General features: G+C 41.2%; 2 protein-coding genes, 1 long non-coding RNA gene and 2 pseudogenes across 12 annotated transcripts; 1 reads left to right on the top strand and 4 right to left on the bottom strand.

Moving 5' to 3' along the window:
* Positions 1-20,784: 20,784 nt before the first annotated feature.
* On the bottom strand, positions 20,785-35,965 carry CHGB (chromogranin B). Its single transcript, XM_043884739.1, has 5 exons — positions 35,731-35,965; positions 30,767-30,813; positions 30,223-30,316; positions 22,149-23,815; positions 20,785-21,268 (listed from the first exon to the last, which is right to left on the bottom strand). Exons 1-5 carry the CDS (start codon positions 35,777-35,779, stop codon positions 21,185-21,187), a joined length of 1,941 nt encoding a protein of 646 aa, XP_043740674.1. The 5' UTR covers positions 35,780-35,965; the 3' UTR covers positions 20,785-21,184.
* Positions 35,966-68,365: 32,400 nt separating this feature from the next.
* LOC122682068 lies at positions 68,366-69,606 on the bottom strand. Its single transcript, XR_006337200.1, has 2 exons — positions 69,458-69,606; positions 68,366-69,426 (listed from the first exon to the last, which is right to left on the bottom strand). It is a non-coding gene; the product is annotated as an uncharacterized LOC122682068 (long non-coding RNA).
* A 3,976-nt stretch (positions 69,607-73,582) lies between these two features.
* On the bottom strand, positions 73,583-195,183 carry SHLD1 (shieldin complex subunit 1). 10 transcript variants are annotated; one of them, XM_043883784.1, is made up of 4 exons: positions 175,611-175,739; positions 164,575-164,756; positions 81,826-81,882; positions 74,359-74,497 (listed from the first exon to the last, which is right to left on the bottom strand). In XM_043883784.1, the coding sequence occupies exons 2-3, from the start codon at positions 164,750-164,752 to the stop codon at positions 81,857-81,859; spliced, it is 204 nt and encodes a 67-aa protein (XP_043739719.1). In that variant the 5' UTR covers positions 164,753-164,756; positions 175,611-175,739; the 3' UTR covers positions 74,359-74,497; positions 81,826-81,856. The 10 variants fall into 10 exon arrangements, 9 of the variants coding, with proteins under 9 accessions (XP_043739715.1, XP_043739713.1, XP_043739714.1 ...); XR_006337029.1 differs by lacking the exons at positions 74,359-74,497; positions 81,826-81,882 and adding exons at positions 157,516-157,602; positions 163,542-164,483 and having other exon boundaries at positions 175,611-175,740; XM_043883780.1 differs by lacking the exons at positions 81,826-81,882; positions 175,611-175,739 and adding an exon at positions 195,163-195,183 and having other exon boundaries at positions 73,583-74,497.
* Positions 195,184-236,221: 41,038 nt separating this feature from the next.
* Positions 236,222-237,714, bottom strand: LOC122682000 (annotated as a pseudogene).
* Positions 237,715-259,387: 21,673 nt separating this feature from the next.
* Positions 259,388-260,080, top strand: LOC122682001 (annotated as a pseudogene).
* The last annotated feature ends 3,595 nt before the right edge of the window (positions 260,081-263,675 follow it).

Genomic DNA, 263,675 nt, shown 5'->3' with positions numbered 1-263,675 from the left:
CCAGTTTTCAAGTCCCAGCTCATTCAGTTCAGTCTAGGGGTCTGCACTGCCAAGGCCCTGTGTGCCCATATAGCTACCCTGGAGTTGACTTGTGAACTTAACACACAAGGTTAAAAGTTAACTTTTACCTATTACTTCTTCTCATTCATGTAACTTACTTAATCTTTGGGTACTGATGATTTAATTCAGTGGTTCAAAGATTTAGTGTGCACCAGAATCCCCTTGTGGGCTTATTAAAACACAGATTGCTGGGCTCCACTGAGTTTCTAAGTAAGTCTGGGATGGGGCAGAAAATTCACATTTCTAACTTTCCAGATGACACTGGTGCTGCTGGACCATAACCAACTGTTTGAGAAACATTTACGTGTGGACACCTAAATCACACATGTCTTGTTTGTAAAATGGACATCACCTTTGGAGCAGATAAGTGGGTAATTCTATGGCTACTGGACATCTAGTCACCAGGAGAGTTATGTGAAATAGCACTTCAATGAGTGGCCATCAAAAAGTAAAGACAATCATTAATAATGTCCATCATACTCTTCATTTGATTAGGTTACTTGGAAATACAATGTGTTAATTAGATTTTTTAGCTTAAAGGTATATCAAAATTGTATGAAGCAATTTTTTTCAGCTTTATTGAGTTGTAATTGACATAATATTTTGTAAGCCTAAGGTGTTAGTATGTTGATTTAATACACTTATATATTGCAGAGTTATTATCACCACAGCATTAACTAACACCTCCACCTGTGACGTAATTACCATTTTGGTGGGGGTGGGGGAAGAACATTAAAAATTTTCTCTCAGAGCCTGTACAGGGCTGGCCAAAGCACGTCGGGAGCGGGCTCTGAGGCTGCTGGGCCCCAGCTGCCCCCTTGGACATCAAATTTTTAGAGGTTATCAAACTTCTGTGCAGTTATGCCAGAAATTCAGAAACCTGAAAGGAAAATCCAGTTTAGAGAGAAGGTTCTATGGCTTGCTATAACTCTCTTCATATTCTTAGTATGTTGTCAGATACCACTCTATGGAATCATGTCATCAGATTCTGTAGATCCTTTCTACTGGATAAGAGTTGTTATTGCATCCAAAGAGGAACCCTAATGGAATTGGGTATCTCCCCAATTGTTATATCTGTTTGATTATGCAGTTGTTCAGTTCAGTCACTCAGTTGTGTCTGACTCTTTGCGACCCCTCGCAGCACACCAGGCCTCCCTGTCCATCACAAACTCCTGGAGTTTACTCAAACTCACGTCCATCGAGTTGGTGATGCCATCCAGCCATCTCATCCACTGTCGTCCCCTTCTCCTCCTGCCCCCAATCCCTCCCAGCATCAGGGTCTTTTTCAATGAATCAACTCTTCGCATGAGGTGGCCAAAGTACTGGAGTTTCAGCTTCAGCATCAGTCCTTCCAATGAACACCCAGGACTGATACTCCTTTAGGATGGACTGGTTGGCTCTCCTTGCACTCCAAGGAACTCTCAAGAGTCTTCTTCAACACCACAGTTCAAAAGCATCAATTTTCGGCTCTCAGCTTTCTTCACAGTCCAACTCTCACATCCATACATGACCACTGGAAAAACCATAGCCTTGACCATATGGTCCTTTGTTGGCAAAGTAATGTCTCTGCTTTTTAATATGCTGTCTAGGTTGTTAGCTGGAGCCAAAATCATTGAAATTAGAGTACACAAGACAGAGCCTTGTTCAGTGGAGCTCAGAAATTTGTATGATCATTACCATCAGGCAAGCCATGGTGCATGTATGTCATGATGGGCATGTATGGGGATCCTGCTAAAATGGGTGCTGAAATCTGTCTCATCATTCAGGATGTTTTCTCAGACTTGGTCTCTTACCTGTGCTGTCAGCCAGGCGGCTGTCGTGATGGTAGTCACTGCCTGCATGTGTATGTCAGTTTGGTCATGGTTATTTATATTGTTCCTTATGTCACTGGGTTACGTCCATTGTTGGTACAACATGCTATTGAGTTTAATTGCTATTTAAAATGTCTTCCAACAGTCTGCTGTGATTTGTCATTGAAATAAAGTTACTGTGTGTAAACAGAGGCACAGAGCAAGCCAGATGATAAAGATCTATGTCTAAGGCTAAGCTTTTTTACAAGCAGACAATAAAAATTCTTTGTAATAGGTTAAAAAAAGTTTACTCTGAACAACTTTTAGGTATATGATTATGATTAACTATAATCACCATTTTGTTGTCCAGTCACTGAGTCGTGTCCAACTTTTTTCAACCCCATGGACTGTGGCATGCCAGGCTTCCCTGTCCCCCACTATCTCCCAGAGTTTGCATCCATGTCTGTTGAGTCAGTGGATGCTGTCTAACCATCTCATCCTCTGCTGCCCTCTTTTCCTTTTGCTCTCGTTCTTTTCCAGCATCAGGGTCTTTTCCAGCAAGTTAGCTGTTCGCATGAGGTGGCCAAAGTATTGGAGCTTCAGCATCAGTCTTTCCAATGAATATTCAGGGTTGATTTCCTTTAGGATTGACTGGTTTGATCTTGCAGTCCAAGGGACTGTCAAGAATCTTCTCCAGCACCACAATTCTAAAGCATCAATTATTTATTCTTCTTTGTGGTCCACCTCTCACATCTGTACATGACTACTGGAAAAACCATAGCTTTGACTACACAGATCTTTGTCAGCAAAGTGATGTCTTTGCTTTCTAATATGCTGTCTAGATTTATCAAAGCCTTCCTTCCAAGGAACAAGTGTCTTAATTTTATGACTGCAGCCACTGTGTGAAGTGATTTTGGACCCCAAGAAAATAAAATCTGTCACTGCTGCCACTTTTTCTCCTATTTGCTATGAAGTGATGGGACCAGATGCCATGATCTTAGTTTTTTGAATCTTGAGTTTTAAGCCAGCTTTTTCACTCTCTTCTTTCACCTTCATCAAGAGGCTGTTTAATTCCTCTTCACTTTCTGCCATTAGAGTGGTATGGTCTGCATATCTGAGGTTGTTGCTATTTCTTCCAGTGATCTTGACAGTCACCATGCTCTACATTAATTCCCCAGAATTTATTCATCTTAGAACTGAAAGTTTGTGCCTTTTGTCCAGTATCTCCCCATCTCCTGCACCTGCCAGCTCCTGCAACCACCTTTTTTAAAGGGAAGTTTATTGAATTTGTTACATTATTGCTTCTGTTGTTTTTATGTTCTGGTTTTTGGGGTTTTTTTGGTTCTTTTTTTTTTTGGCCACTAGGCATAGGATCTTAGCTCCTTCACCAGAGTTTGAACCCACACCCTCTGCGTTGGAAGGTGAAGTCTTAACCACTGCATCACCAGGGTCCCCAGCAAACACCATTTTACTTTGTTTCTATGAGTTTGATATTTTTAGATCCCACCTAAAAGTGACAGTATTCACTTTAACTTATTTCAGTTAGCATAACACCCTCGAGGTCTATCCCTGTTGTCACAAATGGCAGGATTTCTCTCCTCATGGCTGAATGATACACCATTGTATGTACATACCACGTCTACCCATTCATCTGTTGGCAGACATGTAGGTTGTTTCTGTATCTTGTCTATTGCAAATAATGCTGCAATGAACATGGGAGTGCAAATACCTCTTCAAGATACTAATTTCATTTTCTTCAGATACATATTCAGGTACAAAAAGTCTGCATTTTCACACTCCCCCTACATTTTGTGTTTTTGATATTTTGTCTTTTTCATGTGCTATTTCTAGTTTCACTTTCAAGTACTGAAGCATGTCCTAAAAATCTGATTACTAAGACTTACCTTGTTCTAACTGCTCCTGATTTTGGACTCTATAGAAGGAATCTGATTGCATCTGCTATTTTTTACTTCTGGGCTAGTGATTTGGACCTTTCATTTTCCAACTGCCAGAAAGTTAACAAGGCACTAAAGAAACTTTGTTTCAAAATGTGGGTGGGCTCAATGTGTTGTTTGTTTGGTCTGCTTTGTGTTATCACTCTAAAGCAGCACACTTGGAAAAGTAGAAAAATCAATCCAGAGGGTGGAAGTGAGAGTGGAAAGTCCTTTGCCTTCTGGGAGTACTTTCCCCAAACAAATAAGGGTAAGTAATGTGTCCTCTCTTAGTTCTTTTTCATCACCTGCAAGTGACAGACCAAGGCAAAGAGGAGGCAAAAATAAGAAAGTATATGATTGCTTTAAACTAACAAATTGTACCCAGTCTGGTGCATGCCTTTTTTTTTTTTTTTTTTTTTTTTGCTAAAATAGTTTTTTAAAGTTGGGGGGGGAGCAAAAGAACAATAATTTTGTGATATGTGAAAATTACATGAAGTTCAAATTGTGGCACCCATAAATGAAGTTTTATTAGAACACAAGTAGACTAATTTGCTCAAGTATTATCTGTCCATGGCTGCTTCTGTGCTATGGCCACGTTGAATAGTTGTGACAGAGACCATATGGCCCTTGAAGCCTAAAATATGTGCCATCTGGCCCTTTCAGGAAGACTGTACTGACCACAAATTTAAATGAAGTGATGAATACAACAGGAGCACAGCATTTCGGAGCGTGGTGGGAACTGGTTTGGAGCAAGTAAAGCAGTGGTGCTCGGGCCCCAGACACGATCTGAGGGGGCAGTCCAGAGGGGATAGCTTTGCCCCAACAACTGGGGACCTACGAGCACTAGGATGTTATCTGGAGAGAACTGCAAACATTCCAAGAACATAGAGATACAGGATTAATCTGGTTTGGAGAAGAGGGTATGACTCAACCAATGTAGATGTAAAAATAAGATTCCATTGGATGCTTCAGTGCTTTTTTTAAATTAATTTATCTTAATTAGAGGCTAATTACTTTACAATGATGTTTTTGCCATACATCGACATCAATCAGTCACAGGTGTACTTGTGTCCTCCATCCTGAACCCTTCTTCCACCTCCCTCCCTACCCCATCCCTCTGAGTTGTTCCAGACCACCACAGCTTTGAGTGCCCTGCTTCATACATCAAACTTGCACTGGTCATCTATTTTACATATGGTAATATACATGTTTCAATGCTGTTCTCTCTTATTGTCCCACCCTTACCTTCTCCCACATAGTCCAAAAGTCTGCTATTTATATCTGTGTCTCTTTTGCTCTCTTGCATATAGGGTTGTCGATACCGTCTTTCTAAATTCCATATATATATGTTAATATACTGCATTGGTGTTTCTCTTTCTGACTTACTTCACTCTGTATAATAGGCTCCAGTTTCATCCACCTCATTAGAACTGACTCATGTATACACATGGCTGATTCATGTCAATGTATGGCAAAACCCACCACAATATTGTAAAGTAATTAGGCTCCAATTAAAATTAATTTTAAAAAATAAAAAGAACCAACTCAAATGCATTCTTTTTATAGCTGAGTAATATTCCATTGTGTATATATGTACCACAATTTCCTTATCCATTTGTCTGCCGATGAACATCTAGGTTGCTTCCATGTCCTAGCTATTGTAAACAGTGCTGCAGTGAACACTGGGGTACATGTGTCTCTTTCAGTTCTGGTTTCCTCAGTGTGTATGCCCAGCAGTGGGATTGCTGGGTTGTATGGCAGTTGTATTTCCAGTTTTTTAATGAATCTCCACACTGTTCTCCATAGTGGCTGTACTAGTTTGCATTCACACCAACAGTATAAGAGGGTTCTTTTTACTCCACACCCTCTCCAGAATTTATTGTTTGCAGACTTTTTGATGGTAGCCATTCTGACCAGCATGAGATGGTACATTTTGGTTTTGATTTGCATTTCTCTGATAATGAGTGGTGTTGAGCATCTTTTCATGTGTTTGTTAGCCATCTGCATGTCTTCTTTGGAGAAACATCTTGTGTAGTTCTTTGGCCCATTTTTTTTCTTGGGTCATTTATTTTTCTGGCATTGAACTGCATGAGCTGTTTGTATATTTTGGAGATTATCAGTTATTTCATTTGCTATTATTTTCTCCCATTCTGAAGGCTGCCTTTTCACCTTGCTTATAGTTTCCTTTGTTGTGCAAAGGCTTTGAAGTTTAATTAGGTATCATTTGGGCTTTTTTGTTTTTGTTTCCATTACTCTGGGAGGTGGGTCATAGAGGATCTTGCTGTGATTTATGTCAGAGAGTGTTCTCCCTATGTTTTCTAAAGAGTTTTATAGTTTTTGATCTTACATTTAGATCTTTAATCCATTTTTAGTTTATTTTTGTGTATGGTGTTATAAAGTGTTCTAGTTTCATTATTTTACAAGTGGTTGACCAGTTTTCCCACCACCACTTATAAAAGAGATTATCTTTTCTTCATTGTATATTTTTGCCCCTTCTGTCAAAGATAAGGTGCCCATAGGTGCCTGATTTATTTCTGGGCTTTCTATTTTGTTCCATTGATTTGTATTTCTGTCTTTGTGCCAGAACCTTATTGTCTTGATGACTACAGCTTTGTATTATAGTCTGAAGTCAGGAAGGTTGATTCCTCCAGTTCCATTTTTCTTTCTCAAGATAGCTTTGTCTATTTGATATTTTTTTTGTATTTCCATACAAATTGTGAAATTATTTGTTCCAGTTCTGTGAAAAATACCATTGGTAGCTTGATAGGAATTGCATTGAATCTATAGATTACTTTGGGTAATATACTCATTTTCACTATATTGATTTTTCCAATCCATGAACATGGTATATTTCTCCATCTATTTGTGTCCTCTTTGATTTCTTTCATCAGTGTTTTATAGTTTTCTGTATGTAGGTCTTTTGTTTCTTTAGGTAAATTTACCCCTAAGTATTTTATTCTTTTCATTGCAATGATGAATGGAATTGATTCCTTAATTTCTCTTTCTGTTTTCTCATTGTTTGTGTATAGGAATGCAAGGAATTTCTGTGTATTAATTTTATATTCTGAAACTTTACTATATTCATTGATTAGCTCTAGTAATTTTCTGGAGGTGTCTTTAAGGTTTTCTATGTAGAGGATCATGTCATCTGTAAACAGTGACAGTTTTACTTCTTTTCCAATCTGGATTCCTTTTATTTCTTTTTCTTCTATGATAACTCTGGTTAGGACTTCCAAAACTATGTTGAATAGTAATGGTGAGAGTGGGCACCTTTGTCTTGTTCCTGATTTTAGAGGAAATATTTTCAGTTTTTTGCCATTGAGGATAATGTTTGCTGGGGGATTGTCATATATGACTTTTATTATGTTGAGGTATGTTTTTGTATGCTTGCTTTCTGGAGAGTTTTTATTGTAAATGGGTGTTGAATTTTGTCAAAGGCTTTCTCTGCATCTATTGAGATAATCATATGATTTTTATCTTTCAATTTGTTAATATGGTATATCACATTGATTGATTTGCGAATATTGAAGAATCCTTGTATCCCTGGGATGAAGCCCTCTTGGTCATGATGCATTATCTTTTTAATATGTTGTTGCATTCTGTTTGCTATAATTTTGTTGAGGATTTTTGCATCTATGTTCATCAGTGATAATGGCCTGTAGTTTTCTTTTTTTGTGGCATCTTTGTTTGATTTTGGTATTAGGGTGATGTGGCCTCATAGAATGAGTTTAGGAGTTTACCTTCCTCTGCAATTTTCTGGAAGAGCTTGAGTAGGATAGGTGTTAGCTCTTCTCTGAATTTTTGGTAGAATTCTCCTATAAAGCCATCTGGTTCTGCGCTTTCGTTTTTTGAAAGATTTTTGATTACAGCTTCAATTTCTGTGCTCGTGATGGGTCTGTTAAGATTTTCTGTTTCTTCTTGGTTCAGTTTTGGAAGGTTATAGTTTTCTAAGAATTTGTCCATTTCTTCCAGGTTGTCCATTTTATTGGCATATAATTGCTCACAGTAGTCTCTTATGATCTTTTGTACTTCTGTGTTGTCTGTTGTGATTTCTCCATTTTCATTTCTAATTTTATTGATTTGATTCTTCTCTCTTTTTTTCTTGATGAGTCTGGCTAATGGTTTGTCTATTTTATTTATTTTCTCAAAGAACCAGCTTTTAGTTTTGTTGATTTTTGCTATAGTCTCCTTTGTTTCTTTTTCATTTTTATCTGCTCTGATATTTATGATTTCTTTCCTTCTGCTGGCTTAGGGATTCTTCTTTTCTTTTTCTAGTTGCTTTAGGTGTAAAGTTAGGTTGTTTATTTCATGTTTCTTTTGATTCTTGAGGTCAGTTTGTATTGCTGTGAATCTCCCTCTTAGCACTGCTTTTACTGAATCCCATAGGTTTGGGGTTGTCATGTTTTCATTTTCATTTGTTTCTTTGCATGTTTTGATTTCCTTTTTGATTTCTTCCATGATCTGTTGATTATTCAGAAGTGTGTTATTTAGCCTCCATATATTTGTATTTTTAGTAGTTTTTTCCCTGTGGTTGACATCTAATCTTAACCTCATTGTGATCAGAAAAGATGCTTGAAATGATTTCAATTTTTTTAAATTTACCAAGGCTAGATTTATGGCCCAGAATGTGATCTATCCTGAAGAATATACCATGTGTGCTTAGAAAAAGGTAAATTTCATTGTTTTGGGGTGATGTGCCCTGTAGATATCAATTAGGTCTAACTGGTCCATTGTATCATTTAAAGCTTGTGTTTTCTTGCTAATTTTCTGTTTGGTTGATCTATTCATAGGTGTGAATGGGGTATTAAAGTCCCCCACTATTATTGTGTTACTGTTAATTTCCCATTTCATACTTGTTAGCATTTGCCTTATGTATTGAGGTGCTCCTATGTTGAGTGCATATATATTTATAATTGTTATATCTTTGTCTTGGATTGATCCTTTGATCATTATGTAGTGTCTTTTGTCTCTGATCATGATCTTTATTTCAAAGTCTGTTTTATCTAATATGAGTAATGCTACTACTGCTTTCTTTTGGTCCCCATTTGCATGTGGGATCTTAGTTCCCTGACCAGGGATTGAACCTGCACCCCCTGCCTTGGAAGCCCAGAGGCTTAACCACTGGACAGCCAGGGAAATCCCAAAGGCAAAAGACTTTTTGAAACTTTTTACAAAGCTGTCTCAGTTTCATATTAGTATTGCCAGAGGGATATTGATGCCATAAACCTTAATCCTGACAGTGCAATTGAGAAGATGAAGCATGATCTTTCCAGAATGTTGAAAAGTGACTTTTTTCCTAATAACCTCATATAATTTAATCAAGGAATTGTTGCTAAGTGAATTCAGTGAAGGAATTGAACTTTCAAAGAACCACTGACAGCTAAATTCAGCTTTGGAGGCAGATCTGGAAACTGTTGCAGCACTGGTTTTCTAAAATATGTGAGACTTTTTATTGGACAAATTCAGTTAACTCACATCAAAGTAAGCCTGACACAAAATCCAAGTGCAAATAAATGCTTAGTAAGCACACAAGATGCACATGTTGAATATAGAATGGGTTGGTAAAAAAAATCATGAGCATGTAAGTGGTTGGGTTTTTAGAGATAAACCAAGAATAATTTAAATTTTTCTTTTGTATTTAAAAGGTAAATATTTTTCTTTCTGAGTGAAAAGTAATTCCTGTAACTACTGAAATAGTTTAAAACTTTAAAGCAGTAAATGAATGTACAGGGGGGAAAAAGATATAAAGTGAAATCTAAAGCCCTTTCTCAGTCCTCTGAACCTGTTGGCAGCATTTGACCCCCATCTGTGACAGTTTTCCTCTCCTGGTTCCCTGCTTCCTTTTTAGCCTTTCTTCCTCCATGTCTGTTTCTGGTCCTTCTTCATCTCTGTCATGAATGTTTAGGAGAACATTAGTATGCCCCAAGGCAAAGCACTGCACCTTTTCCCTTTTTTGTCTACACTCACTCCTTGGTTGTAGAAAGTTCAAGGGATTTGATATAAGAAAAAGATAGACCTTTGCTCCATCAGAGCTTTGGTCCCCGTGTCTGTCTTTCTTTCTTTCTCTTTCTTTCCTTCTTTCTTTCTTTCTCGTTTCTCTTCTTTCTTTCTTTCTTTCTTTCTCTTTACTTTTCTTTCTTTCTTTTCTATTCTTCCTGTCTTTCTCTCTCTCTCTATTTCTGGCTAATTCCTTGGAACACAGAGGCCTGCTAAGCTCACTTTCTTGCCCAGGCTTCTAAGACCCTCTCGAGAAGGCGCACTGTGCCTTCACCCACTCAAGAGGGCGCCTGGTGCCTACGTGCAGCAGCGCGAGCCCTAAGAACAGGATTCTATTGGCTTTCCGCGTAAACCAAGGGATGTCAGCCTCTTTCTCTCTCTTACTCTCGGAACCACCAGGTTCCAGTCCATTAAAGGACCAACAAGTGGCGCCCGAACAGGGACTCTGGTACACGTGGCAAGATTCGGAGGGAGTGACCCCCAGGGCCTATTGAGGCCGGTGGATCCAACAAACTTTTTCCTCTGAAAATTTGACCCAAGGGGGCCCCCGACATTCAAAATGGAAACAACAAGAACCCCGGGAGGAAGAAATTCCAATACAGGCCATGGCTGCTCTAAAGATCTCCAGAAAGCACCGCCCTCAGCGACATCAACCCTATGATCTCCCCACTTGGGGACAAATAAAAACCCTCACTAATCAAGTTAAAAATCTGATTTCTCAACAGGGAATGCCTCAGAGTCCTGAAACCTTATCGCTATGCTCCGTTGGCCTGCCATCCCCCACTCAAGCCGGATTACTAATTTACTTACCCAGCCCCCCTTTATTTCAGGTCATAAAATGGACGAGAAAAGACCCAGCATATCAACCAATGACTCCATGCACATGCCCCCCTCCCTGGAACCCTCACACCCTGGGGAGGAGAGAAAACTAATTAACATTTCTTTAGGTTATGAAGTCCTTCCTTTGTGTATGGGCCCAGCAAAATTATGCATAAACGTCGGCCAACAAACTTGGGCTTTCATCCTGCCTCCAAAAAAAAGACTTGCGGACATTGCTGACCTTTTTCTGTCTGTGAACCATGTTTACTACTGAAACTTTAGGGAAAGAGTTATGGAAAGAGCAAAAAACATTATGTAAAAGGTTACTAACACAACGTTGAAACATTACCATGACAAAGAACTTCTTGGCTGACACCCTCCTCCTCCTCCTCAAATCATCCTCGATAAGCAAATTGGGCCTGAACTATAGACATATAAAACATATGGAAACTTGCTGCCAGCACCAAAGAACTTGGGACTCGGACCGGACATTTCACAGAGACCAGTCGTGGTCCTAGTAACTATTTCTTTCACTATAATCAGTCATATTTTATACAGGCCTGTGTCCCACTTACAATTTAATCTATAACTTATATTAATTGCCAATTTTGTGTTACTCCTGTTCATTTCAATCATAGTACCTACAACTGGAAACAAATCAAATTTCATTTACATGATAATGACTCTCTGAATGTATAATTACTGCCAAAGAAAATCTTTGAAACTTTTTCTAAACGTCTGCCCTCTTCCACTAATTTGGAAACTTTATCTGAACAAATTATCTGGGCTAGACCCACAAGGATGGTTTCAAAGTACTACCCACAGCATCTGGAACTGTAACTTTGATGATTGTCTTGATAATTGTATTTGTTGTTTATCGTTGCCTTTCTATAAGGTTGGTTAATACTAACAAAACTCATTTGGTCAAGACCTTATTTTTTTACAAATATGATAAAATAGGGGGAATTGTCAGGAAGCATTTAACAAGAGGCTTCCTGTGTGCTGTTTTGGATCTGTTAGGAACCCTCTGGCCCTTATTGATTCCTGAATATTCAGGAATTAAGAGGAGAGGCACGCCTTTCCAGGGGCTGAGGAATCCAGGCATTTCTCATTACAGTGATAAGTACCCTCTTCCTTTTTATGAGCCAAATGGTAAAAGGTGATTGTTTGCAACTCTCTCTCTTTGATAGGGATCCTCTTATGTTTTGTAAGTCTGGAATTTTAATCTTTGTCTTTGCTGAGAATAACCACCTTGTAAGACAGTATATACGCCCACACCATGTTGATTAAAACACCTTTGCTCCATCAGAACAAAAAAAAAAAAAAAGATAGAACCATGAGGTGGCAGGAGCACACACTTACTGGATGATAATGATACTCTGTTGGGTTTGCAAGGGCAGGGAGGGAGGGGTGTCCCTCACAGCAGGAATCTGTCCAGAAGCTACACCAAGGGGGTTGCTACTGGAGGGGAGGAGGGCAAGGGAAATCCCAGGGAGAGGGGAATCAGAGTGCCTCTGGTGTCTAGGCACTGGTGTCTACATTCAGCAGTGTAGCAGGAAGTCCCTGGGTCAGACAGCTCCAAGGGGCAGGAGTCTCATAGCTTGTAAGGATTGAGATCTGTCTTGTAGTCACATGGCTCTATCTTATCAATGGCCAGCAGATGCCAGGTATAGTTTGGTGTAGGTATGTGAAGCAGATGGGCCTTGAATGTGCAAAAATGTACTTCTTTGGGCTATGTTTAAAATGAACTTTGATGTTCAGTCACTTAGTCATGTCCAACTCTTTGCGACCCCATGGACTGCAGCATGCCAGGCTTCCCTGTCCATCACCAACTCCCGGAGCTTGCTCAAGCTCATATCCACTGAGTTGGTGATGTCATCCAACCATCTCATGCCCTGTCATCCTGTGCTCCTCCTGCATTCAATCTTTCCCAGCATCAAGGTCTTTTCCAATGAGTTGGCTCTTGACATCATGTGACCATAAGTACTGGAGCTTCAGCTTCAGCGTCAGTCCTTCCAATGAATATTTAAGGTTGATTTCCTTTAGGATTGACTGATTTGATCTCCTTGTAGTCCAAGGCACTCTCAAGAGTCTTCTCCAGCTCCAGTTTGAATGCATCAGTTCTTTGGTGCTCAGCCTTTTTTATTGTACAGCTCTCAAATTCGTACACAACTCCTGGAAAAAGCATAGCTTTGACTATGCAGATTTTGTAGGCAAAGTGATGTCTCTGCTTTTTAATATGCTGTCTAGTTTTGTCACTGCTTTTCTTCCAAGGAGCAGTTTCATGGCTGTAGTCATCGTCTGCAGTGATTTTGGAGCCCAAGCAAATAAAGTCTGTCACTGTTTCCATTGTTTCCCCATCGTTTGCCATGAAAAGATGGGACCAATGCCAATGATCTTTATTTTTTGAATGTTGAGTTTTAACCAAACTTTTTCACTCTTCTCTTTCATTTTCATCAAGAAACTCTAATTCCTCTTCGATTTCTGCCATAAGGGTGGTGTCATTGGCATATCTGAGGTTATTGATATTCCTCCCCTCAATTTTGATTACAGCTTGGGCTTCATCCAACCTGGCATTTCCCATGATACACTCTGCATATAAGTTAAATAAGCAGGGTGACAACATACAGCCTTGATGTACTCCTTTTCCAATTTGGAACCAGTCTGTTTTTCCATGTCTGGTTTTAATTGTTGCTTCTTGACCTACGTACAGGTTTCGCAGGAGACAGATGAAGTGGTCTGGTGTTCCCATTTCTTTAAGAATTTACAGTTTGTTGTAATCTACACGGTCAGAGACTTTAGTCAATGAAACAGAAGTACATGTTTTTCTGAAATTCTCAAGCTTTTTATATGATTCAATGGATGGAGGCAATTTGATCTCTGGTTCCTCTGTCTTTTCTAAATCCAGCTTGTAAATCTGGAAGTTCTCAGTTCACATGCTGTTGAAGCCTAGCTTGAAAGATTTTGAGCATTACTTTGCTAGCATGTGAAGTGAGTGCAATTGTATGGTAGTTTGAACATTCTTTGGCACTGTCTTTCTTTGGGATTGGAATGAAAACTGACCTCTTCCAGTCCTGGGGCCACTGCTGAGTTTCCCAAATTTGATGTCCTATTGAGTGCAGAACTTTAACAGTGTCATCTTTTAGGATTTGAAATAGCTCAGCTAGAATTCCATCACCTCCACTAGCTTTGTTCTTAGTGATGCTTCCTAAGGCCCGATTGGCTTCACATTCCAGGATGTCTGGCCCCAGAGTGTCTCACAGAATCATGATGATCCAAGTCATTAAGACCTTTTCTGTACAGTTCTTCTGTGTATTCTTGCTGGTTCTTCTTAATATCTTCTGCTTCTGTTAGGTCCATACGGTTTCTGTCCTTTATTGTACCTATCTTTGCATGAAATATACCCTAGGTATCTCTAGTTTTCTTTAAGAGATCTCTAGTCTTTCCCATTGTTTTCCTCTATTTCTTTGCATTGTTCACTTGGGCTTTCTTATCTCTACTTGCTATTCTTTGGAACTCTGCATTCACATGGGTATATCTTTCTTTTTCTTCTTTGCCTTTTGCATCTCTTATTTTCTCAGCTATTTGTAAGGTCTCCTCAGACAACTGTTTTGCCTTTTTGCATTTCTTCTTCTTGGGATAGTTTTGATCACTGCCTCCTATACAGTGTTACGAACCTCCATCCATAGTTCTTCAGGCAATCTATCAATTCTAATCCCTTGAATCTACTTGTCACTTCCACTGTATAATCATAAGGGATTTGATTTAGGTCATACCTAAATGGCCTGGTGATTTTCCCTCCTTTCTTCAATTTAAGTCTGAATTTTGCAATAAGGAGTTCATGATCTGAGCCACAGTCAGCTCCCATTCTTGTTTTTGCAGAGTGTATAACGTTTCCCCATCTTTGGCTACAAGGAATATAATCTATCTGATTTCTGTATTGACCATCTGGTAATGCCCACAAGTAGAGCCGTCTCTTGTGTTGTTGCAAGAGAGCATTTGCTATGACCAGTGTATTCTCTTGGCAAAACTCTGTTAACCTTTGCCTGGCTTCATTTTGTACTCCAAGACCAAACTTGCCTGTTACTCCAGGTATCTCTTGACTTCCTACCTTTGCATTGTAGTCCCCTGTGGTTAAAAAGACTTTTTTTTTTTTTTTTTTTTGGTGTTAGTTCTAGAAGGTCTTGTAGGTCTTCCTAGAACCATTCAAATGCAGCTTCTTCAACATTAGTGGTTGGGGCATAGACTTGGATTACTGTGATATTGAATGGTTTGTCTTGGAAACGAACAGAGATCATACTGTCATTTTTGAGATTGCACCCAAGTATTGCATTTCAGACTCTTTTGTTGACTGTGAGGGCTACTCCATTTCTTCTAAGGGATTCTTGCCCCCAGTAGTAGATATAATGGTATCTGAACTAAATTCGCCCATTCCTGTCCATTTTAGTTCACTGATTCCTAAAATGTCAATGTTCACTCTTGCTATCTCCTGTTTGACTATGTCCAATTTACCTTGATTCATGGATGCAATATTGTTCTTTACAGCACTGGACTTTACTTTCACCACCAGACACATCCACAACTGGGTGTTGTTTCCACTTTGGCTCCCCCTCTTCATTCTATCTGGAACTGTTTCTCTGCTCTTCTCCAGTAGCATATTGGACACCTACTGACCTCGGGGTTTCATCTTTCAGCTTCATATCATTTTGCCTTTTCATACTATTCATGGGTTTCTCAAGGCAAGAATGAAGTGATTTGCCATTCCCTTCTCTAGTGGACCATGTTTTGTCAGAACTTTCTACCATGACCTGTCTGTCTTGGGTGATACTACATGCCATGGCTCATAGTTTCATTGAGTTATACAAAGCTGTGATCCATGTGATCAGTTTGGTTAGTTTTCTGTGTTTGTGGTTTTCATTCTATCTGCCCCCTGATGGATGGAGAAGGCAATGGCACCCCACTCCAGTATTCTTGCCTGGAAAATCCCATGGATGGAGGAGCCTGATAGGCTGCGGTCCATGGGGTCGATAAGAGTCGGACATGACTGAGCGATTTCACTTTCACTTTCACACATTGGAGAAGGAAATGGCAACCCACTCCAGTGTTCTTGCCTGGAGAATCCCAGGGACAGGGGAGCCTGGTGGGCTGCCGTCTATGGGGTCACACAGAGTCGGACACAACTGAAGTGACTTAGCAGCAGCAGCAGCCCTCTGATGGATGAGGATAAGAGGCTAGTGGAGGCTTCCTGATGGGAGGGACTGGCTGTGGGGAAAACTGGGTCTTTTTCTGGTTGGCAAGGCCATGCTCAGTAAGTCTTTCATCCAGTATTCTGCTGATGGATGGGATTATGCTCCCTCCCTGAGTTTGGCCTGAGGCAAAACTATGGTAGGGGTAATGGTAGTAATAGCGACCTCCTTCAAAAGGACTTATGCCAGCATGCTGGGCCTCCCCGCACTGTTATAGTCAGTGCCCCTGACCCTGTGGCAGGCCTCTGTTGACCGACGCCTCCACCAAGACTCTCAAGCACACACAGGCAAGTCTGGCTCAGTCTCTTGTTGGGTCACTGCTCCTTTCTCCTGGGTCCTGCCTAGTGTGCACAAGGTTTTGTTTGTGCCCTCCAAGAGTCTCTGTTTCCCCAGTCCTGTGGAAGTTCTGTAATTAAATCCTGCTGACCTTCAAAGTCAGATTCCGTGGTGATAAAATGGATGGATATGTAAAATTTGAGTCTGCCACTGACAGGTCTTTGAGCTAACAGTTATCAACCTATACTGAAGAAATAAACAACTTTGGGGATGATATACAAAGGGCATCTTTGACTCATTTTTATAACACTTGGTGATCTCACCCACTTTGGAGGCTTTATACACCATCTCTGGGAGAAGGCAATGGCACCCCACTCCAGTACCCTTTTGCCTGAAGAATCCCATGGACAGAGGGGCCTGGTAGGTTTCAGTCCCTGGGGTCGCTAAGAGTCAGACACGACTGAGCGACTTCACTTTCACTTTTCACTTTTGTGCATTGGAGAAGGAAATGGCAACCCACTCCAGTATTCTTGCCTGCAGGATCCCAGGGATGGGGGAGGCTGGTGGGCTGCCATCGATGGGGTCGCACAGAGTCAGACATGACTGATGTGACTTAGCAGCAGAAGCAGCAGCAGCAGCAGCATACCATCTCTGTGATGGTGACTCCCACACTGTGACTATAACAGACCTTTTCCTTGAGGCCCAGTCCCATAAACCCAACTCAACCCTTCCTACTTGGTGTCCCGTCCAACCTCAAACCTAACAAATCCCAACCTGAGCTCCACACACCTCCCTTCCAAACCAGTCCCTCCTGCAGCCTTCCCCACATCCATTCTAAGCCCAGTTGCTCAAGCCTGAAACCTTGGAATCATCCTTGACTCCTCTTTTTCCATCCTGCCACACCAAAGCCATTGGCCCTCCATTATCTGCCTCCAAAATAGATCCTGAGTTAGACTACTTTTCCTCATCCCTAGTGCCACCACCCTGCTGCAAACCATCATGATGTATACCAAACCATGTCAGTCTTCTAGAGAATTCTCCAATAGCTAAAGTAAATGTCCTTACCAGGAGCATGCATGGTAAACCAAAACCCTGCATGATTTGGACCCTGCCACCTCTCTATGCTCATCCTCCATGGCTGTCCCCAAGCTGCCTCATTGTTCTCTAAGTGTTCTAACCATATTCCTGTCTCAGGGCCTTTGCACCTGCTATTCCCTCTGCCTTATATGTTTTTTCTCAGATGTCCACGTGGCTCATTCTGTTTCCTTTTGGTCTTCACTTTCTCACTGAGGCCTTTTATGTGTCCAAGTGACTAATTCCTGAGCGAAAATAGTAATTATTGTATTTAGTTAGTTATTTAGCACCTGAGATCTCCCAATTATATGTTATAATAATATACTATGTTGTGTATTTTCATTTTGTAATAAGAGGATCCTTTCTCCCCTCCTGACCCATCACTTGATAAAATATTAGAAACTGTGATAATTAGAATACTCAACTAAGAAAAAGAAAAAAAACTGTAAAGTAACTACAGGTGGCTGCATCTGCAAAAAGATTTGGGAGGAGGAGGCAAAGGCCATCTGTTTCTCATTGTATCAGGTGCCTACGGTACCCTAACAAAGTACCACACCTGGATTTCTTAAAACAGAAATGCAGTCTCTCACAATTCTAGAGGCCAGAAATCCCAAATGAAGGTGTCAGCAGGGCCACGCTCCTCCTGAGACTTCCAGGCAATAATCTTTCCTTGCCTCTTCTGGTAACCCCAGGCGTTTCTTGGCTGATGTCAGCATAACTACAGTCTCTGCCACTGTCTTCACATGGCCATCTTCCCTCTATGTCTGTTTTCATAGGGCATTCATTCTCCTCTGTGTCTGTATTTAAATTTCCCTCTTCATATTGAATATGGGGCCCCTAATGACCCCAGTATAACTAGATTGCATCTGTAGAAACTCTTATTTCCAAATAAGGTCACATTCACAGGTGCCAGGAGTTAGGCCTTCAACATAGCATTTTGGGCTTCTCTGGTAGCTCAGATGGTAAAAAATCTGCCTGCAGTGTGGGAGACATGGGTTTGATCCCTGGGTAGGGAAGATTCCCACAGAAGGGAATAGCTACCCACTCCAGTATTCTTGCCTGGAGAATTCTATGGACAGAGGAGCCTGGCAGGCTACATACATACAGCCTATGGGGTTGCAAAGAGTAAGACACAACTGAGTGATTAAACACACATAACATTTTGAGGCACATGATTCAACTCGTAACACTCACTGTAAGCCTTTTAGGACTACTTGATGATTTACCATCAACATATATTATTTTGATTAAAGGAGGTGAAAACATGACCTGGGTGGTCCTGGACTTCTTGAAGAAAGAGTGGCCCCACAGAGGTCCTAATTGCACTCTGCTGGGCACCACAGCTCAGGTGGGACTCTCTGGATGTCTCCTGCATCCTTGATAGGGCATTCATGCCTGCACATTCCCCTGCCCTGAAGTGTCTGCAAACTCAGATGAAGGGCTGTGCGCAGGACCTCACCAGGCAGTGGGCCAGAAGGAAGCTGTGTGAACCGTCTCCAAGCCTGAGGCATCATGCATTGCTGTGCTCCATTTACCAGCAGCTTCCCCTCATGAGCAGTGCCCACTGCATGTCTGTGAGAGACTTGCCAGGCTGGAATTTGATGCACTACAGTGTTTCTCTCATCCAATAAGTAAACGTCTATTCATTTTGGGCCCATGAGTTCTCTTTATTTAGGAAGTTATTTTATTTTTTATTGGACTGCACTGGAGAAAGGGAGAGACATATTGCATTTTATATATTGCAATACGTTAAGCATTTCCTAGTATCTTCTACCAAGATGCATTAAGACAGGTGGTTATAACTGCAATGTATTATAACTACGGTTACATTATTTGCCATAAAATAAGCTTGCCTTTGAATTTTCTTATGTTAGGGTTTTCCAGGAGCAATCCCTGAACTAAATAGTTGAGGACAATCAGTTTATCTAGGAGGTGATCCCAGGAAACACCAGTAGGAGAAGGACAGAGAGGTAAACACAGCCCATAATGGATGCATTAGTGGGGTCACCTGTGGCACCTGGAGCTCAATCCCCTGGGAAGTTCTGGGAGGCATAGAATATGTGGCTCAGAGTTAACCCACCTGAGGGGTGTGGGAGCTGGCCTGCTTGTTAAATTGTTTAAATGGTTAGATTTTGCCCCAAGAAAAAGACATGTTGAAGTTCCAAGCCCTAGTTCCTCCAAATGTGACTTTATTTGGAAATAGAATTGATGCAGATGTAATCAGTTAAGATGAGTTCATACTGGAGTAGGGTGGGCCCTTAATCCAGTATGACTCACATCCTTATAAAAAGAACATTGTGTGAACAGGAGAGACTCATAGAAAGAAGATGGTTATGTTAAGATGGGGGCAGAGACTGGAGTGATGCTGCCACATGTCACAAAATGCCTGAAACCACCAGAAGCTGGAAGAGGCAAGGAAAGATGTTCTTCTACTGACTGGGAGAAGTGTGGCCCTGCCAGCCCCTTAATTTTGAACTTCTGGCTACAAGAGAAGAAATTTCTGTTGTTTTAAACTACCCAGTTTGTCATACTTTGTTATGGCAGCCCCAGGAAACCAGTACAACATTTATATATCAACTCCTTGCCTCATGAGGACTGCCTTCAGCAGCCACCAAGCACTCTCATTTGCCTCTGCAAGAAGCCTATCACGATCCCATGGCAAGAAAAAAGGACCCTAAAGAGATAATAAGCAGCCTTTGAAAAGTGTATGCCCAGATTTAGAACAATTTGCTGTCAGTTTCATCACACTGATTGGCTTGCTCTCTGTATGTGTAAAAGTGTTACCGAGAGTTAACCTCAGAATAATCTGGCTGAGTCACAGGCCATTCTTGACTTAGTCAAGAGGAGGATAACCAGGCTTTCCAGATGAATAAAAGTCATGGTTGATGCCCAAAAAACAACTCTTTCCCTCAACTACCAAAACAGTAGTAATAAACCAAGAAGAAGCCAACATATGTGAGGAATGAGATGACAAGTAAAAGGAAGAATAGATCTTGTCTGTCAGTCTTGCTGGGAGAAGCTGCAGCCATAGAAATGCTAGCTGCCAGTGTTTCCTACACCATTGCCTTACACCAGGCACTATGCTGAGTGTTTTGCATAAACTCAGTTGTCCTCATAACAATCCAATGAACAGATATCTTTGTTTTACTGATGTACCTGAGCTCCAGAGAGGGAAAGTAACTTGCCCAAAGTCACACAGCTACAGAGTCAGAGCCTTGTCTTCTTAAAGAGCAGAAAGCAAGCAGGCCCTGAAGTTCCAAGGATCTGTCTGGCCTAGCCCAGATATGATTCCCAGTCGGGAGTTCTTCCCACAATCCAAACTTTCTCCTCAGCCCTGAAAAATGACTCTGGGCCAGCTATTCCCTGAGCTCTCCAGGTAATATGATTTTAAAAGTAATGTCTTATAATCATTTTTGAAACAGGTTCTTTACGCCTATTTAACCTTTCTCCAGCCCAGGGGAATAGATGCCTTTTCCTGATCTCTTTCTCTTTATATCCTCCACAGGATCATTTTATTTCAGATGTTTGCTCGTTTCCTTTTTTTTTTTTTTTTTTCTTTTCTACTCTGCATCCAAAGACCAACAAACCAACAAATCTTAGTGCTTTATTTTAGAATTTACTTAAGAATGAATCTGAAAGTCAGACTCCTTCCTATTAGCCCAAGGGAAGCTGAGAACACAACGCTTTTGGCCTCAGGTGAATCTTTTATTACTTCAAACTAAGACATTTTTTCAAGGACAGTAGCACAGTCATTGTCACAAGCATGTTAATATATCTACTTTTTGATCAAGAGTATACTACAAGTCATGCTATTCATATTTTCAATAGCATTCTGGCAAAAATTAAAGACATTTCCAATTGTGTCAAACACTGGATGAGTAAATTCTACTTTCTGCCTTTAGGTAAATAAATGGGGTCTTTCAGTGAAGTGGTGGGTAACAGATCATGTGAAGGCTCTCTTAAAATCTGCCCTTTACTCTAATGACCATTAGCCCCTTCGGTTACCACTGAACTTCTCAGCTATTTTCTGTAGTTCCAAATCCATCGCAGCCAAGTTTTCAAGTTCTTTTTCCTAGAAAATACAGAAAAGTGGAGGCATGAGGTCCCAGATCAAAAAACAACCTACCTTTTTGTAGTTTGAGGGAGTATGAACAGAAAAGGGAGTTTTTGATATGTTAGAGGCTATAGAAGATAGCCTACATCAGTGGTTTTCAAAATGCAGTTCCTTGACCAGCAGCATCAGCATCACTAGGGAACTTATCAGAAATACAGGTTCTAGGGCCCTATCTGGGGCCTATGTATCAAACCAGACACTCTAAGGCTAGAAATCCCATATGATTCTGATACACATTCAACTTTGGGAAGCACCAACCTACATAATCAATACTGGGAGAAAAAAAACAAAAACACTGTTAAGGAAGGTAATGCTCCGGGAATGTTACTTCTCCCAGACGTAGACGTCTGCATGTTGTAGGCTAGGAGATAATAAAGAGAGAAAAAAGCAGCTAATTTCTGTACCATCTGTTCTTTCCTACCCCGGGAAATAGTGATGAAAAGTCAAATGACCGAGGAGAATACACTAGGTCAGTGGTTTTCAACCTTGGCTGAATACTGAAACCACCTGGGAGCTTTAAAACATCCTGATGCCGAGGCAGCACCCAGTACCAGACAGAATCTCTGAGGGTGGGTCCCAGAATGTCAGTAATTTTTCAAGCTCTCCAGGTGATGACAGTGTGTGGCTGAGGTTGAGAATCACTGCAGTGGGAGGAAGTTGACAGGGATGTGGACAATGGCTAGATGCCAGGTAGAAATCAAACCTAGATTTCTACCATTCCCTCACTAGGCCTACAGTCTCATGGTAATTAATTCCCATCATTTTCCCCATAACATTAGATAATCTTGTACATAACATACTAACATTAACTATCTGAAGTTAGAACCCCACACTATACCTCTTCCTCCGTCAGAACTCCTTGGCCAGCCCTCTCCTCTTCATTTTCTGCTGTGTGTCGTGGGCTCATCTGCTCCTCGGAGTCATAGAAGTCTGGGAACTCAGCTGACTTCTTCCTGTAGTGAAGGAGCTGGTCCAGTTCGGCCACTCGGTCATACTGCCTTTTTAGATCCAGTTTGGGGACCGGGTTTCTCGTCTCATACCCCCAGTTTACATCCTCTTCAAAGGGCTTTTTCTCCCACCAGTCATAGTTGTATTCTGGGAAGAAATGCTTCTCATTCAAGGTCAGCCCATTTTCCTCTTCACCCTCAAGAAAACTGTCATCCATGTGGTCTTTTCTCTCAAAACGGCTGCTCTTCCACTGGGGAGGGTCGTAGAATGGATTGAGTAGCTCCCCTAATCTCTTTTCAGTGATGTGATGGGGAACATACTGTTTGCCTCGAAGCCTAGCCTCTTCCCTGTTCTCCTCAGCGTCTCGCGGGTCTCCCTGCGGCTGCCACTTCCCTCGGGCTCCTTCCTCACTCTTTTCCTCACCATAGTCGAGGTAATTTCTCAGCTCGCCTGGTAGGCGGCGCCTCGCCTTGTCCCTCTGGCTTTCCTGAAAACGGTGGTGCGTTTCACCCAAGAACCGTTTCTGTTCTGTTTGGCCTAGCGTGGAGTAGGCCTCTGCCTCCCCTCCCCGGGCTCTGTAGCTGGGTCCCCGCGCCGGACCCCTCTCTTCCTCGCTCTCCTCGCTGTACCCCTGCGCCATGTTTAGATCCGGGCTGAAGCCGTGTCTCTTGTTTTCCTGCTCTAGGCTCTCCTCGCTGGGAAGCCTTAGAGCCTGGTGCTCTCCACGTCCTCTGGCCCCGAATCGTGCCCCCTGCAAGTCCCCGGGAGCCTGGGCAGCTGAGTGTCTCCTCACTTCCTCCCCATATTCGGCTCCCTCCTCCAAAGCCTTATAGTGGGCTGGATGGCGGTCTTTCTCTTCCCCTGAGTTGGCCGTGCCCACGTGTGACTCCTCCTCGAGGGGAGGATTCCCCTCCTGAGAGGACCTGTCGGGCCTGCTCCTCCCGTGGTGGTGTCTTGGCCTTGAGCGCCGTTTGTCCACCTCGGGGCTGGCATCCTCTTGGCTTTCTCCGGGTGCTTCCTGGTCCTCCGGGCGGCGTTGCAGCTCTTGGGGCCAGTTCTCCTGGCTCTTGGTCTCCTCTCCGCTCTCCTGGCTGCTCCTCTCCCGGCTGTGCGACTTCTCAAGGCCCCCGGCAGACTGTGTATCATATCTGGACACTAACTCCTCTTTCTTAGCCGGAGTCTGGTTTCTTTGGTTGAGAAAAGCCGTTTGTGCCTCTCCCAGCCCTTCAGACAGTCTCTCCTCACTGCCAACTTCCCCACGTTCCCTTTTCTGATATTTTACCATTTCTTCCTCCCTGTTCTGTCCCTCGCTCTTAGAATAGCGTGTCTTTGCTTCTTTGGCCACTTCACTTCCCCGGGGCTCGCCTGCCCGCTCTCGGCTATGCCCACCACTCTCCCTGTCTGCTACTGTTGGGATTTGGGCATCCTCCTCCCCTGAGTCCTCCCTACTGGAGAGCCCCGGGGCTTCTGAGGTGTCAGCTGGGTCTCTCAACAATCTCACTTCAAACCTTGTGTTTTCATTTTCACTTTTCTCTTCATCTTTGAGCTCTTTTCCATCTATAATGAAAATAAAAAAGAGTATCACTTCAGAATTGCTTGTGGTTCAGTAAGTACCAGCCTCAGTGATCACTACAAACCCTAAAGATCCTGAAAATCCTTGGGTAATTTTTTAAGTTAATTTTTAAAGATTACTTTGGAAAGAAATGGTATGAAAACTCCTTAGCTGTATTTAAATCTGATAAATACTCTACATATTTATTTTTTCATAACACCCAATAAGCATCTTTTTTTTGGCTGCATTTTTTGGGGGGGGGTCTTTGCTACCTGTAGGCTTTCTCTAGTTGCAATGAGTTGGGGGTCTATTCTTCCTTGTGGTGTGCAGGTGTTTCATTGTGGTGGCTTCTTTTGTTGCAGAGCACAAGCTCAGTAGTTGTGGTGTATTGGACTAAGTTGCTCCAAGACAGGTGGGAGCTTCCAGGACCAGGGATCAAACCTGTGTCTTCTGCGTTGTTAGGTGGATTCTTAACCACTGGATCACCTGAGCCTCTTTCAGTGACCAAATTGAAACTCAAATATAGGTTTATAAAATACTATAAAAATTCTATAAAATGTTAGAATTTAGAACCAGAAGAAACCTTAGAATTTGTGTGGTTCAACCTCCTTGTGACTACAGAGACATTGAGGCTCAGAGAGGTGTAACTAAGGACCATTCTTTCCAAATGTACTCTAAGTAAACCTTTAAAAATTAGCATTGTTTAAATATCTCCCACTAGAACCCAGCTGCTGCTGCTGCTAAGTCGCTTCAGTCGTGTCCGACTCTGTGTGATCCCATAGACAGCAGCCCACCAGGTTCCACCGTCCCTGGGATTCTCCAGGCAAGAACACTGGAGTGGGTTGCCATTTCTTTCTCCAATGCATGAAAGTGAAAAGTGAAAGTGAAGTCATGTCCGACTCTTCCCGACCCCATGGACTGCAGCCTACCAGGCTCCTCCGTCCATGGGATTTTCCAGGCAAGAGTACTGGAATGGGGTGCCATTGCCTCCTCCAGAACCCAGCTAAGTAAAGTTAAATAGCCAAAATGGGAAATATCAGATTCAACAGAGGATTAAATTTCTTTTATTATTAGTTTGTTGTTGTTCAGTCACTCAGACTTGTCTGACTCTTAGTTTATCAGACTTTAATTATCCAATCAACTGTATAAATGCAACTTAGCAGTAAGTGACAATATAACTTAATAATTGGTGACAAGCAGAATGTATATTTCTTCCCTGAGAAAACTGCACAGCAGTGGAAGGGACCATATCCTTCCCTCATTCAGGTCCCATCTGCCCCTCCTATTCTCAAACGTTGAGAATGAACTTCAGTAAACTGAGTTATCTTTGTATGGCACAAGTCAACAGTAACAGTAGATGGTGTAACAAATATTTCAACTGAATATTGTTTTCTCTCATCTTTTCCAAATGTTGACAGCTTCTTGTTTTATTTAATTTTAATTGGAGGATAATTGATTTACCATGTTGTGTTGGTTTCTACCACATATCAACATGAATCAGCCACAGGTATACACATGTCCCCTCCCTCTTGAACCTCCCTTCCACCTCTTACCCCATCCCAGCCCTCTAGATTATCAGAGAACACCAGGCTGAGCTCCCTGCTGTAAATGGCAACTTCCCATTAACTATCTATTTTACACTTGGTAATGTATATCTTTCAATGCTCTTCTCTCAATTTGTCCCACCCTCTTCTTCCCCCGCTGTGTCCATAAGTGCATTCTCTATGTCTGAATCTCTATTCCTGCCCTACAAATAGATTCATCAGTACCATTTTTCTAGATTCCATATATATGTTAATATACAATATTTGTTTTTCACTTTCTGACCTACTTCATTCTATATAACATAGCCCTAGGTTCATCCACCTCACTACACTGACTCAAATTCATTATTTGTTGACAGCTTCTTTACTAAGATAAGGTCAGGTAAGGTGAAGTCGCTCAGTCGTGTCCAACTCTCTGCTACCCCACGGACTGTAGCTTACCAGGCTCCTCCGTCTATGGGATTTTCCAGGCAAGAGTACTGGAGTGGGTTGCCATTTCCTTTTCCAGAGGATGTTCTCAACCCAGGGATCAGACCCAGGTCTCCTGCATTGTAGGCAGACACTTTACCGTCTGAGCCACCAGGGAAGTCCCTTAACTCAAGGGCATCCCACGAAAGGAGATAATGCAGTTAACACTGAGTTATTAGCTTAGAGGGCTTGGATTTCAGCTGATGTCACTGAGTTCAGATAGAACAACTGAAGTCAAGGCCGCTCACGGCTCTGGGCTGACCTTTGTGCCATCCATGGTGAGAGCCACCAACCCTTTGTGGCTATTGAGGACTTGAAATGTGGCTGTGACATGCCATAAATGTAAGATGCGACAAAATGTCAGATACTTCAGATTAAAGAAAAGAATGTAAGATGTCTCAAATTTTCATATTGATTATATGTTGAAATGATCATATTTTGGATGTACAGTATAATATATTATAAATATATTGGACATATAAAAATTATATTGACAAAATAAATGGGACAAAATTAAATGTATTATTATTTACTTATTAAATTTATTATTATTTATTCTTTTTACTTTTTTAATGTGGCTACTGGAAAATTTGAAATTATATTTGTGGTTCACATGGTATTTCTACTGAACAACTCTTGATGAGTCATTTTGAATTGACATTTGCAAAACAGAAAAAATTGGTCTGTTTTGTAAAAATGTCCACAAAAGCAGTCTATTTCTCTCTGCTTAAAAGCCTAGTCTGGCATAAACATTCTCATGTTTTATGAGGCAACTGAAATGTCCCTGACCATTCACACCCAGACACCTGAGGGCTAGCTCCTCACCAATGCCTCTGCCTTTTAAGAGCCAGTGATGGTGTGTGCAACACTGAGGCAGGGTTGACCAGGTAGGCACAGATAAGCAGGGAGGATCTGAGCAGATACTGACATCATTCAAACAGGATCTCAGCTTCCCTGGGCACAGGCTGTGTGGCCCATTTCCTACTACCTGCTGGTAAGGAAGAGAATTATTTTTATTTTTTCCTGGTTAAATATATGCTGCCTATAGCAGCTTGCCTGAGACTTAGCACTTCTTCCTAAATTTAGCTTTTAGCCCCTTCAGCTGAGATATGAGGAGGACTGTGATTAGCAGCATACAGTTTTGTCAGTCTGAAAATGAAGGTGTGAAGCTCACTCTTGCCTCAAGTAAAAAGGGGAAAAATGCACTTTCCTTTCCTGACTGTCATGTGGCAAAGAGGACCAGATAAACCAGGTCAAATAGATTTTTATACCTGTTAAATTGGACCATGAATTCCCTAAGTTCTCTTCAAACCATAAAACAATGATTCTCCTCTAGTCCCCAAATGTTCATTTGCTCAGCACATCCAGAGATGTGCTGGAGAGAGTAGGAGTGGAGATGGAGATGGTCTGAGGATGGGAGGGAGGCTACATGAAGGAATTTGTCCATCTAGTTGGCAGAAAACTGCATTAGTTTTCTGATAAGCATAAGACATATCAGTGAGAGAGAAAACCAGAATAGGACAGAAGTGTGGACAAAGAATGTCACCTGCCAAGTCAGTAAACAAAGGATGTTATGGTCATCAAGTCATCAGCCACACCTAATTGTGTACCCAGAGGGGATTTAGGAAGGAAAAAATAAGATAAAAGTACATATCCAAGGGATGACTTCAATAATCCCTGACTCTTGCATCTTCCTATACGTATAAAAGTGCTAAATTCATTAACTTAGGATGTCTAGTTATCTTCAATTAACAGTAATCTTTTGAAGTTCTGATTACCGGGTTTTTGTTGCAAAAACTTCTATATATCCTGTCTCCTCCCTTACCTCTTCAAAATGGTCCCTCAGAGCTATCCCAGAGGCTGTTTCCTGGGCTTAAGTCCTCAATATGTCCATGGAATAAAACATAACTGTCAACTTTTAGGTTGTGCTTTGTTTTTTTTTTCAGTCAACAGAAGTTATGAACTGGTAGCCCAGAGGTGAGTTGTATTTGGCCCAAATAACATTTTCAGTAAATTTGAATTCAGAGGCAATACTTAAATGCCAGGAGATATTGCTCAGAAAAATCCAACTTTTAAATTATTGTGAAAAATCCCAAGATGTCTCAACAGAATCCATATTTCTCTCACAATAGTATTGAAGCTGCAAAAAAGCTACTCCCCTTTAGAAGGGGCATGTATCCTCCAGTTTGTGAGTCACTTCCTGTCCTGTTTTACTCCTTTCTGTTATCTGTCTGTCTGGCCCTGACTGGTGTTTGAGTCTCTGCCACCCTGCTGCTGCTGCTAAGTCGCTTCAGTCGTGTCCGACTCTGTGCGACCCCATAGATGGCAGCCCAGCAGGCACCCCCGTTGCTGGGATTCTCCAGGCAAGAACATTGGAGTGGGTTGCCATTTCCTTCTCCAGTGCATGAAAGTAAAAAGTGAAAGTGAAGTCGCTCAGTCGTATCTGACTCAGCAACCCCATGGACTGCAGCCTACCAGGCTCCTCTGTCCATGGGATTTTCCAGGCGAGAGTACTGGAGTGGGGTACCATTGCCTTCTCCTCTCCGCCACCCTGGAGGAGCTCAAATTTTCCTGATCTCAGTATTGAATGGCTCTCTGGCTGTGATGTCTCTAAGGTCCTGATAGACATGGGTCATTTGATTTTTACCAGTTTTCCTGGGGATCTCTCAAGAGACCTCAAAAAAACCCAGGGCACAGTCAATGATGAGCAAAAGCTAGAATCCTACCTGAGGGTTAAGAATCTGATCTTGGCAGTTAACAGCAGTTTGCCCTACAATCAATAACTCTTCTAAGTGACTGAACAACAAAAAGCAATGATGGTTCTTTGATGACCTAGTCTGGCAGACCCAGAACTTCTACATCCATCTGGTAAACAAAGAAAGGGGAAGGGAGAGAGCAAGATGGGTTGGCCCAAAGGAGCAGATTTTAGTCCCTGCCAGGAGACCCACCCTGCTTTCACTCATTCCCTGCAATGGTTAATAAGCTCATTCAAACAAGCTCATTCCTGTAACTGCTGGAAGAGAAAGTTGGGGAGAAATCCATAAAAGTATTAGGCTGGGAGTGGTAGGGAAGCTTCCTTCCGCTGTGCATGGGGCTCCTACGGCCTCAAGCTCCCACACCTCCTATGGTTATCCTGAAGCCCCCAGTGGTGAATAGAGACCCCCAGGTTACTCTTTTGGTTAGTCACTAATATTTTTTTTAATATATTTTATACATGGGGCCTCAAGTGCAGCAATGGAAAGAGAGTATTATCTTGCAATGGGAGATTTTGAAGGTGAAAAGAAAAATAAAATCTCATGTTCATAGCCTGACTCAAAATTTAAAAGCAGAGAAAGGTGTTAAAGAGAGCAAAGCTTTTTGGATTTTTTTTGAATCAGTTTGACTTTATGCATAGTTTTGTAAAATTTGTCTCTTCAAGTCAACTCCCAATGGATACTGGTTGTATCACTGTTCAAATTTTGTTTTCAGCATCAGCTGTTTTGCAGAGAAACATCCCAGTCTATACTCAGAAGGCCATCGCTCTGACTTTTTGGATGCTCTAAATCTGTCCCCACACCTTCCAATTCTCAGGCCTGAAACTCCTGACACCATTTGGTAGTACCACTCATTCTAACAATGGGCTTCCCAGGTGGTGCAGTGGTAAAGAATCCACCTGCCAATGCAGGAGACTGAGGTTCTATCCCTGGTTCAGGAATATCCCCTGAAGAAGGAAATGGCAAACCACTTCAGTATTTTTGCCTGGAAAATTCCATGGACAGAAGAGCCTGACAGGAGTTGCCAAGAGTTGCACGTGAGCACGCATGCATGCATGCACACACACGCACACACACACACAAATTCTAATAAACTATGCATTAAAATGGCTTAACCAATCTGTTACATAAACCAGCCAAAATTTTCCCAGTCACCTTTCCAAGCTTCTAACTCCTCATTGTCAGGAGAGTAGAACGCAAAGAGAAGCATAACTTTTGTTTTCTTCTATCCTTTCATCTTTCAACACTTCTCCCCTCTGTCTAATCACAAACAAGCATTCCCCATATGTCCCTCCACTAAATAAAAGCCTGTTTTAAAATTCCAAACTCTCAAAGCAAGGAATTTAAGAACTGATAAACATCTCAGAGACTATCATTGAGTTCAACTCCCTCATTTAATTTGAGGATATAGGCCCAGAGAGGAAAGGGGTCTTCCCCGTGGTAACACTAGCTATTAAGTGGCATAGTAAGGACTAAAAGCCATAGCTTATCTCCCCAGATACTGATTGAGCCTGTACCCGTCCCATTGCATCACAACCCTGGGTCATAGGGAAGTAAAGTGGAAGTTGAAATGGAGGGAGCAGGATAAAGGACAAATCTTTGTCCTTATTCAAAGGACAAAGATTTCCTGCAGTGGAGGATACTTACTCTTCTTCAGGACTTGTCGGCACTCGGGAGTGATGGGTGGAGCGCTGGACTTCAATAGGGCATTTGAGAGGACCTCGATGATGCAGTGAGTCACCTAGGGGGGAACCCAAAAGCAGGTTGGCAAAGCTGGTGTCACTGGAATGGACTACTTAACCCAGAGCTGCTGTTGAGAGAAGCTTGACTGTGTGACTTGTACTTATGCAGAATCCTTGGATCAGGAATGTACATTCACAAGGTCTGTACTGAAACCTCCCAGGCCTCTCCACAGAGCAATGCAAAAAGGCACTGGGTCAAGACTATCCAGAGAAAGAAATAAATACCCATTTCTGAACAGATTAGAAGGAAAATGGTGTGATGACAGCTATCCTCATGGGCACTAAAACATCCAGGAAGAAGGTAAAAAAATGAAGGCAAGAGAGACATCACTTACTCCCGTTTCCACATTGTTGTTTCTTTTTTGTTTTGTTTAGTTTGATGAGCTAATGAGTGGGAGAATCCAGAGTCTAGATAAAAGTCTAGATTTCAGAATTCCATTTCAACTTACCATTTCTTCATTGTGGTTCCTGATGTCCACTGGCATAGAGCTGACGGCTTTGAAGGAGAAAAGGAATGGGAAATGATGTGAGTTGATTTTTGGAAGTTGTGCGTCTGCAAGTTCACAAAATCACCCCACCTCTAGCATGTTACTTGGAAGGCGGAGCAGAGTCAGAGCTGAGCAGGGTGGAGACAGTTGGGGATGTCTGCCTCAGGGACCAGAATCATCCCAGTTGCAAGTATACACACACGCATACACAGACACAGCTGTTTTCCCTTAACATGTTGTAGACAAGATTTGGAAATAAATGCCATCTTATATCCTATATAAATCACATCCACAGAAGGAGACCTTCTGGGATGCTGACAATGTTCTATTTTCCATCTGGGTACTGATTACACAGGTGTGTTCAATGAGTGAAAAATTCAGTAAGAAGTATACTTATTTATTTTTTTGGCCATGTGGCATGTGGGATCTTTCTTTTTTAAAAAAAGTCTTTTTGAAAATAATTTTATTTATTTTTGGTTGTGCTGGGTCTTTGTTGCTGGGTAGGTTTTTCTCCAGTTGCAGTGAGCAGGGACTACTATTTGTGGTACTCAGGCTTCTCATTGTGGTGGCTTCTCTTGTGGAGCATGGGCTCTAGGATGCAAGGACACATTAGTTGTGGCGCACAGGCTTAATATAGTTGCAGAACATGGTCTTCATTGCTCTGAGACATGTGGGATCTTCCTGGATCAGGGATCAAAACCATATCTCCTGCATTAGTAGGTGGAGTCTCTAGCACAGAACCACCAGGGAAGCCCAAACTGTAAACTTATGATTCATGCAGTTTTCTATGTATATATCAATAAAAAAAAGAATTAAAAGCAAACCTAGTTTAAAGGAAACCAGGGTGCCCTCTGCAACTTTTCTGCCTACTCAAAATGGGTAAAGATATGTGATTCCTTCTGCCTCTTCAGTCCCCAAGAAAATATTTTCCCTGAAACTCACTTCCTTTACAAAAACATGGTTGTGATTATTTTATATAATTAATTACCTTGTTTTACCCCAAGTCTTTTCTTAGACAAGCATGCTTATGCGGCTGTATCGGTGTTGCTTCCCTTCCCCCATGTTGTCTGCATCCAGGTAAAGAACATGGAAAGTATCTAATTTTACCAGACAGCACCAAGTCCATGATAGCACATGCAAATAAGTGTTTAACAGAAGTCCATGAGATATTGCAAAAAGATAAATTTTCATTTGTTTAAATTAAATTTTATGAGATTCTGTTTATTTTAAACCCATGATTGAGGTGCTTTTGTCTTCTAGGAAACGCTTCAGGTGTTTTTAATTTTACAATGCCTTCTTCAGTTGCTTTGATTTTTTTATCTTTCACTTTGATTTTGTTCTGTCTAAGCCCTTTCCACTGGAGGAGTTCAAAGCATTTACATATAGGCCCACCTCCATAGTTCTCCTGACACTTCCAGTTATTATGGCTGGAGAAGCTCAGTGCAAAAGATTCTTCCAGGAATTTGAAACAAGTGAAGAGCTATTTGGAGCAAGAGCAAAACTCTCAGACATCAGAGATGTAAGCTATTCAAATGCAGCTGCTTATTACCAGCAACCTGACCTTTCCTTCCCAAATATTTGCTTTCAAAGTCTCTTTGACTGCTTCCCCCTAGTCAAACCATAGCACTCAATTTAGAAATAAAACTGCTATTTCATTACTTACCTTAGTGAATTTTCCTTATCAAAGCACAGCCTGGGATCTACTTCAGTTGTTTCAAGGGACTTAAGTAATGCAATGTGTTAATTAAAATCATGGGTAAAATATTTGAGAGGTGGCTAACAAGGTATGACCCCATGATGTTCCTGAAATGCAGTTCAGACAAGCTCTGGATGGCCACCTTTGACATTCAGAGTCCAATATGCTGGGCCATTATTTTATCCCCCAAATGACTGTTATTTGAGAACATTCCTACTTCAGCACTTACTCTTTCCACCTGATATCTGGAAAATCCCCTGAAAAGAAATAACTGAGAGAATTACTCCTGCAATAAACTAGAAGTTGCCTTTTTAAATTCTAGCTTTACTAAACTTTCTTTGGTAATTCATTTTCTTGCTAATAGCTTTTCTCTTTTTTTTCCCCCTACAAATGTATAATAGTTGCTATTATTAACTATTTGGGGCAGAGTAATATTTTTCTTTAGTGACTCTAAACAATTTGTAACTTATGTTTGTTTTTATAGAACAGTCATGTTTCCCTGATTGAGGCTCTTCAGATGTGTTTTTTATGGAACTCAGATCTCCTTATGAAAACATATTATGCATCTAGTGAGATATCTAAGTTCCATTGTATTTCTTTCAGTAGAATCTGTGACAACAAATAACCAAAGATATGTTGATACCCCTGACATAGCTTATTTTATTTCTGTATAAGTTAAGATTTAGGGGGCACAAAAGAAAACCCAATGATTATGATAAAAGTGAAGTAATCAAATAGCAGAAAAACTTTCAAATAATATCACATGGTAAATCTGAGAATAACTCCCAAAATATTAGTATTCCATAAGACTAACTGCTGCATTTTCCAAGTTTGCTGGCATATTGAGTGCAGCACTTTCACAACATCATCTTTCAGGATTTGAAATAGCTCAGCTGGAATTCCATCACCTCCACTAGCTTTGGTCATAGTGATGCTTCCTAAAGCCCCCTTGACTTTGCATTCCAGTATGTCTGGCTCTAAGTGAGTGATCACACCATTGTGGTTATCAGGGTCATTAAGATCTTTTTGGTAGGAGAAGGGGATGACAGAAGACAAAATGGTTGGATAGCATCACTGACTCAATGGACATGAGTTTGAGTTAGCTCCGGGAGATGATGAAGGACAGGGAAGCCTGGGGTGCTGCAGTCCATGGGGTTGCAAAAAGTTGGATATGACTGAGTGACTGAACAAGAACAACAAATAAGACTAACAAACTAAGGTTTGATCCCAGAGTGAAAATAAAACAGCTATAAAATAATACAGTAAGCAAGCTCTTTTGAATGCAGAAAACATCTTACCTAGTGTAATATGAATAGCATGTATTCATATTAATGCATATTAATTTTTAGGATGCATAGTAACTACTGTAGAAAGGTATAGATCTCCTTCCAGAAGCTCATAATGGTAGGAAATAAACCAGATGGTTTCTGCAGGATTCCTGTGATTTTGGTAAATAACAAACTCTGCTTGAAGGCTACCATGTCTCATTTCCAAGCATTTGAAGGAGGAAGGAATGGGGAATAGAGTTTTTTTCCCTGGGGTGAGAGAAAATGTTCTGAAATGTTATAATGGTTACACAATCTGTGAGTGTTCTAAAAATCACTGATTTATGCACTTTAAAAAGTATAGATTTTATGGTGTGTGAATTATAGCTCAGCAAAAAACTTTTTTAAAGAATATCTTGATTTTAGTTGATATTAAAATATAAACCCTTCTTAAAATATTATCTTGAAAAAGAGCCATAAATATTTTACCACTATAGGGGCTTCCCTGGTAGCTCAGTGGTAAAGAAACTGCCTACAATGCAAGAGACTGGGTTTGATCCCTGGGTTGGGAAGATCCTCTGGAATAGGGAATGGCAACCCACTCCAGTATTCCTGCCTGGAGAATTCCATGGACAGAGGAACCTGGTGGGCTACAGTCCATGGGGTCACAAAGAGTCAGACACGACTGAGTGACTAATACACACGAAGGTAAATAAGTCTCAGAAATGACATTGTTTTTGTGGTCTATAGCACAGATTTAGCCTATTAAGCAATTCCTTTCTGCAAATATTTTTCACCAGGAAGGACTCTAAATATTTATTTGGCTTTCTTCAATTAAATCATGAACATTTGTAGGCAATTTGTAAGAGTGACAAGAATTTTTTGAAAATTCTGAATTTGCAATAAAAAAATTACCACTGGCTTTTGTCTTCTCTTTACATCTGGGATCCAGTAATTACTGTCAATGAAACCCTCATATTCATGGATGGCAATGCTTCAATTCTAGTTAGAAATCTCAATCTTAGATAAGAACAATATTCTATGAGGTCATTAAGACAGTTTAAAAAAAAAAACCCTCCAGTTTAATCTGGTGGCAGCATATTGACTTTTCAGTGGAACTCATAGTGACTTCAGCACACAAATACACACACACACACTTCCCCCTGCCCAAATCTCCAAAGATCATTGAGATTCAGAGCAGTTTGAAAGATTAATCCCACAATTTTCAACACATAAAGAAACTGTCAAATATCTACTGCTTAAAATTGCATCCTCCCAAATTGAATAAAGCAATTTATTTTCACTACTCTAAGAATATTTTTGTGGTTATTTCACACACACTATTTTTCTGGAGCACAAAAGTAAAAATATCTATTGCACTTTTCATTTATAACTTAAAGATATATTGAGTGTGAAATTACCTCTGCCTAGAGACAGAAATATAAAATACAGAAAAATATTACATTAAGCCTGTGGATAAATGAACATATGTATGTGTCATTTCTTAACATATATGTTAAGAAAAAAGATATATACATATATACATAAGAGACTTACCTTTATCTCATTATGTTTAAATAATAACAGTCATAGAAATTATACAGTTGCCAACTAATATAATAGGTGTACTCCTGTCTCTCCGTGGTCATCTGGCTTTAAAAAGCCAAACACTTAATTGCAGATACAGAAAAAGACTATAACAGCATTTCTCTAAATAGATGGAGAGGATGTGACATTTTAGACATGAGCTAGGAAGTCCTCTGGCTTTTTCCAAGTCAGATGTTGGGGCGGGCAGTTGAAGGGAAATACTCAGGGAAGAAATTAAGACCCTCAATCAAGAGGGAGAGACCTTCCACTCAACCCTCCCTCTCTCCCAGTATCCACCAGCCAAGATGCCCAGAACTGCCAAGGAGACAGAGGCTGGCGCTGTCCGCGGTGCTGAACGGCCAGCCGCGCCCACTCACCTGCAACCACCGTGGCTCCCAGAAGGCCGAGAAGGGCGGCCGGCTGCATGGCCTGTCTTGTCCAAATCTGCGGGGAAAAGAGGATAGCAGTTGAAGCGGTGAATGAGAAGGGGACGGAAGCGAGATGAAGATGCTCCGGGCAAACAACCGTGTATCCTGGTTCCCGCGGTGTGGGGCGGTTGGCGCAGGCCCTGCTCTTTTAAAGGGCAAGCCAGGGCCGCAGGGCTGGGAGGGGCTGGCACCCAGGAGGCGGCGCCCCCTCGCTCAGCTCTGACGTCATGAAACGGCCTTCAGGGGCTGTGGCGCAAGTAGGAAGAAATTTACGCCAGTGCAGTCGCCTCGGTGCTCTGAGTCTTCAGGCGGGTGGGGAGTTAGGTAGAAAGGGTGGAAGGGTGAGGGGAGGTAGCTCAAATAGGAGTCCAGAGGGGAGAGGAGCGAGTGCTGCTTAGATTGTCAAAATATATTTCTCATCTTCCCCGCATCCCGCCTTCCCCAAACCCCTCCAAACCCCCCAACGTCCCCCCACCCCAGCCGCCAACCTCCGTATCTAGAAACGTGTTTGAGGCTGTGTATGAAAGTGTTAGTCGCTTCAGTCGTGGCCGACTCTTTGCGACCCCATGGACTGTAGCCCCGCCAGGCTCCTCTGTCTATGGAATTCACCAGGCAAGAATACTGAAGTGGGTTGCCGTTTCCTTCTCCAGGGGATCTTCCCGAGCCAGGGATTGAACCCAGGTCTCCTGCATTGCAGGCAGATTCTTTACCATCTGAGCCACCAGGGAAGCTATGTATCTCTTCATTATTGTAGCTGGCCGATAGCCAGTTCCTATATTCAGACTGAGTTTTCTTTTTTTCTCACTATTTTATAACCTATTAAAATTTTTTATATTTTTATTATTTTTGCTTTTGACATTTAGATTAACATGCACAGGGCAGAGGTGGGGGGCGCGGAAGATTTCTCATGAATTCTCTCAAAGCAGGATGACGGAGGAAATCAGTATTTTCTTCATGAACAAGGGCTTTAGAAACATCCTATGAAATAGGGGAATGGTCACTTTTGGGGCGGGAGGCTGAGCAGGAAGCGCAGAGTCTTAACCTCTAGACCTCCAGGAATTTCCACTTTAAAAAAAAAAAGCATAAGTCTATTTTCTATGTCTGTTTCTCCATTGTTGCCCTGTAAGTAAATTCTTCAGTACCATTTTTCTAGATTCTGTATATATGTGTTAGAATGTGGTATTTATCTTTCTCTTTCTGACTCACTTCACTCTGTATAATAGGTTCTAGGTAGGAGTGGGTGAGATGTATGGAAAGAGTAACACAGAAACTTACATTACCGTATGTAAAATAGATAGCCAACGGGAATTTGCTGTATGTCTCAGGAAACTCAAACAGGGGTTTCGTATCAACCTAGAGGAGTGGGATGGGGAAGGAGATGGGAGGGGGTTTCAAAAGGGAAGGGATATATGTATACCTATGGCTGATTCATGTTGGGGTTTGACAGAAAACAGCAAAATTCTGTAAAGCAATTATTCTTCAATAAAAAACACATTAATTAAAAAAATATCCACACCAAATTTTTCTGGGAATTTGTTTTTTTCTTTTTGCTGAAATGACCATATTTCCCACCTGCTGTGTAGGTGGGGAAAAAAAACTTTGGAAAAAACCCAGAATTTATATGTGCATGTTAATGGGTATGTTTCTGGACTCTTCTAGAATATCAATCTGTCCCATTTCAGGGGTCTATTTGTTTGTTCTTGAAGCGATACCACACTTTCTTTATCATCATATCTTTTTTTTTCATTTATTTTTATTAGTTGGAGGCTAATTACTTTACAATATTGTAGTGGTTTTTGCCATACATTGACATGAATCAGCCATGGATTTACATGTGTTCCCCATCCTGAACCCCCCTCCCACCTCCCTCCCCATCTCATCATATCTTTTTAATATGTCTTGATATCTGGTGGAAAAGTTCTTCCCCCCTTATGTTTCTTTACAAAGTTATTAGTTATTCTTGGCCCTTTGCACTTTCATATAAATTTTAGAAGCAGTTTTCAACTTTCATGAAAAAATCTGTTAAGAATTTGATAGGAATTATAGAAAATTTATAGATCAATTTGATTACAACTGACATCTTTAATCTGTGAATTTATTTGGGAACAAATGACAATAGCAGACTGACAGTTTTTTGATTGCTGTTATTGTTCTGGATATAATTTTATCTGAACTTGTAAAAAATACTATCACCATAGGAAAAGAAAAGAAGCTACAGGGAAAAACATTTCTCAGGAATGCTCTCAAAGAAAAATTAAGGAGGAAAACAAACCCTTAGAAACCAGGTTTTAGAAAAAAGCATAGTTTGGTACATGACTCCTGAAATAGGTTACCCATCAGGATCCAGCTAGTAAAATGAAACTACTAGAAGGAATTTAATTTAGGAAAAATAGGGATTAGAAAAGCTGAAAAGCAAATAGGAGAAAATGAGGAAACCCAAAGACTGTTAGCTGCAGGTAGCTGGTATGCCCCTAGGGAATGGTAGAATAAAGAAAGGATGTGTCTTTGCTAGACCCCAAAAACATGGACCACCCAGTAAGAGTGGAAACCTTTACAGGCTATGAAGGCTACAGAATCACGGAGGAAGGGCAGTCTGGTGGGAGCTAGAATCACAGAAGAGAAGCAGCCACTGCTAGAAATGCATCCTCTCCTCCCAAGAAGAGAAATGGGGAGAAAACCCCTGACTTCTCCTCTCTTTAAGTGCAAGTACCTCTTAGTGGCTGAACATAACTGGGAATGACTGACAACAGAGACTAAAAAATATAATTTGCAAGGAAGGAGTCAGAAAGCAAAGGACAAACAAAAGGCATATACATCAAAATCACAGGTTAGAAGTTCAGGTTCTGAATGTTGATTTTTCTCTCAAAATGTATTAATTCATTTCATTTGCTTATATCAAGCACTGTGGTAGATGCATATTCCATTGGCTACAGCAGATTACAGGGTCAGTCCCAACATTAATGGTGAAAGGAAATACACTCCTCTGCCAGCTCTAGCAGAGTTCACTAGTCAGAGAGTAAAGATGATAGAGGTGGAGGGGAGACTCCAGGTCTACAGAAGACGGGGAGAGAGCATGGCATGCTGTGAAAATAACATTACCATGGAACCTGCTGCCCTGCAGGTATACATCTACAGAATTCCCTGTGTTTGTGGTCAATAAGATAAACATTTATCTCTGTGACTTTAAGGTTTTTTTTTTCCTAATAGAGGGTACCATGTCAATAAGTAGTTTTCCTTAGATAATTTGGTCCTACAACACATTTAGTACCCGGTTTCTTATGTCAGGTCAGATTCCTAACACACTTTGACATAATTAAGAAATCACAAACCAAATTCTCATCTTAAGAGAAGAAAGAAACTTTTTTAACCCACTACATTATGGGTAATATAAATCCATATAGCTTGTAAGAAGATACATATTAATAAAAAATTAACACTTCTCTTATTAAATGTTAGTTCATTTTATAGCTATAGAAATTAATGGGTGTGTAGTTGTTTTCTGCTGTGTTTCAGAATGGAGTTAACCATGATTAGTTTTGTAGAAATAAAGGACCAAATTTTTGGAGGACTGTTTAAAAAATTAACATTTCCCAAAAAAGGTCAAGAGACCGAGCTCCAACCATTCAGGTGTGACAGAACAGGGAATGTTCCTCTTGAATTTGGAGTTTGCAGAAAATTGGATGTACTAGATGAACAAGTGTACTTATTTGTCTATATACTGAAGAGTATGCAAGAAACAGATATTGAGGACTAGGTGGGAAAACTACAATTTGGGTCTGGTGAGTTGATAAGACCATTAAGCTCTTGACAAATCTATTACAGTTAGTAACATATCACATGGTAGGGATTTAGAATGGAGGGTGCTTGCTGGTCTTCACATGTTCCTCCTCCAAACACACACACATAGCAGCAGCAGACACTACTACTTTTCTGCCCATTTCCTTGATTTCCCTCATTCTTACCATTTTGGAGCACACTTCTTTGATTTCCAGTGGCCAAAATCTGCATTTCTTTGCCTGATGGCTTTCTCTGGTTACCAGAGCCAACAGTTCCATGCAAATGGCAACCTGAAAATGCAGAGGAACTGAGGCCCCCAGGAGCAGCCCTCACCCAAAGGTGAGATATATAAAATCCCCAGACTCACAGCTCCCCGCATAGGCTCTGAGAGCTTCCCAGCAAGACTGAGCTTAGTTACACACAGTGGAAGTTTTTGATAGCAAGCTATATATGGGTGACTTTCTTTTCCTGTTTTGCTTTTCCACTCCCCATTGTTGTTTCATGGAATTATCTACAGAATAAGTTATTTGAAGTCAAGTCTTTATTTCAAGGTCTGCTTTTGGGAAAAGTTGAACAATGACACATATATTCACAAACCTAAATAACATTTTCCTTGTTATGTCTGATTGATTATTGGCTGAAGCCTCAGAGGTAGGTAACGTGGGTTTTAAGTACCCACATGTTTCAAAGAGAGGAGCCAGTCACATTTCTACAAGACTGAACTAGCAGAGTGGGTGTCACTATGTAATGGAAGACTACACGTACAAACTTAGAAATGCAAAACTATAAAGGGACTGGTTAGAGAAAGGGCTTTTTTTGAAGAGAGTTTGCAGGGAGCCTTGTACTGTTTTGTGATGCTTCTTCCTATTTCTGCCAAGTCAGGGGCTGCAAAAAAACAGCTCACATAAAGTGGGGTTTTATGCAGGAAGGGAGACTGACATTGCATTTCCTTGCTAGATGCTTGCTGAACTGCAGAAACCCATAGACTTCCTCCAATGCCACTAGAGGAGAATGGGAAGGAGATCATAGGGCAATTTAATTTGTGGCCCCAAGATTTTGAGAGAGAATGAGCAGGAGGCCAGGTGGCATAGCCTCGATGGTGAGCTGGGGAGAGAGGACAGTGGCTAGAGCATCTGCACATGCAGAGATTTTCCCTGGACCAAGTGAACTCCGTGAAATGTTACTGGTCTCAAGTTATCCCCCAAAGCTTCTGCTTGAAGGAGCAAGGGGATCCCTGGGATGTGCTGATGATGGTAGCTGAGAGGTGTTGTGAGAGGTCAGAGAGCATCATACCTGTCAGGGACTGGGGGAGTAAGGAGGTTGCCATGGAGGACTCTGAAGAATCAACAAAGGTCCCTTGGGAAAGGATCAGCCGGCATCTGGAGGTGTGCCATGACAGAGGGCACCGAAAACCAAGAGAGGACCACAGATGATGCTGGCCATCTCTGACACCTCCACTATTACAGTCATTTTCCACTTCATTCCAAACCAACAGGAGCTGAAGGGATGGGTATGGTAAGAAAGAAAGAAGCAAGGGCCAGTACTTACCTCTTCCTTATGACTGGTTCTGGGTCAGGCAGCAGCTGGGAGATAGAGAGGCTTTGAATTGGGTGAAAAATAGATGTTTGGACTATTGTAAAGATTCAGAGTTAATGAAAAGCTATTGTTTCTGCCTGAGATATTGTCCAAGGATCAGGAAGGCAGCCTTGACAGAAATGCTTAAAAAAAAGAACGAAGATGTTTTCTCAGTGTACCTTCCAAGTTCATCATGTTCAAATGGTTTATGTGTAACATGGGGTAGAAAAATGCTTGCACATTGTTTACACATATGAGTACTGCAGTATAAAGGGGAATGCTCTGATGGGACCAGAAATCATGAAGAATCGTTGAGATATAAAAACAGATGGGTACAGACTGAAAGAGAAAAATCACAGTTTTTAAGACATGCTTAGTCACTCAGCCGTGTCCAACTCTTTGCGACCCCACGACCAGGCTACCCTGTCCATGGAATTTTTCAGGCAAGAATACTTGAGTGGGTTGCCATTTCCTCCTACAGGGCACCTAAGATTGGACTAATAATTGAAGGAGGTTTGAAGTTCTGTCAAGCCCAAAAGCAGGCAGAAAATGTTGGGGTGAATGTTGAGGAGTTTGAGTGGAGTCCCTAGAGGAAGCATATAGATTGCATGACCTTCCCCCTCCTCCAGTACTTGCACTAAGATGTCAGGACATGCATCCTGTTCTGTTGGGTTCTATCCACCTCTTAAGAGCAACCTCTTTCCATCTCTGATGTCTTAATGTCCAGGAGACTCTTCTCTTTTCCTGAAAATTCCTGCTGTATATGACATTCTTCATAGGGACTTTTTTTAAGTTTGGTTTCATTTGAAAATACGTATTTCAATTTGTGGAATTTCTAGCAACAAACCAGAAATAGTGGTCCTCACAGTAACTTCAGGTCAGCATGTCTGATACTGGAAATCAGATGCAGTCCTGGGCTGACTGTTTTGAAGTCTCCCTCTGGTACTCTCTCTGGCCTTTCTCTCTGTGCTCACCCTTAGGAGTCATGAAATGTAAGTTGGTTTCCCCTTGTGGTTCTAAGAAACCTATTGGACTTAACAAGTTCTCTTTTCTCTGAGAAGAGGCATTCTTTTGCTAATGCTGAATTTTTAATTATTTATGGCAAATATTAGAGCATACCAACTCCCAAGCAGGCCTCTCCTCTACAAAAATGTATTCTCCAGAAAAACTCCATGTAGGCTAATTTCAGTTTTATATCTATGAATATTTTATTTCTCAGTAATTCATAATGGTCCTCAAGGAGCCATTACTATTAAGTAAATACGCATAATCAGAAACTTCCTAAGATGTAATTGACCATGTTTTTGTTCTGGGTAGCATGTATATATACATATAGTAGGCCATTTCTTATTCGTTTTATTAAAGGGTTGTTCTCCATGTTTTTTTCCCACTTTCCTAGCTGCCTTTCTTTTCTTTTGCATTCACTCACAAAGCTAAGAAAACAGCCCTGAACAATGTTATCCTGCCATATAAGCACAATACTGCCTAAAATTGTAAATTACCAATGGATGGGCCAGTCTTAAAATTTTTGTCTTTCAGAAGGCATATTATCCTATCAGGTATGAAAACAAATATTGGAAGACTTACTGTATTTGGTCCTTTCTCTCCAGCAATACAATGAAGAGCTAATTTCAGAGCTAACTTAGGAAAGTACAAAGAAACCTTGTAGACATTTGACCCAAGGGGAAAAGTGATACCTGGGTCCTACAGACTAAAGCAGAAGTCTCAGGGTTCATCAGACTGGAGTCTTGGGCCAGTTCTAGCCTACAGGTCGAAGAGGAGGTAAAAGGAGCATCTAAAAGACCCCGCTGAATTTATAGCCCAAGGAGAGGTTGAAGAAAGGTCAGAGCAGGAGGGCCAGCAGTTGCTTCAAGGGAAATAGTTGAGTCACTGAAAAGTGGACTTGAATGCTTCCCACTCCTGAAATCACCCAAAACAGCATGAAATGGACAGACAATATTTCTTCAAAAGCTAAATCAATGGTTTGTTTGCATAATAAGTCAGTGTTTTATTGTGATACTCTGGACACCATTTTAACAGTGGAAATATGGAGGGAGAAAGAAAACAAGAGTATTTAAGAGGCCAAGTGCCATACACACAAGTTCTTACCCTCTGGTCTAGGTAAATTCACACATGGGTGTCCTTGGATGCTGCTACATCTTGATTTGAGGGAAAAAGTCACAAAGGAGTAATGAGAGCCTCAGAGAAGGCATCGAAAAACGAAATCAGTCAATAGCCCCTGAGTCTCTTGTTTCCATAGCCTATTTTCCATTTCTCCCTGCCCCTCTACATGAAAGGGAGGTGCAAAGAGAATTTTGGGAGGCTAGGAGGCAGTAACTTGGGGACCATGTTCTGTCTCCTTTTCATTCTGCTTCAGTTTATGCATCCAGACTATCAGCTTCATCATCATCCTGTCCCAGGACCTGATAATATCCCACGACTCTATCTCTAAAAGTGAAATGATAATTTGCATAAAATGTGCTATTACAAAGCACTAATGAATGTTAGGAGGCTCTAGACTAAACTAATATTACTGCTGGAGCCATTTCAGAGCAGCCTGTCCTAGAGACATCCAAGGGGAGACAATCCATGAATAGAATGTCAGACACGATGAGAGGTTCCCCAGGGACCCACTTCAGGGAAGAGCCTTCTCAGTGTCCCTCACCTCATACCTATGGGTTGTGGCCCACTTGGTGTGCCAACTATGCTCTTGCTCTACAAGGAAACAATAACTCCCGTAAATATATATTCTTGGAGTGGGGGTGGGGCTGCTGAAGTGGACATTTCTGTGAACACTGCAAAGTGGGTGGTGGGAGGGTCTTCCAGAACTCCTGGGAGGGGCACGGGTCTTTTTTATCTCTGTCTCTTGATAGCATTTGATCCAACTTCAGTGATTAAGGAGGTGTTGATCTTGGGGTGTGACTTGACTGCCTCTGCTGATCTCAACTATCCGCAACTAATATAGTTTACCTGCTCCCATGAGCTCAGCCTTGCCTTAATCTCAGGACCTCTCTCAACCTCTGTTGGGAGAGATTCACAGAGTTCAGCATCAGGCCATGTTTCTTTCTATGTGGTTGGGCTCAACCTGGAGTCTGACTTTTTGCGACTTTTTTATTTCTGACTACTCTGCCACAAGTCTTGGGGTCATCCTCAACTCCTCTATTCTCTTACTCCACTAGTTGACCTTTAGAAAATCCTGAAGACTCTTGATTGAAAATAAGTAGAGACTCTAACTGTGGGTTTCCAGCTCTAACTACTAACGCTGCTGCTACAGGTTACCAGCATCCCTCAGGTAGATAAATGCATGTCCACCTCACTGCTCTTCCTGCCCCTACTCGGGTCTCTTTATAGTCCATCCTCCAAAGAGCAGCCAGAAAGAGACTGAAGTGTGTAGTTGTGTCATATCACAACTCTACTTTGAAAATGTTCAACTAGCTCCCATCTCATTCAGCCAGTCTTTCATGATCTGGCTTCCTTTACCCCTCTGGCTTCTCCACCCATGTGGCCCAGCTGTACAGGCCTCTGTGCTCTTCCTAAAACATGCCACGAACCCTTCTGCCTCACCCTTGGTGCTTTCTGTGGATTCAATACCACCTTTTCAGTGAGGTCTTCCCAGAACTACCCCCTCCCACTTTGCCAGCTTTCCTTATCCTTTCTCCTTATTTTTTCTCCAAAGCTCTTACCACCACCAGTAAAACAGCACACTTGTTTTACTTATTTGTTTACTGCCTACCTCTCCCACCTGAGTACAGGCTCCATGAGATCAGGCGGTTTTGCCCATTGTATTCTATACTTTTCCAGGCACCTAGGAAAAATCCTGGTACCTACTGTCTGCTCAGGGCATGTTGAGTGAATGACTGATGCAATACTAGATGGGGGAATCATTATTAGGGAGGACATTCAACCAATAGGGGGCTGGTCTATTATGATCTATTTTTGAGAACATTAAAACTATGACATTGTGTAGTATTTGCTGGGTTAAATTCAAATGTTAGATTATTTTTTAAAAACTACTCAATTATGTTCAACTTCCCTAGTGGCTCAGATGGTAAAGCATCTGCCTACAATGTGGGAGACCTGGGTTCGATCCCTGGTTTGGAAAGATCCTCTGGAGAAGGAAATGGCAACCCACTCGAGTACTTTTGCCTGGAAAACCCCATGGACGGAGGAGCATGGTAGCTTAAAGTCCATGGTCACAAAGAGTCAGACACGACTGAGGGACTTCACTTTCTTTCCTTCTTTCAATTATGTTTACTGACTTCTCTGGTAGCTCAGCTGGTAAGGAATCCACCTGAAATGCAGGAGACCTGGGTTTGATTCCTGGGTTTGGAAGATCCCCTAGAGAAGGGAACAGCTACCAACTCCAGTATTCTGGCCTGTAGAATTCCATGGGGTCACCAAGAGTCCAGTATTCTGGCCTGGAGAATTCCATGGGGTCGCAAAGAATTGCATGGAGTCTATGGGATCACAGAGTCGGACAGGACTGAGCGACTTTCACTTTCATGTTCACTGGCATTTACAATGTTTGGATATTTGCTAGGCCACAGTTTTTTGTACATACTACTAAGCTGTGTTTCTCATTTATTAGAATATTTAAAGAAATTCATAATAATGAATAAAAAATTTCTAATATTTCACTTTCAAGCCCTAAAGATTAATATTTTTGAAAAATTTAGAAACACTATAATGAGTGAGGATACAAAGAGGTTAGTGAGATCTGTTTCGAAACTTTACCCAGGGTCAGTCTTGTTCCTGGAGGACAAATAATGGTCTCCATGAGGCATGGGTTTCCACAGGAAGTATAGATATTTAGTAAATGTCACAGGCTAAAGAAGCCACAGAAAGTTGCTTTTGTTTTTCTTGTCTCTCATGATTTCAACTTCATTTAAAATATAATTTTACTTTGTCTTGGCTGACAATTCAGCTCATATGCTCACGGAGGCTTAAAATAATGTGGCACCCTGAGCTACTGTTTGGTTGTAGAATTAGCAGTTTCTTAACTACTCTGAGGCTGAAAGTGCCCAGGGCAAAATAGCAAGATCTGCAGCTTCTCTTGCCAATTGCATGTTTTCCAGCCCAGACCAGTTTAGGTGGAACAAGATGTGATCAAACCATATCAAGTTCTCAAAGAACAGTGACTGCTCTCTTAAGAATAAATTATTCTTTATCACTATGTTGGAGACAATTGTGTCTGCAGCAGATGCCCTCTGGTCCTGGGGACTGGCAAGCAAAGAGAAGGCATGAATGAAAATCATCAAGCACATGCTTAACTTCTTGCTTCAATCCAAATCAAAATGGAATCTTCTTTGGCTTCTCCTAGCAGGAACCGAAGTTGTCCTTTGAAGCCAGGGCAAAGCCTGCAAAGAGTTCACAACTCTTATACTTTAGCCAGTGTGATCAACACTGGTCATGCTCTATTCCACTCACATTTTAGTATGTGGCTAGAGGAGAGGAGAATTAAAATTAAATTTTAATTTTAGATTAAATGGACCACTCATTTTGATGTAACAAACATTTTTGTATGTGGCCTGTGATATTATGATTTGTAATAAGAAATGTATATTTTTGTCTCTGTCCCTGTTTCTGGCACAGAGCTCCTAAAACCCTTGAAATTTCCTAAGAGTGATAAAGTTGCTTTGATATTCATAACAAATCTCTTTTGATTTGAATTTGTGTTAAGAAGATGACTTCTGAAAGCACCTAAGGATGGGAGCTGGTTTCTAGGGGAACCAACCATCCACATGATTGGAGAGTCAGAACTTTCAGTCTCATCCCATTTCTGAGGAAGGGACAGAGCCTGGAAGTTAAATTCATCATGACTATGTAATGACTATGTTTGACTCTGTAATTAACTATGACTGTGTAATGAAGCCTCCGTAAAAATCCCAAAGCATGGAGTTTGGATAGCTTCTAGTTGGGTGAACCAAAATGCTTCCATGTGCCACCACGCCAAGCCCCAAACTCCATGAGGACAGACGCCCCTTTGTCTGAGACCTCACCTTGGAAACCCTTCATTCGTAGTCGGTCAGAAGAACAGATACTGTAGCAGAGCAGGATACGCACAGCTCTTAGCAGGCAGCCATTGCTGTGCCTCCTCTGCTCCCTGTTACTAGGCAACAGGTCTTGCTCAGCCATTGCTCAGTGCCTCAGTGCCTCAGTGGGCCCTGCCCACAAGCAACCAACTGTCAGCGAGCGACTGTTAATTGTCCTGCTCAACAATTGTTCAGCACCACAGTGGGCCCTGCCCACTGTTAACTGTCAGTGGGAGGCCACTGGGGGGAAGTGACTGAGTCAAGGGTCAGTGTTGTGGTGGTCATCAGGTGGAGAGTGAGGTTAGAGGCAGATGCAGGCCTTCTCCTGGAGGCCCTCTATCTAACCCAGCCTTGGGTCAGTTAGTGAGCTGGAAGGCCCAGAGAACAGACTGGGGACTATGTCCTGCAGGTCTCCAGAGCCCTCACTAAGGCTCTCCACTAGCCTTGGTCCAGCCCTTGAGGCAGTGGTGAACCTCTCCCCTATCCCTGTCTCTGAGACCTAATAAAAGTGGCCTTCTGCCTGGGTCACCATCTGTGAGAACTAGCCTTCCCGTTTGGGTGGCCTGAGGAGACTGAGGGCCAGTTGGGCTGGGGGCCAGGCTCCCTCAGGGATAACAGTTGGGGGCCGGGCTCCCTCAGGGATAACAGTTGGGCACGTTGTGAGAATCTGGCCCCAAAGGAGCTGCCAACTGAGATCTCCCTCCTCTTAGCCAAGACTGGGACCTTGGAGGGTGAAAGTTGTGCCTTGGGACTTTGCCCTTTCTTGTCAGGACAGAGAATAACATTTATCTGGCAGAGATTTACAGGAACATGGTTAGCTGACCATGACCTTACCTCAAGAACAGAGGATCTGACACTGAGAAGTCTACAACAATTAACTACGCCCACCCCTCCCCTTTTGCTTTGACAGGGACTTACAGAAAGCGCTCAGTAACTTTGGAGTTCTTAGGGCTTGAGCCACCCATCCCTTTGTATGAATCTGTGATAAGCCTTTCTCTGTTCCAAACTCTAGTATTGATGGGCCTCACTGTGCGTCAGGCACATGGACTTGCGAATTTGCTAACAATACCTACCTAGGCACCTGAAGTGGAGGGCAGCCTTGTGGAACTGAGCCCTCAACAATGGCATCTGATGCTATCTCTGGGGTTGATAATGTCAGAATTGAGTTGACTTGTAAGACTCCTAGTTGTTGTCTTACCATTGCTTAATGGTGCAACCCCCTTCCCCCGCCAACAAACTCATGAATTGGTTCATCAGAATCTTTATGGTCAGAGAAGAGGAGAATTAAGATTAAATTTTAATTTTAGAGTAAATAAACCACTAATTCCAATGTAACAAACATGCTCTGAGCTGCTAATTAGATGTAAAGGTATATGTAGATGTAAAAGATGTAGGTTATATAGATGCAGGTACTGATATAGATTATGTGGTTTATGTAGATACTGTAGTTGCTGTCAATGACACAGATGTAAATGCACATGTAGATTCTGTAGATATAAATACAGATGTAGATAGATATCAGTTAGAGATGTAGATGTGCATGACATAGCTGTAAACATGGATGTAGATTAAAAATTTCAACTGTACCACTATTGATATTTTGGGCTGGATAATTCTTTGCTATGAGGGGCTGTCCTAGATGCCAGGGGCCCCTCTCTCCCCTACTCTCAAGTTGTGACAATCAATGATGTTTCTGGATGCTGTCAAATGCCTTTTGGGTGCAAGTTGCTGGGGTTGCAAACCAGTGATGTAGACAATGTAGATAATTGATATATGCAAATATGGATGTATCAATAGATGATGATATAAAAGTAGATATAAATTATATAACTCTAAACATAGATGTCTATGCTTTTGTACTTTTTAAATTTTTATTTATTTATTTGGCTGTGTCAGGTGTTAATTGTGGCATGTGGGATCTTTGACGCATCATGTGGAGTCTTGTGGCACATTGATTGTCTGGCACACGGGCTCAGTAGTTCTGGGGCATGGGCTTAGCTGTTCTGCAGTCATGTGGAATCTTCCCAAACCAGTGATAGAACCCATATCCCCTGAACTGGCAGGCAGATTTTTACCTGCGGAACCACAGGGAAGTCCCTACGTGACATATTTGATATGGACAATGTAGATGGCATAAATATAAATTTTATGATCAAGACAGGAAAATGTAGATGCTAATGATACAGATGACATAGATTAGGTATAGGTGATGAGACAGATATCTAGATAGATTAAAATAGAAATGTTTCTCAATTTGAATTTAAGTTCTTTGAAGGTGATATTCATATCTCTAAAAGCAATTTGAAGCTGTTCATTAATGATCTGTTGATTGGTTAATTAGCTCTACCACTTCAGAGCCACTAAAGTTCTCTTTAGTATTTCATGTATGCTTTCTATTAAGAAAATGTTATCTTCAGGAACATTTATGGGAATTTAAAACCCTGAGTTATAAATAAATGTATGTGAGCAGAGAGTAAATACATTTTAAAAATATCCTTCATGTATTTTTCCCAACATTTTATTATGACAATTTTCAAACATGCAAAAAACTTGATGCAAATTTACAAGGGCTGTATACCCACCACATTTTACCATTAACATTTTGTATTTTACCATTAACACTTACTGTGCTTACTTATTTCATGTCTATCCATCTATCCACCATTTACCCATCCATCACCCCATCTTACTTGTTGATGCATTTCAAGCACATCCTGCACATGTTTTTAATTGATTTCCTAGAAGACTAAATTCCTGAAAACTGCTTTGACTTCATATAATTACATAGTATCATTTTACTTGTGATGGTAATAGGCCACTTGAGAGTTCTGCAGAATAAATATTTGTAATATTGGGAAGGTTGTCATAACGTTTGTTAAAAATTTGAAGCTAAAGGGGATATATGTATGTATGTATGTATGTATGTACATGTATGTATATATGTACATGTGTGGCTGAATCCCTTCCACTATTTACCTGAAACTATCACAACATTGTTAATTGCTATCCCCCAATACAAAATTAAAAGTTCAAAAAAAATTGAAGCTGAAATTTAAGCAAGCATAAGCCCAGAGCCTACTAAGGAGAAACCCTGAGATCAGGGAGGCTGTGGCATTTCTCACACCTCTTTTGGGAGACTTTTCAGACCAAGGGTAAGTAGATTCCTTTCAGGAATGGTTTAGTGTAGTGTTGCCTGAAGTGAAGTGAAAGTTGCTCAGTCGTGTCTGATTCTTTGTGGCCCCATGGACTATACAGTCCATAGAATTCTCCAAGCCAGAATACTGGAGTGGGTAGCCTTTTCCTTCTCCAGGGGATCTTCCCAACCCAGGTATCAAACCTGGATCTCCCACATTGCAGGCAGATTCTTTACCAGCTGAGCCACCGGGGAAGTCTAAGAATATTGGAGTAGGTAGCCTATCCCTTCTCCAGGGGACCTTCCTGACCCAGGAATTGAACTGGGGTCTCCTGCATTGCAGGTGGATTCTTTACCAGCTGAGCCACTGGGGAAGTCTAAGAATATTGGAGTAGGTAGCCTATCCCTTCTCCAGGTGACCTTCCTGACTCAGGAATTGTACTGGGGTCTCCTGCATTGCAGATGGATTCTTTACCAGCTGAGCTACCAAGGAAGCCCAGTATTACCTGAAGGCAGAGAAATTTCCCAGATGATCTATTAAGGTCTTTTTCAATAGAGCTAACTGATTCTGAGATCACTCAGTTTTTAATAAAGGTTAATAATCAGGGTAAAAGAGGGAGAAAAAGGATGAAAATTAGAAAGACATCAGACTCAAGCTATCCCTTTATTAATATAAAATCATATGGCAAGACTCAAATGGCCTTTCAACTCATTTGATAAATCTTGGCAGGATATTCATATACCAGACTACAACTAAGTATATGTTTCTGCTTTTACCAATGTCCCAGCCTTTCTTTCTAGATATTGCCAAGTTGCCAACTCATCACTAGCTGACTCATAGTTTACGCTGATACTATCCATAGTCCTAAAGGAATGTGACCTTTTCCCTTGGAGATGAGAAATACTATATCCCCTCAAGATCACATACCGAAATCATCATGTTTAGCAAATGGTAACTCTCTCCAGAAGATGAAAGCTGACAGTTTAGTTCAGATCAGTAGCTCAGTTGTGTCCGACTCTTTGCGACCTCATGGACGGCAGCACACCAGGCTTCCCCGTCCATCACCAAATTCCGGAGCTTGCTCAAACTCATGCCCATCAAGTCGGTGATGCCATCCAACCATCTCATCCTCTGTTGTCCCCTTCTCCTCCAGTCTTCAATCTTTGCCAGCATCAGGATCTTTTCCAATGAGTCAGTTCCTCACATCAGGTGGCCAAAGTATTGGAATTTCAGCTTCAGCATCAGTCCTTCCAGTGAATATTCAGAACTGATTTCCTTTAGTATGGACTGGTTGGATCTCCTTGCAGTCCAAGGGACTCTCAAGAGTCTTCTCCAACACCATACTTCAAAAGCATCAATTCTTCAGTGCTCAGCTTTCTTTATGGTCCCAACTCTCACATCCATATATGACTACTGGAAAAGCCATAGTTATGACTATACGAACCTTTGTCAGCAAAGTAATGTCTCTGCTTTTTAATATACAGTCTAGGGTTGTCATAACTTTTCTTCCAAGAAGCAAGTGGCTTTTAATTTCATGGCTCTAGTCACCATCTGCAGTGATTTTGGAGCCCAAGAAAATAGTCTCTCACTGTTTCCATTGTTTCCCCATCTATTTGCCATGAAGTGATGGGACCAGATGCCATGATCCATGATCTTATTTTTTGAATGTTGAGTTTTAAGCCAACTTTTTCACTTTCCTCTTTCACTTTCATCAAGAGGCTCTTTAGTTCTTCTTCATTTTCTGCCATAAGGGTGGTGTCATCTGCATATCTGAGGTTATTGATATTTCTCCCTGCAATCATGACTCCAGCTTGTGCTTCATCCAGCCCAGCATTTTGCATGATGTACTCAGGATAGAAGTTAAATAAGCAAGGTGACAATATACAGCCTTGACGTACTCCTTTCCCAATTTTGAACCAGTCCATTGTTCCATATCTGGTTCTAATTGTTGCTTCTTGACCTGCATACAGATTTCTCAGGAGGCAGGTGAGGTGGTCTGGCATTCCCATCTCTTTAAATTTTCCGCAGTTTGTTATGATTCACACAGTCAAAGGCTTTAGGGTAGTCAATGAAGCAGATGTCTTTCTTTAATTCTCTTGCTTTTTCTATGATCCAGTCAGTGTTGGCAATTTGATCTCTGGTTCCTCTGCCTTTTCTAAATCCAGCTTGAACATTTGCAAGTTCTTGGTTTATGTACTGTTGAAACCTAGCTTGGAGAATTTTGAGTATTACTTTGCTAGCGTGTGAGATGAGTGCGACTGTGTGGTAGTTTGAACATTCTTTGGCATTGCCTTTTTTGGGGATTGGAATGAAAACTGACCTTTTCTAGTCCTGTGGCCACTGCTGAGTTTTCCAAATTTGCTGGCATACCAAGTGAAGCACTTTCACAGCATTGTCTTTTAGGATTTTAAATAGCTCAGCGGGAACTCCATCACCTCTACTAGCTTTGTTTGTAGTGATGTTTCCTAAGGCCCACTTGACTTCACACTCCAGGATGTCTGGCTCTAGGTGAATGGTCACACCAAAGCTAACAGGGACCTGTCTAAAATACATTGGCTGTGGACTATGGAGTTTCCAAACACCTAGGTAGTTGCTGAATTGGAAGTGGGAGTGAGTCAGTCAGTGAGACTTACTCAGTATTTCCCGGGCTGTGGTCAGGGTCTGAGCTGCTAACATGTTACCAGGCAGGGCTGAAAGAGGACTAAACCACAGAGTGACCCTGTAACATGGGTGGAGATGCACTGAACAATAAATAGTGAAATAAGTAATTTGTACCAATTAGAAATCTGGTTTGGAGTAGAGAGAAGATGTGCACCTACTGGTTGACTCTGGGAAGACTTACTCTGGGCTGAATGGATGGGGAACAGAAAGTTTATCCATGAGTCTGGAGGATGAGAGAACACAGTGCAGCAGATGCTGAGGATGTCCTGCCTGTATCACCCTGGGCCTTGACATTTTGTGCACAGCAGCCTGATTTCCAACTGCCAGCATCTGCCTGTTTACCAAAGGTCTTCATCTGGTGGTTTGAGTTTGCTCTGTTCAGACATGCAACAGGCCAGAAGTGCTGGAGAATTAGTGCCTTCCCAGCTGTAGCCTTCCACCAAACACTGTGGAGTTGCTGCTCTTATATCCCAACTCCCTAACTCCTTGTGCAGGATAACTGAGGCTTACATTCTGCACTGACCCCTAAAGTTCCCCAGTAGGGTTGAATTCCAACTGTGGTGGCAATTTCCTTAAACATGAGCTTCCTACAGGCTTCTGTCCCTCCTATCTCAGGTACCTACTTCCCTACTCAGGCAAAGTACTTGCACTTGAATTTGTATCTCAGTCTAGTTCTGAGGGAACCCAAACTAAGACACACAAGCAGTGGACAAATGCTCTGAAGGTCCCTCTGGCTTTTTTCTTCTCTCTTGTAATCTGTTGGATAAGGATAAGAGGTTTATGGAAGTGTCCTGATGGGAGAGACTGACTGAGGGGGAAACTGGGTCTTGTTCTGAGGGCATCAGAACAAGAGGGCAGAGAGAATGAAAAACTCTGAGGGCATTAGAGGGCAGACAGAACCAAAATCACAATCACAGACTACTATTCACACTGATCACATGGACCACAGTCTTGTCTAACTCAATGAAACCATGAGCCATGCTGTGTAGGGCCACCCAAGATGGACAAGTCATGGTGGAGAGTTTTGACAAAATGTGGCCCACTGGAGAAGGGAATGGCAAACCAATTCAGTATTCTTGCCTTGAGAACCCCATGAACAGTATGAAAAGGCAAAAAGATATGACACTGAAAGATGAACTCCCCAGGTCAGTAGGTGCTCCATATACTACTGGAGAAGAATGGAGACATAACTCCAGAAAGAATGAACAGATGGAGTCAAAGCAAAAGCAACACCCATTTGTGGATGTGACTGGTGATGGAAGTAAAGTCCGATGCTATAAAGAACAATGGTGCAAGGAACCTGGAATGTTAGGTCCATGAATCAAGGTAAATTGGATGTGGTCAAACAGGAGATGGCAAGAGTGAACATCAACATTTTAGGAATCAGCAAACTAAAATGGACTGGAATGGGTGAATTTAACTCAGATGAGCATTATATCTACTACTCTGGGCAAGAATCCCTTAGAAGAAATGGACTAGTCCTCATAGTAAAAAGAAGAGTCCAAAATGCAGTACTTGGATGCAATCTCAAAAATGACAGAATGGTCTCTATTCGTTTCCAAGGTAAACCATTCAGTATCACAGTAATCCAAGTTTATGCCCCAACCAGTAATGCCAAAGAAACTGAAGTTGAACAGTTCTATGAAGACCTACAAGACCTTCTAGAACTAATACCAAAAAAAAGATGTCCTTTTCATTATAAGGGGCTGGAACGCAAAAGTAGGAAGTCAAGAGATACATGGAGTAACCGGCAAATTTGGCCTTGGAGTACAGAATGAAGCAGGGCAAAGGATAACAGAGTTTTGCCAAGAGAATGCACTGGTCATAGCAAACACCCTCTTCCAACAACACAAGAGGAGACTCTACACATTGGCATCAGCAGATGGTCAATACTGAAATCAGATTGATTACATTCTTTGCAGCTGAAGATGGAGAAGCTCTATACAGTCAGCAAAAACAAGACTGGGACCTGACTGTGGCTCAGATCATGAACTCTTTATTGCCAAATTCAGACTTAAATTGAAGAAAGTAGGGAAAACCACTAGACCATTCAGGTATGACCTGAATCAAATCCCTTACAATCATACAGTGGAAGTGACAAATAGATCCAAGGGATTAGATCTGATAGACAGAGTGCCTGAAGAACTATGGACAGAGGTTTGTGACATTGTACAGGAGGTGGTGATCAAGACCACTGCCAAGAAAAAAAAAAATGCAAAAAGGCAAAATGGTTGTCTGAGGAGGCCTTACAAATAGCTGAGAAAAGAAGAGAGGTGAAAGGCAAAGGAGAAAAGGAAAGATATACTCATTTGAATGCGGAGTTCCAAAGAATAGCAAGGAGAGATAAGAAAGCCTTCCTCAGTGATCACTGCAAAGAAATAGAGGAAAACAATAGAATGGAAAAGACTAGAGATCTCTTCAAGAAAATTAGAGATACCAAGGGAACATTTCATGCAAAGATGGACACAATATAGGACAGAAATGGTATGGACCTAACAGAAGCAAAAGATATTAAGAAGAGGTGGCAACAATACACAGAAGAACTATACAAAAAAGATCTTCATGACAGAGATCACCAAGAGGGTGTGATCACTCACCTAGAGCCAGACATCCTGGAATGTGAAGGTAAGTGGGCCTTAGGAAGCATCACTACAAACAAAGTTAGTAGAGGTGATGGAATTCCAGTTGAGCTATCTCAAATTCTAAAAGATGACACTGTTAAAGTGCTGCATTCAATACACCAGCAAATTTGGAAAACTCAGCAGTGGCCACAGGACTGGAAAAGGTCAGTTTTCATTCAAATTCCAAAGAAAGGCAATGCAAAGAATGTTCAAACTACTGCATAATCGCACTCATCTCACACTCTAGCAAAGTAATGCTTAAAATTCTCCAAGCCAGGCTTCAACAGTACATACCATGAACTTCCAAATGTTCAAGCTGGATTTAGAAAGGCAGAGGAATCAGAGATCAAAATGCCAACATCTGTTGGGTCATAGAAAAAGCAAGAGAGTTCCATAAAGACATCTAGTTCTGCTTTATTGACTACACCAAAGCCTTTGACTGTGTGGATCACAACAAACTGTGGAAAATTATTAAAGAGTTGAGAATACAAGACCACCTTACCTGCTTCCTGAGAAACCTGTATGCAGGTCAGGAAGCAACAGTTAGAACTGGACATAGAACAACAGACTGGTTCAAAATTGGGAAAGGAGTACGTCAAGGCTGTATATTGTCACCCTGCTGATTTGACTTATATGCAGAATACATCATGCAAAATGCTGGGCTGGAAGGAGAACAAACTGGAATCAAGACTGCTGGGAGAAATATCAATAACCTCAGATACGCAGATGACACCACCCTTATGGCAGAAAGTGAAGAAGAACTAAAGAGCCTCTTGATGAAAGTGAAAGAGAGAGTGAAAAATTTGGCTTAAAACGCAACATTCAGAAAACAAAGATCAAGGCATCTGGTCCCATCACTTCATGGCAAATAGATGGGGAAACAATGGAAACAATGACAGACTTTATTATCTTGGGCTCCAAAATCACGGAGATGGTGACTACAGCTATGAAATTAAAAGCCACTTGCTTCTTGGAAGAAAGGCTATGACCAACCTAGACAGCATAATTAAAAAGCAGAGACATTACTTTGCCAACAAATGTCCATCTAGTCAAAGCTATGGTTTTTCCAGTAATCATGTATGGATGTGAGAATTGGACCATAAAACTGAGTGCCGAAGAACTGATGCTTTTGAACTGTGGTGTTGGAGAAGAGTCTTGAGAGTCCCTTGGACTATAAGGAGATCCAACCAGTCAATCCTAAAGGAAATCAGTCCTGAATATTCATTGGAAGGACTGATGCTGAAGCTGAAATTCCAATACTTTGGCCACCTGATGTGAAGAACTAATTCACTGGCAAAGACTCTGATGCTGGGAAAGATTGAAGGCAGGAGAAATAGGTGACAACAGAGGATGAGATGGTTGGATGGCATCACCGACTCGATGGACATGAGGTTTGAGTAGGCTCCGGGAGATGGTGATGGACAGGGAAGCCTGGTGTGCTGCCGTACATGGGGTCGCAAAAAGTCGGGATACGACTGAGAACCTGAACTGAACGGTAATCTGTTAAGGCTATCAGAAAGCAGAGAAGACAGGACTGCCCAGCACTCTCTCCAGCCCAGAAAACTCAAAGACATCTTTTCTTGGTAACAAAAAAATTCTTTGCCTTTGTGAACAGCTGTCACAGTGTCAGCTCTGGCTTCATATTACTTAACCACACAGTAGCACCTCCCATTGCAAATTTAAGAGACATCAAAAATACACTGAGAGATAGGTAACAGAATCCTAGCTGTTGCTTTAACAAATCTCCTACGTTCCAGCTCATCTCTGCCCCAATCTGATATGTAAAAACATATGAAGCATATTAATCACTAATGGAATCCTTGTAGAAGAAGTTTTAATGCCCTTGTCAGCCACTGTGTTCACATTGAGCATCTGAGTGAATCAGGTGGATAGATTGATCTTTGGTCTCCCCTGCCCCCCAAATTAGGCCAGGAGACAATCACTGAACCACTAGGACACATACAAAACTGTTTTTCTTTTAGTGAGGTTAAAGTCTTTGCAAAATCAGCTCTTAGAATAATGCTATTTGTCTGGGGATGTAGTCCATTTTTGGAGGTAGGAAATAGCTCCATATTTTGGAGAAATAAAATAACTATTGTTGTCTATGTCCTTATATTAGAAGAAGTTCAATTGCAGAGAGAGTGTTTGCATGGGTGCTCAGTCACTAAGTTGTGTCTGACTCTTTGCAACCCCGTGAACTGAGGCCTGCCAAGCTTCTCTGTCCATGGGATTTTCCAGGCAAGAATACCAGAGTGGGTTGCCATTTCCTCCTCCAGGGAATCTTCCTGACCCAAGAATTGAACCTGAGTCTCCTGCATTAGCAGGCAGATTCTTTACCACGGAGCCACCTGGGAAGGCCCACCACAAAGATAGAGTGGTCATCTGCTATCATGGGAGGATAGTTAGCATCCTAACACTCTTTCCTCTATGATGTGGGTCATATGGTAGAAGCTAGCCAAGCCAGATGGTCTTTTCTCTGATCTCTGTCTACCAGAGGACAGTCATAGGATCCAGCCTCAGCAAGTCAGACATTCTTGCCCTGGACTTTTAACTTAGACTCAGAGACAGCTTAGAATTCCATGGCAGCAGAGGCACTTGGGCTGCTGGCCTCAGCTGTGGTGGTGTCCATCAGCCAGAAAGGCAGCAGGACCAGAGTTGGGGCATTCAAATCAAACTGTCCTTGCAACATGATCTCAGCTGTTTCTCATGCCCAGCCTCTCTCAGATCCTGTCTTTAAAATCTGGTTAACCAGCCTTCCAGTCAATTCTGTTAGCCCCCATTATCCTTCTACTAAAGTTAGCAGGTGTCCACTCCTGTTATGTGCCATCCAGAACCCTGAGGGGCACAGAGAGCAATATGCTCATGTGTATAGTCTTCCCTGTAGGTCAGAGACCTGGCTTTTGTCCAGGGAGCATGTAGATGTCTAGGTAACTAGCAAAGGGGCCTTATCTCCTTCCCTGCAGAGAGCTTGATTGCATAACTGTTGTTTCCTTTCCTGTTCTAAAAGTGTTCCTCTTCATGAAGTGTTGTACAGTGAAAGACTCAAAACTACTTGAATTTCTGCAGCCTTAGTGATAAGGAGAGGGTTTCTGGGGCAGGGGGAAGCCATTATGTGAAGCCCATAGATGGATCTTGTCCAAATCAAATAATCAGAGTATCTCAAATCCATATCGTGCATATGTCCCCAAAGAGGTGATTGTATCTGATAAACAATGTTTGCGGCATATCAAGGCCAAGAAAAGGCACAGTTCAGTTAAAAATGTTCACAGGTGTCTGTTATATGAATGGCCCCATTGGCGACAAAGAATCAGAGATGATAAGACAGGGAGAGTGACTGGCACTTATACATACTCAGTAATCTGAATGATTTTTGTAACCTGTAGAGTGGGCAATGTGGTAATAACATGCATACATCATGGGGTTTGGTGGGGAGAGTAGAGATTGTTTGTTTTTAAGCTGTTCCCATGGTCACATTATAATAGTTTTGGGGAAAACCCATTTGAAACATTATGGATCAGGGAAACTTTCTTAGTTAATGATGAAAGTGAAAGTGAGAGTCAGTCAGTCCTGTCTGACTCTTTGCAACCCCATGGAAAAAGTCCTTGGAATTCTCCATGGAATACTTGAGTGGGTAGCCTTTCTCTTCTCCAGAGGATCTTCCCAACTCAGGGATCAAACTCAGGTCTTCCGCACTGCAGGAAGATTCTTTTTTTTTTTTTTTTTTTTGCAGGAAGATTCTTTACCAGCTGAACCATGAGAGAAGCCCAAGAATACTGGAGTGGCTGGTCTGTCCCTTCTCCAGCAGATCTTCCCGACCCAGGAATCAAACTGGGGTCTCCTGCACTGCAGGCAGACTCTTTACCAACTGAGCTACCGGAGAAGCTGTAGTTAATGATAAACCAATCTATTTGGAATGGTTCAAAACAGTTCTTAAAGGAAAGGGAGACTATTATAGATTCAAAGAGGCTTAAGAGATATGCCAACCAAAAGCAATGGTAGATCCTTACTTAAATCCTGATTCAACTAAAACTGTAAGAACATGAACTGAGTACTAGATGATATTAAAGAGTTATTGATGATGATATCGTGGGGGTACTAGGGGTATTGTGCTGTGTTTTTTTCCCAAGTCCTTACCATTAGAGATACATACTGAATTTATGTGTGAAATAAAAGAATGCCTTAGATTTGCTTTGAAATACTCTAGCACAGTATTACTGAAAGTGTGGTCTGCAGATCAGTGCCAGTTTTCAACTGTGTGCTATCAGTTTGTGATAAGTGCAGACATTGACAATGAGTATTTAGAAACTGCGATATACCGGAGTGGGTTGCCATTTCCTGCTCCAGGGGATCATCCCAACCCAGGTATCAAACTATGTCTCCTGTGTCTCCTGCATTAGCTGGAAGATTCTTTACCACTAATGCCATCTGGGAAGACCAAGAACCTGTGATAACACTTTGCATTGTCATGGCATCCAAGCAGCAATGAGTGGACTTGTCTCATTGACCAGCGCAGAGCCCAGTTGGGTATCATTGAACTTGCATGGTGAACGGCCTGTGGTCCGTGATAACTGGAAATTAAACAGAAGGGTTCTTGACCACTGATAGCTTAAGAAGAAATGCTTTAGCACACACAGAGAGGGGTGAGGGTGTAGAGTTAGATGAAAAAGTATTGCAAACATCAGGTGACTATTGAAGCTAGGTGAAAGGCATATAGCACAATTCTATTTTTGGGAAAGTTTGAAAATCTACATAATTTGGTTTATTAAAATTAACCCAACATGCTAATTTTAAACACACACATTGTCAGTAAATATATTTATGTCTAAACATACAGTATGTAAGTATAATACATGTGTATTTCACACACATAAAAATGACACATAATATAGAAAGATACACAGAATTCATAGCTCACATATGTAGTTTCATTTTACAGAAATCTTAGGTAAACAAACAAATTAATTTGCTAGATGATAAGCTTGGTGAGCTTTTATTATATAACTATAATAAACTGATTATATAATAGACGCCTTGAGGCCAAGGATCTTGTGAGATACCATTTCTGTGTCTCCACAGCACTCAACCCAGGGTACTGCAGAGTTAATGGTATCCAATAAACCCTGGCTAACCGGCTAAACTCAGGAAATGAATCGTGATGCAGAGTGGTTTAATTCTCCCTGCAATAAGAACATACCACTCAATTCAAGAATCAGTTTCCTGAATCTGCCCTCATGGAGATGTGTCACAGAACATTTGAGACTGAGGGGAACTTGGAGCTTTATAAAATGTCCTCATTTTGTAAACAGAAATGAGGGCCGGAGAAGTTCCATGAGCCTCGCTGGACATCTCGCTTGTTAATGGCGAAGCTATTGCCTCCAGCGCCTACAATTGGACTGTTCCTTCTGCCATATTGTTTCTCAGAAGATACAAATCCACCTCTCACCCCATGCCCTTTGCTCCTGGCTTAAAATTATCTGGTTTCAGATGTAGGAAAGAGAAAGTTGTCAAGCTGACTGTACCAGGAGGCTGAACAGGAGTTGTGACTACAGAACAAGTCATATCATGATTAGTATTTACCCAGCACTGCTCTGTGCCTCTGGCCTTCAGGAACTTTCTGTCTACTGGGGAAGGCAGGTGTACACGTGTCAAGAGAGAGTGGTTTTTCTGCGTAGGATTAAAGCATAAAGGATTAGCTAGGTAGAGCCCTGGGGGCTGGAGAAGGGGCAGAATATCTTAGAGGCCATAGCGCTTGGGCATGAGGTCAGAGAACCAAGGAGAGGGCAGAACTCTGGGTTAGAATCACACGGACCTGGGTTCATGCTTCACCCTGTTGATACTAAAGAGCTTGAGAGGTTTCTGTGGGGAACCAGGTAAGATCCAATACTGGCTGGATTTAAACAGACCAAGTGTGTGGAAATGTCTGGCAGCAGGGAGAACCATGAAAAGGGCCTAAGGAGATGAAAGTGTGGAGCAGGTGATGGCAGAGGGAATAGTGAGAAAATGCAGGTGTGAGAATTTTGACTTTTAAGCAAAAAAACAAAAAGACAAACAAAAAGCCCCGCCAACCCTCCCACCCCCTGCCCAAGACTATGTGACATGCCAGGTGCTGTTCTAACACCATACAAATCCGAACATCCTGAATTAGGTATTATTGTTATTCTTGCTTTACAGATGAAGAAGCTGAGACAAGGAAGGTTAAGTCACATGCCCGAGGATAAACAGTAAAATCAAGATCACACCCAGCAGGCAGTCTGTCTACTCTCAGCTCTTCACTACCACTGCATACTGTAGTGAAGTAAAGGTATTAGAGGTAAAAGTCAGGATGAATCCATCCTGACCAAGCGGCTTAGAAAATGTTAATGCCATTGACAAGTTAGATATATTAAATGAGAATATTCGCTTGGGGGAAAGCATATACATGTAGCTGGTTTTCTATACATTTTGTTTAAGTTGACAAGGCCACATCTGAGTAAAGTGTCCCATGGGAATTTAGAACTATAGGACAGGAACTTGGGAGAGACGTGGTTGCCAGTTCCCTCCTGGCCGTACTTGAAAAATGTGCCTCTTCATTCTGGCCTCCATGATATCAGATAAGAAATCTGCTATTATTTGAATCGGTTTTGCTTGTAACTAACGCATCATTTATTTCTGGTTGCTGTTAACATTTCTTAGTTTTCAGAAGTTTAGTTATGATGTGTTTGATGAGAACTTTTTTAGATTTATTGGGCTTCCCTGGTGGCTCAGAGGGTAAAGCGTCTGCCTGCAATGCAGGAGACCTGCGTTCGATCTCTGGGTCGGGAAGATCCCCTGGAGAAGGCAGTGGCAACCCACTCCAGTACTCTTGCCTGGAAAATCCCATGGACAGAGGAGCCTGGTAGGCTACAGTCCTTGGGGTCGCAAAGATTCGGACTCGACTGAGCGAGTTCACTTTCACTTTCACTTCATCTTATTTCAGGTTCACTTAGCTCTTGTAGGTTTCTGTTTTTCACCATTTATTTCAGCCATTATTTCTTTGAATATCATTTAGTCCAACAGTCTTTCTTGTCTCCTGCTAGGATCCTGATGATATAGGAGTGAGCTTTTGTTAAGAGTGTCTGGCAGCAAGGAGAACCATGAGAGCCTAAGGAGATGAAAGTGTGGAGCAGGTGATGGCAGAGGGAGGAGAGAGAAAAGGCAGATGTGAGAATTTTGACTTTTAAGTAAAAAAAAAAAAAGAAAAAACCCCACTATGCCCCCGCTCACCTGCCCTTTTTGTTAGAGCTTTTGTTACTGTCCACAGATGTCAGAAAACCAAGAGTTTTGTTACTGCCCCACAGGTCCCTTCCCCCACCCCCAGTCTCTTTTAGCTATTCCTCAGATTGAGTGAATTTAATTGAACTGTTCTCAAGTCCAGTGATTCCATCTTTTATCATCTTCACTCTACCACTAAACCTATCCTATGAGTTTTTATTTTAATGGTTGTACTTTTCAGTTCTATAATTTTCATTTGGTTCTTTTTTTGTAATTTCTATTTCTTTGCTGAGGTTTTATATTTTCTCGTGTTTCTAGGGATTTCATAATTGCTTGCTGAAACCATTTGACTGCTTTAACATCTTTGCCAGATAATTCCAGCATCTGATTCATCTCACTATTGATGTCAGCTGATTATCTTTTTTCATTCAAGTTTTTATTTTTCTCCTTCTTGGTATGACACGTGATTTTTTAAATAGCATTCTGGACATTTTGCATATAATGTTAGAAGACCCTTGATCTTATATAAATCTATTTTAGTAGGCACTCTATTTAGTTTTTTTTAAGGCTTACTTTTGTAGGCTATCATTTCAATGACAGTTTAGTTTTCTGAGTCCTTGCAATGTTGTTCTGGTCCACTTTGTGCTTCTGGCTCTGCTTAAGCTCCCACTGGTTTACTACATGTGATACTTGTGTGGGTAAAGGTGTTTCCCTGGGCTGCTGGATGTCATTAGGCAGATGTAGGGAGATGCCCTGGGTTACCTTCTGCTACTGCATGGAGGTCTGGAGACAGCCTGCTGGCACTACTAGTGCAAGTGTAGGGCCCTGCCTGCCAACCTGGTGTTGGGCAGTGTATGAGCTCGGTTCCTGTTTCTCTATTTCCACTGATGTGGGCAGATTGAGTCCACTGCTGCTGGGGGGTTAGGTGGTCTGCAATGGGTTGGCCTGCCTGCATTTTGCTTTTGCCACTGCTATGAGTAGCTCAGTTTGCTGCTGTCTGTGACTGTGGGGTGAGGATGGGTTGGAAATTAACTTTTGCTTCTTGATATTGCTATGAGTGGGTTTGGCCTGCTGTTACCATTGAATATGTATCTCCTTATTGAGGCCCTGCTATGGTATTCTTTTCCTGGTCCTTTATCCAGAGAGAACAGGTTTTTCTTTCTTCCTCCTTTCCTTCCCTTTTCCTTTCTTTTCCTTCCTTCTTTCCATCTTCTTTCTTGCTTGATTGCTTTCTCTTGCTCTTTCTTCCTCTCTTATTGCTTTTGTCTTTTTTTACCTATTATCTGTTGTTGGTTTGAAGTGCAGGCTGGCTGGTACCCAGGATCTATGGAAGATAAAAGAACACCCACGGAATTCTCTGTGGTGTTGTTCCTCAAGTCATGAGGTCCCCAGCCAGTCCACTTTCTTCTTTCCATCTTTAAAAGTCTTTAAGAGTATGATTATCTTTTGAATTCTTTCTGTGACCTTTATTTGCTTTCAGAGGGGAGAAGCCAGGAAAAAGAAATCTGTATCATCTCCTGGAACTGGAAGTTGCTTCAGGATTTTGGGCAAGTGTTTTTAGTTTAAGCCACTGTACTGGCTGCTGACTGCTGCTGTAATAAATTACCTCAAACTTAGTGGCTTAAAACAAGACAAATATGTTATCCGTTGTTCTGGAGATCAGAAATCCAGTAATGAATCCATAGAGAAAATCAAGGTGTTAGCAGGGTTGCCTTCTTTCCAGAGGCTCTGGGGGATAATTTATTCTTTGCCTTTTCAAAGAATGCTATCTGTGGTTTCCTTCCAGCAATGGCATCACTCTGACTTGGGCTTCCATCACCTTTCCTTCTCTGACAGTCCTCTGTTACAAACCTAATGGATGTACTTTTGGATACAGATGCCCCAGCCTCCCAGCTCTTCTTCACAGAAGCAGCGAGTGTTATGTTTCTTCTGAATGTCTCCAAAGATATTTCAGGGATCCACAAACATTTATCTTTTGCCTTTGTTTCCCCCATAGAAATGGTAATTGACTACATATAGTCTTTTCCCCAATTAATAATAGAGTTTGGAGGTATTTCCACATTTGAGTGAAAAGAACTTACTCATTCTTTTTACAGCTGCATATTGGTCCATAATGTGTACAGGCCATAATCCATCTAATGGCCCCTTACAATGGGACATTAGAGGCCCTGCTGGGATTTGAGGGGGTGACTGACAGTGGCCTTATTTTCAAGGGAGGTTGGTGCTATTTACAGTCATGGCTGAGAGGAGCTTCAGTTGTGCAGCAGCAGGATAGAGGTCAGATCAGAAAGGGATAATGAACCAGTGAGCCCAGAGCAAAAGGGGCCGTCTCACAATTTCACTGTGCTCTCTAATTTACAAAGGGTTTCAGGGACATTTTATATTAATATTGAATATTGAATATTCACTAACTTATGAGAGCCTCATAAAGACTCCGAGACATAACAATCACCTATTACCTATAATTGGCATAGGAGTAAATTCAGGCCCAGTGAGGCTGAGTGACATGCTTGGAGGTGAACAGCAGTAGAGCCATCTCAGTGTCTTCTCTGTTTCCAAATTCCAGCATCTTGTATCTTGGCTATTTCCTGGGTCCCAAAAGGAAGAGAGGAGCTGAACAGAGATACAATGATTAAATAAAGGGGTTTTTTTTGTCATTGTTGTTTGTGCATGGATATGTGTGTGTGTGATTTTTTTTTAAGGTAAAGGAAACTTACAAATATGTGATGGAAGATGGAGAGGACATAGAAGAGGGCTGAGGATACAAGACAGTGGAGAGAGAATGTGAAAAATCAGGGGAGGGTTAGCACTGCAACCTAGCTCCCAGGCGTTCCTGAACCAGAACATCTGAGATCTCCACACCTTATATCCAAATGGACCACATACCTTCTGGAGAGTCAGCATGGCAAGCATTAATCAGGATCCCAGGGGCATCCCATTGCAAAGTAACCAGAACGCTTTCATAGCTTGAATACACATGAATTACATTCTCATGAAATAATAAAGAATGCTTAAGGCATCTGACATTAAGCTGCAGATGCTGAAGGAGGCCAGGGGAAAATAACAGCCAGGGCAGGATCCTAATTCTTGTGTCTTCTGTGAATGCACCATGCAGTGAGACAGCAGTTGGGAAGGATTCTCTTGGGTGGATTTGGAGACTCCTTGCTTCCGCTGCTGGTAAAACCACTTTCTCCAATGCACAGCTTTCAGGTATTTAAGAAAAAAGCAATGAGAGAATAAGGCTGGTGGGTTGCAAGCAAGTAAACAGGCCTGACTCTGGTTCACAAGTCTGCTTGCTGAGAGAATCATTTATGCCAAAGGGGCTGTCATTTGAGTCTCCTTAATACACTGGATCTAAGCAAGAAACTGGGATAGGTTGCCATGGAAACTACTGTGCAGCGATAGCCCAAGCCCACAGGGACAGTTTGGGTTTTCTGGACTTTGTGTTTTTCTGGAAAGGCCCAAGGACTGATTAGCTCCTGCAGGTCTAAAACCATGGCCTGTGGATCAATAACATTCAGAGATGTGGCCATAGAGTTCTGTCAGCATGAGTGGAAACTTGAGCCTCTTCAGAAGAAATGGTACTGCGATGTGATGATGGAGAAATGTAGTAACTTGGTCTCAGTGGACCCACTGCATTTCTAAGCCAGACATAATTGTGATATTGGAGCTAGGGAAAGAATCCTGGATTATTTTGAGGAAAGAAACAAGAAGCTGGTGAACAGATTTGGATTCAAGCTATAAAATAATCAGAGATAGAAAAGCATTTATATATAGAAAACATTCATCTCTTTTTCTGCATCAGAGAATTCATAGTGTGAGAAACTCTTTGAAGATGAAGAATGTGGGAAGGTCTTTACTCCTCAAACCTTGCTTAATACGGAAGAGTTCATATTGGAGCAAACAGCCAGGACTCCAAGATGGCATGTCATCCCCTGAAGGAGAAGGAGCTCCTGGATGTCAAATCAGGGTAGCTGCCACACTGGATACTAATCCAGGATTTCATCCCTAAACACATTACTGGACCATTTTGAAGAGGTTATTTCTGGTATTGCTAGTATTTAAATATGAAGAAAGGGATTGTTGCTGGGCTTTCTATAGTGCTGTCAGCTTAAGGGCTTTTCCTAAGCCCTTAAGAACTGCTGTTCTTACAAGGAACTTAAACATGTGAATTCCCTGATGGTCCAGTGGTTAGGACTCCACGGTTTCACTGCCAGTGGCCCAAGTTTGATCCCTGAGTGGGGACCCAAGATCCCACAAGCTGGTTATTAAAAAAAAAAAAAAAAGGAAAAAAATTAAAAATAAAAAAAGAGAGGGAAATCTTCCATAAACATGAGCAGCTAAGCTAGTACCACTAAAGAGGGTGCACTCTGCTTTCCTGACCATGACGTTTCCCTGGCACCTTTCATATTCTAATGGAGAATTAACAGTAAAAGATTGCAAAAAAAAAAATCTCTCAGAAACTTTTGATTATGTAATACAGTATTATTAACTATACTCACTATGCTGTACATTACATCCCCATGACTTATTTTAGGATTGGACATGTATAGCTTTTGACCACCTTCACGCATTTCACCCACTGCCTCTGGCAACCATCAGTCTGTTTTTTCTACGGCTTCAGGTTCATTTTTTTTGGAGGGGGATTTCACATACAAGTGAGATTATACAGTACTGGTATTTGCTTTCTCTGATTTCACTTAGTGTGATGCCCTCAAGATACATCTATGTTGTCACAAATGACAGGATTTCCTTCTTTTTATGACTGAGTAATATTTGATTGTATATACGCCACATTTTAAAAAATCCATTCATTTCTTTATGAACTCTTGTTGATTCCATGTCTTGGCTTTTGTGGGTGGTGCTGCATTGAGCACTGGGGTGCAGATACATTTCAAGATAGTGTTATTGTTTCCTTTGGATGGATACAGAAGTGGAACTGCTGGGTTACATGGTAGTTCTAGTTGTAATTTTTTGAGGAAGCACCTAACTGTTTCCATGGTGGCTACACTAATTTGTATTTCTGCTAGTAGTACATAAGGGTTCCCTTTTATCCACGTCCTTTCCACACAGAATTGGTAATCACAATTCTTATAGGTGTGAGGTGATATTTGTTGTAGATTTGACTTGCATTTTACAAATTGTAATGAGGAGTGACAGCTGTGATGTCACTGATGACTAGTGATGTTAAGCATCTTTTCCTGTACTTATTGGCCATCTGCATGTCTTCTTTGGAAAAATGTCTACTCATATCCTCTCCCCATTTTTTAATTGGGTTGTACATTTTCTATTAAGCTGTATAAGGTTTTAAAAATATATATACTGTGGATTGTAAATCAACTATACTCCAAGAAAAAACAAAAATTAAAGGAAAAAAAAAAAAGGCTTTCTCTGAATGTAAACGTGCTCATGGAGATTGTGTTCTCTGATAGGTATGGAAAGTGGTTTTCTTCTGTGAGAGAAAGTGCAGTCTGAGAGAGTCAACCACTGCAAAGTGACCTGGGGGAAAGGGAACAGAGAGAGAAAATGGAAAAAAAAAATGTTTTAAGTCAAATGCAGACAAAAGCAAACTGGCTTGTCATTTATTTGGAAGTATATAAAGCAGCATACAAATGAAATTGATCATACCTGCTTCATCTTGCTTCCATTTAAGTATTTAAAAGTAAATTACAACCATTACAACATTTTACTGCTGAATTCTTTAGTACACATCTCTAAGCACTAGAGATGTTCTTCTACATTTTATTTTATAAATATAAATGAGCATCACCGTTTGCCAGCCTGGACACACTAGGCATGGGTGAACAAGATAGAGCTCTCATTCCTTTGGTGGGGGTGGGAGATGGAGAGGTGGGAGGAGACTTAAGCCTTGTACTACATTGCACATGATTACGTTCATTTGGAGAAATCAAGCTGTGAAGGTGATGCTCAGTGCTGTAGGACTACATGGAAGGTAGCCCCTCTCAGCTGTGGTGGGAGGTGGAGGGAGTACGAAGGCTTCTCTGAGAAAGGCACACTGTGGATGGCCCTGGGGTGGGGGGAAGGTTAGCGTTTTGGAGCAGGGAGCTGAAAAGGATAGCTCGGGGTTAGGCATGGGCTCTGGTACTTCTTCCACTATCTGTTAGCTTTCTGTGCCTGTTTCCCCATCTGTAAAATGGGGCCAGTAACAGGGGTGTTTGAAATGATGGTTAGCCGTATTGAGGAATCCACGGTCTTACCCAAAAACTGTTGGTTAATGAGGTGGCCAAGTTTAGGAACTGAGAAGTCACTGTGGCTGTAGCAGAGGTAAAGCGATGGGATGGGCAGGACCAGCTGCTAGTCCAAGGGCAACAAGAAGCATGGAAGGGGCATGTGGCAAGGCTGGAAATTTTTAATTTTTCTAATTTTTAAAAATTAAAAATTTCTAATTTTTCATTACTTACTCAATTGCAAATTGTGATATGTGTTTTCACTCCAGACTGCCATGTCCCCACATCTTTGTTATCAGGATTGATCTTTTCAGTTTCTTACCAATCATATAGCCTCTAAAACGGCAACATTTTTTAAAAACTGCATTTCTGTGATGACTTACATCAAGCAGCTATTCATACTGACCCCTGGGAAAAAAACACGCAACTCAGTTGTGAGTTGTGTTTTATTCAGGGACCTTACTGAGGACTACAGCCTGGGAAGGCAGCCTCTCAGATAGCTCTGGGGAACTGTTCCAAGAGGTAAGGGAGGAGCCTGGATATACAGGAGTTTCTGCTGAAAAACAAACAAACAAAAAAACATGTAGTTTTGGACTAAAGGGAGATCAAACCAGTTGATCGTAAAGGAAACCAACCCTGAATATTCATTGGAAGGGCTGATGCTGAAGCTGAAGCTCCACTACTTTGGCCACCTGATGTGAAGAGTTGACTCATTGGAAAAGACTCTGGGGCTGGGAAAGATTGAAGGCAAAAGAAGAGGGTGACAGAGGGTGAGATGGTTAGATAGCATCACCAACTCAATGGACGTGAATTTGAGCAAACTCCAGGAGATAGTGGAGGACAGAGGAGCCTGGCGTGCTATAGTCCATGGGGTTGCAAAGAGTCAGACAAGACTTAGTGACTGAACAACAACATGTAATATCTGTGAAAGTATAGATCTGACATAGTAGTTTTATTTTTCCAACATAAATTGAATAGATAACAATGAAAATAAACATTGTCCATCTAGCAGCACCTAGAGTTCTTTTGTATACTACCAGTAGTTTGAGAAACACTGATCTAAGCAAACCATTCTAATTAGTTCTTTGAAAATCTCTACTCAAGGCTAGCTGGTAATATCTGTTGCTTGAGTGGGATGCTGGTTGACCACTGGGTTCAGTTTGTAAAAATCTTCAAGATGTTCACTTATAAACACTCTTCTGTATGACTAAAACCAATAAAAAATTTAAAAACTGAACTTTGAAAACTTTAAAAAGTATCACTGTATTGTTTCTTGTTAATTACCGGTAATATGATCTATTACATACATACGTCATGCAAAGAAACAGACTTAGTAAAGTGAAAAAGAGTTACACAAATATATTAAAATATGTTTCTCCTCCTTATAGTTCGGAGGTTTCTACAAGCAAATCCATCTTCCCATAGACTTCTGAAATGGACCAAAGATGATATCCTAGATAGAATGTTCAATGGCTAAGATGTCAATGAAGTGATCTGTAGGGCAGAATCAGACAATGATGCCACAGACCAGAGTCTTAATATCCTTATCTCTTAGTCTATATTAAAGGAAAACAGAGATAAATGGAAAATGCCATCCTAACAGCATGAAGATCAAATTAAGGAGTGAGACTGCAGGGAAACAAATATTTTGTACCGACCTGTCACAAGCACTTACTCAGACACAAGAAAGCACACCCCACACTGTTGTTTGTTTTTTTTTTAACCCTGAAGTGGTTCTGGCTTTTAGACTTCTAAATTCTCTGCTTTCAGAGTTAACCTTTTTTTCTGAACACCCACAGCACTGATATTAATCAAGGTTACAAAAGTCACTGATACTAAAATCTCACCACCAAATAGAAGTGGCTACTTCTTAGTATGGAAATTCAAATACCTTATATCTTTTGTCCTTTAAGAACAGTACAAAATAATCTAGTTTCCTTCTGTTGATAGCCATGGAAAGTAATCTCCAATACTTCAGTGACTGAATATGCTTAAAACTACAGCATATTAAAAAGTAGAGACATCACTTTGCTGACAAAGGGCCATATAGTCAAAGCTATGGTTTTTCTAGTAGTCATGTACGTATGTGAGAGCTGAACCATGAAGAAGGCTAAAAAGTGAAAGTTGCTCAGTCGTGTCTGACTCTTTGCAACCCCATGGACTATGCAGTCCATGGAATTCTCCAGGCCAGAATACTGGAGTGGGTAGCCTTTCCCTTTTCCAGGGGATCTTCCCAACCCAGGAATTGAACTGAGGTCTCCTGCACTGCAGGTGGATTCTTTACCAACTGAGCTAGGGGAAGCTCTGAAGAAGGCTGAGCGATGAAGAACTGATGCTTTTGAATTGTGGTGTTGGAGAAGACTCTTGGACTCCAAGGAGATCAAACCAGTCAATCCTACAGGAAGCCAAATGCGAATATTCATAGGAAGGACTGATGCTGAAGCTGAAGCTCCAATACTTTGGCCACCTGATGGGAAGAGCCAACTCACTGGAAAAGACCCTGATGTTGGGGAAGATTGAAGGCAAAAGGAGAAGAGGGTGACAGAAGGTGAGATGGTTAGATAGCATCACCAACTCAAAGGATGTGAATTTGAGCAAACTCTGGGAGACACTGAAGGACAGAGGAGCCTGGTGTGCTGCAATCCATGGGGTCGCAAAGAGTCAGATACAACTTAGTGACTGAACAAAAACAACAATAGCAGTCAAGGGCATCTATGGATTAACTTCACATTAAAAAACAATAAAACTAGCAACTTCAAAATTCAACCTGTAGTTTTTCAAATATAAGTCATCATGGTTTGAAAATTATTGGGGGGGCCAGTTGAATAGGAAAAGCCCATGGAGAAAATGTAGATAACTGGTTGTCAGAGGGATCTGGAGTCTTGTTTTCTCAAAGGACTGTTCATTTCCTATTTCCTTCCTGTTAGGTCTCGTTCCAGTGGTGCTGTATTTTGAGGTGGACACTGTTCCCATATTTGTTTCTCCCAGAACTGGAAGCCATAGTGTGTAATTCCAAACTTTTAAAAGGCTTCTCTCTCCAGTCAAGAATCTGCAAGACATCTGGTTTGAGAGGGCACCCTCATTCACTGTTAACATACACATGTAAGCTGATCTATGTGCATATTCTGCTTTCTGGAGACCTATGGAGTCCTATGCTAATTAAATTTCCCCTAGAGTTTCTCAAAATCTAATTGCTCAGTGTTGCTGGCTTTTCTCATAGTCCCCCTGTCAAGTGATAGAACACTTCAGTGCAATTTGTTCCAAGGACCTTTGAGGGAGGGATTAGCACGAGGCTTCCGATTACAATTTCAGGGAGCTTGGTGCTGGGAGATGTCCTTCTACCAAATGAATCTCAAATAAACCTTAAGGATGCAGCTGAAGAACAGAGAACCTATCAGCACAGGCTTGGTTGGGCTATTTAAAAGCCATTTCCCTTAAAAAGGAACAAAATAATGCCATTTGCAGCAACATGGACCTAGAGATTGTAATACTGAGTGAAATAAGTCAGGCAGAGAAAGACAAATATCATATCATATTGCTTATATGTGGAATCTAAAAAAAGGGTACAAATGAACTCATCTATAGAACAGAAATAGAGCACAGACATAGAGAAGGGTGCAGGAGGAGGGACAAATTACAATGATTGAGACTGACATGTATACACTACTATATATAAAATAAATAACTAATATTTGTTATTAGCACAGAGAACTCTACTCAATATTCTGTAATGGCTTACATGGGAAAAGAATTTAAAAAGGAGTGGGTATACGTATATGTGTAACTGCTTCACTTTGGTGTACACTTGAAACTAACACAACACTGTAAATCAACTATACATCAATAAAATTTTTTAATTAAAATTTTAAAAAATGAAGCTGCTCCTGACCAAACAAGGGCAGGACAGGGGTGAGGCACCAGCTGTTCAGAGGGTGACAGAGGGTGTGGGCAACAGGCAAGGGGAAGCAAAAATGAGAGGAAGGAGTCCTCTTGGGCAAAGGATTCCTTTTCCGCTTCCACCACAAGTTGACAAGCCTGCACCCATCAGTCTGGCATATCATAAATGAGTTTACACATACTTTGGTGAGTGGTGCACATTTGTTCTTTTCTCGCCTCTCACATTTACAATCTGGTGGAGACGAACAGACTTTTTTTCTTTTAATTTGCGAATCTTAGATCTTATTTTAGATGGTTCAAATGTTCCTTCCATACCCAGTGAGTATAAAACAGGAAACTCTGGCATTGGAGAAGCAAAGGTATGATTAAGATGTGATGGACCTTTTGGAACCATAGTTAAATTACTTGGGGACACACGTTCACAGTCACATGGTCACAGTTTTACAACTTGATTGAATTCTTGTATTTGATTCAGCATAAGGCTTTGTACCCTTCAAAAAACCTAACTCATCAAGGGACTTGTTTGGCAGTCCAGTGGTTAGGAATCCACACTTTCACTGCCGGGAGCCCAGGTTCTATCCCTAGTCAGTGGGGCCAAAAAAAAAAAAACAACCCAAAAAAAGTCATCAAATGGAAGACTGTTCTCTTAGGTCAGATTCTTCCAGAAGTAGACTCTGAGTCAAGGGTTCAGGTATAGGAGATTTATTATGGAAATACTCCCAGGAGACACCAGTAATTGAATGAGAGAAGGAGGGCGGGGAAACGAAGGAGCCAGGAAAGGATGAGATAGTGAAACCCCAGCTTTGACCTGACCAGGAGGGGAGCTCTTGAACTTGAATCGTGCCTCAGAGCATGTCCTTCCTGGAAAGAAAGAAGGTGGACTTCTGGACTCCCAAACCACTTGGTCACTGGCCTTAGGTCAAAGGGATGGCCTAAAGGCAATAAAACCACCAGACACTGCCGGCTCTCCATCTGGGCTGGACTGGCTCCAGGACCAGATCACAGATGCCAGCCTTGGCCTGCAAAGCACTTAGCTGGGGGCTGGGCACACCAAGCCGGCAAGAGACCTGATGGGTTCTGGGAGATGCACCAATGGTATTGGCCACAGGGATACCCCCCTCCTGCCCCCATACACCTGCCCTCACCACCAGGTACCAGTTACTGGTCTTTCATCAAGTTCTGCTGCAAGAGGAAATGAATAATATCTTTTGAAAGTCCTGGCATCAGCTTTTCATCCTGTAGAGATGTACTTCCTTCTCTGAGTGGGTAGAAGTGGGCATCCCTGGAATGTTTCTGTAAGATGGAGCAGCCATTCTGGTTGAAGATGACCCGAGCCATTTGAAAACTGCGGAGGGTGTACTTTTGGTTCTCCTGGTCCTTCAGTTCATTGATTTTCTGAGACAGGCACTGGCAGACAGATGTAGAGAGTGAATTTCCAGATGCTGGCTGTGGATTGCCAAATACTTCATAGAATTTATCCAGAGATTTCCGAAGTCCATCATCCTCTTCCTTGGTTTCTGGTTGGCCCTTCACAGAAAGGTAAAGCCAGGGGTTCTCAGAGGTCCAGGAATCATTTTGCTCAGTATTTAGGTTACTATTGTCTGCAAGACAAAACACATTCCAATCCTCAAACACATATTTTAAAATAGCAGAAAGCAAGGCAAGAGCAAATGATATTTTTTTTTTTCAGTTAACACACTCACTGTTCCTTGGTGCTGGATGAAGCACAAGCTGGAATCAAGATTGCTGGGAGAAATATCAATAACCTCAGATACGCAAATGACACCACCCTTACGGCAGAAAGCAAAGAGGAACTAAAGAGCTTCTTGATGAAAGTGAAAAAGGAGAGTGAAAAAGCAGGCTTAAAACTCAACATTAAAAAAATGAAGATCACGGCATCCAGTCCCATCACTCTGTGGCAAATAGATGGGGAAACAATGGAAACAGTGGCAGACTTTATTTTCTTGGGCTCCAAAATCACTGCACATGGTGACTGCAGCCACAAAATTAAAAGACGTTTGCTCCTTGGAAGAAAAGTTATGACCAACCTAGATAGCATATTAAAAAGCAGAGACATTACTTTGCCGACAAAGGTCTGTAGAGTCAAAGCTATGGTTTTTCCAGTAGTCATGTATGGATGTGAAAGTTGGACCATAAGGAAAGCTGGGTGCCAAAGAATTGATGCTTTTGAACTGTGGTGTTGGAAAAGACTCTTGAGAGTCCCTTGGACTGCAAGGAGATAGAACCAGCCAGTCCTAAAGGAAATGAGTCCTGAATATTCATTGGAAGGACTGATGCTGAAGCTCTAATACTTTGGCCACCTGATGTGAAGAACTGACTCATTGGAAAAGACCCTGATGCTGGGAAAGGTTGAAGGCAGGGGGAGATGGGGACGACAGTGGATGAGATGGTTGGATGGCATCACCGACTCAGTGCACATGAGTTTGAGCAAGCTCTGGGAGATGGTGATGGACAGGGAAGCCTGGAGTGCTGCAATCCATGGGGTTGCAAAGAGACGGACATGACTCAGCAACTGAACCGAACTGTTCTTAGTAACTGGCAATGGGTAGAATCACCTGATTTCAGAATCGGTTCCCACTATCTAGGGATTATGCCACTCGTTTCCTCACAATAAGAATATCTTACTTGCATGTATCAGGCAGGGGTTCTTAACCTGGGAGTCCTTATATAGAAATTCAGGGTGTAAATGAACTAGAATGGGGGAAAAACCTTATTTTCATTAACCTCTACCTGAAATTAAGAATTTCCTTCCATAAAGAATGTAGGCAACAAACTTATTAGCAGTAGCGTCTGTGGCTCCGTTACCAACAGATCACAGCTATTTTTATTTCATATTGACCTTTGTTGAAGATGATTTATAATATCACTTATGCTTATCACTATGTATGGACCAAACTGTCCCTCCAAATTCATATATTGAAGGCTTAATCTCTAATGTGACTGTAATTGGAGATGGGACTTTAAGGTTATTAAGGTTAAATTAAGTCATAAGGGTGAGGCCCTAATCAGACAGGACTTGAAGGCCTTATAAGAAGAGGAAGAGATCCTTCTCTCCCTTCCCACCTCCTCCCGCCCCCATGTGCAAGAACCAAGGAAAGGACATGTGAGCATGTAAGCACGCAGTGAAATGGTGATCTTCTGTAAGCAAGAAGGAAAGTCCATGCTGACACCCTGATCTCAGGCTTCCAGCCTCCAGAACTGTGAGAAGATACATGCATTTCTTTTGTGTGAGGCCCCCAGCTGATGGTACTTTGTTATGGCAGCCTGAGTAGTCAAAGACACACCGCTCTGAAATCACCATGGTTATTACTTCTGATACTAGATCTTATTATGTAAGTGTTAATAAAAAGCATCATATATTGAGTACAATATCATATCTTTGTTCTTTAAATGTTTTAATAACTATATTTCAGTATTTTTTCCTTAGTAATCCTATATACTTTAATTCATGCATTTAAAAACATTATTCTGAGAAGAAGTTGAGAGACTTACCAGATGCCAAAGGAATTCATGGCACAAACACAGCAATGACCCCTAACATACAGTTCTGGGCCTTTTATACAGTTCAGACATTTTCTTTTCTACTCCCTGTAAGAATCCTTTAGACTCTTTGCCTGTAAATTAAAGCTATCATTTTTGTGCTTTTTAAAGGAGGGGTAACAAATAAACTAAGTGATTTAATAATAAAGAAGAAACCAGATCTAAAGACAAATCTTAGTTCCTGATCTAACCTGCTCCTCTCTGGACACCCTAATTCTTAACATAGGCATCTTTCAGGTCATTTGAATCAATGTTCCTATTGATGTGTTCTAGAAAAGACTTTATACAAAAAATTAATTTGCAAGTTGCAAAATTCCTTATACAGCTAGCAGTTTTATTCTTTAAAATTTCATACTTTAAATCAAGATACATTTTCCTTTTTTCACTATGACATAAGCTTTATTAAATTACTAGCTTTAATTCCACACACACCCTACCCTTGCTAACTCAATTAATAGTTATAATAAAAATATTTGTACTTGCTAATGATGAAAAAAGTTGAATGATGCATTGGGTGAAATTTTAGAAAAGGAGGCAGGATTTGATGCTTTGACTCTAGTTTTCCTACCAGGTAGACATGACATCTTTCTGAGCTTTGGCTTTCTCATCTATAAAACAAGAGTTTTATTAAATGATCTCTCTCCCAGAACTTCTATGGTAATACAGGGAATAGAGAAGTATAATCCAAAGCATTAGAGTATACAAAAAGAAAGTAGACATAAGTTTTGTGAGACACATGCAGGGTCACATGTGGACAAGCATTCACTGATTCAACACACATTTAACAGCAATCTAATGATATCAGTGTAACTCATTACAAGTTGCTATGAAATACACAGAGGATGCTGAAGACCATGGCCTTCACCTGAAACTCACACTTCAACTAGACCTCAATTAGAAAGAGAAGACATACTTCTAGATATCAAACAACTGGAAAATACTCACAGGATATGTGTGTGTGTGTGTGTGTTGTAACTACACAAAGATGGGATGATATTGACTGGGGACAGTGTGGATACAAAGGATAAATGCAATGTTAGGGAAGGATGAGCATGTAGCAGAAATAGTGAGGGATGCCTCTTTGGAGAAGGTTAATTGCAGTCTTATTATGAAGGGAGCAGCAATCAGAGACCATGGAAACAGAAGGAGGGTTAGTGAACAAGGGCCATGTGGCAAGAAGCAGCAGAAACTAAACAACTCCATGGCTGGTGTCAATATCCTCTTCTACTAGTTGGCTATATTTTCAGCAGCCTGAGAGCCAGCATGGAGGCAGAAGGAGAGAGAATTCATAGATTGGCCAGAGAGATTCCTGGGACAGACAACAGAGACCATGACTTTTTAAAGAATTTAGTGGCAGAGATGGTATATCTATTACACTGGATTTCAGCAAGCCTAAAACTATGGCCCAGGCCCCTCAATCATAAAAAATAAAATACAATTTTTTAAAAAGAAAAAGAAATTTCCTTTGTTGTTGACATGTCCAGAACTTCTGCCTAAATTCCCCACAGTAAGCCCCTTACTTATCTGCAGCCTCCTGGATGGGTGGAGTGTGAGGGAGGCAGAGACTGTCTTCTTTCTGGTCCTGGTGTCAGAGAAACAGCAGGAGATGACTTCCTAGCCACCTGACTTGGAATGCTAAACACACTTTCCAATAGCAACTTTCTTATCCATATAGGTCAATAGGTTCTATAATGTGGAAGGTGACATGAATAGACAGAGTGGAAAGTTTGGGATCATCTAAAGCAGAGTGATTCATAACACAGTTTCCAAAGTCAAGTAGACCCAAATTAAAATCCCTGCTCTGCCAAGTTCAAATTTTGCAAACACTAAGTAAATTAATTAACATCTCTGAGACTCAGTCTGTTCATGTGAAAAATGGAAATACTACCAGTTATCAGCTCATGATTCTCATGTTGTGAGAATTGACTAAGATAATACATGCAAAGCGCTTAACCCAACTTGAAAAATGGTTGATTCCAGGCTGTGATAGGGAAGTATAAGCCCGGAACATGAATCCATAAAATAATTGAAAGTTTGATGAGACAGGCTATTGACAGCTCATAATACCTCCCCATAAGATACTTATTAGTTATGAAAGGAAAAAGAATAACTTTATATATAGTGGAGAAGCATGGCAGGTATCACCATACACAAGGGATCTAACAGCAACATCAGTAACAGGACAAATCAAAATCATGTGTGACCTGATCCGGTGAACAGGAAGGCCCAGCATCACTTCTCGGAGAGTCCTGCCAAAGGTACAGCACCTGAACCAATTACGACGAAGTGGCGGACAAAACCAAATCAAGAGAAATTCTACAAAATGAATGGCCCGTACTCTTCCGAAGTGCCAAGTTCATGAAAACCAAAAAATGGCTGAGCAACTGTTCCAGACTAAAGGAGGCTACAGAGACAGGACAACTAAATGTAGCATGGGACTTCCTCTGGCTCCTTTTGCAGAACATTCTTGGGCCCCTTGAATGGGGTCTGGGGATTAGACGGCAGTAATGTGTTACTGTTACTTTTCTGATTTTCATGGTTTCATTGGACTTTGTAAAAGAATGTCCTTATTTGTAGGAAAATCAGAGGTGGTAGGCAACAAGTTGGCAACTTACTCTCAAATCATGGAAAAAAAAAAAACCTTTATATCATACTTGCAAATTTCTATGATTTGTTTCAAGAAAAAAAATTAAACCTGTGAAGGAATAATTGTTAAAATTTCTTTGGGTAGCCTACTATAAAATTTAAACAATCATAAAAGCCTTAGTGCAGGGATTGGCAAATACAGTTGCCTAACAAACATACTACCATTAGAGAGGTGAGGGGAAAGGGAAAAGGGAAGGATCCCACCATGGCAGGGCGAGGTGCCCCTTTCCACCTTCTTTCCCACAGATGATCTGGTTCTGGGTGTAAAGGCAGGAAGCCAGGGGCTGGGGAGGGTCAATGGGAAGAAGTGGGGAGAGAAGGAGAGCTACGCAGTGACACTCCAAGTAGTAGGGAGTGTACTTATTAAATAGCTGGTCAATAACTTGGATATGCAGATTTAAAACTTCTCATCTGTGTTTCATTTAACTTTTGAAATTCAGTGTCCATGGAAGAACCTAAAAACCTAGCCTGTCACCTCTATTTTCAGGCAAATGTCAAGCAGCTGGCAACTCATCTTCAAAGAGACCCTCCTTCCCCTTTCCAGAAGAGTAATGGCAATATGGATTGCGTTATTTACTACGTCAGTTCTTTTGAACACTGCTTTTAGTTCATTTCAGACTTTAATTTCCTTTTAAAATTTGCTTTTCCACCGACTACAAAGTCACCTCTTTAATCATGTGGCTGTGGTGAACTTTTGGATATATTACTGTTTCTTCACCAGTATACAAAGCCAGCCACTTCTTTTCCTGATGTACCTACACACAGACAGAAGATGGATATCTGATTACTTGGTCAGTTCCTGCTCCGTGGAGCATCCTCACAGATATACTCAAACCCCACCTTATTCTACCTGTTGCTAGAGCTCTGACTTGTAGGGCTCTCAACTGGGGATAGAAATGTCTACTCTAGGGACAGATTGGGGATGCTTTTGTGAGGGGGACCCAGGATGTAAACATCCTACAACGCATGGAAGAATCCCATATATCAGAGAATCATCCTTTCCCCAAATCCCAGTAGTGCCCCACATCCCCAGGGAGTGACTCTGGCTCAAAGGATTCTGGAAGGAGTGGAACGGAATGCTGAATCCCACAGAGTTGTAACAGATTGATTTGCTGAGCGCAGAAGAATTGATGCTTTTGAACTGTGGTGTTGGAGAAGACTCTTGAGAGTCCCTTGGACTGCAAGGAGATCCAACCAGTCTGTCCTAAAGGAGATCAGTCCTGGGTGTTCATTGGTAGGACTGATGTTGAAGCTGAAACTCCAATACTTTGACCACCTGATGTGAAGAGCTGAGTCATTTGAAAAGACCCTGATGCTGGGAAAGATAGAGGGCAGGAGGAGAAGGGGACAACAGAGGATGAGATGGTTGGATAACATCATCGACTCAATGGACATGGGTTTGGGTGGACTCCGGGAGTTGGTGATGGACAGGGAGGCCTGGCGTGCTGTGGTTCATGGGGTCGCAAAGAGTCGGACACGACTGAGCGACTGAATTGAACTGAACTGAACTAAAGGCATTTTTGCTATTGATACCTGCATAGTGAATGCCCTTCTGGGGGTCACCTGTTTGCACCATGCATTCCTTTTCTCCCAGGCTTTGAGAAGGCTTTTTATTTTCTCAGTGAGGGCCCCAATCCTAATAATTCTGGCATTATGTAAATTGGGTGGAATTTCCCTTTTTATTTCAATATACTTTCCATGGTGAGTAGATTTCCTTAGGATTTGAAAGAAGAAAGCAGGAAGGATGGGGCTTGACATCACAGTGCTTTTGCATGCATTGCTTCCAGGGCAACTATCTACCAGAGGTAAACTGTTAAATTTTCTTTGACCAAAGAGAGTAGTGATAATATATAGATATTTAAGATTCTTATAGACCTAAGAACTACTTTTATATCTTTAGTTGTTATAGATGCTATTTGAGTTTAGTAATCCAAGACAATCAATTAGTATGGAGCATTTGAGATTAATTGTTGTATTCTGAGATTAATGCCATTAGCCTTCAGAAAGCCAGATATTTAATGAGAGTTTCTCCCAGTGAATCTTCCAAGGCTACTACTTCCGTGGTTGATAAATGCACAGTGGTATTTTTATCTCTATGAAACATTTTAGCTTTCAACTTTTAAGTTTCTTTTAGATGGATTTGATATTTAGAACTTTGCCTCCTCCATGCAGAAGCATCAATAGCCACCTACTCTGCCTTATTTGTCCAGAGTTTCTTTTACCAGCAACTGCTAATTGGGAGGATCTGTGGCTTCAAGGCTGTATAGAGCTGACAGAAATCTAACCTAACACTTAATAAAAATATGGAAAATGATTAGGATTTAAAGAAAGAAGGAATATGTGGTATGTATAATCTCCTATGTTGCTTGGGCGGTGGGGAGGGGAGCTGCCCCTTTCTCAAGGTGCTGCATGGCACTCCCAAGGGTAGTTCTGTTGCCTCGGTTTGTCTGTTGGAGGCTCACTGGGTTCTGTGTGGCTCTAAGAAAAAGTCACAGGCATGAGAACAAGGAGAATGGGAGGAAGGGGTCACGTCCTAGTTAGGGGTGGTCACTCACTAGCACACTTTGGATGCACTGACTCATCTCCTTCATGACAGCAGTCAGAGGCCTCCCAACGTCCCTACATGGGTGACCTACCAATTTTAGTATAGCAGGGGCTGTGGCCCAAAGATCTGGGGCACCCCTCTGTTAGGCTGCATCTTCCTGTTCCAAACCTCACTTACTTTTCCTTCCTTTATATCCTCTTCTTTCCTCTCATTCTTGCTGCCTCACTCCATACTCAGTGGAGGAAAAGAAGAGTGAGCAGGATCACTGGATGAACAAGAACAAATCCTACCTCCAGCCCTACAGACCTCAAAGAAATCAAACTGGTGCTGACACCTCTGCATCCTGACTTCTTTCCTGATCCCTGAGCATATCAAGAATGCTCTCCCCTCAAAACCAGGACTTCCCTGGTGGTCCAGTGGCTAAGACTCCATGCTCCCAATGCAGGGGACCCAGATTCAATCCCTGACCAGGGAACTAGATCCCATGTGCTGTAACTAAGAGTTCACATGCTGCAACTAAAGATTCCACAGGCAGCAACAAAGATCCTGCATGCTGCAACTAAGATTGGTGCAGCCAGATAAATAGATAAATATTTTTTAAAAAAGAAAAGAAGGTTCCCTCTTCAAAGTCTTTGCACTTGCTGTTCCTCCCCATGGAACATGCTTATTGCACATATCTGCACAATCGGTTTCCACACCACCATCAAGTCTCTGCTCAGATGTTTGTTACCTTCTCAGTGAGGCCTTCTGTATTAGGATGGCCTAGGTTATGCTACATAACAAGCAAATCCCAAATCTCATAAAACAACAAATGATTATTCCTTACTACTTGCACTCTGTCATACTACTAGTGGATCTATATTATCCTTGCCCTTACCCTAGAATCCAGGCCACTACCTCAACATTGCTTAGTGACTATAGCAGATGGAACAGAGCATGGTAGGGCAGACAGTCACTGGAAGAGCACTGTCATTTCTGTTCACATATCAATGCCAATGTTAAGCTGTATGGCCAAACCTGATTTCAAAAGAATGAGGAAGAAAAATTCTCCTATAGGGAGAAGAAGAGATTACTGGTGAACAGTAATTCAGTCTGCCACACTTTTCTGGAGCACACTATTTAAAACTGTATTTCTTTCACTTCCTAGATCCTGGCTGTCCCTATTTCCCTTGTCTGTCTTATAGTTTCCATATAAACCTAACAGCATCTAATAATACATGATTTGTTTGTTTACTGTCGATCTTCTCCTACTCAAGGTTTTTTTGTCATTCTCATTATCTGTTGTATCACCATGGCCAAGCACATGGTAGATACATTAAAAAAGTTTTGATGTTTTGTTTTATTTGATAAGTTTTACTTTCAAATGTACATGTAAATGTGTGTATTACTATGGTGACCAGTATTCACTAGGGTGACTGGGACATCTGCCCAGGAAAACCTCAGTTTGTGCCTGTTGTCTCAATTATTTATTAATAGTATCCTTTTTCACTCTCAAAAGGGCCCTGGATTATATCCACTATATGAACATATGAATCATGATATATTACACTTATAAGCTGATGCTGGAGGAAGGGGCAGATATATTTTGGTCAACAGTGAGACATTCCACCACACACACCTGGGGGCAAGATAGGGGAGGATTGAGTTTTGATGCCAGAAATAATCCCAGTCTGTGGTATAAATAATGTACCTATAGATTTTTGTTTGTTGGTTTTTACTAAACCTTCTGTGGATTTGTTCTATTGTATTCCAAGAAAATCCTCTTTTTCTACCCCTGCTTTTTCATACCTGGTATTTTTCCTACCCACTTGCTATCTAAGAAATTTTGATTACTGCCCTGCAAGTGAAGGGCTTCAGTTCACTCTACTCTATCAGCAACTTGCTTAGATTCCTCTTTCTGGTTTCATCTGGCTGTCCCCCACCCCTCAAGGAATAGCATCAGCATTGTTATTCCTCATCTCATTAGTAACATAAAATTAACGACCAGAAAAACATAAGCTTAAGCCTCCTTTTGCCCAATGGCTTATACATTTTAGAATCTGCAAACCATTTCTTTAAGGGACATAAACCACATACTCATAAGGAAAGGCAAGGAGATGCTGGTATTAGGATATTTAATCCAAATTAACACTTCAAAGGATGGACGGTGTGGTCAGGTGCTTTTGAAACCACAGTCTAGGTCTGTACTTACATCTTTTTGAAAGTAAAATCATGGATGAATCACCCAACAGATGCCAAGGGCAGAGAACAGAGTCCTGTAAATGGCAACTGCTGAGAAATAAAATAAATGCTGAAAAAATTAAAAAAATATGTCTCATAGGTGAACAGCCCTAAGAGTAGGTGCCCAGAGCAATTAACAAAGGTCAATCTCTACTGTCTGATTTATAAACCATCTTACTTTTACCTTGGCATTTTATATTTTTTCTGAAGAGATTAAAATTCAAAAATTTCTGAAGAGATTAAATTCTGAAAATTACAGAGAACAAAAAAATCCAAGTTCACACCACTCCAGATTGACAATTACCTAATGACATATTTGCTTCAAATCTTTTTTTCCTATTAAAGAAGAATTAAACAATTCAATTAAAGTTGACATATAAGTAGAAATTCCCACATAGAAACTGATTTCTTCTAGCCCATTTTTATACTTTACATATATAAGTGTCCATAAGCAAGACAGAGTGTTGCTTTGTGTGTGGTGGTCTTTTCAATTTTATTTTCAAGATACAAAGTTTTGCTTTATAGTATTCTAATGTAGGAATATACTGCATTATTTTTCATCCATTCTCTTGCTGAAGGCCATGTAGATTGTGTCTAATTTTTCACTATCACAAACATGGCCTTAGTGAGCCCTTGTGTACTTATGAGACTTTCTCTGGAAATACATCCTGGAGTGGAATTGCTGAGTTAAAGGAAACATGCGTTTTCAATTTCATTATATCCTGCCAAATCACTTTCCCAAGTGGTTGCAGCATTTATAGTCCCACCAGCGCTGTCTAGCTTTTCCTGTTTCTCCATAGCTTTGCCAAACCCTGATACTATCAGACGCTTCAAGCTCTATCTCCTTAATGGGTTCACATTTCCCTGATTACTCCTATGCTGAGCTGCTTTTCACATGGGTTTCCTTACTGTAAACTGTCTGTTAATGTTCTTTACCATTTTCCTTTCGAGTTTCTGTCTCTTTTCTTTTTTTTTTTAATGGCTTATAAAATTATAAAGAAAACAATATCTTTTCTGACTTTTCTCCAATTAATTTCAAGACCAGATTTTTCCAGACTGAAGGAGATTTAAAAAAAAAAATGTGAGGATGAAAAAAAGACTACATGAAAAGCCTCAAGTCCTGTTTTTGTTTTAACCGCAAACCTGCTTCCCAAGCAAAACAACCGTCTAGGTGTTAGTTTATCACTACCAAAAAGTGATACTGTGTTTCTACTCCATTTAATAAAAAGTCATGACCCAGGGGACAGGAACACATCCAGCTTATTGAATCTCATTTTCCAGACAAGAAAATTGAGACAGGACCAAGTCTCCAGAGTCACTTGATGAAGGGACTGGCAAATAGAACACACAAAAAAGGCTAATAGGCTCATTATTTTTCTTAATGAGAATCACTTTCATATAACTACCATTTGCCACAATGAGGACCACTGATGGTGATGATGGGCCAGGTAGGGTGTTCAAGAGTCTCCCTAGATGATTATGAATCATTTAGAAACCACAAGCTTAGATACTAGAAATGCTTAACAATTCTCTTCTTTACTATGAGACTGAGGCTTAGCCCGAGGCTTGATTTTAAAAACAACTTGAATTTGGCTCTTCTTCTTTTCTTGTTCAGTCGCTCAGTTGTGTCTGACCCTTTGGAGACCCCAGTGGACCCCAGGTGAAGGCTTCCCTGTCCTTCACCATCTCTCGGAGCTTGCTCAAACTCACATCCATTGAGTGGGTGATGCCACCAACCATCTTGCTCTCTATCGTCTCCTTCTCCTGCCTTCAATCTTTCCCAGCATCAGGGTCTTTTCCAGTGAGTCAGTTCTTCACATCAGGTGGCCAAAGTATTGGAATTTCAGCTTCAGCATCTGTACTTCCAACGAATATTCAGGAATGATTTCCTTTAGGATTGACTGGTTTGATCTCCTCACAGTCCAAGAGACTCTCAAGAATCTTCTCCAACACCACAGTTCAAAAGCATCAATTCTTCAGCACTCAGTCTTCTTTATGGTCCAACTCTTACATCCATACACTACTACTGGAAAAACCATAGCTTTGACTCTACAGACCACTGCCAGCAAAATAATGTCAATGCTTTTTAATATGCTGTCTAGGATGGTCATAGCTTTTCTTCCAAGGAGGAAGCCTCTTTTAATTTCATTGCTGTAGTCACCATCTGCAGTGATTTTGGAGTCCAGTAAAATAAAGTCTGTCACTGTTTCCATTGTTTCCCCATCTATTTGCCATGAAGTGACAGGACTAGATGCTATGATCTTTAGTTTTTGAATGTTAAGTTTTAAGCCAGCTTTTTCACTCTCCTCTTTCACCTTTATCAGGAGGCTCTTTAGTTTCTCTTTACTTTCTGCCATAAGGATGGTGTCATCTGCATATCTGAGGTTATTGATATTTCTCCCGGCAATCTTGGTTCTAGCTTGTGCTTCATCCAGTCCGGCATTTCACATGATGTACTCTGCATGTAAGTTAAATAAGCAAGGTGACAATATACAGCCTTGATGTACTCCTTTTCCAATTTGGAACCAGTCTGTTGTTCCATGTCTGGTTCTAACTGTTGCTTCTTGACCTGCATACAGGTTTCTCAGGAGCCAGGTGAGATGGTCTGGTATTCCCATCTCTTTAAGGATTTCCACAGTTTGTTGTGATCCACACGGTCAAAGGCTTTAACATAGTCAATGGCGCAGGAGTAGATGTTTTTCTGGAATTCTCTTGCTTTTTCTCTGATTCAATGGATAATATTTTGTTAAGTAGCAATTAAGTTACTGGAACAGAGAACCTGACCCTTTCACTATTAGAAAAGCCATGGGGAGTCACCTGGTTCAACTCTCCTCACTTTCTGGATCAGAACATTTTAGCTAGAGCTGGAACAAGAACTGTGGTCCCCACAAACATAGAGAACAGATTTGTGGTTGCCAAAGGGAAGGGCTGGTGGGTGAGGGATGGACTGGAAGCCTGCAGTTAGCAGATGCAAATTATTACATATTGAATGGATAACAACAAGGCTTGCTATATAGCTCAGGGAACTATATTCAATACTTTTTTTTTTTTTTTTTGCTGCACTGGGTCTTCATTGCAGCACACAGGCTTCTCTCGTTGTGGTGCATAGCCTTAGCTGCCCCGAGACATGTGGGATCTTAGTTCCCCAACCAGTGACTGAACCCTCGTCCCCTTTATTGGAAGGCACATTCTTATCCACTGGACCAGCAGAGAAGTCCCTGTACTCAATATCATGAGATAAATCATTATGGAAAAGAATATTTTAAAACATATATATATGTGTGTGTGTGTGTGTGTGTGTAACTGAAACATTTTGCTGTACAATAGAAATTAACACAATATTGTAAACCAACTATACTTCAATTTTCAGTTCAGTTCAGTCACTCAGTCGTGTCCAACTCTTTGTGACCCCATGAACCGCAGCAAGCCAGGCCTCCCTATCCATCACCAACTCCCGGAGTCCGCCCAAACCCATGTCCATTGAGTCGGTGATGCCAGCCAACCATCTCATCCTCTGTCATCCCCTTCTCTTCCTGCCCTCAATCTTTCCCAGCATGAGGGTCTTTTCCAATCAGTCAGCTCTCCGCATCAGGTGGCCAAAGTATTGGGTGTTTCAGCTTCAAAATCAGTCCTATCAATGAACACCCAGGACTGATCTCCTTTAGGATGGACTGGTTGGATCTCCTTGCAGTCCAAGGGACTCTCAAGAGTCTTCTCCAACACCACAGTTCAAAAGCATTAACTTTTCGGCACTCAGCTTTCTTCACAGTCCAACTCTCACATCCATACATGATCACTGGAAAAACCATAGCCTTGACCAGATGGACCTTTGTTGGCAAAGTAATGTCTCTGCTTTTTAATATGCTATCTAAGTTGGTCATAACTTTCCTTCCAAGGAGTATTGTCAAAAAGAAAAAAGAACTGTGACCCCTCGGCCTCGTCCACGTTCTGAGCACCAGGAACCCTGAGATGAGATGACCAGGTGAGGCCATCACACAAAGGACCTAAGCTTCTTCAGGAACCTTTGGGAATTATGAGCTTCAAGGTATCATTTAAGACAATCATTTTAAAGTATTTTTTCCCCCTCCCAAACTATTTTAAAAACCTCATTTACATGGGAATTTTCAGCAAATTTGTTTCATATCCAGGCCTAGCTAGTAAGGAACAATTGTGAACAGAAAGGAAAAGCAAATGATTTGGATTTAGGTTGCTATAGCAACATTACTATTTTGAATATAGCTGTTTATTTCAGCAGAGTTAATTTAAATGTGGGTGGCTAATTAAGAGGATGCTTGAAACTTTAACTTCAACCTTCACTGTAAGAAAGAGTAAGCACTTTAAACATGATGCTTGAAGTGTTGCTGGAGACACACTTAGTAAGAAGATCATGCTCCTCTGCTGGAGAAGCAGAAACCTGATCTGTTTTCTTTGAAGAAGGCAGGCCTACTCACAATCTGTCCAAATCCACGAGTCAGTATTTCCTAATTGTGAGATTTAAAGGGGAACAGAATTCCTACCAAAACCGAGCCAGTTCCACTGTTGACATCACTAGCAAGACTTTCTGAGACTGACAAGGAAAGTCAGTTTCTCTACACACAGCAGTATTTTTGTTAGATGCATGTTTATGTAAAGGGCTTCCCTGGTGGCTCAGCAGTCAAGAATCCATCTGCAATACAGGAGACAAGAGTTCGATTCCTGGGTTGGGAAGATCCTGTGTGAAGGAAATGGCAACCCACTCCAGTATTTTTGCCTGGAGAATTCCATGGACAGAGGAGCCTGATAAGCTACAGCTGATGGGGTCGCAAAGATTCGGACACGACTAAACAACAACAAATACTTGTGTAAACATATTTCACTCTATATCAAATCAAAGTCAAGTATATCTATGACGTGACAGACTGAATTGGAAGCAAACAGACCAGACCATATTTATGTATGTAAATATATCACTGAATGTTCCCTCTTCAAAGTGATCACCTTTGGGGGCAAGGGTAAGCTCTTAATTTAAAAATGTTGATGCTGCTGAGACCATTTTGGAGTTTCTTTAGAAAATGTCTTAAAAAAAAAAAAATATATATATATATATATATATAAAAGAAAATGTCTTTACTTGCTCTGGAAACTTCTTCTGTATGTCCTTATTAGTGGCAAATCTCCATTCTTGGAGGACAGAACTAGCTTTTTGGAAAATGTCAAGAGGCATTAGGAACAAAAACTGATAAATTATGTAGGTGATCATGCAAGGTAACAGGGCTTAGGTTAAAAAACAAGGTTTATCTCCAAAAGGAAATTACTTTTCTTATGTCTCACATGCTGGTTCTAAAAGCAGTTCCCACAAGGGAACTTCAAAGTTAGTTCTATGCAACGGCAGGCAGCATGGTTTCAGTGTACATATATTTTCACATCTGCTAAAGGACAGACTAATGTGGTTTTAATTTCTGGCTATTGTAAAAAAACTCTCATAATCATAGACCAGAAATCTGAATGCTTTTGTCCTGACAGACAAGACACTGGCAGACTTTGTATTTAGAAGACTTGAATTTGAATCCTATCATGGCCACTTACTGGGTATGTGACCATGGGAAAGTTACTTAACATCTCTGAATCTCCATGTCCTCATCTGTAAAATGGAAATAACAGCTCCTGCCTCATAGGACCATTGTAAGAACTAAATAATCTTTCAGTATAAAACCTAGTGTGGGACCTCCCTGGTGGTCCAACGGTTAAGAATTTGCTTGCCAAAGAAGGGGATATGGATTCAACCCTTGGTCTGGGAAGATTTCACATGCTGTGGGGCTACTAATTTTGTGTGCCACAATTACTGAGCCCAAGCGCCCTAGAGCCTGTGCTCTGCAACAAGAGAAGCCATCACAACGAGAAACCTGCACACTGCGAAAAAGAGTAGACCCCATTTGCTGGAAATAGAGAAAGTCTATGCATAGCAACAAAGACCCAGCACAGCCATAAATAAACAAATGTTTAAAAAACCTAGTGTGCAGTAAGTGTCCAACAAATATACATTACTTTATAATTATCACAGTGACAAGAGTAATAGCAGCAGCAGAGTTGTCACATGTAAGTATTAAGCTATGTGTCATTTAGCATCTAGGGTTGTGTTTTATTTTTTCGGCCACTCTGTATGTAGAATCTTATTTTCCTGACCACAGATTGAACCCATGCTCCCTGCATTGAACACACAAAGTCTTAATCACTAGCCCACCAGGGAAGTCCCAGCATCTAGGATTTTAAAAAGTGAATTGTAAATGCTGCTGTAGATCTTCTCTGCAGTGATAAATGAATATCATAAGCAAAGTCCAGATGAACAAGCATTCATTTTGGACTAGAAGGAATATCACTTTTAACTATTGCCTTATCCTGGCATCAGAATTAGTAGGATGCATCAGAGTGAACATTGCCCATCTCACAGCAGCGGGACTATGACTACAGAGAGGTCCCAAGTGCATGCTATGCAAAGCAAACACAATCCCATCGTGGGTGGGAACAGCAGGTGCCTCAGCGTGTGGGCATGTCACACACAGAAGCTCAGGCTGCTGGAACCCTCATCTGTCCCCCAAGGTGCACCAGCCCCAGAGTGTGGGTGGGACTGAAATGACTCAACCTCCAGGGAGTCTCATGGAGGAGGGGGGGTGGTTTTGGAAATAGATGGAGATCAAGTGAAGAACTTCAGGGAAAAGTTTATATTAATAAATACACTGAAGAAAGAGAAACAGGCTGCTGGGGAAAAAAAAAAAAAAGATTGAGAAACTAGGGAAGAAATGATCTGGGTTCAAAGAATGACCCCCAGCTGACTCAGAAATGTAGTGTGACTTAAATTTTAAAAGGGAAGATGAAACTGGGAAATGCAATGAGAACAATTATAAGAGATATTTCTTAATTTCCTTCTCTCTCCTTCCTTCCCCCACTAACAGCTAAATCTAAGAAGGGCAAAGCTTTGAGCCTTCTCTTCTGTAACAAATAATTTCAGAGAACACAGAAAACTCAGCAGAAGTAGGAAAAAAGCCATAAACAAAATTTTTATATAGTATAATATACAGCCTATGCAGAAGATGCTTATAAACAGAAGAGAAAGCTGCAGAAAGCTGAGGCTGACTGAATGACAGAAAATATGGGATGTGGGGGTTTAGGATGTATTTGTGTAGAAAATGTTTCTAACATGGAAACATGAGCTAGACAAGAACTAGGAGGTACAAATATGGAACTGAATTTCCACCTTTACAAGGACATGGCAAATAGTCGCTGTGACCAAACATCTAAAAATGCTGGGTAAAACTTTAAAAAAAAATTTTCTTATAATGCATGACTGAGTTGGGATAAAATAAAGAAAGTCCTGAGAGACCAAGAGGAAAATAAAAGTGGGTAGTCCAAGAGCAAAGTGAGTCCTGAGCTGGTGCCTAGAACCTAGTATATCAGTTTTAATGTCCACACAGCATTCAGGACAGAAAGCCTAGATCATAGGAAGATGGGGGCCTGAAAGGAAGCTCATCGCACAAGGCTGAGAGTCCTGAAGCTCCACCCTCAGAGAAACGATGAACTAGAAAAAAAATATGCCATGAAAAGGGTTGTAGAAATTTCCCTGGTGGTCCAGTGGTTAAGACTCTGAGCTTCCACTGCAGGGGACATGGGTTCAATCCCTGGTCAGGGAACTAGGATCCCACATGACATGCAGTGAGGCCAAAATAATTTTTTAAATAAAAAATAAAGAAAAGGGTTACACTTTAAAAAAAAAAAACAAAAACAAACTTGTCTGTCTTGGCTTTGCTTTAAGTGGAGAGAAAAAAAGAACCATCTCACCAGAGATATAACCATGAGCCAGACCTCACATATACATGTGGCCTGAGTTGAGATTATTTTGTAGTCAAAATCCTCTAAGCCAGGTATATATTTTAATACGGTTCCAGACTGAAGTGCACTCTTATGTTTGGAGAAAGCAAATGCAAATCCTTTTAGAAGACTGTACTCTCAGCTCCAAATCTCAAAAGAAACTTACATAAAGTTCCATGGAATATGAGTTTCCAACAAAAACAACACTCAAAAAATACATATTGAAACAAGGCACCTTTATTGAGAGGGGAAAAACAAAAGAAACAGCACTGGAATGAAACTCATGGAAACAGATCACTGAAATTAGCACAGAATATAAAATAAATATGCTTGTGTTAAATAAAATAGGGAATAGGAAATTTGACTAAAGAACAAGAGACTGAAAAATAAACAGGTAAATCAGAAACAGAAGTTTAAAAGCTTAGGAAAATGTAAAATTATAATAATATTTATTTATACTTCAGTAGCTGGGTAAAAATAGAAGATTAGACACTGCAAAACAGAGAATTACAAAATGGAAATCAGATTTGAAGATATTACTCAGAATTTAGCACAGAGACACAAAGAGAGAAAACAAAACAAAAGAAAATTAAGAGATGTGTAAGTCAAAGTGAGATGTTCTAATTGGAATTTCAGAAAAAGACAATACAGAGAACATAGGAAAGGCAATGCACAATAAGTTAATGGGTGAGAATGTCTTAGAACTGATAAGAGCATGAATTCTCAAATTTAACAATCACAATATTTGCAAGCAGGCTAAATAAAAAAGATACTATTCCACTGCTTTCTTGCTTGCATTGCTGCTATTGAGACATCAACAATCAGCTTAATTATCATTCATTTATAAGCAATCTGTCTTTTCTTTATGGCTAGTTTTAGGATTTTTATTTTTGCCTTTGATAATCTATTATCTTATATCTATTGGGCTCTACATTTTGTTTCCCAAAAATTTCATTCCGTAATGAGTTAATTATGCAAAGTCATTCCACTTCAAAGTTGTTCTAGTTGGTTTTATTAAAAAATGTAGATGCTTTTATTAACAATGTTTTGCAGATGTTATTTTCTCTCTCTCTAATCAACTGTTTTCATATGTTTTTCAAAAATTACTAATTTGATCTTCGTAGGTCAGCTCATGCTGCTACTCTAGTGCCCTCAGCATTACAATACTAATTGTACAGCCACTGACCTACAGACCAAGCACCCTTTTAGAAAAAAAGGAAAATAATTAGTTTTACTGTTTCATGATATTCACTCTCTTTGAAGAGATCATATAAAAGAAGCAATATAGCTTAATTTTAAGAAAGTAAATTTTTGGTGCTTCCCTGGTGGTCTAGTGGTTAACAATTTGCTTGCCAATGCAGAGGACGTGAGTCTGATCCCTGATCAGGGAATTAACATCCAGCACACAGAGGGGCAACTAAGCCCATGCGCCACAACTACTGAGGCTGCCAGCAGCAACTACTGAGGCCTGTGCACCCCACAGCCTGTGCTCTGCAACAAGAGAAGCCACTGCAGTGAGAAGCCCAAGCACACATCGCAACTAGAGAGTAGCCCCTGTTCAACCTAACTAGAGAAGACCTGAGCACAGTGATCATGATCATGATTAAAAATAAAAAATAAAAATTTTTTTAAAGAAAGTAAACTTCCTTTTAGCTAGCCAATGAATTATGCCAACCATAAGAAGATAAACAGAGACAAAGGTTATGACTCACAAGTTATTAGTGGTAACATTTACAGCTTTATTGATCTTTTTGTTACCCAAGGTCCTTCTTAAATTTATTCCATTTCACATATAAATGAAATAATTTTCTTCATAAACCTAGGAAGGGGTATCAATTTGTAGGCGACAATGAAGAAGGAAAAAGAGGAAAATGACCTAGTTATACTGGTCATTCCAGACAATTACTTTTTTGACCTCTGAGTGGCAAAATCTCAACTGTATTTAAAACTTCAGCTCCTTTTAAAAGGAGCCCCACAAATCCCATGCACACAATAAATTTTTCATGCACATTTCTGTTTTCCTATACCTTGACCTAGGTAGTAGCTAATTGGGTATATATATATATATATATATTTTTTTTTTTTCTTTTTACGTATGTAAAATCCACCAAGCTGAAACACAAAAGACTCATGTACTTCACTGTATAGAAACTGTATCTCAATTAAAAAAATATTTACACACACACACACACACACACTCCCTGTCTTCAATAAGTCTTGAATGTGGCACAGACATTAAGTTTTTTTAAAAAAGATTCACAGATGATTCTAATGTTTAACATTTCATGTTTGGTTAGTTTCAGCTGCCCCAAGACACCTAGAACATGTGTTAATTAAAATAGCCACCCAGCAAATAATTGTTTCAATAAACATATGAATGAATGAATGAACCAACAAACTAATAAATATCTACGTTATTCATGGTTGTAGGTATACCATTGATTGAGGTCAGAAAAAGCTCTAAGAATGTCAAAAAGGGGAGGGGGGGCATGCCACATGTTTTGGGCTTCCCTGGCGGCTCAGTGGTAAAGAATTCACCTGCAGTGCAGGAGATGCAGGTTCGATCCCTTGGTAGGGAAGATTTCCTGGAGGTGGAATGGCAACCTGCTCCAGTATTCTTGCCAGGGAAATTCCATGGACAAAGGAGCCTGGGGGGGCTACAATCCATGGGGTCACAAAGAGTCAGATATAACTGAGCAACTTAAGCACGCTACATGCTTTAGGCCCGTTAAATGCCTTATTGCCCTGCATTACAACTCTATAAGGGAAGGTGACTGTTCCTGATCTTTAGTTGCAGCCAACATAAGTCACTTTGGCTACCTTAAACAGAAAGAGAGGTATAATACAGCTCATGACATTGTTGGGAGAATCGCAGAGACAGACTCTAAGATGAACTTTTAGGAATTACTCTTCAAATCACTCAGCAGAACTGGACAGACAAAGGTGCTGCTGAAACCTAAAAAACCAGGAAGCTGCTGCTACAAATGCTGCTCCAATCTCAGTTTCTGCTACAATTTGGAAGTTCTCAATCAGGAAGCTGCCTGTCCAGTCAGGAAGCTATTACTACAGCAGCTGGTTTCGGAACCACACTGCCTCTGCCATTATCCACACCAGCTAGAAACGAAATGAAGGTCCAGGCCCCATCTCCCACATAACCTTCCCACATAACCTAGGCCTGAATTCAGAGGTTTATAGGAATGTATTTGATTAGCAGATCTAACTCCAGAATACTAGCTGTAAGATCTAGAAATGGAAACTTCCAACCCTGTGTAAAGCAAGAGAGAATGCTAGGAGGAGGCTGGAATGGGCATTAAGTGGGCTAATTAATAGATAAGGAAACTGAATGAAGCACAGAGATTAAGAAACTTGGTCAAAGACACACAGCTAGTAAGTGGCAGGGCCAGGATTCAAACCCAGGAAGTGGAACCAAAGACTAATAAGGCATGGGAGGAGGAGGAAGAAATGTTGCTGTTTTGTCTGAGTCTTTGCGGCCCCATGGACTGAAGCCCACCAGGCTCCTCTGTTCATAGGATTCTCCAGGCAAGAATACTGGAGTGGGTAGCCAGTCCCTTCTTCAGGGGTTCTTCCTGATTCAGGGATTGAACATGGGTCTCCTGCATTCTTTACCACTGAGCCACCTGGAAAGCCTGAGACTAAAAACCTGAGACTAAAGCTGGTGGAATATTCTCTGTTATCTGATACTTTATTTCCACACATTCTTAGCATAATTCAGTTTGTTAATCTGCCTCTCTGTCTCTCTCTCTCTCTCCATCTAGTCACCCACCTATCCATTTCTCTCTATGAGAATGACCCCGATGGCAGAATAAAAACACTAAACTGTATCCAATATAAATACATCAATAAGTATGGACTAAGGCTGAGAGGAGTGAGAAGGGTCATTTCCAAATTATAGGATGGACATGTTGAAAGTTCCCCACAAAGGAGAGTGTGTCAGCTACTTTTTAAAGACTGTAAATTCAGAAAATTTCTGTAATTCAGAAAACGCTTCATTTGACATGACAAGTTATAAACTACAAATCAGTTTGGGAAGGGTAGATATTTGCTGAAGATTAAGTGCATGGCAAAGGTACATCATTAAATCTGAAGTAATTAAAAAGTTCAGTTTGGTATCATATACATCCACTCCATCTTTAATGAGCACACAGCCTCAACAACCATGAGCCATAGTCCTACCCATGGTAAAGAAAGAAATGATAAATGTCTTCAGCATGACTTCCAATAAAGTGAGCCTGAATTAATTATTTTGTGTGCAAGTGCAAATGGATTTGGTTAAACAAATGAGACTACCCACCAAGGACATCAGCCAGATACTGGACTGAATTCACATTAATCAAATGTACATCAGACTGAATCAGTGACATATGCATAGAAGCAGGGCTGCTTAAAACTCATATTTTGATTCTTAATTTTTATGTTTTTAAAAGTAATATAGGCTCAGAGCTTTTATAAGTCAGATGAGGCTAAAAGTCTGACAACGAGCAACAATACTTCCTGTCTCCTTCAGCATCCTCCCCATTGCTCAGAGTCGACACTCCAATTTGCCATTCCTTCTGGTTTTTAGAATCTTTTTATGTCTAATGAACATGATCCTATATGATAACTTATCAATCTTAAGACACTGTATGTTGACATTAGGCCCCATCACACACATGCCCCTGTGCAGACTTATCTTCCCCTGTTCTCTAAACACAATTATGCCCAGTTTTAAAATTAAATCAACATTTAGTTTTAAGTTATGATAACTATATAAAGTTGTCATTGATTTATTGTACAATATTACTATTTTTGTGCTTGTTATTCCTCTTTTACATTTGCTTGCTTTGCTACCTACACTCCCCAAGAGCCTCTCAGTGTAACTTCCACATGTCCATTTGGCAGAACAGCCTCAGCTCCCCAGCCTGCTGAGCACTTGCCTCAGCAGCTCTCCACCCTCAGGCTCCAGGCCTGCTCCATGGCTGTTGACCCAGGTCTCCCCCTTGTTGCTTTCCTAAATTTTTTGTATTATTTCAGTGATGATTTCCTCTACCCCACTTTCTGTTTTATTTTTTGCAGATTTCTTCTGCTCCATCATTATCACTTTCTTCTGAGTTCTTTGTTTCTTATTCATCTTGGTTTCTACATTTTATGATGGAGGATTTCCACAAATATCTGCTAATCATTGGCTGTGAGTTCATAATTTAAGGGTGAGGCATTAAAATACTAACTGGAAGCTCTTGCCATGGGTAGGGCTTATAGACTGGTGGACTTCATGTAGGGTGACTGATATTCATTCAGGTTTTCCAGAGATAGATCCACTCATCTCCAAAGTGGCCATGAGGATGCTGTTTTAGATGGAAAGGCCCAGACAGTCCTCTCTGAGGAGATGGCATTTAACTAAGAAGCCCTACATGCAAAGAGAGAGGAAGTAATGCGAATATCTGGGGCAGATGGGTTTCAGACAGAGGAAATGGCAAATGCAGATTCCCTGAAACAGAGACAGGTTTAATTAGCCAGCATGAGGACCAGCCAGGAGGCCCCTGTGGCTAGAGCAGAGGAAATAATGGGAAGACAGAAAGAACGATGTGCATTTATAGCTTATGGAAACAATTTTCACATAGACTTTGTCAGAGACTATTAAAAAGCCTAGTATCAAAATATTTCATTATAGTTTATAAAAATGAATCTGAATCATTTTTACAGTACTTGACATCAGACAAAAAAAGATCATGGTGACTTGCCTTTGTTTGGTTAATCAGGCAAGCTAACAGATACGTGAAATTATTTATCCCTGTTCAACCTTGTGAAGATTATGAAAAATGAGAATCTATACCTCATAAACACTTACACTAGAGACACTGAATAAGATATAAATCTGTTCACACATCTGAGCTAAATCAAAGGAAGCAGCTCACATTGTTGAGAAAGACTGAAAGCGTAAAAAAAAACCCAACCGGTTGCCAAGGCAACAACAACAAAAAACTAGACAGAAAATATATTTCCCATCTTAAGCACAATCACATTCAAAAGCTCAGTATCTTCCTGCCCTGCTTTTGAAGTTTTATTTAACCTTCATTCAGTTATTCCTGGAGATGGGGCAAGAATTGAGAATCCACAGAACTTGGGTCTTTGTCAAAGCTGGGTGGCAGCAATGTACTAGTAAAAAGTATTTTAAGGGAGGGGAATAAACCCTCTGGTTCACAGACTAAGACATAAGAACTACCTTCTTGAAATTATTCTTTGATTTTTCCTGGATGACACGATTTTGCAGAGAACTTCCACTTATGAGCTGGACACCAAATGGTTACTGAGAGACTGGAAGGTCAAATAATGTGCTGGAGAATTTCCAGATCCTTCCCCTTGAACTTGTGCAATTTCAAAGGGTGACTCAGAGCTGACATTAAACACCATCTGTGCTTCTCCACCAGACACCCTGCTAAAAGCCCTGCTGTCCACAGGCTGCCAAACTCGGTCTTGACTCTCCCCTCGCCAGCTTTCTCTATCCAGAGGCTCCATTGCTTCCTGGAGTCCCTGTGCTCCATCCTCTATGAAGCCCACACAGGTTCCCAGGCAGAACTGACCCGCCCACCCCACAGCCCCCGGGTCTAGTATACAGCACCCAGTGGTTCTTCCACATCTGCTGAAAGCCTGTGCGTAGCTCTTTTCTTATCTGACTGTGGCTCTCTAGAGACAGAGACCCTGTCCTAGATACTGTGGTACATGTGCTCCACACAAGCCTGGGGAAAATGGTTTTAGTGAATAAAACAGAATGAATTAATATACTGCTCTAGATTTTAATGCTAAAGAACAATCTCAAAACACCATCAAAACAAGTAGCGGGAAGAATCTGGTAAGCTGGTCGTGGGTAGAGGGAGGCAACTGTGTCTGGCTCCAGCTCAGGCCCTGGCCAGCTGTGTGACTAGTTGAACCTTCTTGTTTTTCAAACTGTGTCTGCAGAATGCCACCTGTGTCCAGAGGGTAGCAGGTGTTCATAAAAAAGGGGGCTTGAAGTTCAAGGTGGTAGGGTTGAAAGCATAAGGTAAGTCTTTTTTTTTTATTTAAGGCAAGTCTTTTTACTGTAGACCTTTGTGCAACAGTGTCTTACCTGGAGGATGGAAGGAAGCAGAACAGGCCAGACACTTGATAAACACTGATTCTCATTTTGTTGCTCTTCTCATCCATCTACATACTGTAGATGGTACATTCTGCACCTCCTGGCAGGTGGTTCTGTTCTGGCCTCCAGAGGGCTTGGGGTTGAATAGTAGCTCTCAATCTGCTTTCCCCAAAACTGAGCACCACCTTCCTGACAATGAGGGCATAAACACCACATGTATGAACTCACCCTTAAGCAGATATCTGCATTCCGTGGGTCATAAAGATGAAGGGAATCAAACGTAAACTCATGAAGTTTTGTCTCCTCAGTGCCAAAAATAGCAGGCACACCTTAGATGAATGGGGTTCCAGGCAAGAGAACAATAGAACCACTCTGGTCAAGGGTTAGACAAAACAGAAATGATAATGGTGCAAATCCAAACTTTAACCTTTTTCTCTTTTCTGTAACTATTTCCATAAGAACTAACTTTTCTATAACGGTGAGTGTGTGTATTTCTCTGTCTCTCTCACACACACACCACAGGACCCATATTAGATGGACTCTGTTCAAGACAATCATTTATAATAACAGGGTGAAGCAGAGGCCCAGAGATGATGCAAATGTCATGAGACCCCCCAGGCAGAGCTGAGCTGAACAAACCATGTTCCCATTAAGTTATTTTAAAGGTCAAAAGAAACTGTCAGAGTTAGAGGCGTGATTTTTCTTACCAATGAACAATCTCATTTAGATGAGTATAATTTAAATACTTTAAAAATCTAAAGAGAAACTTGGGACAAAACTCAGAGGAATCTGGAGGAAAAAAACTGAAGCAGAAGGGTCTATTTTTAGGACTATTTTAAGAGGAAAAAGAAAGTAAAACACTGTATCTTAAGAGTCCCTTGGACAGAAAGGAGATCAAACCAGTCAATCCTACAGGAAATCAACCCTGAATATTCATTGTAAGGACTGATGCTGAAGCTGAAGCTCTAATCCTTTGGCCACCTGATGCAAAGAACTGACTCACTGGAAAAGCCCTGATGCTGGGAAAGACTGCAGGCAGGAGGAGAAGGGGGTGATAGAGAATGAGAAGGTTGGATGGCACCATTGACTCAATGGACCTAAGTTTGAGCAAACTCTTAGAGATAGTGAGGGATAGGGAGGTCTGGTATGCTGCAATCCAGGGGGGTTTCAACAAGTCGGACCTGACTGAGAGATTGAACAACAGACAGCACCGTATGGTGTGTACCCCCAGGGGAGTGACGGGTGGGGAGTGGGAGCTCCATGTGTGACAGGAGGACAGACCCGCCAGCCACACAGCACAAGGGAAGGGAAGGCAATGACCACCTGGTTCCAGAAGCAAAGAACAGCATAGACTGAGACAAGTGCCTAGACACCTCAACCTGGAGAAGCAGACCTTCTCTAGGACTCTTGAGCAGAGAACTAGGATTAATGGGATGGTAAGGTCTAAAAGATGTTAAAGTCTGAAAAATCTAAAAGATCTCATCCTCCTTTCAGGATGAGACTGAGAACAATACTATTAAGTATTTTAGTAAGCAGGATGATGCTATCCTGGAAGAACTCTATGTCTTTTCAGTGATTGGGAGTATAATGTACCCACCAGCAATGCTGACCTCAAAAATAAAGCAGTGGATAAGAAGCAGCTTGAGTTAAATATCATGACATACTCTTCTATGGCCCAGCACTTCATCTAAGCTACCCCTTCACACATGGAGAGTAAAGAAAACCAAAACAGAAACACATGCCACTTCTACTCTATCCAAGAATCCTTTAGAAATGTAGAGAAGTCTCTCCTAGACTCATTTCCATTACTCTTAGGAAATTAAAAAAAAAAAAAATAGCGGGAGAGGAGGACAGGAAACTTGAAAGCAATGCATTAGAAGAAAAGCAAAAGAAGATAGTATAGCAAAATAGCAAGAGTTTCTCTTGTGTGCTTTTATATTTTCCATCTTCTACAGTAAACATGTAAACAAGAAAATGTTTAAACAGAGAGCGATCAAAGGGATTAGAGAAATCAAATTGAGACAACTCAAAGGAAGCAACACAACTACTGCGACTTAAAAGCAAATGCTTGCTCTGGCTCAGGCATGGTCTCTGTTCATCTTCCTATCTCTTCAATGACAACAGTCATTTGTCAAATATTTACTAAGTGTTCTTTTTTTTGGTGGTACACCGAGACATGTGGGATCTTAGCTCCCCAATCAGGGATGGAACCTAGACCCCCTGCAGTGAAAGCACAGTCTTAACCACTAAACAGCCAGGGAATTCCCCTCAAATATTTATTAAGTGTGCATCAAATGCCTGACCCTAGGTAGAGAAACAAAAGACCCTGGTGGAGCTGTTGTCCTTGACAAACTTGTAGTCAAGAAAGATACAAAAGAAATACAACACCGAGAGCACTATAAAAATATTAAACCACGTTCTTTTGATGACTGCTGTAATCAGAGCTTCCAAGAACAGAGTCAGAGGGGCCATAAAGAATTCACTCAACCAGGACCCCAGACCCAGCTTCTAAAGGAAATGGGGATGTGGATAAACTCCCATGGTTCTCCACAGAATGATCACAGCTAAGTGGTTTCAACTTGGTAGCTCAGTGGTTTCTCTGAATGAATGAGACACACATGTATCTGAGAGTGGAACTGCTGGGTTACAGAGTATACAAATGTTCAATTTTTAGAAATCCTCAAAGTAGGTGTTATAGCATATATGAGAGTGAAGGGCCTGACTCTGGTTTGGCCTGTTCCTGGCTATAATGATGGAGTCTTATATCAGGTCTGTCCAAATCTGATCTATCACCAAAGACGGTGAGCCCTCAAACCACTTTATTTTCATCTACCTTAAAAATATTGTCTTCATAGACATTGCCAGCACTTATTTTTTCCTAGAGAAAAGGCTGTTAAAATTAAGAGGGGCAGAAGAAATTGCACTGTTGTTAAAGGCAAATTATATTATAAAGGACAAGCTGTCTAGTAAAACAAACTTGTAATTATAATTATCTTCAAAATAAATCAAATTATCTGTATAAACCCAACCACTCACTGGTAAATTAATGGAAAAACATGACAATGCTGAGCTTTTAACTGCCTCTATTGCAAAACCCCCAAACCTAAACTTCAATTATCAGGCAGAAAAGAGGCAATTAGTTTGCAACAGATGTATCAGTAAAAACCTGTTACAGTGGAGCCCCAGAGTTACTAATTCCCAAATTTATGAAGTCCATCTGCGCAATTTTTACAGGTTTTCACTTTAGACAATCCTACTTAGATAGTCCCTCCTAACTAATTGCTTTTTATTTTGCTTTTGAGTCTTAAAAAAATATTTCCAGTATATATGCTTCATATGAGCTCTGTTATCTCAAACTCCAAGTTTAATTTCTTTTCCAGAACATTTTTTTTTTCATTATATTAAACCTCAGGAAAATACCAGATGACAAGATTATTGAGCAATGATAGGGCTTAAACAAATTAAGGCTTCCAGGCTGTGTTGCTACTTCTTGTTTCCAAAAATCAATCTTTTTCTGGTTATCAAACATCACTTGTGACCTTTAAAAAGAACTCCTGAAGTCATTCATTCTTAAGAAAATCTGGTTAGACTATTATAGTAGTGAATAACGTAAAATGATGCCAATGTTCAATTATAAGACCTGCTAATGATTACTACATATTTTCAGTATTACTGAATAGGATTGAAATGGTTCAAATATCAAATATATTTTGCTTGGTACCATCAAATGAAACTACAAATAAACACAATAAGAGAAATGAAAAATAGAATAATTTCAGGGAAATAAATTTCCCCCAGTAACCCCTATGAATATTGAAGGAAAAAATAATTTGTTCTTGGTACAAGACCTGCTCCCATTCAAGTAGAAAGGGTGGTTGCTCTACTGATGGGAGAGTGGAGTCATAAGGAAATAATCCCTTAAAGTAGTGAGGAATGACTTGAAGAGTATGGAAAGGAACTTCATGGATCCTTCCACGGCACCTAGAATCCCTACTCTGCTGGCCTCCTGAGATTACAACATACCACAGAGTACTGTTACCAATATGTTTATTCATTCAACAAATATTTGTGAAGGATCAATTATGTACCATACCCTGTCCTACAGCCTGAAGATTCTGTAATGAACGACACAGATAAAGCCCTGATGGAGCTAAAGATCTAGAAGAGGAGGTAAAACAAGGAATAGGTAACTCCACAGATAAATTCTAACAAGTGACATATAGGGTGCCCCAGAGAATATGACAGCAACTAAATCTGGATACTGTAGGGAGATGGGGTTGGAGATGACTCGGTTATATACGATATGGGATACAGTTAACCAGGTGACAAATATACTAAATCCATTATTCATAACTAATGCCATCTGTATCTAGGTGATATTTATTGCATCTTTCCCTTAGTCATTTCAGTACAACTAATTTTTTTGAGCACTTTTAAAAAAACTTTTTATTTTGTATTGGGGTATAGCCAATTAACAATGTTGGGATAGTTTCAGGTGAATAGCGAAGGGACTCAGCCACACATAGACGTATATCCATTCTCCCCTAAATTGCCCTCTCATCCAGGCTGCCACATAATATTGAGCAGAGTTCCCTGTGAGCACTTGTTTTTATTTCAACTACTTGGAGGTACCACAAAGGAATGCAGAGTTGAGCATAGTGCGGTCTCTCCTCGAAGAGTGGAAAATCAAGTCTACAGAGCAAGTGGTCCCACAAACAACCCTACACACCACAACATGAACTGCACTTGTAATGAGGCTGTAAGGGAATCTAACTGGAGGCAGGGGAACACTGCAGAGAACAAGCAAGGATATCCAGGCCAGACGCAGGGAAGATGCAGCACTTCTCCAGACCTAGGAGGAGGGAAGAGCAATCCTGGGAAAGCGAATGAGCGTGAAAAGTTTAAAAATGGTACACAGGTCATGGCATGTTTTATGGGCAGCCAGCAGACTGGACAAGTAGCAGGGAAGGGACCAGAGTGTCCATGTTTATGGACAAGTGGCAGGGGAGGGGACCAGAGTGCTGGGCATGAGGGCAGAGACAGGAGGGCTCACGGGTGGAGAGATGGGTGTGGGCCAGACAACAAGGCGCCATGACTCAAGGCCATGTGGGAGCTGCAGAGCAGAGGGGCCAAGGGCTCTATGCGGACATTCTCCACCCACCCTCTGGTCTAGACGCACTCTTTAGCTGGCTCCAGCCTGCTCTGCCTCAGGAGGCTGACCACGAGGACTGCACAGAGGGGCACTCTTGCCCTCTGCCTTGGAGTTGAGAACCAAAGGGAAGCCGAGAAGGAGATGCAAGGAGGGAGAAAGGTGAAATAGGACCACTTCCCTGGCTCCCTTCCTGGGTGGCTGTCATGGGCTGACCACAACCCTCCTCCAAGCTCACAACTCCTATCAGGCACCCCAGCTACCACAGCTCTCGGGCCCTGGCCATGCTTCCCCTGTGGTTTCCTCACCCTTGCTCACAGCTTTATTAAGCGCTCCTCAGATTATCTGGTTGGGTTGAGTTATCTGTTCCCCTCCAGGACCTGAACTAGTGCAGTCATGCAGCAAGGAAATCGGAAGGTGACTGAGGAAGGCATCACAGGCAAATGCAGAGAGGGAGAAGCTTGTGGCAGAAGGAGAGGACCAGGGGGTGGAAGGTCATGATGACGGAGAAGAGTCAGTGGTCAGGGAGGTGGGATGCCAGACTAGCCACAGACCACAGCACGTACGTGAACCCTGCCACGTGCCAGGCACGATTTCACAGGCTCTAACAAAACTCACTTCACTCTTACAACTTCCTAATGAGGCATGCCAAACTAGTAAGTGGTGAAGCTCAGATTTAAATCCAGGCAAGTCTAGTACCAGAGTCATGTTCTCAACCTCTGTGCTAGACTGACTGCTCTGGCTGGCAGAGAAGGACATTTCAGAATTCCAAACCATGGAGGAGGCAAGACAATGGTGGTAACAACTCTGAGGAAAGCCATCTGGGTAGACTGCTGAAGTAAGGCTACTGAAGAAAACCTTGCAACCCTATGCGAACTCTGCCTCAGTGACAATGTAGAATCTTGGGCAGAAATCCTAAAAAAATAAAAAATGACCATGTCCAAATAAATTACAGTCAGTTGGAAATTCCCTGGTTGCCTAGTGGCTAGGATCCTGGGCTTTCACTGCCGACGGCCCACGTTCAATCCCCAGTCAGGGAACTGAGATCCTGCAAGCCTTGTGGTGTGGCAAAAAACAAAAACAAAAAACAGTTTTCTCATAAAACCATAATTATTTTATGTTCTTAAGAAACCTCACATTATCCAAACATATATCACATAGTTATTTCAGTATGGAAAAAGGAGAATTGTGGTTAGAGTTGGTAAGATTAGGACCTTCAACAATTGAGAGTTTAGTTATATTTTGTTACCATCTAAAAAGAATAAATGACTTGATCAAACACCAACAGAGAACCAAAAGAGAAACCTGAGCAGCACAGAAAAACAACCTGTAGCCAAGTTCACAACCAATGAAGACAAAGAAAAGCCATGGACACCAGCTGGCCTTGGGCCTCTCACAGTGTGGCTGTGAGCCTTGTACCCACAGGCAGCCGCTTCCTTCCTCCAGCCCAGGGGAACCTCCAATGGCAATTACATCTCAACTCCTACTGGCCCAGAAAACGAAAACTACGATTTCAATAACCAGTTTGCAGAACAAACTTATACAGTAAGGAAAATATTAGTCAATAATGTTTGTTTAGGGCTTCCCAGGTTGCCCAGTGGTAAAGAATCGATCTGCCAATGCAGGAGATGTGGGTTCAATCCCTGAGTCAGGAAGATCCCCTGGAGAAGGGAATGGCAACTCATTTCAGTATTCTTGCCTGGGAAATCCCATAGACAGTGGAGCCTGGTGGGCTACAATTCATGGGGTCGCAAGAGTGGGACACAACTCAGCGCCTAGATGAACAACAACAATTTGTTTGTTTTAAGTCTCCTGCAGCAGATAAGGTCATGAAATCAACAGTGCTCTGTGATGTGTAACTATAACAGGGCACATCCCATGACTTCTTTTAAATGGCATCTCACCATCTTAACTCTATCCTTGCTTAAATAACTTCCACAGCAACCACTTTCCTTTCCTTAGGGAGAAAGAAAGGAAAGGAAAATGCTCCCCAACCAGACTTTTCATTTGCCCGGTGGGTGGCGACATAGTAAGGATGAGTGCAATAACAAGCTCTTAGAAATGTTGCCTGGGGGCCTGCAGCCACAAGGTGGGTGTCAGATTATAGCTGCTGACTACACTGATGGGCCTCTCCCTTATTCTGTTCTTCCTGAACATCCTCAGGTGGGGTTCCAGGCACAGGAAAGATGGGGCTGCAGAGAATGATCCGTTTCTGCAGTTGTTTCCTCAACATTAAGGCAGGTTGCCACGACTGTGTGTACACTCAACTTCTTGCAAGACGAGGCAGTTGGCATATGGCACTGGTTAATCAGTAATGTTCCATACATTCATATGAACAGGAGCCAAGAAAACCTATACTACTGTGAATATTTATCCTTTCGGGTTCAATCTGCTAATTTGTTTTAAAGGAGTACACCCTCTCTTTGGGGTATAACAGGAGATTCCATAAAGGACTTCGAGAGGGATGTGGTTTAGCTGAGTGTATTGCCAATTTTTAAACCTTCCTATTTTCCTGATGCCTCAACACCCCCAAGCACAGACCGCAAGCACCTGCCAGGCAACCAGATGCAGTGTGACAAGGCTGGTCCCTTCTTGCCTTCCCTCGACTGTGACCAAGTGACATTCAAACACACCAATAAAATCCCTTCACACCTTTCACTTGTGTGGGGCCCATACCTGACCCTGGGTGCGTGTTCGTTCTCAGCTCCCGACCTGCTTGCTGAGTCTGCTCCCTGAGTGCTCCTCCCACGTGACCCCTGCCCAGCATGCGGGCCTCCCTCCTCTAGCACTGTGAGTATAATAAACCCTCTCATTCCATATGCACCTCAGAGTGTGACAGTGTGGACATCATTCCTAAGACCCCACAAGGGGCGCTGACTCCCCATTTACAACACGCTAAGCAATCTGGTGGTTTTGAAAAGGAAGATAAGGTCTCTGATGACTGCAGCAGTTGTGAAAACACACACTTCAGTCCACATTGTAGAAAACTGGAGATTTCATCATTAAATTCTTTTATAGGAACATATTCCCTTAAAAATCCCAGTTTGGGAAAGAGATTTTTTTTCTTAAGGCTGGATATGGTCAATTTATGGAGAAGGAAATGGCAACCCACTCCAGTATGCTTGCCTGGAAAATCCCATGGACAGAGGAGCCTGGTGGGCTACAGTCCATGGGGTTGCAAAGTCAGGCACGACTAAGCGACTAACACACTCGGTCAATTTATATACCAAGGTATATAATTTTAACTAAATTTGTTTTTTATGTTTCTGATCTATTTAAAATATTGAATCTGGATTTCTTTTAATTTCTTTTCAATGACTGGTAATATTGCTCTTTCAGTTACCACTTGTTTTCACCTCACTTGATTCCCTAAGCCCTCTCCTTTTCCAAGAAGAAGTTCATTTCACTTAAGCCATGATCATGGGTAAAATTCATGTAAAAATTCCAGTCCACTTTAAACTATATTTGACAGCCACTGTACAGAGCAGCATCTCCAGTTCTCTCGACTAAAGGGCAAAACTAGGCAGTAGATAGCTGTAGGCTTTAGATCCCTGCCCAAGATGGTAACTTGGGCTGAATCTTGTAGATTCTACATTGCTACTGCTTCATTTAGGAAATGACACTTTAGATCAAGGCAAAAAGTAGACACACAGGTTAATAATTCATCCCAGATCTCTACTGTAGTGTTTAAAACATACTTCTTCAATTATGGTGGAAGATGGATATTAATCCAATCATCACTTAACACAAATTTCTTGAGCAGCTGCTTTGTGTTGGGCATTAATTCTAGATATTGACAATTCAGCAGTGAATAACAGAAATAAAGTGCTTACTCTCATGGAGCTTATGTTCCCACTGGTAAAACAGAAAATAAATGAGCAGAGACTTTAACTGGAGACAGTGATAAACCCCAAGAAGAAAGATAAAGCAGAGGAACTGGGTAGAGAATGATGTAGATGGGAAGGCCAGGATGGAGGGGATGGGCCAACAAGGCTCCTGGGAAAGTCACATTTGAGCAGAGATCTACAGGAAACAAGGGAACAAAACATGTTCCAGTGGAAGAACATTGCAGGCTAAAGGGCCTGAAAATGCAGAATCTCAGAGATGGGGATGAGCTTGTGTATGGCTGTTGAGAAGTGGGTAAGGAGGAGGGGATATAGCCAGGCAGGGACAGGCCAGATCACGTGGAGCCCAGAGGCCAATGGAAGATATTGGGATTACATCCAAAGTGCACTGGAAGCCTTAGGTGGCAGAACTGAGTTTAGGAAAAGGTTGCCCTGGGTGCCAACGGAGAGCAAATCACGGAGGGCAAGAAAGGGACTGGAGATTAGTTAGGAAGCTACTGCAGAGTCAGTGTAAGATGGTGGCTTGGGCATGGGTAGAGTGATAGACGTGGTGAGATGCTGCCATACTTGGCACATATTTGGGAGATAGAGCCTGTGGGACTGCTTGTATTGGACACAGAGGATAGGTCTGAGGACTGAGGAACTGGGTGAAGAGAAGAAAATCAGGTGAGAGGTTGAGTTGTTCACCTGTTTGAAAGGGATCAAGAGCTCTATTTGAACTTAAGTTTGAGGTGCTTATTTATTAAATGGCTGTCTAGAGCTATGGAGTAGAGAGCTGAGTGTACGTGTCTTGGGCTCAGGGACAGCTAGCACCACAGGAGTTAAAAGACATCATCATGGGATGAGGCAGATGGTGAAGGGGAGAGGCCTGAAGTCTGAGCCTGAGATACTCCAGGGGTTGGAAGCAGTGAGAAGAGCCAGAACCCAACAAAAGAAGCTGAGAAAGAGCAGCCAATGAAAGGGGAGAAGAAGCAAGAGGAAGGGGTGTCCCAGAAGCCGAGTGAAGAACGAAAGAAGCTGAGAAAGAGCAGCCAATGAGAGGGGAGAAGAAGCAAGAGGAAGGGGTGTCCCAGAAGCCAAGTGAAGAATAGATGTCCAGGAAAGGGATGACCAGCTGCATCAACCATGCTGTTTGGTTAAACACGATGAGGACTGAGAACTGACCGTGGGACTTGAGAGACAAAAGACACCACAAGTCCACAAGAAGAGCAGGGGTGTGGTGTGTGGAGGGAGGGGAGGGGAGGGCTGGTGGGGAGGTGAGGCAAAAGCCCGACTGAGAGGGTTGAAGAGAAATTAGGAAGAATTAAGAGAGTGGGTCAGACAAGCTAGACTCCTCCTTCATAGCCCTTTGCTATAAAGATGAATAGAGAAATGGGAGCAGTAGTTGAGGGCAATAAGGAGTCAAATTAAACATGAGAGATTTTATGCTGCAAAGAATGAACCAGTCAAGAGGGGGAAATAAAAAATGCAGGAGAGAAGAGATAACTGGAGGTGTGATGCCTGTGACCAGGAGAGAGAAGATGGGAACTGCACATGAGTGGAGGGAATAGCCTTAAATAGGAACACAGACAATTAGTCACTGTAACAGACTGGGGCATCTGGGGACAGAGGCAGGTGGTAGGGAATGAGAAAGTTCTTTTTCTCTTTAAATTTTCTCAGTCAAATGAGAAGCAAGACGCAAGGCCACTTTATGACTCATGGGGGTAATCCTTAATAGAGGCCTAAACAAACCTGCTTCCTTTAGACCCAGGCAAACAAGCGGCCTCAGGATGGACCAATGAGGGCTCCAAAGCCCACCGGGCAGCCCAGCTCTCCAGGTGAGAACTGCCAAACCCAATTCTTTTTCTCTGTTTCTTTCTCTCTGTTTTAGTTTTTGTGATTGACTCCCATTGTGGAGTTTGTAAACTGAGCTACAATAAGTTTCAGCAAAACAATATAACGTATAACATTAAATTAATGCTGTTAAGTAAAAAAAATTTTTTTGTTTATTGTTTTGGCTTTATACTTGTATAAGCACAATAAACCTGAATTTTTTTTAATGTTAAGCATTTTGCCACACACACGAAACTTAAATTAACTCTGTGAGGTACTGAATGTGTTATTTTCATCTTGGTAATCATTTCACAGCATATATCAAATCATCACACTGTACACTTTAAATATATATAATTATATGACTGTCATTTATTCCTCAATAAAGTTGTAAAAAAAAAAAAAAGCTGCGCCTTTTTTTAAGGAGAGGAAACAGCTGGGAGAACCTGACTTAGCACCCAGAAGAAGGCATAAGAAGGCAAATCTCTGAGGAATCAAAACCAGGCAGAGAAAAGCCCCTAATCCTTCAGCTACACTTTAAAAATTCAGAAGTCTTTGATCCACTTGCTCTCAATTTCCCTAGTGAACCCCTCTTACTTAGTGAGGTGAAATACTCATGTTCCAATAAGGAAAGCAGGTAAGGACATTTACAAACAATTTATAGGTGAAAAATGGGAACTACCAATTCAGACCCCAAAAAATGTTCCATTTCACTGGTGGAGGTAGAAAGTAGACTGGTTGCCAGGTGGGGGTAAGGGAAATAAGGAGTTAGTGTTTAATGGGTAGAGTTTCAGTTTGGGAAGGAGAAAACGTTCTGGATTTGGATGGTGGTGATGACACCACAGGACATGTTGCCACTTAACTGTGCATTTTATTAATAAAAAAAAGGTTAATATGGAAAATTTTTATGTTATGTGTATTTTACCACAAATGAAAAAAATACTGCACTTCATTGGCAAAGAAATGCAAATTAAAACAATGAGACAGAAGTTTGTACCCATATTCTACCAGCAGTGGGCATGGATGGCTGTGGAAGAGGTGGATGTCATCCAGGACGCAGGGAGATCAGCCTCCTCACAGCTTGCTGGGTGGAGGAAAAGCAATGTCATCTTCCCAGAGGGCTAGGGGACTCAAAAGCTTTGACACTGTCATTTGCCTGTCAAGAGCCTATTCTAAAGAAAGCATCAGCACCCAGACTGAGAATATGAAACTAACTGCATACATATGCATTCACTGTATGCTGGAAGGCCAGAAGGGTGTCACCAAGGGATGACAACTTGGAGGAGTATCTGGAAGACAGAAAGCACAGTGGGCAAGACAGAGCATAGAACTCAAGGGTGCCAGGCACCCATACCTGTCCAACTGAAAGAAAATGGCATGCAAAAAGGAGTTTTCTAGCAGAAATCAGAAATGATCCTGCAGTCAGATGCAGGAGGAACTGGAAGGACAAAGTGTGGGGCAGGGAGAAGAAGGAGGTCTCTCTGGATATTATTTAAAGGGATCAGGACAGTTGACCCAGCTTTTTCATGCTCCTCTTGCACCCTCATCAAGAGGCTCTTTAGTTTCTCTTCACTTTCTGTCCTTACAGTGGTGTCACTTGCATATCTGAGGCTGTAGATATTTCTCCCAGCTATCTTGACTCTAGCTTGGGATTTATCCAGCCTGGCATTTCACATGATATACTCTGTATATAAGTTAAACAAGAAAGATGACAATATACAGTCCTGGGCTCCTTTCCCAAATTTGAACCAGTCAGTTAGCTTGAAATCAACATTAAAAAAATGAAGATCATGGCATCCAGTCCCACTCAGTTCAGTTCAGTTGCTCAGTCATGTCCAACTCTTTGCAACCCCAAGGACTGCAGCATACCAGGCTTTTCTGTCCATCACCAACTCTTGGAACTTATTCACACTCATGTCCATCAAGTCAGCGATGCCATCAACCATCTCATCCTCTGTCATCCCCTTCTCCTCCTGCTTCAATCTTTCCCAGCATCAGGGTCTTTTTCACTGAGTCAGTTCTTCGCATCAGGTCGCCGAAGTATTGATGTTTCAGCTTCAGTATCAGTCCTTCCAATGAATATTCAGGACTGATTTCCTTTAAAATAGACTGGTTGGATCTCCTTGCAGTCCAAGGGACTTTCAAGACTCTTCTCCAACACCACAGTTCAAAAGCATCAACTCTTCAGTGCTCAGCTTTCTTTATGGTCCAACTCTCACATTCATACAAGACTACTGGAAAAACTATAGCTTTGACTAGACGGACCTTTGTTGGCAAAGTAATGTCTCGGCTTTTTACTATGTTGTCAAGGTTGATCATAGCTTTTATTCCAAGGAGCAAGCATTTTTTAATTTCATGGCTGCGGTCACCATCTGCAGTGATTTTGGAGCCCCCCAAATAAAGTCTGTTACTGTTTCCTTTCCATTGTTTCCCTATCTATTTGCCATGAAGTGATAGAACCGGATGCCATGATCTTTTCTGAATGTTGAGTTTTAAGCCAACTTTTTCACTCTCTCTTTCACTTTCATCAAGAGGCTCTTTAGTTCTTCTTCGCTTTCTGCCATAAGGGTGGTGTCATCTGCATATCTGAGGTTGCTGATATTTCTCCTAGTAATCTTGATTCCAGCTAGGGATTCATCCAGCCCGGCATTTTGCAAGATTGTACTCCTGCATGCAAGTTAAATAAGCAGGGTGACAATATGCAGTCTTGATGTACTCCTTTCCCAACTTGGAACCAGTCTGTTGTTTCAGGTCCAGTTCTAACTGTTGCTTCTTGACCTGCATACAGATTTCTCAGGAGGCAGGTCAGGTGGTCTGGTATTCCCATCTCTTTCAGAATTTTCCAGTTTCTTGTGATCCACACAGTCAAAGGCTTTGGTGCAGTCAATAAAGCAAAAGAAGATGTGTTTCTGGAACTCTCCTGCTTTTTCAATGATCCAATGGATGTTGACAATTTGATCTCTGGTTCGTCTGCTTTTTCTAAATCCAGCTTGAACAGCTGGAAGCTCATGGTTCACATACTCTTGAAGCCTGGCTTGGAGAATTTTGAGCATTACTTTGCTAGCATGTGAGATGAGTGCAATTGTGTAGTAGTTTGAACATCCTTTGGCATTGTCTTTCTTTTGGACTGGAATACAAACTGACCTTTTCCAGTCCTGTGGCCACTGCTGAGTTTTCCAAATTTGCTAGAATATTGAGTGTAGCACTTTAACAGCATCATCTTTAAGGATCCAGTCCCATCACTTCATGGCAAATAGATGAGGAAAAAGTGGAAGTAGTGACAGATTTTATTTTCTTGGGCTCCAAAATCACTGGATGGTGACTACAGCCATGAAATTAAGACACTTGCTCCTTGGAAGAAAAGCTATGACAAACCCAGACAGCATATTAAAAAGCAGAGACATAATTTTGCTGGAAAAGGTCCTTATGGTCAAAGATTTTGTTTTTCCAGTAGTCACATATGGGATGTGAGAGTTGGACCATAAAGAAGGCTGAGCACCAAAGAACTGATGCTTTCAAATTGTGGTGCAGCTGAAACAGCAGCTGCAACATGACTGAACTCAAAGGAAGGCCGGTGCTAATAAATTTTTCTTCTAGCCCAACCATTTTGTAACACTGAGGAATTTATATCCTAGAGCAAGCATGTAACTTGGCCAATACCAGGCCTGGATCTCATATGGAGGAGACCAGACCAGCAGCCGGACACCGGATCCCTCTTTCCCTTTGTGGAAAACGAGGGCTAAAAGGCACCATGGCTTTGATGTGATCCCAGGATGTTCCACTGACAACAGGTTTCCTCCTTGATTCCCCAGACCTGGAGCCTGGTCAGTGTCCCCTTCAGTGGACAGACAAGAAGGGGTTTTTCCCTTGTACTGGGTCCCTGGTCTTGCCCAGGTTGAGACTGTTCATCCAGTCTCAGAAGTCTGCCAGTGATCAATCCGTGCCTCTCAAGTGTCAGCTCTTTCGCCTGACGGATGATAAGAAACTATAGAATTGGCCTCATGGCTGGGATTCAGGGACACACACATGCACATGCACATTCACAACCTCTCAGATCTGGATTTTCACTTTGTATCTCTCAAGAAGACAAACAGCAGAAGCAGTATATATTAACTCACCTGACCCAACATGATGGACTTTTAAACGAAATTTTGTCTGATCAAAGCCGACATGGTAGCCAAGCCTTCAACACGACCCCTAAAGGTCCCTATCTCCTGGGGTTCATGAAATTCTGGAATAGCCTCCTCCCATGCTGTAGCAGGGTAGGCCCGTGTGACACGCAGAATATGGTAGGAGTGATGGTCTGTTGCTTCCAAGATCAGATTATGAAAGGCACTGTGGCTTCTGTTTTGAGCACCCTCCACCTCTCTCTCTCTCAACTCACTTGGGGAGAAGTCACCTTCCATGTCTTGAGGACACTCAGCAGCCCTATGCAGGGGCCTGGAGAACTGAAAACTCCAGCCAGGAGTCACACGAGTGAATCTTCTTGGAAGCAGATCCTCTAGTTTCAGCCAAGGCTTGACTGCAACCTCATGAGACCCCTTAAGCCAGAAAGCCCTAGCTAAGCCACTCCCAGATTTTTGACCCCCAGAAACTGTGAGATAATGAATGTTTGTTGTTTTAAGCTGTTGAATGTTGGGGGTAATTTGTTATCACTCCCAAACTGAGTGATAACTCAGGTAACTGAGGTAACTGAACTCACTGTCCCTCAATACTCAGTATGCTACAACAAAGTTTTTACCAAGCTATGTTTTAGAGTTTAAAAAATGTTGGTCACATGCAGACATAGAGAACGGACTTGTGGACACAACAGCGGGGAAGGAGTTGGGGGTATAAATTGAGACAGTAGCACTGACATATATACACTACCATATGTAAAGTAGATAACCAGTGGGAATCTGCTATATAACACAGGGAGCTCAGCTCAGTGCTGTGTGATGACCTAGAGAGGTGGGATGCAGGAAAAATGGAAGGGAGTCACAAGAAGGAAAGGATATATGTATACTTACAGCTGATTGATGTTGCTGTACAGTAGAAACTAACATGACATTGTAAAAAAACTAAAATTTTAAAAAAATATATTGGTCACAGACTTCCACATAATTTTAAAGCCCTTTATTTAACATATCTATAACTGATGGACCCATAATTTCTTATTTTCTCAGTTGATTAAACTCTGATAGTGAATGATATTCCAAAGGATTACAAATTGCTGCCATAACCCAATACCCAGGCAAACTGTGCCTTTCCAAGTAGGATGGGGAAACTCTATTTTATGAGGCTTTCAGGGTGATGCCTCCCAGCAGGCCCCCCCCGAGTAGGCTGCAGAAATCCTCTGTGTGGCTCTCAGACAGCTTGATTTGGGACAATATATCGGGCTCTTAGGGATGGCCTGGCTGGCTTTGTCATCCCCAGTCTCTTTCTTCAGAACAATGTAAATCAAAGGCCCAGGCTAAAGCTTATACATCAAACTCAGAGATGAAAAGAAGACAAGACCAAAGGAGACATACATAAAACCTTCCCTGTGAGACAGCATGATAGCAGGCTAAGAGATCATTTAACATCAGCCTAAAGTAACATGTTCCCATCTTTATTTTATGAACTTTACTTGGACTTCCACAACTGTTCCTTTTTAAACCTACCTATGACAAACAATTCTGAGTTTACTGGTAAAAATATCAAGGTGGGAAAATGTCTTCTAATCTGGACGTTTCAGAAATGGATTTTGTGGGTTTTCTATCACTAAAGGGTAAGTCTTTCCAAGACAGGAAAGACTCTTTCTAGCTCACACTTCCTCCCCAGGAGCTAGCACAGAGCTTGTTCAATGAATAGTTGGTGAATAAATGTACCGAATTTACTTTCCATCTCTGAAAGCCTACAGTCAAAAGGTATCAGCTGAGTGCCTATGGATATAGCATGGTGCCCTTGCATTGCTCCTTAGCCGTGAGGGCCATGAAAGTTAACATGGCATAGACCTGAAACTGAAAAAGTATAGCAGGCCCCCATGTGTGTCCACTGGAATTCAGTAGCTCTTTAGGCATAAAAACAAATGTGTGACTTTCTTAGCAAACTAAGTGCTTCTTTAAATATTCTATAGAGTTCTGATGGTGCCTAAAATCAATAAACATTCATCAATAAATACCACATTATATGTGGCGAAGACAAAGCAGTTACAAAGGTGAGCATTACAGTTAAAAACCAAAGTTTGAGATTGAAAATAATGGATAACGGTAAGTGTATAGATGATTTTTGTCCTTCTAATGTTCTGTATTTTCAAAGTCTTCTACAATTAGCATGTATTGGTTTTAAAAATAAGAAGAAAATAAATGGTATTCCTGTAGGGGCAGAATCAGGTGAAAGGGGAAAAAATACTAGGCAAGTCAACAAAAATGAGTCAGGGAAAGGTACCCTCTGCTGGTGAACCATAACGATGACTAGAACAAACTTCAGAGTCTGCTGTGCCCTGTTCAAATCTCAGCATTGCTGAGCATCTTAATCACTCTTGGCAGCTCTATGTCATCTAACCTATAAAGTGGGGACAAGATCTCTGCCTTTACTTAATATGGAAAAATAGTAGAGAAAAAAATCTAAATCACCTCTCACAAAACTTCATGGCAAATAGATGGGGAAAAAGTGGAAACAGTGACAGACTTTATTTTCTTAGGCTCTGAAATCACTGCAGACAGTAACTGAAGCCATGAAATTAAAAAACACTTGCTCCTTGGAAGAAAATCTAGACAAACCTAGACAGCATACTAAAAAGTAGAGACATCACTTTGCTGACAAAGGTCTGTATAGTCAAAGCTATGGTTTTTCCAGCAGTCATGCACAGATGTGAGAGTTGGACATAAAAAAGGCTGAGAACCAAAGAATTGATGCTCTCAAGTTGGTGCTGGAGAAGACTCCTAAGAGTCCCTTGGACTGCAAGGAGTCAAACCAGTCAATCCAAAAGAAAATCATCTCTGAATATTCACTGGAAGGACAGATGTTAAAGCTGAAGCTTCAGTGCTTTGGCCACCATATGCGAAGAGCCAACTCACTGGAAAAGACCCTGATTCTGGGAATGGTTGAGGGCAGGAGGAGAAGGGGACAATAGAGGATGAGATGGTTGGATGGCATCATTGACTCAATGGACATGAGTTTGAGTCAACTCTGGGAGATAGTGAAGGACGGGGTTGCAAAGAGTCAGACAAGACTGAGCAACTGAACAACAAAAACCTCAGGCAGTGATAAAATTATCTGGTACCAAACTTGCCCTTCTGCTGTAAATAACCAGAAAATAGGACAAAATGTATGGAACAACTCTTTTCAAATACTGGACACAGGTGGTATAGGATCCCTGAGAAAAGGGAAACAAAACAAGATGAGCTGGGACTGCCCCAGTTTCCTGCCTGGAGGCATTTTCTGGACCACAGTGCAGGAGTGGGATCTAAGCAGAGCCCAGTAAGGAGGTAGATACGAGTGTAAGGTACTTGGAATTTGTGAGGCTAAGTCCTAGAGAGGAGGGCGCTACACAGGGAAAGAGCTCCAGAGATTGGAATAGGTATTCTTTTTGCATCTTTTACTGAGCACATGATCTTGATTTATTTTGAAGGCAAACCATTCAACATCACAGTAATTCACAGTTTTTGTCCCAACCATTAATGCTGAGAAGCTGAAGAGTCGAACAGTTCTATGAAGACCTATAAGACCTTGTAGAGCTAACAAACAAACCAAAAAAAGATGTTCTTTTCATCATAGGGGATTAGAATGCAAAAGTAGGAAGTCAAGAGATACCTAGAGTAACAGGCAAGTTTGGCCTTGGAGTACAAAATGAGGCAGGGCAAAGGATAACAGAGTTTTGTCAAGAGAAGACACTGGTCATAGCAAAAACCCACTTCCAACAACACAAGAGATGACACTACACATGGACATCACAAGGTCAATACTGAAATCCGATTGATTATATTCTTTGTACCCAAAGATGGAGAAGCTCTATACAGTCAGCAAAAACAAGACCGGGAGCTGACTATGGCTCAGACCATGAACTCCTTATTGCAAAATTCAGGCTTAAATTTGAAGAAAGGAGGAAAATCACTAGGCTATTCAAGTAAGATCTAATTCAAATCCTTTAAACTTAAATATTGGAGTTGATGAATAGACTCAAGGGATTAGATCTGGCAGACAAGACTGCCTGAAGAACAACGGACAGAGATTCATAACATTGTACAGGAGGCAGTGACCAAAACTATCCCGAAGAAAAAGAAATGCAAAAAGGCAAAATGGTTGTCTGAGGAGGCCTTAAAAATAGCTGAGAAAAGAAGAAAAGCAAAAGGCAAAGGAGAAAGGGAAAGATATACCCAACTGAATGCAGAGTTCCAGAGAATAGGAAGGAGAGATAAGAAGGCCTCCTTAAATAAACAATGCAAAGAAATAGAGGAAAACAATAGAATGGAAAAGACTAGCGATCGCTTCAAGAAAATCAGAGATACCAAAGGAACATTTCATGCAAAGATAGGTATGATAAAGGACAGAAATGGTATGGACCTAACAGAAGCAGAAGATATTAAGAAGAGATGACAAAAATGCACAGAACTATGCAAAAAAGATGTTAATGACCTGGATAACCAGAATGGTATGATCACTCAAGTAGAGCCAGACATCCTGGAGTGTGAAGTCAAGTGGACCTTAGGAAACATCAGGAAGTGATGGAATTCCTGCTAAGCTATTTCAAATCCTAAAAGATGATGCTGTGTAAGTGCTGCACTCAATATGCCAGCAAATTTGGAAAACTCAGCAGTGGCCACAGGACTGGAAAAAGTCAGTTTTCATTCCAATCCCAAAGAAGGGCAATGCCAAAGAATCTTCAAACTACCATAAAATTGCATTCATTTCACATGCCAGCAAAGTAATGCTCAAAATCCTTCAAGTTAGTCTTCAATAGTAGGTGAACCAAGACCTTCCAGATGTACAAGCTGGATTTAGAAAAGGCAGAGGAAAACCAGACAAAGATGCTACAAAAAAAGAAAACTACAGGTCAATATCACTGATGAACATAGATGCAAAAATCCTTAACAAAATTCTAGCAAACAGAATCCAACAACATATTAAAAAAATCATACACCATGACCAAGTGGGCTTTATCCCAGGAATGCAAGGATTCTTTAATATCCGCAAATCAATCAATGTAATACACCACATTAACAAATTGAAAGATAAAAACCATATGATTATCTCAATAGATGCAGAAAAAGCCTTTGACAAAATTCAACATCCATTTATGATTAAAACTCTCCAGAAAGCAGGAATAGAAGGAACATACCTCAACATAATAAAAGCTATATATGACAAACCCACAGCAAGCATTACCCTCAATGGTGAAAAATTGAAAGCATTTCCCCTAAAATCAGGAACAAGACAAGGGTGCCCACTCTCACCACTACTATTCAACATAGTTTTGGAAGTTTTGGCCACAGCAATCAGAGCAGAAAAAGAAGTAAAAGGAATCCAGATAGGAAAAGAAGAAGTGAAACTCTCCCTGTTTGCAGATGACATGATCCTCTACATAGAAAACCCTAAAGACTCTACCAGAAAATTACTAGAGCTAATCAACGAATATAGTAAAGTTGCAGGATATAAAATTAACACACAGAAATCCCTTGCATTCCTATACACTAACAATGAAAAAACAGAAAGAGAAATTAAGGAAACAATACCATTCACCATTGCAACAAAAAGAATAAAATACTTAGGAGTATATCCACCTAAAGAAACAAAAGACCTATACATAGAAAACTATAAAACACTGATGAAAGAAATCAAAGAGGACACAAACAGATGGAGAAATATACCGTGTTCATGGATTGGAAGAATCAATATTGTCAAAATGGCTATTCTACCCAAAGCAATCTATAGATTCAATGCAATCCCTATCAAGCTACCAACGGTATTTTTCACAGAACTAGAACAAATAATTTCACAATTTGTATGGAAATACAAAAAACCTCGAATAGCCAAAGTAATCTTGAGAAAGAAGAATGGAACTGGAGGAATCAACCTGCCTGACTTCAGACTCTACTACAAAGCCACAGTCATCAAGACAGTATGGTACTGGCACAAAGACAGAAATATAGATCAATGGAACAGAATAGAAAGCCCAGAGATAAATCCATGAACCTATGGACAGCTTATCTTCGACAAAGGAGGCAAGGATATACAATGGAAAAAAGACAACCTCTTTAACAAGTGGTGCTGGGAAAACTGGTCAACCACTTGCAAAAGAATGAAACTAGAACACCTTCTAACACCATACATAAAAATAAACTCAAAATGGATTAAAGATCTAAATGTAAGACCAGAAACTATAAAACTCCTAGAGGAGAACATAGGCAAAACACTCTCTGACATAAATCACAGCAGGATCCTCTATGACCCACATCCCAGAATATTGGAAATAAAAGCAAAAATAAACAAATGGGACCTAATGAAACTTAAAAGCTTTTGCACAACAAAGGAAACTATAAGTAAGGTGAAAAGACAGCCCTCAGATTGGGAGAAAATAATAGCAAATGAAGCAACAGACAAAGGATTAATCTCAAAAATATACAAGCAACTCCTGAAGCTCAATTCCAGAAAAATAAATGATCCAATCAAAAAATGGGCCAAAGAACTAAACAGACATTTCTCCAAAGACATACAGATGGCTAACAAACACATGAAAAGATGCTCAACATCACTCATTATCAGAGAAATGCAAATCAAAACCACAATGAGGTACCATTACATGCCAGTCAGGATGGCTACTATCCAAAAGTCTACAAGCAATAAATGCTGGAGAGGGTGTGGAGAAAAGGGAACCCTCTTACACTGTTGGTGGGAATGCAAACTAGTACAGCCACTATGGAGAACAGTGTGGAGATTTCTTAAAAAACTGGAAATAGAACTGCCATATGACCCAGCAATCCCACTTCTGGTCATACGCGCCGAGGAAACCAGATCTGAAAGAGACACATGCACCCCAATGTTCACTGCAGCACTGTTTATAATAGCCAGGACATGGAAGCAACCTAGATGCCCATCAGCAGATGAATGGATAAGGAAGCTGTGGTACATATACACCATGGAATATTACTCAGCCATTAAAAAGAATTCATTTTAATCAGTTCTAATGAGATGGATGAAACTGGAGCCCATTATACAGAGTGAAGTAAGCCAGAAAGATAAAGACCATTACAGTATACTAACACATATATATGGAATTTAGAAAGATGGTAACGATAACCCTATATGCAAAACAGAAAAAGAGACACAGATGTACAGAACAGACTTTTGGACTCTGTGGGAGAAGGCGAGGGTGGGATGTTTCAGGAGAACAGCATCGAAACATGTATATTATCTAGGGTGAAACAGATCACCAGCCCAGGTGGGATGCATGAGACAAGTGCTCGGGCCTGGTGCACTGGGAAGACCCAGAGGGAGCGGGTAGAGAGGGAGGTGGGGGGGTGCGGAATGGGTTGGGGAATACATGTAAATCCATGGCTAATTCAAGTCAATGTATGACAAAAACCACTACAATATTGTAAAGTAATTAGCCTCCAACTAATAAAAATAAATGAAAAAATAAAATGAAATTTTTTGAATAGGCAACTAAAAAAAAAAAAGAAAAGGCAGAGGAACCAGAGATCAAATTGCCAACATCTGTTGAATCATAGAAAAAGGAAGGGAATTCCATAAAAACATTTACTTCTGCTTCATTGACTACACTAAAGCCTTTGACTGTGTGGATCACAACAAACTGTGGAAAATTCTTAGAGATGGGAATACCAGATCACCTTACCTGCCTCCTAAGAAATCTGTATGCAGGTCAAGAAGCAACAGTTAGAACCAGACATGGAACAATGGACTGGTTCAAAATTGGGAAAGGAGTAGACAAGGCTGTATGTTGTCACCCTGCTTATTTAACTTATATGCAGAGTATGTCATGTAAAATTCTGGGCTGGGATGAATCCCTAGCTGGAATCAAGATTGCTGGGAGAAATATCAACAACCTCAGCTATTCAGATGATATCACTCTAATGGCAGAAAGTGAAGAGAAACTAAACAGCCTCTTGATGAAGGTGAAAGAGCAGAGTGAAAAAGTTGACTTAAAACTCAACATTCAAAAAACTAAGATCATGGCATCCAGTCCCATCTGTTCATGACAAATATATAGGGAAAAAGTGGAAACAAGGGCACATTTTATTTTCTTGGGCTTCAAAATTACTATGGAAAGTAACTGCAGCCATGAAATTAAAAGACATTTGCTCTCTGGAAGAAAAGCTATGACAATCCTAACCACCGTAATTAAAAAGCAGAGACATCACTTTGCTGACAAAGGTCCGTCTAGTCAAAGCTATGGTTTTTTCAGTAGTCATGTACAGAGGTGAGAGTTGGACCATAGTGAAAGCTGAGCACCGAAGAATTGATACTTTTGAATTGTGGTGCTGAGGAAGACTCTCAAGAGTCCTTTGGACAGCAAAAGATCAACCCAGTCAATCCTAAAGGAAATCAACCCTGAATATTCATTGGAAAGATTGATACTGAAGCTGAAACTCCAATAGTTTGCCCACCTGATGTGAAGAGCCAACTCATTGGGAAAGACCCTGATTCTGGGAAAGATTGAGGGCAGGAGGGGAAGGGGCATCAGAGGATGAGATTGTTGGATGGCATCGCCAACTCAATGGACTTGAGTTTAAGCAAATTCCAGGAGACAGTGAAGAACATGGAAGCCTGGTGTGCTGCTGTCCATGGCGTGACAAACAGTCATACAAGACTGAGCAGCTGAACTAAGTTGTGCACATTTATGGTGAAACTCCATAAAGCCAGGCAAAGCCAGGGAAGTTGAGCTGAACAAGTCCAAAACCTTGTCCAGGGCTGGAAGACTGCCATGTTCTGGCAGCCATAAGGAACTATTGCCATAAGGAACCAGCCATAAGCTGACCATTCAGCAGTGATCCAGTAAGGCCACAACTTGGTAATAACCTAAACTAAGCACTGAGTAAAGGCTACACCAAAATCTCCCTAATGAACTTTAAAAACAAGCCTGAAAAATAGCAAATTGATGAGCAAGTAACTTAACTGTCCACCAAAATGAACTTCAGTACTTTTTAAAGACCGCAAAAAAAAAAACCATTGATGTCAACAACGTAATATCATGAAGTCCAAGCAGCTAGTAGAACTTAACTAGACATGAGAAGTAGAAAAATGTGACCTATATCCAGAAGAAAAATCAATCAGTAGAACTATATCTTGAAAGGAAAGAGATGATGGAATGAGCAGACAAGAACTTGGAATAGCTATTACAAATATCCTCAAGGTTTTAAAGGAAAGCATGAACACTGTGAGTAAAGAAATAGGAAGATCTGTGATAGTTTTGTTTCTTTATATATATAATTTTATTTATTTTTGGCTGTACTGGGTCTTCATTGCTGCATGGGCTTTTCTCTAGTTGGCATGAGTGGGGACTATTCTCTATTTGTGGTGTGAGGGCTTCTCATTGTGGTAGCTTCTCTGGTGGAGCATGGACCCTTAAGGTATGCGGGCTTCAGTAGTTTTGGCTTCCAGTTTCCAAGCGCAGGCTCAGTAGTTGTGGCACACAGACTTAGTTGTTCTGCAGCATGTGAGATCTTCCCAGATCAGGGATCGAACCTGTCTCCTGCATTGGCAGGCTAATTATTTACCATGGAGCTACGAAGGGATCCCTATGATAGTTTTAAAACTGGCCCTTTTATACTATCAAGCATTTTAGTCACAATATTGGATCTTCAATATGATATCATAGAAAAAGTATGAACCAGGAACCAAATCAGAAGAATAAGTTTCAGATCCACTTCTATCATTATCTTGCTATGGCACTCAGGCCCCGATTTGCATTTTCTGGAGTCTGAGATTCTCATCTGTGAACTGAAGATGTGGACCTAAGTAATATTAGTTGCTCAATTTTTCTGATTTTAAAGTCACAATGCCTCCTGTTTACCCATAGGGAATGGATCCTTAAAGCACAAAATTCATTCATCCAGCATTTCACTTGAAATCAATACTTAAGGTAATTCCACGGCAGAGCAGTGGTTAAGACTCCATACTTTTACTGCCAAGGGTACAGCATCAATCCCTGGCTAAGATCCCACAAGCTGCATAGCACAGCCAAAATATATGTGTTGTTGTTGTTGTCCAATAGCCTAGTTCAGTCTGACTCTGCGACCCCATAGACTGCAATATGCCAGGCCTCCCTGTCCCTCACCATCTCCTGAAGTTTGCCCAAGTTCATGTTCATTGAATTGGTGATGCCATCCAGCCATCTTATCCTCTGACACCCTCTTCTCCTTCTGTCCTCAATCTTTCCTAGCATCAGGAATTTTTCCAATGAGTCAAAAAAATATATATCAACTGTTATCAGTCAGGTTGTATGTGACAAACCTAGGCACAGAACTTTTCTGTTTCTGAAGAGGAATCCTCAGTGGTTCTTGAATCTATCTGCCCAGGAAATCCTTATTTAAAACCAGAATATTGTGATTCAAGGAAAATGTATCTTTTTGGTGCTATAATAAAATCAATTAAGAATTTTTAAAAAAATATAATTAGAGGGCAGAAATTTCTTTTAAAATAGTAATACTCCTATTTGTAGCCAATTCAACACTCAGACGGTAAAGCGTCTGCCTACAATCCCAGAGACCCAGGTTTGATCCCTGGGTCTGGAAGAGCCTCTGGAGAAGGAAATGGCAACCCACTCTAGTACTCTTGCCTGGAAAATCCCATGGATGGAAGAGCATGGTAGGCTACAGTCCACGGGATTGCAAAGAGTCAGACACAACTGAGTGACTTCATTCTTTCTTTCTTTCCCTGACCCGAAACTCATGAGCTTCAAATTCTACTAGTTATGCCATTTTGTTGTTGTTATTCAGCTGCCAAGTCATGTCCAACTCTTTGAGACCACATGGACTGCAGCACGCCAGGCTTCCCTGTCCCTCACCATCTCCTGGAGTTTGTCTAAGTTCATGTCCATTGAATGGGTGATGCCATCCAACCATCTTATCCTCTGTTGCCCTCTTCTTCTGCCTTCAGTCCTTCCCAGCATCAGGGTCTTTTCTAATATGTCAGCTGTTTGCATCAGGTGGCCAAAGTATTAGAGCTTCAGCTTCAGCATCAGTCCTTCCAAAGAGTATTCAGGGTTGATTTCCTTTAAGATTAACTGCTTTGATCTATTAGCTTTCCAAGGGACTCTCAAGAGTTTTCTCCAGCACCACAGTTTGAAAGCGTTAATTCTTTAGCACTCAGCCTTCTTTATGATCCACCTCTCACATCTGTACATAACTATCTGCTAGATCATAGTTTTGACTATATGGACCTTGGCTGGCAAGTGATGTCTTTGCTTTTCAATACACTGTCTAGGTTTGTCATAGTTTTCCTGCCAAGAAGCAATCATCTTCTAATTTCATGGCTGCAGTCACCATCCACAGTGATTTCAGAGCCCAAGAAGAGGAAATCTGTCACTGCTTCCACCTTTTCCCCTTCTATTTGCCATGAAGTGATGGGACTGGATGCCATGATCTTAGTTTTAATATTGAGTCTTAGGCGGGTTTTTTCACTCTCCTCCATCACCCTTATCAAGAGGTTCTTTAGTTCCTCTTGACTTTCTGCCATTAGAGTGGTATCTGTATATCTGAAGTTGTTGGTATCTCTCCCGGCAATCTTGATTCTAGCTTGTAACTCATCCAACCCAGCATTTCGGATGATGTCTTTGTTCTGCGCGTAAGTTAAATAAACAGAGTGACAATAAACAGCCCTGTCGTACTCCTTTCTCAATCCTGAATCAGCCAGTTGTTCCATACAGGGTTCTAAGTGTTGCTTCTTGACCTGCATGTAGGTTTCTCAGGAGACAGGTAAGATGGTCTGGTATTCCCATCTCCTTAAAGAGTTTGTTATGCCATCACTTTTATATAAAAACAAATTCCCAAGAACAGAGAAAGAAGTGCCATAAAGTGAGGAATGCCACTTATGGCATGCCATAAAGTAAGATAATACTGAGAAGGAATTTTCAATGGTTATAAGGAGGTTTATCAAAGGTCTGTCTTCTAGAGCAGAGGTTAGCAAACTTTTCCTGTAAAAGGCCATAAGACGATACAAAAGCAGGCCTTGGGTCAGGCTTGGTCCATAGGCCATAGTCTGCTAACCCTGGCTCTACAGTCTTATTTAGACATCATTGGTCTCTACCTCAGACTTCACTGAATTAGAATCTACATTTTAAAACAGACTGGTGACTGATATGGACATTACATTTAGAGAAGAACTGCTCTAAAGGCAGTGGTTTTTAAGTTTAGCTGCATATTAGAACTACCTGCTGCTGCTAAGTCACTTTAGTCATGTCTGACTCTGCGACCCCATAGATGGCAGCCCACCAGACTCCTCTGTCCCTGGGATTCTCCAGGCAAGAACACTGGAGTGGGTTGTCATTTCCTACCTGAGGAGGTTTTAAAAACTCCTGATTCCCTAGGCTGCCCGCCGTACCAATTCAATCAAAGCTGCTGGCAGCGGGTCCCAAGCATCAGTAATATCATTAAAGTTCCTTCCCAGGTGATGCTAATCATCTCAGTCAATGTTAAGAATCAAGGCTGAAGAGGCTCACTTAGTACAATCAAATCAGCCACCAAGCTCATCTGCTAGCAGACAAAGAAGCCCAATGCCCCACCAGGCCTGCTCCCTGTCAAGAGATGAATGTATTCCAGAACTACAGAAATTCCCAAGGAGCATGAATGGTGACAACCAACCTTAGATCAAACTCGATGTCTCCTCCAATCCTCTGGTGGTGTGTAATTAGAAAGAATTGTCTTGGAAGCGCAGAACTTATTTAAAAGGATGTTACCAATTGCAGCCTCAAAAGTTGAACATTTAGCTAAAAGCAGAAAATTCAATAATCTTTTGTGACTTTGGAATTATGTTAAGGAATTAATTCTATAGGGCTGTGCTCAGAAGCATTTAAAATTCAGGAACATTTACCAGGAAATATACAGATGTTCCTAAATAAACCACCATTGAGTGCTCGGTACTTTTCTTTGAGCTTCTTGGGTCCCACAGATGAGACTTACTTTTTCCAATATTAATAAATAACACCTTTAAAGATGCTTCCTGGATTGATACTCAGGCTGCCATGGATGAGAAGCAGTAATAGGTATTTTGAAAAAAGCTGGCTCAATTCTTGGTATAAAGTCCAAAACAACCATCAGTCCTTTTTATTTGTTTCTTTTTGCTTTGTACTTTGAGGAGACAGTGCTATAAATATATGACTATTTCTCTAATTGCTATTTTCTGATATTTGCATTTTCTCCTCTTCCAAAGAAAAGTATAGAAGAGACTCTTTATCACAGAATTAACTGTATAAGCAAAAAGAAATACAGCATTAATTTACTTCACTAATACTTAAATTCTCCCAGCCTCTACACATGTCACATATCAGAGGCCTTTCCTAGCTGCGGTGTTTAAAATGCACCCCCATGCAGCAAGCCTTTTCTTCATAGCATCAATTGATACAGTACTTATTTCTTTGTTTTATTGTATATCTATCCCTTGTGTACCCCCTCCAACCAGGACCCTAGTGCTAGAATAAAAGCTCCTTGAAGGCTGGGTCTTTATTTTGCTCACTGTGTATGCCCAGTGCCAAGCGCAGGGCCTGACACATAGCAGACACTCAATAAACATTTCTTGACTGGATGAATGAACAACATCTACTGCATTTTAAAGAATCCAGTCATTGGGGGTTCAAGTAAACAACCCAATACAACATGGAGAAAACAGAAAAGAAATCAGCATATTGGTGAGGTATTAACACCTAGTAAGAAAGATATACTTTTTTCACAAAATGATGGGAAATTTGTGGAGTGACTGATATATGCTGTTTTTAAGATCTTTCCTTGGCAAAATAAAGAGATGGCCTGATCTCTGTTGGGCTTCAAAAAAGGAGAAAAAAGGAGGAGGAGGAGGAGAGGAAGAGAAACCAAACCACCCAAACACTGCCAAATGTTCCCTGGGGGCAAAAATCACCTCTGGTTGAGAATCACTGCTGCTGCTGCTAAGTCACTTCAGTCGTGTCCGACTCTGTGCGACCCCATAGACGGCAGCCCACCAGGCTCCCCTGTCCCTGGGACTCTCCAGGCAAGAACACTGGAGTGGGTTGCCATTTCCTTCTCCAGTGTGTGAAAGTGAAAAGTGAAAGTGAAGTCGCTCAGTCATGTCCGACTCTTAGCAACCCCATGGACCGCAGCCTACCAGGCTCCTCCATCCATGGGATTTTCCAGGCAAGAGTACTGGAGTGGGGTGCCATTGCCTTCTCCGTGAGAATCACTGGTGTGGAGTAAAAACTTGAGTTACCTAAACAAAAGAGGGAAGACGGATGCATTGTTATAAGACATAGAATTATAGTAGAAGAAAATCTGTCCTGGCCTGGAGCTGGAGCTGCCAAGGGTCATTCTTGGTGGCAGAGTGGCAGTCCATTCAGGAACAAGCTGGACTGTGGCCCTGGGGACCCACCTCATGTGAGGCACACAGCTTTTTGAACACGGGCGCTGCTAATCAGACAGACATCTGACAGTAGGGCTTTGCCCACAAAAGGAAAAAGGGATTTAAGTGCGAACTCAGATTGTTCTGAGTTTATTTGCATGAATCTAATTCTAAGGAATCTGTTTAAGGAGAGCATCTCTGTTAACAATATCAAGATTTACTTTAAACAGTAGTTAGTATTCATTTCATGGAATTAAAATGGGTTGCCCATTTTTGTGCAAACATGTCCATTCAGTTCCTTACTCCTGTTTACTCATACATCTACTTCTTTAGTGAGTTTTTAAATAGCTGTTTTAATCACTTGTGAACACAGTATTAGAAAGAAAAATCCACCCCAACATTTCTCACTTCCTTTTAAGAGAAATTCTTTCAGAGTTCCACCTCTGGAAGAACATTCTAATGATGTATGTGCCACAACTCTGTATCTGCCACTATGGAAACTCATTAAAAAATGTTACTCCCTTAAATTCCTTCATGGCATATTAATTTGATGTTCTAAAACAAATATTTTACCATGAAATAACTCCCAGAAGATACTAAGATCAATCTAACTAAACTGGCTTCTCTAGCCCTTCCACCAATTGTAAATGTGTTTCTTATACTTTCTTAAAGGGATCATTTTTTGGTCATTGTATGTGTGTTAGACACTCTATCATGTCTGACTCTTTTTGCGACCCCATGGACTGTAACCCGCCAGGATCCTCTGTCCATGCAATTCTCCAGGCAAGAATACCAGAGTGTGTTGCCATTTCCTTTTCCAGGGATCCTTCTCAACCCAGGATCGAACCTGGGTCCCATAGGCTTCATTATAAATATTCTTCACTAATACCTACTAAATCACTAATATTTAAAATAAAGAGTGGGGTCTTCCCTGGTGGTATAGTGGATAGAAATCCTCCTGCCAATGCAGGGGATTCAGGTTCGATCCGTGATCCGAGAAGATTCCACAAGCCCAGTAGCAATGGAATCCATGTACCACAACTACTGAGTCTGCACTCTAGAGCCTGCAAGCTGCAAATACTGAGCCTGCATGCCCTCGAGCCTGTGCTCCTCAACAAGAGAAACAACCTCAATGAGAAGCCCGTGCACCTCAGTGAAGAGAAAGCCCTCAGGCAGCAATGAAGACCCAGTGCAACCACAAAGTAAAATAGATAAACAAAGAATTTTTAAAACTAATAAAATAAAGCATGAGACTTCTCTGATGGTCCAGTGGTTAGGACTTTACCTTCCAATGCAGGAGGTGCAGGTTTGATTCTGGGTTAGGGAGCTAAGTATGCCTCATGACCAAAAAACTAAAACAATTTTTTTTACAAGCAATGTTGTAAAAAATTTAATAAAGACTTTAAAAAATGGTCCACGTCAAAAAATTAATTAATTAATTAATTAAATAAATAAAGCAATATAGTTCTCAAGATGTGATTCAACTAACAAGAGTATTCACCCATCAAATACACTGAGTAAGATATGTATGAGGAAACCTATAACAAGACTGTGAGAGTTAAAAAGTGGAGACAACCTAAACATCCACCAACAGACATCACATTCCATAAATTATGGTCCAATCACACAATGGGATACTATGCAGCCACCAAAAATATGAGATCTATGTGTATTAACATGGGAAGTGCTGCAATATGGCATTATGTGAAAACAGTAAGATACAAAATGGTATGTATAATAAAATTCTATTTGCATTTTTTAAAAATATAGATATATGAGCTATTTGTGTGTGTGTAATACATGTGGTGTATGTGTATTGTGAATACATATGTATAACTATATATATATGTAAGTTTATAATTGCAGAGAAAATGTCTAGAAAGATACATAAAAGTTATTTACAAACACACACACACACACACACACACACACACACACACAAAGTTATTTATAATCATCTCTAGGGAGAAATATTGAAGAGACACAGGACTTTTCCTTTCATACCCTTCTGTGCTATTTATTTTAATAACTTTGTAAAAAGGATGATTAAAACTTCATCACTAGTATCATAACTATCATACATATTCCAAAGTGGGAACCTCCCTCCAAAGATGAGGGAGTAAGTCTACAAGAAAGACACACTTTGGATTTTCTCTGTTGCTCATTGTCTGAAATCCCTAATGGCTTCTAGGGGGCACAAATCCTGAAGCCTGACAAAGGAAGGCCATATGTCTAAAAAGGAAGTCTTCAGGGCACCACTTTTTCAACAGTGTTCAAGTAATTTTAGGATATCTGGCTTGCCAAATTGGGAACATTCCACAGAAGTAGGACTCTAAATTATGAAACTGCTTTGAATAATGAAGTATCCTATATATTATTTTCAGAAATACTTCCAGAAGTTGGCAGTTACACTATATTTCTGGATTTTAATTTTTCTAAACCAAATTGATATCTTTGTTCCCATTCTAAATCACAATTCAAGCACAACCAAATGTGGCCAAGAGCTGCCCTTGGCCCAGAGTAGGAAAGGGATACGAAGCAAAGGCTGACCAAAAAGAACACAGCCCTGTGATGCTCCAGCTGAAAGCAGGGCGCACAGGCCTGGCATGTGGCTGCCAGCCAGCTGATTTCTAAGCCAGCATGCTCATGCACACAATGAGGAGTCACGGTGGAAAATTACAGGTGATGGTTACAGAACCCCCACTTGCTCCCAGGTACTAAAAACAAGTCTTGCAGTGAAGGACACAATGTGTGGCATTCCAGTGGACAGCAACAGAGGGCTGGCAACCATCACTGCCACTCTGCACCCTCTCCCACCCTCAGGTCACTCAGTTTACATCCCCTGGACGCACAGAAACAAAAGCAGGGACACCAATAAGGAACGCTGGTAGCTTAACTAATCAGCACAGCACAGGCAGACAAGATGGCTAGCTAGGAAAGCCAATTCTACCACCACACTGAAGAGACAGGCTGACGCTCAGTCTCTCCGTCCATGGCCAGAGGCAGATGCCAGTCACCTCACCAGCTCCAGGGACAACGCCGTGTGCCTCTCTGTTCCATGTCCATCAAGATTACCATTTGATTTCTTTTAGCCCTAAACCCAATTCCTTCAGAACTTGGGAAGTAGTTTATCGAAACTCAGTCCTGACTGGTAAGAGTGGAAATGGCCACAGGCATTTGTGGCGGTTAATCTATTTTCTTACAGTAATATAGGAAAATGATCAATGCTCTTAACCATTACAAGATATGCAATATATGGTTAAGAAAAAGAGACAAGCAGATATCACTTCAATATGGAGGAAGAATGTATAATCCAAAACTCTATACATTATGAACCACTGAGTCTGATGCTTAAACAAGAGTTAAAGTGTGGGGTGGGGCTGCCATTTGTGACACTTATTGAGTCTCAACCCCACTGGTTATGTATTATTATCCCCATAGAACAGATGAAAAACTGAGGCTCAGAAGTTCTTAACATGTCTAAGGACACCCAGTAAAAAGTGATAAAGCCCTTTAAACCCCAACAGCTACACTTCCTTCCCATTCAACAGAGAAAAGGAGGTTGCCAGGCCCAGGTGTCAGTCCTCCCGCAGGAGGCTCATCTCTGTCTGATCACAAATTAAGCAGAGAGTTCAAGTATTTATAGTCCTACTTTGTTGTCTGCCCCAAACTACCTTTTTCACTATCTTAAGAAATTGAAAAATGTTCCACTTGCAGAAAGGTCAAATTTCTTTATTTCAAGAAACTAAAAGGGGGATGGGACATTGATTGAGGGACATTGAGCGAGGGAAACACACCCATGTTACTGCAGCTTTGTGACCGTTAGGCCAAGAGCTGGGCACAAGGTAACAGCTTTCCTAAGTCTGGCAAGACAACACTATCTTCTGCAAGGGAAAGGGGGCATTTAGAGTTAGTGTTATAAGACTTTTGTTTTTCCCTCAGCTGATCACTGTGGAACACTGCCAGGGTTCCTGCTGCCTGGACTTCACAAGAATTCCTGGGCTGAGCAAAGGCCTTATTCACCACCAACACATAACTCTTTTCAGTAAATACACTGCCAAAGAGTCAATATATGGGATCTCTTGGGTTGTCTGGTGATTTTACCCCAACTGCCTTCAAACATTTCATTTCCCAAGTCAACAGGAAACAACTCATAGAAAATCCTGCTTCTAAACATAAATTCCTGTTAGATGCACCAGCACATGTATTCATGTATCCATGCCAGTAGCAAAATGTCAAGTGCACCAGTCTACAGGGTTAGGGGACAGGCACTTCCATCCAGGCTAATGTCTGCGGTGGAACTCCTGTTAGGCCATCACAAAACAGTCTCTGCCAGACCAGCTCCAAGATAGCAGAAGATTATACAGGACGTGGCAGACCCTAAACATACAAAACTAGCCAGCAGCGACCTTAAAGTCAGGTAAAAAACACACAAGAAACTGAGTGGAAGATAGATTATTCTTTCTGGGAACTATATTAATGTTTTGCATTAATTTTAATGATCAAATCATAGGGACAGGCAGCTTTTGCTTTTGACTGAGGAGGCAGGAGATAGGCTCCCACTCCGACCCCCGCCCCCCCCAAACAGCAAGCCAACTACCACCTCTTCTTGTCATCATTGTTTTATTCCTTTAAATGTTACATTCAAGGCCTAGGTTCCTAGTGGGGATTCCCCCAGAACCACATATTACACTTGAGGTCCCCCTCTTCCTCTACTGGGAGGAAAGTTTTTATTTGTGTATATATATATATTTACACTTACTGTGTGTGTGTGTGTGTATATACATCTATATATATATATATATATATATATATATATATATATACACATCTATATATTCTTTTTCAGATTCTTTTCCATGGTAGGTTATTACAAGACATTGGATATAGTTCCCTGTGTTATACAGTGGCTTCTTGTTGTTCATCAATTTTATACATAGCAGTTTGTATATGTTAACCCCAGATTCCTAATTTATCTCCCCCTCACCCTTGCTATCCCCTTTGGTAACCATAAATTTGTTTTCCATGTCTGTGAGTCTATTTGCTTTGTAAATGAGTTCACTTGTATCAATTTTTAGATTCTACATTTAAGTGATATCATATGATATTTATCTTTATCTGACTTACTTCACTTAACTCTAGATAAGTTCAAGGTCCATCCACCTATCTGCAAATGGCATTATTTCATTTTTTTAAATGGCTGAGTAATATTCCTTTGTGTGTGTGTGTGTGTACACACACAGCACATCTTTGTAAATCTTTCAGATTCTTGAAGGGATCTTCAATCAAACAAGGTGAAGAACAAGTGTCTTCAAGCCTCTCTGGTCTTTAAGAATGTTGTGTTGAAATTCAGCCCCTCTTGAGTAACAAGTGTTGTGGGCTTATTGAGCACATGCTGAGGATACTTATGGGCTTCTTAAGTGTGTGCTGAGGATGAGAGTAAGCCCAGTAAAGTGAGAAGAGAAGGCCAGTGCTGGTGATCAAGCCAGATGGGATTCAAAGCAAAATGTCACCCATTTCCCCTTACCCTGGCCCTGGTTGTGGAGTAAGACAGAGAACTTGATGGTGTAAGTATTGGAGGAAACCCTGAGAAGCACTGCTGCTTGAGGGAGTCACTTGGGCAGTATTGTGTATGTGGTCATTGACAACCATACACAAAGGCGGTCTGGAGTGTTGGTTAAATAACTTAGCTGGGTGTCAGTCTTCTCAGCTCTAAAATGGAGATGAGGTTTTCCCTGGCAGTCCAGAGGTTAGGACTCTGCGCTTCTATTGCAGGGGCACAGGTTCAATCCCTGGTTGGGGAACTAAGATCCCACATGCCAGCTGGCCAAAAAAGACAAATCTCTACAATGGGGATGAAAACAGTATCTCTCCCCTTACTTATTGAAGGATTACCTGAGAAAGGGTCAAGAAAACAATAAATATCAGCTATTGTGATGACTATTTGCAGGTGACTTTATACTCCCTTTGTAAGCATTTTTTTTTTGGTGTGACCTTTGCAGTGAGCACTTCCTGAGGGTGAGAGATGTATTATAATGACTATGTTAATTCTTTAAGAACTTCCAGCTACATGTCTCAAAAGTATATTCTTAACTCTGGTACTTAACTATTTCAGAACTCCTATCTTCAAAGAACCAAAGCAAGTTTATCTCTTCCATGTTTTTCTAATATTTTATTTTCTGTAGATAGCACATGAAGTCTATGATGATTTGAACATTTCTAAGCTCAACAGACAAAATGACAAAATGATTTTCCAACCTCTGCCACTGATAACACTTAGTGGCTAAAAATGTCTCATATGTATGATGCTTTGAATTTCTTTCAGTGCTTTCGTAAGTACTCTGTATTTTATTTATGTGGTTCTTTACTTACTTATACCCCTACTTTTCCCCATCAAGTTCTGAAGGTGGCTTAAAGGACACACAAAATCACAAGATAGAATAAAATAAAGACAAAGCTAAGAAAGAAAACAAAGAAGAAAGAAGACCATAATCCCTGGGAGTTAGGAAGAAAAAGGCACTGTTCCAACTTCTCAGAAAAGGAAACCAGGGCACAGAGCCACTAAATGACGTTTGAAACTTTGTGGGTTAAAAGCGAGAAAATATCTGAGACTAAAGCAGTCCTAAAAATGATAACGTGGGACTCTGGAGTATTGGGAAATTCATTCAAAACAAAACAAACTAATGTCAAAGAGACCACCATCCAGGTGAGTGAAACTCTGCAGAGAGTCCTGGGAGTTAGATGTGGATGGAGCTTGGAAGGAAGGTAGTGTAGACAGCCATGATCATAGTCATTGGTAATAACAAAGTGCTGGGCACCATTCTAAGACCTTTCTAACCATCACCTCATTTAATACTCACAGTGACTTATGACATATGTTCTAATATTATTCAGATCTTGTAAATGAGGAAAATGAGACCCAGAAAGACAAAGTAATTTGCCCAACATCACAAAGTGAGTGAGTTCATGGCGGATTTAAACACAGACAATCTGACCAGAGCCCACTCCCAACCTCCCTTCCCTCCACAGACCCAATGCAGACAGAGGCCACCAACAGGGAGGCGTGGCCTGGAGAACCAGGGACATCCCTTCTCAAAGCTGAGAGGGCAAGAAGAGAAGGCATAGTGGGTGGGTCAAGAAAGTTAAGAGAAAATGAGGACTCAGCTAGGAAAAAAGGGAACTCGGGATCTATAGCTGAGAATAGAAGAGAAGCTAAAAGCAAAGGAGAAAAGGAAAGATATACCCATCTGAATGAAGAGTTCTAAAGAATAGCAAGGAGAGATAAGAAAGCCTGCCTCAGTGATCAATGCAAAGAAATAAAGGAAAACAATAGAATGGGAAAGACTAGAGATCTCTTCAAGAAAATTAGAAATACTGTTAGGGGAAGTACACTGACTGAAACTGTACATCCTGGCCAGACACCATAGTAACCATCTGCATGAGATGTTTTAAAACAGGAAGTCCTGGTAAGGAACATGGAACTAATAAGCCACCACCAACCAGAAGAGTTCAGGAAAAGTCAAAAGGAGACACCACACGTCCGACCAGCTCCCAGAAGCCTTCTCACTGGCATTCATCTTGGTTGAGCAAGGCGTTGCACCACCAGGAAGGACTCTGAGTCAGATCATTGGCTAAAGACAACCCAGAAACTGATCCCATAACCATAAAACCTGAGACTACAAGCCATGCGGCAGAGCAGCTTCCCTGGGTTCCCTTCCTATCCTGCTCTCTGCCCGGGCACTCTTTCCCAATAAAATCTCTTGCTTTGTCAGCACATGTGTCTCCTCAGACAATTCATTTCTGAGTGTTAGACAAGAGCCCACTTTGGGGCCCTGGAAGGGGTCCCCCTTCCTGCAACAATACCAAGGGAACATTTCATGCAAAGATGGGCACAATAAAGGATAGAAATGGTATGGACCTAACAGAAGCAGAAGGTATTAAGAAGAGGTGGGGAGAATACACAGAAGAACTGGACAAAAAAGATCTCAATGACCCAGATAACACTGATGCTGTGATCACTCATCTAGAGCCAGACATCCTGGAGTGTGAAGTCAAGTAGCCCTTAGGAAGCATCACAATGAACAAAGCTAGTGGAGGTGATGGAATTCCAGCTGAGCTCTTTCAAATCCTAAAAGATGACGCTATGACAGTGCTGTACTCAATATGTCAGCAAGTTTGGAAAACTCAGCAGTGGCCACAGGACTGGAAAAGGTCAGTTTTCATTCCAATCCCAAAGAAAGGCAATGCCAAACAATGTTCAAATACTGCACAATTATACTCATTTCACATGGTAGCAAAGTAATGCTCAAAATTCTCCAAGCGAGGCTTCAACAATACATGAACTGAGAACTTCCAGATGGACAAGCTGGATTTAGAAAAGGCAGAGGAACCAGAGATCAAATTGCCAGCATCCACTGGACCATAGAAAAAGCAGAAGAGTTCCAGCAAAACATCTACTTCTGCTTTATTAACTATGCCAAAGCCTTTGACTGTGTGGATCACAAAAAACTGGAAAATTCTTAAAGATATGTGAATACTGGATCACCTTACCTGCCTCCTGAAAAATCTGTATGCAGGTCGAGAAGCAACAGTTAGAACCAGACATGGAACATGGGAAACATGGGGAAAAAAGTACATCAAGGCTGTATATTGTCACCCTTATTTAACTTATATGCAGAGTATATCATGCAAAATGCCAGGCTGGATGAAGCACAAACTGGAATCAAGATTGCTGGGAGAAATAACAATAACCTCAGATATGCAGATGACATCACCCTTATGGCAGAAAGTGAAGAGGAACTAAAGAGGCTCTTGATGGAAGTGAAAGAGAAGAGTGAAAAAGCTTGCTTAAAACTCAACATTCAAAAAACTAAGATCATGGCATCTGGTCCTGAGAGAGTAACAGGCAGGAAGGCTAGGGGTCTCCAAATGGAGGAAATAGGCTGCAAGTGTCAGACATTTTTAATTTCTCTCTTGAGTAGCAGGAGGAAACAAACTACAAGTGTCAGATATTTTCCCCTTCTCTATACAAATTTAAAAGGAGGTTTCTTTTAAAATTCTGTGTTGCCATGAAACATAGGGAAACAATGAAAACAGTGACAGACTTTATTTTCTTGAGCTCCAAAATCACTGCAGATGGTGACTGCAGCCATGAAATTAAAAGATGCTTGCTCCTTGGAAGAAAAGCTATGACCAACCTAGACAGCATATTAAAAAGCAGAGACATTACTTTGCTGACAAAGGTCCATCTAATCAAAGCTATAGTTCTTCCAGTAGTCATGTATGGATGTGAGAGTTGGACCATAAAGAAAGCTGAGCGCCAAAGAAGTGATGCTTTTGAACTGTGGTGTTGGAAAAGACTCTTGAGAGTCCCTTGTGTGGTGACCCAAGGACGAAAGAGCAGGTAAAACCAAGGAGAGTCTTGGAATTCAGGAACGTAAAAACCAGACCCTTATCGTCCTTCCCTCTCCTATGTTGTAACTATTAATGGAACAGTATAACCTGTCTCCCCTCCTATCCCATAGGGAGAAGGTATTTGCCCTACTCTTCCCCCACATCAGCAAATGATCTGCAAGACCCCTATCCCACGCCTTGTACCCTGGGTATAAAAGTGGACTAAGGACCCCTGTTTAATGTTGGTTCTCCCTTGAGCTGGCCCACTGTTCTAACAGCGTCTCCCGCTCTAATAAACTTTATTTCCCTCTCATTCTCTCACATCTGGAAATTCTTTTCCAACTCGCACCTGGACCACGACAGCTTGAACTGTAAGGAGCTCAAACCAGCCAATCCTAAAGGAAATCAGTCCTGAATATTCATTGGAAGGACTGATGTTGAAGCTCCAAGACTTTGGCCACCTGATGCAAAGAACTGACTCATTGGAAAAGATCCTGATGCTGGAAAAGATTGAAGGCAGGAGGAGAAGAGGATGACAGAGGATGAGATGACAGAGGTTGGATGGCATCACCAACTTGATGGACAGGAGCCTGAACAAGCTCTGTGAGTTGGTGATGGACACGGAAGCCTGGAGTGCTGCATTTCATGGGGTCACAAAGAGTCAGACACAACTGAGCAACTGCACTGAACTGAGAATCTAAAGCCCTAGGCTTCAACGCCCTTCATTTGGATCCTGCCAGTTGCTGGGTGGAAGAAATTCCTTCAAGTGATTTCACAAGGGGTCAAGACACTGACTTGTTTCCAAAACCAAATTTATCTCTGAGATAAGATAACAGGGTGATGATGACAATAAATAATAACAACAATGATTGCTTTTTTCCTGTGGTAAATTTAGAGCCATCATTTAATCAATTATTATTTATTGAACACATACTACCTACCAGGCACTGTATCAGACACAGTGACTTTGGACACAGGACTTTATAGAGGAGACTTTTGTCATGAACTGTGTCCCCAGGCGGTCCAGTGATTAAGACTCTGCCCTTCCAATGCAGAGGGCACTAGTTCAATCCCCGATCTGGGAACTAAGATCCCATATGCTATACAATATGGCCAAAAAAAAAATTTTTTTTCCCTAAATTTAAAAATAGAACACCCTACTTCTTCCAGCTCTAGGGCATGGGTAGCTAACAATCTCCCAGGCTATCCCTATTACAAGACTCCAATAAACTGCTCTGTTTGTGGCACAGGTCCCCTCCTCCTCCATGTCTACCTCCACAGTTCCGCCCTGTGCCCACTCTGAGCTGTGGTTTCTTCTTTCCATCAGATCTGCTCTACCTTGGCCTTTTAGGGATCAGTAAGGCTATATGTCAAATACATCCAGTTCTCCCCTCTCCAGGCCAATGACAGGACTGCACTTCCTGGCTCCTTTGTGGAAATGGGGCCACATCATTAGTTTGGGGACATGGACTGTGAGTATAATTCTTGATGCTTGTCACTTTCAGCAGGGATCATTTAACTGCCAATGAGAGGCTCTCTGGAGTTCTTTTTTCCCTCTACATAGCAATAGCAGCATGCGAGATGGTGGTTAGCTCCCGGGGTGACGAGCCAGCCTGACTGCCCAAAATGAACATGTGACATGTGTGAGAAACAAATTATAGAGTTTAAAATAACTCAGATTTAGGGATTATTTGCTATCACAGCATAACTGACTGAGTGACACAGCCTTTCAGTGAGGCTCAGTTTCTGGTCCATAGTGATCACTCCTTCGTCTTCTCCAGGAAAGAGACAGAGATAGAGATATACAGTCATGTATAGATATAGACACAGATATAATTTTTCCTTATTATTTCTCAGATTCCAAAGTGGGAGGAAGAAAATTCAAAAGAAAGAGGAAAGAGGGTGGAAAGAAAAGGAAAAGAGTGGAAAGCCTACTGGCCACCTTGATCCAATCTCTGTATATAAATTATTTAAATACAAAAGTAAATAGAAGTTGCAGCTTTAAGAGCCCTTAAAGAAATCTTACAATTTGAATCTGGAAATATTCAGGTAAAAGGTTTTACTAATCTATAAAATGAAAGGCACAATAGATGTCTTGGAGAATAAAAAGCAATGCACTCTGGGGATTTCCCTGGTTAAGAATCCACCTTTCAATGCAAGATACCACATGCGTTAGATGCTCAGTTTCATCTCTGCGACTCTGTGGACTGGGGCCCACTAGGCTCCTCCGACCATAGGATTTCCTAGGCAAAAATACTGGAGTGGGTTGCCATTTCCTTCTCCAGGATTTCTTCCCAACTCAGGGATCAAACCTGGGTCTCCTACATTGCAGGCAGATTCTTTACTTTTGATCCACCAGGGAAGCCCAAGATACCGGCCTCGAGCCATAACTATAGAAAGTCTGCATACCACAAGGAAGACCCAACACAACTAAAATTTTTTTCTTTTTTAAAGCAATGTGCTCTGAATGAACTTACAAGACAGTATGGGGGAAATCTTTGCTCTAGTTCAGGGTTTCTCAACCTCTGAACTACTGGCATTTGGGGCTGGAAAATTCTTTACTGTGGAGGTAGGGCTATCCTGTGCATTGTAGGATATTTAGCATCACCTCTGGCCTCTACCCACTAGGTTATAGAAGCACTGCCCCCAAACCATTCTTACAACTAAAAATGACTCTAAGTGTTGCCAAACATCCCCTGAGGGACAATGTTACCTTCAGTTGAGAACTTCTGTGCTAGTTATAGTCACAAACAGGCTTAAGCTTCCCTTTCTGACTGGATCCCCTGAACAGCAAGGAGATCAAACCAGTCCTTTGGAAGGACTGATGCTGAAGCTGAAGCTCCAATCCTTTGGCCACCAGATGCGAAGAACCGACTCACTAGAAAAGCCCTGATGCTGGAAAAGATTGCAGGCAAGAGGAGAAGGGGATGACAGGGGACGAGACGGTTGGATGGCATCACTGACTCAAAGGACATGAGTTTGAGCAAACTCTGGGAGATAGTAAAGTACAGGGAAGCCTGGCGTGCTACAGTCCCAGGGGTCGAAAAAAGTGGACAGGAGTGAGCAAGTAAACAAACAGACTGGATAACAATTTTCTTTCATAAGAGATTACATAGTATCAAGTTTATATATTGACACAACTGGACCCAAAACAAACCAAAACAGGTTCTGATGTTTAGGCCAATGATGTCTTACCACCTTTTTCACAATTACTTCAGGGACCTGAACCTTGAGCCTGTCAGGGTCCTTTTAAAAGACAGGCTCACTGAAGGCAAATTTAAAGCAACGTAATATTTACCCTGTTGCAATATGGCCACTCATCAGCTTCTTCCCTGCCCTGTATACCATTCCCGAATCAAGAGTGGAGTTGACTCCTTCAACCCCTTGAGTATGAGCTGGCCTGTGACTGCTTTGACCAATAACACAACACAGGTGAGTCACGTTTTTGAGAGGACTGGAAGTTTCTGATTTTTTTGTCTTGAAACACTCATTGTTAGGATTCTCCCTGTAGGAACTCAGCTGCCATGCTGTGAGAAGGCCAAGCAACCTGGGCGTGGAGAGGCCACATGCAAGTGCTCCGGCTGACAGCCCACCTGAGCTCCCAGGGGATGGCCATCATCAGCTGTCAGTCATATGGGTAGGCAAACTTGAATATACCAGACCATCCAAGCTCCCATGTAACTGCAGTCCTAGCCAACATCATTTGGAGTGTAAGAATCACCCATCTGAATCAAGTCAACCCACAAAACTATGACAGATAATAAAAAGGTGGTTTCAAACCACTAAGTTTGGGAGAAGTTGGGCAGCAACACAACCAAAACATGACCTCAGAGCCAACTGCTGTTAGTGACAGAGACCAGAAGTGTCACATATACATGTGAGAAGGACATCAAGTCCAAGGAGTGGCCCAGGAAACAGTGAATGGAAAAGCCTGTGACAATGGCAGAGTCTAGGACTGCAAGGCTAGGAGTATGAAATTTCCCAACTATCTCAGAGATGTCGGTGAAATCAAGTAATTGAATGTACATGAGCGGTAAAGTAGAAAGTGACTTGCTAAACAAATGTAGACAGGTCTTCAGATACTATTCCCTGGAACGTGCAATTTTACACGATCATCATCATGGCAGATACTCTCAATAGTGTGTCCAGCACATGTGAACACTGTACTGTCTACTTTACGTACATTATTCTTAATCCTTGAAACAGTCTTGGAAGATAAGTATGCTTTTCTCTTCCTCCACTCTCTACCTTCCTTTCTGCTTCCTTCTTTTACCAAGAGGGTAGTTTAAAAAAATTTTTAATCACATCATATATTGTCAGATGAAGAAGTTTCCTGCTAATACTTTGAGCAAAAAACCAGAATCCCATCCAGAATTTTGTTTTTGTTCTTCTTCCTAGGCCTTAATATGTTGAAAGACACTCAATAATCCTTCTTTTCCTGGCTAGTTGTAAACAACTTCAACTTCTCGTGCCTGTTGAAGGTTGAGTTAATATTTAAAAAGTCATATGTAAGTTTGTGGTCTAATACTGGAAGGGACCAAGTATCTTTCAACTCACCTCCTTTGTTCTAACTCACCATGCAAATGTTTAATGAGTATCTACTATGTGGGTACACACCATGTTGCCTCTTCACTAGATTAAATCTGGAAACAGATCACAAGTAGGAAGATTCTATCTGGATGGATTTAAACAGCCTCAGGTAGCGGCAAGGGTGGTGGCCACAACTTAGCAGAAGGAAAGACATTTACTTTCTACCATTCTGTAAGTGATAGTCACTCAGTTGTGTCTGATTCTTTGAGATCCCATGCACTGTAGCCCCGAGGCTCCTCTGCCCATGGAATTCTCCAGGCAAGACTACTGGAGTGGGTAGCCATTCTCTCCTCCAGGGGATCTTCCCAACCCAGGGATCGAATCTATGTCTCCTACGTTGCAGGCAGATTCTTTGCCGTCTGAGCCACCAGGGAAGACCATTCTATAAAGCTCCTGGATATTCAACACAAGACACAGTATTCAGTCAGAGCATGCACTTATTCAATGCTTCCTGGATGAATAAAAAGCATTAAATAGACAGAAATATGAATATGTGGAAATGATGTAAAACAACTGTGTTCACTGTGTAGAATAAGTATGATCAGCTGGTATTATTACAGGTCATACTGACTCCACAAAATTAAGCATATTTTTAAAATTCTCATTTATAGCATTATATAGCCAATTCCAAATTTGCTTTCCCAATTTTGGAACCGTGCTAATTTCTACTTTTGCTCAGGCTGCTACTATCTTGGGATGATCGCAGGGAGTTATCACATAATCCACATCCATCAGTTCCAAGTTTGATAAATAGCACATTTCAATCACTCATTCTTTGAAGGTAGAAATCACGATTAGCCATGGACTTGGCCACAAAGATTAATGATCTTCATATTCACAAAATAACTCAAATTCAAATTTAGGAAATTAGCTGAGAGTTTATAGGCAGAGGTAAAGCAGTGGGGAACTATAGGGTACTTCTGAGATGTACCATGAAAGGAAAAACTCAGCTGGAATCACTTTAAATCATAACTGAGAAACTACCAATTGCTTATTATAACTATTTCCATACATTTTTACTAATAATATATTAAAAATAACTATTACCAACAGAGCAATTAAAAAATAATTTAAAACTCCACAGGTAATTTTGAGAGTACTCACATTGAAAAAACTGAGGTCTACTAGTAAAGTTATAAAAAAATTTTCCTCTAAGATCTGATTAATTTGGTTTAATTTACTGTTCTTTTAAATGTAAAATAACATGCTAATTTCTAATGTTTGAGTAATATTTTTTAGTATCTCCAGAATGTAATAGATTCAACAGCTAATCTTTTCATAGAAGATTCTGACATGGGAGAGTAAGAGACATCTGCTCTTTTCTTTAATGAATTTGTTCATTTCTACATGTTCTGTGCAGCCATGAAAGTTATACTGCCTGGTTTTGTTCTCTCTTATTTTAAGTTTTATTTAGAACTTTGCATATTTTATTTTCCCAACTGGACCATCAACCCTTTGTGTATAGGACTCATCTATTCTGAGTATTTTATATCACTCTCAATCTATAGCATAGAACTTGATACAGAGACAGCAATCTGAGAAACTGCTTCATTTGACTGGTTAGACCTATAAAAACCATGCCATATAATATATTCTCACAGACTCAGCTCTGCTAAAAGCCACCCCAAATTAACTGAGAACCTTCATCATGATTATTTGTAAAGGCTACTTAGGAGCATCTGCAAATACTAATCAAAGCACTCTGCAAATGAGAAGGCATCCACTGACAATCACATTAGAAATGAGGAGTTTATATGAGAACAGGATTAGATGATTTGCCTAACAATATGTTCAAAGTTAGTAGAAAACATATATATTAATAGCAAATGCTAGGAAGTAATTCTACAGATACTTTGGGTCAGTGTTAACAACTTCTCTGTAAGGGCTCTGTCCCACTACAAACCACATTTTTGCTCAGTACTGAGCAACATGAAGAAGGGCAAGGCTTGGTCTACTCCTGAAAGGAATTGGGTAAAGAAGACATGGGAGTCCAGAAACACCCCGAGAGGCGGTACTGGTTCTAACAGCAGCAGCAGTAAGGGCGGCAAGCCTTATTCAGTGTGATAAGCTGCAGGTGCCTCACTCAATTCTCAGGACAATAGGAAACAGGCAACCATACTCATTCTACCAGCGAGGAAATCGAGCAAAGCAGAGCAACTTGTCCAAGGTCAGGAAGCTAGGAGGTATAAACTACAAATCAAAGACAAACTACTTCAGCTCCCAAAATAAAAGAATGAAGAATACAGTCTTCTAAAAAGTCAGGGCAACATTTGAAAGCAGAGGGAAAGGGTAAAAGTAAATAAATAGCAAAAAGACAACTGGCTCCCATTTGGAATTGCCCCATGCCTTTCACCAAAATAAAGATTTCAAAGTAAACAAACAAACAATTCCTTAAAAATGCCAGGAGGGACTTCCCTGGCAGTCCAGTGGTTAAGACTCCAGAATTCCACTGCAGGGGGCACGGGTTCCAGCCCTGAGAGGAGAACTAAGATCCTGCATGCCATGCGGCACAGTCAATAAATATAATAATAATACCAGAAGTCAATAAATATAATAATAATACCATCTAATTATATAATCTTGGGAGTGAGAATGATTTTCTAAATATTATACCAAAGTAGAAGCACTGATCAATAAAACTGACTATATAAGAAGCTAAAATCTTTATACACACACACACACACAATGTATTTATCTGTAATTATCAGAATTTGGAGGAACAAATGGCCAATAATAGGGAGATAGTTAATGAACTCCCCTGGTGGTACAGAGGTTAAGAATGCCCCTGTCAATGCAGGGGACATGAGTTCAATCCCTGGGCTGGGAATATTCCACAGACTGTGGGGCAACTAAGCCCGCACGCCAGAACTACTGAAGCCCACTCGCCTAGAGCCCATGCAGACAAGAGAAGCCACCGCAACGAGAAGCCTGTGCACCACGATGAAGCAGCCCCTACTTGCCACGACTAGAGAAAGCCCTTGTGCAGCAACAAACACCCAGCAGAGCCATAAATAAATAAATTTAAAAACTGGGAGATAGTTAATATATTATAGAATATTTGCACTCCAAAACACTATGCAGACCTTAAAAGGACTGCGATATTAACATTTAATAATGGCTGTGATAGAATGTGGTATTTTAAAAGACAAGTTGCAGAACAATGTTTTTGTCAGAGATATTTTGGGTAAAAATAGTACATAAACAACTGCACTAACGTACATACATTCACACGCATAGATTTACCCACACTGAGACATGTTTATGGGTACACCACCAAAAACCAAATACACACAACACTACTAGTTACCACCAGGACATAGAAAGGGGAAGGTGAGACTGTAGAGGATCCCATTTCTACTTCCTTTTGGCCTGCAGTATTTTACTTAAAAAAAAAAACAAAAAAAAAAACCATATTATTTTGGTCACTTTAGAGAAAACAAACTTTAAATAATCAATACATACATTTAATAACCAATAAAGATATGCAGATGATAACATTCAAATGGCAGGAAGTAAAGAGGAACTAAAAAGCCTCTTGATGAGGGTGAAAGAGGAGAGCGAGAAAGCTGGCTTGAATCTCAACATTCAAAAAACTAAGATCATGGCATTCAGTCCCATCACTTCATGGCAAACAGATGAGGAAAAAGTGGAAGAAGTGACAGATTTTATTTTCTTGGGCTGCAAACTCACTGCAGATGGTGACTGTAGTCATGAAATTAAAAGCTACTTGCTCCTTGGATGGAAAGTTAGGACAAATCTAGACAGCATATTAAAAAAGCAGAGACAATAAAAAAAATAAAATAAAATAAAAAAGCAGAGACAAAGTACTTATGCTTCAACTAAAAATAAACAAATTAAAAGAAAAAAGAAAAAGCAGAGACATCACTTTGCAGACAAAGATCTGTATAGTCAAAGCTATGGTTTTGCCAGTAGTAATGTACAGAGTCCCAATTTTCATTGGAAGGACTGATGCTGAAGCTGAAACTCCAATACTTCGGCCACCTGCTATGAAGAGCCAACTCATTGGAAAAGACCCTGATGCTGGGAAAGTTTGAAAGCAAATGGAGAAGAAGGCAACAGAGGATGAGATGGTTAGATAGTATCACTGACTCAGTGGACATGAATTTGAGCAAACTCCAGGAGATAGTGGAGGACAGAGGAGCCTGGTGTCCATGGGGTCACAAAGAGTCAGGCACGACTTAGCTATTTAACAACAACATTAAAATTAAAAGGTAAAACTGTAAAAAATAACTGCCCTCCTGATGTATAAAGAACTTCCATAAATTAGTAAGAAAAGATGAAAATTCTAATAGAAAACAATTCATAGAAGAAAAAACTTGTCCAAGAAAATGCAGAGAAATGCAAATTAAAACATGAAATCCTCTATGGCCATACCACCCTGAACATGCCAGTCTCATCTGATCTTGGAAGCTAAGTAGCGTTGGGCATGATTAGTACTTGGATGGGAAAACAAGAAATCATTTTTGGCCTGTGACAAAATTATCATAGTATTTTAAAACTGTAATATTAATGTTGATATAAGTCTGGGGGAAAAGTGACTTTTTTGGCCCCAAAAGCACTGTAGATAAGTGGTATCAAACTGTTTGAATCCTTCTGCAACTTGTTTTTTTTGCTCACTATTAATGACCTGGACTTCCCTGGCAGCTCAGACAGTAAAGAATCTGCCTTCAATGCAGGAGACCCAAGTTCGATCCCTGGGTCAGGAAGATCCCTTGGAGAACAGAACGGTTACCCCACTCCAGTATTCTTGCCTGGAGAATCCCCATGGACACACAAGCCTGGCAAGCTACACAACTGAGCAATTAACACTTTCACTTTCAATGATTTATGTAAGTTGACACTGTGTGTGTGTAATAATTACACAGGTAGCTCTTGTTTATTCATCTTAACTGCTTCATCATATGCAGTTATACATTCACCTTAATTTGTTTATCCATTCTCCTCTGGTAGACATTACTTTGTGTTCATTTTTTTTCTTCTGGTTTAAGCAATGTTGCAATAAATGTTGCTGTAAATGTATTCTGGAGTGCAGGTGCTGCCATTTCTTTCTTGAGTATTTACTGAGAAGAGTAAACTGAATGGGTGGCAAAGACTGTGAGCATCTTCTCTTTGCTCTCCAAGGGCTCACAGAAACTGACCCTACCAACAGCTGTAAGAATTTTATTCCTCTGCATCTCCAGCTGTATTAGCAGAAATCAACTTCAGCTTAGCGAACGAATGTAAAATGGTATCTAGTTATTGTTTTATTTTGCAATTTCTTGATTACTAGTGGGGCTGATTTATATGTTTGCTGGTCATTTGGGTTTTTTTCTTCTATGAATTGCCTCTTCTTATTTTTTTTTTCAAGAGATTTTTACCCCTTTTGTTCTGGAGAACAAACAAGCAATATATATATACATACATATAAATATAATTTATTGTGATACAGCAATTCTTCTTATAGGAATGTAACTTGAAGAATAATTTAAGGGTAATTTAATATACAAGGGTTTAATGATTAAATTTAAAAATTAAATAATTTCATTTAATATACAAGATTTAATCAGAAGGATGTTGAACACAGCTCTTTATAATAGCAAAACATTAGAAACAGTGAAAATAATCAAGGATAGGGAACTGTTTATTTGTATAATGCTTTTAAAAGTTCTTTCAGAGAAATATAAGGCACAAGGAAAAGGTGATCTGACAAGCATTTTAAAAGAAAAAGGATCAGTGTTTCTTGAGATGTCCAACAAGTTTTTTCCTTTGTAAGTTTTACTGAGATAATTAAAGATTCAAATGAAGTGCTAAGAAATATATAGACAGATTTTGTGAACGTTTACCCTCTTTCACCAAACGTATTTCAAAGGTAGTATATTGACATAGATAAATCTAACCACCTTATTTATAGTTCCCAGTTTTCCTTAAAATCATTTATGTGTATCTACACAGTTTTATCACATGCGTAAGTTCACATATCCGTTCACAGTCAAGATATAGAATACTTCCCTCATCACAAGGATCCCTTATGTTGCCCTGTATAACCAGGCCCACATCCCTCTGTCTACTCCAGCCTCCATGTCATCCACTAATCTGTTCTCCAATTTCTAAAACTAATATTTCTAAAATTCTATATAAATGGAATACAGTATGGGAATTAGCTGTTTTTCCCACACAGCCTAATTCCCTGGCAATTTACCCAAGCTGTCGTGCATATGGCTAGTTCATTCCTCTTTATGCAGAGCAGTGTTCCATGGTGTGAATGCACCACAGTTTAACAATTCTCCTGTAGAAGGACATCTGAGTGATTCAAGTTTTTAGCTATTATGAATAAACCTGCTATGAACATTCCTGTATGGGTTTTTGCACAAATCTAACCTTTCATTTCTTTCAGAATTTTTTAAACGTCCAAGAATGCACATGTGGTAACTGCTAAAACATTTTCCAGAGTGGCTGAACCATTTTACACCCCCACCAGCAATACACGAATGACCCAGTTTCTCTACCTCCTCATCAGCATTTGCGACTGTCATTATTTTCTATCTTAGCATTCAGATAGGTATCATTATGATTTTAATTTATATTTCCCTGTGGCAAATGATGTTGAACATATTTTTCTCATCAGAGAAATGTCTCTTTTGTCCATTTTCTAATTGAATTATTTATTTTTTTTCTGTTGAGCTTTCAGAGTTTTTTTAATGTACTCTAAAGATACTACTCCTTTGTCACGTATCAGAATTGCAAATACTTTCTCCCTGTGTGTTTCTTTTCATCCTCTTCATATGGGCTTTCACAGAGCAAAAGTTTTTAACTTTAATGAGGACTCTGTGGGACAAGGCGAGGGTGGGATGTTTCGAGAGAATAGCATCGAAACATGTATATTATCTATGGTGAAAGAGATCACCAGCCCAGGTTGGATGCATGAGACAAGTGCTCGGGCCTGGTGCACTGGGAAGACCCAGAGGAATCGGGTGGAGAGGGAGGTGGGAGGGGGGATTGGGATGGGGAATACATGTAACTCCATGGCTGATTCATGTCAATGTATAACAAAAATCAACTCATCAATTTTTTTGGCTATTGTATTTTTCATTCTACCATTTACATTTGCTTCTTTTTCTAATTGTTTGCTAAGATTTTCTATTTTTCATTTATCTCCAGAGAACCTGTAATTGATTGTCAAGCATTTTTATGTTGCTTGCTTTAAAGCCCTTGTCATTTAATACCAAATCTGTGATTCATCTCACTGTTGGTGTGTCGTTGTGACTTTTCAGCTCTTGGTATGAAAGGTGATTTGGGGTTGTATCCTGAACATTTTCTCTGTTATGTTTAAAGAATATTTTTTAGAGAAGCCTCCCTTTCCTTCTTTAGGAGATCTTCCTGACCAATGGATTGAACCCTGGTCTCCCGCATTGCAGGCAGATTCTTTACTGTCTGAGCCACCAAGGAAGCCCTAGGGAATCTTGGTCCTATTTCAAAATCCTTCATTTTAGCAGACAACCCTTTTCTTTAAGTTCAGCATGCAGGTTCTGGCCTGCTTTCTGTGGACTGTGATCTGATTTTCAGATCTTGCATTTCATTTTGGTTTGTCTGGTGCTGCTGAGGACACGACAGGTCCCTGCCAGTATTGTCTGAGGGCCTGGTCTGGCCTACAGGTGTTCCTTGGCAGGGGGAGATCTCAGGCCCTGTGGCAGGCTGCTTGTGGAGATAGGTTCCCCTTTCCAGTGCCCCCTTCTTTACTGCTCCCCAGCTGCCCTAGTGAATGTGGGTGAAGGAGGGGAGTCTCAAGCCCATAAAGATAAAGAGACTTCCCAGGCTGGGTCACTTACAGTGCTAGCAGAAGCCCTGTTTATGCCTCCTGGATGCCTAGGCCTGGCTTAGTAGGGGAGGGGCATCTTGTGCCCAGTGGAGGAGAGTGCTTATCTTGGTTATTTACTGTTATGGGTCCCCTATAGATGGCCCCTTGCTGGGAGCTGGGTTTTCCTGACACTCTTGGATGGACAGTCAGTGAGTTATAGGGAGAGAAGATCCTATGTGACCCCTTCCTGTTGCTAGATGTAGGTCAGGGTGAACCAGTCCTGGCACCTTCTCTATGCTGCTCCCTCAGTCCAAGGGCCTCCAGACCAATTCGTCCTCTTCTCACCACTGTAAATGTTCTCCTTCAGTTGTCACTTGTGTTTCCAGGGTCTATAATTACACTCAGCAGAGAAAAGCAGGATGAAATGGATCTACACCATTTTGTCAGATTACAGATTTTAAAATTTCTTACCTTTTATTTCTCCTATAATGTCATCAACAAGGCATACTTAAATCCTTTGATTTTATCATTTTAGAAAAAGACACAACTTTAACTTGGCAAATGTGCAAAATAAATCAAAAAATCAGACAGCATTCTTTGTATTTGTATTCTACCCTGTGAATAATCAAGACATGTGAAAAGATGCTTAACTAGGCCTAATTAACAAGTTAGCTTCTTCTCAGATTTCAAATGAGTAAAATAATCTCTTAACAACTTTAAGTTTCAAGGTGCAAAAAACTGCAAAGAATGAATTACAAAGGCATGCAAAAGACTGCAAAGAATGAATTACAAGGGTTTACAAAGGCTTAACATATCGGTACTATGCGTGCATGCTAAATTGCTCCAGTTATGTCCAACTCTTTGTGAGGCCACGGACTGTAGCCTGCCAGGCTCCTCTGAGACAAGAATACTGGAGTGGGGTGCCCTCTTCCAGGGAATCTTCCCGACCCAGGGATCAAACCCTGGTCTCTTTATGTCCACCTGCATCGACAGGTAGGTTATTTATATATGGTATATTTAAATTCTTTTTCTCTGCAAGGGTCAGAAACATAAAAAAATAGCCACTAGAGGGCAGAAGACTCCAACTCTCCCCCACAGCAAGAGCTTGCTGGGCAAACTGCCACAGCTCCAGAACCAGAGCAACTGCTTAAACCTTACTGGCTAAAACCAAGGGATACCATTTTAATCCATTCTTCCCCAAACTCTACTTCTAAAATGGCATTGGCCATGGATAACCTCCTCATCTTTGTATCTATATTGTGCATAACATGCCGTAATGTTTCCCAAAAAGTTCTTTGTAACTAGACATAACAATTACTGAATATATTGTAGAGAAACACAGCTAAACTTCTTTCCTTTTTTTAGTTTTTAGAATTTAAATTTTCAAAAAAAAAAATAGAATTCAAAATTTCCACTCAGTTGTATTATTTTGTAGGCAGGAAAAAACTCACAATACTATAACATACATTTTCTTTAAAAAAAAAAAAAAGAATGCAGTTTTCTTAAAAAAAAAAAAGCTTTAAAAGGCATTCGTTAGGAATATCCTTAAAACTGTAATCTCGTGTAATACAACTAGATCTTTGCTGAAAAATATGAAGGAAACAGCTCTACTTGAAACATACTTCATGATGAGAAAATGTGGTGATAATTCTCTACTCTCAGTAGCATTACATCTCCTCACAGATGTTCATTTCCATGTGGTTTTCTTACCAACAAAGTAAGAAAGAAGGAAAAAAAAAATAAAAGGAAAAAGAAAAAAAACTGAGGGCTTTAGAGAGAGACCAGTTTGGGCTAATCTGAACACTTTCTTTCTTTCTTTTTTTTTTTGCTATGCCGTGGGGCTTGCAGGGTCTTAGTTCTCTGACGAGGGATTGAACCTGAGCCCTCAGCAGCTAAAGCCCAGAATCCTAACCACTAGGACACCAGGGAATTCCTTGAACACTTTTCAAATCAGAGTTGGGCAAATCTGCAGGACTTACATGAGAATGCATGCTATTTAACATAGACTATTTCTTGTCCTATAGTACCCATAAACTCAATCCCAGCTTAAAGTTGATGGTAAAGTTATAAACTGGTGGTTGAGGTACTGTGATACTTAATATCTATTTTAAAATCTTGTCAAAAAATAAAATAAAATAAAATCTTGTCAAATTTCACTTAATGTGTGTTCATTCATTCAGCCAGCCTCCACTGAGGAGGCTCCACCTACTATGTGCCAGTAACTGTGCTTTAGACCAAGCAGAGAGCTAAACCAGGAACCCAGAGAGGCAAGCATCAGAGTCCCAGAAATGAATTAAAGCACACTTACCCTTAACAGTTATGTTCCAATAAGCTGTGTTCTTATAACTTTGAGCATATTAGCAAAACCCAGCTCTATCAAAATCTCCAAGGAGCTTACAGCTCAGGAAAGGGCAGTCACTTGGCCAAATATATATATATATATATATATATATATATATATATATATATATATATGATTTACAGCTTCAAAGGGCAAAGAGCCTAGAATATGAAATGTTCCGTGGCCAGATAAGAAAATTTTTCTGGGCAGAAAGAGCTATCAAGAGTTCCATCCATCCCAGCAAAGTTAAAAATCCCAGCTTTGTTTTCCTTCGGTTTTAACATTAGAAGATGGATCTATCCTTGTGTAAGAAATTTATTCAAAAAGGCAATGCTTTCTTTCCAATTGGTCTACAGATAGTTAGAGCTTCTTCAACAACGGAAAGATGAGACTGACAGGGGAACTCAGCAGGCAGTGGACACAATGCTGGTCAACAAACCAGAGTCCCAGGGGCCTGAGAGTGCTGAGACTGGTGTGAAGATACTTAGAGTTAGCAGAAAGAGGTTCACACGGACTCTGCAGAAGACATAACTGCAAATATTTAAGACAAAATTACTTAGCAGTTATTCACACCTTGATGTTGGCATTTCTTTAAAGTTCTGCCTTAAAGTCAACATGACCCAGCTTTGAGTCTTAGTTTAAAGGCAGAGGAACCAGAGATCAAATTGCCAACATCCACTGGATCATTGAAAAAGCAAGAGAGTTCCAGAAAAACATCTGCTTCTACTTTATTGACTATGCCAAAGCCTTTGACTGTGTGGATCACAGGAAACTGTGGAAAATTCTGAAAGAGATGAAAATACCAGACCACCTGACCTGCCTCTTGAGAAATCTATATGCAGGTCAGGAAGCAACAGTTAGAACTGGACATGGAACAACAGACTGGTTCCAAATAGGAAAAGGAGTATGACAAGGCTGTATATTGTCACCCTGCTTATTTAACTTATATGCAGAGTACATCATGAGAAATGCTGGGCTGGAAGAAGCACAAGTTGGAATCAAGATTGCCGGGAGAAATATCAATAACCTCAGATATGCAGATGACATCACCCTTACGGCAAAAAGTGAGGAAGAACTAAAGAACCTCTTGATGAAAGTGAAAGAGGAGAGTGAAAAAGTTGGCTTAAAGCTCAACATTCAGAAAACTAAGATCATGGCATCCGGTCCCATCACTTCATGGCAAATAGATGGGGAAACAGTGGAAAGAGTGGCTGATTTTATTTCTGGGGGCTCCAAAATCACTGGAGATGGTGACTGCAGCCATGAAAATTAAAAGACAATTACTCCTTGACAGGAAAGTTACGACCAGCCTAGACGGCATATTAAAAAGCAGAGATATTACTTTGCCAACAAAGGTCTGCCTAGTCAAAGCTATGGTTTTTCCAGTGGTCATGTATGGATGTGAGAGTTGGACTATAAAGAAAGCTGAGTGCTGAAGAATTGATGCTTTTGAACTGTGTTGGAGAAGACTCTTGAGAGTCCCTTAGACTGCAAGGCGATACAGCCAGTCCATCCTAAAGGAGATCAGTCCTGAGTGTTCATTCGAAGGACTGATGTTGAAGTTGAAACTCCAATACTTTGGCCACCTGATGTGAAGAGCTGACTCATTTGAAAAGACCCTGATGCTGGGAAAGATTGAAGGTGGGAGAAGGGGATGACAGAGGATAAGATGGTTGAATGGCATCACCGACATAATGGACATGAGTTTGAGTAAACTCTGGGAGTTGGTGATGGACAGGGAAGCCTGGTGTGCTGCAGTCAATGGGGTCACAAAGAGTCGGATACAACTGAGCGACTGAACTCAACTTTCCATATTTTGGGGGGTAACATATTAATATGTTACATACTGACCTTTCTATGGCTCTGTTTTCTTATGGGTAACACAGAGATTATAACAGTTTCTATTTCTTGGGGTAGTTCTGAGAATCAGAAGGAACCAAGCATGTAAAATGCATAGCACAGTGCCTAGAATGCAAGTGTAAATGAATGATAAACTACTGATCTTCCTGTCTCCTTTTAATTGTATACAGTCTTCTCTGTCCTACAAATACATGACGATGAACACAACTAGTGATAGTGTATGTTCGTCTCCACTGAGTTGTTTCCTCAAACTGTAAGAAGACACAGCTGAGTGACAAGTCATGAATGAACATTCACTTGGAAAAGCCCCTGAAGAGAGCTATGCGTCAGACCCTGGGGCCACTTATGTATTGCTGAACTGAAGATATAAATGCATCTCTCAACAGGATCAAGGCCTGTTTTTTAAAACTGTAACTGCAGGCAGAGTGCACAGAAGTAAACAAATCTCTTCTCCCCCTGCAAATGTCCTTGACACTCAAAAGTAAGGAGACTACTGTCTCCAGTCCTGACCTGTAGCTCCCAAAGGGCTGCCTGGAGCATAGTTTGGGTACTCTGGCTCATAAGCTGTACCATTCTCTAACCTTGTGGGGCTTAATCATGTACACTTATGGTTTATCCTTCACTCTCCGGGCCACACAATTAGGACACACTGCTGCCTTCCAACAGGGGCAAGAAGTTCAAAACCCATTTGGAACTTGAAAATTAAGCATAGATGGCTCAATCTGCAAAACTAAATCCAGGAAGTGGTAACAAATGGAGAGATGCATTGCCATGAAGAATACTCAAACCTTCCAAATAAAACCCATCAACTTGACATGTGATAGGAAGTTTCAGATTTTGCTCTATGATTTCTCAGAGAACAGGTTCATCAGTCTCCTTCCTTCCCTCCCTGACTGTATCTTAGATCCAGTTTAGAGGATGCTGAGCCATTAGCCACTAGGTTGGGTCCTATTTAAGGCAGCTATAAAGATAATGTCTTTAACATTATATCCATGTCTGAAATATACCCTGACTCCTGTTTAAAATGATAATACCACATCCAGAATTCTATAATTACTATGTAAATTCTATTTTGAGATTTTAAATTTAAGAGCTTATAATTTCTTATGGAAATAAAATTTGCAAGAATTATAAATGAATTTTGCACACAGGAAAAAGATATACTTATCTACTCTTAATAAATTCCTTGGATGAAATGCCTAACTACAGAGGATATAAAATGGCCTTTGAAGATTGGGATGTTGACAGATTCCAAAAGAAGAATAAGAAGCATCAAACCACTATTTACTTTAAATTTATAGCCACTTGTTAGCAGGGCCTTTAATCATCAAAGACACGGTGTTTAATATTCAACTTGCTGTATACACTCAACCAATTTCCCCAGCAACTGCTCTTGGAAGTTCAAGTTGAGGAAAGGACTGAAGTTTCCCACATCCACACTGCAACGTCAAAGCAACAAATGCAGAGCGCCTTGCATTAGAATGCATTGTGGGTGCTCTCCAGGACAAAGGTTTTCAAGGGCCCTGATGACACAGGCCACATGAGCTACCCAGAGTTTATCAAGCTAGACTGGTAAACACAAGACTGTCTCCAGGAAGTCTTGGTGACCTTGAGTTTGAGAGGTTTCTCCAAGACTATTTGCCATTAGATTTGGGCTTCCATCCTGTTTACTGTATGCCTTCTTTGAGCCCAGTAACAAAAGACAAAGGGAACATGTATCTAAGAGGCAGGGAGCTCAAGTCCATCAACTCTAACTGACAGGTTCAATTCATTAATCTCTGGAGTGGACTGGTGCTGACCAGGGACGCAAGAGTACACTTCACAGAGAGGAACAATGCCGCTGAGGCACTAAGGCCTGACTTAGCATAAAAACAGGCCTGACAGGAATGGCAGACTCGTGTTAATGAGTAGTTAGGCGCCAGCAGGGGCCTGTAGTCAGCTGGTTTGTTCCCGCACAGCCTTGCCACTTGTTAAAATACTGTAACACTGCTGAATTGGTTGTTAAATATTGTGAACAAATATCGCAGACGTCAGATTACACAGTCCTGAAAAGGAGGTACAGAAGCCTTGAGAGGAGCTGGCAGGAAAGTGGACCGGGACATCTCAAGGGGTCTTAAATAGAGGGCATGAAGGAAACTTTATTTCAGGAGGACCTTCGTGACATGTGGGTCTTCTGCCTGATCTCCCCAGGAAGTGCAGAGAGAGGGCGTTTTGTAATCCTGTGCCTGGCAGAGGTGACAAGTTGTTGTTTGCTCCCGGCACTTCATGGGAAGTGGCTCATTGGTCACTTCATGATAGACAATCTCCGTTTATTTAGACAGAGCCAGGCCTCACCTGCCTTAGATACCCAGATGGAAACAACCAAGGCTTTGAGATTTTTCTGACTAATGCTCTAATACTAATTTTTCCTGACTAATACTTCTTGGAAATCTATCTCAGTCCTTTGCCACCAGCCTCCTGCCCCAGGGCACATGCAGTGAGATGGCAGCTGGGCGTAAAGAGATAAGGGCAGAGGACTATCCCTTCTGATTCGTGAGCAGGAGCAGTGGGGGTGCAAGTCACAGCCCAGGAATGAGGAAGAGTCTTGTGTGAGGCGAGGCGGGAGGAGGGAGAGCAGGGCCTCCTCCAGAAGCCGGGTCAGTGACAGGCCCCCAGCAAGGGCAGCTGCACCGGGACGCAGGGTCCTTACGGAAGGAGCCACGCTGGAACCACACAAGCGCAGCTCACAAGGACGGTGAGCGAGTGGCAGGATGGGTGCGCCCGATGCAGGTGACCCTGGTGACTGTAACTGGAAACCTTTGCCCGTTCACCAGTCCCTGGAAGAACAGTTTCCTAACAACACACAGAAACAAAATGCAAATCAAGAATGACATCAGCTTGGGAAGTGGATGTGCTGAGGAGCTGTGACAGGATGACCACCGTAAGGACGTTCGCAGATAACAGCATCCAAGATTCTGACAAACTGTGGGTCCAGAGGTACTGGGCCAACACATGGACCAGAGTTTCCAGAGGGCTGTGGAACCACAACCAGCAAGAACATGCAGCGAAAGGAGGAACGGGACTCAGTTTATTGGTAGAAAATGCAGAGCTCAGGTCAAAGCAGAGCCCATCAGGCTGGGCACTTGAAGCCGTGGCTCCCCCAGAGGTGGGGGCTGTCCACCTCACATTTATGGCCTGGTAACAGCCAGACTACCAGTGACAACCTAAGTTTACTTTGTAGAAAATCTTCTCACAGTAGGCAGCTCTGGAATGTTTACAACAAAATAACCAGCTTTCCATGTAAGCATCTCTCAGTGATGTTAGAATGAAGTCCTCGGTGGTGGATAAACCTGAGCTCAATTATTTCCCTTTAGCATAAACTATTAGATACGGGCTGTTAAGCAAACAGGTGGTTGCCTCCCGTTGGAGGCAAGACTCCAGCTTCCATGACTTTCCTTGACTTCCAGAGAGCAGATGTGAACTTTCTCAGAGGAGGAGCAGCCAAGAAACCTGAGGCAAGATTAAAGGGACCAAGGAAGCTCATCAAGATTAGCAGACCTGAGACACTGCATACACCCTAATCTTGTCAGCAACCAAACACTGAAGTATTGTTATAAATACTTTATATTTATATTTATATATTTACCATCTGAGCCACGAGGGAAGCCCACATGGTTATAAAACTCATCAAATCCTCTCCGGTCGGGACACATACTTTTTTGAGGCAGGAGCCTGCTGTGTCCCTCTGTGCCTAAAAATAAAGCTTTGCTTTTCTACTTAACCCAAAACAGTCTCTAAAGTTGGATTGGGCACTTGTGTACAGACAGGCTAAGCTATGGCATCAGCTTCACCTAATTCAGTGTTGCCTATGGCTCCCAGCACTCACACTGTCATCCACAATCTTCCAAGTCATCCATGACCAGCCTTAAGCAATGTGTGTGGGGGAAGGGAGGAGGGGAGTGGAGACATTTTATGTTATAATCAACTTCAGTGCCAAATCTACAGGGCCTATCTCATAATGAAATCATAATAATAAAAGTTAGCATTTATTTATCCATTTTGAAAAAAATTTTTGTTTTTGAGGGTTTTCTTGTTAAGAGTGTGCTGTTTTGTTTTTGGTTTTTGGGGGGGGGGTTTTGAGGGTTTTTATTTTTAAAACCTGCCATTCTGAAATTTATGTTCTAGTTGGGGGAGACTAATAAACAACAAAATACATAGGGTGCCCAATGGCACTATGGGCTATGGAAAAGAATAAAGCCCCAAAGGAAGAATAAAGGGAAGGATGTGATGAGGGAGCGCTGGCAGGGAGAGGCAAGGATGGGCCTCTCTGAAGGGTGAGCATGGAGGGCAGCAGCCCAGGCCACTGTGGGGGTGGGTGGGATGGTACAAGGTAAGGTCAGAGAGGCCAGGCCCAGGACCCAGGGGCATGGCTCCAGGTAAGTGTAGTGGTTTTAGTCGCGAGCGAAGTCGCTCAGTCTTGTCTGAATCTTTGCGACCCTGTGGACTGTAGCCTACCAGGCTCCTCCATCCATGGGATTCTCCAGGCTGTAGTGGGTTGCCATTCCCTTCTCTAGGGGATCTTCCCGACCCAGGGATCAAACCCCGGTCTCCTGCACTGCAGGCAGATGCTTTACCCTCTGAGCTACCAGGGAAGCAAGTTGTGTCCAACTCTTTTGCAACCCCATGGACTGTCCCATGAATTACAGCCCACCAGGCTCCTCTGTCCATGGTATTTCCCAGGCAAGAAAACTGGAATGGGTTGCTGTTTCCTTCTCCAGGGGATCTTCCTGACCCAGGGACAGAACCCATGTCTCCTGCATTTCACAGGGATTCTCTACCACTGAGTCACCTGGGAAGCCCAACTCCTGTTAAGTTTGGATTAAGTTCTGAGCCAGATAAGAAGCTACCAGGGACTAACATAATATGATTTACATTTTAAAAGGATCCTCTGGTGTGTTAAGAAGAAACTGTAGGAGGATAGATTAGATGTGGGAAAAGCTAGTTAGGAGATTTAACAATAACCCAGAAGACAGATGACAGTAGAAGGGACCAAGGTGTAGCAGTGGAGATGACAAAAAATGTTTAGTCTAGATTTACTCTGAAGGCGAATTGACAGGATTGGCTGATGGACTGGATATGAGATTAAAGAGGAAGAAAGAAGTTGAGGATGACTCCTAGGATTCTGCCTAAGTGAGCAGAAGGATGGAAGCACTTTTCTGAGGTGAGAGAGTCTCAAAGAACAGGTGCATATATGTATATACATAAAGGGGTAGAGGAATCAGGAATTTGGTTCAGGGTATGTATTGTGGCTCAGTAGGTAAAGAATCCGCCTGCAAAGCAAGAGACCTGGGTTCGGTCCCAGGGTTGGGAAGATCCCATGGAGAAGGGAAAGCCTGGAGAATTCCATGGACTGTATAGTCCAAGGGGTCACAAAGAGTTACACACGACTGAGCAACTTTCACTTCACTTCATGTCAAATTTGGAAACTCTAACAGAAGTCTAAGCGATGAGGTCAAGTACATAGTGAGTCTAAATGTCAAGCCAGAGATCCAAGCTGGAGAGAGAAATCTGGAACTCAGCAGGGCTCTGAGGGCATTTAAGGCCCTGACACTGGATAAAATCACTCAGGAAGTGTGTGATGACAGAGCAAAGAGCTGACAACTCAGCCCCAGGCTCTCCAATACTAAAGGGCTGGAGAGGAAAGAATCAGGCAAAAGAGACTAAAAACAAATAGACAAGTAAGAAGACGTTGCTTCCCTGAAAATGCAAGGAAGAAAGAATTCAAGAAGGAAAAAAGTCAATGCTGCTGACAGATCAAGAAGGAGAAGGCTTAGGAACTTCCCTGGTGATCCAGTGACTAAGAATCCATACTCCCAATGCCAAGCAGTATGGGTTTGATCCCTGGTCAGGGAACTAGATCCCACATGCTGCAACTAAGGGTCCCATGTGTCAACAGCTAAGACCTGGCGCAGCCAAATAAATAAATATTAAAAAAAGAAGAAGAAGGCTTTTGATCTAACAATGACCTTGATAAGAGCTATTTCCATGGAGTGATGGAGCTAGAAGCCAGGTTGGAGGGTTTTAGGAGAAACAAGGAAAAGAGGAACTAGAAACAGCAAGTGTAGATGACTCTTTTGAGGGTTCTTCTGTAGCAGAGAACAGAGGAATGAGACTATAACTAGAGGGGGATTTGGGGTCGAGGGTGGGTATTTTTTGAAGATGGGAGCTATTAAAACACGTCTGTACAATCATGAGAATGACCAGTAGAGAAGAAACCAATGATGCCAGAGATTACCAGAAGTGCAGATGCTGGGCAGATGAAAGTAGACAGGAAGAGAAGACTAGGCAGGGGTAAATCTCCCACAGAAACAAGAGGGAAGAGGGAAGGAAGCTGATGGGTGTGGGGTGTAAGGGTGTGCTCATCCTCTTCTGAGAGCTTCTGTTTTCTTGATGAAATAGGAAACCAAGAACAGCTGAGAGAAAGGTTGAAGGAGGTAATGGGGATTTGCAAAGAGAGGAGAAAATACTATACAGTGACCCAGGAGGGTGAACATGTTGGGGAAAAATTGTGCGATGGATGGGCAATAAGGAGGCTCCACTTGAGGTAGGAGGTTATGAATTTAAACAGAACTTGTCATGAAGATGTAGAGAAGAGGGAACCCTTATATGTTCTTGATGAGAATGTAAATCAGTGCAGCCACTAATGTGTGGAGTTTAGCCACTCCACACTAAAACAGTATGGAGTTTTCTCAAAAAACTAAAGCAAACTGTCATATGATCCATAAATTCCACTCCTGGGTATACATCTGAAAAAAACAAAATCAGTAATTCGAGAAGATATATGTACTCCAATATTCACAGCAGTACTACTTATAATTGCTAAGATATGGATGCAACTTAAGTGTCCATCAACAGATGAATGAAAAAAGAAGATGCAGTATGTATATACAATGGAATACTACTCAGCCATAAACAAGGACAAAATTTTGCCATTTGCAACAACATGAATGGACTTGGGGAGTATCATGCTAAGTTAAATGTCAGACCACTTATATACATAACATTTGAAAAATAAAACAAACTAGTAAGTATAACAAAAAAGAAAGAGACACACAGATATAGAGAACAAACTAGTGGTTACTAGTGGGGAGAAGAGAAGGAGGGGTAAGATGCAAAGAGGATTAAGTGGTACAAGTTATTATGCACAAAATAAATACACTATAAGGACATACCATATAATGGGGAATATCACCAATATCTTATACCAACTGTAAATGGAGTATAACCTTTAAAAATTTTGAATCACTATGTTGTGTACTTGTAACTTATATAATATTGAATGTCAACTATACTTCAAATTATTAAAAAAAAAAACAAGGAGTCTCGTCACTGTGGCAGTGTGTTAAGAGGCCCAGGAGATAAACGCATGAAGAGCTGGGTTTCCAAAGCCCACCATGTGCCACGCATTATGCCTCATACACTTCGACTCTCATTATGGCTGCCCCATGACAAGGTAGGCATTACTATCCCCATTTTACAAACGAGGGAACCTACACAGAGAGGCCAAACGATGTACCCAAACCACAGAAAAAAGCAGAACCAGAATTCAAGCCAGGCAGTCTAACGCAGCACCACCACCACCCATGCTATGCAAAACAGTTCTCTCAGATCAGAGTACTCCTTAATGATGGCTTCCAAAATAATCTTTTTTCCATGAAATGTCTAGATTTTAAATCCAATATAAACTTTTCAATGGTCACCTCAGTTCACAGTAGTTAACAGTTGTTCTCTTTGGGATGAGAAGTAATGCAGAGGCAGCAGGATAGGAGGGAAAGAGGAAAGGTTAAATGAACCACAATTCTGAGCCTAAAAGAAAAAGGATAAGAAATAAGTTAGTTCTTGCTTAGAACTAAAGGAGGCTGACTGATCCCGATTACTAAGTCCTAAAAATCAGAACAGATCTTCAATAAACGGTGTTGGGAAAACTGGACAGTTAAATGTAAAAGAATGAAATTTTTTAGAACACTTCTTAACACCATACACAAAGATAAACTCAAAATGGATTAAAGACCGAAATGTAAGACCAGAAACTATAAAACTCTTAGAGGAATACATAGGCAGAACACTCGATGACATAAATCAAAGCAAGATCCTCTATGACCCACATCCTACAGTAACAGAAATAAAAACAAAAGTAAATAAGTGGGACCTGATTAAACTTAAAAACTTTTGCACAGCCAAAGAAACTATAAGCAAGGTGAAAAGACAAGCCTCAGAATGGGAGAAAATAATAGCAAATGAAACAACTGACAAAGGATTAATTTCCAAAATATACAAGCAGCTCATACAACTCAATACCAGAAAAACAAACAACCCAATCAAAAAGTGGGGAAAAGACATAAACGGACATTTCTCCAAAGAAGACATACAGATGGCTAACAAACACATGAAAAGATGCTCAACATTGCTCATTATTAGAGAAATGCAAATCAAAACTACAATGAGATATCACCTTACAGCAGTCAGAATGGCCCTCATCAAAAAGTCTACAAACAACAAATGCTGGAGAAGGTGTAGAGGAGAGGGTGTGGAGAAAAGGGAACGTTCTTACACTGTTGATACGAATATAAATTTATATAGCCACTATGGAAGACGTATGGAGATTCCTTAAAAAACTAGGAATGAAACCACCATAGGACCCAGCAATCCCACTCCTAGGCATATACCCTGAGGAAACCAAAATTGAAAGAGACACATGTATCCCATTGTTCATTGCAGCACTATTTATAATAGTGAGAACACGGAAGCAACCTAGATGTCCATCAACAAATGAATGGATAAAGAAGTTGTGGTATATATGCACAATGGAATATTACTCAGCCATAAAAAGGAATGCATTTGAGTCAATTCTAATGAGGTGGATAAACCTAGAACCTATTATACAGAGTGAAGTGAGTCAGATAAAGATAAATACCATATTCTAACACATATATACGGAATCTAGAAAAATGGTACTGAACAATTTATTTACAAGGCAACAGTGGAGAAACAGACATAGAGAATAGACTTATGGACATGGGGAGAGGGGAGGAGAGGGTGAGATGAATGGAAAGAGTAACATGGAAAGTTACATTACCATATGTAAAATAGATAGCCAACAGGAATTTGCTGTCTGGCTCAGGAAACTCAAACAGGGGCTTTGTATCAACTTAGAGGGGTGGGATGGGAAGAGAGATGGGAGGGAGGTTCAAAAGGGAGGGGATAGATGTATACCTATGGCTGATTCATGTTGAGGTTTGACAGAAAACTGCAAAATTCTGTAAAGCAATTATCCTTCAATAAAAAATAAATAAATTAAAAAAAATCAGAACAGAACCATAAGGGAGTTTAAAAGTTTTTTTTTCCCCACAGAATTCTTAAAGACAATGAAAGGTACACAACTTACTTACTGGCAACACTGATGATGTTACCAGATGATGAACTCATCACCTTTACGGCCAACATTTTCTTAGTGCCTGAGTGCTCTTTAAAGATACATATTTGGAAATAAATACAATTTTCCACATTAGAAAAAAATACTATTTGGTTTTCTTAATATTAAGAACAACAGTAATAACAGCACCAGAATAACAGCAACTGACTATCTATGATGGGTCCCTTATACTGTTCCCTGAGTTAAACCTACTCCATGAGGCAAGCATTCTGATTCCCATTCTGTAGACAATTCTAGAGTCAGAGGGGTTAAGAAATATGACCCAAGTCACATAACCAGTAAGTGGTAGAACTCTGAATCTGCGAATATCCGGGCCTGGATTAGGCAATAAACAAGGAAGAGACAGGCTTATAACCAGAAATAGTCACTAGCTAGGTCAAAGAACTGTCAATAAACTTAAATAATAGACTTTTAAGCAATTCAGTCAGGGAAACTTACAGAAGGGTTGTTACCTAATTTCAGAGTATACTTCATAAGAGGAACACTAAAGTCTCCATGACACACAACAGGCTCACATGACTATTTTCTGAAGTTTTTTTTTAATTGGAGGCCATTTACTTTACAATATTGTCGTTGTTTTTGCCATACATTGACATGAATCAGCCATGGGTGCACATGTGTTCCCCATTTTGAACCCCTCTCCCACTTCCCTCTTTCTGAAATTTTAAAAGAACAAAACAAAAAAAAACAATTTCACTCTCTCCCTATTGAACCAAGTGTTCCCTGCCTCTAAATGTATTTGGATGGAGATCAGAAAGAGACGCAGACAAAGGGGCCTCCAGGAAACCACTCCTTGCCCTGGTTTCACCAGGGAGGCTGTCCTTTGAAGTCTCTCCCAACAGTTTCACTTAGATGTTTTTCTCTCTAAGACAAGGAATGATTCCTCAGAGATCCACCACTGGAAGGCAGAGAAACAAACTATCACATACGTGTATGTCAGGAGTTTTTTGTTTGTTTAATATTAGTTTGTTTTAAACTTTGCTTCTTACCTGGATCCACATCAGAAGAGCAAGGAATAGAACAAGCTTCCTCAGAACTAAAAGCCTCACTGTTGGTCTCCTGCCTGGGTCTCTGCAACACATAATCCCTTATGTCATAAGCTGATGGCAGGTCCAAAGCATTGCTCTCCTCTGTCTGGCTACCTGGAGTGGTCTCCTGGGTTGCCATAGTCCTACATGAAAAAAATGAGACAATTCAATATAGACGGCATTGCATGAGAGAAGCCTCCATTACAGCCATGGCTTAAAGCACCTTAAAGGCCAAACAACAGTAGAATCAGAATAATTTACTTTCTTGTTATTAATGGTTTTCCTTGTCTTCATTTTAGACCCAGTATTTGTTCACTATGTCTCTCCATTATGAGAAATAAATAATTCTCAGCACAGAAAGAAACCATGAATAATTTCAGCTAGAAAATGAACTGTGTGTCTGATAAGGATGAAATACTGTGCAGCAGTACAATCCAAGGACTGAATAAATATTTAACAATATGGGAAACTGTCCATGATATATTAAATGGAAAAAGATTTAAAAACTACAGGTAGGGTTTCATCCAGATTTTATAAAATATCGTGTGTGAGACGCCTGTGTATGAAATATACAGACCTACAGCTAGAAAGGGCTTCCCAGGTGGCACTAGTGGTAAAGAACCCACCTTCTAAAGCAGGAGACATAAGAGACTAGAGTTCAACCCCTGGGTTGGGAAGATCCCCTGGAGGAGGGCATGGCAACCCACACCAGTATTCTTGCCTGGAGAATCCCAGGAACAGAGCCTGGAGGGCTACAGTCCATAGGACTGCAAAGAAGAGGACACGACTAAAGCGACTTAGCATGCATGTACACACCTACATAGCTAGAAAAAACAAGTCCGGAAGGGTATGAAAAGTGAAAGTGAAAGTGTTAGTAGCTCAGTCATGTCCAACTCTTTGTGACCCCATGGACTGTAGACTGCCAGGCTCCTCAGTCCATGGAATTCTCCAGTATACTCCATCTTAATTCCAGTGATAATTCATTCAGTGGTTTAATTCCTGGGTAGTGAGATTACAGGTGACTTGCATCTTCTTCTGTAACCTTCAGACAACAGTTAACAAGCCAGACCTCGAGGATACAAAGGTGAGTACAATAGATACTTCCTTTGAGTTGCTTATGCTTGGATGATCCAAACACAGACAGACAATGCTAACACCATGATAAGGTGGAGAGACACTCAGAGAGGGGCAGTAGGCCTTCTGAAGGAGACTGTCCCCAGGCATGGGGCAGGCCATGACTGGCTCCCAGAGGAACCAGCTTGGGCCACTCCAAGTAGCAAGGGGTGTTGGCAGTGTGAAGTGAGAGTCAAGGACAGTCACACATTGGTTAACTGGGGAGAGACAAACCTGTGGTTGCAGATAGATGGCTGTGGGACCTCTGCTCTTCCTTACCAGCTCTAGGAAGGACTGCAAGGCCTGGGCTTGTCAACAACTTGGATACACACATCCTCTAGCTGAGCTCTGAAGACCTCAAAGGTGGCTTACTGGATTCAGCATTTGGACATTTCTTGTTAAAAACTAGGTGTCCCTTACCCCACCTGGTTGATGTCTACCGAAGGCAAGACAAGGCTAGCCTTGACAAGGTGGAAGGCTCTTTGCCAGCCCTGCCCACCTCTCTGTAAAGTAATTATGGGCCTGGGGAGATCATGGACCCTCTGCTACTCTCTGCCTCATCAGCGGTCATCAGTAAACCTTATTAAGGTCAACATTATGCCTTGTGACTGCCATGGGTCATCAAGCACCAGGAAGAGGAGACACATGGTCAGATCTGCAGATTTGGCAGCTGAACAGCAAAGGATTTGCAGGGCCTAAGTAAGCCCAGTGGCAGGCAATTTCAGAAGCAGCAGGAATTCAATCACCTGCTGTGGTCCCAGGGAGGAAAAGCGTGTGAATGAGGGCAGGACACTAGCAGCCAAGAGCAGGGGGCAGGTTAAGAACATATTTAGGAACAGAGATGAGAGTCAAACTTAATAACTAAATGGATAAAGGGGCTAAAGAGGAACCAGGAGTCAATAAAGAGTGACAGCTTCAGTGATGGGGCTATATTATCAACTGAGTTAGAGCAGACAGGAGAAACACAAGCTTGGGAGGAGGCAGTATTCCAAATTATGGAATACTATCCAGCTGTTAAAATGACAGTCAGAACTTGAAAGATGTATGTCTGAATGACAGAAGCAATTTCAGAATAGCATGAACAGTATACTAATATGAGAAGTTAACATTTATTGAGTGCTTATTGGATGCCAGGCATTGTGCTAAGAGCTTCCTCCACAACAGTCCTATGAGGCAGGTAATCTTATTACATATCACACTCATTTACCGTCAGATAGTCAGTCCCCAAACACAGGAGAAGCAGAGTAACTCGCCCAAGGAAACCTGTGTAGAAAGTACCAACCTAGGATGAACCCAGCTCCAAGACCTGCCAGCCTTCTGTGCCTGCAGAGCCTCCTGACTGCAGCCCAAGCTACCACCTGATCAGGCAAAAATAGGGAGGTATAAAAACAAATCAACAGAGAGACATGGCGAGATCATTCTTGTCTGAGGGCACCTAGTCACATGCCCTTGTGGACATTCCTTCAGGCAGACAGTGAGCCAAGACATCAGCTGATTGTTTCTGAAAGGAGTAATCAAGGTTCCCAAAGAAGTAAGAACATCCTGTCTTTGCACAGGTGCTGAATTAGGCTACCAAGTCTGAAGTTTCAGCAAACATATCTGCTGCAGGCATCTGTGGCTCCTCCTCCTGCTCTCATTTTACCAAACACTGCTCCAGAGGCTTCTGGAAGGGAACAGGCAGGTCAGTGAATGACAACCAAGTATCCTGCTTGCCTACAAAGGTGCCTTGGAATCAGCCAAGGGTCTCCTGCATTGCAGGCAGATTCTTAACCAACTGAGCTATCAGGGAAGACACACATATGCAATGTAATATTCTGCCATATAAAAGAATAAATCTTGCCATTTGCAGCAATGTGAATGGACCTAGAGGGCATTATAAATGAAATGATTCAGAGAAAGACAAATACTTTATGATCTCTCTTATACATAGAATCCAAAAAAGCTTTATATGTATATATATAATGTATTCACATGTGACTTCCCTGATAGCTCAGTTGGTTTTGGTTTTGGATTAAAAAAATCACTGCCAAGACCTATGTCACCTCTATTTTCTTATAGGATTTTTACTGTTTTAGGTCTTAAATTCAAGTCTTTAATCCATTCTGAGTTAATTTTTGTGTATGGTGGTCCAGTTTCATTCTTTTGCATCTGGCTGCCAATTTTTCCAGCACTATGTATTGAAAAGACTATCCTTTCCCCATTGAATATGCTTGTCTCTTTTATCATAAACTAACTCATCATATATGTATAGGTTTATTTCTGAACTCTCTATTCTGTTCTACTGACTTATGTGTCTGTTTTTATGCCAATACCATACTGTTTTAATTATTATAGCTTTGTAATATAAATCAGGGAGCATGATACCTGCAGCTTCATTCTCAAGATTGCTATGGCTATTCAGCATCTTTCATAGTTCCATAAATTTTAGTGTTTTGTTGTTGTTGTTTTATTACTGTGAAAAACGTCATTGGGATTTTGATAGATATTGCATTGAATATGCATATTGTTTGGGGTAGCATGGACATTTTAATATTAATTCTTCCAATCCATGAGCACAGAATATCTTTTCATTTATTTGTGTCTTCTTTAATTTCTTTCATTAATATCTTGTAGTTTTCACTATACAGGTGTTTCATTTACTTGATAAAATTTATTCCTAGGTAAAAACATAAAAATTTTAAGAAGAAAATTTATTCCAAGGTATTTTATTCTTTTTGATGCAACTGTAAATGGGATTGTAGTCTTAATTTCTCTTTGCAACAGTTCACTATGTAACAGATTTTTATGTGTTGATTTTGTATCTCACAACTCTGATGAATTTTTTTATTAGTTCTAATAGTTTGTTGATGGAAGTTTTAGGGTTTTCCATACATATCATGTCATTTGCAAATAATAACAGTTTTACTTCTTTTCCAATTGAGATGCCTTTCACTTCTTTTTTTTTGCCTAATTAATCTCACTATAGCTTCCAATACTACGTTGAATAGAAGTGGCAAGTGTAGCCATCACTTTCTTATTCCTGATCTTAGCTGCGGGCTTGTCACACACGGTCTTTGCCTAGATTGCACAATTACTATGATTCTCTTTTTCAGATAACCAGCTATCCAACCCTCTATTACTCTATCAATTCACCTTATTTTTATACATATTTCCATTTAAAAATTGATAATAATGAAAGCTTCTGAGAGGATGCTTAAGATATAATCAGTTTGCATTTTCAAAGGTTCACTCTGTCAGCTGAGTGAAGCACGAATCAGAGGAGAGTAAATATGAAGTAGGGAACACAGCTAGGAAGATCTACAGAAATGTCCTAAGATGTGCAGGGGCTCTGGAGTTGGAGAGACAGATCTCACTTTTTAGCTGTCATCCTGGGCAAGTCACTTAAACTCAGTTTCCTCATCTATAAAAATAGTTGTCATAAGAATTATACAAAATTTAAGCACATAAAATGCTTAGTATAGTGTCTGCACTCAATAATGGCTAGCTCCAAGAAGTAAAAATAGTAATAATTAAAAAACAAATGATAAGCTCCTCTCTTCCCAGACTATCACCAGCCCATTTGCCCCTCTATTTCCCATTCTGCAGCCATCTTGCTTCTTTCATTCTTTACCAGTATATTCTCTCGTCCACAATCTTATTAATACCCTGATCTTCCCCACCCTGCCCATCCTGTCTTTTCCTCCAACTATCTACCTACTGGACATGAGAGTCATCAAACAGGTGAGGGCAGACAGACTCACTCTAAGTAGCTGAGTACCCACATATAATGGGCTCTCTGGCCAAATAAATCCTGAGATGTTTATCTCATAACTTCCTCTCAGGCCCCTGCTTTTTAAAAATATTTATTTATTTGGATGCCCCAGGTTTCAGATGCAGCATGTGGAATCTAGTTTCCTGACCAGCGATCAAACCCAAGCCCTTTGCATTGGTAGCACAGAACCTTAGCCACTGGACCAAAGGAAAGTCCCTCAACGCCCTCCTTGACACTTTCATATTTTCTCTACTCTTCTTCAATTGGACCCTCCCCATCACTCTCACAACTTCCTCTTCATTTCAATAGATCATGTTACTTCCCAACTGACAAGGAAACAGAATCCAGCAGAGGAACTTCATCTCCATCAAAACATAATAAAGGCTCCCATATCTGCACTCAGTCATGTCCAACTCTTTGCAATCCCATGGACTTACAAGGCTCTTCTGTCCATGGAATTTTTCCGGGCAAGAATACTGGAGCAGGTTGCCATTCCCTTCTCCAGGGAATCTTCCTGACCTAGAAGAATCGAACCTGGGTCTCCTAAATTGCAGACAGATTCTTTACCATCTGAGCCAAGCTGTCCTTTGTGTGGCAAAGGTCAACCACTATACCTGGGCTTTAGATTCAACTCTCTGGACCTTTCCAGAAGCCCATAATGCCATCCAACCATCTCATCCTCTGTTGCCCTCTTCTCCTTCTGCCCTCAATCTTTCCCAGCATCAGTCTTTTCCAATGAGTTGGCTCTTTGCATCAGGTGGCCAAAGTATTGGAGCTTCAGCTTCAGCATCAGTCCTTCCAATGAATATTCAGGGTTCCTTTTCCTTTAGGGTTGACTAGCTTGATCTCCTTTTCCTTTAGGATTGACTGCTTGATCTCCCCCTATCCAAGGGACTCTCAAGAGCCTTACAAATAGCTGAGAAAAGAAGAAAAAGTGAAAAGGCAAAGGATAAAAGAAAAGATATACCCATCTGAATGCAGAGTTCCAAAGAATAGCAAGGAGAGATAAGAAAGCCTTCTTAAGTGAACAATGCAAAGAAATAGAGGAAAGCAACAGAATGGAAAACACTAGCAATCTCTTCAAGAAAATAAGAGATACCAAGGGAACATTTCATGTAGAGATGGGCAAAATAAAGGACAGAAATGGCAAGGACCTAACAGAAGCAGGAGGTATTTAGAAGAGGTAGCAAGAATACACAGAACTACACAAAAAAGATCTTAATGACCTGGATAACCACAATGGTGTGGTCACTCACCTAGAGCCAGATATCCTGGAGTGTGAAGTCAAGTGGGCCTTAAGAAGCATTATTATGAACAAAGTTAGTGGAAGTGATGGAATTCAAGCTGAGCTATTTAAAATCCTAAAAGATTATGTTGTTAAAGTGCTGTACTCAATACGCCAGCAAATTTGGAAAAACTAGCAGTGGCCATAGGACTGGAAAAGTCAGCTTGCATTCCAATCCCGAAGAAAAGCAATGCCAAAGAATGTTCAAACTACCCATAATTAACATTCATTTTGCATGCTAGCAAGGTAATGCTCAAAATCCTTCAAGCTAGGCTTCAACAACATATGAACTGAGAACTTCCAGATATATGTATATGTATAAGAGAGAGAATGATAAAATAAATGGGGCAAGTGTATCTGGTGAATCTGGAAAATGTTATTTGAGAGTTCCTTGTACTAGTCTTGCAATTTTCTGAAAGGGTAAAATTATATCAATATGAAAAGCTGTCAAGAAAGTAAGCAAAAAGAAAACCTTTGACACCTGCCTTCCTTACAGCCAATCTCCTCTCACTTCCACAGACTTCTCAGGAGTCTAGAATTGGCTCATTTCCTCATCTCCACCAGCTCAGTCTCTCCACCATAACCTCTAGAAACTCCTTCTTCTGACATTCTTTCTTTACTTTTCAGGGAGCCACTCATCGGACTGACATCCCATCACTGCCTGCTCTGTGGTTCATCTTCCATCTCCAACTGGACTTCTTCAAGGATCAGTCCAAGGCTTTCTCCGCTTCTTTACACCTCTGAAACATTAATTACCACTCAGAAATGTCTAGTCTAGTTCCCCAACCTCAGAACCCTTTCTTTCTATCAGGTTTTCCAACAAGCCCTGCTTCCTCCCACTGCACCTATCCTTCCTTCTTGTAGATAACTATTCTAAAAAATGGAGGAGGAGGGAACACTTCCAAGTTTACTCTATGAGCCCAGTATTATCCTAACACCAAAACTAGACAAAGACATCACAAGAAAACTATAGACCAATATTGTGAATACAGACAAAACTATCAACATATAAAAAGGATTATACTCTGTGATCAAACAGAACTTACCCCAGAAATGCTAAGTTACTTTAACATCTGCAAATCAATCAATGTAATACACTATAATAGAATAAGGGACAAAAACCACAACAGACACACACACACAATCAATAATTTGACAAAGTCAAATACCCACTCACTATCAAAACACTCAACAAGCTAGGAATAGAGGGGAACTTCCTCAATCTGATAAAGGGCAATCTTTTTTTTTCTGGCCACTCCTTGCAGCATGCACAAATTCCCCTAACCAGGGATCAAACCCATTCCCTCTAGCCACTGGACCACCAGGGAAGTCCTAAAGGGCATTTTTTTTTTTTTTTAATGAGAATTTTTGAAAAACCTGTAGCTAGCATGGAACTTCATGGTAAGGCAAAAGCAGTAACTGCTTTCATCATTTCTATACAACATTGTACTGAAGGTTTTAGCTGCACAATTAGGCAAGAAAATGAAATAAAAATTTTCCAGATTGGACAAAGAAAAGTAAAACTATTTCTATTAGTGGAAGACATGACCTTATGTATAGAAAGTCCCAATGACTCCACTTAAAAAAACTAGTAGAATAATGAAACAAGTTAATCAAGGTTGCAGGATATAATATCAATACAGAAAAATCATTTGTATGTATACACACTAACAGTAAACAACCTAAAAATGAAATTAGGACTTCCCTGGTGGTCCAGTGCTTAAGAATTCATCTGCCAATACAGCGATACAGCTTTGGTCCCTGGTCCAAGAAGATCCCACATGCCTCGGGGCAACTAAGCCTTTGTACCACAACTACTGAGCCTCCACAACAAAAGAAGTCACCACAAGGAGAAGCCCATGCACTGCAACTGGAAACTAGCCCCAACTTGTTGCAACTAGAGAAAGCCCACGCGAAGCAACAAAGACCCAGTGCAGCCAAAGATAAATAAAATAAACAAAAATAAACTGTACAAAAAAGATAAAAATAAAATAACAATATAATTCCATTTACAAAAGCATAAAAAGAATAAAATACTGTAGCTCAGTCAGTAAAGAATTTGCCTGCAATGCAGGAGACCTGAGTTCTATTCCTGGGTTGGGAAGAACCCCTGGAGAAGGAAATGGCAACCCACTCCAGTATTCTTGCCTGGAGAATCCCAGGGACAGCGGAGCCTATAGTCCATGAGGTCTCAAGAGTTATACACAACCTCACAACTAAACCACCATACATTTCATGAAAAATATGTAAGGCATGTACATTGAAAACTATTTTAAAATGTTGAAAGAAACTAAAGATCTAAGTGTATGGAAAGACATCCTATGTTCACAGACTAGAACACTTACTATTTTAAAATGACAATATTGCCAAACTTCATGTATGGATCAATACAATTCTTACAAAATCTGTTGGCATTTGCAGATGCTGACAAAACTATTTTAAAAATTCATATGGAAATGCAAGGGGCCCATAAAGCCAAACAATCTTAAAAACAAAGAACACGAAGTTACAGTATCCATACTTTCTTATTTCAAAACCAACTATCAACTATAAGGTTTAGTAATCAAGGCTGTAGTATTGAAATAAGGACAGTCATAGAGGTCATTGTAATAAAATTGACAGTTTTGATGTAAAATTTTATATTTATGGTCAACTGATTTTCTCCAGCATCCAAGACAATTCCACAGGACAAAAACAGTCTTTTCAACACTGAGACAACTGGATATCCACATACAAAAAAAGGTAAAATAGCTCAAGTACTTTGGAAAACAGTTTAGCAGTTCCTCAATTGTTAGAGTTACACTTGGATCAGGCAATTCCATTCCCAGGTATCAATATATATGTTCAAGAGAAATAAAAACATGTGTCTGCACAAACTGTACACAGATGATCATGTGTGCATGCATGCTCAGTTGCTTAGTCATATTTGACTCTTTTGAGATCCCATGGACTGTAGCCCGCCAGGCTCCTCTACCCATTGGACTTTTCAAGCAAGAATACTGGAATGAGTTGTTATTTCCTCCTCCAAGGGATCTTCCCTACCCAGGGAGCAAACCTGGGTCTCTTAAGTTGTCTGCATTGGCAGGCAATTTCTTTACCAACGAGCCACCTCAGAAGCCCCCACAGATGTTCATAGCAGCTTTATTTATAAGAGCTAAAAAGTGGAAACAATCCAAATATCCATCAACTGGTAAATGGATGAATAAAATGTGGGGGGCACTAGTGGTAAAATGCCTTATGGCAGAAAACAAAGAGGAACTAAAGAGCCTCTTGATGAAGGTGAAAGAGGAGAGTGAAAAAGCTGGCTTAAAACTCAACATTCAAAAACAGAAGGTCATGGCATCTGGTCCCATCACTTTATGGGAAATAGATGGGGAAACAACGGAAACAGTGAAAGACTTTATTTTCTTGGGCTCCAAAATCACTGTGGATGGTGACTGCAGCCATGAAATTAAAATTTCATTCTTCCTTGGAAGAAAAGCTATGACAAACCTAGACAGCATATTAAAAAGTAGAGACATTACTTTGCGGACAAAGGTCCATCTAGTCAAAGCTATGGTTTTTCCAGTATTCATGTATGGATGTGAGAGTTGGACCATAAAAGGAAGATGAGCACTGAAGCATTGATGCTTTTGAACTGTGGTGTTGGAGAAGACTCTTGAGAGTTCCTTGGACTGCAAAGAGATCAAATCAGTCAATCCTAAAGGAAATCAACCCTGAATATTCATTGGAAGGACTGATGCTGAAGCTGAAGCTCCAGTACTTTGGCCACCTGATGCAAACAGCCAACTCATTAGAAAAGACCCTGATGCTGGGAAAGATTGATGGCAGGAGGAGAAGGGGATGACAGAGGAGGAGATGGTTGGAAGGTATCACTGACTCAATGGATATGAGTTTGAGCAAACTCTGGGAGATGGTGAAGGACCGGGAAGCCTGGTGTCCTGTGGTTCACGGGGTCGGAAAGAGTCAGACACGACTGACCGACTGAAGGACAACAACTAGTGGTAAAGAACCCGCCTACCAATGCAGGAGATGTAAGAGATGCTGACTCAGTCCCTGGGTGGGGAAGATCCCCTGGAGAAGGGCATGGCAAACCACTCCAGCATACTTGCCTAGAGAATCCCATTGATAGAGAAGCCGAGTGGGTTATGGGACACAGGGTGGCACTGAAGCAACTTAGCAAGAACACACACATATGAATATAAGGAATATTTTTCTACAGTAAAGGAATTAAGTTCCAATACATGATAGCACAAGAACAAACTTTTAAAACATTATACTTGGTGAAAGAAGCTACTCAAGAAAGACCACACATTGTAAGATGGCATTTATATCAAATATGCAAACAAACCTATAGAGACAAAAAGTAGACTAGTAATTGCCTAGGACTGGGAGGCCCTTCTGAATAGAGAGTGACTGCTAACTGGTACAGGGTTTTTCTTAGAGGTGATGAAAATATTCTAAAATTAGACTGTGGTGATGCATGCACAATCCTGGGGGTATATGAAAAACCACTGAATTTTACACTTTATAACATGTGAATTATAGTTTGGAAAAGTTATTTTAAAAAAAGAACCGAAGCTCATCTAGACACACTGCACGCAAATTCTGGGGCTTCCGCAAAGGCTTGGCTGCAAAGGCCGTGCCAGGTGGGGGTAGGAGGAGTTTGGGAGCTTGCCAGGGAAAGTGGCCATAACTTCCCAATTAGGAAAGAACGGTTTCCTAATTGCCTAAAGAATCTCCGCGAGGCATCGCGGAGAGCCCCCTCTCTCCCTCCATCCCCACAATCGAAAGCCTTCAAGAGTCCGCAGAGAAAACTGACCCAGAAAAGGTCCCAGTTGTACTCACCGCCCGGCAGTAGCCGCAGTCTGGAACCGGAAGCGGTTGCGCCACGTTTGTTATGGGAAAAGCGAGGTTTGAAAGGAAGTCACCAGAACCATCTTTACTTAGGGCAGGGAAGAAAGGGGAAAGGCAATTACGGGCATCTTGACTGAGGGCATTGACCCTGTCGATGATGCCTTCCTGGAAGAAGTAGTTTGTTCAGTTTCTAAAGGTTTATTGATCAATGTACTTGATAGTGAAAGTGAAAGTCGCTCAGTCGTGTCCGACTCTTTGCTACCCCATGGACTATACAGTCCGTGGAATTCTCCAGGCCAGAATACTGAGGTGGGTAGCCTTTCCCTTCTCTAGGGGATCTTCCCAACCCAGGGATCAAACCCGGTTTCCCGCATTGCAGGGGGATTCTTTACCAGCTGAGCTATAAGGGAAGCCCAAGAATACTGGAGTGGGTAGCCTATCCCTTCTCCAGCGGATCTTCCCGACCCAGGAATCGAACTGAGGTCTTCTGCAATGCAAGCAAATTTTTTTACCAAATGAGCTATCAGGAAAGCCTGCTGTGCTTGGTGGATAGGAAATGGCATAGGGAAAATGTTTTAAATGTTTAAAAACCTGAATGTCTACGTTAAAAAAAAGAAAAAAGTAGAGTGAAATTAACAAAAAGAATGTTAATATTTCAACATGTTGCATTCAGGTAGCCGTACACAACTGCTAGAATTGCAGGATCGTGCAAAAGGCAAATGAGTTATTGTTCCATTCTGTCATCTTGAAAGCATTCTGTGCACTCACAGCCTCCTATAGATGCCTACACTGGGATTTGTTGTTTAATAGCAAAGTTGTGTCCAACTTTGGAGACCCCATGGACGGTAGCTAACCAGGCTCCTTTGTCCATGGGATTTCCCAGGAAAGAATACTGGAGTGGGTTGCCATTTCCTTCTCCAGGGGATCTTCCTGACCCAGGCATTGAACCCGAGTGGCAAGAGGATTCTTTCCCACTGTATGTTGGGATAGAACCCTATAAATTAGGAGTCTGCACTTGTGAAAAATTTAAATAACACTATCTAATCACTGTCAGATACCTTGAGCTTACCACAAGTAAGCTGGCTGATATAGTGACCTTTTGAAGGCAAGTTTAAAGATACAGTTAGAAGTAAAACTAATTGTGAACTTTCCTTCACATTCAGACAAACCTAACACAGCAACTGTAAGTTTTACTTTTACTTCCAGCTTTGTACTTCGATAATCAGTGTACCATTTTGATTTTCACATTTTTCTATGTAATATGGCTCATAAAAACCTCTCTGCCAAAGTAGCATGATAGAGTGTGATTAGAGAAAACCTGGAATGCTCAAAACCCTTCATGAATATGCATGTACCCTTAACTTAAAAAGTCCTTAATTCCTCTCCTCTCCATTTTAGAAATGAGAAACTCAAATATATTTGAATGAAATTAATTGTCTGATTATGCAACCATTAAAAATGATTTTAAAAATAACAAAAGGAAATTCTGGATCATGCACTGCATTGTCATTTTTCATGTCTCTTTAGTCTCCTTTAACCTCTGTTTCTATGTACACAGATGTTTGTGCATCTTCTTTGTATTCTTGGCATTGATTTTTTGTTTTTTTTGACCATGCTAGGTCTTCGTCGCTGCGTGTGGACTTTCTCTAATTGTGGAGCTCGGGAGCTACTCCCTAGTTGCGATGTACAGGCTTCTCATAGCGGTGGCTTCTCTTGTTGCAGAGCACAGGCTCTAAGCACGCTGGTTCAGTAGCTGCAGTTTGCCGGCTCTAGAATGCAGGCTCAGTAGTTGTGGCCCAAGTGCTTAGCTGCTCCTCAGTGGGTGGAATCTTCCCAGACCAGAACTTGAACTGGTGTTCTCTACATTGCAAGGTGGACTATTAACCACTGGATCACCAGGGAAGTCCAGCATTGACATTTTTGAAGAGTACAGGTCAGTTGTGTTGTCGACTGTCCCTCAATCTGAGTTTGTCTGATGCTGCCACCCTGTTCTCAATGGCATTAAACATTACTGATCACTCCCATCCTCTGGAAAGTCCTTGTCTGTGAGTGTCCCTGATAACACCTTCTCCCAGTTTTCCTCTTTCCTCTCTCAATCATCTAAATCTCCTTTACAAACTCTCTCTTCAGTGGAACCTCTCTCAGGGTTCTTAAATCTCCTTCTCTTTTCTCTCCTGTGCAGATGACTCCCAAACCTCTAAGCCAGTCTTATTCTGAGATTCGAGTTAACATATTCTCCAGCACCTTTATCTCAGCCTCCAACACCTCCCAAACAACCTGCTCTTGTTACCCGAAAATTGGATTTGTCTCTTGATGGATATCAAACCAAAAGATACAACCAAGCCAAAAATCAGAAGGAAGGATTGATTACTTGCAGTGAATTAGGAAAACACCTGGGGTCTTTCCCAAAGTAGTGTTTCCCTAAGCAGCAAAATTAAGGAATTTTTAAGTTAAGGGTACATGAGTATTCATGAAGGGGTTTGAGCAGAGGAGAATTCAACATAGAATTGAGGAGAAGGTCCCAAGTTGCTTTTTTAAAAAAATATTTATATATTTATTTATTTAGCCACCCCAGGTCTTAGTTGCAGCATGTGGGATCTAGTTCCCTTCTCAGAGATGGAACCTGGGCCCCTTGCATTGGGAGCATGGAGTCTTAGCCAGTGAATCACCAGGAAGTCCCCCAAATTTTCATTGTTTGAAGTCAGGAAGGTCAGTAAAAAGCAATATCTTCATCCATTAGTTTCCAATAGATCTGGTGGTTGAGTGCTGGGGCAGAGGGGTAAATTCTGCAAAATAGCTCAAGAAATTGCTTTAGGCTAATTTTTAACATTGAAACAGAACTAAGAGTCTTTACAACAGATTTATTATCTTTGTTATTATTACTTTTCTTGACTGGTAATAATCATTGTTCCTGCATTCTTTTGTCCCCCTAAGATCATTAATTTCTGAGGCTTGTTCAAGGGTAAGCTTTCATTCAGACTTAGATCACAAAATGGCTTAGGCCAGAAGTGGCTCCTCTTGTGTTAAGAAAGCCCTTCTTGGGTACTGCAACCCACTCCAGTGTTCTTGCCTGGAGAATCCCATGGACAGAGGGGCTACAGTCTATGGGGTTGCAAAGAGTTGGACACGACTAAGCAACTAACACACACACACACACACACACACACACACACCCTATCTGCTTACACTCCTACACCAGAATCTCCTGTTTCAGTGAGTCAAACCATTTAGTTGCCAATAACAGAAAATTTTTCTCCTTCTTTGTCAACATGTTTCATGTCCATCTGTAATCAAAGCATCTTGCAGATTCTTTTTCTTAAAGATCTATTGACTAGATCTTAATTCTCTTCATTCTCACTGCAACTTTCTCAGTACAGCTCACCTGTGTGGGGGTAGCGTTAGTCACTCAGTCATGTCCTACTCTTTGTGATCCCATGGACTCTAGCCCACAAGACTCCTCTGTCCGTGGAATTCTCCAGGCAAGAATACTGGAGTGGGTAGCCATTTCCTTCTCCAGGGGATTTTCCCAACCCAGGCATCAAACCCGGGTCTCCCGAATTGCAGGCGGGTTCTTTACCATCTGAGCCACCAGGGAAGTATCCACTACCTGTATGACAAAAGCTTTCCATCGCCCCTGAAGCTTGTTTTCTTTTTTGTTTTTTCCCTTTTTGGCTGTACTGCACAGCACAAGTCCTCACCACAGGATTGCCAAGGAATTCTTCAGAGTTTTGTTTTTCTTTTTTAAACAATATCTATTTATTTCTGGCTGCTGGGTCTTTGTTGCTGCTCATGGGCTTTCTCTAGTTGTAGCAAGTGGAGAATACTCTCTAGTTGTGGTGTGTAGGCTTCTCATTGCAGTGGCTTCTGTTGTTGCAGAGCACGGGCTCTATCTAGCAAGTGGGCTTAGTTGTGGCACTTAGGCTCAGGTGCAAAGGGCTTAGTTGCCCTGTGGCATATGGGATCTTCCCCAACCAGGGTTCAACCTGTGTCCCCTTCATTGGCAGGCAGATTCTTAACCACTGGACCAGGGAAGCCCAGAATTTTCTTTTTAAAAGCCCAGTTGTTTTTTTTTTTTTTCTTTTAATCACCTCACTCTCTTCCCCTCAGGCTAACACTCAAACTTCTTAACCAGATTTAGAGGATTCCTTACCTCCTGTTGGTGGTGGTGGTTTAGTCACTAAGTCGTGTCCAACTCATTGCGAGTCCATGGACTGTAGCCTGCCAGCTCCTCTGTCCATGGGGTTTCCCAGCTAAGAAGTGGGTTACCATTTCCTTCTCTAGGGGATCTTCTCGACCCAGGATTGAACTCAGGTCTCTTGCACTGCAGGCGGTCTCCTGCTTGGCAGGTGGATTCTTTTCCAACTCAGCCACCTGGGAAGTCTTACTTCCCATTCAGTTCAGTTCAGTTGCTCAGTTGTGTCCGACTCTTTGCAACCCCATGAATCGCAGCATGCCAGGCCTCCCTGTCCATCACCAACTCCCGGAGTCCACCCAAATCCGTGTCCATCGAGTCAGTGATGCCATCCCACCATCTCATCCTCTGTTGTCCCCTTCTCCTCCTGCCCTCAATCTTTCCCAGCATCAGGGTCTTTTCCAGTGAGTCAACTCTTCACATGAGGTGGCCAAAGTACTGGAGTTTCAGCTTCAGCATCAGTCCTTCCAATGAACACCCAGGACTGATCTCCTTTAGGATGGACTGGTTGGATCTCCTTGCAGTCCAAGGGACTCTCAAGAGTCTTCTCCAACACCACAGTTCAAAAGCATTAACTTTTCGGCACTCAGCTTTCTTCACAGTCCAACTCTCACATCCATACATGATCACTGGAAAAACCATAGCCTTGACCAGATGGACCTTTGTTGGCAAAGTAATGTCTCTGCTTTTTAATATGCTATCTAGGTTGGTCATAACTTTCCTTCCAAGGAGTAAGCATCTTTTAACCTCCCATTACTATCCCCCAACCCTCCACCTATACACTCTTTACTTTTCCTTAAATACTCTATGCTTGCTCTCTCTTGTTCTTCAGTGTCCAAGTCCTGTCTGACCTTTTGTGACTCCATGGACACCACTCCTACCTCTGAGCTTTTTATATCCATGCAGTTTCCTCCTTGGAAACACTCTTCTTTCCTTTTGTTTCTGTCATGCTTCTGAGTTCAGGAGAAGGGGGCGACAGAGGATGAGATGGTTGGATGGCATCACCGACTCAATGGAAATGAGTTTGAGCAAATTCCAGGAGATAGTGAAGGACAGGCAAGCCTGGCATGCTGCAGTCCCTGGGGTCACAAAGAGTCAGACCTGACTTAGTGATTGAACAAAAGCAACAATGTTTCTGAGTTCAGCTTTAGGGAGTTCTTTCAGGAAACCTTCTCTAACTTGTCAAATGTGAGTTTGTTATCCCTCTCAGGAAAGCCCACTTTCCTCCATTTACCCTCATGTTTCACTCACTAGACTATAAGTGCCTTGAGGGCAAGTACAGTATTACCATGTCTATTTCATACTTTTGTCCAGACCCCGCCTAATGACTCACATGTAAGTGTTTGAGAAAGTGCTGTTATATGCAGGAATAACTAAGTCTCTTCCCAGGTCTCCTCCATTCCCCTCCCCACACCACCCCCACTCAACCCTTACCTCCTCCAAGAAGTCTAAAAAACATGACTTCTCTCTGACCTTTTATCAGTAAAACAACACTTGGAGCCTCTTGTCACTGTCACTCTTTCCCTGAAAAACAAGTTTGTTCACTTATAAACTAACTCTTATTTATTGCTACTCTCTAGTTGCAGTGTGTAGGCTTCTCATTGCAGTGGTGGAGCATGGGCTGGGCACGTGGGCTTCAGTAATTGTGGCACACAGGCTTAGTTGTTCCAAGGCGTGTGGGATCTCAGTTCCCAGACAAGGATCAAACCCATATCCCCTGCATTGGCAGACATATTCTTTTATCTACTGCGCCACCAGGGAAGTTCAAGATTTATCTTTCTAATGGGAGCGATTTCCTGGAGCAAATTTCTGAAGTCTGGAGTGACTTTCTTTGCCATATAGCATGGCTCAGGCCACCTTTTCTTATCACTTTCAGTTGGTCAGTTCAGTTCAGTCGCTCAGTCACATGTCCGACTCTTTGCGACCCCATGAACCGCAGCATGCCAGGAGTGCACAGGAAATGAAAACTAATCAAAGTCATCATTAAAACAAAATAGTTTATAATTGAGACCTTCAATCTGCACAGGTAGCAAAATAATTTGTTGCATTACAAAAGATCCAAAAGAGAAAGTTGTTTTGCCATTGACTGTATAATGACTGGGTAAATAGATTCATGTCACCGTCTGATGAAACTCTTATAGTTCATAGTTGATTTTTCTGCCATCAGCTAAGCTACTTCAGCCAAATCTCTTTCAGCAGAAAGTCTTTCAAAGTAGAATAATATTATTTGCAATGACCTTATCTCTCCCTGTCATTCTGAACCTTGATCTAATTGTTCTTCCTTCTGGGGATTTAGCTTTAAGCTAGAGCTCATCTTGCCCTGGAGAAAGAATAAAGGAAACCTTACTTCAAGGGTTAAGTAATTGATGAAATTCATGGTATCTTACTGTTTTTCAGTCATGCAATGTTATAAAGCCATGATTAAGCAGTAAGTTGATAACCAAGAAAAGAATATCAGATAGATAATTCCCTGACTAGATTGGAAGATCCATAAATGTGGAGGTGTGGGTTTTATTTTCCATGAATACCCAGCACCAGACAATGTGTCACTCAGTACCTTTGGGGGAAGTTTATATAAAGAACATAAACTTGGACCTTAAGATCTAAAAATCAGTACTGGCACAATAACAGGCAAATGGTAAAGGCTTTAAAAATACTGCTAACAACTGCTAACTGCCATTCCATGATACTAACAAAAGGCGTCTATTTTTGGCACCTTAAGCCTATGAAAGCTTAATGAATGACATGTGATTTCATGATAAGGTGGACTTATATGACTGACCTAAGGCCTAGAGCCACAGGCACCTAAATGTGCTGTCAGGAGATGGCTTCAATCTTAACTCTCTTACTCATCAATTCTATGACTATAGCCATTAACCTCTGTGAGCCTTAATTTTCCCATCTCTAAAAAGTGAGCAATAAATGCTTTCCAGGACTATTGAAAAAAAAAAAAAAACCGCTTGTTAGGGTAATTGACTGGCTGACGGCCAACAATTCTAAATTCACTTTTCTCTCAAATTAATGGTTTGAGCAATACCAGTATAACCAAGCCAAGGTTCATGTGTGGAGCAAAAAGCCAAACTCTGAAAGTGAGTGCAGCAAATTAAGGGTTTATTTGCAGCACACAAAGCAAGGGAGTGGGAAATAAACCTCAGATCCACTCCATCTTAGTCTCTGAGTTGGGAATGTTTTAAGGGGAAGAAGACAGAAATTTATATTAATCATAGTCTTGTGATATTTTTGAGACATTTCTTAATTGTAGTTTTGGGAGTCAGGATGTCTCTGATTTAAGATTCTCTGGTCAGGTCATCCATAGCTTGGGGGTCTACGAGCTCATTCTGCCCTGGAGAAACAACCTGAGTTTGTACATTAATGATTATGCCTATTATAGCAATTTTAGTACATTAATAATGATAGTGACAGTAATGAGTTTAGTCATCTGACTTTGGTTGATTAGAATCAGTTGCCATAGGACTGAGGTCAGAAGAGACAATAAAGGGATTGAGGTCAGAGAAAATAAGCAAGGGAATAAAGTTGTGGATAGATTACTCATAGGCTGGGAAAGGGAACTTGTCTTTAGGGGGTCTTGGTCTTACCAGATATAATGAATGCTTTTGCATATCAACAGAAAACAAATATAACTTGAAGAAACTGATATGTTTCTGAATACTAAGGAAATAATTTGACCCTTACACATTTATTGGAATGTGAGGCCTCAAGGCTGCTGCTGCTTCTTTTTTTTTCCCCCCACACTGTGTAGTTTGTGGGATCTTAGTTGCCTGACCAGGGATTGAAACTAGGCCCTTGGCAGTGAAAGCGTCATGACTAACCACTGGACCTCAAGGAATTCCTGGTGAGTGGGATGCCTCAGCTCTTATAAGGAACTACTTACAAGGCTTAGAAATCAGCAGATACTATATGTTAAGGATTTGTATATGCTTAAATTCTGCCAAAGAATGATTAAAGGAAGTGAATAAGTATTTTACTTGGGAACTTCAGAAAACATATAGTATATTCTAATTACTATTGCTGCAACAATAAATTACCCCCAAACTTAGAGGTGTAGGGGAGCAGAATTTGTCACTCCAAAACATACCTCTGGCATATTAATTATTTTAAACAGTTTATTTTCTAGAAAACAGTAGACTGGGGAAAACTCTGAAAACCAAGTAGGAGTTACCCTTTTTAAAGAAATATTTAACTCTAGAAACTCTTATCAATGGCACTGACTTAAGGCACTGACTTAAATCTACACAACAACTTTACCCTCATTTGCTGTGCTTTTCCTGTAACTTTCCATAACTGACTCACCCCATCTCAACACTCTCTTTAGTCTTTAGCTGAGGGTAGTATTTAAGGTGAAAGTTTGGGCTGTTTTGGTGAATTACTCAGTTTTCCTGGGTTTATTCCCATGTACACATTTTTACACTTTTATTTGATTTCCTCTTGTTATTCTGTCTCATGTCAGTTCAATTCTAGACCAGCCAGAAGAAAGAACCTAGAAAGAAAGAGGGAAATGTCTTCTTCCCCTACAGAGGCTTATTATCACTTAGGGTTCCCGTGGGCCAGTTATCTGGCGTGTGCTAAGTTGCTTCAGTTGTACCTGATTCTTTGTGACTCTGAGGACCATAGCTCGCCAGGCTCCTCTGTCCATGGGATTCTCCAGGCGAGAATACTGGAGTGGGTTGCAGTGGAATGATTAGATGCAATCATGTCCATACTGGCCTCTCCACAGAGCTGTGTGTGTGTGTGTGTGTGTGTGTGTGTGTGTGTGCTCACTCACAGCAGGGTGCCTGGATTCCTCCAAGCAGGGGTAGTAAACTCTGTAAAGGACCAGGTAGTAAATAGTTTAAACCTTGTGGGTCACCTCCAGGTTCTGCTATATATTCTTCTCTTTTTAAACTATATTTTAAGATTATAAGAACCAATCTTAGCTCAGTTCGTACAAAAACTGCCTGCAGGGCTTCCTTGGTAGCTCAGTGATAAAGAATCCATTTGCCAATGCAGGAGATATGGGTTTGATCTCTGATCCAGTAAGATCCCACATGCTGCAGAACAATTAAGCTCATGTTCTACCGCTATTGAGCCTATGCTCTAGAGCCTGGGAGCCACAACTACTGAATCCCACACAGCTAGAGCTGGTATTCCACAATAAGAAAAGCCACCACAATGAGAAGCCCTTGCAGCACGACTAGGGAATAACCCTCAAAGCAACGAAGACCTGACACAGACATAAATAAATAAACAAATAAGATATATGTATATATATATAGACACATATGTATATATATACATATAAAGAATCCAGACCTAACACCAAAAAAAATTTAAAAAAGGAAAAGAAAAAACTGCCTGCAGGCTGAATTTTGCCCATAAACCCCAATTTGCTGGTCCCTGCTCTAGATACAATCCAAGAGACCAAGATGGACACTGCCACCTCTTTAAAGGCCTAGCCTGTGAAGTCACACACTGTCCTTTCCACTGTATTCTATTAGTCACTTATGGCTTGATTTCACTGTGGGAGAGGAACCACACAAGGGTTTGAAGACTGCTGAAGGCAAGGATCATCTGAGGCCATCCTGAAGGCTGACCCACAAAAATGTCTGAGGACGGGACTTCCCAGGCGATCCAGGAGTTAAGACTTCACTCTGCCAATTCAGGGGGCACCAGTTCAATCTGTGGTCAGGGAGCTAAGATCTCACATGCTGCCATGGCATGGCCAAAAGTTTTTTAAAAAGTCAGAGGAGGACTTCCCTGGTGGTACAGTGGATAAGAATCCACCTGCCAAGGAAAGAGACACAGGTTTGGTCCCTGGTTCAGGAAGATTCCACCATGCCAGGAATAGCTGAGTCCATGTCCCACAACTACTGAGCCCATGCTCTAGGGCCCATGAACTGAAGCCCATGTGTCTGGAACCTGTGTTCTGAGACAAGAGAAGCCACTGCAATGAGAAGCCCATGCACCACAACTACAGAGTAGCCCCCACTTGCTGCAACTAGAGAAAGTCCTTGTGCAATAATGAAGACCCAGCACAGCCAAAAATAAATAAATAAAGTCTGAGGTGCATACATTTGACCGAGTCTCCAAATGATTTTGTTATTATCTTTGACAATGACCTTCTGACGTAAGGAGATAACATAATAAACCACACAGAGAATTGTGCTTGCCATAAAATATAAAATAATCTGCTTCTTATTGCTTGGTATTCTTCTAAATTATTCCTGAAAAAGTCTAGAAAATAGCAAAAAATATAAATGACTAGATAGTGAATGGAAACTATAATTAAAAAAAAAAATTAATTTGGCCATACTCCTCAGTATGTAGAATCTTAATTCCACAACCAGTGATAGAACCCACAGCCCCTGAAGTGGAAACACCAAGTCTTAGTAACTGGACCACCAGGGAAGTACTGAGACTGTAATTTTCTATCTTCAAAAACCCCACAACTCCTAACAAAATTATTTTGAAATAAAAGTCATTAAATAAATGTTTGTTGAATTAAAAAGTATACATCTCTTTCTGCAAAATAGCTCTTATTTTTTTTTAAATTCTACCCAATTATTTGGTACTCTGCAAGTCAAATATTAAAGATTATTTACCTATTTTTCAGCCAGTTATACTGACTTTATACATAGGCAATATGATTTTTTTCTAAGCAAAAAGAAAAATGTAGGGAAAAGCATGTCTTAAAAAAGTAGAAGTACATCATTGTCAAAATATAATGTCACTCATTATTTTTCTTTCTAAATATCCACTTGACTTTTTGACTCTTGAGAGTTCCTTGGACTGCAAGGAGATCAAACCAGTCAATCCTAAAGGAAATCAATCCTGAATATTCATTGGAAGGACTGATGCTGAAGCTGAAGCTCTAGTACTTTGGCAACCTGATGGGAAGAACTGACTCATTTGAAAAGATCCTGATTCTGGGAAAGATTGAAGGCAGGAAGAGAAGGAGATGGCATAGAATGAGATGGTTGGATGGCATCACCGACTCAATGGATGTGAGTTTGAGGAAGCTCTGGGAGTTGGTGATGACAGGGAAGCCTGGTGAGCTGCTGTCCATGGTGTAGCAAAGAGTCAGACATGACTGAGCGATTGAACTAAACTGAACTGACTCCTTGACAAATATTTTTGAGTGATGTTCTCAACAGTAGATCTCAGTTCCCAGACATGAGCAAGTATGCAGAGGTCTTGGTGGACCTTTCCAAGAACTACGGGGGGACTTCCCTGGTGGTTCAGTGGTTAAGAATCCACCTTGCAATGCTGGGGGCATGGGTTCAATCCCTGGTTGGGGAACTGCGATCTCTTGTGCCACAGTGCAACTAAGCCCATGCACCACAACTACTGGGCCCACATGCTACAACTAGAGAATCTGTGTGCAATGAAAGATCCCACGTGATGCAATGAAGATTCTTGAGTGCTGCAACATCCAATGCAGCCTCAAAAATAATTAAGTATAAAAAAAAAAAAAGAACTCTTGGCTTTAGGTGGCTTTATTAGTAACTTTTGAGTATCCAAAGAGATAAGGTAAAACCACTTTCTTGCACACCATGATGGTTAAGTCACAGGTTCAACTACATCAAGCACCGGAAAGCTGACTTCCTTCTTCCCAACACCATGATGTATAAGAATCCTGTAGGGTGGAATTCAGAGACTTGTGCAAAGTGTGTAGGTGTCCTCAAGCCTGCATTTCTCATTCTTAAATTAGCTGAAGGTAACATTCCCCACAACACCCCAAAGCATAGCAGTCATTTGCTCTCTTCCAGTAAAAAATAAAATACACTCACATTAATGGATCACAAAGTTTTATTTTGAAACTGTTGTCAACCCAAGTTTGGATGCCCAACGGACACACAGGGTACCAAATGAACTGAACCATCAGAGTTCAGAGCAGAGAGAGGTTTAATGCAAGGGCCAAGCAAGGAGTATAGACTGATTGTGCTCAAAAGACCTGAACTCCTTGATTCGCGGAGTTTGGGGAGAAGAGTTTTTAAAGACAAAATTTAGGGTATGACTTTCTTCTGATTGGTTAGCGGCGAGGAAACAAGGTAGATTCTCAGACTCTTGCTCAGCTTGAAATTACCATCCTCCACTTTGGTGGGAGCCTTAGTTCCTATAGAACTAAAATTGCACCAGATTGTTCCATATATCCATTGAGGAGAACCTAGGACTCTGCTTTTTTTTTTTTTAATTTCTTTTTTAAAAAGTTTATTTATTTTTTAATTGAAGGATAATTGCTTTACCGAATTTTGTTGTTTTCTGTCAAACCTCAACATGGATCAGCCATAGGTATACATACATCCCCTCCCTTTTGAACCTCCCTCCCATCTCCCTCCCCATCCCACCCCTCTAGGTTGATACAGAGCCCCTGTTTGAGTTTCCTGAGCCATACAGCAAATTCCTGTTGGCTATCTGTTGCATATGGTCATGTAAATTTCCATGTTACTCTTTTATACATCTCATCCTCTCTTCCCCTCTCCCCATGTCCAAATGTCTATTTCCTCTGTCTGTTTCTCCATTGCTGCCCTGTAAATAAATTCTTTGGTACCATTTTTCTAGATTCTGTATATATGCATTAGAATACAACATTTATCATTCTCTTTCTGACTCACTTCACTCTGTATAATAGGTTCTGGGTTCATCCACCTCATGAGAATGGATTCAAATGGGTTCCTTTTTGTGACTGAGTAATATTCCATTGTGTATGTACCACAACTTCTTTATCCATTTATCTGCCGATGGACATGTCTCTGCTTTTTGGGTGCACTATTTTTTCTTGACTACTTTTTCTCTGTTTCCATATTCCCTCACTACCGTAACTAGTAACTGTTTAAATCTGCTCTTTGGAACTCAGGGAAGATCTCGGAAGCGAAGGTGTTTTTCCTACAGATAAAAAATGGGGAACACAGAAAGGCTTTTGTACCTGGGAAGGTCCTGCAGGGCTCAGCTTGGTTTCAAAATCATATCCCTCTAAAGCTAAATTCTATTACCAAGCTTGTGATTAATCTCTTTACCCCAAACTTTATTCCCTTTCTTGTCCCTTCTGAACCTCAGCCCTGTGGCAACTGAACACTAACCAGAGTCAGATGACTAAAATCGCCATTGTCAATAACATTATTAATGTACTAAAATTGCTATAATAGGTAAGATCATTAACATACAAACTCAGGTTGTTTCTTCAGGGCATAGACACCCCTCCCCGCCACTCCCATGGTCTGAGAATTGTAAACTGGAAACATCCTGACTCCTAGAACTGTGATTAAAAAACATCACAGAAACATCAAAAACAGTGATTAATCCCAGCCTTTTTGTTCTCCTTAAAAAAGAAATCACTAAATCAAAGACAAAGATGAAGTGGATCTGAGGTTTATCTCCCACTCTCTTGCTTGGCTCCCTACCTACAGTCAATGCTCTTCACCGAAACCCTCGTCAGTAGATTGACTTTGCTGTGAGTTGGGCAAGTGGACCTGAGTTCAGTATGCTAACAATGTATGTCCCAAAAGTTCTCTATGCTTAGTTGCTCAGTTGTGTCTGACTCTTTGTGACCCCATAGACTGTAGCCCGCCTGGCTCCTCTGTCCATGGGGATTCTCCAGGCAAGAATACTCTACTGTCTGAGGATTTTTTACTGTCTGAGCCACCAGGGAACCCCAAGGTGGTAATAGTCACCTTATTAACCACTGAAAAGTTCTCTGGAGTTGTGTAAGTCTTCATTTTCCAGGGGCTTCCCTGGTGGCTCAGATGGTAAAGCTTCTGCCTGCAATGCGAGAGACCTGGCTTCAATCTCCGGGTCGGGAAGATCCCCTGGAGAAGAAAATGGCAACCCACTCCAGTACTCTTGCCTGGAAAATTCCATGGACTGAGGAGCCTGGTAGGCTGTAGTCCCATGGGGTCGCAAAGAGTCAGATGCAACTGAGTGACTTCACTTTCACTTTCATTTTCCAGTCAGTCCTCAGAAGTGTATTTCTAAGTGCTAAACACTGAGAAGATCTTCCTAAGCATTATATAAATCTCAGAAGGTGTGAGGAAAAGAGTGAGGATTTGACTACATAGAAGCATGGAAGGCACCCTAAAAACATATTGGAAGAAAAAAAAAATCAGACAAGGAGTTAATATCCATATTATATAAAGAGGTGGCTCCATGGGACCTGTTCAGGAAGAATGTCCATGGTTAGTTGTTAGACATAGAAGCAAAGTTCTAAGGCAGTTACATGAATGTGCATAGAAAATTGCAGTCAATATGGAAGCTATCTCTGAGAAATGTCTCTAGGATGAGGCTGAGTAAAGAGTGAATATTATCAATTTTACTTTGTAAACATCTATATATTTTAGATATTTGTTTACAACAAGCACAAATTACTTTTGTAATTCAATACAACTATAATGTGTTAATAATAACTAAGTTTGGTAGAGAATTCTTAGAGTATTAATGAAATGGATTTCCTCATTTAATCTTTATAACAATGCTGTGAGTAAGGTATTATTATTGTGCCCTTTGTATATATGAGGAAACTGAGGCACAGAGAATGTAGGTAACTTGTGACTGAGCTCATAAGTAGATGGCTAAAAAGACATTAAAATATGTAAACTGCAAAGAATACAATTCACTGTCCTAAAAGGAACCAGTTACTATTCTCTGCCTTAGAGAATAACTTAAAAGTAAGTTTTAATTAAACCAAATTGAACTGGAGCACACTGAACTCATAAGTTATTTTTTAAAAGCATTATTAAAATGCTAAAGCAGATACAGTCCTCTACTGGCTATCTGTGACACAAATCCTTTGCGTGTTTTAGAAACGTCCTGGCCTGTGCTATAAAACCCCCATCAGAGTGCCTCTTTGCTAACATGGTCTGTTTAAAGGACAAGAGAGGAAAAATCATTAACCAAGCATAAATGAGGAGAAGTGTGTAATTACAAAGAGTAAATTCTCCAAATCAATTGATGTTGAAAATAAAAATGTAAACACATTCTTTTTATTGGGTTTATTATCTTAAATTAGTTCCCTCCTTTGTTGTGAGAGGCATGGTGCTCAATTCGTGAGTCAGCAAATTGAGTGCTGACTCCAAGTCAGCAATCCCACAGCTCCTGATGATCCTGTTCTATAAAAAGGAGGTAATAAAACCCAACTTCCCCAAGGGCCTCAACGCAATGTGGGAACACTCTTCCTTTGTTTTCAAAGCAATTGTCATGGCTCCCACCCTGTTCTCTGAGAGAAGGTCTTACCTACTGTCTGCTGCTAACATCCAGTTATAAATACCCATTATCGGAAAGTCCTTGGAGCAGACTGACATCCACTACCTCCAAAGAAGACAGTGAGCCAGGCGTTCCTGAAGTTTCAAAGGGCAGAGCCAACATCTCAGGTGAAATGGGAGGCTACCTATTAGGTCATATCTTTTGTCATGCTTTGTAGGTGAAGTTCCACCATTTGAAATACCTTTGAATCCTGTGGAGTTTCTCCTTCAGAATGAAAATACCCTCCCATCAACTCTCCACATGGGGCACATGGGCAGTCAGTTCCAAGTTGAATCATTGGGAATAATGCCCACAAGGCCCCTGGCCCGAGTCCAGAGGTGTGAAGGGCCTGCCCAGGAGAGAGACACAGACCATCTTGCCTTGGGTCACACTAGGATCCCACCGGCTCTAGACGTTCTAGGTCAGTGTGTCCCAACATAAACAAGGTCAGGCTGACAAGCTACTTTCCAACCAAATGGAAACCTCCAGCTTTGACTGGCTTCCCTCTGAAGTCACCTCCCTCCCCACCAGGGAACAACAGTTCCCCAGCAAATAATCACCAAGCAAAGCTGACTGTGACTAACGACATCCTTCCCCTTCTAGTCTGAGGCCCTGGAGAAACACAGCGCTGGGCTTGGGCACTGCTTAGATGCAGGCACAAGCTTTCCAGACAGGACACTTTGTGACTTTTCCTTCCTCTGAATCGAAAGACTGGCTTTTTGTTTTTTCTTTCTTTCTTTTTTTTTTTTTTAACAAGTCATCTATCAGTCTTTATTTATTATTATTATTTTTTGGTTGTGTTGGGTCTTCGTTGTGATGTGTGGGCTTCTCACTGTGATGGCTTCTCTTCTTGAGGAGCACGGGCTCCAGGGCATGCGGCCTTCATTTGTTGTGACTTGTAGGCTCTAGTGCACTGGCTCAGTAGCTGTGGCACATGGGCTTAGTTTCTCTGAAACATGTGGAATCTTTCTGGACCAGGAATTGAGCCCATGTCCCCTGAATTGGCAGGCAGAATCTCAACCATTGGACCACAGGGAAATCCCAGTTTTTTCTTTCAAAGTATATTGTCATTACAGACTTCCTAATCCTTTCTACAGAGAATGAGTCAATATTCTGCTCTGATGAAGGATCTTTAGGGGACTTCCCTGGTGGTCCAGAGACTAAGACCCTTTTCTCCCAATGCAGGGAGCCTGAGTTCAATCCCTCGTCTGGGAACTAGATCCCACATGCTGCAACTAGATTCTTGCATGCCACAAGGAATATCAAAGATCCCCTATGCAGCAATTAAGACTCAGCAGAGCCAAATAAGTAAATAAAACTAGATTTTTTTTTTTTAAATGATCATTAAGTCCTCAACAAACATGCCTTTCCCCCTCTGCAAAAGAACTAACTGCGTCCACATTCTTTCTCTGGGCACGTAGCCTATCATCATCTAAGCTCCAGCACTGCTGAACTAAAGGCCATTCTCCCCAGTTTGGGTGGGAAGAGATTTTCATAGCAGAACATTAATGCACATTTAATCTATAGAGTGCATGGGACTGGGGGGACAGGAAGGCGGGAACTAGCAAATTGCAGATGTTTAGATGTCTACTGTCCCACAGTCAACCAGCCAGCTGAGAGGCAGACACACTCCACGTATCAGCCCTTTCAGAAAATCATCTCAGATATTAATATTAAAAGCAGTAGGAAGCATTAGGACTTTGAGCTCTGAACAAAGGTTTATTCACCCAGCCATGTCACAAAAGGCAGCAAGAGCCTGTTCAGGTTGAAAATTGATAAGATAAACTTGTTGCTAGCCTTCTTCTAACAGTTGTCCCTAACGTTCCTCCCAGAAGCTTCGAGTTTCTCTGCCTCTCTCTGCGGCTGACACCGCTCACCTGTTTTACTTGACAAACAATGAATTAGACATAATATTTTTCATGTAAATTAACTGCTTCCTGCTGACTGGTCCTTCTTTTCCTCCCTCCTTCTGGATTTCCAGGAAAAAAAGGCCCTCTTTTTTTTTTTTTTTTGCCTCAGGATGTTCTTTCTCCAACCAGGGATTGAACCCAGCCCCAGCAGTGAAAGGACCGAGTCCTAAGCACTTGTCTGCCAGGGAATCCTCCCAAAAAAGTTCTCACAAAGATGGAGTTGAATTAGAAGAACTTCTTTCACCCAGGAGACAATACAAAGTCAAATAACTCAGTTTTCGAGGACTGCCAGGGAAAGGCACTCATGAAGCACAATGGCTCCTTTGTAATTCACCATCACGAACAGCACTCACCCCAAGGGTCTGGTCTTGCCTCACATTTCTCTGGTCAGTGAAGGCTCCTCCCTTTCATTTCATATATCTCTCCTCTTCCTCTCAGCTGCTAACTTGCTTCCTAATCCTATTAAACATTGAACCCCACCAGCTCCTCTTTCCCTCCATTTAACAAGGAAGTTGCTGACAGTCCCTTGTCTATCTTTGCCTGGTCCTCTCTCCACAGGTTCATAAGATATCACCCTAGTGACCTTCCCTCTCCCCTCTTCCTTTCTCGATCAGTTTGCTCCCTCTTGACTGGTCCTTTACATCTATATCTATGTATCCATTCTTTTACCTGTAATATACATAATATACAGAATACATTTTCTCGAAGTTTGTCACTGGTTTTTATTTATGATTTTTTTTGTTTGTTTGCTTATGTATTGTTTTTAGCCATGCAAAAGTTTATTTTTAGAAAAATAATCACATTTACAATCTTTTCTTTTATTGCATTTAGATTGCAAGTTAGAAATACATTTCTCTACCCTCAAAATATGAGGGAATTTACACACATTTTCTTCTGGAACTTGTATGCTTTTCTCTTTACATTTAGATATCCAGTCCATTTGGAATTTATTCTTGTATATGATGAAATGTGGATCCAATTTTATAATTTCCACATGACTATTTAGGCATTCTAACATGATTTATTAAAAAGGTATTTTAATATCTTTGTATTAAAAAGATTTGAGAGACTTGAGATGCCCCCTTGTGTGTGTGTGTGTTCAGTGGCTCAGTGATATCTGACTCTGCAGCCCCACGGACTGTAGCCCTCCTCTGTTCATGGAATTTTCCAGGCAAGAGTACTGGAGCAGGTTGCCATTTCCTACTTCAGGGAATCTTCCCAACCCAGGGATCAAACCCTTGTCTCTTGCATCTCCTGCAATGGCAGGCAGATTCTTTACCACTAGTGCCGCTTGGGAAGCTAAAGATGCTCCTTTATTATATTCTAAAATCTCCATGTGTATTTGAGCCTATTTATAGGTTTTGTTTGCTTTGTAAATGGGCTGAATATACAGACTATTCATGTGTCTGCCATAAAAGCAAAGCAAAACCAACCAACCCTCAGTCCTATTTTCTTTTCTAGCTTTTGCCTTAGCTCTCCTTTCACAAACTTTTAAAAAGAATTTTCCATACTCTGTTTCCATTTTCTTACCATTCATTCCTCAGTTCCCTCCAAATCTTGCTTTTACCCTCATCATTCCATCAAAACATTTGAGCTTGAGTCACTGCCATGATGCAAAATTCCATGGGGAGTTTTCAAGCCTCACCTTATTTGACACTGTTGAACACTCTTTCTTTGAAGCACTCTCCTGATTGGCTTTCAGGCCTCAACCAGTTCCTGGTTTTCTTCCTTCTTCCTCAGCCAGTTTCTGGTCCAGTTTCTATTGCAGGTTTTGTGCTACCCTATCTGGCCATTCAGAACTGGTGAATCAAAAAAACTCACTCCTTACCCCTTTCTACATACTCTCTCCAGGTGATCCCCTTGCTGCCACAGCTCCAGTTCTAACCAACCCACAGACACCTGTCTCCCCACTTTTCACTTGTAAGTGGATCCAAACACATTTCTCCAACTCCCTTTATGACATTTCGACTTGGATATTTCAAAGTCTTATCAAAGTCATGGAGAAAGATCCATTTCATCTTACTCTTATCTTCAAATCTGGTTTATTTTCTCCCTATCTCACTGAGAAATATCAACATCTGTCAGGTGAAGAAACCCAGGTGTCATCCTTGACACCTCTTTTCTTACATTCCAGATCTGAACCATTGCCAAGTCTCCCTAAAAACTCCTATTTCTCACCACAGCAGGTCTTCCTCTGGGTTATCCTTACCTCAGAGATGAATTCCTCCCATAGGCACCAAACTGGTCTTCCTGCTTCTGACTCTTGCCTCTGTCCCCTGTATTTCACTGTTCATTCAACAGTCAGAGAAATCTGTTTGAAATCACTTCACTTGCTTTCCATTGCCATTAATATAAGCCAAAATTGCAACACAGTTTGGCCCCTCTCTGCCTCTCTTGTCTCCCCTTACGTCACACTGCTTTCGTTTTGCTGCCTGAGTGCCACTGAGCAAGCTGACTTCCTGTGCCTCTCTTGTTTTCCTCTATTGAGGGGCCTTGCCTTTTCCAGGCCACCGCCTGCCTCCCTTCCCCAGCCCAGCTCCTTCCATGCTCTCCCAAACTGGAATCATTACTCCCATTATATCCTCTCTGGATACCATGTACCTTTTCTTGGAAATGTTTTAACCATAGTTAGCCTTTTATGTTTACATGGGAGATTTAGCAACTATAAGGACAGGACCACATCAGTCATTTATTTCCAATTTATCCTAACGTATACCTCTGGGCCTGACATGCAGTAAATAAATGAACGAACTTATACTCCAATTCTTTCAAAGATTTTATTTTCTACACTTTAAAATTTTAAATTGGAAATTCCCTGGTGGTTCAGTGGTTAGGACTCAGTGCTTTCACTATGATCCTACAAGTTGCATGGCATGGCCAAAAGCAAACAAACAACAATAACAACAACAACAACAAAAACAAACTTTTAAATAAGATTTTGTTTTCCAAGATGTTTATATAAAACAAGGGATGGCAGCCAAGTGTGGAATCTGATATTATGGCTAGGATGTTGGGAATCAGAAAACTTGAGTTCTAATTCCAATCTAACAAACTTCTGTGTTGAATTGGGGAAAAAAAAAATTTAAATACTGCATACTTCTCCAAAGCATGCAGAATATGGCTTCCTTACTTTTATCTTCATTATGTTAATCACTTTTATATTCCTCTCTCCTACTGGATTGTCAGATTCTTAATGGTATACCTCATGTTTTACTGATTTCTGTGTCTCCATGGTGTCCATCACTTCAGAGCACATAGCAGATGCTCAATCAATGTTGAATAATTTAATTAATAAAATGTAACATAGGATGGCATGATTATTAATAGCACTGTGACAATAATGCAGGACTAAAGATAGTTGAGGAAGAATCAAGGAAATTTCCATTGTAATTTAATCAGAAGCAAAATATAAGCAGAATTGCCCCCAATATGATACGCTGTTGGAAAGAGATTTGAACAAGCAGAGCTGATGTCTGGTCAAACCATGGGTATGTGTTCAAAAAATACATTAGAGGAAGCTGAAACAGAAAGTTGAGGAAGACAGAGGCATATGAAATTGACAGAATATCAATGTAGGTGAGAATCTCCAAGAGAGCAGTGAGTATGGACAATGTAGAATTAGCTTCAGTTATATATATAACAGAAAGTTTACTTAGAATATTTTTCTTCATGCAAATGAAGTCCAGAGGCACTGGTACAGTGCTGACATACTGGCTTTATGATTGCCTGGGACCAAAATTCCTTCTATCTTACTGCTTTGCCATCTAAACATATAGGCTTCCCCCTCACTTTCCAAAATAGTTCTTGGGTACAAGCCATTTTCTCTGCATCCCAGCCAGGGAGAAACAGGAAGAGAGAAAGATAGCAATGCTGAATCCTTTAAGGACACTTGTGTGCATGTGTGCTAAGCCACCATGTATTCCATTAGTCATATAGCCACATCCAGTTGCAAAGGAAGCTTGGAAATGTAATCTTGGAAATCCACATGCTCAGTTTAAAAGTTAGGGAAAAGACATAAAAGGGTCAAAAAATAGTCTCTGTCCCAGCATGTAATCAGAGGAACTAAAAGAGGAGATTGTATTGCAGGGAATGAAATCATGAGAAACTTCATGGATTGAACAAATGTTTGCAATTCTGTTCCCTACACACTGACTGCCAAGTGCTATAGAGCTGCACAAGTAGTGGCCAAATGAGTGATCATGGAGACTTACATGGGTCTCAGCATCCCAGTTAATCCCACACTGAAGCCTGATCAACACCCTCCTTCACTCTAATAGAAGCTATTCCAGACCTTCACCAATCTTTTAACTGTTCTCCCACCTCTCTGACCTTTGTCAACCCAGAAGAAATGAACATTGGGTACATCAGTTTTCCATCCCCATATCTATAGCCTTATCTCTATCATTCACCCCCAAAACACTTATCCTCTAGGTTTCTTGTTTGTTTTCTTTCTTTCTTTATTGTATCGTGCCCTTTCTTCTCGTGAAGATAATTCCTACCCCTCAGGAACCTCTCTCTATATTGCAAAGATCTTGAGATGGAGAGGTTATCCTGGATTATCTTGGTGGAACCAATGTAATCACAAGTTCCTTATAAGGGGGAGGTAGGAGAGTCAGAGAAGGAGACAGAAACAGAGGTGAGAGAGAGACAGAGACAGGGAGAGAGAGTTGAAGGTGCTACTCTGCTGGCTTTGGAGATGGAAGAAGGTGTTACAAACCAAAAAATGCAGGCAGCTCCTTGAAGCTGAAAAAGGCAAAGAAAGAGATTCTTTCCTAGAGCTTCCAGAAGGAATTCTGTCCTGCTGACCCATTTTAGAATTTGACATCCAAAACTGAAAGGTGCTAAGTTTTTTAAACCACTAAATTTGTGGTGATTTGTTAAACAGCAGTTGATGCAAACCACTGTGGTTGCTTGTTTCAGAAACTAAACAAGACTTTTGGTAAAAGCAATTGGGGAAAAATTCTTTCTACAAATATTTACAGATTGAGATTGGGTCAACATGACAGGAGTTTAAATGAAGCCCTGGACAGTGACTTCTGGCAGCAATACATGAAGATACGGAGAAGAACAATCTGAGATTACTGTTGGAAAACCAACTTTCCTTCTGCTTAGGTCACAGCCACTCACATTGAGTTTAACATAAATACACCACATTTGCATGTGAACTGGTTAAGCTTGTTGTGACGGGCCTGGACTGCATTTATGTAAATCAAAATAAGCTTTAAATTTGTCCAGGAGTTTATTGACATTTCTGACCCTAGGTGTATGATGAATACCAAGTTTCAATAGACTATTCAAATCTCCTGAATAATACTGTGAAAATGGGCATGCCTAAATGCTGTAATTCCCTGCAACTAAAAAATTGCATAATTTACTTTTTCATAATCTGTGTTGGGGTATATGAATAACAAGATTCTATTGAGAAATGTCTGAATCACATCTTTCATTTGCTCTTCAGATTAATTTGCCATCCTGCTCCACCCTGCTTTAAGCCCTGGGAGGCTGGCCTAACATAGACTGATTTCACAGGCACCCTGGACTTCCTTGCCTTCTGGCTTGGGAGTTGCAAATGAAGCTTATGGCCAAAGGAAGTAAGAAAGGTGAAGAGCTGTTCTTCCAGTTTCCTCCCAAATCATCTAGTTCTTATTTACAACAGATTTTTAGTTCTTGATTCAGAGTCTGCTTCTGGGGAAATCCAACCTAAGACGGCATGGTATCAGGGAACTGTCCTCATCTTCAGGGTGGGCCCCGATAATTGTGCTTGTACTACTCATAGCTAGCTGGACCCAAGCTGCACCCATCAGATTCTCTTTCCTGTTAAACTGGTATTGGAGAAGAGAGGATGTTGGTCAGTGTCTACAGGAGACTGGGGTGCCTGCATGTGAACTCAGGAGTTTTGCAAAGTCATAGTTTACCAAGTGGATAGAAGAAGCAGAGAAAGGCAGAGTGTAGGGTGGCGTGGGAGGCCAGGAGAGACACAGAGAAGAAAATGCACCTGAGAATCTAAGAGAGATGCTCTCTGTTCCAGGCTCCTTCCCTTCCTAAAGTCTTCCTTTATCCACATCCAGCTCCTGATTGGTAAATTGTGCTGATATAGGTGTAATATGGGTATAAATTCCACTTTGTGTCTTAAGTTAGCTCAATAACTTCTCTTTTTTTCCCTTCTTCTTTTGGCTGTATTGCGCAGCATGCAGGATCTTAATTCCCCAACCAGGGATTGAACCCATATCCCCTGCCTGAATTGCTAGCACAGAGTTTTAACCATTGGACTGCCAGGGAAGTCCCTAGCTCAAGTAACTTCTATACATACTCATACATACTCAAGTAACTGCTATACTTCTATACATACTACAAAGAGTCAGTTAATCCAGAAATCTGTATAAAATTAAACCCACACTCTCAGTGAACCAGAAAGTTCTGCTCCACTACACAGCCTGTTAGAATTTTCTGAAAGCACAATGATTGTTAATCTCCCCACAGGTGAATGAACAAGTCTTCAGCTACCCTCTGGCATTCACAAAACCTGACCTGAAGGCCTGGCTGTTACATAGAGCAAGATGTTTGTGGTCCAAGACAACCTAGAATGGAACAATTTATTCCCTAATTACTCTCACTGGAGCAGCACCAAACTGCCCCAGATTTAGTGATATGTGGCAGGAGGAGGAAGTTGGAAGAGGTCAAACAAGCATAAGCAGGAACAGACTGACACCAATTCTGCAAGTCCCCAGCTTCCACCTGCTGCCTGCCAGGGTTCTGAATCCTCAGCCTCTCTATCTGTACTACTGGGCTACCTGTGTTTGGACGTCACAGGTGTTCTTTTGAGGGAGCAGCAGTACTCTGTTCAGAATGTATCCTCTTTCTAGCAGCCTATCATAGTTCATAAAAGTCTCCTTATTGACTTGTGCTTTGGTTAAGGTATTATTTCCAGGATATCACTGCTAAAGTATGGATATTCTGTAAAAGTACAGAAAAAAGACTGAAAATATAGTCATAACTGATTGCGCTCTGCCATTCTGGGTAGACCATGGAGCAGCTCAGTGATCCCAGGCTTTGTAACCAAGATCCTCACTGCCGCTCCATCCCCCATCCACACAGATCTGTCCCACTGAGGTCCTGCCACCTCTCGGGAAATCTTGCCTGGACGGGGCCTAGCTCTATCTCCTCTTCTTCTCCCAATGAGAAAATGGAGTTGAATGTGGTCAGAGTGGGGAAATCCAACCTCATCCTTCACCTTATCCTGGAAAAAGAAAACCTCTTTTGGGAATTCCCCGGTGGTCCAATGGTTAAGACCCTACACTTCCACTGCAGGGTGCATAGGCTTAATCCTGGTGGGAGAACTAAGATACCATATGCTGTGCAGTGCAACCAAAACAAAACAGAAATAAACAACAACAACAACAAAAACCTCTTTCTCTTCCCTCTCTGGGACAATTGATATAATGCCCCAGTGGACCACCTCTTCTAAACTGGAGCTGGAGACTGGGGAATATCTTCAACCCCTATGTTCCTGGTCAAAGGAACCTAGAAGTGCGTCGCTGCTGTTCAGGTAGGGAGGCAGCAGGAAGATTTCTTTTCATACTTTTTGGTGATCGGGAAAAGGATTGCACAAAAGAAAAAAGCATTAAAGGGTTTTAATTAGATTCATTCATTTGTAGAACAAGGATCTGTTAAGTGCCTACTCTTGGCATTGGGTATACAAGAAACAGGCTCCTGCTTTTGTGAAACTTAGATACTAAAGGAGATGGATATTGATCAAACAGTCACTCCAAGGTAGTGTTTCCAACTGTAGGCAATGTTGCCTTCCAGCAGACACCTGGGAATGTCTGGAGACATTTTTGTCACAACTGGAGGAGCTGCTACTGGCATCCAGTGACTAGAGGCTAGGAATGCTGTTGAACATCCTTTAATACCCGGAGCAACCTCTCCATAGTACAGAATTGTCTGGCTCAAAACATGAGTTGAAGCAATGATGAGAAACCCTGTACTAAGGCAGTTGTTTTCAAAGTGTGGTCCCTGACAGGCAGCATCAGCATTATGTGAAAACTCTGTTAGAAATGCAAATTCTTAAAGAAAGAAAGAAAAGAAAGTGCAGTCACTCAGTCATGTCTGACTCTTTGCAACCTCATGGACTGTAGCCTATAGCGCTCCTCCATCCATGGGATTTTCCAGGCAAGAGTGCTGGAGTGGGTTGCCGGCCTTACCCTCAACTACTGAATCAGAAATTCTGGGGTAGAAGCCAGCATTATGTTCTTTAAGGAGCCCTTCCAAGGAGTCCGATACACACTGTTTGAGAAACACTGAATTAAGGAATGAGAAAATCTATCATCACAAAATGAGGCAAATTTTGTGATAGAAATAGGAAAAGGAAAAGAACTCTGGACCAGTACAACTCAAAAAGTGGTTTACCCACTACTGGCAGCATTAGCATCATCAGAGAGCTTATTAGAAACACAAAGCCTTAGGCCTCAGCCTAGACCCACTGAATCATGGGGAGATATGTAGGGGCTAAATAAAGAAAATCACTGGAGGCCATTCTAAGTAACTAAGACTTTACATGAGGGAAATTGGGGATCTCTGAAAAATTCAAGTTCAGGCAATAAACACAAATATGTTGGAGAAAAAAGATTAGAGGTGGGGAAGCCAGTTGGGTGGTTAATGTGGTGGCTCCATGGCCATGTGAACCAAGGCAGAGGCAGCCGGGATAGAAGGAAGTACATGAGAGAAAGCCTCAGGAGGCAGAGTGCAGAGGATGTGATGGCTGATTGGGCTAGGGCATGGCAGTGTGTCAGGAATTCTTTTGATTGCAAGTAATAAAAATTCTCAAGATAGAATGGCTTTACAAAAGGAGAGTTTATTCTTCTTTTATAACAAGTCTACACTGAAGCCACTGCTACCTTTGGTTTAGTGATTTAACAACACCAAGGTTGGAGTCCCTGTGATTCTCTTGGTCTTTCCTTAATACGTGTTACCTCATGGTCACAAGATGGTTGCTGCCTCTCCAGATATCTTGTCTGTATTCAAGGACAGAAGGAGGAAATAAGAAAGACAGAGTTTATTCCTTTTAACAAAAAAGTAAAAGTTTTTGCTAAACCACTTGCAGATTTCTATGTATTAGGGTGTTAGAAAGTGTTTATCATCAACATCTTCATAGCAGAGAAAGTTTGGGGGAATTGCTATTAAGCTCTGCAACCTATAGTATCTATAAGGGAGAAAGTGAGGTAGAAGACAGTGGGCTTCTGGGCCAGACACCTGGTGGTCGTCAAGTGGAGTAAAACTGAGCCTTGTTCTCACCCAGTGACTCCAAGGACAAAGCTAGTGGCAAAAGCTGAGCCCTGCTAAAGCTAAGATATAAGGTGCCCACTCCTGAGGTCAAAGAAGACTTTCCTGTCTGCACAGGCACAGGAAGGCTTCTTGGCAGTGAAAAATGAAGGGGGCTCCCACCACATAATAAGTATGGACTTGTACCCATAGGTCACTACAGTGAGATCCATCTTAGCAAAAAGTTACGCACGCATCTTAGGGAGGATCCATGGACCAGTCAGGTGTGAAGAAAGAAACAATTGGCCAAGGGTAAACAAAAACCCGGAAGGACTGTCCTGTGTAAGTGATTTACATCACCTCTGTATTGTACTCTTCCCCACCCAGGAGGCCCGGACTCCTCTCAGGCTGTGTGTCTTTGCCTAATGTCTGACTTACGGCACTCTTCCTCACCATACCCTTTCTCTCTGTGTATGTATCTCTGACCTGCTTCTGAGTTGAATAAACTGTTTTCCTGTGTGCTCTCCCATACCCTGTGCTGTCTCTAATAATAAACTTTGTACCTGTTTTTACAGCTTTAACCTCCTTGAAACATTCTTGCTTTCAAACAGGGGCAAGAGCCAGGGCCACTTTGCTTCTAGCCTCTAGGCCCTGGTGGTCTAGTGGCTAGGACTCTTGGTTTTCATCCAGGTTATCCAGGTTTAATTCCTGGGTAAGGAACTAAGATCTCTCTTCAGAAAGATCTCCCCACTCACTGCTCTCCCTCTGTGATCAAAAGGATTAAACTAGAATAACTCTGGCTTGAGTGAACGGAGGGACACTGGCACCATTCCCTAGCCTAAGCAAGACATGAGAAGGAACAAATTTGGAATGAGAAGAAGCAACTCTGCAGATTTCCTTTGCCAGGTAAGAATACATATTCAGAGGTCTCAGGGATAAAGAGATAGATATCTTTGAGGGTCATAACTCCACCTACCACATTGTTATTTATCAAGGAAATAACTTTGATATTACAATTTATAAACATTCCAAACTAATTAAGGAGGAAGGGACTTCCTTGGTGGTCCAGTGGTTAAGAGTCCTCCTGCCAATTCAGGGGACATGTGTTTGATCACTGGTCTGGGAGGATTTTACATAACTTGGAGCAACTAAGCCTGTGTGCCACAACTACTGAGCCCACACTCTAGAGCCCATGGGCTGCAACAACTGAACCTGAATGAATGCTACAACTACTGAAGCCTGCACCCCCTAGAGCCTGTGTACCACAACTGGAGAGTAGTCCCTGCTCACTGCAATTAGAGAAAGCCTGCATGCAGCAACAAAGATCCAGCATGGCAAAAATAAATAAATAAACAAACAAATTTTAAAAAGAGAAAAAAAAGAGCTCTATCACTATAAATTTTCTAGTCACTGTAGGAATCCCTTTGGTGTTTGCATCTACCAGCTAAAATTTACAGAGAAGGTAGTGGGCTGAGAAAGCACTGCCTCCCAGCAACTCACCAGAAGTGCTTCTCCTTTTGGAGTTGAGAATGAATCTGGAATAGAGTTGGTGCCAGAGAAAGTAGGAGAAGAAAGTGGAGCAAGAGAAATTGGGGCAGAAAACACTCTTTCAGCCAGATGCGGAGAACACTTGCATTGAGCCTCTAAACAGGTAGAAAATTTGGCTCTGGAAGTGAAAAAAGGATGTTAAGCATTCAGTTCAGTTCAGTTGGTTAGTTGTGTCTGACTCTTTGTGACCCCATCGACTGCAGCATGCAAGGCCTCCCTGTCCATCACCAACTCCCGGAGCCTACTCAAACCCATGTCCATTACGTCGGTGATGCCATCCAAACACCTCATCCTCTGTCGTCCCCTTCTCCTCCTGCCTTCAATCTTTCCCAGCATCAGGATTTTTTCCAATGAGTCGGTTTTTCCCATCAGGTGGCCAAAGTATTGGAGTTTCAGCTTCAGCATCAGTCCTTCCAATGAAGAGGCATTAGTGCTGCATTTAACCCAAGGATTCATTTGTTAGTGTGGGATTGATTCTCCAGAGATACTTCCTGCTTCAGTGATTTTTGGCTTTGCCAAATTTTGTTTATCCGAAGCTTCTCCCTGAGTCTGCTGTTGATCTGATCAAGTTTCCCATCCCACTCATTCTAATTCCTCTGTTTAGATTTAATATAGTCCCAGGTTTGAAAGAGGACTTATTAATTATTATCAAAGTTTGTGTGCTGTGCTTAGTCACTCAGTCATGTCCGACTGTGACCCCATGGACTATAGCCTACCAGGGGGATTCTCCAGGCAAGAATACTGGAGTGCGTTGCCATGCCCTCCTCCAAGGGATCTTCCCAGCCCAGAGATAGAATCCAGGTCTCATGCATTGCAGAATTCTTTATCGTCTGAGCCACCAGGGTACTTACCAGTCATTCTCCCTTTTTCTACCTTGGCTCTTTGCAAATAAAAGGTTATATTTTTCCCTTCACCAGTCTACAGGAGAAAAGATATTAATTATTTTAGTTTAAGCAAATAGTCAAAGGCCAGAGATATTTTCAGTCTCTATGCTACCATACAAGAAAACTTAGAATGTATTTTATGCCCTATATGGCACCTTGTATTTTCCAAAGATGGTCACAATTAATAGCTCCCTTCTCTCTGGTTCTTACAAGGCAACTGATACTCCTCCCCTTAAGAAGTGCAGCCTGTCTTCCCTGCCCTTCAATCTTAGTGAGCATGTGACTGTGGTAGAATTGATGCTATGTGTGGCATTTAAGGCTAGATCATGAAAGATAGCCCAGCTCTGCCCAGATTCTCTTGGGATACACATGCGTAGAAGCCAGCCTCCTTGCTGTGAGGAAGCCCAGAGCCATGGACAGACCACATGTTGGTGTCCCAGCCCCAGTCCAGGCCAACTGAGGTCTCAGCCAACAAGCACTGCCAGATATGTGAGTAAGCAAACTTCCAGATAACGTTAGGTTCAAACTAAGTCACTCCCTGACGTCTGAATCTTCCCAGATGAGGCCCTAAGCATTACGGAGCAGAGACAAGATATCCTTCTGGGCACTTTCTGAATTCCTGATCCCTGGGATCCACAATTATAATAAAATGGTGGTTATTTTCTGCTATTAAGCTTGGAGCAGTCAGTGTTGCAGTGATAGTTATTGGAACACTCAGGTTAGACACAAATGTAGAAAGATACATTCTTGCCAGCAAACACAAACACAATAATCTTAACAAGATGCCCGAATCTTACCATTTTTCCAACAGTTTATTTCTTAAAAATAACAAATGTCTCAACTTCATTAATCTAATCCAGGCTGGCCTTTCCTTCTTCCTCCAATGCAATTCATCTTTTCCAAGAAATTGATGTGGCTGGAGCTCAATGCTGTAGAGATTTCATGAAGTCTCATAGAACCCAGAAACAAATCTTATTTAAAAGAATACACTTAGTTTTTTTCTTAAAAATTATTTTTGTAAAATGTGGTTAATGAGGCAACAAAGCATGAAAGAAACTCCTTTTGGAGGGGGAGGTTTGAAGGGGAGAGGGAAGGAACAAGATGATAAATGCTGAGAGTGAGGTTTCAAATGATAGTAACTATTCAGTAGAAAAAGATAATCCTTATTATTCCTTTTCTGAGCTTTCCCCATCCTTAGAACGCTGGTGATTACAGATCTGTTGAAACAGAGTCCCTTTCTGAAATAATTTTTGGATCCATTTTGCTAGGTTAAATCTCCCTTCCACTGTCCACCCTTGAAAAATATCCGTAGACTCTGAGTTCAGCGAGTAATTGTTTCCTGATAAAGTGTTTTGTGGGCTTCCCTGGTGGCACATTGGTAAAGAATCCACCAGCCCATGCAGGAGACTTGGATTCATCCCTGGGTGGGGAAGATTCCCTAGAGTAGAAAATGGTTTGTGAGGTTAGTTATAGGGAGGAAGCCCTTCGTTCTTTCATTCAACAAATATTTGTGTTGACTCTGTCCCTGGGAGGGATGATGAGGGGAGATGGTGGCTGAGATGGACATTTAGGGTGAGGCAGATGGATGATTTGATCAACCTTAAACAAAGGGTGTAATTTAATTAAGTGTTTCAATGCTGATGCTAAGGAATTTGCTTATTTCTTAGAATCATTTAAACTTACTTTGTGTTCTTTGAAATTCTTTTAAAGAGTGTGAAGTAGAGAATTGGCTTACTTAATAACGTCTCTTGAATAATTATATTAGATACTTTTTAATGACATTATTTTTAATGTCAACTACTTATTCTTTTGAATGTGACTGCTTTTTTGATGGATAGCTTGAGAAAGCAAAGGCTGGCTTTTGTGTGTGGATTGATGGATACAGACTGTGATTTCGTAACAGTTTTTTAATGCTTGACTTCACTCAAAAATTCAGCTTATGAACAGAAGAGATTGAGACACTGGATGATGGAAATCTTTGATATTTCCTAAACCACAATACTGACATTGCCACTTCTTGCCTGCAGCCTTACACCGCAGAGAGCTATCTGCAAACATGCAGAGTGCTGGTTCACCACACTTCTCTCCCTGAGCTGCTGGTGCTGCTGCTATTTCAGCAAGACAAAGGTGATGGATGGTCTTTTTGATGATGCCCGGGGACACCAAAAATTGTCCTCATGACACACCAGAGTTTCTAAGAAAGCTCCAGATTGTGTCTCATTGCTTCTATCCCAAGCAGTGGTCAGAATTACAGGAATATTGACTGATTTAGTCCACATAACAATTATTAAGGTTAAATTAAATTATTACATCTCATTTAGAGATAAGGAAGCTGAAGCACAGATAGGTTAAGTAACTTGTCCGAGATCGCAGTGAATGGAAAAGTCAGGATTTGAACCCTAAACTCTGGCTCCAGAGTCCAAGCTCTTAGTCATTACACAATGATGCTATTAAGAGTTCATGTCCTTCTTTATTTAAAAACAAAAGCATACCCCTAAACAAAAATTCTAAGAGGCCAAATAGCTGATGCATTTGGTCTTTCTTCTAGATTCATCCATCCAGTAAGTGATAGGAACAACACTTCTAACCTTTTGCAGTTATTTTTACACAAAGAACATTTTAAAACATACTGTTTGGAGAGTCTATTTTTGGAAAGGATACATTTATGACTAGCAGATAGCAGGATCTGATTTGCACAACATTTTCCAGTGAAACAGTCAGTTTTCAGAAGCTGCCAGGGCTTCTAAAACAAAACCTGGGACAATGTTCATAATGGAAATGTGCAGAGGCCAGGAAATGGCTAACCAACTTCTCACGATCATCTGAGGCAAACTGCGAGGACTCAACCAGTCATTTACACATATGCTCTCATTCCATCATAGCTCTATAACTTTTATACCCCCAACTTAGTGGTTGTACATTTATTGCTAAGGCCAACTGGAAGTTTCAAAATAATTATAGAGAATTCAGTTTATTTATATTATCAACATTAGGTGCCTTGTCTGTGGCATTCCCCTTGAAAATCTCCACCATCACCTCACTCCCCCAACCCCCACCCCCACCAACATACACACACACTCTCTCTCTCTCTCTCACACACACAATGATTTATTGAGAAAAAAATAGTCTTGATGTGCTGTAACTTTTCCCATCAAGAGATGGAGTTTTTTTGTGACTTGATTCTGGACCTAGCTATTTAACTTTCTTTGTCCAATGTTACATGGCAAATAGGATGCAAACAGAGGCTCGAAAAGTACATTGCAGTGGGGCTTATCTCTGGTGCTGGAAGCCTTTTCTGCCATCCAGTAAACAAGCCCAGGCTACCTTGCTGGATGATGAATAACATATGGCAAATCATCCAGTCACCCCAGCTGATACCAAAACAAGTACCAGACATGTGAGTGAACTGCCTTCCCCTGCTCCTCCTTCCACCCACAAACCAATCAGCCTACCAACCAGCAGACAATTGAGTGAGGCCACCCTAGACCATCCAAGCTCGACTTAGCAGGCCCAAGAAGACAAAATGTTCATTTGATTAGCAGAACTGTAAGCAAATAAAATGGTTGCTGTTTGGGAATGATTTATAAAATAGCAAAAGTTAACTGATAGCCATGTGAATCTTTATTGATTCACATGGCTATTTGGGAACCTGCTTTTCCTTAGAAGAGGGAATTAGACTCTACTTTTTGATGATGAGTAGCAAAGGAATTGCAGCCATTTTAACCCATTATGATAACTTTCTGATTTTAGCAGATGTTATTTAAATTACAGCTTCAAGTTGTATGGTATTTGGAGATTCAAGGTAAAGAAAACCTAAATTTAAAGAACATTAATGACCAATAAAAATTCCCCCTCAGCCTCATATTTCCATGATCTATGGATTTTATTCTAAACTGGCACCAGTTTGAAAAGGTCTTTAACAGATCTTCTGTTAGCTATAACTTTCCCCTCAAAGTGCATTGTTCATGTACTTGTATGTCTAAGATTGGACTCCTTCACTAGTCTAGGAAATTTGAGAAAGAAAATGCCGTGTCCCACTGCCACACACTGTCTCCCTGTAACCTGATAAATGTTCCTTAAATGTTTCTTGAATGGATGAATGCATTGATTCTAAATCAAAGGTGATTTTTCCCCAAGGAGGACAATGGGAAGGTCTGGAGACATCTTTGGTTTTCACAACTAGATGGGGTGTGACTGTTGGCATCTTGCGGTTAGAGGCCAGGGGTGCTGATAAACATCCTACAATGCACAGGCCAGCTCCCCACAACAAATAATCATCTGACTCAAAATATCAGTACCGCTGAGTTTAAGAAACCCTGGATGAACAAATAACAATGAATGAATAGGATATGAAACTGACTGTTGTCATAGCCTAGTCTATTTGGAATCTACCCAATCCATAGATTCCCAGTCTTGTTTGCATTATCCCAGCTGATTACCCCTAGTTTCTAGCTGATAACATTGCTGCCACAATGAGAGAAGAGCTGATACTAGAAGCCTTTACTGGCCGGCCACCTTCTTCAGGGGTCCTCACTGCCCTCATTCTGCTCCAGCCTCAGAGTGTTACTCTAAATTGGATGTGGTCACTCACCTAGAGCCTGACATCCTGGAGTCTGAAGTCAAGTGGGTCTTAGGAAGCATTACTACAAACAAGGCTAGTGGAGGTGATGGAATTCCAGCTGACTATTTAAATCCTAAAAGATGATGCTGTTCAAGTGCTGCACTCAAAATGCCAGCAGATTTGGAAAACTCAGCAGTGGCCACAGGACTGCAAAAGGTCAGTTTTCATTACAATCCCAAAGAAGGGCAGTGCCAAAGAATGTACAAAATACCGTACAGTTTTGTTCATTTCGCATGCTAGTAAGCTTATGCTCAAAATCCTTCAATCTAGGCTTTAGTAGTATGTGTACTAAGAAATTCCAGATGTATAAACTGTGTTTAGAAAAGGCAGAGGAACCAGAGATCAAATTGCCAACTTTCATTAGATCATAGAGAAAGCAAGGGAATTCGAAAAACATCTACTTCTGCTTCATTGACTACACTAAAGCCTTTAACTGTGTGGATCACAGTGAACTGGAAAATGCTTAAAGAAATGGGAATACCAGACCACCTTACCTGCCTCCTGAAAAACCTGTATTCAGGTCAAGAAGCAATAGTTAGACCCTTACATGGAACAACAGGTTGGTTCAAAATTGGGAAAGGACTACAAAGTTGTATGTACAATGTATTGTCACCCTGTTTGTTTAACTTATATGCAGAGTACAACATGAAAATGCCAGGCTGGATGAACCCCAAGCTGAAATTAAGATTGCCAGGAGAAATATCAACAATCTCAGATATACAGGTGATATCACTCTAGTGGCAGGATGTGAAGAGGAACTAAGGAGCCTCTTGATGAGGGTGAAAGAGGAGAGTGAAAAAGCTGGCTTAAAACTCAACATTCAGGGGCTTCCCTGGTGGCTCAGTGGTAAAGAATCTGCCTGCCAATGAAGGAGATACAGGTTCGATCCCTGATCTGGGAAGATTCCATGTGTCGTGGGGCAACTCAGTGTGTTTGCCACAATGACTGAGCCCACGTGCTCTAGAGCCTATGCTCCTCAAGAAGACAAGCTACTGCCATGAAAAGCCCATGCACTGCAACTAGAGAAAAGCCCACACAGCAAGGAAGACCCACCATAGCCAAAAACAAATAAATACAACTGTAAAAAAAAATAAAGTGCAGTATGATTAAAGAAAAAGAATTAGCCATCTCTGGATTAGAAAGTCTTTAAAAAAACAACAACAATAACAAAAACTCAACATTAAAAAAACTAAGATCATGGCATCTTATCCCATTACTTCATGGCAAATAGATGGGGAAGAAGTGGAAACAGTGACAGATTTCATTTTCTTGGACTCCAAAGTTATTGCTGATGTTGACTGAAGCCATGAAATTAAAGACGCTTGCTCCTTGGAAGAAAAGCTATGACTAACCTAAATGGTATATTAAAAAGCAGAGACATCATTTTGCCAACAAAGTTCTGTCTAATCAAAGCTGTGGTTTTTCTAGTAGTAATGTATGGATGTGAGAGTTGGACCATAAATAAGGCTGAGTGCCAAAGAATTGAAGCCTTAAAATTCTGGTGCTGGAGAAGACTCATGAGAATCCCTTGGACTGCAAGGAGATCAAACCAGTCAATCCTAAAGAAAATCAGTCCTGAATTTTCATTGGAAGAACTGATGATGAAGCTGAAGCTTCAATACTTTGGTTACCTGATGCAAACAGCTGACTCACTGGGAAAGACCCTGTTGCTAGGAATGATTGAGGGCAGGAAGAGAAGGGTGCAACAGAGGATGAGATGGTTGGATGGCATCACCGACTCAATGGACATGAATTTGAGCAAACTCTGAGAGATGTGAAGGACAGGGAAGCCTGGCATGCTGCAGTCCATAGGGTCACAAAGAGTCAGGCATGATTGAGCGACTGAACAACAACAAGGACACATACCTTATATTTGCTCCTCCAGGTCCAGTCTCAACCCTTCTCCATTCTGCTCTATGCCCTAGAAGGTGGGCCTTTTTGGACTGCTTCAGTGAGCCCTTTCCCTCTGGCTTCACTTTAGATTCAGCCAACAAGGGAAGTAACAGAAGGTGAGTAAGACTGAAGAACTTATCTTCCTGGATTCCTCCCTGGGGGTTGCTGTAGATGGGCTGCATCCTTCTGCCGAAAGCCAGAGCTTCTCATGGAGTCTGCTGCTCTCTAACTGACTGTAATGTGCCTGTTGACCCTTCAGGCCTAAGGCTGTGAGTGCCTCCTCACTCTTGCTAGCCTCTCTACACTGCACATCCATTTTTACTTCCCTTGACCTGCCCACATCTTTGTAATCATTTGCGAAATTTTCCTCAGTTACCCATTTCCTTCTGGGAAGTACACTGGGGATTGCAAGACCGCCAGATGCTTTACTTCAAAGAAGACTTTCCATCCACAGAGAACTGCTACCCTTTTCACTTGTTGGTTTTGATCACCTTGGATACCAGGAAGTGCCAAAACTGAGCCAACTGCTTCATGCTCCTTTAATAATGCATAGTCTTTGGTGTTTCTCCACCTTGAGTTGAATCTCGAGGTCAGTCCCCCTTTCTTTCCTTACTACACACCATTGCATCTCAGCACTTCAGGTCACAGGACTAAATAAAACCAGATCCTTCCCTTTATCCAAGTGCATTATGCTACTGACCCTGGTGAACACCAGGGACCTGTTCCCTGCTGACTTGTGTTGGCCCTGAATGACCCGTGTTTTCCTCACCGTTTGCCCAGGTCTGAACTCTTAGCACCTGCCTGCTGGCACAAAAGTTGCTGCAGCTTTGCCAGGGATGATTATCTCTGCCTGCTCCCTTGCCTCTCTCTGCAGTTTATACATATGATGTAATATTTGTTATAGTTCCTTTCAAATATGTGGTCCTTATAGATTCCCAATATTATCAGATGCTTTCTCTGGCATCTTAATAAATTATTCAGAGTAATCTCAGAAAGAAAAGAAGAAAAGAACTAATTTCTATAGCTACATGTCATATCTTGCTTTATCAATTATTATTACTACATAAAAAAGTATCTCAACATTTAGCAGTTTAAAACAACCATTCTATTCTGTTTCACAGATTCTATGGGTTGGGATTTCAGGTGGAGCGGGAGTGATTTGTCTCCGCTCTGTGATGTCTGGGGTCTCAGCTGGGAAGACTTGAAGGCCAGTGATGATGCTGTACTTGACAACTCCTGAAATCATCTGGGGTTCCAGTCACTCACCTGTCTGACTTTTGGGTCAGAATAATGAAAGATTGGAATTGCCAACTTGAGGGCTTACATGTGGCCTCATTATGTGCTACACGTGATAGCCTCAGCATCCTCAGGCTTCCCACATGCTAGCCCAGGGCTCTAGGAGTGAATGTTCCAGTGAATAAGACAGAAACTGCATGACCTTTTGTGAACCAGCCTCAGAAGCCAGATCATATCACTGTTGTTTGCTGTTGGTTGAAGCTATCACAAACCCACCTAGATTCACAGGGGGAGGAATTAGACTGTGCTTCTTGATGAAAGGAGACTTCCCTGGTGGCTCAGACAGTGAAGAACCTACCTGCAATGCAGGAGGTGCAAGAGACCCAGGTTCAATCCCTGGATTGGGAAGATCTCATGGATGAGGAAATGGCAACCCACTCCAGTATTTTTGCCGGGATGATTCAACAGACAGGGGAGCCTGTCGGGGTACAGTCCACGAGGAAGCAGAGAGTTGGACATGACTGAGCAACTAACACTTTCAGTTTCTTAATAAGGAAGTAGTGATGTCATGTTGTAGAAAAATAAATGAGATAGAAGATATTGTCCAGCTGTCTTTGGAAAGAGCAGTCTATTCCAAAGACCTTCAAAGTAATTGTTCTTTTATCTCAACAACTCTGAGAGATAAGTGATGGTTCTCTCATTTTGCAGATGAGGAAACAGAAGCAAATTGGAGAGGAACTTGCCTAAAGGAAGGTGGCAGACAGGAATTGATGCTGATTATTGAATTATGAAGCATTTTTTTTTTAATATACCAAGATTACACACACACACACACACACCCCTATATCATGGATATGGGTTTAAACTAGGATAGTTCATATAAAGCAAAAACTTGTATATAATATTAAAATCACATATATTTTTGAGATTTTTCCCCCTTTAAGTATAGTGTTAAAGATCTGGATTTCTATGTTTTCCCTGGCTTCCTATATAACATTATAGCAATTTGTATTTTCCAAAAATAGTCAGAACCAAATTGCCAGTCCCACATGCTCTTCTTGAACTTGCAACTCTGCTATCCAGTGGTAGATTCTATTTTCCTTCCTCTCGAATCTGGGGGCTTGTAACTCTTCCAATCAGTTGAGTACCGCAGAAGTTGTGCTGCTGTGTGGCTGCCAAAGCTAGGTCATGAAAAGCTGAGGCCTGCTCTATCTTTGTGGGATACTTACTCTGGGAAATCCAGCCACCACGCTACGAGAAGCCCAAACTGGCCCAATGCAGACCACATGCATTGTGCCAGTTTGAGGGTACTCCCACCCTATCTCTGGCAATCATCAATTTATTCTCTGTATCAGTTTTTTTTTGTTTTTTGTTTTTAACGATTCTACCTATAAGATCATACAGTATTTGTCTTTCTCTAACTCATTTCACTTAGCATAATGCCCTGAAGCTCCATATATGTTGCCACAAAAGTCAGGATTTTCTTCTTTTCATGGCTGATTAATATTTCATTGTGTGTGTGTGTATTTCTATAACTATTCATCCATCAATGGACTCGAGTTGTTTACATGTCTCAGCTATTGTAAATAATGCTGCATTGAACATGGGGTGCCAATATACTTTTGAGTCAGTGGTTTCATTCCCTTTGAATAACTATCCAAAAGTGTGATTACTGGATCATATGATGTAGTTCCAATTTCTAATTTTAATTTTAATATGTATTTATTTACTTATGGCGGGGGCAGTGTGGCAGCAGTAGGTCTTAGTCGCAGCACACAAAATCTTTGTTGTAGCATGCAGGCTCTCTACTTGTCGTAGTGCTCAGGCTTAGTTGCCCCCCAGCATATGGGATCTTAGTTCCCCAACCAGGGATCAAACCCATGTCCACTGCATTGACAGCATGGGGTCTTAACCACTGAACTGCCAGGGAAGTCCTCTAGTTTTTATATTTTGAGGAACCTCTACATTGTTTTTCATAGTGGCTAAATTAATTTACATTCCCACTAACAGTGCAAAAGTGTTCTCTTTTCTTCACATCCTCAAGAACACCTGTTATCTCTTGTCTTTTTGATAACAGCCACTCTAACAAGTGTGAATAATATCTCACTGTGGTTTTTATTTGCATTGCCCTGATGATTAGTGATGTTGAGCATGTTTTCATGTATGACTTTAGAAAAACCTCTATTCAGGTCTTCTGCCCATGTTTTAGTTGGGTTGTCTGCTTTTTTGTTATTGAATTGTATCAGTTCTTTATATATGTTGGATATTAACCTTTTATCAGATATATAATTTGCAAAATGAAAAGACTGCCATTTCATTTTGTTGATGGTTTCTTTTGTTGTGCAGAAGTTTTCTAGTTTCCCTAAAGCTTCTTCAGTGATTATCAGACAGAAATATCTAAACAGCAAAGTTGATGAACAGGATAGAAACCAATATCAGATTTAACCATCAAGTAATACTCAACTGCTTCTTATCCAAGAGGGCCAGGCACATACAAAGCATGAGAATTTTTCAAAAGTGATAGTGTAAATATAAACAGTTATCCATGGTTATAAGAGGTGAGAAGAATTTGAGACACTGAAACCTAAAGATAACAGTTTAGGGCAATTTGGGCTCAATTTGCCCAGGAACCCTCTGTGAAAGTGTGTAGAACATACCTCAAACACATCACTCTGAGGGATGGGGAAGCTTGAGGCCGGTATGTGTTGTTACAGACTGAATCTCTGTCTATAGAGATTCAAATAGCAGAGTTTACACAACATTTTAAAGCAATTATCCTCCAAAAAAAAAAAAAAAAAAGCTGAGTTGAAAAGCTCTAACTCTGGGTTTGGCTGTATTTGGAGATGGAGCCTTTAAGGAAATAATTAAGGTTAAATGAGGTCATAAACATGGGGATTACTAATCCTAGTAGGATTAGTGTCCTTATAAGAAAAGATACTAGAGCTCTTCCTCTCCCACTCCCTCTGCCCACACTTGCTGAGGAAAGCCTATGGAGGGACATGGTAAAAAGGCAGCCATCTGCAAATCAGAAAGGGAACCCTCATCAGGAACTGAATTGGCCAGAATCTTGATCTTGAACTTGTATCATCCAGAACTGCAAGAAAATTGATGCCTGTTTTTTAAGCCATACACTCTTTTGTTACTATTTTGTTATGACAGCCTGAGGAGACTAAGACCTGGGCTATCTTCCATTCTCAATGGCTGATGGTTGCCCTTGAAGGTGCTGCAGTTGGCTTGAGGTAGAAAGTTTCTCAGCACACACAGAACTTTCCACCTTGACAGCAAGTGAACTTAAAGGTGAACCATGGGTCTATGCCAAATCCAGATGTGTCTGCTATACCATTGTTTCCAATCTTTGACTTAAACAACACACTGCTGCACTGACTATTTTTGTACATATGCTATCTTACACGTGTTGAAGAATAAACTAGGACTATAAATTTGCTCGGGCTTCCTTCATAGCTCAGTTGGTAAAGAATCTACCTGCAGTGCAGAAGACCCAGGTTCAATCCCTGAGTCAGGAAGATCCCCTGGAGAAGGAAATGACAACTCACTCCAGAATTCTTGCCTGGAGAATCCCATGGACAGCAGAGCCTGGCAGGCTACAGTCCATGGGGTCGCAAGAGTTGGACACGCCTTAGTGACTAAACCAAACCATAAATTTGCTCATTCAATGGTATGGGCAATATAAATTGCTATCAGTTCAGTTCAGTCACTCAGCTATGTCCAATTCTTTGCAACCCCATGGACTGCAGCACGCCAGGCCTCCCTGTCCATCACCAACTCCCAGAGTTTACTCAAAATCATGTCCATTGAGTCAGTGATGCCATCCAATCATCTCATCCTCCGTTGTCCCTGTCTCCTTCTGCCTTCAGTCTTTCCCAGCATCAGGGTCTTTCAAAACAGTCAGTTCTTCACATCAGGTGGCCAAAGTATTGGAGCTTCAGCTTCAGCATCAGTCCTTCCAATGAATATTTAGGACTGATTTCCTTTGGGATTGACTGGTTTGATCTCCTTACAGTCCAAGGGACTCTCAAGAGTCTTCTCCAACACCACAGCTCAAAAGCATCAATTCTTTGGCACTCAGTTTTCTCACATCCATACACGACTACTGAAAAAAACAATAGCTTTGACTATATGGACCTTTGTTGGCAAAGTGATGTCTCTGCTTTTTCATATGCTATCTAGGTTGGTCATAGTTTTTCTTCCAAGGAGCAAGAGTCTTTTAATTTTATGGCTGCAGTCACTGTTCTCAGAGATTTTGGAGCACAAGAAAATAAAACCTATCCCTATTTCCATTGTTTCCCCATCTATTTACCGTGAAGTGATGGGAGCAGATGCCATGATCTTAGTTCCTTGAATGTTGAGTTTTTTCACTCTCTTCTTTCACTTTCATCAAGAAGCTCTAGTTCCTCTTCACTTTCTGCCATAAGGGTGGTGTCATCTGCATATTTGAGGTTACTGATATTTCTCCCTGTAATCTTGATTCCAGCTTGTGTTTCATCCAGTCTGGCATTTTTCACGATGTACTCTGTGTATAAGTTAATTAAGAAGGATGACAGTATACAGCCTTGACGTACTACTTTCCCAATTTGGAACCTGTCCATTGTTTCATGTCCGGTTCTAACTGTTGCTTCTTGACCTGAAGCAGATTAAAGCCTGGGAAACCACAATGAGGGTGAGATTAGGAGGTAATAGTGCATACTGTTGGGTAGCTAGGTTTGTGAGCTCATGCTAATTACTCCTGCCCTCTCCCAGGAGAGGTAGAATCATAGACAGAGAAAGGTTTTCCTGTGTGCTGTTATAATGTTCCTGTTTTTGTATCTTTATATTGAGTTTACAGTTATTTTACTGGGCTTTATTAAAGATACTATATTCCTCTAGAAGGGAGAAGAATCATAACATTCAACCAATTGAAAACATTATTTGCTGTCACCTCCACTATTCCTGCCCATAAATCAGAGATGGAGGGACTAACACTAGAGAGAAGTCATAAAGCCACCCTGGCTAGGACTCCCTTCTTTCCTCTAGATGACATTGCTGTCTGTAGATTGGAACTCATGTCCCCATATTAACTAAAGGGATTCTATTCAACTTGTGTTCAGAAATATGTGCTGTATGAGTCTGTTTTTAGTGACACAAAAACAGCAGTAGAGAACCAAGGAACACTGGCACCTTTGGGGAGAGCTCAGGCTCCAGGTATCAGTAACATTTCTGAGGCTGTTGTCTGCTTATTCCTGGAAGGCCCTGCAGGGTTGCCAGCCAGAGGTGTATTTTTCCCTCTGTCTTCTCTTCTCTGATGCATGGTCCTTGTTCCATGGTGATCGCATTACTATAGTGTTCTATTTTTATAGACTAACCTTGAATGACTTGGGTTGCCTCGCTAATACAGATCAAATAATTGATTTACTTACAACATGACTTCTGCTTTATTTGCCTCATCAATGAGGGAGACTGTCAAAAGAATACCTGCAGCATATGGTGAGAAAGCTGAAAAGCCCCCTCTGTTTTCAGGAAAGGCAGCTACATTGTAGTCTGTGCCCAACAGATGCCTGTGCTCCTAAAATCTGCATGTTCTGTAATTTAAAATAACTGTACTGAGCTGATTCCAGGAAAATATCATCTGATGCAGAGAAAGGAACAAGCTCTTCTTGCAGCTCAACCACAGAATACAAGAGTATTCCAATTTCCACACCTTCTGGAGCTTCCCTCAGCAGCTGCAGGACAGTTGGCCTCATAGCCGTTCCCTCTTTTTTTTGTCTTTTCCCCACCTTCACCATCCCCAGACATCCCTGTTTTTCTAGACAAAAGTTCTGATATTTAAGTTTAAGGATCCTTGTGAAACTATAGCTAGAGAAGAGGTGGCAAGGTGATTTATTCAGCAACAATTCCTGCATTGTTCCCTTTTCCCCAACAAGTCCTTTAAAATTTTTCTAGTGAGGAAAAGGTTTAGTCCCAAACTCTTCATTCAAGAGGAAGTCAACAATTTTTAGAAAAATTGTGCAAGGTTTTTTTACTTAATTCAGGATAAAGTTAGGTTTGTTCATCTTTTCTGAGCATAACTTATGGAATGAATTACAGTGTGCAAATCACTTTTGTGATTAAAAGATTTTGTTCTTAAAAGAAATTAAGAAGAGTTTGACCAGACCATGTGGCATTGACTATATGTCCCTTTGTCGTCACCCTCTGATACTGCTATTACCAAATTGTTAACAACAGTAATTTGATTCAACCATACTCTGAATAAAGTCTGTATTATAATTTTGTAATAAATGCTATACAACTAACTACACATGGCATCAGTAATACAATATTTAGTGTTATATATAATACAATATGGGCTTCCCAGGTGGCACTAGTGGTAAAGAACCCACCTGCCAATGCAGGAGACATTAAGAGACACTTGCAGGTTTGATCCTTGGGTTGGGAAGATACACTGGAGGAGGGCATGCAACTCACTCCGGTATTCTTGCCTGGAGAATCCCATGGACAGAGGAGACTGGTGGTCTACTGTCCATGGGGTCACAAAGAGTTGGACATGACTGAAGCAGCTTAGCACACACGCACATAATACAAGACACAGTTATGGTAGATTCAGTGCCCATAGATCATAAGCCAGTAATTGAAGAGAAATGCAGAATAAAGGGATGAAGGAGAGAAAAAGCTAACAATGTGTCAATTTCTTAAAACTTCGTATTTTTTTAGGCTTCTTGAAATGGTGCAGGAGGTCATTAACCCACCAAGTTAGTGCTGAATAAAGCCAAGGCAGACCATTCTGCAGGCTTTCCAGCAAGGATTCAACGACTGTAACATCATCTTTGTTTCACTGATCAGGTAACTGATAGAGAGGTTAAGCTGATCATCTAAGGTTCTACACTGTGAGTCAGTTACAAAACCAGCATTTGAACCAAGTAGCACCTGACACTCAGTGGGATGTGCCAGTTAGATCTTCTGTGAATCAACAACTTTGCAGTATTCTGAATGTGACCCTTCTTTTTCTCATATTCTGAATGTTAATGTAACCCTTTGTTTTTCAAGTTTCTTCTCCAGAGAATAAAGAATTTGAATACAGAATAAAATATAAGTCCCACAAGGCAAGGTTTCTCCTGAAGGAACAGCTCTTAGGAATGGAAAGACTTCAGTAAAATCAGTCTTGACCTCCCATGTGACTTTTTGTCCTGATGAAATCAGATTTAAAATTATGTCAGTTTTAGCCCTTCAGGTCAGTTTTCATTCCAATTCCAAAGAAAGGAAATCCCAAAGAATGCTCAAACTACCGCACAATTGCACTCATCTCACACACTAGTAAAGTAATGCTCAAAATTCTCCAAGCCAGGCTTCAGCAATACGTGAACCATGAACTTCCAGATGTTCAAGCTGGTTTTAGAAAAGGCAGAGGAACCAGTGATAAATTGCCAACATTTGCTGGATCATCGAAAAAGCAAGAGAGTTCCAGAAAAACATCTATTTCTGCTTTATTAACTATGCCACAGCCTTTGACTATGTGGATCACAATAAACCATGGAAAATTCTTAAAGAGATGGGAATACCAGACCATCTCACCTGCTTCTTGAGAAACCTCTATGCAGGTCAGGAAGCAACAGTTAGAACTGGACATGGAACAACAGACTGGTTCCAAATAGGAAAAGGAGTATGTCAAGGCTGTATATTGTCACTCTGCTTATTTAACTTATATGCAGCATAACATCATGAGAAATGCTGGGCTGGAAGAAGCACAAGCTGGAATCAAGATTGCTGGGAGAAATATCAATAACCTCAGATATGCAGATGACACCACCCTTATGGCAGAAAGGGAAGAAGAACTAGAGAGCCTCTCTATGAAAGTGAAAGAGAGAGTGAAAAAGTTGGCTTAAAGCTCAACATTCAGAAAACTAAGATCATAGCATCTGGTCGCATCATTTCATGGGAAATAGACAGGGAAACAGTGGAAACAGTGGCTGACTTTATTTTGGGGGGCTCCAAGATCACTGTGGATGGTGATTGCAGCCATGAAATTAAAAGACGCTTACTCCTTGGAAGGAAAGTTATGACCAACCTAGACAGCATACTAAAAAGCAGAGACATTGCTTTGTCAACAAAGGTCCGTCTAGTCAAGGCTATGGTTTTTCCAGTGGTCATGTATGGATGTGACAGTTGGACTATGAAGAAAGCTGAGTGCCAAAGAATTGATGCTTTTGAACTGTGGTGTTGGAGAAGACTCTCGAGAGTCCCTTAGACTGCAAGGAGATTCAACCAGTCCATCCTAAGGGTGATCAGTCTTGGGTGTTCATTGGAAGGACTGATGCTGAAGCTGAAACACCAATACTTTGGCCACCTCAAGCGTAGAGTTGACTCATTGGAAAAGACCCTGATGTTGGGAGGGATTGGGGGCAGGAGGAGAAGGGGACAACAGAGGATGAGATGGCTGGGTGGCATCACCAACTCGATGGGCATGATTTTGAGTAAACTCCGGGAGTTGGTGATGGACCCGGAGGCCTGACATGCTGTGATTCATGGGGTTGCAAAGAGTCGGACACGACTCTGCGACTGAACTGAACTGAACTAGCCCTTCAGGGCTGAAAAAAAGAGAAAGAGATTGAGAGAGAAATAGCCCTTTGGTTTCTCTTTTTTCTCCCATAGGGCAGGCAGTTTATGGACTGAAAGCCACATTCCAGGAGAGCTACCGTTTGGTGAAGACTTAAAGGAAAGTTTCCTCCCACGGGTCCCCATCCTGATATGTCCTACCCTAGGCACATGTATGTATTGAGAAAGTACATGTGTACATATTTTTGTAAGCCAGCTCCTTGCACTATGTCCTGCAGATGAATTCAAGTCGATTAAATAATAACACAAGTCCAGGTACTCCCACCTGACCCATGACCCTGTGTGTGACACCCACGGGTACTCAGGGTGCAACAGGCTGCTGCAGCCTGAGACACACAAGACCTCAACTTCATAGGATCACAGATGACTGAGTTGCAGTCTTCCCCCCAACCTTGAGAATCTTCTCTTCTTTCAAATCAAGAACTTGAAAAGAGACAACTTCTAGCTTGGTTACCTCTTGGGTCAATCATCTCCCTCAGATACAGTGAGCAACAAGCCAGTTAAGAGAAGCAACATAAACTTTACAGTTAGAGCAAGGTTCAAATCCTGCCCCTGTCACATAGTAGTAAGGGACTTTGGGCAAATTACTTAATCGTTCCAGTGTCCTGGTTTGGGTTCATTGGAAGCAGATTCTGAGGCCAAAATTCAAGAGCAAGTAGTTTATCTGGCTGATGATCCAGGAAATACTAACAGGGGAGGGGAGAAAATTATATCAGAAAGGGAAGGCAGACAAAATTGGAGAAGGTGTTGTTGGAGAGGAAGATATTTTCCTCTACCTTCTATGTTCTTCTGGCTGGGCTAAGAATTAAATTGACATGAGATTAACAGGAGAAAATCAAACAAAAGTTTGATAACATTTTTACATGGGAGAGACACAGAAAAACCAAAATGGCTGAAGCCCTCACCTTAAATACCATCTTCAGCCAAAGAAAAAGAGGATGTTTAGGCAGTGGGTTGGGCCTTCAAAGAGGAGGAAGGCGATTCATGAAGATGGAAAAGCAAACGTTGGGTAAATAAACATTTGCTGGTCCAGGCAGAGACAATGGACAGAGTGGACTCTGATCTCTAAGTCCTGTTCCCCCACAACACCCTACCTGTATTCTTTGCAGAGATCTCCAGAGATAGCTCTAGTCCCAGAATAAGCCCTCCGTCAAAAATTTTTCAAGGCAATTAGAGGGAAAGTTTCTTCTCAAGTCTTTTGAGCCATGTTGATTGTTTTCAGTTTGAAATAATCCCACATCAAAGAGACACCTTAGGGTGGCAAGTTGTGCTCACCTACAGTGTTTTATCAACACGTCACCACTTGAGACAACTGGAGCTTGACTTCACTGGGGACTCTGAGAGACCATACGGGACACATACCTAAGAGTTTACCCAATCACAAGGCAAAGGGATTGGATCTTTATCAGGCGTTGACTGAGGGCTGCCTGGGGGCCAGGGGAACATTGATTCCTTGGCACTTGTGTTCTGTCCCCCTCCTTCCGCATGGAAAGACAGATTCTGGCAGCCAGAGAACACCCTTGGGCAGGTAATGTTAGTGTGGGCAGTTGGAGCTCTGCCACAGATAAGTGTGAAGAGACGTGGGCAGAGCACACACAGCATCTACTACACCCAGCTGTGTCTCCTGTCTCTAAAACCCACCAGGGCCCACACATAGCACACTTTAAGCCATGCAAACCACTATCACTATAGCCAGAATCGAGTGGGGAAGCTAAGGGAAGGTGTGGTAAACTGAGTAAGCCCCCTCTCCCAAGATGTTTACATCCTAGTCCTCAGGACCTGTGAGTATGTTACATTACATGGAAAAAAGGGATTTCACAGATGTGATTAAATTAAGAAACTTGAAATGGAAAGATTATCCTTCATTATCCAAGGGGGTCCAGTGTCATCACAAGGGTCTTTGTAAGAGGGAAGCAGGGGGTCAGAATCAGAAAGGAGGTGTGATGATGGGAACAGAAGATCAAGTGATATGGGGCCAGGAGTCAAGGAATGCAGGCAGTCTCTGCTGCTGCTGCTAAGTCACTTCAATCAAGTCCAACTCTGTGCGACCCCATAGACAGAACCACCAGGCTCCCCTGTCCCTGGGATTCTCCAGGCAAGAACACTGGACTGGGTTGCCATTTCCTTCTCCAATGCATGAAAGTGAAAAGTGAAAGTGAAGTCGCTCAGTCATGTCCGACTCTTAGTGACCCCATGGACGGCAGCCTAAGAGGCTCCTCCATCCATGGGATTTTCCAGGCAAGAGTACTGGAGTGGGGTGCCATTTCCTTCTCCAACAGGCAGTCTCTAGAACCTGTAAAAGGCAAAGAAATGTGAGCTCCCCTAGGACCTCCAGAGGAGAGGAATGCAGCCCTGCTGATCCATTTTAATTAAGCAAAGAGGCATTATACAGGCTGCCTCTCATATTTTAGCACCCTACGTAAGCAGACCAAAACTTACAGCTGTAAATGACTCCTGGTTAAGAAATCAAAGTCTAAGGACAACCTATCACAAACAGCCGGCTAGTCTTTCCCAACTAAGGCAATCACTTAAGCTCAACTAATCAAATCATCTCCTTGCTTTACTTTCACCTTTTCTCTGTGAAAGTCTTTGTCTGAGCCCCTGCCATGGCAGCGCCCTAACCACTTCCGGTTTGGTGCTGGCTAATTCGAATTTATTCTTGCTCAAATAAACTCTTTTTTTTTTTTTTTTAATTTATTTATTTTATTTATTTATTTGGCTGTTCCCAGCCTTAGCTGCAGCATGTGGGATCAAGTTCCCTGACCAGGGATTGAACCCTGGCCCCCTGCATTGGGAGCACAGAGTCTTAGCCTCTAGACCACCAGGGAAGTCCCTATTCTTGCTCAAATAAACTCTTAAAATTTCTAACACACCTCAGTTTATCTTTTAACAATTCTGACATGCAGCACTCTAAGATAATAAGTTGTTTTTTTTTTTTTTTTTAGATAATAAGTTTTTGTTGTTGTAAGCCACCAAACTGGTGGTAATCTGTCACAACAATCGTAGGAGACTTAATATAGAAGGACGCACTAGGGATAAACATAGATAACACATAACATTTCCTATGAGCAGACACTAAGCCCTTGAAGTTTAACTTCTTCAATCCTTGAAACAACTGTAGGTATATTTAACACATGGACTTTAACTCATTTTACCATATCAAGTGTCCTCTTATACCTGTTCTTTTCTATAGCTTAGTGATAAAAACCTTTAACTTTATCATTGTGGTTTCCTGAGGCATACAACCAATTCTCCTCAGGAAAAACATCTGATGGCAAACCTTCTTCTCCCTGCCAACAAAAGAGAATGAAGGCTGATGCAGTTTCACTTGATGCAGGTGGAATAAAAATTGGCCCAAGCTCCTTTAAATCCTCCTGATTACAGGTGAATGTATTTTCCCTTTGCAGTTTGCTCTGGCTTGGTAAAGTCATTTAATTATTCAGAGAAAGGCTCCACAGTATTTTTACTGTAGAAGTTGCAGCTTAGACAAAAATCTACTTCCATTGTCTCCAATAATGAAGTTTCCAGGCTGAAGCAATGGAAATGTCAGTGATGTGACATACTTGGAATCCATTCTCTGTTCTGAAAGAATGGTAGAGTTGAGTTTGTTGAAGAATGAAGATCTGCCACTAAAGCTGCATCACCAGGAAAATCCACCAGAGACTCTAGGTCAATGAACATATTGATGTGGTAAAATTACCATGACGCTAACAATGAAACTTTTTCATTCTGGGAAACTTCTTGGAGTTTGGAGAAAGAATCTCTATTTACTTGCCAATCAGTATGCTGTTATATTAAAATCTCTTTCTCTCCCCCTTTGTGGTTCACCTGTTTCCAAATAATGCTAGCCATAAGGGGGAAAGACAACTGTACTAACACTTCATTAAGAAAGAAAGAAAGAATGATGACTTATTATCAGGAAAGTCATTTAGCCGAGATAAGCAACACCATAAAGAGGGAAGCAAAGGCTTATTTAACTTTGGGTTTTATGGAAGATTCAGGGTCTTACTGTATCAGTTTCCTACCTATTACTTTATCTGTCTTCTTTTTTTGGCTGTAAATTCCTCAGGACAAGTCACCAGCCTTATTTATCTTTGTGTCTCCAAATCCCAGGCAGTTCCGGACACAAAGGTGTTTACTGAATGGAATAAGTTGACTGTACACATTCACACATGAGTACATAGAAGTTCAGACTGTAGCTGAGTGCCCAGTGCAGAGCTTGGCAGAGAGCCTAGTGATCACTTGTGAAGTATCAGTTTGACAAGTAAAGCTGTGAAACCCAACAGCCCCTCCTCCAGAACTCTCAGAATAGCCTGCCCTACTTTGGTGAGTTCACTAGCCCACATGTTACTGAACTCCTCCATTCTGGTTCCCCAAGTAGCAAAGCCAAACTGGGTGTTATGGGCGTTATGGTGAAGGAAAGCACAGAGTTTATATGCAGGATACTAAGCAAGGAAGTTGGAAACAAGGCTTAGATCCACACTAATGTGGTCTTTGAGTTAGGAGGCGTTTAAAAAGGAACAAGAAAAGAGGCTAGGATTAATAATTTTCTTGTGACATTTCTTAATCAAGATTTGGGAGTCAGGATATCTCTGGCTTTCAATTCTTGGGCCAAGTGGTCAGCCAAGGCTCGGGGGTCCATTAACTCATCTTGCCCTGGAGACAACCTGAGTTTGTATGTTAATAATTGGTGTCTATAATAGCAATTTTAGTACATTAAATGTGTTATTGACAATAGCAATTTTAGTCATCTGACTGGTTTATTAGTATCCAGTTAGTATAGGATTGAGGTTAGAAGGGACAAAGAGAGAACACAGTTTGGGGTAGAGAGACTAATCATAAACTCATGGAACAATGGACTGGTTTCAAATTGGGAAAGGAGTGCTTCAAAGCTGTATATTGTCACCTGCTTATTTAACTTACTTGCAGAGTACATCATGAAAAATGCCGGGCTTGATGAATCACAAGTTGGAATCAAGATTGTAGGGAGAAATATCAATAACCTCAGATATGCAGAAGACACCACCCTAATGGCAGAAAGCGAAGAGGAACTAAAGAGCCTTTTAATGAAGGTGAAAGAGGAGCGTGAAAAAGCTGGCTTAAAACTCAACATTCAAAAAATGAAGATCATGGCATCCAGTCCCATCACTTCATAACAAATAAATGGGGGAACAATGGAAACAGTTTTCCAAACTTATTTTCTTGGGCTCCAAAAGCACTGGAGATGGTGACTACAGCCATGAAATTAAAAGATGCTTGCTCCTTGGAAGAAAAGCTATGACAAACCAGGTAACATATTAAAAGGCAGAGACATTACTTTACCAACAAAGGACTGTATAGTCAAAACTATGGTTTTTCCAGTAGTCATGTACAAATGTGAGAGTTGGACTATAAAGAAGGCAGAGCACCAAAGAATTGATGTTGGTGTTGGAGAAGACTCTTGAGAGTCCCTTGGTCTACAAGGAGATCAAATTAGTCAATCCTAAAGGAAATCAGTCCTGAATATTCATTGGAAGGACTGATGCTAAAGCTGAAGCTGTAATATTGGCCACCTGAAGAGTGGTCAAAGAAGAGCCAACTCACTAGAAAAGACCCTGATGCTGGGAAAGACTGAAGGCAGGAGGAGAAGGGGATGACAGAGGATGAGATTGTTGGATGTCATGATTGACTCAATGGACATGAGTCTGAGCAAGCTCTGGGAATTTGTGATGGACGGGGAAACCTGGCATGCTGCAGTCCATGAGGTTGCAAAGAGTTGGACACGACTGAGCGACTGAACAACCACAAGGGAACTGGACTTTGGTGAGACTGGATTTCACATGCTTAGTCATTGCAGTGCAATTTAACAACTATTTCTTGTGCTCCAAGGGAGACGTGAAGAATGAGATAGCTATTCAGTTCACAACCTGCACAAAATAGTTTGACACCAAGCACCAAAAGCTTTTGCAGGGGTGTTCTGGCCCACTTCATGCATGCCTGCCTTCACAGGTAAACCAGTTGCAGAACAAGTAAAACACTCTCTAAAATACTCTTAGAACAAGAAATAGAGGCATAACAAAAACAGACAGGTTGTTAAGGAAGAGAGTGCTGATGAGGAAATACTACAGGCAAGGGTTTAACCTGAAATTGAAAGGGGAAGAGAAAACATGCTTTCTCCTTAAACCTAGAGTAAGAAAATGTTTTCAAAAACAGAACTACAGAAAAGATTGTACATCTCCAGTTTGGGAAGGTCACAATGGAAAGAGAAGAGGTTTTTTGGGTTTTAAGACCCAGGGATCTCTAATATCCTTGGGGGTAGTTCTGAGGTGCTTCTAGATAAGGTCATGATTTCTCAAGTAACCATGGAGATGCCTCCTGGCTGGGTCACCTTGGGTGAGTTACTTGACCTCTCTAAGCCTCCACTTTTGCATCTATATACATCATGGAGTTGTTATGAATTGATATCTGTAAAGGGTTTAAAATGATGCCTACCACACAGTAGGTATACTGTAACTATCTGTTATTTGTTGCTGTTGTTGTTAGAACAACTGAGCAAAGTAAAATTTCAGCCAATTGTTAGGCAACATTATCTCACACTTAAATCAAACAAGCCAAACAAATAAATTAAAAAGGCAGAACACTAGAAAATTTTCATCATTGGCCTTTTAAAACATCTATACAAATATTATACTACTTATAGTTCAGCTAAATACACTGTAGGGGAGGAGAAACTTCTACTCTCTTATGTTCAGTACCTAGGTACCATCAATTAAACTGGCAAAAACTAGATTACATGATTGAAAAAAAGTTCAACTTGTATGCATACAGAAGCCAACAAAAGAAATGGTTAAAATTAAAGGCTCATATACCTAACTTAGTAGGGGAAAGGAAGGAAGAAGAAATTGCTTCTCTTTAGGGAAGACACATGGATTTTTAGAAGAAGAGATGGGAGATAAGTTTGGATAATGTTTGTCTGTACAGACATAAGAGGTCTCTCTGTCTTCTTCAAAGCCACAAAATTCCCCTGTCCCACACCAGGGGATTTATGATAACCTCAATTCCCAGACATTGTTGCTTTTAGTCAGATAAGAGAAGCTTGAAAAGGCTTTTTTTTTTTTTTTTGCATCTGTTTAATCTTAAATGTCTTCAGCCCAAAATCTTTATACTAACTCTAGGGTTCCAAGTGGGTCCCCAGAACACACATACAAAAAGTTAATGGATGCTCAGAATAAGATTTTTTTTTCTTCTTTGAGATAATAATGAACATGGTCACACCACAAGTAAAGTCAGAAGTAAGACAGAGAATGCTTTGAAGCCTTGTTGGTGATCCAAGATGATTAAAGAAAGCTGACACCTAATACAAACATAAAATGTAAGTTTAAAATACCATTAAAAAAATCCTTTTCAAACGTTAAAAAAAATTTATTGGAGAATAATTGTTTTATAATATTGTGCTGGTTTCTGCCATAGATCAGCATGAATCAGTCACAGGTATACATAATCCCCTCCCTCTTAAACCTCCCTCCCATCTCCCACCCCATCCCACCCCTCTAGGTAGTCACATAGCACTGGGTTGAGCTCCCTGTGTGAGATACATGTACCCCAATGTTCTTGTTGCAGCATTTCTTACAATAACTAGGACATGGAAGCAACCTGGATATCCAATTACAAATGAATGGATATAGAAATTGTGGTACATATACACAATGGAATATTACTCAGCTTTTCAAACTACTTTTAAGGAAAAAAGCAGAGCCTTGGAACTTTCAGTTCTTTTTTCCTCCCTTGTTGCAAATTCATGTTGTGGTTTTGGTTGGGTGGCAGATAGCATGTGTCACTATTGGCAGGTGGTCCTGCCAATAGAGGTCAGACAGGCGAGAATTTCCTCCAAGGTGATGTTGGAACTGAGGGTGGCCACCCCTAAATATGCCACAATATACTGAAAATTTTGCCTTGATATTGCTTGAGAAGTAGTCATTGCAATAAGGAAACACTGAACCTTCTCTGTCTCCCTGCAAAGCAGAAAAGAAATCTCATGTGAAAGGTGTGCTCCCTGGATCTAGAGGTAAAAGGACACTCTTATTGTCAGTGATGGGGAATTCAGGGCTGAGAGCCTGTGCAAAAAAACCTTGTTACTTCTTTAATTCTAAGTTATAACAAGCCCAAACTATGATTTGATTATTCACCAAATACGAACCCCAAACCTAAGTTTCTCTGTCCTGTCAGTTCCTCACAAATTCATTGTTTCTCTGTTGAAAAGTATAAAAACTGCCTGCTGTAGCCACTTCCTAGGTACCATTTCTATGGAAACTTCATGCACATGAATTAAAATGTATTTTCTTTTCTCCTGTTAACCTGTCTTGTGTTGATTTTGTTATTAGTCCACAAGAACTCAAGAAAAGCAGAGGGGGTTGGAAACCTCCTCCTCCCTGACAGTAATCACATTTAGATACTGAGACACAGGTGGAAAGTGACCGGGTGAGTGGGTCACAGTAGCCTTTCTCTTTTCTCTTTCTCTCTCTCCCTGTCTCTGACTCTCTCCCGACTTCTCCTTTGTTTTCATCTAGTCGTCCTCAACGGGGTCAGCCTCATCACCCGGTTGCCATAGTTGCCCCAGCCTCCTTACCTTCATCTCCATACTGGTCCTCACCATGGCCATCTTCTTCCTTCAGTCCCCCTCCTGCTCCATCTCCCTCATCAGCATACCATTAGCAGGGGTGTCTCATTCTCTGCCTCCTCTACAACTCCTTCTCCTTTCAGTCTTGGGCAGTGACCTTGGAGCTAGTGGTGCACACAGAGAATCTCAGGCAGGTCGGAAACTCTGCTGACAAGAAGCCCAAAGTGGTGGCTGTGGAAGCTGGACTTGGAAACATCTCAAAGATGGCTTTGCAGAGTGACCAGTCTAATACAACTCTTTCCATAATCGTCAGACCTCATACGAGAATCATTCAGAACATCTATATATGGACTTCTCACTTAAGGGTTTTTATGTTAGGGTTCACCTTTAAGGGTACAGCCCACAACATCCAGGAAAGAATATCCAGTGCCCCCCCCCCCCTTCTGCCCTCTTAACCCCTTTAGAGATTTTTGGTGGTGGTGGTGGTGGTGGTGTTCAGTCGCTCAGTCGTGTCTGACTCCTTGTGACTTCATGGACTACAGCATGCTAAGCTTCCCTGTTCTTCCCCATCTCCTGGAGTCTGTTCAAATTCATATCCATTGAGTCAATCATGACATCCAACCATCTCATCCTCTGTCATCCCCTTCTCCTCCTGCCTTCAGTCTTTCCCAGCATCAGGGTCTCTTCTATTGAACTACTCCACCCTATTTATTGTGAATTACTAATGTTAACATTAATGTGAAGATCAAATAAAACCATATCTGTGAAAGTGTCTTGAAGGCTTTTAAAACACTCATGGACCAGGGTAATTTACTGAAATGCATATTTGTTTTTCACTTTTCATTTTTAGTCAGTCCTCAGCACCTGTAAGGTAAAAAGCAGCTCTTCCCATTTCCAGGGAAGGTTGAAGGTTGCTGAAGTTGGGGGTGAGAATGTGAGTGTCTTTGAGAGGCCAGGGGGCAGTAGTACAGGGTGATTGTATTGGACGGGCTTTACCTAGATCCCCTCTTCAGGATCTACACAATCATCTCCTCGGCTGTCAGATAACCTCAGATAACCTTTTCTCCTCATTTTTAGAACACAGACCTTTCAGTACATGGCCCAATAGAATTTCATCTTAAGCTATTTATATTCCCTACCCACATGTCTTAAACTGAAACCTCACAACCAGCCAAGAAGGAAATGTCAGGGGCGGTCACTTATGTCATGGTGATGACTCGGACCTCATTAGTAGGAGATAACCTGGGTGGCATAGGCACCACTCAAGCAAATGGATGCCAGCCAGTCAAAACAGATGCCTGTAAACAAGCTGTACTGGTTTATCCTGGCAGCGTTCTACCCTGCAGAAACCTGTATCACCAACTCTCCATAAAATCTCAGTGATGAGCACTGCCTTTGTTAGGTTACTCCAAAAAGCAAAATTTGAGAGAAAGACATGGGTGCAGGTCATCTATCTGAGAGGTGATTCCTGGGAGCATAAGTGAGGGAATGGGGAGAATGAACCTAGGAAGGAAAATAGCCAGCACGAGGGTGTTACTGAGCCCGTTGCCACTACGGGCAACAGAGGCTCAGCCTCGCTGAGACCTTCTAAAGAAAAAGAGAAAGCACATCAGAAGTGATCCACCGGACAATGGAGGATGTGACCTTTAACCATTGACCCCATTCCCCTTCAGATGCACATCATCTCCCATCACTTGAGCTCTGCCTACTATCAGATCAACGGTAGCATTAGATTCTCATAGGAACATGATCTCTACTGTGAGCTGTTCATGTGAGGGATCTAGGTTATGTGCTCCTTATGAGAATCTAATACCTGATGATCTGAGGTGGAGCTGATGAGGTGATGTTAGGATTGGGGAGTGGCTGCAAATATAGATTATCATTAGCAGAGAGGTTTGACTGTACAGAGACCATAGTAAATCAATTGCTTGCAGACTCATATCAAAACCCTATCAGTGAGTGGTAAGTGACAATTAAGCTGCATCTGTTGGCAGGCTTTATAATGGCAAGTGAGTTGATGTACTTCAATTATACAGCTGCATCTGGTGGCAGTCTTTAAGTCATAATCCCACACCTATTTTAGTCCTTCTGTGACCTGCCTATTATTTTATTTACTACTTCCATCTGTGCCTCTTTCGCACATTGCACACTTGTCTCCATCACAGTTTTGGTAAGCCCACAAGCTAACCCTAGCCAAAATGAGTAAAAAACAAATGTCTCTGTAGAGCTTCTTTGAAAAAGAGGAGAGAAGCAGCAGCAGAAGACTCTAAGACTGCCAACAAAAAGAAAGCTGCGTTTAAAAGAAAATACAGAGTCCTACTTAAATTATGGGTTCATCGCAACAGGTGATTCATATTCTCCAAGCTTGCTTTGTATAATATGTGGCAACTGGCTATCCAACAAAGCCATGAAACTTTCAAAACTGCTTCGCCTCATGAAGACTAACCACGCTGCTAAAAGATAAGCCTTAGGAGTTTTTCAAAAGAAAAAACATGAACATGAAAAACAGAAGCAATTATTGAAGGCCACCACTTCATCAAATGTGTCTGCACTGAGAGCATCATTCTTAGCGGCTAACAGCAATGTTAAAGCTAAGAAGCCCTTTACTAATGGTGAGGAGTTGATCCTGCCTACTGCTAAGGACATGCAACATGAGCTTGTAGAAGAGGATGCAGTTCAAAAGGTGGCATATGTTCCTCTTTCAGCTAGCACCATAACTAGATGAATGGATGAAATAGCAGAGGATATTGAGGCACAACTGTTAGAGAGGATTAATGAGTCACTATGATATGTGATCTGGGCTTCATAGGTGGTGCAGATGTAGGAGACTCCTGCCAATGTAGGAGACTCAGAAGACTCAGGTTCAATCTCTGGATTGGGAGGATACCTTGGAGTAGGAAATGGCAACCCACTCCACTGTTCTTTCCTGGAGAATCCCAAGGACAGAGGAGCCTGGAGGATTACAATCCATGGAGTCACAAAGAGTTGGATGTGACTAAGATGTATCCACACATGGTATGAGATCCAGGTTGATAAAGTTTACCGACATTGAGAAGGCAGCAATGCTTGATTTGTGAGATATATTTCTCAGGAGAATGTGCATGAGGATATATTATGTGCACTTTTTTTGCCAATCAACATCACAGTTGCAGAACTACTCAAGACTTTAAATGATTACACATCAGAAAAACTGAATTGGTCAGTTTTTAACTGACCCTTAACTCACGTCTATCTGTGCAGCTCTGTGAAGAGATGGATACAGAGGACACACATCTTCTCATATACAGAAGTAAGATGGCTTTCTAAAGGTAGATCACTGACCAGAGTTTTTGAGTTATGAGAGCCACTCCAGAGATTTCTTTTAGAAAAAGTCACCACTGGCAGCACATTTTCAGACACAGAATGGGTCATAAAACTTGCTTACTTGTATGACGATTTCACCCACTCTGTGAACTGACTCTCTCTCTTCAGGGGAAAATGATAACTGCGTTCAAGTGGGCAGATAAAGTGGCTGCATTCAAAGCCAAACTGGAATTATAGGGGTGACAAGTGAACTTTGGGAGTTTTGACGTTTCAAACATTAGCAGAGGGCCATGAGCCAGGGCCTTCTTTCTCTCAGCTAGTACACGATCACCTATCTCAGCTTTCAAGAGTGTGAGCATTACTGCCCAGCCACAAAAGACCCCCAAACTGGGGAGGAATGGATCTGTGACCCACTTCTGAATAAGCCAGATCAATTGACTTTGTCTATACTAGAAGAGGATCAACTGCTTGAGATTTCAGTTAAAAGTATGTTTGAAACAACTTCAAATTGTTACTAAGTCCAAACTCAGTGTGGAATGTTAAATTCATAAAATAAAATACATAGGGATTCAAAAGAAACCAATTATACTGAAGAACTTTTATCAAAACATTTAAAAATGATCAGATGTTTGACATATATGCTTATTCATTAATGTATTAAATATAAAAATCTAACTTCAGACCTAAAAATCAAAATCTGAAGGAGCAATGAGTCTGCAATCTGGAAATATGTATTTTACCAGTGACAAAGTCACAATTTGTTGCCTCCTTCATTATTGAAAGAAAAGTTCAATTTCAGTTAGAAGTTATGAAAAGTTTATGAACCTCCTGAATTTTATCCTCGAACATCTTAGGAACCATGGACCCCCAGATTCAGAAGTCCTTGATTATGATTCTGTATTCCCCCCTAAATAAGTCTGCATTTTTTTTTAGATTTATTTATTTATTTAAACTTTCATTTAAAACTTTAAAATCCAGACTACAAATGTAACTTACACCTACTATCCACCTTTCTAGTCTGATGCTCCCACTGTCCCCCTCCCCCAATCCCCATTCACTCTCCTCTTAGACACAGTCAGCTAATCAACACTGACCAAGTATGGTACAGTGCTAGTGTTTGTCATTACTGAGAGCCGACAAAGCACCAAATCCTTTTAATTCCTTTTTCCCCCCAATTTCTTTTATTGCAGTAAAATACACATAACATAAACTTTACCATCTTAACCATTTTAAATGGTATTAAATGGTTTAAATGGTATTAAGTGTGCTCATATTATTGTGGAACCATCACCAGCCATGCATCTCCATAGCTTTTCATCTAATAAAACTGAAACTTTGTACCCATTAAAATCATAATTCTCTATTCCTCCTGCCCTCAGGACCTGGCAATCACCATTTCACCTTTGGTCATGATGATTTCAAGTATTTCAGGAGCCTCCCTAAATGGAATCATACAATATTTTTCCTTTTGCGACTGGCTTACTTCACTTGGCATAATAACCTCAATAACTAAGGTTGAATAATATTCCACTGTGTGTTTATACCATGATTTACTTATCCATTCATCTCCTGGTGGACATTTGGATTGCTTTCAAATGTCCTTTTGACTATTGTGAATAATATTGCTATCATGCGTGTGTACAAATACTTCTTTCAGACTCTGCTTTCAGTTCTTTGAGGTAAATACTCAGAAATGGATTTGCTGGATATGTGAAATTTATTCTTAATTTTTTAAGAAACTGCCATACTATTTTCCACAACTGTTGGACCATTTTACATTCCCACTAACAGTGCGGAAGTGTTCCAATTATTCCACATCTTCACCAAATCTTGTTAGTTTTTGTTTTGGTATTGTAGCCATCCTAAATGGGTGTGAGGTGGTGTCTCATTGTGGTTTTGAGTTGCATTTCTCTAATGATAAGTGATGTTGAGCATCTTTTCATGTGCTTATTGGCCATTCATATTTCTTCTTTGAGAAATGTCTATTCAAGTCCTTTACCCATTTTGAATTGGACAGTTTTTTTGCTGTTGTTGCTGAATTTTACGAGCTCTCTATATATTCTGAATATTAATCCCTTACCAGATACATGACTTGCAAATATTTTGTTCTATTCCATAGTTTGCCTTTTTACTCTGTTGATATTTTATGCACAAAAGCTTCTAATTTTTATGAAGTCCAATTTGTCTATTTTTGTTTATGTTACCTGTGTCCTTGGGGTCATATCCAAAAAATAATTACCAAACCCAACATCGTGAGGACTTTGCCTATGTTTTCTTGGAAGAGTTTTTGTAGTTTTAGCTCTTATGTTTAAATGTTTGACCCATTTTTATATAGGGTGTTAATTTTCATATAGAGTGTTACATAAAGGTCCACCATATTGTTTTTTTTTTTGTTTTTTTTTTTTTTTTGACTTTCATAAGTTTTTAATAAGCTATAATTTTCTTACATGTACACTAGTAACCTTAAAAAGACAAATATTTACTGCCAAATGTTAACTACTGTACAACTTATAAAAAATATAATCTTAAGAATTTGGAATAATAAAGGGAAGGTACCCACTTCAAATGGATTAAATAAGAAAGTTCCACTTTTTAAGAAATTTAACCAGGAAATGGGAAATTTCCAATCTGCCTAAAGAAACACCAAAACTTTTCACTGAAGTCAGAGACCTTACTGTTTTTGTTCAAGACTTCATCTACCGAGTTTTAAATAAACTCTAAAAACTATTTTCCAGTACATATTAGGCCAGTGCACAGAGTGCATGACTAGGGAAAACGATTCCATCTGAGTGAGAAGTTGTGAAGAACAGAGACGTATCTTGGTCACCATTACACCCCCAGTTCCTAGCACAGTGCCTGGCTCAAGGTGAAAACGCCGAGCAAAGGTTGTCGCTTCGCGCTGAACCAGGCAGAGACACCTATCTTCCTTTGGTCTGATTTTCATTCCCTATTAACCACTACCTGAGCTACAGTCCTGGTTCTTGGTCCTTGACCTTAAGTTGAAAAAAGTAAGGAAGATATGCATATACTGATGCATTTCTACATCAGCCTTTCTGACAGGATCCTCAGAACTGAATCATCATGGGCTATGAATCTTCTCTTATGTGGTATAATTCTTATTTCTTGGATAATATCAGTGTGCAAAGGTAATTCATTCTCAGTGCAGTACAAATATGTTCATAAGAGGAAGAATGGGACAAACGTTTTAAGTAACAGATACATAGCATCTTATATTATGACATGGTTACCAGTTTTTAGACACTGAAGATAATACACTGTATTACAATGCAATGTGGTAGGCTTCCATTTTAGGAACAAAAATCAATTTCACATGAAAAAAGATTTATTTTAAATTCACATAAAATACATTCAGAGTAAGTCTAAATTTTTATCACTTAAATAATGTAAAACAAACACAGAGGAGCTTTTAAAGATGTACAGTCTCCATTATGTCCAAAAAGCACACATTAAAAGCTTTCTTATAATTATTGATCATCACCTCGTTGCCTTAAATTTCTAGACTTTCCATTTTCAATTCTTCTCTTTTTGAAGACTGGGGCCACTCCGTCTGCCACGACTCCAAGAGAAGTTACTGTTTTTTCTTTAAAAACCAGTTGGGGTTCCCCAGCAGCATCAGCCTCCGAAGTTGATACATATTCATTTTCAGTGCTTGGAAGTTCCAAATCTACCTCCTCATGGGACTCAACTTCTGGTTTAATTTCCTGCCATTCTCCATATGGGTTTGGTTTTTTATGAGCTTTGGGTTTTTCTTCATTTGGACCTGATGAATTCTTCCCTTGGGTATTTTTTTCTTTGGGTTTTTCTTCACTTGGACCTGATGAATTCTTCCCTTGGGTATTTTTTTCTTTCTGTGTTTCTGGTTCAGTTCTTTTATTACTATTTTTATTTTTTTCCTTAAACTTTATTATTAGCTTTTGTGTTTCTGTTGGGATCTCTTCTTTTTTTTTTCTCCTTTCCTGCTTCCTGTTCGCCATCAGACTCACTATGTGAATCTGATGATTTGGACTCTTCTAGGGTGCCAAGTGACTTTTCATTGACTTTACTAGAAGGCAGATCACCGGAGTGTGGAATGAAATCATCAGGTTTTTCCCATCTGGATTCCCCTGTTTCAGTATTATAATAATAGGTATAGCCATCTTCACTTAATCCTTCTATCCACACAGTCTTCCCTGTTGCCTTTTTTAAGTTCCCTTGAAATCCTTCAGGTTTCTCCCACTGAGATGCTCCTGTGATAAGATCATAATAGTAATGGTGACCCTCAGAGGTTATGCCTTCTACCCATCTGCCCTTTGAAGGGTCTTTTTTCTTTTTCTTCTTTTCTTTCTGCTGATTTGATGCAGAGGTGGGTGGGACAGTGCTGGTAACTGGCGACACGCTTGGCTCTGAGATCTCTGACTCTAGGCCGAGCCTCTTCAAATCCTCCTGGTATGCTTTCAGGGCAGCTGCCTCCATTGCCGCAAACTCCTTTGATGCCTTTTCTTCCTCCTTCGCCTTATCCAGGCTTTTCTGTTTAATCTCACCGATCCTCTTCGCCACATTTTCTTTATGATTCTTTCCTCTTTCATGAAATTCAATGCTAGGCCTATTGTCTGCGATCCAACACTTGCAGTAATCACAGAATTTCTTTGGTTGTGACTTCCAGTAGTCTGCCATGACTGGACCAGGCGCTCCGCGGGCCGCCCCGGAACCCAGCCGAGGCTCGGGTTCTCCGCGCGGGGAGAACTGGGCCCCAGCTCACCACGAGGCCCACCGGAGCCTCGGCGCGCGGACGCCTCCCGCCGTCCCCGGGGCCCGCGTTCCGCCTCACCATATTGTTTTAAAACATTAATTTAATCCTTACAATAACCCAAGAAGGTAGATAATATATATACCCATTGTACAGATAGCAAGAAGAACAGTGCAGAAACTTGTACAAGAAGACACAGCTAATGAGGAGGTGGAATCAGGATTCAAATCCTTGTTGGTCTGACTCTGAACCTGACACCATCACACTCTTTACAACTTCTCTGCTCGTGTTCCTGCCTCTGTGTGCATACCTCTTCCTGGAACACTTGCTCTGGTCTTTGCCTGGTAAACCTTCTCCCCTTGCAGCAGATGTGATAGATGTCTCCTTGCCCCCATTGGTTCGGTTCATGCCAGCCAGACTTCCACCTGCTGGCACTTGCAATTTTTTTGCCTGAGAGTTTCTGGAAGTTGCTGGCACCTGCTCTGCACATACACTTAACAGGCCGGCAGTGCCAGGGAACTGATGCCTCAGGAGAAACTCTCGGCCAACAATGAAGGAAGTTCATCATCACCCCTTTGCCTTTTTGTCCCTTGAATGATTTTTCTCTGCAACCCCCAGAAGGAGTAAGCTGCATTTGATTATGGTTGTTAGCTTGACTGATAATTTGTTTTTATTGATTTCTTTCCTTTCTGTCTCACTTGGTCACTCCTCTACTGGTATTTCCTGATTATCACCTAAAGAACTACTTTCTTTCAAATCCTTGTCTCAGGGTTGTAATCTGACCTAAGATGGTGCTCCTTCAAAGCCCGCCTCAAATTCCTCCTCCCCGATGTCTTCTCTGCTTTCCTCCAGAGCAGGTTGACTCCTGCTCTGCCCATTACTTGGGGCACACTCCTTGATGGTCACATTACTCACATTGCAGTAGCCAATTTGCACAGCAGGTGCAGATTTTCTACTGCTACTGTGACAAATCACCACGACATTAATAAACAAAACAATCGCCATTTATAATCTCCCAATTCTGTAGGTCAGAAGTCTGGGTACAACATGGCTCAATTGAGTCTTCTGCTCAACATCTCACAAAGCTACAATCAAAGTGATGGCAGGGCTTCATTTCCTTCTGGAGGGTTCTAGGGACAGATCATCTTTCAAGGCCATTTAGGTTGTTGGCTGAATTTAGGTTCTGTGATTGTAGGACTGGGTTCTCAGTTTCCTTTCTGATGTCAGGCAAAGGCCAGTCTTTGCTCCTTCAAGACTCCTTGCATTACTTCTTGTGCTTTCCATGTGGCCACCTCCAGCAAAAGCAGGTCAAGTTTCTCTTGTACTTCAAACCTCTCTGACTTTTCCTTCTGCCACATCCCTCTGACTACTGCTGGAGAAAGTTCTCTGTAACGGTTTGTGTGATTAAATTGGGCCCAGATAATCCAGGATAGCCTCTCTATTTTAAAGTCTTCATTGGTTCCATCTGGAAAGTCCCTCTCATTATATAATATAGCATGTTTATAGGTTCTAGGTATTAGGATGTGGACATCTTTGGGGGTCATCCTGCCTACCACAAGTCTTCCTGACTGTATCAGTTACTCATTTCTTCATAAAGAAACCACCCCAAAATTCAGCAGTTTAAACCAACAACCATTTTAGGTGCTCAGGATTTCACACTGGTGCTGGGCTAAGCTTTGTATTTCTTCTGTTGAAGTCCCCAGTGGAACCTAGGCTCAATTGCCTACAGCAGGAAGCCATGCTTGAAAATTTTCCTACCTTCTCTTTCTCATACCCTCATTTAGGTTTTCTGTGAGCATCTCCTAAAGAAAGGGCTTGGACCCAAGTTTTTACTGTAGGACTGTTAGCATCACAGATTTAATATTTTCTTTTTTATTCTTGTTACTTCTCGGGTTGTCTTCTTAGGGGATTTCAACCTGGTCTCAATCCATCTGAATGTATGTTACCTTTGCAAAATGTGTTCTGTTATTATTAAAAATATAACCAGACCCCACTTCTGCCTCACTTGATGGTCAACATTTCATGTCTTCTTACGATCAGAAATCAATCTTTCTAACTAGGTTTGTCCTGCTCCAGCCATTTGTTGCCTTGCTATTTGAGAAAAATTGTGCAATAAACTAAATAGATTTCATGCTGAGGCTATAGATTTTCATTTCCTAATTTTCTCTACTACATTCTGTATCTTCTTATTTTTTTCTAAACTCCTGGTCTGAACTTGAAAGCACTGGTTGGTAACCAATTTCCGTTCCTTGATGAAGAAAGCCTTGTTTACATTTAGAGTTTCCTATTATGTTACTTAAGAGGCTAAGAGTCATTTCCTCCTTAAGCTGTAGGAGCAGTTTATATCCAGCTGCGTCTACACACAGCAACAGAACACTTACAGAAATCTTAGGATCATAATCCTTCTGCAGAGCCAGATTCTAAACACAGAATGTTCTCAATTATGTGAAATCTAAAAACAAACAAAACCCAAATTTATAGAAAAAGAGAGAAGATTTGTGGTTACTGGAGGTGGAGGATGGGGAGTGGGGTAATTGGAAGAAAGTGGTCAAAAAGTACAAATTTCCAGTTATAAGATAAATAAATACTAGAAAAGTAATATATACAAATGACAACCATAGTTAACATGCTATATGGTGCATATGAAAGTAGTTAAAGGAATAAATTCGAAAAGTTCTCATCACAAGGGAAAAAAATTCCTTTTATTCTTTTTTTTTTAATCTATATGAGATGATGGAGGATAACTAAACTTTTTGTGGTAAATGTTTCACAGTACATTTAGGTAAATAATTATGCTGTGCATCTTAAACTTACACAGTGCTGAGTGTCAATTATACCTCGACAAAACTGGGGGGAAAATGAAAATGTTAAGTTTTGAGGGGCCACAATTTACCCTCTACTTTCAAAGAAAATATCCTGGTGTGGTAGAATTATGAGTAATTTATGTTTTTTTCTCTTTAATTTTCTATACTTTTCAAAATTTTATAAAGGTCATGTTTTATCTTTTTAGCCGGAGAGGAAAAAAGGGGATTTCTTAAAAACAATTTTTAATTATCCAATCAGTCCTTCTAACACTTAATCTTAAAAAAGATCCTCCTTTAGACTGATTGACCTCCTTCCTGTTAACCTGTGGCCAAAAGGTCACTTAGTGGCTGCTAGGGCCACTAATTCCTGGAATAACTCTACACCTAGATCTTGTCTTAAAGTGGAAACTCCCAGAAGCTGACTCTGAGTCAGGACTTAGTAGTGGTTTATGTGAGATTTCCCAAGAAATCTCAGTGGAACAGACGGTGGCCTGCACAGGTCGTTATCAAGTGGGCTACCAGAGGGGCCTTTGGAAGCTTGGGCACAACACAGCTTGGAGGGAGAAGGAACTGACCTGTCAGCCAGACGTCAAGGGCCACCCCCAAACGGGTGGGCGGTTCCTGAGCACTCTGGCCTATCATGTGAGCCCTGGCTGCAGAGGAAGCCCCAGGCCCCGCCCCCAAAGGAGTCAGTGAGGACATGCTGGTGGGCAACAGCTTCTGGCACAGGTGTAGCAGGAAAGAAATGAAATCGTGAACTTTGATCCCTGAACTAGCACCATCACAGGACGCTTAAGTCAGCATCTTTGGAAACCTGATTTCGGGTAACACATCGCCTCCAAGAAATTATTTGTGGGAGTCCACACATTAATTCATGTCACTCAATAACATGTATGTCAGAATTCTTTGATTGAAAGTGACAAAACCCAATTCTGATTGGTGTAGACACTAAAGTGGGGGTGAGAGATACTATTTTTTGTAATTCATCAACACAGAGTGAACAGTAGTGTCCTCTGTGATAATTGTCTTGTCCTGACTTCAGTGTCACTGCTGGAGATTATAAGGTATAGGAATGTAAAGAGTGCTCTTCAGTAGGGAGATGAAAATTATAATAACAATGAACTCTGATTTCTGAGCCTTTAGATTGGCAAAATTTTCAAGTCTGAAAATATCAACTGTGGTGAGAGTAGAAAATCAGCAACAGGGCTGTTACACTTTGCCAATGGGAGTGAAAATTGGAATAATTGCAATAGGGAGTAATTTTGCAGTACTTAATAAATTAGTGTGTGCATAATGTCAACTCAACAGTTTCTTACGCAGTTATATGTATGACCAAGCAAGGTTTTTGCACATATGGGTCAGGGCATGTCAAATAGAAGGAAACAATAGAATGGAGAAGACTACAGATCTCTTCAAGAAAGTTAGAGATACCAAGGGTATATTTCATGCAAAGATGGGCACAATAAAGGACAGAAACAGCAAGGACTTAACAGAAGCAAAAGAAATTAAGAAGAGGCGGCAAGAATACACAGAAAAACTACACAAAAAAATGTCTTAGTGACCTGGATAACTACAACAGTGTGGTCATTCACCTAGAGCCAAACATCCTGGAGTATGAAGTCATCCTGGGCCTTAGGAAGCATTACTACAATCAAAGCTAGTGGAGGCGATGGAATTCCAGCTGAGTTATTTCAAATCCTATTTCAAATGATGCTGTGAATGTGCTATACTTAATATGCCAGCAAATTTGGAAAACTCAGCAATGGCCACAGGGCTGGAAAATGTCAGTTTTCATTCAAATCCCAAAGCAAGGCAATGACAAAGAATGTTCAAATGGTACTGTGCTCATTTCATATGCTATCAGGGTGATGCTCAAAATTCTTTAAGCTAGGCTTCAACAGTACATGAACTGAGAATACATCTGGAAGGTGTACAAGCTGGATTTAGAAAAGGTAGAAGAACCAGAGATCAAACTGTCAACAGCTGTTGGGTCATAGAAAAAGCAAGGGAATTCCAGAAAAACATCAACTCCTGCTTTATTGACTAAGTTAGAGCCTTTGGCTGTGTGGATAACAAGAAACTATGGAAAATTCTTAAAGAGATGGGAATACAAGACCACCTCACTTGTCTCCTATAAAGCAACAGTTAGAACCTTACATCGAACACTGGACTGATTCAAAATTGGAAAAGGTTATATATTGTTACCCTGCTTATTTAACATCTATGCAGTATACATCATGCAAAATGCTGGGCTGGATGAATCCCAGGCTGAAAACAAGATTACCAGTAGAAATATCAATAGCCTCAGATATGCAGATGATACCACTCTAATGGCAGAATGCAAAGAGGATCTAAAGAGCCCCTTGATGAGTATTGAAAGAGGAGAGTGAAAAAAGCTGGCTTGACACCCAACATTAAAAAATGAAGATCATGGCATCCCAAGATCGTCCCATCACTTCATGGCAAATAGATGGGGAAAAAGTGGAAACAATGACAGACTATTTTCTTGGGCTCCAAAATCACTGTAGATGGTGACTGTAGCTATGAAATTAAAAGACACTTGCTCCTTGGAAGAAAAGTTATGACAAGCCTAGATAGCATATTAAAAAGAAAAGACATCACTTTGCCAACAAAGGTCCATATAGTCAAAGCTATGATTTTTCCAGTGGTCATGTACAGATGTGAGAATTGGACCATAAAGAAGGCTGAGCTTCAAAGAATTGATGCCTTCAAATTCTGGTGCTGTTGGAGGAAGGGGGACCCCTTCCAGGGCCTGAAAGTGGGCTCTTGTTTAACACTCAGAAATGAATTGTCCAAGGAGATACATGTGCTGACAAAGGAAGAGATTTTATTGGGAAAGTGTGCCCAAAGAGAGAGCAGTAGGGTAAGGGAACCCAGGAGAACTGCTCTGCCACATGGCTCCCAGTCTTGGGTTTTATGGTGATGGGATTAGTTTCCGGGCTGTCTAGCCAATCATTCTGACTCAGAGTCCTTCCTGGTGGTGCACGCCTTGTTCAACCAAGATGGATGCCAGCAAGAAGGATTCTGGGAGGTGGTTGGACACGTGGTGTCACCTTTTGACTTTTCCTGAACTCTTCTGGTTGGTAGTTATTAATTCCTTGTTCTTTACCAGGACTTCCTGTCATAAAACAGCTCATGCAAATGGTTACTATGGTGCCTGGCCAGGGTAGGTGGTTTCAGTCACTATGCTTCCCCTAACAGTGCTAGAGAAGACTCTTGAGAGTCCCTTGGAGAGCAAGGAGATCAAACCAGTCAATTCTAAAGGAAATCAATCCTGAATATTCACTGGAATGACTGATGCCCAAACTGAAGCTCCAATACTTTGGCCACCTGATGCGAATAGCCAACTCATTGTAAAAGAACCTAATGCTGGGAAGGATTCAGGGCAGGATAAGAAGGCGGCTACTGAGGATGAGATGGTTGGATGGCATCATCGACTCAATGGACAAGTGTTTGAGCAAACTCTAGGAGATAGTGAAGGACAGGGATGATTTCAGTACTGGCATGCTGCAGTCCATGTGGTTGCAAAGAGTCAAACAGAACTTAGCAACTGAACAACAGCAGTGTGTATATAAACCTCTTCACTATAAAATTACTTGTGATAGTGAAGTGATAGACTACTGCAGGGCAATTACAATCAATGTTTGAATTAGAGCTCCATTTTTTTTTCAGTGAAAATATCAAAAATATAATGGTGAGGGACTTCCCTGCCGATCCTGTAACTAAGACTCCACGCTCCCAGTGCACTCCTAAGACTTTTCATGCCAAAATGAAGATGGAAGATTCTGTGTGCTGCAACTAAGACTTGCCAGAGTAAAATAAGTAACTAAATAAATGACATGCATATTCCATAGACAGAATGCATCTCAAAAGGTGACAGTGCCCCCAAGTATGGCATGATCACTTTTTATGGGCTGAGTAATTGCATATACTAATGAGTGAGATGACTATTTCAACTATTTGGGGTGGGGGCATGGATGTCTAGGAATTGAGCCAAATTTTGGCCTTTTATGATTGGCCTTAGAACTGTCATGGCACAGATGAGTGTGTCATTTAGCTAATAGATTATGAGCATATAATGAGGCTCAAGGTCTACTGGAAGTCTAATCTTCTGCCATCGTGGGCCTAATCTGATCTAACTGGTTTTCATCATATCCTGAGTTTGTCAAAGACTGTGTCGTCCTTTTGATGTTGTGCTCTGCCCCCTTTCTTCCTATGTCAGCCGTATTTGCATTTTTAAAAAAAAATAAATTTTAAGAAATCACATCAGAAACTATTGTGTAAAAATATCTAGTTCAGTATTTTAGAAAGACTTCTAAAAACATTTTATTTTAATAATAAGCTTTAGAGAGTGAAATACTTCATCATTCAGGATGACACAAGAGTGTCACATAAGTCCCAAGGCACAGTGCACCTGATGGAAAGTTCTCTCTCATCCTGGACCCTCTCTTCACCAGCATTTCTTCCAAAAACACAAGATAAATTCTGCACCACTGGAAGAGGCCACTCCACCTTTTTCATCTGGAAGTTGTGAGAAAGTGCGGAGGTGCAATTTTAAGATACTGAAATGGAACAGGACACTGTGGGGTCCTCTCGGCTACAGATCCTTTCCATATCCCTGGTTTCTAGGACTAGGAGAGAGTCTTCTTTCAGCCTCTTTGACCTTCCCTGATTTCCAAAGGGCAGGTTCAAATAGCCCCTTATCAAGGAAGGGAAGGAATATGGAAACAAGGAGGAGCAGATATTTCAGAGATAAAGCAGGGTCTTGCTTCCTCCTCAACAAATATACATAACAATAGTTTTGAGTTCTTCTGCAGAAACTAAGGCCCCACCCAGGTAAAGGATAACTTGGTGCTGAGCACAAGATTCCTGTAGCACCACCCTGTTACCTCACTTCTAGCCAATCAGAAAAAAGTCACATATTCTGTTCATCCCCAATTTTGCCTTAAAAACTTATCCCCAGACCTTTGAGGTGTCCAGGGATTTTTGAGCATGAGCCATTGTTCTCCTTGCTTGGCCTTGCAATAAACCTTGCTCTGCTCCAAACTCTGATGTTTTGGCTTGTTTGACTTCACTGTGTCTTAGGTGTACAAACCTATGTTTGTTAACAATACCTGATGAAGGTTACACAAAATTGGCCCCCAGTCAAGTCTAGAGGGCATCATGGTTGTTAACAGAACAGATCATTTGTACCTTCCTATTTCTACAAGGTATTGTTAACCAAGGCTTTGGCGCATTTGTTTTCATATTACTAAGGAAGTTACTTATAAAGCCCTAATAGACACAAAACAGTACTGAAAATTGCACAATTGCTTGACTTCTTTGGGTAAAACATTTTGTAAGTCTGTATCGTAGAGCTTAGAGTCAAAGCCTTTATTGCCCTGCTTTAGGTACAGCTGTGTGTGTGTGTGTTCATGTGCAAGGTTGTGGCTTTAAGATATTTTAGTTGATTTTTATGGAATTTTCACAAGTTACATTTATTGTTGTGAAAAAATAATCAATACAAAGTGTAGAGTTGACAGAAAAAGACCCTTGACTGTCTTAGCCACACCTGAGCCCCTCCTTTATCCAAAAATAAACATTGTTATGTAATGTGGTGTGTTTTCTCCAAACTGTTATCTATGTAAGTATAGACAGGTGCACATAGAAATATTATCTTTAATATTAAAGCTTTGATATTGTCAGCTACAAATTGGTGCTTGCCAAGGGCAATTGCCAGGGCTTCCCAGGTGGTGCTAGTGGTAACGAACCTGCCCGCAATGCAGGAGACACAGGAGCCGCAGATTCGATCCCTGGGTTGGGAAGGTCCCCTGGAGGAGAATCCCATGGACAGGAGCCTGGTGGGCTACATGGCAGGCTACAGTCCTTAGGGTTGCAAAGAGCTGGACACGGCTGAAGCAACTTAGCACACATGGATGCAACAGCATTTGCCATCTGCCTCTGTGGAGATTGAATCTATGCTGTTGACCTTTGACACACCCTGAAGGGAGTTCCAGGTGGAGAATGAGGCACTTTGTGCTCCCAGAAACCTGGTGGAACAGGTCTTTAGATAGTTAGATTTCATGATCCCAATCCTTGCATCTCCTCACATCTGCAAAAGCACTAAATCCCTTCATGGTGACAGAAGCTCCTCATGACTAGCAGAAACTTTTTAAGTGTTTGATTGCGTTGAACTCCCCCTTCACCAAAATCACACATACTGACCTTCCCCCACTACCTCTTTGGAGCAGTTTCTCTGAGTTATTTGAAGTGCTATCTCCCAGGCTGCAGTCCTCATTTTTCCCGAAATAAAACTTAACTTGCAACTCTCACATTGTGCTTTTTTTTTTTAAGTTGATAATATCATTCTTGGTTTTCTACCACTTGCTTTTCTCAACTAATAACATATGGCAGCTAAGAGTATTGATACATTTCTATGAGACAGGCATACTTCAAAATTCTTTACACGCATTGATCTGCTTAATTCTCAAAGAAGGGAGAAAAAAGAAAAGAAAAACACCAGCTTCCCTGGTGACTCAGATGGTAAAGAATTCACCTGCAATGCGGGATACCTGGGTTCAATCCCTGGATGGGGAAGATCCCCTGGAGGCGGGCATGGCAACCCACTCCAGTATTCTTGCCTGGAGAATCCCCATGGACAGAGGAGCCTGGCAGGCTACAGCCCATAGGGTCACAGAATTGGAGATGACTGAGTGACTAAGCACACAGCACAGGAAGCAAATACTATTACTTTTCCCGTTTTACAAATGGGAGAGTGGAAGACTGGAATACTTAGAGTATAGACAGGCAGGAAGGACCAGCACTATGGTTTGGATCCAGGCCAGCTGGTGTTAAAGCCTTCACTGGTTACTGCTGCACCACGCTGCCCTTATCCTTAAGCTCTTGTCGTGTCACTATGTATAAGTCTTCCTAATTTTTTCAGTTATAGCATGGTTTTCAACAGCATGGATGAATCGTAGTTTACATAGCCACTCTCTCGTGCTGAACATTTGCATTCTTTCCAGTGTTTTATGACTCATGCTATTTCTTGTACATACTCTCTTGTGCATGTGGGTAACTATTTCTCTGGGCTAGGTACCTAAAATTGGAATGCAGAGTATGCACATTTGTTGATGTGTAACACTAGGTTCTCTTTGGGAAAAGAATTTTCAATAGTACATATCCTCGTAGACATTAGATACTATGACTTTTAAATTTTCTAAGAGAATTCACGTTCTTACAGACTCTAGATATTACCAATTTTTAAAATGTTTCTTAAGCTGGTAGGCAAAAATTATATTTCTTATTGGTTGTAACTTCTATTTCCTTGGTTTTTAGTGAAATTGAAACCTTTTTATTTGTTTATTAGAAATTTTAATTTCAACTTCCATAAATTTCTTTTATCTTTGTCTGATTTTTATCAGATTACTTTTTCTTTTTGATTTGAATCATATATATGTATATTAAAATTATTTTCCTGCTATACTTATTGCAAATATTTTCTCTCAGTCTATCCCTTGTCTTTCAAATTTATTTTTGGTGACTTCTGACTCAAGCAATATTCAATATTTATAAAGACAAGTTCTTTTTGATTTTTGAGTCTTTCTCACTCCCCATCTTTAGAAAAAATATACATAAATGTATAATACATGTTTGTTGTAGAAAATATAGACACTACAGATAAAAGTTAAAAGTAAAAATCAAGTGTAATTCTATCCCTCAGGAACAAACAAAAACTGCTAATGTTTTGAGTATTTTCCATTAATATTTTAAATAGGAGAACAGATATAGCTACATTATTTTTTAAGGACCGTTTAAAAGAATATATGTTTATTAACTTATTTAGGCTGCGCCGGGTCTTAGTCGCAGCATATGATCTTTAGTTGTCGCATGTGGGATCTAGTTCCCCAACCAGGGATCAAACCCAGGCCCCTGCATTGGGAGCCTAGAGTCTTAGCCACTGGACCGCTAGGGAAGTCCCTAAAGGGCAATTTTTAAAAGATTTTGATGTAACTACTTTTTATGTCTGGTGAACTGTTTTAAGACATTTTCAAGACTGTAGGGGAATTAGCATATACCAAGGAAAACCCTGTGTTCTTAACAATCTGGGCTGGAAAAATGCAGAGAGGACATTTCCAAGCTGTTGGTAGAATTCACCTCTTATTTCAAGAAGTGAGGAGGATACCCAGAGGAGTACATGCAGTACTATTTGTTGGGGAGATGTTTCTGCTCCCACCAGGACCCTCTACCTCCAGACATCTCTGGTTACACTTGTGATATAAATGAGTAACCAAGGCCCCTTGGGTGCAACCCTTCCTCTCTCCATATGATCACTTAAGTCTCGATGTCATCTGAAAGCCTGAGCCCTAAATTCTTTTGGGTCTCATTTGCTGTCTTGCTCCAGGCACTAAGGAGACTGAGCATAAAGTTTCCATTATTTTCAAAGAAGACTTTGCACTAACTGAGCTCTGCAGGCCATTGAAAAATAGGACTTTGAGCCTCTAAAGTTAAAGATGGAGGGCATTTTTTTTTTTTAAGTTAAATACAAGTAAGCATTTTAGGAGCATTGTTTTACTCTGAAGTCTAATTACTACACAAACATCATTATAATGACACAAAGGAAAGAAAACATCATTCATTGCTCCTCTATCACCTGTTTTCACATTTTAATGGCTTCTAGCAAATGTGAAGTGAAGTCACTAAGTCGTGTCCGACTCTTTGCGACCCCGTGGATTGTAGCCTACCAGGCTCCTCCGTCCATGGGATTCTCCAGGCAAGAATACTGGAGTGGGTTGCCATTTCCTTCTCTAGGAAATCTTCCTGACCCAGGGATCGAACCCAGGTCTCCCGCATTGGAGGCAGACGCTTTAACCTCTGAGCCACCAGGGAAGCCCTATGTTTAAAACAAAAATTCAATTCCCTCCTTCTCACCTCAAATCACTCATAGTATAGGACAGATTCTCTGCTGTCTATGTCCATTTCTCCTACACATGTGACTGCTCTCGGGCTAATAAGTTCTTCACAGTTTAATTCACGTATACTGTCAACTCTTTAGGAAGTCTAAGGCAGAGAGGTATTGAAAATTTTATTTTCTCTAATCACGTTTTTAACCATGATCTTTTGAGACTCTTTTCCCATTCCTGAATGTTATCTATAGCAGGTGCTATTTACACCTTGATCATACAGCTCTCGTCATTCATACCAAATGCTTTTTGATGCAAGTGCTTGGGTTTTCCACTTGAGCTAACTCCAGGGAGGGCAGGGAATTAATACCTCTGGGAGCAGCCCTCAAACAGTGACTGATAAGAGCTGGTGGATAAGTACCCCAGCTCCCTCACCCCTCAGGTTGGACAGCTCTGAGGTGTCTCTTCACCCTCTCCCAGAGGTCTTTGTGGAACTGAGACACAGTTGCCAACCCTTTACTGTTAATAACATATCTATGGCTTCTTTCCTTTCCCTATGTCACTTTCCTGCTCCCCTACAGGTGCTTCCTGGGATCATATCCCAAATAAACTTCCTGCATGCACATCCTTGTCTTCTGGTCTGCATTGATGAGAAGGCCACAGCAATGATCTTATAGCACATTCCCAACATCTGGCTATTGCTGGCTAAACCCAAGCTGGGTTTCTGCCTGTGCTGATCTGATCACATCCTTTCTCCCTAGAATCTTGTATTGGGAGAGAGAACATGCCAATTGTCTACAGGAAGCTGGGGCCTCTCTCATGCAAACTAAGGAGATTTGCAGGATCATAGTGCAGTGGTGGGTAGGAGAAGCAGAGAAAGTCAGTCTGCAGGGAAAGAAAGGGATGAAAGGAGGAAGGGAGAGAGAGAGAGAGAGAGAAGAGAATGGACAAGAGAATCAGAGATGAGAGAGAGGTTCCTATTCCAGTCTCCCTTCCTCCCTAAAGCCCTCCTACATCTGCTTCCTGGTCTGGGAGTTAAGCCAATATAAGTATCATAAATTCTCCTCTTTCTCTTAAACTACCTTAAATAACTTGTTACATACCTCCAAACAATGGGATAACACAGAAGATCATCAGGAAGTTAGACTCACCCTCTCAGAGAGTTGGAAATCTGTGTTCCAGGATTCTCCCCCTCCCCACCCTGAACTCTTCCCATGAAGAGATGAAGCTCTGCCCTCTGACTTTCTCCTATGACTGGCCTCCTAGGACTCCCTCAGCTGGTGACCCCCACATAGTTGGTGGGCTCTGCTGAGATGGTGCATGTGGTGCTTTTGGAGTGCTACATAACATCATCTAGAACATTTTCCACTGAAGACCCCTTCAGGCAGTGGCAGTCTTGTGTCCGCTTGGCTTCTGCAAGCCCCAGGTTGCAGGCCCTCTATAAGGTGAACATTTCCTTGCTGGACAACTAGGGCAGCCTCTTGACATCACTTTCTACTCTACCCTGTGCTCTTTCATCAAAAAGACTGGGGATCCCTTGAGGTTCTTGCTCATGCCCTCAGGCTGAGAAGCAAGGTGAGGAAAAGGCTCCACTCCTTTCCTCTTGAGGCACATTACAGTGTGGTCACTTCCCACCTGGTAGAGACTGCTTCATCAGGGTCTCCCTGTTTCAAAGTGAGAACATTTAGGAAGCACTGCCAATCTCTAAGTTCATGAGCACCCCATATTCCAGGGGACATATGTCAACTCTCTCAAGAGTCACAAATATCCAAATGTCTTCTCAAATGTCACCCTGGCAATGAGTCCTATCTGGACTTCATTATCTAAAATGTCAGCCTCTCCTTTCCCCTGCTTTTGTTGCTTCCCCTGAACTTTTCTCTAACATTTTTCCGTACATTTGTCTTGTTGTGAATTTTTTCGTTTGTTTGTTTTCTCCAGTAGAATGTAAGCTCCATGAATTATTGCCCATTTTATTTAGTGCTGAATCCCCAGAACTTAAAACAAGATATGATGCACAGTGAGAACTTGTATTAGTCAAGGTTCTCCAGAGAAATAAACTCAAGTATATTTACAGTTGATCCTTGAATTTGAACCACCCAAGTCCATTTATATCTGAATTTCTTTCACTAAATATGTATCAGAGTACAATACGATCCACCATCCATGGTTGGTTGAATCCATAGATGCAGAACCATAGATACAGAGCACTTACTGCAAAGTTATATCTGAATTTTTGACTGAGGAAAGGGTCTAGGCCCCTAACTCCTGCATTGTGAAAATGCCAATTTTATTCATGTGTGTGTGTATATATACATATATAAATTATATATACTAGGACATATATATCTTAGCCCATTTAGGCTGCCATAACAAACTATCCTAGATGGGAGGATTAAAAAACAACAAAAATTTTATTTCTTACAATTCTGGAGGCTGGGAAACCCACGGTATGTGCAGATTAGGTGAGAGATCTGTTAAGAATCCGCCTGCCAGTGCAGGGGTAACAGGGGAAGATTCCACATGTCTTGGGCCAACTAGGGCCATGTGCTACAATTACTGAGCCTGTACCTTAGGGCCTGTGAGCCACAACTTCTGAAGGCTACCTGCTCTAGAGTCCATGCTCTGCAACAAGAGAAGCCACCAGAATGAGAGGCCTACACACAGCAACTAGAGAGTAGCCCCTGCTCACCGCAACTAGAAAAAGACCCTGTGCATCAACAGAGACTCAGCACAGCCAAAAATAGATTAATTAATTAAGTTTTTTATAAAAGAAGCTAAAGAAGACCAATGTCCTAGCTCAAGGACCGTCAGGCAGAGTGAGAGCAAATTCTTCCTACTCTGTTTTCTTCAGACCTTCTGTGGATTAGACAGAAAGGAAAGGAAACCAGTTGCTAAGTCATGTCTGACTCTTGAGACCCTGGACTGTAGCCTGCCAGGCTCCTCTGCTACTGGGATTTTCCAAGCAAAAATACTGGAGTGGGTTGCCATTTCCTTCTCCAGGGGATCTTCCCGACCCCGGGATGGAGCACAGATCTGTCTTTACCAACTGAGCTACCAGGAAAGCTCATTAGATGAGGATTAGATGAGGCCCATTAAAATTAAGGTTGGCAGTCTGCTTCACTACCAATTCAGATGTTATTTCATCCCGAAACAGCCTCACAGACACACCCAGAATAATATTTAACTAAGTATCTGGGCACCCCATGACTCACTCAATTTGACATAAAATTAATCATTACAGTGCCCAAGAAATATATGGTTAACAAATGGTTGAGCTCCCATCATCAGTCTCCTCTCCAGATTTATAATCTAGGCAGCCAGGATTAAGACGTTTATCTCTCCTTCCTGTAAACCATCACTTTGTTTAAGCAATTCCTTTGGAGCCTCCCCAATCATTTGATTTAAGGATGGGGAAATGCACCCCTTCTCCACTCCATTCCCCACTAAGCCACTTCCTTCCAACACGACTCACCGGGGGAAGCACCCAGTCCCAGAGATTGCCAGCTCTCCTTAGATGAGAAGTGTGTATGTTTACTGTTTTCAGCTGCTCCCCCTGCCAACAGGATGGCAACATAAGAGATCCCTCTTACAGAATGTTGTTGCACAAGAGTTTCCTGTCTGGCAGATTATGAAAAATGGCCACAAATTCCTCCTTTCTAAGCTTTCCTTGCCCTTTCCCAATATGCCTTTGCATTTCCTCCTATTAAAGAGTGGAAATAATTTCTCTACCCTTTGAGTCCGGACAGAACTTATCACTTGCTGTGATCAATAAAACGTGGCAGGAAAAACTACTGAGCCCTCTTGCCCTAGATCCCGTGCTCCACAACAAGAGAGTAGCCCCCACTTGCTGCAAATAGAGAAAGTCTGTGGGCAGCAACGAAGACCCAGCATAGCCAAAATAATAATAATAAGAGTAACAATAGTAAATAATAAAATAAAATATGGCAGGAATGACATTGTGGGGAGTTCTGAGCAAAGCCTTAAGAACCCTTGTAGCTATTGCTCTCACTTTCTTTCCAGGTGCAGTAGGCCAGCCTCATCTCCTCAAGCATAAGAGACGATGAAGAGAGTGGTCCAGTCAATAGCTGGCACCAACCACCAGACATGCAAATGAGCTGCTCAGTTCATCCGGCCTGTCATGCCTGATTGTAGCAATGTGCGTGACTGTACTGGTTTTCTATTGCTATAGAACAAGTTAACACCACTTTGTCAGCTTAAAGCAATGTGCATTTATCACCTCCCAGTTCTGGAACTCCAACATAGATCTCACCAGGCTAAAACTGAGCTGTCAGCAGGGCTGCATTCCTTTTCGGAAGTTTTAGGGGAGAATCTTTTTCTTTGCTTATTCAGACTGTTGGCAGAATTCAGTCTCTTGCAGTTGTGCGATTGAGGCCCCCTGTTTGCTGCCTGTTAGTGAGGGCTGTTCCTATACTCCTTGGCTCATGAACCCTTTCCTCAATATTCAAAGCCAGCAGTGATGGGTCAAGTCCCTTTGATACTTCAAATCTCTCCCATCTCTTCTTCCATTGCATCTCTCTGACTAACTCTTCTGCCTTCTTCTTACACTTTTAAGTGCCCATGTGACTACACTGGACCCATCCAGACAATCAAAGATAATCTTCTTAGTCAAAGGTCCATAAACTTAATTCCATTTGCAAAGTCCCTTTGACCATGTAACATACCCAGACCTAATATCAGGGATTAGAGCATCAACATCTTTGGAAGAGGGACATTATTCCACTTACCATAGTGACCCCAGATGAGAGCATCAGGACCACCCAACTCAAAGGCTGACCCACCCAGAATCATCAGCAAGTAAAATGGGTAGTTAATGGGGCAATAATGAACTGATCCATGCTGTATACAATAAAATCAGGTCACAAACGGCCAAAAGAAAATGTGTTTGGAATGTGTTCTCAAAATTCCAAAGGAGTTCCTCAAGCCTTGAAAGCTCTCAGAGACAAAATTCCCTGGGCTCGGCGTCTTGGCCCTATCTTCTTGCTGCTAAACTGCCTCTCAAAATGGAAAATGAATGATAAGCCTTTGAGAATCTGGGTTCTCAAAGTATATTATTAGTAAAACGTAGAAATTGGACCCAAGTGATCATTAAATGCTGCCTAGGCTCCATGCTTTCCTGAGTATCTCTCTCCTGGCTGCTTGTTGAAAATCAGCTATGTTACCAGATGGTTCCTTTTTAGGGTTGTCACTTGTCCTGCAAAGGGTTGGACACATTTTACTACATCACACAGTATCTTTATTTCATTGTCTTTATTGTGAAAAGGCAAAATCTACAAAACCAGGATGAGGAAGACAGATGTATGATCTTCAGATTCTCACTAAATCAAGGACCAATCTGCCAGAGCCAGGACAGCAGCTGGACACAGTGTGGGAGCTCTGGTGCATTTGGACCAGGATGTTTGGCCATGAGGAGAATGCAATACCCCTCATACTACAAGGTCCCTGCTGCCCTTGCTGAAAAGTGTTTGGCATTCCAGACAACTTCATTCAACAGCTGACATCTCCAATCTAGACTATTCGGCATCAGTGTGTGCCGTAAGGGGGTGGGAAGTTTTTCCACTAGAATAGAACTCATAGCATATCCACCAGGGCCCTGATCTTGGCATACCTTCCTTGAGATATGAAAAGGGGTGGGGATGCCTATTTTTCCCTTTACTAGTTTTTCCTTTCCCTAATCAAGCTGCCTCCTTAATGATTTGGGTTCTGCCACCAATTCTGATTCAGGGTCAGGGAGGCAGAGTATAGGGTCATACCATGAACAAGCACTGCTCCAGACACGAGCTGGGTCCCTACAATTCAACTCATTCTGACAGGTGAAGAGTGCAGTCCTGCAAGACTGCTTTCCCTCTGCAAGTTCAGGCTAGGTTATCACCTGTATTTCTGGCTGACTGTATAGAAGTCAGAGATAGCCAAGACCCCCTCTTCAGGTTTGATTTGCTAGAGTGGCTCAAGGAACTCAGAGACACATTTTACTTACTAGATCATTGGATTATTATAAAAGGATATGACTCAGGAATAGCCAGACAGAAGAGATGTATAGGGCATAGTGTGGAGAAAAGGCCCAATGTTTTATGCCCTCTCTGAGAGAGCCACGTTCCCCAGTTTCCACGTATTCACTAGCCTGGAAGATTTCCTAAACCTCTCCATTCTTTTGGGTTTTTATAGAGGCTTCATTACACAGATGACTGGTGACTGAGTCTACCTCCAGCTTCTCCCCCCACCCCACCACCGGAGGTCAGGGAGGTTTAACTCAAACTTCCAACCTGCCAATCATGGTTGGTTTCACTGGCAACCAACCCCCATCCTTGGTTAGCTCTGAAAATTACCTCATCAACATAATAAAATGCACCTTTGTCACTCTTATCATTTTGGAAAATCCAAGAGTTTTAGGAGCCTGTACCAGAAACAGAGATGGAGACTAAATATATATATATATGTACATATAAATATATATATACAAAATATATACACACACACATATGAATTTTTTAAAAGAATTCTACTGGAGTAGAGTTTCTTTATAATATTGTGCTAGCTTTGGGTATACAGCAAAGTGATCCACTTATACATATACATATATTCACTCTTGCTTAGATTCTTTTCTCATGTAGGTTATCACAGAATGTTGAATAGAGTTCCTGGTGATACACCATAGGTCCTTGTTGGTTATTTGTCTCATAAATAGTGTACATTTGTTAATCCCAAACTCCTGGAGAGGGTAACCTCTCCACCATATTTCCCCTTTGGTGACCATAAGTTTGTTTTCAGTACCTATTAGTCTGTTTCTGTTTTGTAAGTACCATTTCTTTAAAAATTAGATTCCACATATGAGTGACATCATATGGTACTTGTGTTTCTCTGTCTGGCTTACTTAACTTAATGTGATCATCTTGAGGTCCATTCCTGTTGCTGCAAATGGCATTATTTCATTCATTTTTATGGCTGAATAATATTTCATTGCATTTATGTATCACATCTTCTTTATCCATTCCTCCACATTTCTTTATCCATTCCTCTATCAGTGGATATTTAGGTGGCTTCTATGTCTTGGCTATTCTTAACAGTGCTACAATGAACATTGGGGTGCATGTATCTTTTCAAATTATGATTTTCTACAGATATATGCCCAGGAGTGGGATTGTTGATGATATGATAGTTTTATTTTTAGTTTTCTTTTAAACTTTTTATTTTGTATTGGGGTGCAGATGACTAACAAATAATGTTGTGATAGTTTCAGGTGAACAATGAAGGGACTCAGCCTGACATATACATGTATCCTATTTTTAGTTTTTTAAGGAACTTCCATACTGTCTCCAAAGTGGTTATACCTAAATATATATATTTATTATAAATCACAATATCACATTTACCCATTCTGTAGGACGTTTTCGAATTGGCCCTTGTCCCTTGTATGACAGGTGCTAACCCCAAAGGGTTTCACCCTTGCGTGACAGCAGGCATAAGCAAATATACAGATTTCCAGGTGTCACTCAAGTTCAGTTAGAGTCTCTAGGGATGGGCCCATGCACTGCAACTTTTTACATGTTGTTGCTCTCTAATGAAGCCTATAGGCTCCTTCTCCAAATGCCATTTTTAAAAAGCATAAAATAAGGGGGAAAAAACCCTACATTTACATTAGAACTCACTTATAGTAGAAGAGAGAAATAAAAATATCAAGAAAACAAGTGTGTGATAAAACACCACATTTGTTGCTTGTAATATTAACACATTCAACAACAAGACCTAGCAGTAGGTCTAATAAATACAGTAATACTCCAAAAATAATAAAAATAAACAACATTTTTCTCCAGATTTTGCCATCCACTAGTTCTCACCTTAATCATCTCTAATGGTTTCCCCAAATTCCCAACAAGGAATCCCTTTGAAATGGTTTCCCATGTTTGAAAAGAGTCTGTCTTAGGGCTTCCCTGGTAGCTCATGGTAAAGAATCTGCTTGCTGGTGCAGGAGACACAGGTTCAATCCCTGGTCCAGGAAGATCCCACTTACTGAGGAGCAACTAAGCCCCTGCACCACAACTACTGAGCCTGTGTTGTAGAGCCCGGAAATCACAACTACTGAGCCCACTTGCCTCAACTACTGAAGCCCGAGCTCCCTAGAGCCCAAGGTCCACAAGTAAAGCCACTGTGATGAGAAGCCCTCACACTACAACTAGAGCATAGACCCTGCTCACAGGAACAAAATAAAAGCCCAAGCAGCCACGAAGATCCAGCACAGCCAAAAATAAATTAATTAACTAATTAAATTTAAAAAGAAAAGAGCCTGTCTTCTCTAGTAATGGCAATAATTCATTTTCCCATTTCCCATTCCAATGAAATAACATTAAATGTTTTTTTTTTAATATGTATTTGTTTATTTATTTGGTTTCACAAGGTTTTATATGCAGCACATGGGCTGTTCGACCTTTGCAGCATGCAGGATCTTTAGCTGAGACACGTGGAATCTAGTTCCCTGAGGAGTGATCAAACCTGGACCCCGAGCATTGCGGGGGCAGAGTCTTAGCCACTGGGCCACCAGGGAAATCCCATTAAATGTTTTGATAAAAGTTTAAGAACTATTGCATGGTTCCTAGGAAGTCATTGAGTTTCAATATGATTTTAGGCTCATATATATGAATTTGTTCCATGAGAATCAAATTCAGAAAGTGTCAACTTACTTTGTATTCTTAAATGAAATTAAATCTGGCTCAACCTTCATTGGCTTTAGTAGTGGAGAAATCCAATCCAAGACTTTTGGTGAAAAGTTTCCTCCCACTCAATTAGGATCAGGCCACCACCTGGGGTTTACTCAATCCAGGTATTTTGCCACTTGATCTGGAGGAAGTGGAGTTGCCCTTTCCTCCTGCATTCTTTCCTCCCCTCATTTGGGTGAGGGCTCTTTGCCAAAGCCCCTGAAGAGCAGCCAGGATCCCAAACTCTTTGCATACTGGAAAAAGTATATGAACAAATACTAACTAAGATGTTAGCTGATATTGATCTTGGGTGGCCTTGGCTTGCAGGGGCTTGAAGCAGAGCTTCAGTTCCTGGCCAGAGACTGAGGATTGGGTAGCGGTGGTGAGAGCACTGAATCCTAGCCACTTAGACCAATGGTCAGTGACAAGACCCTAACTCTGTGGATTTGCAGAAAAAGAATTCCCACAAAGATGAAAAGCAGTGAAACAAGTCAAGTGTTTACTAGGAGGAAAAAATATATAGTATGTGTGGATAGACACACAGGCAGACTCAAAGAGAGAGTTGCAGAGTTGTGCCCTCATTGTAGTTGGAATCACTTATAAGGGGCATTTCTTCCAGGTTCCCTTTAGCCAATCATTTTGATTTCCCTGGCTCAGAGTTCATATTTGGTATATCTCAAGACCTTCCATGTGTGCCCACACATCTCTTAGCCAAGATGGATTCTACTGAAGAGGCCTATGGGTAGTTAGCATCACTTAGCATCACTCCCCTTTTGAGCTCCAAGGAACCTTTCTGCCCATGTGCAGTTGAGGAGTTCTCCTGATTTCAAGAATGAGAGATATGTGGTCTCTTATCTCCTATCTGGGCAGAGCTTAGCCTCCTGCCTTGACTGTCCTGCTAGTCTCATCTTGGAGTATCTACATGGTGCGGGGGGTGGGGATGGCTACCTCCTGCCTCAATATCATCTTAAACTAAGTGATATCCCTCTCAGAGGCATTAGTATTGTTATATGGAGTTATTTCCATATATATTTAGAATAGAGATGTAAGTCAATGTATGGCAAAAACCACTACAATATTGTAAAGTAATTAGCCTCCAACTAATAAAAATAAAGGGAAAAAACAAACAAACAAAAAGAATAGAGATGTATTTAAATTTTACATAATACACACTTACTAGAATGACTAAGAATACAAAGGTTAACAATGTTAATTGTTGGCAAGGATATGAACCATCTAAAACTTTCATATCTTGCTGGTAGGATCACAAAATGGTACAGCCAGGCAGACTTCTGCAGGTCCAGGAATCCTGAAATCATGGATCACCTGTATATGCTTTGAAGCATGCTTTAGACGTTTTTTCTTGGAAGCCCTGCTACTACACTAAAAACTGAATGGTTTGTTGAAAAGACCTATGGTCAATGGTGGCAGAGTCTACATAGAACTATGCTTTGTGCTGTTCTGGGAAAAATGCTTTGGCTTGTTAGCTTTACTATTTAGTGTGGCTGTATAGCCCATGGTGCTTTTGAATATGTTGGTAGTGTTGTCATGTGTTTTGAACCATCAATGGAGCCTACAATTCAAAATTCAGGTACTGTCTTTGCAGAAAGTCTTAATCGACATTTTTATGGTATCCAAAGAGATGACATTGTGATTACAAAAAGCCCAAGTGATCAAAAATCACATATTTGTAAAAGACTAATTGGTTTTGCAGAAGACAAAATTCTCACCAGTGGCCCAGCAGATTTCTTTAAAAGACATTGTTTTGTGCCAATAGGTCATGTTTGGTCAGAAGGTGATAATCTACAGTTACAGATTTCAGGTGCTATGGACTTGTTCCATATGAACTAATAAGTGGACATATCTTCTTTAGATTTGGCCTCTGAGTGATTTTGGATGTCTATGTGACAACCCTAATGGTCACAGATTTTCTGATGATTAGCAAGCGTTTGTTCTTTTGATTTGATTATTGTCTTCTGTTCAAGTGAGTTTATTATTGTCACTGGAACCATGTATTTACTAATAAACTATTTGCTATTCAGAAAAAAAAATGGTACAGCCACTTTAGAGAATAGTTTAGCAGGTTTTTTATAGTTAAACAAAAACTTACTGTAGTGAGACATATACCTATACTATGAGCCACAATCCCTAATTTCACTCCTAAACATCTAATCAAAGACATGTGTTCACATAAAAACCTGTGTGAAAATGTTATAAACATTATTCAGAAGCACTAAAAATTGGAAACAACCTAAATGTGGATTGACAAGTGAGTGGATAGAATGGTATATCCTACACAGAAAATCAATCAATAGTTGATTGAGGCTTAGAGTCAGGGAAAGGAACATGTCAGAACATTTTGGGGTGGTAGAAATGTTCCATACCTTGATTATGGTGACTGTTAAACTCTTTGTTGAAGGGTAGAGGTATATCACATGAGGACAAGGGGTGGGCTTGGGATGGAGGATATTAGTTTTCCTGAAACCTGGTAGGAACTGTTTTCATATCTGCAGAGATAGGGCCTCTGAATAGGTTGGCTGCAAGTACGCAAAGAGTTTGGGACCCTGGCTGCTACTCAGGGGCTTTGGCAAAGAGCCTTCACCCAAATGAGGAGAGGAGATGAAGGAGGAGGAAAGGGCAACTCTATTTCTTCCAGATCAAAAGGCAAGATACTTGGTGGAGTGGAAAGAAGTTTTTCATCCAAAGTCTGGAATTGGATTTCTTCACTACTAAAGCCGATGGAGGTTGAGCCAGATTTAGTTTCATTTAAGAATATAATGTAAGTTGAAGTACTTCCCTGTTGATCCAGTGGTTAAGACTCTGCCTTCCAATGCAGGGGGCACAGGTTTAATCACTGGTCAGGGAACAAAGATCCCACATGCTGTGCAGTGCAGCCAATAATAATAATTAAGAAAAAATGGAATATAAAGTTAAGTTGATACTTTTTGAGTTTGATTCTCATGAAACAAATTCATACAGATTCACATATATGAGCACAAAATCATATTATTAGATGGAAGTTAGAGAAGATATAATATCCAGAGAAAATGACAACTAAAGGTGGTTCTGGCACGGACAGAAGTGGTGAGACAATACTTTGGCAGCAACAGGGCTCCTAGTTCCCCTGAGATCTTGCCAGAGAAGCTGGTACTTCTCCTTGCTTTCTTGAAAGACTCGCTTACTTGGGCTTAGAGACTTTGCAAAGAAACATACTTCAATAGTCTGTTGTGAGAAAAAGAGACACAGATGTACAGAACAGACTTTGGGACTCTGTGGGAGAAGGTGAGGGTGGGATGTTCTGAGAGAATAGCATTGAAACAAGTATACTATCAAGGGTGAAACAGATCACCAGCCCAGGCTGGATGCATGAGACAAGTGCTCAGGGCTGGTGCTCTGGGATGACCCAGAGGGATCGGATAGGGAGGCGGGAGGGGGGATCGGGATGGGGAACACATGTAGATCCATGGCTGATTCATGTCAATGTATGGCATAAACCACTACAATATTGTAAAGTAATTAGCCTCCAACTAATAAAAATAAATGGAAAAAAAAATCTGTTGTGTAGGAAATTAAAAGTCAACTTAAGCATCATGTCCAAATTTGCAAAATTTGTTCAAAACAATTTGCATTTGCCAAGCAATTTGTTTTGAACAGTTGCCTTGTCTATGAAAGGCAGCCAGAAGAAGATAACATTGCTCTATCAACATAAAACAAAGGCTATCTTCTTATAAACACATGCCCAAAATACCACATGCAGCTCACCCAACCTTGGGAGTTAGCAATTGCATATTGGTGTAATGATTGAGAGTTTTCAAGTAAGGAAAACCAAACAGACCTAAGATATGTCTTTGCAGAGTAAACTGAAGAGATGGGTGATTATGTTAACATCAGATTATTATACATATTTATTGCTGCAGTAAAACCATCTCTTTACACATTCTCTTGGCTTCATAGTGGTGAGAAAAGTACTTGGATATAAAGATATGAAACTGTGATTATGATGGGAGTATAACATTGATGATCTTTAATGACTGATCAAGATCAGAGGGTTGAGAGATTTTAAAATCTCTAAGGGTTGTCCCAGCCCAGGATTACTGGATGGAGCAGGGCCTGGAAGAATGTCTTAGTCTGCCTGGGCTGCCATAACGAAACACCCTAAGCTGTGTGGCTTAAACCACAGAAGTTTATCTTGTCATAGTTGTAGAGGCTAGAAGCCTGAGATAAGGGTACCAGAATGATTTAGTTTTAGTGAGGGGTCTCTTCTGGCTGCCATTTTGCTGTATCCTCACGTGGGCTTCCATCAGTGTTAGTGTGTGGAGAAAGACTGACCTCTCTCTCTCTTCCACTTCTTAGAAGGTCATTGATTCCATTAGGCAAGGACTCCATCCTTATGACCTTAGTTATCTCCAAAAGCCCTGTCTCCAAACGCAATCACATCAGGAGTTCAGGCTTCAACATAAAAACTTGCAGGGGACACAATTCAGTCCATAGCAAAAAGTAAGCAACACCTCCCTCATGTCAGCATGGAACTTTCAATTTAGCCACCAGAGAAACCTGTAATGCATGAAGCAACAGCAAAGAATAAGGAACACAGATTCCATAGCTCAGAAAGAGGAGGGCTGGAGCCCTCAGAAAAGACCTTCTAAACCTGGGATTCTCTTGGGACATTCAAGCCTGCATGCAGATTTTTTAAACTCTGAATTTAGTCAGGAATTCCCTTGCTTGATGGCTTCCATTCTCTAAAGAAAATGTCCAGACTCTTATCACTGCCTTCTGACCCCTCAATTTACCTCCCAGCCTCTTCTGTTGCCAAACTCTGAGGCAATCACATTGAGCTGCTTTCAGTCCCAAGGACTTTCTTTCACCTTCAGGCCTATGCCTGGGTAGTTTCCTTTTCCTGGAAGACTTATCCACCCAACACCTCACATCTCATCCTCTCGCCTCAGTCTGTGCCTGCCAGCTCTCCTCATCCTTGGGGTCTGAGTTTAGAGGACACTTCCTCAGAAAACCTCAGCGAGAACATCATCATGAACCCTCAAACACCTGTCACTTATCTGCATTTGGTAATGGAATGTCATGAAATAGTCCACCAGTGCTCAAATTGCCCTAATCATCTCATAAATAATTATAATAGTTTCTTTGTATGAATCAAGATCCAAGGTTCACACTTTGCAAAATAATAGCTTAATTATCCTAATGAATTATTACATTTATAATATTTATCCACTACCTATCCAATCACATTGGTTGAACCGCCAAGTATTATCTGCCCCAGCACACCAACCCCCACCCCCAGGCCACCCACCTTGGATGAAAATTTCCAGTTCACATTCGCATCTATAGGGCTAACCCCTAAACCAAACACTACTACTGACATTGTCCCTTAAAAATAATCTACTGAACTTCCCTGGTGCTCCAGTGGTAAGGCGTCCACCTGCCAGTGCAGGGGACATGGGTTCAATCCCTGGTCCGGGAAGATTCTATGTGCACGGAGCCTGTGCTCTGGAGTCCACTAACCATGCTTACTGAGCCTGCACACTGCAACTACTGAAGCCCATTCACCCAAGAGCCCATGCTCCGCAACAAGAGAAGTCACTGCAGTGAGAAGCCCACATCC

The sequence above is a fragment of the Cervus elaphus genome, chromosome 23, assembly GCF_910594005.1.
Source record: "Cervus elaphus chromosome 23, mCerEla1.1, whole genome shotgun sequence".
NCBI lineage: Eukaryota > Metazoa > Chordata > Mammalia > Artiodactyla > Cervidae > Cervus > Cervus elaphus.
Note: the sequence above shows the minus strand (reverse complement) of the source record. Positions and strands in the feature narration are given on the sequence as shown.

Bases quoted from the DNA above. Each gene is read 5' to 3' on its own strand.
- CHGB (XM_043884739.1), bottom strand. From the start codon at position 35,779: ATGCAGCCGGCCGCCCTTCTCGGCCTTCTGGGAGCCACGGTGGTTGCA. The intron at 30,317-30,766 runs GTAAGTTGAAAT...GTTCCCCCCTAG, and splicing joins GGAACCACAATGAAGAAATG to GTGACTCACTGCATCATCGA. The intron at 23,816-30,222 runs GTAAGTATCCTC...TTTTCATTATAG, and splicing joins CCGACAAGTCCTGAAGAAGA to ATGGAAAAGAGCTCAAAGAT.
- SHLD1 (XM_043883780.1), bottom strand. From the start codon at position 164,752: ATGGCAACCCAGGAGACCACTCCAGGTAGCCAGACAGAGGAGAGCAAT. The intron at 74,498-164,574 runs GTAAGAAGCAAA...TTTGTCTTGCAG, and splicing joins CTCTTCTGATGTGGATCCAG to ACAATAGTAACCTAAATACT.